At 37.7% G+C, this 280,326-nt stretch overlaps 3 protein-coding genes and 1 long non-coding RNA gene across 6 annotated transcripts in view; 3 read left to right on the top strand and 1 right to left on the bottom strand.

Moving 5' to 3' along the window:
- Window positions 1-48,552: 48,552 nt before the first annotated feature.
- Window positions 48,553-219,893, top strand: LOC129267226 (uncharacterized). Of its 2 annotated transcripts, XM_064103565.1 has the most exons (152): window positions 48,553-49,280; window positions 50,365-50,470; window positions 57,978-58,065; window positions 58,637-58,831; window positions 59,786-59,894; window positions 61,057-61,107; window positions 63,754-65,760; window positions 69,116-69,283; window positions 70,298-70,385; window positions 71,656-71,771; window positions 74,257-74,461; window positions 76,810-76,974; window positions 80,544-80,734; window positions 81,810-81,898; window positions 83,127-83,240; window positions 84,528-84,608; window positions 85,020-85,410; window positions 86,795-86,913; window positions 87,352-87,540; window positions 87,959-88,203; window positions 88,586-88,809; window positions 89,443-89,642; window positions 91,226-91,351; window positions 92,194-92,394; window positions 93,856-93,940; window positions 94,574-94,762; window positions 95,139-95,246; window positions 95,926-96,120; window positions 97,201-97,314; window positions 98,159-98,351; window positions 99,195-99,331; window positions 101,592-101,816; window positions 102,389-102,530; window positions 103,033-103,156; window positions 103,765-103,956; window positions 104,174-104,296; window positions 104,696-104,878; window positions 105,233-105,427; window positions 106,176-106,324; window positions 106,886-107,189; window positions 108,704-108,871; window positions 109,439-109,646; window positions 110,342-110,512; window positions 111,161-111,409; window positions 111,729-111,995; window positions 112,607-112,810; window positions 113,527-113,676; window positions 117,627-117,806; window positions 118,405-118,521; window positions 119,852-120,004; window positions 120,762-120,914; window positions 121,169-121,489; window positions 121,984-122,128; window positions 122,695-122,912; window positions 123,910-124,128; window positions 124,355-124,461; window positions 124,984-125,237; window positions 125,680-125,846; window positions 126,499-126,714; window positions 127,633-127,866; window positions 128,480-128,667; window positions 129,215-129,626; window positions 130,132-130,278; window positions 130,828-130,976; window positions 131,329-131,491; window positions 132,159-132,359; window positions 132,584-132,859; window positions 134,601-134,828; window positions 135,477-135,575; window positions 136,550-136,723; window positions 137,431-137,799; window positions 138,637-138,750; window positions 139,241-139,531; window positions 140,107-140,325; window positions 140,812-140,997; window positions 141,624-141,851; window positions 142,315-142,530; window positions 143,079-143,207; window positions 143,985-144,242; window positions 144,721-144,849; window positions 145,171-145,426; window positions 146,399-146,613; window positions 147,186-147,419; window positions 148,213-148,464; window positions 149,123-149,257; window positions 150,152-150,301; window positions 150,866-151,042; window positions 151,962-152,129; window positions 152,754-152,864; window positions 153,314-153,499; window positions 154,060-154,275; window positions 154,799-155,080; window positions 155,923-156,162; window positions 156,849-157,115; window positions 157,689-157,868; window positions 158,219-158,326; window positions 159,051-159,320; window positions 159,715-159,918; window positions 160,413-160,712; window positions 161,383-161,538; window positions 162,063-162,245; window positions 162,701-162,862; window positions 164,259-164,468; window positions 164,852-165,031; window positions 174,205-174,474; window positions 175,037-175,171; window positions 175,683-175,907; window positions 176,348-176,479; window positions 176,871-177,032; window positions 177,266-177,388; window positions 178,753-178,912; window positions 179,252-179,427; window positions 179,806-179,997; window positions 180,384-180,605; window positions 181,057-181,310; window positions 181,684-181,901; window positions 182,326-182,549; window positions 183,011-183,157; window positions 183,691-184,182; window positions 188,955-189,063; window positions 189,751-190,025; window positions 190,635-190,790; window positions 191,414-191,629; window positions 192,112-192,226; window positions 193,563-193,759; window positions 194,485-194,697; window positions 195,728-196,004; window positions 196,476-196,620; window positions 197,555-197,690; window positions 198,139-198,693; window positions 199,063-199,231; window positions 199,640-199,859; window positions 200,419-200,572; window positions 201,191-201,453; window positions 202,306-202,542; window positions 203,171-203,365; window positions 203,834-204,037; window positions 204,547-204,720; window positions 205,387-205,704; window positions 207,054-207,563; window positions 207,806-208,159; window positions 208,594-208,756; window positions 209,360-209,523; window positions 209,927-210,064; window positions 211,380-211,511; window positions 212,187-212,403; window positions 212,804-213,133; window positions 213,862-214,189; window positions 214,643-214,808; window positions 215,207-215,374; window positions 216,571-216,735; window positions 217,843-219,893. In XM_064103565.1, the coding sequence occupies exons 1-152, from the start codon at window positions 49,190-49,192 to the stop codon at window positions 218,017-218,019; spliced, it is 31,608 nt and encodes a 10,535-aa protein (XP_063959635.1). In that variant the 5' UTR covers window positions 48,553-49,189; the 3' UTR covers window positions 218,020-219,893. The 2 variants fall into 2 exon arrangements, with proteins under 2 accessions (XP_063959635.1, XP_063959636.1); XM_064103566.1 differs by lacking the exon at window positions 63,754-65,760.
- Window positions 170,222-172,511, bottom strand: LOC129254942 (uncharacterized). Its single transcript, XR_010294280.1, has 3 exons — window positions 172,421-172,511; window positions 171,498-171,655; window positions 170,222-170,430 (listed from the first exon to the last, which is right to left on the bottom strand). It is a non-coding gene; the product is annotated as an uncharacterized LOC129254942 (long non-coding RNA).
- Window positions 219,894-228,596: 8,703 nt separating the features above from the next.
- On the top strand, window positions 228,597-264,093 carry LOC129267234 (uncharacterized). 2 transcript variants are annotated; one of them, XM_064103564.1, is made up of 22 exons: window positions 228,597-236,764; window positions 238,108-238,290; window positions 239,343-239,500; window positions 240,015-240,049; window positions 240,915-241,247; window positions 241,624-241,871; window positions 242,351-242,479; window positions 242,590-242,752; window positions 242,998-243,031; window positions 243,453-243,721; window positions 249,845-249,875; window positions 250,365-250,624; window positions 251,063-251,167; window positions 253,241-253,558; window positions 253,850-254,098; window positions 254,197-254,532; window positions 255,077-255,294; window positions 256,376-256,510; window positions 256,970-257,123; window positions 257,874-257,907; window positions 258,412-258,704; window positions 259,364-264,093. In XM_064103564.1, the coding sequence occupies exons 1-22, from the start codon at window positions 228,878-228,880 to the stop codon at window positions 259,429-259,431; spliced, it is 11,640 nt and encodes a 3,879-aa protein (XP_063959634.1). In that variant the 5' UTR covers window positions 228,597-228,877; the 3' UTR covers window positions 259,432-264,093. The 2 variants fall into 2 exon arrangements, with proteins under 2 accessions (XP_063959634.1, XP_063959633.1); XM_064103563.1 differs by having other exon boundaries at window positions 251,060-251,167.
- A 12,886-nt stretch (window positions 264,094-276,979) lies between these two features.
- Window positions 276,980-280,326, top strand: part of LOC129266812 (uncharacterized) — a 3,592-nt gene continuing 245 nt past the window's right edge. The window contains exons 1-4 of the mRNA XM_054904605.2: window positions 276,980-277,133; window positions 277,808-277,976; window positions 278,492-278,656; window positions 278,973-280,326. The exon at window positions 278,973-280,326 is cut by the window's right edge and continues 245 nt beyond it. Coding sequence (XP_054760580.1) covers window positions 277,974-277,976; window positions 278,492-278,656; window positions 278,973-279,149 — 345 coding nt within the window. The 5' untranslated portion in view covers window positions 276,980-277,133; window positions 277,808-277,973 and the 3' untranslated portion in view covers window positions 279,150-280,326. The remainder of the gene's footprint in view (window positions 277,134-277,807; window positions 277,977-278,491; window positions 278,657-278,972) is intronic.

Below are 280,326 nucleotides of genomic sequence, written 5' to 3'. Positions count from 1 at the left end.
TAACAACTGATCTTTGAAATTTATTTTACAGAGTATATGTGCAGTTTGTATGATCAATAGCTACTGACCTCGAACATGTCGAAATTTATTTCTACCGAGTAAATATCCATTTCGTGTTATCAGTACCTACTGGTCATGAAATTTATTTTTACAGAGTATATATGGAGCTCGTATCATAAGTACCAACTGATCTTGAAATTAATTTTTACAGAGTATATGTGCAGTTCGTATAATAAGTCCCAACTGATCTTGAAATTACTTTTTACAGAAATTATGTGCAGTTCATCATACGTACCAACTGATATCGAAATATATTTTTACATAGTATGTGTTCAGTTCGTATCATCAGTTCCGACTGATCTTAAACATGTTAAAAGTTATTTTTACAGAATATATGTGCAATTCGTATCAAAAGCCAGTCGCCCAGTTTAAAATTACCAATGTAAATGAATGTAACTTCTCTATATACATCACAAAATCAATATCAATGGATTAACCATTAACATTATCATAAAAACCGAATCTAATTAGTACGACCATGATGGTTTTTCAGATGGTTCTATGGTTCACAAAATAGGAGAGGGCCCACTCTTTAGCAGATATAACTATAACCAAAAATAACATGAAGAAAATATATAATCCAAAAGTGGTAAGTAACCTTACTCCTGCCTGGATCAAAGCCTGTTCACGAGGAATTATAAAATGCATGCATATGTGGATAATCACTAGTGTTTATTCATATCTTATTATTCATTCGGTTTAAAACATCAGTAATTATGCAAAGGTGTTTACAAAAATAATCGTAGATGAAAATCAATAGTACCAACCAAAACGGACTACTAGTTTGACAGATTAAAGAATACAGTATGTTTTCAAAACGTCCTTCTTTTTCGAAAATTGTTTCACCAGAGCAGTAGATTCTTCCTGATCGAGTTTCGGAGATGAAAAAAAATGTCGTATTATCTATTGTCCAGAGTCCAGGACCAATTTTCGACAGAGACTTCTAGGTCGTGCATTGTCATGGAGGGCAATACATTCTCTATTTTCTCGTATCAGTCGGGCATCTTGGAAGTGATGACTCCCTGATATCGATCAGCGACCATGACAAACTGTGTTCTTGAGAATTCGTTTAAAAGGTTTAATGGTAAAATAGTAGACGATGATATTGACACCACCATTCATACTTACGAGCATGCTAAAGAATGCAGATATTGAGGGGTGTACGGTGTGACCAGTTGAAGCGACGTAAATATTTATGAAAGATATTGGGAGAAAAGAGGAAAAGAAGCAGCAGGTGATTATGAGAGGTGTCCGCAAGATTCGAAGATTCTGCCAAAACAGAGATGTGTGGATGGTGTCGGTAAGGTTAGGTTGTTGCTCTTTTCTCCTGCACCTGTCACGTCTGCTGGGTAAATATCTTGCAGCTTGGCCGGGTTCCTGAAGAGAACTACAGGTGAATTCCTCACCGTATACCTCTAACAAGGCATTGCTGACGCGATTTTCCCTCTGCTGTTCATCATTTGATACTGCCCTCAGCACCGGCGGAGGTAGACTGCCGCGCCGAGAGGTTCCCTTGTCATCCCGAGTGGTGGCGCCGATTGCGCGCACGGAAGGTTTTAATCGTCTCATATGTGCCAATGATATTTTGATGATGTGAATATACTGGACTACGAGTGTAACCATAACCAGCCAACCAATACCGAAAATGCAGAAAGAATACGGTAAAAATGACCTCTTTTGAAAGTTTATAAGGCATACGAGCAAATCAGGGGTTATTTTCGTTATAATATGAACGGAGTCTTCGTTCATGAAAACGAAAAAGGCCATCAGAACAATGACCGATGTTGCACAGACGATAGATGTGAACACCGTGCGATTTCGAGTGGCGATTCGGGAATGAAACAATGGTCTTACAATGAAAATATATCGATCCATGTTTAGGAGAGCAATATTCACAATGCCAACATCCACAAGCGATTCGATAAAAAAACCCACGATTCTGCAAAAAGTCATTCTTCCATGCGTCCACATCGTAAATTCGCCTACGGTCTCTGCAAAGGTTCCGATGATGCACAACGATAGAAATGATGTATCGATGACGGCTTGTACGATTAAACAAACCTTACTAGAATCAGCAATGTCTTCTGATGATATCTTTGGTACAATCTTTATAATCGTCAAGTTCCCCATAAGGGCTAGAAAACATAACACGATGGCCACCCAATTTATAACCAGTTGATGCAAATTTTGTGCGACCGGTGACAACGATGAATTGGTGGGTACATCCGAAGGGCTCCCAGGGGTTGTGCTATCAAAAGATGCACTTAAAGGAATAGATGTATTCATGGTGGAAGCCATTTAGAATGTCAGAATAATTATAAGTATATTTCAATATCAATCGTCTCATACGTCATAACGTCGCGACGATACTGTTAAAGCGTTCTTTCACTCTCCCGCTGTATGCCTACAAGGGTACTCATGGGCTACGCTAGTAAACTCTTCTCCAATCATGCCAACCAAGCTATTCTCTTTTCTTATCTATGGACAATTGGTAGATTACACTCCAAGCACTGTATAAGGACCCGATATCTATGCGGAACAAGCGGCAGGTGATTCTATAACTACCATGTTCTCCGACACTTAGACGGCATCTGCAGACCTGTAAACTCTAACTGAGACTCTAGCCATCTGGCTTGACAACTCCAATTAGTGACTCGACTTTCTTACTTGCTAGGATGTAAGAAGGAAAAGAGCAACAAATAGATCGTAAAGTCCAACAAAAAACAGGTGCGAAAGGAGCTTCAAAGACTTCTTCTTGAGGATATTGAATGTCATGTCTGAGGAACGAAAAGTGAATACCCATGCGCCATGCTCATATGCATGTTATGCAATTTGCCTTCAAATGATTTTTGAAGACGAAGTTACATGAACGGAAACTGCACGCGATGAAGAGCGCATGCGCATTGTAATATTGAGATCAGCTTTTCAACTTGGAAGGTTTGAACTATACAACTACATTCCGACGTTCCGACATTCCTGAGTTGGTTTAATGTCACGAATGCGTCGAAATATTGACGCCAGCTAGCCGTACTTCGGTCGGAGCTCTGTCCTTTCTAAAGACTAAGTACATAAGTAAGTTAATGAAGAAGTCTACCTATACGTTACAAGAATGAACATTATAAGTATTCATTGTTTAATACAGTGCACATTTCTACAAGTGATGTAGAATAGGATATAATGTCTTGATAACAGATAAGGCTATAAGAATAATAAACTTTGCGCCTATTGGTCATTGCCAAAGCCAATAAGAGGTATGCTATTGGACCTGTGATAACTGCTTGAATACATTACCGAACAAACTAACGATTAATGCAATATTCTAGGCAATTAAAAAAATCAACCTCAAAATGAAAAAAATGTGAAATTGTAGCAGGATTTCGAAAATCACCATCGGCTAGTAATTAATAACAGTAAAAAAACAAATAGAGTCAACCATTTCCCTAAAGGCCATACTAGCGGGGTATAGGCCAGAAATATCAAACAAAACAAAAAAACAATTAGAAATCTCATTACAATAATGAACCAAGAATATAAGCTCTATCTAAAATGATGTGGACGAGAAGCATCTAATTATTTCTTAAAAAAGAAAACTAGCGAACACTATCTGTAAAAATCGTATCTTCTTCAGGCTGCGATGGTAATGAGTTTATGCAACGTTGCATTAAACAAATCAAAACGAGTTTGCAAATATCAAGAGAAAAATTAATTGGGAGGAAGGCATACATTTTCTAGGGAGGTTGTGAAAATCTGCCCTCAAAATGTTTCACGACCAAGAAAAAAAGTCTAAGATATAATTGGCTGAATGTTATGTTGAAATATATCTACAAAATAGATTTTAGTATAAAAAAAGGTCAAAATATTTGCTTGCTATGATCTTTTTAGAAGCTTTTGCTCCATCTACCATATCTGACCGCCTCAAAGTTTTTGTTCGTGACGCCAGTGATTGAAATAAATAATTTTCTTCCTGAAAGCTTGGAAGTGCTTTGAAATCGCTATATCAGCGCAATCATGAAGTGAATTGTTTATAAGTGGAGGAAAAGGGAAACATTATTACATTCTAGTTTACATGGTCATAACGACTGCGTGATTCAACTGCACCCAACCCTTCATCAATCATGTTCGTTATGCGAATTGGCAACTGCCACATTTTGAACACATTTAAAGGACAATTAAAGGAACTCGGTCACAGAATCTTTGGACAGATAGAAGAGATTGTCATTATACTTTTGAAGTTTACTTGTACCGCTTTATAAAACAATTTACTGGCATATGACAGTCGTTTGAATAAGACCACTGCAACATTTTGAAAGAACGCTACTGATAATAGTTAATAACAGTTACAAATGAATACACCGATGGGCTATTAACGCTTTAAAGAACATTTGAAGACATTCATATATGTGTTATGATCACATTTCGTACTAACTTGTATTCCAGGCCTACCTGTATAAATAAACATATAATGGCGAGGACGACGATGATGATCAGTGTGACGATAATCCCTATACTACACTGCAAAAATCTGACACCGGTTGTTGTTCCTATTTACGCGACCATATCACGAAAAATAAATATTTCTGTGGACTATATCCTAATCGGTGCTAAAATTACACACTACAGATTGAATATAACTAAAAAGATAATAGTGACAGCCAAAGATATTGTAACATCCACGAGTTTTGATCTAACGGCAAAATGTAACATTAGAATAAAATGACTGTTATGGTCCTTTATGTGCACTATTTAGAACCACTATAAGGCACGGCTCCAGGTTTTGTTTTGTTTTAACTCACAAATGACTAGCAACATGTCTCCAAAAATAAAACAATAAATAATAAAATAAAATCAATAGGCCATCATTCACAAATGAAGTCATTTTATGATTCTTCTTTGGGGTTGCAATTTTACGGGCTGTGCCCATATTTACAGCTCCTTACCCCCCTCCCGATCTGCGTTATAGGTTTGACATGTAATATCGATGACAAAGAGAATATTAACTACAACTCTATGCATAATGATAATGATTCCTGTAACGACGATAGTTATGCAACACTTTAGCCATCGTGATCCTATAGTAAGGATGTCAATCATGATGGATGTTCTCAGCATTGCAATGTGTAATTGTCATTGGAATCATGTATGATATCTCTTAGTTTGAAATTTAAGACAATATTTGCGCTCAATAACTGTTCGCTGTCTCCGAACGCGCCTCTTCTCCCACCTTCCTACTCGTTCGAGTCACTCCGACACACATCCTCTCACATCTAGCTTAATCCAAAGCTCCATTTGCCTCGGTCAGCAGAAGAGGCTTCTCATCTTGATGAGATGATGCCGCTGCATGGCCTTCATAACACGCTTACATTCATCTTTAAAGCGAAGGATAGGACTGGTCTTCTAAAGCTTTTGTTCCAGAGGCCAGTTCGCCGTATGATGTCTGTTGGCAGGCGAGTGTCATCCATTGGACTTACATGACCAAGCCATCTCAGAGGTCGTTGCTTGAAGAGAGCGAAGATGGCCATCTTCCTGTTTTCTTGAGGATGTCGTTATTTGGAATGCTATCCAACCATTTGATTCGAAGAATCTGCCTCAGGCGGCGTAGATGGAAGGAGCTTAAAAGGCGCTCTTGACGGTCAAATTAAGTCCATGCCTCACTGCCATACAGAGAACAATCGCTTGGTAGATTTTGATCTTTGATGTTTATATGGTTAGTATTGTGTTCTCCCAGGCACGCTTGGAGAGTATATCCATCGTTGGTGATGCCTTGCCGAAGGTGGTGTTAAGCACATCATCTCGAGAGAGATTGCTGGATATGGTTAAGCCAAGATAAGATCAGTCTCAACAACTTATAGGGTGCGATTTGCAATATATTGGATACAACTTGTACCATAACGTTGGTCTTGTTGAGACTAATAGTCAAGCCAAAGTCTTCACAATGTCATGCATGTAGCCGTAAAATCAGTCGATCAGCATCTGCAGTGCTCCTTCTGATGGCAAGGCCAGATCAACATCATCTCGAGAGAGATTGCTGGATATGGTTAAGCCAAGATAAGATCAGTCTCAACAACTTATAGGGTGCGATTTGCAATATATTGGATACAACTTGTACCATAACGTTGGTCTTGTTGAGACTAATAGTCAAGCCAAAGTCTTCACAATGTCATGCATGTAGCCGTAAAATCAGTCGATCAGCATCTGCAGTGCTCCTTCTGATGGCAAGGCCAGATCAACATCATCTCGAGAGAGATTGCTGGATATGGTTAAGCCAAGATAAGATCAGTCTCAACAACTTATAGGGTGCGATTTGCAATATATTGGATACAACTTGTACCATAACGTTGGTCTTGTTGAGACTAATAGTCAAGCCAAAGTCTTCACAATGTCATGCATGTAGCCGTAAAATCAGTCGATCAGCATCTGCAGTGCTCCTTCTGATGGCAAGGCCAGATCAACATCATTTGCTAATAGAGCACCTCTCGATCTGATAAGGACGTTCCGCCCTTTGGTCCTTGCCCGGAGGAGACGTGCGAGGTTGAATAGCTTCCGGTTGCGTTCTGTATACAAGATAATAACATCGTCAGATTATTTGAATGCATGTGGGTTATAAAAGTCTCGAAAACACACACTTGCACGAAACCGAAAAAAAATCCTACTCATGGAATTTCATTTTAGAACGCGTGCGGTTTATTCAAGATGATCTGCAGCGGAATATGGACCTGACGAGTAATTGTCCTTCTCTGCGATAATTCGTATTCGTTTGCGCGAAGATTAAGGCGTTGCTCCAAGAGCCAAGCAATGTCAGCTGCATCAGAATAAATGCAAACCAGCTATGCTGCAACGACTCACCGTAGATGGGGTAAAAGAAAAGTGCCGCGGCCGAAAACCACGAGAAACCATTCACGATACTTATGAGAAGGACCGTCCTGACTCCTTTGAAGTCAACATGTGGATTTGCGATTCTGCCAAGATCGACTGCTCTTCGCTCAGCTGCTATGGCCCGTGCCTGACGGATGGAAATCCGCATGGAACCAAAATTCAGAATGGCCCCAAAAAGTGTCGGAACAGCGACTAAAGAGATCGCTAGAATTGCCGCATTTGCACTTGACGAGACATGATATTCCATTCTCTCCTTTAGAATGTGACATGAATATTCCGCCAAATCATGCAAAGTTGTGCCCGGAATAAAACCAAACACAAAGACCAAAATTGGCATGAGCAGTAGCATACAGAAACATATTGCAGTCCGTCTAGGAGTGACCAATGTGTGATAACGTAGGGGTTTACTGATAGCAATGTATCGATCTATGCTGATACAAGTAAGGGCTATCATAGAGGTTTGAACCAAACAGGGAAAAGTCCAGGTGAACAGTTTACATGAGATAAAACCCAGAGACCACTTCTGGTTGAGCCAAATGATATCGTACATAATGCAACCTGTAAGGCCTCCACTCAAATCGGCAACTGTTAAAACTTGATACAGGTGTCTTGAACATTCTCTAAACACGTTCTGTTGCCGTCGAATGATGACTATTGAGCAAATGTTACTCAATAACACTACAACAAAAGTCACAGCCAAAAATATCCCCTGAAGAATATTTGAGATCCTAAGGTGTTCCCGTCCTTCGTGGTATCCGGGGCTGGTCGTGTTGAAATATGAGACGTCAGTCGTTATTCCTCCTCTATTCATGGTTATATTTCACCAATTGATACTGATCAAAATCTCGAAAGAACTGTTAGAACAAATATTCACTAGCAGTGAATATAATGTGCATTGAACTCTTTATGAATGCATGATAAACAAAGGATGCCTTTACCAATACATAAGAATAAGAATGGTAGAAATAGCATTTCACTCGTTCGTCGATTGCTTCCTAGAAATGATAAAGTCGTCAATGGCGGCTTAAAAAACTATGTTGAAAGTGGTATGATTTCAAATCCAGTCAAGAATATTCAAGTGTATGTTGCCGTACGCTAATTGAAATGAACGAAATTTACTTCTTTCACGTTTTATCATATTCATAATCGTTAAAATATCACATCACAAGCATATCTTACAACAGCCCCATGTTATTTTCACAACGCCATTCGGATAACACAAACTATCTGTGACCAAAGTTGAAACGTTTTACAACAATGTGCCATCCTATTTCCTTGATGCTAAATATTATATTTACAAAGCATACATCATTTCATTTTTACGAGATAACGCATGATGATACGCATTTCCTTAGAACTATCAATGCTGTTGCACCACAAATTGTCACCCCGCGACAAGTTGAGCTGTCATCTCTGTAATGAAATCACATTTTGAAAAGAAAAAGAGGCATTATTACCATGAGCGATCAAACAAAGAATACTTTGATGTGATGTTTAATTTTGATGCAATTTGCAGTGCCACAATCCAGGGACGACCGCTGCCCTTGATTTGTTAAGAAGACGGAAAAGGTGGGAAAAACCCTGAAAAACGAGGATCGAAAGGGAAAAAAAGAATGAAGCAGATAAAGGATAAAAGGGGAATTCTGATCCTTGTAACAATACACTAATAATGCAATTCAGAAAGAAATATGTGACATCCCTATTAGGTCGTCTACCACCCCAGCCCCCCCCCCCCCCCCATTAACATATCCTGGAGTCACCCCAGTGTATGTTCATAAAAGAGGATATGTCAGGGTGGATTGGATGATTTAATGAAACTCCCAGCAGGCTGGACCAATACAATTGTGTCACAATTGCGAACCAGAGTTTAAATCAACCCAGACTTCAGCATACGGACCATGTAGTGCTTACCCGTTTGATGAGTTTGATGTTTAAAGATATTAACCACTTTTTAAATTATTGAACACAATGTTTTAAACTAGAGTTGGTATGCTTTTGTAGAAAACAGACGTGGGTGGTAGTATTATATTATTATCAAGCCCAGATCAAACAATAAAGTCATCAAGAAAACTACGATCCGGGACCACGATCCTCACGGTGTTGACCGCGTGTGTTCATACGCGGATGCAGGTTTTGTTGAATCTATAGTGGAAAGATAGGAGAGTGTTAGGGTGGGTGGGTGTGGGTGTTTGTGTGTGTAGAAACGTGCGATGAAAACAAATGGTGTGAGGGTAAACGTGTGTGTCGGTTCTGTGTGCGTGCGCGAGGTAGAGGGTTGGTGAGGTATATAGGGCTGTGCGTTTGTTTGTGTGTGTGGGAGGGAGGGTTTTTTGCGTCTTTGGATGTGTGAGTGTGTGTGTGTGCTTGACTGCGTGAGGGTGAGGGTGCGCGCGTGTGTGTGTTTATGTATGTTAAGGGTGTAATACGCCGTTCATGTGTCAACCTTTATGTTACCGAGTGTATCCCGCATATTCCAATAAGGTATATCAATAAGGTAAGTCAGATCTATTTTTAAGGAAAACCACGGTATTTTGATCCTCAAGACCTTGAGCCTTGGACATATTGTCCTTGGCCTTGTGGCCTCAGCTCCTTCGGCCTAATTGCGCAGAACTCTGGCAATATCTGCGCAGGTTGGTCAGGGATAGGCCATTCCCAGCTGTTACACCACCACCTTCTGGAAAACATGAAATATTTCCTTAATACCTCGGTCACACTTGATCTATGGCGGCCAGACGGCAAGTCGAAAACAGCCGTTTTAACATTTTTTGTACTAGCTACATATAGGTGGTTTGAATAGAAATGAATAAAACGGCTGCTTTCGACTCGCCGTACGGCCGCCCTAGAGCAAATTTGACCGAGGTCTTAGGGGAGTGCTGAATGTTTGCCTTGCTTCTCAGGTTTTCCAGGGGGGGGGGTGATCGGTTCACTGACTGACATCTTACTACCCCGGTTAACCCCCTTTCACAAATGGTGTTGCTTAAAGCGTTGCGATTCTGTACAACAAACGTTGTGACCAAATGATCGCAAACGATCGTACGAGCAATTGTGAAAGCTCCTTAATTTGTGCAAATTGGTCCCTTTCTTGCAAGAAAAACTTTTTTTGGGGGAGTGGTGGTTGCAAATATTTGGGGTGGGGGAGATGGAATCATTGATACCGAATTTGCCCCCAGTATGTTATTTGTGTGCCTCCTTGCAAAAAAAAATCACAATTATTGGAATTTTGCAATCAAAATGAAACTTAATTCATCGGCTTTGATTGGTCTATGATCAAATCCCCATGGAACTAACCAATGATTAGCAGAGTTGTCATACTAGTAACTTGCATGTAGTTGAACTCGGAAAAAAAACCAACAACACAAGTATATAAGGCCCTTTAATTATTGGAGCCTCTGGTGCTATACATGCTTATAATCTAGCAGAGATGGTAAATAAGAATAGTAATTAAAATACTAATCTGCTTTGATATAATGCCATTTAGATATACATTGTACAATCTAAGCCCTTACAGCTTTAGCATCACCCCGGTAATCGCATTCAAACAGTCCTTCTCGCACATAATATCTGAACATCTTTCACTCCCTGGGGAGTATTCCAGATTAGACTGGGAGACATAACTGATATCGTTAAATTGTGAATGATTCAATAATTCATTTTTTTTTTCAAAATCAACGTCTAGTGGTCTAGTAAATATCATCATGGTGTTAAGATGGAAAGGAATGTTAAAATTATGGAGAGATGTGATCATTACTTACAGTCAGTATTACAAATTGCCCATGATTGAATTAACCTTTTTAATACATGTTAATAGCATTCACATAAAAATTATCAAAGACAATCTATTTTGATGAAATTTATTAGGAGGTTGCACTCTACAAGCTCCACTTTTTTTGGCAGCCTCCTCCGTTCTCAACGTAATAATATGTTATTTTGTATTATAATCATTTTTATACATAGGAATCTGCTGCTATGTTTTCCTGCATCAATTTGTATATCAAAATGTACGAAACAAATTGTAAATGTTGGAATGGTAATAAACGAAATGAAATGAATACATGGTAGGAATGATGGGCATATGGATCATTTAGTATTTACATAAGAAATGAAATAAGTAAGTCGTATATTAGAATCGATGAATGATCATATGATTTCATTTGAGGACAAGACAGGTTGTTCCTGTTCGATACCAGTCTCTGTTTCTACACGTTGGTTCAGGAGAGAGTTCATCACATGACCCTGGGAAGCGGGGGTACTGGAGGTGCCAATGTACCCTTAATATTTACGTAGGGGGTACTGCGTGTGTTATTCGTCATAGGCAGCACCCCCTGAAAATCCGGTGGGTATGCTAAAGAGCTAAAATGTAACTGAAATCATCCTAATTTTTGTAGCGAAAACTTTTCTTTTTGCTTGGCTTTTTTTCTTTGATCAAAACCACCTTTATTCTTATCGAAAGCATTTTTTTCTTGCTTGACAAATTTCTCGTGACCAAACTTACCTTCTTTTCGATCCCTTTTGTAGTGTAAACCTTTTTTTCTGCTTGTCAAATTTTAAACCAACTCCCCCTGTTAAAATATTCCCAGGGCCCTGGTTTGTCATGTATGTCTTTCGCTGATACAAGTGATGTCTCAGTACATCTTAATTACGCATTCAACGCTTCAGTGTCAATAGGAACATTTGACATTGCCTCGTTACATTGCCACATTTAAAAACGACCATATAATTAAACTGTCAAATTAGTCCTTCGGGGTCTCGTTGCATGTATTAACATTTGCGTTGTTAAACGAAATGAAATGAATACATGGTAGGAATGATGGGCATATGGATCATTTAGTATTTACATAAGAAATGAAATAAGTAAGTCGTATATTAGAATCGATGAATGATCATATGATTTCATTTGAGGACAGGACAGGTTGTTCCTGTTCGATACCAGTCTCTGTTTCTACACGTTGGTTCAGGAGAGAGTTCATCACATGACCCTGGGAAGCGGGGGTACTGGAGGTGCCAATGTACCCTTAATATTTACGTAGGGGGGTACTGCGTGTGTTATTCGTCATAGGCAGCACCCCCTGAAAATCCGGTGGGTATGCTAAAGAGCTAAAATGTAACTGAAATCATCCTAATTTTTGTAGCGAAAACTTTTCTTTTTGCTTGGCTTTTTTTCTTTGATCAAAACCACCTTTATTCTTATCGAAAGCATTTTTTTCTTGCTTGACAAATTTCTCGTGACCAAACTTACCTTCTTTTCGATCCCTTTTGTAGTGTAAACCTTTTTTTCTGCTTGTCATATTTTAAACCAACTCCCCCTGTTAAAATATTCCCAGGGCCCTGGTTTGTCATGTATGTCTTTCGCTGATACAAGTGATGTCTCAGTACATCTTAATTACGCATTCAACGCTTCAGTGTCAATAGGAACATTTGACATTGCCTCGTTACATTGCCACATTTAAGAACGACCATATAATTAAACTGTCAAATTAGTCCTTCGGGGTCTCGTTGCATATATTAACATTTGCGTTGCTATACGAAGAATCAAACGCAAGTCTGGAATACATGATTTTGTCTGCTTGAAAATCAAGTTGGGTTGGACTTTTTTTAGCGTTTCATTTGCATAGAGATAATGTGCTAACCAGAATTTAAGTTCGTGAAGCGCAGTAATTCTTTTTCTAAAAGGATAAACCCACATTTCGTTAAGTATATTGGGCACAATTTCGACATAAAAGTGTAAATTGATCTTGAGACGTTTTAACTATAGGTGGCTTTTTGTTTTTACTATCATGGGCCAGATATGCAAACTGAATTCACTTAAATCGTAAATTTGCCATTAAAGTAACTGCTCATGGTGGAATAATAGATTTTTATTGGCTGTTAACTACACATGACGTGTTTGTCAGTATCAAATCAAAGGCCAGTGTTAATTCAAGAGTTACGATTATATCATATCTAATAATAGTGTTATAAATTTTGCAATGGTCAAAAGAGCATGTTATTGATCACGTTGTGTTTGATTGTATAGACCTGGGTGGGTGTGTGTGTGTAACGCAAGATGTAACTATGAGAGTGGGCGGATCGTGGGTGTGAATTCGAAAGTGTGTGTGCTCACATATCTAAAGGTGTGTTCAGGGTAAGGGTATATGTGTGTTATCAGATGTCAATTGAACAGCTATCATCCTAATATTGTTTAAACGTATTTATGCCAGTATGTATGTGAATGTGGGTTTTGCCAGAAATGGGGGGGGGGATGGAGGTGGTGGATAATGAGGTGGATATCATTCTTATTTCACAGTTCTCCAAGATCACGTATTTTCCCCCTATTTATTTATCATGTAATACATTACCTGAATGGAGGACAATCCAATTGCTATTGTAGACGTAGTATTGTGCAATTATATCTCTACCCCATCACATTCTCACCCCCCCCCATGCGTCATTCATGCGTTCAAAATCTTTAAACCCCAATCAGGTGGGTGTTTCATAATGCTGTTCGTAAAGTTACGACTGGAACATGTTCTTAGGTCATAACTCAATTACATAGGGATATCACATAGCACAAGAAAGGATCACCAGTCATGCGTAAAGTCATTCGTATCTTACGAACAGCTTTATGAAACACCCACCAGTATCATGATCAATTGGATTATCGGTTTCCCTCCTAACGTCTGGGGCTGGTTTAATAAAACTTAGGTCCTACTGAAGTCGTGCAATCTGATAGGTAGATATTAAATTTGTTATTTAGGCTAAATTGTGCATTTTTTTAATGAAAATAATTCTTTATGAAGCAATACCCTTATCTTATATAAATATTTGACGACTGATAATTATGTTAGATGCCCTGACTATAAGCCAGCTTTTGATATCAATAGTAGAATTTCATTCGTCAAAAAATCCAATCTTATACAGAATGAATATTAAAGAATAATTAAATAAAACATGAGTTGAATATAAATAAACTGCAATGACGGTATCGCTAAACATTCATGGATTAGGTCAGTCTCTCAGAGGAAATTAAATGTTATTTTGGTAATTATGATACCTGACAACATTTAAGCTTATTATAAACAACCTTTTCCAAAAACAAAGTGTTTCCCTATACAAAAATACATGTACAGTTATATTTGTCTCACAATAATTATCCGAGAAATCATCATTAACGCTGCAGTCATGACTTGTGTAGGGGTGGGTTCATGAAATGTCAGATTCGAGACACATCAATATTTTTTCTGTCTACCAGACTGAAAAGAGCAACTTATTTTTCCTTTCTTCTTACACTTCACTTGCGTATAGATGTGTATTAATGCTCATGTTCTTTATATTGACATGATGCTGTTGCAGTTTTAGTTATATATATATATATATATATTGAGAGGATGCTATATGTAGATACAGCGAGAATAAAGCAATCGACGTAGCCGGGGTATAGTTCATCAAGTTTATTCACAACAAGCTTTCGGCCATATTTGGGCCTTCTTCAGGTATCTGAAGTACAAGAGAAACAGTGTACAAACAAATGTACAAACAAATTTGCGGAATGTGTTTACATAGAAGAAGGTTACTACAACTTAAGTAAGGCTAATTTAGGTCGTAATTTGAATCGTTGAAGTCAATAAGAATGGCAGCCGCCTTATGAAAATCTATAAACAGACGTCTTAAAGAATATACTATATATCATCATATATATGTGTGGTTATGGACTTGTATTTATACAAAAAATTTGTTTATTTTTGAAAGATATTGGTTTTAAATATGTACATAAAATTCACAAGAGTAAGCACAAGTTTGTAAGCATGTAAGAATTCTCGCGATCACATACACTTATTATTCTCGCGCATCCTTTCACACATGCGCTTAAGATACGTATCAAACTTACAGTTAGAATACTTCGTAGAGCTAATAATAATACAAACATGACAAAGTATGTTCACTACGTATTATATATATATATATGTACACTCTTAAAAATGTTGGGCAACATACGGTCCACACAACAATTGGTTAAAACTTTATCCAATTCTGGGTAGTTTTCAACCAATACTGTGTAGTTTTCACCCAAAGCACACATTATTGGTGTAAAACTACCCAGAATTGGATAAAGTTTTAACCAATTGTTGTGTGGACCGTATGTTGCCCAACATTTTTAAGAGTGTATATATATATGTATATATTATGTATGTATATATATATGTATGTATATACATACATATATTTATATACATATATTTATATATATATATGTATATATATATATATGTATATATATATATATATGTAATGTATATATATATATAATGCCACATCCTGTGAGGGTGTGTGTGTGTGGGGGGATATATTTTACTTCAATATGTTTCACAACATTTCTTTCACAATATATTTTGTTTTAACTTTTTTTTTTCGATTGACAAAAAGTGAGTACTTTATATTCACTCCTCCTGTGCATCGGGCGGCCGATTTCATTCTCTGTTCAAGGTTTTAAATGGTGAAATACTTGTATGTAAGGCCAATATAATTTATTTTCTCAACTCGGGACTATTAGGGATAATGATGTATTATGTGTATTTTAACGAAATTTCTCCATTCTAATGTCATTTCTGACCATGAGTACGCGAATGTTGATTTCACGGGCATACATCCAGGGGGATGGGAATATATCCCCCTTGACTTTTCGTAGTGGGGGATAGCCTGTGTAATCATCCCTCAAATAGTTTACCGTCGAACATCATAATAATAATATATATGGTGAATCATGATAAATAAAAATAATTATAATAATAACAATAATATTAATATTGAAATTAATAGTGATATCATATGATAATAATTATAATAATAGCAATATATAAACAAATAAGTTTAAATTAGTGTAACTTCATGCACTATATCTGTTTCGTAGGAACAGCAAGAACGCTGCTCCCACTCTTCAGGTTTGCACTTATCATATGTGGATTATATACACACAACTCTACTCCAACATGTCCAATGTTGTCTGGCAATAATTAATGCTCCAGCCCGAGTCGTCGAAATGGGAAAGATAGGAAAGTACTAAAAATATTGTTGATTTTAATGATAATTCTATAATTCTATAATTGCCACGAATATGATCATGAAGCCCAGCTTTCCATAGCAAAGTTGTTGAAATTCTAGTTTAGACTTTGCTAGGTTTAAACCTAGATTTAACACGTTTACATCATTTACGCTAATTACAATATAACGAGAATAATTTCCTAAAATGTAGGTCATGTCTAGTTATCATGCAGTTCCAGTTATGCCAACAACGTCTGAACGTATGTAAACGGAACATCGTGCCAACAACGTTATCATCGTTGTTTTTCCCAATCACCCCTCACCAATCCAGTCTCCAACGGTGTGCCATATCCGACATTCATACTAAACAGTTTCAAACCTGGCCAACCTCATCGCTGGTTGTTGTCCAACCACTCTCAGTAAACGTCGCCAACATCGTGAATCATTCTTGGTTGTCCAACAACTTTCAACTAAGTCAGGCTCAACGTTGTGTCCTCGTGTACCTGTCAATGGAACCAATTTCTGATCTTGTCCCAACGTTGACACAACTGTCTCCCAACATCCGATGAGCTGAGTTTCAAGTTTTCCGATATTGATCCAATGCAAGCATGTTGCCTGGTACCGCGGCTGCGGATTAAGATCTTTCCAAAAAAAATCAGGTCTTACAGGGAGGGCGAATTGAAGAGATTCCAACTCTCTTGCTTTCGGCGGGAGATCTCCTGCCGAAAGCCCACTTTCTTTCGTAAAATCTTCCGTTCTCTCGTTTGAGATTTAATATCTCCCGCCCAGGTCCTGTATATCCCGCTTAAAGTAATCTTTATCCCGCCCAAACACCTAAAAAAAAAAACCTGTAATTAAATGTTCATATTCAAGCCGAAATTCAAGTTAAGGAGAGCGTCAATGATGCGCGAGATCTCCTAAATTTAGCGGGCGTGAGCTAGCTATATTATAGAGTCATCACTCCATCCCTCAGACAAGGCCCTCCGTTGCATACCAAAGACATCGTGCGCCGCGTGCTACTTTGGTAATAAAACACACAGAGTGCTAAGCACGAGATCGATACACTACCTCCCGTGCACCAATGTTTGGTGCGTACAGCCTGGCACTGGCCATATGATTGAATTGAATTATGAATCATTAGAATTTCAAAAATGGGGAAATTTCTTCATGGTTTCTGGGAAAAAGTTAGAGCAAGCAATTAAATTGCTGATAACCAATTTGGACATGTTGGAGCCAACTTACTCCAGAGATCATCATGATCAAGTAGACAAGACGGATATGGATAAGTCCATTTTAAGGTAAGGTACTAGTATTGCTAATAAACAAACGCCGATCTGTGAAAAAGGATACGAAATAATGCTTGCCCTTGGATCAATAAGAAAATAATTTAAATGATGCATGAAAGAGATTATACTCATGATATGGCACTGAAGAAGGGTAGTGCCTCATCATGGAAGAGGTATAAAGAATCAAAGAACAAATTATTTTCTGAGGAAGGAAAAAAAATTATCACAGTTCTCAGATTGATACGAGTAAAGGGAAGTGGCAGAGTATCAAGCATATCATACCTAAATCTAGTCAGGTACTACCTAGTAGCCTAGAAGTGAATGGGACGAAGATTACTGATGACAAAGGTATTGCTCAAAGTTTTAATGAATATTTCGTTACGTGTGCTCAAAATATTACACTTGACATCCCCAGACTTTCAGAAACCATTCTAAATGAGAGCGAGATCATTGATACAGAAGGCGAATTGAATTTTAATTACATCAAGTTACAAACGCATTTGTTTTAAAAGAGATTGAAAATATTAGTGATGATAAAGCAACTGGTGATGACGGAATAAGTTGCCGTCTTTTAAAAATGGCAAAATTTGTAATGGTTGATTTCTTTAACTTGGCTCATAAATAAATCAATTACAACAGGGCATGTGCCAAAGATCTTGAAAAAAGGCAAGGATAATTCCGATGTACGAGACCGGTGATACGTCGACTACAAATAATTACAGACCCATTTCGTAGCGACCCGTGGTAAGCAAGATTCTAGAACAAGCTGTACATTTACAGTATGTGACTTTCTTGACAGAAATAAAATAATGCATCGTAACCAATCAAATTTTCGTCCTCTTCACTCAACAGCAACAGCTCTAATGAAGCTAGTTAACCAGTGGTCATTGAATATCGATAACAAATTAACAGGTGTTGCTTTTATCGATTTGAGGAACGCATTCAATACTGTTGACCATAGTATTTTGTTACAAAAATTGAAAGGTATTGTCTGTTCTAATAGCAGTATCCAATGGTTTGTATCATATTAATCTAATCGAGGGCAGATGGCTTATTTTAAAGGGACTACTTCAAATTCGTCAAAAGTGAGAATGTGTGTCCCACAAGGTTCCATTACTGGATCACTTCTTTTTTTCTATCTATATTAATAGTTTACCAAAATGTATTTACATTGGCATTGTTGATATGTACGCTGACGACACAACTCTTACAGTTAGCGGAAATAATGCTATAGAAGTAGAACAAAAGCTAACCAAAAGTATGAAAAGTGTATTCTCATTGGTAAGTAAATGCCGTCTAGTTCTTAATGCTGATAAGACGAATGTGATGCTGAGAGTTAAGAAGGTCATGAGTGCCTTGGTGTTATTATTGATGTGGAGTTGCGATGGACGGAACATGTGGAAAAGGTTATCAAAACTGCCAAAAAAATATAAAGCGTATGAAAGTGTTATAAAACGAGCAAGGAGTTACGTTCCAACAAGATCTCTGGAACCAGGGTTGGGCGGTAAATACCGGTAGCGGTAATTACCGGTGGTAAATACCGGTAAATACCGTCCGGTAAATATGTAAAAAACGGGAAATATGATTTATAATTTTTTTTTTCAATAATTTTTGTTGTTTTTAACCTCAACAAATGAAAATAGTGTTCTGAAATAATTAGAATCACAAAACTCATAGTAGAAACACACAAACAGATAAAATCCATACTGCGCCAGTATGTTGTATTATGATGATTCGATGTTACAACCGCAAATTGTAAGTGCGCCATCTAGTGTTGGTCTCTTGGCCATGGTCATTAAAGACAGTCACACGTAACCTCAAAGTTGTCTAGTTTATTTACTTAAAGTTGAATTAAGAAGACGATTCCAAATATTGAGATATTTACATTAATAGCAACCTTACAACCCCCCAAACACTAATAGGTGATTCGACCCCCCATTTTCTTTTTTCAAAATAGTGAATTTGAACGATTTATCCCTACCCATTTTCCCTGAGTTCGCTCCTGCAATGCCTACCGAGACGGGTGTTCTTTGAGTGTGACGTCACCGGGGGGTATTCGGTCCCGGTGTAGTAATCAAGGCAGTGCCGTTTTGTGTACTATACACGTACTCCTTCATATGGAATAACTGCAGTTGAAGTTGTATCTGCGAGCCATAGAACTTGCAAAGAGGAAATGATTAAAATATTTGTGGCCGTACTATTATTCCAAATATGTGAATTCCCTCAGAATGATACCATAGACCCTAAAGGAATAATTTCAAGGTGAATAATATGAAATTTGATCGAGATCTTCTCACCAGTCGATAACGTAGCAGACGTGTTATTATGACATATTTATCCGCGTGTGACGCGGCTCTTGCAAAAAAACACAGTTGGTTGCGGAATTGCTTTGTGTCGACCGGCCGCCCGCTCCGGCGCAGCTAGCTGTCGAGCTACCGTACCGTTCTTGTTGTCTTCAACCATAGAGATGTATACTAATATATCTTTCTGTCTTCAACTCACTTCCGAATTGCGTTTGTATGTGTGACGGTGACCCCTAGCGTAATTAAATATAGAAAACAACTCAGAAGGCCGAGAAAGAATACTATACGTTTGGTTCAAGATTGTTCTGTGGAATGAGCTATGAGTGGAAATGATCCAGAGGATATAAAAGTGGAGTCAAAGACAAAAGAAAAGAAGAAAAAACGCCAGGGGATCGCTGCACGGCCATGAACTAAGTCGACATACCAGACCATAACAGTACACTCAATGCCTGGGTGTTGTGTGTACTAGTATTATGCGTTCAGCGCGCGCTGAGCTAGCCGCCGGAATTACTTTCCAGCTACTCACTTGATTGAACATCGTGATAAAATAAATGAGAAATAGTGAAAATATCATTCAATAACTCACTGTTTGCTATCTTACATCATGATTGAAGAGTTCATGGTGGTTATTCATACTGTTTTTTATACAGGGAAAGTAAAGATTTGTACATATCAGTCCTATTTATTTGATTTGAGTTGCTTTGAAAAAAAATTGTAAAATATCTTTCTCTCTCTGCATAGCATTTCTGTATGACATTCAGGCACCTCTTATACTAAATTCCCCCCGGTGACGTCACACTCCGAGTGACTTTTCTGTACACTCGTCTCTCGGGCTCTGACAGGTGGCTAATTTCATAGACTTTCAAAGCAAAATATCGAGAAGGCAGAGGATTATTGTGACATGCTATGTGTTTGAACAACTTATATATACTATATATTGTATGTAGAACCTATATTTATGGAAACTCACCCCCTTCTTAATTCAACTTTAAGTCTTATCTTATTAACCCTTGGCGTGGTGGCAGCTGGATTCTATCCACCCATCGAAAATAAATAAGCCATCCTAAGTTAATTTCACCCTGTAAATTGGGGCTAGGCACGCCGTGTTTTATATTATCGGTGGTAGACGAGAGGTTGGGTTACTTCCCGAAGTCGGAAGATAAATTTGTGTAGTCCCACATATACCGTACCATGGCCAGGGCCGCGTTGACCGCCGCGGCAGCCGTTCACGATGCGGCTAGCAGGTCGTCGCAACCATCAGGGTTGCGCCAGTTTTTCTGCTAGCAGGCAGATATTAAATAAACCTTGTTTTTGTGCCCGCACAATTGATAATTCGCGGATTAATGTTGAATTGAAGAGCGGATCACAGCTCAATTTAATCACTGAATCTGTAGCAGATGATATTGGTGTCCAGATTCTTGTTGATGATTTTGGTTTTGATGAATACATTGTTGATGATGTGTCCATTGTTAGTCTCGTCGATCAGACCCACATTGTGGGTGTGACTCAGTTCACATTATTCTATGATGGTTGTGAACTTTGGTTTGATGGTGTGGTAGTCCATGATGACTACTTGCGTGGTTCTCACAGTATTGTTGCTGGGGCTCCATTTATGGAGCAGAACGATATTTCGGTTCGCCCCTCCAAGCAGTTGATCATGTTTGCTACTTTTTGCTATGCTTCGTCATCTCAAGCAGCTCCGCCATGTTTTTGAGATGTTGATCTCGCTGGCATACATTCAATTACAACGCACACTCTCATTGATCGGGAACGTGTGAAGAATGAGAGTAAAATGAATGATAGTCATGGAATTAATAATCATGTTACATTAGGGACCACGGTCACACCAGTAAACATACACAAAGAAGATGTTGGATACGAGACAAGTGATAGGGAGATGAATGAATCTAAAAGTAATAGTTGTAAATCTCGGAATGAAGACCGAAGAGATGAGACTAGTGATGGTGAGGTGCATGAAACTAACAAAGGTGAAATGAAACCATGCAATGTAGATGATGGTTATGAGAGTAGTGATGGTGGAGGTCATGACTCTAACATAGTTGATGTGAAACAATGTAATGCAGATGATGGATACCTGACTAGTGATGGTGAGGTGCATGAAACTAACAAAGGTGAAATGAAACCATGCAATGTAGATGGTGGTTGTGAGAGTAGTGATGGTGGAGGTAATGAATCTAACATTGTTAATGTGAAACAATGTAATACAGATTATGGATACACGACTAGTGATGGTGAGGTGTATATAACAAACAGTGCTGACATGAAAGGATGGAATAAAGAGGTTGAGTATGCAACTAGTGATTGTCTGGTTTATGAAAGTGACCAGTGTGATGTGAAACAATGGAATGAGGAAAATAGACATGATGCTAATGTTGGTGTGGTAAATAAAGCTAATGTAGATGATGTGATTATTGGTCACATGAGAGACGTAAAAGAAACAAGGAAAGATAATGTAGGGTCTAATGTTAGTAATGTAATTGGTCTGGATACCAATGCCAGTGTGCCCTCATTGTTCCGAGAGTGTACAGTTAAAGACACTCATGAAAGCAGTTCTTGTTCTCCAGTTTCATGTTTGAGTGATTTAAGAACATCTTCACTTCATTGCATTGATTGTTGGCATGGCAATGTTGCCTCTCCTACTCCGAGTGGATTGAGTTGCTCTCCACTGTCTGCCGATGATTTTCAGTCTTTGTTACTTTGGGATTGTTGCCAATCCAACGTGATCTACAAACTGGACCTCTAGGAAGAACAGAGCCATTATATCAATGGCTCTGAATAGAGTGATCCATCCGTATATTTTTATGTGCATGTTTATATATTCATATTTAATGTAATATCTTGTGAAATGTATTTTATTGTGATTTTTATACGGTAAATAAAACCAAACCAAACCAAGTTTCACAGATTCCCTTGATTTGGATCTTATATAGTCGGAACTATGTTTCTCACTCTTCGTCTGATGTGACATTTTTGTCTAACTTGACTTTGCCGGATGTGACAGTTTCGCCTACCTTGACATTGTCTGATTTGACAACTTTGCCTGACGTGACGGTATTGCCTAACATGTCGCCTGATATGCTACTGGATCGCTGCATTGGTAGCAACCGTGTCGTTGACCGTGGAGGTACCGTGCTGCCTCTTGATCATAGGTTTGACACTCCCAGTAGTGTTGATACCGTGTCCGTTACACCATCGGCCGATTCGGTGTTACCTTTCGACGCGAGTCACAGCCACGGAGCATGCAAGCACCGGGGTAACCGCTATGCCTCTGTGCCCGGCTAACGTCAGCAGCAGTAGCTCTACTTCGCAAGCTATCTATCTGGCACGGGTACCGTTTGTCGTGGATGGGTTGATTTCGCAGAACTTTCGGTCGTTCACCCTGCAAGCGTCGCCTTCAACTGAATGTCCGTACTCGGCTAGCGTCTCAATTGCAAATAAGCACGTTCATTCCATCTGGACTGATGTCGCTTGCCATAGTCGCCCTCCAGATCAGCCCCTTGCTGCCTTAGAGCTTGGCCCTGCTGATCTGTCCACTCCTGAAGGATGTCATCAGGCTCGTCAGCCAGATCAGCCCCATGCTATTCCAGGGCATGGTCCTGCTGATCTGTCTGTCCCTGAAGGATGTCCTGCTCGTCCGCCAGATCAGCCCCATGCTAGTCCAGGGCATGGTCCTGCTGGTCTTTCTCCCTTGGTTCCTGGAGGTTGTCGTTGCACTCGTCCGCCAGACCGGCCACATGCTAACCCAGGGCATGGTCCTGCTGGTCTGTCTCCCCTAGTGGAAGAGCTTCGCGGTTTAGGCCATTTTCGCCTGAATATCGACGGTACAGAGACTTGTTACTTTAGTCCATTTCCGCTCGGCTAGCCTTCCCAAGAATTGACGGAGTCATGTGTTGGATAGTGACCATTGCAGATGTGAATGTTTTTATTATGATTGGACTTTTAATTTTATCATATGATTATGAGGAACGGACTAAAACAGGAGTTTCATCGCTTGATTAGGATATGTCCTTTGAGTTATTTATTAACCGATGCCTAATTGATTTCATATACCAATTACCATGATGATTTGTTTTATGTTTATTTGCAGGTATATTTTGCTTCAATTGACATGCTTTAAAGTGCCTTGTTTATATTATTGATAGTGATTTTGATTGTGATTTTATGTTGGGATGTTTCATTATATTCCTTTGCAGGTATTTTTATGTTACAGGATTGTATTTTGATATGTGATTTTGGTTGATCACTATAAACAGTTTCATGATGTTTGTCATTAATTTTTGTGATGTATTTTGGGTGAGTGATTTTGCCAGTTATGTGTGTTGTTAATTTTATGGATGTGGTATGTTTTTATGATGTCATACTGGTGATGTTTATCTAATATTTACTCGTCCTTTAATATATGCCTACTGTGATGTTTGGGAAATGATTTCTGTTTTGTTCTGATATTAATTAGAATTATTGTGTTTTGAATAATGATGTATATGCCCTTGTTTTCAGTCATTGTATGTTCATGTATATCATGCATTATGCCTAGTGATATTGAGTCCGCGTGTCAACTTCATGTAGTTAAATAGTCATAAGGTTTGGGTACATGGCTGTTTTTTGTCTTTTATCCATTTCCCTTTTTGCAAGTATTTTGTGATTTCATTGGAATGGTATGGAACTGCTTATGATTCAGTACTTTTTGTGCCGTTCTGTTTTATGATACACAGACATTTGCTATTTAGGATGAGGCTGTCAAACTGTGTTTAGTCTATTTGTTATGTGGATACTTTGCACTGAGAGAGTATTGTTTTTTTTTTCATTATTTGAACCATTTGCCCATATGCGTTTTGTTCCTTTTCATGCGAGTTTATGGTTGTTTAATTTGTGTCGGGAATTGATTTTTAGTGCATAGCATTAATTGAGCCTTGTATTTTGGAGTAGAGTGGGTCAACATTTTACTTTTGATAATTTGATGCCTAGATAGGGATAATGATTTGTTGTTTACACCTTTTTAAGCCCACAAATGTGGTTTTCCCATTTCTTGATGATGGAGGGAGATGGGAAGTAGTGATGCCATTTGATGTTATTTGAATTGTGACCTTTGTTGTATTAATATATTAGTTTAATATTTAACTCGTTATGATACATTGGTGTTTAGATTTATTAGAGTTTTACACCAACGGAGGTCTAACCCTTTTTATTTAATAGTGAGCTAGTTACGAATCATCATGATTTTGTTAAACAGATTATATTGTAAAAGAGGAGAGAAAAGTAAAAGGCAGTCACGCCAGTATGTTGTATTATGATGATTCGATGTTGCAACCGCAAATTGTAAGCGCGCCATCTAGTGTTGGTATCTTGGCCATGGTCATTAAAGACAGTCACACGTAACCTCAAAGTTGTCTAGTTTATTTACTTAAGTCTTATCTTATTAACCCTTGGCGCTGCATACATGTACATACCCAAACACACATAGGATCTAAGTCCACACATACGTACACAAACTCAAATTGTGTTCCTGGAAATTGAATAATCATATTAAAACATAAACAAATATTTCTCCCGGGGTTTAACTTTTTACATGCCATTGTATCTCATTACAATATGATTTTTGTTTTTAAGTGTGAATAAAGCTCAGTATTCTACTGTATGTATTGTAAGGAGTTTTAGTGTGTACATGTATCAGTGTGTACTAGTGGTTGCTGGTTTTGAATTTTGATATTGCTTACAGAAAAATATATTTTTGTAGCCTAAAAAATTACACAACTCGTATTATGCCATTTTTAATGTTGCAACTCTTTTAATATAACTTTTAAAAGAAGTTTAACAAACAAAGCAAACAGCCAAACACAAAAATTAAAAAGCATAACTTTTACTAATGTACACAAAAGTGGAAAGAGGTGTCAAAAGTTGTTTCCTTTAAGAAATATAAAATGAAAACAATAACAACATAATTGACATACTTTAGCTACTGAATGTTTCATGGGAAATGTAAAATAATTAACTTGTACAGTTTGTCATATTCATATTGATTGAAAGCTATTGTAAACAAATCAATCTTGGAGTACGCTCCATTGTTTCCCTTTACAATAGCTTCTCTTTTTAATCAGTCATAGTGAGATCAACAAAATTTCAAAAGAACGTCTGGTGCACATTGAGACAAGGATATTCTCGATATACATGTATGACGAAGAAGGATATAGCAGAGATAGTGACATCAATGAGGATGACAGAGAAATTGAAGAATTTGACAATGAAAATGGGGTCCCAAATGTTTATGATAATATTTATGTATTTTGAAGCACACGGCATTTTGTTCATATGCTAATACAAGTTTATGCTCATTAATACATGTACATGTAGGTATTCATGAAAATGGTACACACCAGAGCAACCATACTCACCACCTTTGTTTTTATGTTCAAAATTTGACAATCCCTATAGAGAAGTGAGTGGAAAATTATATTTCCCGGTATTTCCCAGTGAAAAGTGGTAAATACCGGAATAAAGCGGTAAATACCGCTTATTTCCCGGCGTCCGGGAAATAAGCCTCCGAAGCGGGAAATATGCCAACCCTGTCTGGAACTCCTTTACACCACCATTGTTCTTTCACATTTTGATTACTGTTCCTCAATTTGGTCTGAGAGCTTTCAAAGACAAACTATCAAATTACAAAAGGTTCAAAAACGAGCTGCACGTATAGTGTTTGGAGAAGGATTTGATGTGCCTTCAAAAGACATGTTTAGTAGGTTAGGTTGGATGCCCAGGGGCGGATCCAGCTTTCGCCAATAGGGGGGGCCGAAAAATATTTTCATTAACATTTTTCTCGATTGGCCGCTATAATCTGATTTTTTTTCAAGGGGTAGTCCTAACTAAAGACTGAAGTTTTAAGTATAAGTTAGTTTTTATTGTTATAAACAAGATAGGGGAGCTCATGTGGTCTTAATATATAATGTGAGCGCGAAGCGCGAGCTCAAATTCTTTGATATTTATGTCCTTAGACCTGAAGATTCTGAGGAGATTTTATAATCATGAAAAAAAGATAAGTATCCAACTAAACAATGCGAGTGCGAAGCGCGAGCCTAAATTTTATGATAGTAACATGAAAAGGGACTCAATTAGGACTGTTTTCTTAGTGATTAATGGAGAGAATACAAGTATCACCATTCACCAATTAAATGAGAGTGCGAAGCGCGAGCTCAAAATTTTTGATATTCCGACCTGAAAACTGGAAAAGTCTAAGCTGTGTCTCAAGTCCAAGCTGTGTCTCAAACAATTAAATGCGAGCGCGAAGCACGAGCTTAATTTTTTGATATACTGACATGATAAAGGAGCATTTTTACAAATTTTGGTAAGAATTTTCAAAGAGGATAGGTAACTCACAAATCAAACAATGCGAGGTGAAAATTTTGATATATATAAACAATTTCTGTAAATCAAACAAAATGATGAAAGCTTGATGTGCGAGCTAAAATATTGTGTGCAAATTGATTTCAGAACTGGATATATAAGTGCCATTTAATCCTCTTGAATGGGATTCACTACACAGGCAATGCGAGCGCAAAGCGCGAGCGAAAAATAGACTATATAAAGTCTATTTTCCAATTCTTCCCCTCACTTTTTTCTTGTTTCTTTTCGGGGCTACGAGGCTGTAAATTACACATCATGGGCATGATATACGTCTTTCTTACTTTTCTTTCTGTTTTTCATAGTTTCTATCAAGTTAAAGAGTAAATTTTTTCTGCAGGTTGTCAAAAAATAGGGGGGGGGGCCGGGGCCGGCTCGGCCCCCTCCTGGATCCGCGCCTGATGCCTACCATTGCCTACTCAGACACGTTTCCAGTTTGGACGTGCAGTGATGATGTATAAATCAATGCATGACATGGCACCAACATACTTAAAGAATAATATTATAAAGCAGGTCAGCTCGCTACATGATCACTGTACAAGACATGTTGTAAAGGATACATTGCGAAAACCTAAAGTTAGGACAGATACGCACAAACATGATCTCTTAATTTCACGAATAACAGTATCGAACCAACTAGAAAATTCTATCAAAATGTCACCTACTTTGCAAAGTTTTAAATACAATCTGAAATCTTTGTTATCTGCAGATGAGGTGTAAATTAATTCCAAGGAAATAAGCATAATTATGTAAACTTTAAAGAAACTATAATTATGCATATCTTATTTTTAGACACGGTCCTTGTCAATGCTGCAATTTTCCGCGGTCTTATGAGCAATCCAAATGTAGTGAAAATGTAAATATGAGAAATAATTGGTATCAGAACTGACTGATAATCATTCTTGGTAATTTCTTGTTCATTCTGATTTATTGCTATGTTATTTTATGCTTTACCTTCAAAATTTAAATTCCCAAAGTTGATTCAATTTGTCAAAATTGATTATCAAATGAACATAATTCAGAAGGATACCATATTCTTTTTAATAACAAGTCATGTTTACATATATTTTGTGTCTGTACATATTATTTATTGCTGTATTCTTGTTCATCACCTGCCTAATATTTTCATTATTAATATAATTTGTTCTTTTGATAACAGGGCCACATGGATGAACACCAAATTGGTGATATGTGCCACCCTGTATAAATATCAGAAATCAATAAATATAAATAAATAAATAGTATTCAATATGTCTTCACTTGTTGATATGATACGTGTAAGTGTATCGCAAAAATGTTTGGCTTTGTAGATGCATATCAATTTCATTTGCATGCATGATGAATAATGATATATGGAAATAAGCTTTATTAGGCCAAATGTATGAGTTGATTCATTGCATTGTTATTTACTTAGTGCCATCATGAAAAATTTGCCTGAGTGAGGGACTTCTCGCTCGCGCACATCAAGTTGGAGTCTCAGTTTGCTAGGGGATCGGGGTGGGAGAATCTCCAGGGTTCCGTATAACACAAAGATTAGCGATCAATCGCTAACTGAACTGACCAATCAAGATCAATGTTACATGCAAATCTGGCGCAAAATACTGACCAGGAACCAATCAGAACTACTATTCATTGCTAATCTTTATGTTACGGGGCCCAGATCAGACGGTGTTTGGGGATGGAGTCTCTGGTCAGTTGTTCATTCACGCAAAAGGCAAGTTGCATGCAGCCAAATCGTAAGTAGTACCTATATATAGGCACTATACTTATATTTTAGAGCAGAGCATTGATCGAAAGCTGTCCCGAGCCGCTCGGCGATAGGCAGCATTGGTCCAAGCAAACACGTAAGCATTGCTCCAGGAATTCACGAGTGTTAAAAATCTAAGAAAAACGTAAAGAGTTTTTGGAATTTCATAGTCCTTCTTTGCAATTGCAAGGCACATTTGTAAAATGGTTGGTACCCATGAAATCAAATTCACAACGCTGATGATCAAAACAGTCTTAACGCCTTTGAGTTTAGCCCTACGAGGTCCAACCGCTCCAATGCCAACAATTCTAGGAGGAACGGCTTGTGCTGCAATGGCTCGAGCTTGCCTAGTAGCGATAACCATTGTTTTTACACTCAAGGTTATCCCAATGCATATTGGTAAGAGACACAGGGCAAAAAGTGAGCCGATTATTACTATTTCCGAAGAAGTAAAGTTTAAAGTCGATAAGGTCTCATTGTTGCATGTGTTCATTTCGGTAGTAGCCATCTTGTAGACGGTGGTTCCAGGTACCAAGCCGAAGATTAGGAAGAATAAGGCGACACATACAGCTAAACCGAAACAAAATGAGGCAAGACGGATGTTCACGATCGACCAATAACGTAGTGGTTTGGCTATTGCGATGTATCGGTCGACATTGAGACCAGAAATTGCAATGGCAGATAAAATTATCCCATAATAGAATGTCAGGCGCAGGACTAGGTCCAGCTTCGTGGAAAAAGGACAGCCATTTTCAACACTCTTTAGAATTTGATACGTGCATCCTGACAGCCCGCTAATTAAGTCCACTACTCCAATACACCGGTAAAGAAATCGTGGGACATCTTCAAATATACTCCAATGTTTCTGAAGGATAACGAGAGAACAGACATTTGTCGATAAGACGAGAAAACCGGTGAAAACAAATACGAAACATATAAAGATGTCGATGGCCATCATTGTTAATGGTTGTTAATTGACCAATTTTGGTGTAAAAACACCTTGAGATATTGGCAGGTCGGGCATCAACGAATTCGTAGTTTATATTTTATGTACATATGAGGATCGACCAAATGCTCTGAGATCATTTCGACATCCTCTTAAAAAATATACTCGTCAGGGTAAATATCAAAAGCAGGGGCCCGTAACACAAAGCTTAGCAATGATCGTATAACATTTTTATACGATTGATTCTATTGACTACAATGTATGATCAATCATGAAAATCAAGCGTGCGATTAATTGCTAACCTTTGTGTTACGGGACCCAGGGCTCCAAACGGAGGCTCTACATTATTACAGGAAGCACTTAGCGCATCATTTCAGGGGCTCGTTGCCTAAGGCTTTACAATCAAATGCAACTCTAGAAAATCACACCCAACATGATTTTTAACATATGAGAATCGTCAATTCTTGACTTGCCATCAATTCTTCGAGTTTCATTTAAACACAACTCTTTCTGTAATGAGCCTATCAACTAATTTGACAGGTTTATTACGACTCCACTTTAATTTGACAGGCTACCGCGGCAACGTCATTCTTTGAACTGAAATAGGCCGTAAGCCTTTACTATGAATGCTTTCAAAATGACATTGCTTTATTAAGTGCTGACAACATTAACGGAAGCATATCAGGATAATAATGGGGATATGTATCGTATTCAGTGAATATTGTGCTTTAATACCACTTGAAATTAACTGCTAGGATTATATCGACATGGTCATCCAGAAACATACTTTTGCGATTCTTGACAATGGAATAATAGTAGACTTGTTAACTGCAAAAAAAAGGGGTGAACGCTGCATTGTTTTAGTACAAATGTGCCTCTTGGCATGTATATTCCTTGAACCCATTGGAAAATTTTTATCCAAAGAGACACTCTGTATCTATGCAAATTAACCCTAATTAGCATAAATTATGTAAATTAGCCTCTAAAATGAGTAAGTTACTAAAAACACTTGTAAAAATGTAAAGATACTTCATACAAAAAGTCAAATTTGATGCAAATCGTTTGTGGAAGTAGCAAAAGAAAACTATTTTTTTTTTTTTTTGGTAAAATAATCATTGCTGGTCTTCTTTATTTATCAAACAAAATATATTCACAGTGCCAACATTTGCCTCCATTTCTGGAGGGAAATACATGGTTTTCTGGATTTCACATTTTCTTCTATCTGTAAACGATATCTTACTAGGTAAAACAAAATATTAAACAGCCTTTGAATCGTTATTTTCCTTTTAGATTCTTTTCCAGCGAAACATTTATAAATGGTATATAAAGCCTAGTTCAAAATTATATCTGCATCATTTTTTTTCTTTTTTTGATCTAAATGAAATTCCTGATAATATATGACATGGCTGGAAATGAAAATTTGGCAAAATATATTTCTTTACATTTTCTTCAACTTTTTTCCAAAATATTATTATTATGTTACAAGAGAAAAACATCTGACTGCAATCACCTTTTTGATCACAGTAAAAACATTGGTCATTTTCTTTTAATTTCCATCTAAAAAGGTTAGCTGGTGTTGCCAAAATATTATACATGAACTTAAAATTGACCAGTACATTGTCCTTAACTAACTTTAACTTAAATAACCAAACATCTGTCCAAATTGGTAAACAGTCAAATACTAAGGTATTACACCAAAATTCCTCTGCTCTAGATTCTTCGGTTTTTACTTGGATCAATTCATAATATATTTTCCTAACTGTCAATTTACTTAATGAAATAATACTATCAACCAATCGAATATCATTATATACATTAACATTGGATCTAAATTCCGAATACTTATTTTGTAATAAACTTGTATTAGAAAAAAGAGACATGTTGCCACATAACTCAATAGCCTGTCGTATACGAGCATACTGGCTGTACCACCTTCCGTCCTTAACTACTATTTTAGCGCTAATCTTATCTATAGGTAGAAAACCCTTATCATCCATTAAATCCCCCACAAACAAAATATCAGAGTTTATCCAATTCATATAAAATAACATTTTCCCTTTATATAAGATATCTTTATTTAGCCAAATCATTTCTTTTTTATAATTATCCTGTATATCTGCTTGAATATTTCTTGAATAGTTATACCTTTTTAATAAGAAAAACGTTGATATCAAGTTATAATAGAAATAAGGCATCCTGTTTTCCAAAAAACATTTGTTTTTAATATTATATTTACAATTCATAATAACTTTTATACCACCCAGTTGCTGAAACCAGTAATCAAACATACATTTTCATCCAGGGTTTAACTCATCACTCAAATATTTACAAAGCCAAAATAAATTCAACGACGCAACTTTTGTTTCAACATCTAACATATTTAGGCCACCTTCCTCTATTGTGCTTACTACATTAGTCCATTAGAAAACTAATGAAAAAAGAATGCGGTAACCATACATTTCATTACCTAATTTGCATAAATTATACACATTTTCAATAAAAAGTGCCTCTCTTTCAAATGATCCTGTGTAATCTAAATTAAATAAAAGTATCAATATATGTGGTATGTAAATAATAATTGGTAGAAATGTGTCTTAGGATGTGGGAAAGACATTGGACAAGCGAAATTTTTGAAATATGCAAATAATCCCTAATTACCATACTTTATGCATAAAAATGCAAAATGCTCTGAACATTAGAAAAACCGCTTTAATAGTCAAACATGTCTTACTCGGGACAATCTAATGATGATGAAAGGAATTTAAGAAACTGTACATGAGAAAATATATCTTTGTGATATTCAATATTTGCGTTAAATTCATTTGTTTGTGATATTTAGTGCATAATTTGCATAGATTATGCAAATTAGTACTACATTAAGCTTTTGTGTGATTTTTTATGATCTAAGCTTAATAAATAATTATATATGTGTTAAATAGGGTTATTAGAAAGTATTCGGGCACAAGGAATTCACTACATCTATGCAAATGACCACTTATTACCATAAATACATATTAATGAGTTAACCCGATACTAATTCCATGAATAGTGTAAAAAAAAACTGCAATCACCAAAATTAGGCATGTACTCAGTATTAACTTTCTATGGATGGAGGAATAGAAAACATTTACCAACGAGCTGTTTATCCATCCATATTGTAGTCTAATTTGCATAAATTATGCATAAATTATCATACATTATGCAAATTCGAACATAAAATGGCTAATTTTCGCAGTTTATACCTGATTCCCAATTAAAACTTACGTTCATCATGACATGAAGAGAAAATTAAATACAGGTAGAACAGTTTGTTGGGTGTAGAACTATACAACTTTTCATATTATGCTAATTAGAATTTTTATAATTATATAGTTCAAGACAGTATTATTTAATTGCTTGTATCAACTAAATTGATTCTCTTCTAACAAAATGAGGGTTATATTTACAAACGTTGCTCCCACAGTTAAAGAAACTTTTAGAGTTTTAGATTTCACAGTCCGAAACTTTTAGAGTTTCCTAAACGCTGCGATGTCACAGTTAGCAAAACAAGTTATATATTTATGAAACCTCCTCTGCTCTTAGAAAAATTTGAGAAAGACAGAAAAGGGCATTATTGTAGTTTTACATCGCTATCATTTCCACTGATCTTTTGGAAAAAAATACAGAGGATAATATTGTTCTAAAGGTTGCATTAAAAGACGTCCTGGTACATTGAAGCATATACCCTTTACTATTTTAAGTAGCCCCATCACTTTCACTTGACTCTATCGTCTATTTAAAATATCCTTTCAATAACGCCCCTTCTGTAAAAGGGGCGCTTTTGCTGAATATTACATTTCTCTTTTCATTAACGTCCTAAGATAAAGGAGGCATAAAGATTAAATGGAGAGAAATCCTGACAAATTAAAGCCTATCCCCATCGAAACATATAAGAAGTTACACAACTAATTATCTTATTTATTACATTTCTGCAAAATCTGCTACTCTGTAAAACCACTTCAATACTTATTGTTCTCTTGGATAAGAAATAGAAGACCCTACGCTTCTGGTTACATTAGTACTTGGAACATCAAAGCCATTCACAATTGGAGCCCGAGCCCCCATGGCATTTCTAGTACACGGGCACACATCAAAATATATTATTGTTCATAACATAGACATGTATTCTTTCATTTAGAAGGGTATTGGTACATTTTCCACTATCTTCTTGTAATGTAATACAAAATATGAAGAGGTTCCATTGGAAAAGGTGCCTTTACTTTACATTAGCTAGCCATGGTAACTATTAAAAATGTAAGAGGAATGCTTTTTGCCCCAAAGGGGGTTTAAAAAGTGTAGTATGGAAAGGAGTGAGGAACCATGAAGGTACGCTCTATACCATGAATTTTCTACATGCAACTTGTGAAATGATGCCTCATGTACATCTTTTCCAGGATGGTTTATATAATATGTCATATAATACATGTATGTAGAATTGAGGGGGTACTTCGACAGGCACACAATGTTGGATATGATTCAATGTGCCGGATTTTCTCTACCTGTAACTTGCAGACAGGCAGAGTGTCCCGTCTATTTTGTTTTAAGAAATCAATAAAAAATGGAAGTGACTTTCCCATGTAGAAAAAATTGACGTTTTGTCCCAATTGAGAGTTCCAAAAGGACGCTAGTTCAAACATAGAGTCGAATGCGGAATGAGATGTGAAACTTTCGACAGGCAGGCTCCTTTGTGGAAAAGGATCTAGTGAACTTGATAACATGAAATCGACAGAGCAACGTGTCCTCTATCTATCAAACAGAGCTAGGTTAAAAAAAAAATGTTTGCTTTACTATACTAAAGACGCCTTTTTGCCACCGTGGGGGCTACAAAAACATGAAATATTTCAATAAAGTCGAAATATGGAAAGGGATGGGAAACTAACTCCCTGAGAAGTAGGCTTTAATTTGCCAGAATTTCTTATTTGTATAACCTGTGCACTAGAACAATGTCTCCTCCAGGAAACTGTGAACGATTTTTACAGGGGGTGCTGATGTAAATTTGTAAAGCAAAATAGGTTCACTTTAAAATGAAGGTCATTTATGTCCCAAGAAATTTAACAAGCAAAGAAACAAAACGGATTGCCCTACAAAATGAAGGTTATTTTGGTAACTTTTGTTTTCGTTTTGTCACATCTGCCAGAATTCCTGGGGATGCTGTCTATGGAGAATAATACACGCAGCATCCCCACCCCCCCCCCCCGAAAATCTTGGGGGTGCTCCAGCCCCCGCTTTCCAGTGCCAGGGCCTCCTCTATATAGATGCTGCTTTTAATAAGTGCCCTCTTCCAGATGAGGGCTTCATTAAGATGATATTTTCAATATATATTGTCAAAACAAAATAAGGGGTGGGGCAACTTCGACAGGCCCTCGTCATGTACACGGACTTATTTTCATGATTGTGATATAAAACAATGCCTTCTCTGTTTTTTCAAAGAGGAGAATGTAAAGCGGCTTTACTGTGTAGTAGAGATGCATCTTTCTTCTGATGGGGCACTAAAATTATTTCATTTTAACATAGAGTGGAATCAATAAAGGAGTTGGGGTAGTTTAGAGCTCACATGTGGCTGTTCTTCAATGTACCACAGCTCCTCTACATGTCACTTGTAGAGTATTTTCTCCTCAATCTATTCCAAGATATCAATACAAACAAAAGTAATATTTTGGGAGTTCTAAAGACAATAAATTAAGTTTTTGAATACATAAAACCATAAGGGGAAAGAATCCCCTAGGCATGCACTTGTTGGGTTATAGCTTTTACTGTGCTAAAGCATTATTACAAACTGCAGAACAATATCCCCTCTAAATAAAAGAGGTTCCCTAAATATAAAAGTTGCTTTACCAAAAACGCAATTTGCCTTGTCGGTGACTTTAAAACACGATATTTGTATATATATATATATATATACGGAGAGGGGAGGGGTAGGCGTATATATAGGCTTAAATTAACCAAAAACTTCAGGAAACATGTTGACTGATGTCTCATAGATCTGTCTTTTCCAAGTCGATAATACATGTCAAACTGGCTTTGTAAAGTAGCGGGAATGCAGTTTTGCCACTTCGGGGTCTCCAAAAGATATATATTTTAATAAAGTTGAAATATGGATTGAGGTGGAGTATTTTCGTCATGATTCATGTGTTTATATTTTTGATGTGCCAGAGCTTCATTATCAACATTTCTCCTCTAAATTTTCCGAGAGATGCCATAAAACAAATGGTGTTTTACCGATACCTAAACGGTACTTTGCCCGTACATACGCATCGATTACGGTGCGGCAGACACACCAACAAAAGCGATACGAGAAGCCGATGGAAGCTATTGTGTTGAGATTGTGTTATCTCGAATGACATACCATTTATCGCTTTATAGTCGGATTCGTGAGTGCGACTGTAAAATAGAGGTTTGTTTTGGTCTCGTTTTAGCGCAATATCACGTAATACATTTTGACACATTTGCCCTCTTTCTAAGAAAATTAAGACACTAATACTGTCATGAAGCATATCGATGTTTTCGCTAATATATTCTCTTTCATGTAGAATGTTGACATTGTGCATTAATTACTGTTATTAATGAAACAGTCCAGGATTCATGAAAAGATACTCTGTTTTAAATAATAATTTGCATAATTCATGTAAATTAGGTAATAGTAAACAAGGATATCCCAATCCTTTAATGACAATTGTTTTCCCTTTCATACCCTAAGTCTTTGTTTCCAATTTTAGAGCAGTTCTGGTTAAATATATATTCTTAAATACTAAGCTTGTTTTCACTATATCGACATAATATGCAAATTTATGCAAATTACTTGCTTATTTGCATAGATACAGCTTGTCTCTTTGGATGAATCTTTTTCTTTTGACCCAAGGAACATTTGTGCCAAGTAGGACATTAAATGCAGCGTTCAACCTCTTAACAAGTCTACTATAGTCTAGTGGAAGCGCCGTGGTGTAGCGGTTCTGACTCTCGCCTTGTAATCAGAGGGTCGTGTGTTCGAACCCCATCATGGCCTAGCGCCCTTTGGCAAGGCGTCAATCCACACTTTGCCACTCTCACCCAGGTGCTAATTGGGTACCGGTAGGAAACAACCGTCATTGTGGTTGGTTTAGCAAGTTTGCGCCTAACAGGCTGCTTGGAATGCTATGAATCCAGTGACCGGGTAATAATAAATGAATCGCTTTGAACAGTCGTAGATTGATAAAGCGCTATATAAATGCCAATTGTTATTATTATTTATAATGGCATCGACATGAACACGCTAATTGTGTAATTGTGATAATGACACATCCTCAGATTTTGGTGATTTACTTATATCATATCCAGATCAATTATACCAACGTTATTGGCCCAACAACGTTTGCAATCGAAACATTTCATTTATTTCATTTTCAACTAAATACAAATGAAGGAAATAAAGTCGCGTTAATCAATACCAAACAATACGATATATAACACATTGCAATCATCATAGTTGAAATAAATATCAAAATACGAATATACATTTTATAACCCCCAAATATGACATCAGTTAAATAACGTTGTGTTGTTGTTATTTTTGAAGAAAAAAGAGAGGCAGACTACAAAAGAAGTACTTGTATTTGTAGTCTACTCATATCAAAATATCCTCTCAACATCTATAATTATAATCGTTGTTGGTTGTTGGTTGGTTTTGCGCCAATCAAAATTATTTTATCATATCACTATAATGTTTTTTTTTATCATTTCAGTAGATAAGGCCTTATATTTTAGGGTAAATAATAAGGTCATTAATTTGATAGTAGAAAATTTCGCAGCGCAAGCAAGCTTTTTTACACTCAATAGGCACTGTAAAAGAGAGCGCCTCTTCGCTATGAGTCACTGGATTGGTTCGAAAACCAAGGTAACTCAGAAGTTTCTTATAAGCTTGGAGGCCCCCAATTAGGTGCGCATAAAAGTGTATTTATACAAAATAAAAATATACAAAATATCAACATCATATAATATTGGTAAACACAATATTGAGGTGGAAAGTGCAGTGCAATACATAACAATTATAATGGTGATAAGCACAGTTTTGTATCACTATTGCAGGAATTATTGGCCTCATGCTGGTGGGTCCTGGTGCCCTGCCTGTTGTCCCGTTCATCGTCAGTTTAAGGGGCAAGTCCGGTCAGCACATAACTCACAGCAGCTCTAGCAAAAAAAAGTGGACCAGCCCCCATACATAGGAAGGAACCCAGTCAGTGATACTAAACAATTTGACTAACAATAAGAATTATATTAAAATCAAATATATCTTCTATTTTTTGGCCATTATTATGACTTTGTGATATAATAATGCATACATATGCGTAGCATGTACATAGAGTTGATAATGTTTTACATATACATCATTGTACATTTTCTTTGTTATGGTAACAATTTTAGCATTCAAGTACTTCCAGTCACACTAACAGTCCTCGTTCCTCGAATATCTGGACGGTAACTGATGAACTAGAATAGTTCTTTAACCTGGTTGGCACTTGGCAAGCCACTCAGTCTAATCACAAGCCTCGAAGAAGACTCTCTCAATTGATATCATCTGATCATCTATCCATACTGACCTCAGTATCCGATTTACTGCAGGACATCATGTGACAGAAGTTATTTAAAGTATACCAGACAATTATAATTCAGATATTTTTTCTTATGACATTTCATATTGTTTTAAGTATGGATCATCGTACATTATTTTACCCTAATCTTTATCAACATGTTATCAACAACTTTGTGCCATCTTTGATTTTCCCTATAACCCCGCAACAAATAAGTTTCCAAGGCTGTGCCATAATCGTATCATGTCCATTAACTTTCAAACTTAACAGTTTCAAACCTTGGCTATACAGACTTGTGGGTTGTCCAACCAATCTTAATCATTGTTGGCAACATGGTGTATCATTATTGCTTGTCCAACAACTTTCCATTTAACCAAAATTCAACATTGTGTCACCGTCGCCTGCCCATTAATTGGACCAGTTTCCGATGCTGTTCTAATGCTAACAACCCCCCCCCCCCAAAAAAAAAAAAAAAAAAAAAAAAAAACGTCAAAAGAGTTGGGTTTCGAGTATTTCAATATTGACCGAATGTTCATAAGCTTGTTACTTGGTACAGCGGCTGTAGTCCTGCAGGTCTAATAAAAAAGTCAGGTATTGGGTCCGGTTCTTCATTTATTCGAACAATTTGCCAATTGCGCCCCAATCGTTAAGCCTATATAGACCCTAATCAATTTTTAAAGCAGAGTATTGATCGAAAGCTGTCACGAGCTGCTCGGCGATAGGCTGCATTGGTACGAGCAAACACGAAAGCATTGCTCCAGGAATTCACAAGTGATAAGAAATATAGAAGTACGCCTAGGGTTCTTTGAATTGTGTGGTTATTTGTTGTAATCTCACCGAACGTCTGTGCAATAGTTGGTACCCAAGAAATTACATTTACAACACTGATGATCAAGACAGTCTTGACCCCTTTGAGATTAGCCCTACGAGGTCCTACACCATTGACATTAATCCCACGAGGAAAGGCTTGGGCGGCAATGGCTCGAGCTTGCCGAGTAGCTATAACCATTGTTATTATACTCAGTGTTATACCAGTGAATATTGGTATGAGAGACATGGCATATAATGAGCCGGCGATTGCTATGTCCGAAGAGGTAAAGTTTCCACTCGATAAGGTCTTGTTGTTACAAGTGATGGGCACGGTAGACAGAATGTAGACAGGCGATCCAGGAACGAAGCCTAGGATTAGAAAGAATGAGGGGAAGCATATAGCTAAACCGAAACAAAATGAGGCAGAACGGATGTTCACGATCGACGGATAACGTAGTGGTTTGGCTATCGCGATATACCGGTCGACATTGAGACATGAAATTGTAATGGCGGATAATAGAAGCCCAAAATGAAATATCAGGATTAGGACTCGGTCTATCTGCCCTGAAAGAATGCAGCCATTTTCAACACTCTTTAGAATTTGAAACGTGCATCCTGAGAGCCCGCTTAGTAGGTCTAGCACTCCAATACACCGGTAAAGAAATCGTGGAACATCTTCAAAAATACTCCAATGTTTTTTAAGGATAACGAGGGAACAGATATTTGTCGATAAGACGAGAAGTCCGGTGAAAAGAAATACTAAGCATATAATAATATCTATGGCCATCATTGTTAGTGGTTGTTAATTGACAATTTTTTGAGTAAAAACACCTTGAGGTATTTGCAGGTCGGGCAAATCAGCGGGATCCACGAATATACAGTTTATATTGTATTTATTTATCACGATCGACCGAATGCTCTGAGATAACTCCTCTTCAAATAATCCATTCATCATGGGAAATATCAAAAGCAGGACTCCAACTGAAGACTTTATTACAGGAAGCACTTTTATATAGCGCATCATTTCAGGGGCACGTTGCCGAAAGATCATTTGCAATCAAATGCAACTCTACAGAGTCAAACCCAATTTTATTTTTCAACAAATCAAATCAATAAAAATCTAGACTTGTGATCAATTCTTCGAGCTCCATCGAAACAAAACTCATTCTGTAAGGGGCCTATCAACTAGTTTGACAGGTTTATTACGAACGCCATTTGATATGACAGGCTACCGCAGCAATGTCTATTTTTAAACCGAAAACAAGTTAAATGACATTGCTTTAAGTGCTCATAACATTAAAGAATAAATATTATGAATATAATGGGGATAATTGTGTCACAATTATCAATACATATATACACACACATGACGCACACATACACACCCTCACCCAGATGTATATATATATATTGTAACGAAATGAAAGTGTTTTTTTTTTTAATGTTCAGCATGGTTCCGTAACAGTGAAGAGCGTAGAATAAATTTTAATCCATTATATAGTTGCATAAGGGAAATTCGGTAACCGTTTGTAATCAATTATGCAGGTATTTTCTTTATGTATTTAAGCACTATTTGCTGAGAAATAACGATGTTTACAACTATATGATTATGTTAGATATGTATCTTTAATTATTGTGTACTGTTCGGGTATTATATAGAAGTGTCGATTACAATTACAGTTGCTGAAAATAGATTTATTTCACAACTTTAACTGTTTTTAAAATAAGCTATAAATTTACCGACTGACAAGCGGCCTCCGGAATGGTTGAGCATCAATGCTCAATTATGAGCCATGTAATATGCTTGACAGTAAGAGGTTTCTGAACGAAACGCTGTTTAAATTGTTGGGAACTTGTTGCGACAGTATGAGCATGATTTTTCAGTAAAATTATAAGAACTGAATGCCTCCCTTCCGGCTTGTATTTGTTTTGTGGTATGGAGCTACAGGTAACATGGTTGGAAAAGAAGAAGTACTAACTACAGGAGGAGTGAGAATACTGACTTTACTGAGATACTGAAAATACTGAATTTACCGCGGGATGCTGAAAATACTGAGATGAGTGAGGATACTGAAAGTACTGAAATTACTGAGATACTGAATACTGGAATGACTGAGATAAGGGAGATACAGAATGACGGAGATGTTCAAATCCATGAGATATAATCCAATTTACTGAGAAGGAGCAAAGAGTCAGAAGTGCAAAGACGGACTTTACACCAACTGGTTGTATATTGCAGCCGAAACGAACCAGCTCGTCAGGAGAGATAGTCGGTTCGGCTACAATATATATAAATATATATATATTGTGTAAAGAAATGAAAGGTTTATTTAATGTTCAGCATGGTTTCCTAACAGTGAAGAGCGTAGAATACATTTTAATCCATGTATATAGTTGCATAGGGAAATTCAGTAATCGTTGTAATCGATTATTTAGGTATTTTCTTTTAAATGTATTTAAGCATTATTTGCTGAGATTTTTTTTTATTATTATTGTTAATTGTTCTTCACTGTTCGGGTATAAATAGTAGTTATAATTACCATTGCTGTTGTTGTAAAGATTTATTTCATGACCTTAACTGTTTTTAAAAGAAGATTGAATTTAATGGCCTGACAAGCGGCCTCCTGAATCGTTGAGTATAATCGAGCCCCATGCTCGATTATGAGCCATTATAAGGTCAAGATCAGAACGAAACTCGATCTGTTCAATATTTAATGGAACCTGCTGCGACAGGATGAGCATGATTTCTTCAGTAAAGTTATGAGAACTGAATGCCTTGCTTCCTGCCTGTCGTTATTTTGTTGTATGGAGCTACAAGTAAATTTTCGGTAGACATCTACCTTCTTCAGGGAAGAATCTTCCCTGAAGAAGGTAGATGTCTACCGAAAATTTGGAGATTGAATAAAAGAACTTAATTGTTGGCACTTCAAAAACTGCATTACTCGTGAATTTGTTTCGCATTTCTGATGTCTTATATATATATATATATAGATAGATATACAAATTAAATTGAAATGTATCAAGTTCAAGGAAAGTGCTCGATGTTTCAACTGAAGCAGAGCGTTATAGGAATTTTCCTCATCTCTGGTCTACCAATGGTTTCGCGCCTCGGTCACAGGCGGCTCATCAGGACACTGAATATATATATATATATATATATATATATATATATATATATATATATATATATATATATATATATATATATATATATATATATACATGTTATATATATATATATATATATATATATATATATATATATATATATATATATATATATATATATATCCTTGTATTTATATTCTTTCCATCCACTATTTCAACGAGTACTGTACACGCGGTATTAAAATCAATCAGAGTTGTGTCTAAAAATCAGAATTTAAACGAAATAAAGTTATTCGCTACATATCGGTTGTTGGTGTGTGTATGGCCTATTCATTTGTTGTTCAATTAAAGAAATATGTTTTGGGGGAAAGGTTATCCCTTGAAATCTTGAAGAGTAGTAGGCCTACGTAATCTTTTAAATACAAACGAATGTTTTTTTTATTATGAACTACATTCACAATTTTCTAACTCAACATGTGAAAAGAGATTACCATTTATTATTATTATTGTTATCATTATTATTATTATTATTATCACTATTATTGTTATTATCAATATTATCATTATCTTTGTTGTTTTCTTTTATAAGTAAAGACTCCGATCCCGACAATAGGAAAAGTCCAACTGACTCGGATGACTAAACTTTGTTTTGTGTGATTATTATAGAATAGGTGACAATTTTGCCAATTATTTAAACTCATTTAAAATTTAACGGATGGATTTCATATTTAATTGTTTTTTGGTGAAGGAACACCTCTGCGGATATTTTTGTTTTGTTCGAAACTATTTCATTGTAAATTTGTCGAATTTAAGTGGATTTTTTTTGGTGGTACACACCCGCAAAATTCTGTCAGTAATAGGACGCTTTTGACTTTTGACCAATCATAATCTCATGTTTGTTGAATACGGCACACAATGCAAAAAGTGAATAAACAATATGGAACACAGTGTAACCAGGTACATAGCGAGGGTCGGTCGTCCCCAACAACCCCCCCCCCCTCCTCACTCACTCACACAGACACAAAGAGAGGATAATGAGTGGAAAGGAAAAGCGAAGGGGGAAACGAAAAGAAAGGCAGCTTTCACTGTGGCCATTGTATTCTTTCTGTCGCACGTAATAAAAAAAAATGACAAAAATAAGAGCTTCTATCAATAGTTAACATGTTAAACACACTTCGTCATCTTAAGAAATGTGATTTTGACAGCATTTCCAAAATGAAACTTTCTCTTTAATAGACATTGGATTATGAGGAAATTAATACAATGTGAGTCCATGCGAAACGAAATGCCTGATTTAGGGGGTGCGAATTACGAAAATAAAGATAACAGATAAGGAAAAGGAAAATTTATAAAGAAAACGAGAAAGGTATGAAAGAGATTATTGCCAAATTAACTTTAAGATATCCACCATCTTAAAAATATTTATTTTGGGTCTTCCATTGTTAAAGGGTAGTTCTTCATGACGGTAACATAGGCGGATCCAGCTTTTGGCGAAAGGGGGGGGGGGCGCACTGCCGAGCGGCACACATATTTTTGCACTTCACCGGCGCCATAAAAGAAAATGTTGAAAAAGGGGCAAAGTCTGACCCTGTCAAATGCTCTTTTCAAAATGTAGGATTTCCAGTCATGCCATTTTGCATGACCACGCACAGATAATATTTCCGGGGGGGGGGGCAAGACTCGAAAATTTGGTGCACATCTCACATTTGCACAGTTTTCATGAAATGTTAAAGAAAAAAAAGTGTTTTTCACAACAGCAGATCGCGAATGTGCCCCCCCCCTTCCCCCTTGCTGCGTACGACCATTCCCTGAAGTCCACCTAAACATAACTCATTATAACAGAAATATACATCAATTTAAACATATAATCTTTCTAAAACATATATAGAGAGAGATTGAAAAACTTATTAAAGAAAGAAACAAGCAAAAAGTAACACAAATTATGCATGTTATGTGCGATTTCAAAATCTCGTGTATTAACCCTTTTATTGCGATGAGGCCAATACTTTTGTATATTAATAGAGAAACAAGTTTTTTTTACTATATGTATATATATATATATATATATATATATATATATATACACAGGGGCGTCAATCCTTTTTTTAAGATTTGGGGGGCAACATCATGAATCAACTTTCCAAAGGCGCTCGATATCACACAAAACAAACAAACTCACACAAACACACACACACATATGCATATATATATATATTTATATGACTCATGAGATAGAAACACATATCTCACCAACAAATTAATGTGAGCGCGAAGCGCGAGCTGAAATTTTTTAGTATACTGACCTGAAAACAGGAAAAGGGTGCCTGTTTAGGACTGTTTGTAGTAACTCATGAGGAGGATACATAATTATCTCACTACACAGACAATGCGAGTTCCGAGGGCGAGCTGAAAATTTTGATATTTCGATCTGAAAAAAAATGACAATTTAATGGACGTTTGTAATAAAGAACAAGATTATATCCAGCAAAAGATTATTGCAAATCGAAGCGGGAGTTCTTTTGACGTTTAGTCCTGAAAAGGGACATTCTATTCACCTATTTAATCATGAAAAGTATGGGGTTTTGCTACAGAAATGATGCGAGCGCGAAGCGCGAGCTGAAAATTTTTATATTCCAATCTGAGAAGCGGATAATTTAAGCACGATTTTAAATAAAGAACGAGTTGTCTAGCTCAATCTCAATATACGACTGGTTGCGTAATTATACACTCCCGGTACTAGAAACGGGTTTTAGCAAAGTTTTGGGCTAAAATATCGAATCATCTTCATAAAACACTATAGTAGCTGTCTTAAACTAAAGGCCATAGAGGTGGCACAATGTAGAATGTGTAAAGAAGAAAAGTGACTGACCTTCTTTTTATTAAAGCATTGGAAAATAAGACCAAAATCAAAGGTTTTGCTTTACGCTTGTGTATGATTCTGGGATTTTTAAAATAAATTAAAGATTTCATGACATCTGTCATTCTGTGGGCAACTGCCCCCCCCCCCCCCAGTCCACTCTGTAAGGGCATGCGATAAGCTTTGTTATGACCATTCAACAATAAGATGTATAACCAGGTGCCGCGGATCATTCTTGACCGGCGCCGATCTAGATTTGGTTGGCAATAGGCCCTTCTTCATTATTCTACCGGCGCCTATTTATTGGAACTAGGGGACGCTGATTATTCTTGACCGGCGCCGATTTAGAACAAGTAGTGCTGATTATTTTTACCGACGTCACGTAAGCTTCAGGCAGCGGCAATTCATAATTGACTGGCGCCGATTTAGAACCAGGAGGCGCCGATTATTCTTGACTGGCGCCGATTTTTAACCAGGTGGTGCTGATTATTCTTGCCCGGCGCCGATTTAGATTTAGGTGGAGCTGATTATTCTTGATCGGCGCCAGTTAAGACTCTGGCAGCGCCGATTTATAACCAGATGACGCTGATTATTCTTGTCCGGCCCCGATTTAGATTTAGGTGGCGCTGATTATCCTTGATCGGCGCCGGTTAAGACTCTGGCAGTGCCGATTTTTCTCGACTGGCGCCGATTTATAGTGGAGCGTTGTGGCCCAGTGGATTAGTCTTCGGACTTTGAAACAGAGGGTCGTGGGTTCGAATCCCAGCCATGGCGTAATTTCCTTCAGCAAGAAATTTATCCACACTGTGCTGCACTCAACCCAGGTGAGATGAATGGGTACCCGGTAGGAAGAAATTCCTTCAATGCTTTGAGCGCCTAGGTAGCCCAGCTAAAGCCGGGGTAATAATAATAGCAGGGCCCGCTGGGAGAACAGTTTTCGGAACTGAAGCGGCTTCCCTGGGTAAATATACCTGTATTATTATTATTATTATTATTATTTATAACCAAATGGCGCTGATTATTCTTGTCCGGCGCCGATTTAGATTAAGGTGGCGCTGATTATTCTTGATTGGCGCCAGTTATTTGCAGGCAGCACACTGCTGATTATTTTTAACCGGCGAAGTTGTTGGGAAAAGGGTAGTTAGAAGAAAAGATAAGGAAGATGATATGATTGTGCTATTCTGGGGGATAGTCTTTCCTTACTGTTGCTAATATTATATCAGTGTATAATTTTTTTAAGCGGCGCCTTTTCTTTCCTTTATTTTTATTTTTTCAAGCAGCGCCTTTTCTTTCTTTTCTTTTACTTTTCTTTTCTTTTCTTTTTTTTATTAGGGGGGGGGGGGGGCGCGCTCTTGCGCCACCCCCCTGGATCCGCCACTGGGTAAGTCGGTTTTGATTAGAGTAGAAAAACATATAAACGAAAATTTAGTAGAAAACTCCGTCAAGGTTGTTGTGGATTGTTTATAAGTTTTAATTTTGTGAAGTCCTCTGCGAGGAACTCCCTCTTAATGTTTAGCCATATAAATTCCATTTTATGCAATTCTTCTCAGAAAATTAAATTGACTTTACAGGTGATTTCAATATGTCACACACATTCTTTCATACTCGCCTCTTATAGAAATCATGTTCATTTATCATAAACCATTACAAAGGGAGTTTTAAGGGATCTTTCATTTGCGCATATGTTTTTCTTAAAACGAAATTATTCTTAGGCGGAACTTCTTCTTCAGTGGAACAGCCCCTTTTAAAAGTAATACATTATTTTATCTCTACCATCCCACAATAGTATTAGACTAAAAATTGTTTCCAGTCACCTACAATCCTGATAGAATGATTCTCAATAAATATCAGTCGGGAGGCGGTGAGTGCGCATTAATTGGCCCCCTAAATCGTTTTTTTTTTTTTTTTTTTTTTTTTTTTTTTTTTTTTTGGGGGGGGGCAAACATTGACTGACGGGTAAATGGTCTTCATGAATGTTTGTGATAATTATTTAGCTATTATATGTTTTTTGTCCTTGTCAAAAATATTTTCTTTTCTTCGTTGCTTGGTTTTTGACAGAACAGAGTAATTTCCGTTCACCCATTGCATAAAAACACAAACTTACAAAAGGGGGTTGGGGGCTTGCCCCCCCCCAAAAAAAAAAAACACGACCAATAAAAAAAAAGGAACGAGAGAAGGGTAAACATGTATCATTTCTGAATATTATGTCTAAATCTATCACAGAATTTGATTTTTGTAATAAAAATGTAAAAATTTGTGTTTGTAAATTTTGGCATACGCTATATTTAGCCCCCCCTAAAAAAAACAAGGTTTGGCTCACTACGTTACTGCATAAAAGTGACTATAATGGTAACTTTGCATTTTCAATGATAACTACCATGGTAACGCTGATCAACAGCCAATCAAATATCAAGGATTTCAGAAAAAGTTACCGTTGCATAGAACATAGCAACTAACTCCCGCAGGATGGTAACTTTTATGTAAGGGGGTCTGCTCGATCCGATGTTATTTTGTAAAGAGCGCCATCATTAATACTCGGGACCACTCTGCTATTGAGCTGGATTCTGGCGATCATAATAATATTACTGAACATGTTGAAAGCTAATTGTTCTCACCCACCGATATTTTAATTAGGCGTATTAGTGATACATTTGACTAGAAACAGGGGGAGTCATGGGGACTACTTCCAATTCATTACTTAATTATTCTCTTATACGTACATCTTGAGATTTGTATTATTATCTTTTTTTTTTAATCTTGATGTTGCAATGTGACCGAAAACTATAAAAAACATCTTTATTCATTGGTAATATAAATATCATTCCAAGAGAATATACTTTTTATATTTAATAAGAACAGTACAAGATGTGGACAAGATGGTAAGGACACAATAAAAATACTGTTTGAAATCTTATGCAGGGCTGTTAGGTATATTATCACAGTTTAAGCAACCATGCTTAAAATTTAACTGTGTTGCTTAAGATTTGAAACTCTTGAATAAGCTGTTTAATAATTACTGTCTAATCCATACATGGTTCATAATAAACAGTATCAGTGGCGTGAGTCAAAGATTTTCAGGGGATCAAAATTAATATAGGGCGTATGGTATCAGGCAAGTTATAAAAAGTTGTGAGAAAGCAAAAATGTCGACATTTTTTTTTTTTTTTTTTTTTTGGGGGGGGGGGGGAGTAAGTGCCCCTCAAAGCCCCCTTCTACAGTACACCACAGAACAGTGTTGTATAAATAAAGTGTTTTTACTGTGGATTGAATAAGCAGGTGGATTCAGAGATTGGACAATAATAATCCATTACAATTTTCTATCCCGGATTTTTATTTATCATTCCAAAGGACAGGGAATGATGTAAACCGGAAAAAGCACCCATCTCATTGATTTCTGAATAATAATTGGTTACTCAACCGTTTGCCAGTGCACGTCAGAATGGACCGAAGTAATAACGTACCCTCGGATCTCGTGCATTGTAGTCGTAGCAACTGAACGCTATGACGTCATTCTTCCGCTATCAATCACTTATCTAAAAAGTTTCCTAGACTTACAATACAGCCAACTTTAATATTTATTCGGAATAAATTCATGCAACTTAGATTTGATAACTCAATTTAACATTGAAATGTTTTTTAATTACATTAAATTATGTAATTAATTAGAAAATTATTGTAGTCTATGTTTATAATAAATTGTAGATTATCTTAACTTGCTTTTTCAATTCGCTCTATTAAACGAACGTAATGAGGCCAGCGATTATATGTCGTGCAAGTCTGGGATCGAGTCGGGGGCTAACTTCGACTGCTCCATCGCCGCGCGCCTGGTCTGTCGGCCTAGAGCATAGCAATTACGGTACGTGCTTAAGCCAAAGAAATATATAATTCACGCACGGCAGCTACGAAATTAAAATGATCTTGAAACTTCTGTGATTTTACGAGTGAAATAAGGAAAACTGTATTTGCAAGAAACACGGAATATATATCCGAGAAATAATCGATTGGACTTATATATTTTGGAATAACATCTTGGTCGATTTCGCGTGCGGATCGGTGAAGTTTTTAAGTGAAAATTCGGGATGACAATGATGACAAACGCGAAGTTTTGATGTAGGCCTAGGATCAGCAACTCTGTGATCGTTGACAACCTGCCGAAAATCGGCTTGAAATGGCTCTGTTTGAGCCTGGAGGGTTTATGAAGTGGATGCAGTCGCATTGGTATTTGCTCGTGGTTATTATTTCCTGCCTCTCAATATCAGGTGAGAATTTGAGAAGGAAACGTTTCTTGATTATTATAATATATGGAGTGAGATGAGACTTGAATGCGAGAGAGCGCTCCGGCCGTAGCTTAGACTTAGTTAGACAGCTGGCAGCCGTCTGTTTCGAGGAGTTTTTTAACATTTTTTATTTTTTTAATTTCTCCTCATACACAGACGGCTCGCTATCGTGCAGCCACCATTAGGGGACTTACAATGCAAAATCCCCCCGTCGGGGCTCTTCAATTTTTGTCTTTAATGAATCAAACATTTGAAAATTAACGCGACCAAAATGCAAATTAATATTCCCTCTTGGCATTAATTGCCAAAAAACAGGGAAAATCAAGTTAAAAGGAACTAAAACAGTGACTTACCTCGGCTGTCGCGCAACTTCACTGCCCTGTTTTATCCAAACTTAATACACATAAACATATGGCCATTGGGTCCCCTGTACAGATCGCGCTAGATCTTCGGTCTCTGTATTTGGTGAGTGAAGCCAACGGAGTTCAGCTGAACAACCAACATAACAGAGACCGAAGCTTTTGGTCTAAGACTTAGTAAGGCTGAGCTGAGACGGCCGCCTGGCCCTGGGACTGGGCCCCTGGGCTGCGAGCTTCGATCGCGCCACGGCACAGCCACAGCCATCCTGGCAGACCGTATTTTCATGCTTTTCATCTAAATGGAAAATGCTTTGAATGTGGCAATTTTCCGGGATTAAATCACCAGTGCACCATGACCGGATGTAATTGTAATCATTGCCATTATTTTTTTTATCTTCATCTTTATACCAGCATTCAAAACATGCATCATTTGTGATTTGATGCAACAAAAAATTGCAGGACAGCAAGTTAAACTTAAAAAGCTTAAGACCTAGACTATAAATAAAATTAACGTTAAACTTTGAACAAACTTCTACATTGTAACTTAAGAAGAAGAATTGCTAACTAATCTCACACAGTCCCAGTTGGTGTGAAGATGAATTGGCAGAATTCTATAATTTATTTAGGACCCATGATATTATAATTGATCATGTAAAAAAAAGTTGACTTGATGAGCAATCGATAATTTTTTTTTTTTTCTTTCACAGGGGCAAATGCAGAATGCAACTGCACATCTGACTGCATCGTGAACTGTTCAAGTGGTCAATATTCCAACTCATCAGGGGATTGTTTAGAGTGTCCGCCTGGATTTTAGTAAGTGGAAATCCTACTATTACTAATAGACTAGGAAGCCGGTAGAAATTAAGTGAGAAATGTCAAAACCACTATTGATACCCATCTGCGCTCTTTCTTTATCAATTTTTTTTTTATAGAGAGAGAGCCCTTTATGATTATCTTTTTAAAATTTATAAAACGAAAGGTTTCCCATATTTGATCCTTTTGTAATAATTCACTTGAGATGTCTTCTTCTTCTCCTTCTGATAAAGTACAGTCCACCGACTGGTGTATTGTCATGCTATATTTGGTAGGTCTGGTAAATATGGAGTATGTACAGTGCCATTCAATAAAATATTCTAAAAAGTTACTAAGTGCAGCTAAAAAACCATGCTCCTCTCTTAGCGAAGCAGGATGCTCTGTACCTCCTGTTTGAAGAGGCTAACAGAGGTGACATTGGGTAGTTCATCTGGCAAGGAATTCCATAACCTGATAGAGTCTGGAAAGAAGGACTTTTGATAGATGAGAGTCCTTGCAAAAGGTATTTGGAATCGCTTGAAGTGTCCACGGCTTGGTGTCATCGCCGGAATCAGGAACGTCTGTCAAATGTCTATATGCTGGTTGACGATACGATGCATCATCATCATTTTGTATTGTGCCCTAAGCTCCAAGAGTTTTGGCCACTCTAGTTGACTGAGCATCGATGTGACGCTGCTTGTGCGTTTGAAGACACCAACAACAAACCTGGCAAAACTGTTCTTGCATTTGTTTATTTTATGTCCTTGAATACAAGCTTTGAGGTGAAGAACGGTTGATTTAATCAATCTGAAGAAAAATTAAAATATTTTCTTCTCAGATTTGCTTGCTTGCTGGCAAGGAATTCCATTCATGCTTTCTTAGCAATCAGGTAAAAAATCCCCACCGATCACCAATCACCAAATTTAAAAAAATGTGTAGTGTTCAGGGAGACTATCTCATCTCATACAGTTTTCTATGTTTAAAAAATCTGTGCAAAATTTCAAAATAAGATCCTAACTTTAATTTGCTTGCTTTCAACCTTGTACAGTAACAAAGAAATTGAAAAGCAATTTATCACTATTAAAAGAATTTAAGCTCTATACTTATATAAAAGTGTATATATGCTCATTTGAATTATGGACGTTTGACTTTTTAACATTCTCTGTACAGACATGTATACTCTTTGTATAAAACAAAAACAGGGATCTGTATCATGAAACTTGTTTATAAAATAGGAACAAATTATTAAAAAGAACAGTTAAAAGCTACTGAAATAATTAAATCTGATACATTGTAGGCTTTATTGAATTAGTTATAACAAACTGTTAAGTATAAAAGTTACTATAAAAGTAACACCTCACAGGACCCTGATACATGTAGAAATACTGTAATATATGTACATGTTCTGAAACAAAAAAGGAATCCTGACATGTTTTTTAAAGGGACTATTGCTTGTGGAAGATAACCCTCCCAAGAATAATGTACTTATGTAGGCCTACCTTCGTTGATATTCTGTGACATTATCTTACGGGCAAGGCCACTTTTCTGTAAGTAATACATTATTACAAAGCCGTGGGGAAAAATTAAAAGGACACAAAAATATCAAAGGTCAATGGTATTGAGAGCACCACTGAAGCCAATAGTGGCCTCGGAGAGCCCCATTGTGTGTCTGATTACATGTACTGTTTGAGATTTATGTCTTTTTCATTGTGCTTTTACTCTAGATAGATAGTGTAGGCCTACATAATGTACAGTAAAAATGATACAGGCTCTTGTAATACACATTGTAGATTGACTAGATGTACTTGAATAGAAGGCTTCAGAAAGGATGATCAATTTAATCCTGAATTATTGATTAGATTAGAGTACAATGTACCCTTCTCTCTGTCTGTCTTCACAAAAGAGTACATTGTGATTGAACTTGCTGCCTGTAAATTGGGCTTATTACATGTAAGGTAAGGTTTGTCTGCTGTGTCAGACTCTTTATTGTGTACATTTGTAGATGATCACCTGTCTGTAAAGGCTCATCTGCGAAAAATATTACAAGGTTGTACAGGACATGTAGGTTAAAGCTATTACTGAGTGAAGGTTCTCCTGTCCGTATGCAAGGTGACAGGTCCACGTGTCTTTAAAGGTACATTCACCTATCTGTTACATGGAGGTCCACCTGTCAATTAAGGTTCACTCTATCAAGGTGCACCTGTATTCAAGTTCCACCTGTCTGGTCAGATTCACCTGTCAACATAAAGGTCAACCTGTCAATAAGGTTCACCTGTCTATGGTAAGGTCTGCCTGTCTCTATTCAGGTTTTACCGTTTACCTGTCTATAGGTTCACCTGTCTACTGTATACATGTACATTAAGGTTCACCTGTCTTATACATTAATTTTCACCTGTCTATACATGTAAGGCCCACCTGTCTTTAATGTCCACCTGTCTATATAAAGCTCCACCTGTCTATATTAAGGTTCAGCTGTCTATTTTTAACCTGTCTACAAGGTTCACCTGTCTACACAATAAGGTTCACCTGTCTACAAGGTCCACCTGTTTATAAGGTTCACCTGTCTATAAGGTCCACAGTCCACCTGTCCATAAAGTTCACCTGTCCAAAAGTCCACCTGTCTACAAGTTTAACCTTTCTTTAATGTTGACCTACTTATACTGTTGAACTGTCTATAAGGTCCACCTATATAAGGTCCAGCTGTCTATGAGGTTCATCTGTCTATGAGGTTCACCTGTATATAAGGTTCACCTGTCTATAAGGTCTACCTGTCTGTAAGGTTCACCTGTCTATATGGTTCACCATATGTACAAGGTCCACCTGTTTATAAGGTTCACCTGTCCAAAAGTCCACAAAAGGTTAACCTTTCTTTAAGGTTAACCTGAATACTGTTGACCTGTCTGCAAGGTCTACCTGTCTATAAGGTCTACATGTACCTGTCTGTAAGATTCACCTGTCTACATGTATAAGGTCCACTTGTCAATAATGTTCACCTGTCTAGTGTCCATAAGGTTCATCTGCCTATATGTATAAGGTTCACCCGTTTGAGGTTCACCTGTCTACATACACGGTCCACCTGTCAATAATGTTCACCTGTCTAGTGTATATAAGGTTCACCTGTCTATAAGGTCTACCTGTCTGTAAAGTTTACCTGTCTACATACAAGGTCCACCTGTCAATGTTCACCTGTCTAGTGTCTATAAGGTTCACCTGTCTATAAGGTCCACTTGTCTGTAAAGTTTACCTGTCTACATGTATAAGGTCCACCTGTCAATAATGTTCACCTGTCTAGTGTCTATAAGGTTCACCTGCCTATAAGATTCACCCATCTGTGAGGTTCACTTGTCTATAAGGCCCACCTGTAGATACAAGGTTCACCTGCCTATATTAAGGTTTTGTTTATAAGGTTCACCTGTCTATAAAGTCCACCTGTTTCCTGTCTATAAGGTCCACATATCCATAAGGTTCACCTGTCTATAAGGTCTACCTGTCTGTAAGGTTCACCTGTCTATATGGTTCACCTGTCTATATGGTTCACCATATGTACAAGGTCCACCTGTTTATAAGGTTCACCTGTCCAAAAGTCCACTTGTCTAAAAGGTTAACCTTTCTTTAATGTTAACCTGCATGTACTTATACATGTACTGTTGATCTGTCTGTAAGGTCTACCTGTCTATAAGGTCTACCTGTCTGTAAGGTTCACCTGCCTAGTGTCTGTAAGGTTCACCTGCCTATAAGGTTCACCCGTCTGTAAGGTTCACCCATCCATAAGGTTCACTTGTCTTTAATGCCCACCTGTCTATATTAAGGTTCACCTGTCTATGTTTAGGTTCAGCTGTCCTTTTTTTTTACCTGTCTACAAGGTTCACCTGTCTACATGTATATTAAGGTTTTGTTTATAAGGTTCACCTGTCTATAAAGTCCACCTGTTTATACATTTAAAGTCCACCTGTCTGTAAGGTACACCTGTCCATAAGGTTCACCTTTCCATAAGGTCCACCTGTCTAGAAGGTTGACCTTTCTTAAAGGTTGACCTACATGTAGCCTACTTATACTGTTGACCTGTCTACAAGGTCCACCTACACGTTTGTTTCACTTGCCTACTGTGTAAAGATTCACCTGTCTGTCAGGCCCACCTGTCTAGGACCACTTGTCTATAGATAGATAAATTCCACCTGCTAATAAGGCCCACCTATCTCTATGGTTTACCTATAGTATACTAGTAAGGTTCACCAGACAGTGACTATAAGGGTACATGGTCCAAGATACAGTAGGGTACCCTGGGAAGACATTGATGAAATAAGATGAAGATAAAACTTGATTTATAAAGAAAGACATGAAAATTTACAGGTATGCTATAAATTTGGGCAAAATTTTATTGGTGAACAGTATTACAATGTTGGATTGTGACTAGAAAATGAAAACAGAACCAGTTGGGGAGACTCAATCGTGTAAAATGGAGCCCCAAACATTTAATAGTATTTGGAAAAAAGCCCTGGTCAATTCTCTAATAAATATTAATTTTTATTATGCAAGTTGTTATGCCATTTCAAATTATTTTTGTCTCCTTTCAAATCGATTTCCTCCTTTTATAATATTCAAATTTCTTCTGATCAAAGTGAATATTGTTTAATAGAGTTTTATGTAAGGTGCAAATTAATTACATGTTCTGTATAAATTAATACAGATTTGTATTTTTGTAAATTCTTTTCATTTAATGGGGATATTTATATTGAGTAGGCCTAGGCATATTTTTACCATCTTCATTATTTTTGTGATGATACGAAGAAGGAATCTGTTCAATTCATATTTCAGTACTAACTCGTTTGACACCCCGATATTTGGTAACAGCATCATGGATTGCTTAGAACTATAACCTCACTCAAATAGTCAATAAAGTTGACTTTGACCAATCAATATTACCTTTAGTGAGAAGGCAAGGTATGATTGCAGCTGTGTGCGAATGATCTGTGCTCCCGGATATTGACGCATTGTGCAACCCTTACCCCACAGCCTGTTATGCCTACCACCTCATAACATCTATTGTTTCCTAATATAATTCTCTGTCCCCTCTCCAAATTCTGCACTTTGTCATGCTTGTTTGCACAAGCTCTAAAGAAGCCCTGCTTTCCGAGCCAAGCAATCCATGCATTTCGTGTAAAAAAAGGAGCAAGTCTGGAGCTCCTCCAGTGTACACAGTTTTTATAACGCTGTACACATGTTGGTTTTCTTTTGACATTTTTGATGGTTTATGCTTGTTGGCGTTCTGTCGCCTAGCAATTAATAATCCACTTGGAGCTTCCGCAAATAAAGAGCGCAGACATGGCCAGTAATTAAGCGCTTTGGGTTGTCGAGTACATGTGTATTTTGACATTAAGAGTGTGTGGTATTTTGTTCATTTGGAAGATCAATTGATTAAAGTGTAGATTGATATCTGAGTTGGTTTTGGAACTTCAATCTTGGATAATATAAGATTTACAAAAAGCCCTGAGATATATTATGAAATAAAGGGCTTCTTTTTCATTATGAATCATGTACATGTTATAGTACATGTATTTCAGCATGAAATGAATCATACAAATCTTGAGAAAAAAATGAAAATCAGAATACACTTTGTGTAATTCATGATGAAAAGAAAAGAATCCCCTCATTTATCTTTATCAAATATTAAAAAGACAGTGTTTGAATTCTAATTTGAGAATAATTATACTTACATGTAGGATTACCAGTGTTTACAGTGTATAGAGACATATATATATTTACATTACAAATGTTGACTTTTGACAAATAATTCATGACATAAAACAAAATAAAACCCTCATTTACTGTAAAAAAGCCAGTTCTTAGTTCGTTTCTGCGCATTCAAAGATTCTGCACATGATCAGAGGAAGGTCATTGGTAAGTATAAAAGTGACATGGTGGTTTAAAATTTAATGAGATAAGCACCAACTTTGATGTCTTGATTATTCATATATTCTTTTGAATTGTGTTTTTCAATTACATCCACAAAAAACAACAATGCATCCACGAATTACTGGTACATGTATGTATTTCACAGTTTGCCAAGTACATTGTGCAACATGCTATAATATGCATTCAAAGTAGAAATGCAACAAATACCTTCATAAAGTGTTCATTGAAGTGCTATTCTAGTCACCTGGTCTATTCAATTTCTTCATCCCGCTATTGGCGCTATGTAAGGCTTGCTTATGTAATATTTTGCTTTGAAATCTGCCTTTAATAATGAAAGAAATGAAAGGTCATTTGACCAAAATTGTCCATGAAGTAACTACGAAGTGGTCTATTGTATAGGTACATGAAGTCAATATATTTTTTTATTTTGAATTTATCCATGTTATTTTCATCTACTGTAGGACAAAGAAAAAAAAATGCCCCCCCCCCAAAATCATCTTTAATATAAAAGATGATTTTGGGGGCATTTTTTGGGAAAAAAAATCATTGATGAAAATGAAATTTGAATCTCCCTTGAATGTATCTGTATGCATGAACCCTCCATTATTCTTCCGTGGAACCACTATACATATATACAGTGTATTGTTCAAATTGAAGTTCTTAGGAAATCCCTTATTTCGCATTGTATTATTTAGAAACAAAAAATTGATAGTCACTTTATTATAAAGTTTTACACTTTAATGTCTATGCACCTGTATTGATCTGAAAGTAATAGGCAGTGGGAATGTTCAGGTTTAACACTTTTCAAAAAAAAAATGCAATGCAAATGCAATGCAAAAAAATACAATAATGTATTTTTTCCCAATCATATAATACCCCTTCCAAATAAAAAAATTCCCAATCATATAAATACCCCTTCCAAATAATAAAAAAATGCAATGATGTATTTTACCCAGTTATTTTCATACCCCTTCCATATAAAAGAAAATGCAATGATGTATTTTTCACAATCATATTCATACCCACATCCCTTTCATTGGCCTTTGATATTTTATGTGCACATTTCACCAAAATTCCCACTTGTGTGGTACAGAAATAAGCCAGATAAAATGTTGTCCTTACCCTCAAAATCTCAGTATATTTAGGTATATATGTGTCCCTTTCTTTGCCTGTCACCCCCCTACTGATTAGGACTTTTATTTTTCTTTTGGTGCCCCTTTCTTCGCTTTGTGTTTGTTTTTATTTGTAAATTGAGATGTGGAAAGGCCAATAGCTTTCTGTCTTTCCCCAACATCCGCCATACAGTGATGATATTCATTGTTCCTTATTACTTTTTGTCAATACCTGTTCTGTTGTATAAGAATTTTATTTGTATTTATGTATTTTTGTGAATTTTTGAAATAAAGAGATCTATGTGAAATAAATGAAACTGAAATCTGAGAATCAAAGGCCTGTCATCCCCCCTCCCCCTTCAAAGAAAAAAAAGGAGGAAAGAAATACTGAGATACATGTAGGCTTTCATTTTAGCCTTGAACTTGTAGATTATTTTGATTGCTGTGTCATTTCTTAAGGTTTTTATTTCATTTACAATATTTAATTCTTTTATTTTTTATAGTTGCGATGGAGGTACCTTAGCTCCGGCACCCTGTGACGCACAAACATATAACCCAGACCCCGGTGGATCAACCGCAGGTGATTGCACGGTAAGAAACTCTGTTGCTATGGAAACTACAATGTATTCCTTTCTGGACTTTGTTGAAATCCTACAAAACAACTTTGTTTTCAGTGGTTTTAGAATAAAGATAGTGTATTGAAGAATTCTTTTATGATGAAGAAATCATTTAAACATGAATAACAATATCAAGATACATAGAAAAGAAAAGTCCAACCCTTTTGACATTGTACATTTATCACCACAATCATCTTTTCAGCAGTGTCATGGAAGTACTGAAGACATACCCTATTAAAAAGTTCTTAGTGTCCGTTTTAATGATAATAAAGTATTAATATGACTGAATATTTTATTGAAATTAAAAATGGATGTAAAATAACAACATTGTGACATATTACAAAGTACATCAATTTGGAGATTTTAAGCACAAAACTATTTTACACCCAATCTTTGCTGACTCTCATTTCTCTCCGTATAAACCAATTTTTGGTGGCATGGATTTGACCAGTTTGGTAAAATGTGATGAATTATGTTAGACTGAGCAGTTGGCTCTACATGTAGTTTAATACAGTGTAATCCTTCTGTCAATTATTTTTGTCTAGCCATGTCCAAGCGGTGGCTATTTCAGTCTTGCAGGGGCAGATACTTGTACGTTATGTCCAGCCGGCAGTGAATGTAATTCTGCGACCGGCGTCATTACGCAATGTTCTGATGGTCAGTACTCGCTGGACGGGGACATGACTTGTTTAGAGTGTCCAGATGGCCTTTACTGCCCGTCTGTGTATAACGAACCAATGGTAAGTTCAGTTTTACTCCATCTTACATAAATTTGATCTCTGTTTAGTCTTCAAATTGGCAAAGCAACATATCTTTGCTGCCTTATTCTTTTTTTGAGGTGTTCGTATCTCAAATAAATAGATAATTCATGAAGAATGTATTTTAATGTTTTTTTTTAAATGCCAATATTCTGTTTAAAAATGCTCATACAGTTACATGTATAATGTCAATACAGTGAACTAGTGATGATTTTCGCATAAATTGCCTTACATGTACATGTAAACAAAGATTATTTTCAGTTCACAGTTTCTTTTGGCTCTGTCTCAATCAAAATGAATTAGGCGGTGACTTTGTACTTAATATTGGGCTGATTTAGCCTGCATGTAGTTTCATTTCTCATTTTCAATTTCACTGTATATTCTGGCTTAAAGTAACTTGTAAATCAAATACTTACATATATAAAAATATATTTACACCATTTTTCTTGTGTTTGTTAGAAGTGTTTTGTGCTGCTATATGTACATGTACTGTATGCACTATACTGCATGTACTAGTAGCTTGCATTTGTTTGAAAGATCAGGGGTTTTATGACAGGGTTGGTTCCTGACGTTTCTAAGCAACAAAGAAAAAAATATAAATGTAAAATTCTAGACTCCTTTTTCTTCTCTTCTACTACTACTGATGAAGATTTTTGGTACTTCAATGTCAATTTGATTATGAATATTTCATGATCATTATTTCATTATATTTTCATATGTTATCATTATTATTATTATTATTATAATTATTATTATTATTATTATTATTATCATTATTATTACAGTATAATTGTTGTTATTGTTGTCATTTTTGTTGTCATTGTTATTTTGTATTATTTTTTTCTTATTATTATCATGATTATTTTTGTCATTATTATTATCATCATCATCAGAAGTATATTATTATTATTATGATCAAATTGTGTATTTCTACAGGTTTGTCCCAGTGGATATGTTCCCTTCTCAAACCAGACTGGATGTGAAGAATGTGGTGCAGGCACCTATGCTTATAATGGAACAGTCTCATGTCAGCAATGCCCACCAGGTAAGCATATTACTTGGGCTAGTCCACTTTTTTCAAAACTAGGGGTGACAGTTATTTAAAGGAGAATGAAACCCTTGAAACCAGCTGAATCCATATCAAAGAGAAAAATCAAAGGAACACATTGTTGAAAATTTGAGGAAGATTGAATGAATAATAAGAAAGTTATGAGCATTTGAATATTGAGATCACTAGTGCTACATGTATGTAGATCCTCCCATCGGCAATGCGACCAAGATCTGTGATATCACACACGTACAACTCCCTCATTACTTTAGTACTTATTTCACTTATATTCTCACTTTTATAGAGTCTATCACAAGGTGAGGTGTTCTCTTTATGAGATGACAAGTACAGAGGTTTCACAACATTATATCATTGATGAATCGTTTGTCATATGATTAGAATGAGCAAAAAGAAATGTTTTGGGGTATATTTTCAGTGTCCAAATGGGAGAGTTGTACGTGTGTGACATCACAGATCTTGGTCGCATTGCCAATGGGAGGATCTACATGGCACTAGTGATCTCAATATTCAAATGCTCATGACTTTCTTATTATTCATTCAATCTTCCTCAAACTTTCAACAATGTGTTCCTTTGATTCTTCTCATTGATATGGATTCAGCTGGTTTCATGGGTTTCATTCTCCTTTAAATGTAACATTGCATGAGTAAAGTTTGAGTATTGAATATTGCATGATTTTACAGACTTAGTAAATTAATTATAGTCACATCCTCAGCAAAGTAACAGAAATAAATGAAGGTCTGATCTATTTGCATCAAAGAATCAGAGACTTACATGTACATGTATGTTTGTTTCATTTAGTAAGTTTCATATTCATAATAGCCCCTAATCTGAAATTGGGTTTAATTTGATTTTAAACTCTGGTCTCTAGTTATGGCTTAACTATGGATAGCCAATTGTGACATAACTCGCTATTAAACAGTAGAAGCTCAATGTATCAGCTCATTTGACTCTCATATCATTCTTAACCATGATAGCTGTCTTCACCATTAAGGGATTAGGCAAGAGCGCAGTAAAACATTAGAAACATACAATGTAAACAATATTTGACACTTGTGGCTTTCCATAATTCTAGCACTGAGGTAGACCATGGGCTGAGTCTCCTCATTCTAACTTATTTTCCTTTCTATTTGTTTATAGGCTACCAATGTCCAACTAGTGGCCTTGACGAACCTACTCCATGCCCTACAGGTATGTGTCTGGATTATAGGCTAATCTTAAATTGAGTGTATCTCTTCATATTTTGAATCTTTCCATTGACATTTTGAAATACCTGTACATAATGCATTAACCGATATAACACTTCAATGTTGAATTTCATTAATTTTCCATTTATTCAATAGGCGTTCATTCCGGGAATCAAATGGAAATTTAAATAACGACCACTAAAAGTTGTAACTACAAAATATGTGTCTGGATTTCAGACTAATCTTAAATTGAGTGAATCTTGTCACATTTTGAAATTTCCCACTGACGTTTTGAAATGGATAATTTAACAGATAACACCTCCATGTTGAATTTCCTTTTTTTTTCTACTTGTTTAATGGGTGTTCATTCTGGAATTCAAATGGAAATGAATGACCACTTTAAAGCTCTATTAACTACAAAATATGTGTCTGAAATAGGCCTACAAACCAATCTTTGAGTGAATATTTTCATATTTTGAAATTTCCCATTAATGTACTGAAGCACATAACCATTGACCATTCAATGTTGATTCCCATTTAATTTTCCATGACTTTAATGAGCACTCGTTCCTGAATTCAAATGGAAATACACATTAAGCCTCATGATTGCTGGTAAATCTGATTTATAAGGCTCTCAATCTAGCCTGCAGAATTCTCTTTTGGTATGAAAGGAAGAAAGATAAAATATCTTCTCTGGACAGGAAGAAATGGTGAAAAAATCAAGGACAATTACTAGTTATCCATCTGGAATCAGGAGCAACAATTAGGCTTATTTCAAGGATAATGTTTTACTATGAACTGAAGCATCATCCCGCAACCATAAGGAGACCGTTCCTGGGACCTGGGACAGCTTGTGCAAATGCTCATACCCCCATGTCTGTTCAGAATGAAATATTTTTTATCTTTCAAACGAAACAGCCTGACAAGATTAGGAGATATGATTATCCACACGCTCCATTATCAAATCTTCTTGTCAGATTTAAAATAAGAATTACAATGCGATATTGATTCCTTATAAACCTCAAAAAAAAGAAGAGAAAACAAGAGGAGAATGCTGGAAATTAGGTCAAACTTTGAACAATGGAGGGGACTCTACGTGTAGTATAGAATCACAAGAGTCCAACTTTTATTGTAGATTATATTACACAGGTAAACAAACATTTACAATGTTTCCATAGCAACAATGGGGTATACATGTACATATAGTCTGATGCCATAGTTGGATAGTTATGACCTAGATATTGTGCATAGTAATCAATGTTTCAAATAGAAATTGATTTTTACATCCCGATTTTCACGATAAAATCCCGGCTCAATTGTTTGGGTCTTTTAGTGGCATAGAGCAAAAGCTCAATCAATACGATTTTCATGTTTATCATTTTTGGCCTGCATGCTACATGTATGTACTGCAGCCTTTACAAAAACATAAATATGTATACTAGCAATCAATCATCAGGCTGATTTCTACGATTGATTGCATTGATTATTGTGTATTATCAATCATAAAAATCAGCCCCACGATCAATAAAGCTTTGTGTTACGCTGCCCAAAATATTGTTAAAAGCAATTGTTGTGATTTTATTGGCAACAATGGCTTAGGAATATTAAAACTCAGTTGTTTTTATATTCATGGCAAATTTCCCCCCCTAAAGAGCCCTGGAAAACTATACAAGAGTCCCAGAAAATTCTATAGGGTCCAATGTAAACTGCACTACAATGTAGAAAAATTGGGCTCTCAAAAAGTAACCCCGGAAAAATTGATATTTTTTCCCCCGCCTTGAACAGTACTCCTAAACACCCTTCGATTCTAGCGACAAAATACTTCAAAGAAGAAAAAGTATTACTGGGCCCCATCTTACACTTGCGATTGATCTGATCAACCACAACTATGGACGGCCAGCAACGTCAACATCTTAAATGCAAATTTGTTCAAAATATTTTCTAGATATGATGTATACTCGTAAATTCATTGTTTTCTTAAAAATTTTGTGTGTTCGCCTTTGCTTACAAAGGACATTCTTTTTAAGACGGGGCCCTGGTCACAATTTTTAAACTTAATAGAAGAAGACATGCATGTTGGAATAAAATACATGGTCACGGTCTGTGTTGCAACTGTATCAACTTGTATGAACTTAAAAAAATCACTCAAATATTTGGTAGAATTTTTCACCCGACACGGGTGGGGTTAAACACATGTGCATGTTTTCAAGGTGGATATGTGCTCAATGTAAATACCCTATTATCATTATATGCATTTGCAGCACAAATTATGGCAAACCAATTTTTCAGCAGATCTGATTGCTGAATACTTTATGATGCTACTTTTCAAGGATGACATTGAAACGCAAATACTTGCAAATTTTTTTTCCAATCGAGAATTTACTTGTGTTTCAGCATCTCCTTTTAAAAGTTAAATTTGTCTTTCAATATGTTCATACAGTTTTCCATAAACAAATTGCATGTTTCCTCAGTCTTTTAGATTTGTTGAATTATAATATGGATCTTTTTAACCCTATTGAAAACATTTTCAACTTCTCTCATTAAAGATGTCTGACATTGTTTCTTTTGAAATCATTATTTTTTAGTTCAAAGAGTTTAAGACTGTTCTAATTGCATGCCATCTAACCATAACAGTAACTTGTGTTTTCAGGTTACTTTTCAAGTGCCTCTGGTTCCGAGACCTGCAGCCAATGCGCACAAGGGTATTACTGTAATTCCACAGCGCAGACAATATGCGATGTTGGTTATCACAGCAATGCAGGGGCCACATCCTGTACGGAGTGTCCAAATGGATATTCCTGCAGCGGCCCTGAAGGTCCTGTAATATGTCTTGCTGGAACATATGCTGGAAGTGGAAGCGATAGCTGCACAGCCTGTGAAGCGGGGTTCTACTGTCCTTTGAATGGAACTACTGAGCATATTCAGTGTGCTGATGGATATTACACCACCGGATTGAACTCTGAGGAATGTACAAAATGCACCGCAGGATACTATTGCACGCCTTCTTCAATAGCCCCTTGTGCTGCTGGGTATTACAGCAATGGAGGAGCCACATCCTGTCTGCAATGTCCAGGAGGGTACTCCTGCAGCGGAACTGGTGAACCTATCCAATGTCTTGAAGGAACTCATAGTTTCAACGGAAGCGAGAGCTGCACCTCATGTGATGCAGGGTTCTACTGTCCTTTGAATGGAACAATTGCACAGATTCAGTGCCCAGATGGCTACTATAACCCTGGAAGCAGTCCAGAATCTTGCTTGCCATGTTCTGCAGGTTACTATTGTACTCCATCTAGCGAACTTGCTTGTGATGAAGGATATTACAGTGATTCATTAGCCACATCTTGCAGTTCTTGTCCTGGTGGTTTTGAATGCCCTGGCGGGGGTGCAGCTGCAAGTCAATGTCAGGAAGGGTATTATGCTCGCAATGGTAGTTCAGCTTGCAGTCCTTGTGATGTCGGACATTATTGCCTTGTCAATGGTACAATTGAGCCTGTCATCTGTGTGGATGGCTACTTCTCAAACACCACAGGAGCCTCAGAATGCACTCAATGTGAGGCAGGATACTTCTGCAATGCCATTTCCCAGATGCCATGTGAAGCTGGATCTTCCAGTTCTGCCGGTGAAACATCCTGCTCGACTTGTTCTGGTGGTTTTGAATGTCCCGGAGGGGGCACAACTGCAAACCAGTGTGGGGAAGGGTATTATGCTCATAATGGAAGTTCATCTTGCAGCCCGTGTGATGTTGGACACTACTGTCCCTTGAGTGGTACAATTGAACCTATCATTTGTCCTGAGGATTCCTATTCAAGTTCTTCAGGGGCTTCACAATGTGCTATGTGTACTGCAGGATACTACTGCTCCCCTTCTTCGATATCACCTTGTGCTGCTGGATATTACAGCAATGCAGGAGCTACATCCTGTCTTCAATGTCCTGGAGGGTACTCTTGCAATGGAACCGGAGAACCAATCCAATGCCTTGTCGGAAGCTACAGTTTTAACGGAAGCGAGAGTTGCAGCTCATGTGATGCAGGGTTCTACTGTCCTTTGAATGGAACAGTTGCACAGATTCAGTGCCCAGATGGCTACTATAACCCTGGAAGCAGTCCAGAATCTTGCTTGCCATGTTCTGCAGGTTACTATTGTACTCCATCTAGCGAACTTGCTTGTGATGAAGGATATTACAGTGATTCATTAGCCACATCTTGCAGTTCTTGTCCTGGTGGTTTTGAATGCCCTGGCGGGGGTGCAGCTGCAAGTCAATGTCAGGAAGGGTATTATGCTCGCAATGGTAGTTCAGCTTGCAGTCCTTGTGATGTCGGACATTACTGCCTTGTCAATGGAACCATTGAGCCTGTCGTCTGTGCTGATGGCTACTTCTCCAACACCACAGGAGCCTCAGAATGCACCAAATGTGAAGCAGGATACTTCTGCAATGCCGTTACCCAGATGCCTTGTGAAGCTGGTTCTTACAGTTCTGCCGGTGAAACATCCTGCTCAACTTGTCCCGGTGGTTACGAGTGCCCTGGAGGGGGCGCTCTTGCAACTATTTGCGATCCAGGTTACTATGCTCTGAACGGAAGCTCCTCCTGTACGGAATGTGAGATAGGTTTCTTCTGTCCCGTCTCAGGAACAGTTGAGCGTACAGCTTGTACCACAGGTGATTTCTTTCAAAACTCTGCCATGTTGCCTTCACAGATTCCTTGCTACACGCTGTTTATACCTGTATGCACTGCCAACGCATCCGTATATATGCACTTCCTATGCATTTGCCCATTTTCTTATATGCTGCCTACGCATTACCTATACACTCCTTTACTTATTTACGCACTTCCTATGCAAACATGTAGCCCTTATACATATATACACTTTCTTTTGTGCATACCCCTGCACACCTCCTACATTTACCTGGACACTTCCTGTACATATTACTCATATGCATATCCTATGCACTCACTCCCAATGCATCTGCGTTGCATAACCCATCTATACTCCTTATGTGATTATACACCTCCGATGCATAACCAGTGCACACTATCTGCACAGCACCCTACTTCCTATGCATTGCTCCTACATGCATAGACTGTATGCACTTCCTATGCATTTATCTGTACACCTATACCTAGCCCAGATCATATGCATTGACTGTACACTTTCTATGCATAGGCTACTTCATATGCATTTACCTGTACACTTCCTATACCTAGCCCTTATACAGATCATGTACATTGACTGTACACTTCCTATGCATAGCCTACTTCCTATGCATAATACCTTCACTCTTCCTATACCTAACCCTTATACAGATCATATGCATTGACTGTACACTTCCTATGCATTTACCTGTACACTTCCTATACCTCACCCATATATACATGTACATGTACAGATCATATGCATTGACTGCACACTTCCTATGCATAGCCTACATTGTACTTCCTACATCATATCGGTTTGCATTGCCTGCATACATTTCCAGTACCGTATACACTTCAGTATACACATTGCCCATATATTTGCATTTATGTACTGTAGCTCATATACTTCCTATGCATTTCGCATTAACCTCCTATGCATTTCCTATGCACTGCCTTGATCATTTCCCCAACTATATACATGTACCACAGTATGCTCTTCCTTATTTATAGATGATAATGGATTTTTGCACAGGATAAAAATACCTACTGTACATCTAAACCTCATAATACCTATAATAACATCTTTTGACATTGGTTGTATTCCAAAATGCATGAAACATATGTTTACTACTATTCAATGGAAATTTGAAGACATTACAGTAAACACTGTATGTGGTCGTAGACATCTGCCTTCGGTAGACGTGTATGAATGCAATGTTCAGACGTACTGACCAATGGAGAGTTGCAAGGAAAATATTTGCTATCAATTGCAAAGATTTCCAGCACATGTATTTAAAAATTATAGATAAATTTTATACAGCAAATCAATTTGACTCTCATGCTAAAAATTGAAGACCAGCAATTGAGTGCAAAGTTGTGATTAACTGCAAACCTATGATTGATATATGGGCCCAAAATTGACTTGTATAAAGTTTCTTCCAACTCTCCACTAGAATTTACCATACAACAAATAGAGTGGTTTTCAAGATAAATACCAGTTGTGGTAACAATCTCAAAACAAGTTCGATCAGAATCTAATAAACTTATCACCCATTGTGTTTGAATATAAATGAATAGAAAATATGTGCCAAATGGCTCTGGAAGAAAATGTGTAATTGCTTGGAAATGAGCAAAATAAGCATGGAATTCCATCAAATGTTGGGTATTTTCCCAAGCAATATTAATACACTATCCCACATACACTGTATGTACTTCTGTGCTTTATATAGTGATCATCATAATTATTGGTTTTGAGCTATAAAGATTTCATGATTTCACAAAGATAAGTTCATATTATTGTACCAGATCTAGATGTACGATATTTATATGGTAACAATCAAATTTTATAAATTAAAAGACTTTCTCATGAAATAATTGTTTGCTGCAACTACTTCAGACTTTTGAACTATAAAGTTATTAAAGATTGATGAATTGTCTATTTGGCAATCCTCCTTGTAATACACATACACACAAAGTGGACACGTGTTCCTATAATAGCACTTCTTTGTGTTTTTGTGCTGCACTCTCCAGTAACTACTTATAACCCTAATTGTATACTTACTATTTTTAACATTAATGAGAAGAATTGCAATTTTAACCTCTCTGCTTTTGATTGAACTTGTCCGGTAACTACATGTAATTTATGGTGATGAATGTATGTTTGTTACTGTTATTATTGTCATTGTTGTATACATGAGTATATATTCCTATAAGTACTCCATATTGTCCCAGCATTTTCTCCTTGTTCTGTGGAACGTGTATCAATTTAACAGATTCAATAAATTCTTATTATTGATTGTAAGGTAGGTTATGGTACAAAATAAATTACAATTAATTTTAGATATTAATCATACAAGTATCTCTTTCATAACAGGGCCCATGGAGTTTGAGTTGCTTCTTGTTCATGCTTTTTATACACTATGCTGCTTGCTTCTACATCTTTAATTTTTCTATTAGTATTACCCCCAAAGAAAATATTCAATCAGATATATTTATACTAAAAGATTTATAGCCATGTGCATGTACATGTACAAGAATCTAATCATACCTTTATTCCAAAAAGCCTTTTAGTGGCTAAAGGCTTTCATTGTGTCCCAGAAACACACCAACAAAATAAAGCAAAAAAACAAAAACATAATGAAACATTATAAAAGAATATTCAATTTAAACCCTTCATGAATTTATCACTTCAATGACAATAAAATCCCACTTTTGCATTATTTTGCTTCATGTTTCCGTATTGATATGACCCATATTTCATGTGGTCCATGTACATGTACTGTGTATATTTCGTGAAGATTAATGTTATGTTCAGTTGGGTTAACATAATGTTCAATGTTTTTTTTTTACATGTTCATTTCTTTTGAGATTTGATGTTAGAATTGTATTTTTAATTTTGTAAGAAATTTGAATATAATAAAGTGAGGTTTAATTCTACATGTGCACTTTATATTTAAGGTATTCATCTGCGTATTCAATAATGTATTTTTAATTATTGCATTAGTAGAATATTTTTCACTTTTATAATTTTGTCAGAACATTAAATCAGAATTTCTGTAAAAAAAAAAAAAACATTGTCAGAATATCAATATATTTTTACAATGTAAAATGATTTGTTATTCTATCAAAAGGAATATTCTGAATATCCTTAAAAAATTATTAGATTTATTGACCATTTACCTTTTTTCTTTAGTTAGCATCACCATACATGTGTAAACAACTAGAATCCTAAAAGGCTCTAATCCTATTCATTACAGTAGTATATGCGTGTACCTCGAAAGAAAACTAGCATAATTAGACTTAATGTAAAAAGTACTACTACTTTTTTTCTTGGAATAATTTCTAATTTGCTTCATCCCTGGTACCTTCCCTTATCAGGTTACTATGCCAATGAGACCGGATCCCAATCCTGCGAGCAGTGTCCGGAGGGTTACCGATGTACCTCGTCCCATCTGAGTCCCGTAATCTGTCCGCGTGGTTCATACGCTTCGGCTGGATCCACGTCTTGTACTTCATGTAATGATGGCGAATATGCAGACAGTACAGGTTCGTTTCTAAAACAAACAAAAATTGTTATCAGGGCAATTTCATATTCATAATCTGCAAATTACATATACACGAAAACTCCAAGAGGGAGGGAGAGACAAAAATTATGAGAGTGCAGAATATAGAATTGCTTTTCAGACAAAATTTGTGACTGGATTAACCCGTTTGAGGTTGAATGATTTCGCTATAACACACATTTTCTGGACTCCAACCTTTCTTGTATGGGCCCAGTTTTGTAGGGGTTAAGAACGGAATCACATCTGAGTTTGTGCATCCATTCAAAGTGAATAAAATGGTTTATTTTTAGTGAGTTGTATATTGTGGTCTAACATTCAATTTCTAGAGATCATCATCGCGAATATTGGACTCGATCTCCAATTGGTTGAAAATGGTAAAAGAATAGGCATTTATCATTTGCAGGGAATGATTTTCCTGGTATCGCATTGCAATTCGCTCCACATTTTTGAAAGACTGCTATGCATAAAGTCTTTTGTATTGGATATTTTTACATTGGACTGTACATTACTTAGTTGAGAGCTTTTCTCTTATGACCAAAAATGCTATTCAAATTTGTAAAGCAAACTTATTCCCTTTATATGACTCATATGAGGTCAACTTGTGCAGATTTCACAACGTAAATTACATGTGCATGCTATTGAAATTACTACCCAGGTGTCTGTATGTATTTAAATAGATAAAACAATGATTCTGGAAGAAATAGTGAATTGTTGTGAAATTAGCAAAATAATCATGAAAGTGAGCATGATGCCGGGTGTTTTTCCCAGTAATAACAGTACACCATCCCCATGAGCTTTTCAGTGTTGGTGATTTTCTGTGAGATTGTTTTTCAGGTTCGATTTCGTGAGTTAACAATGTTCAGTTAGTGTATTTGTACCAAATCTTTGTCTACATGTATGATGATATTGTGGCAATTAACCTTGGGTTTTACAGATTTTTTCATGAAATCAGTGTTTTCTGTGTTTGATTTCTCTTGGAATATTGATCTTTCTTTAGGTCTATCATCATGTATGGCATGTCCTGAGGGTTATTCATGTAATAACACCATGGCGTCTCCTTTGATATGTGCTCCCGGAACATACAGGTATGGAAAGCTAGTATTACCTTCAAAACAACATTTTCCTTTCTTATCTTGTTCTTAAACATGTTTCTGACAAAGTAACCTTTTTAATGGTTTTTAATTCAATTCAATTCAAATTTATTTTATTCCATCAGGAAATTCATATTGAGGTATTACAAGATATTTTAATAAAAACAAGTACAACAAGAAAATATTTAAAAGAAAATAGAAATAGAAATTATAGTATACAGAAATGATAAATCCTTAAAAAAACACACAAAAATATAAAGTATGATATGTAAAATAAAGCAGATTTCTGAATTAAATTGCAGCATTTTTTTTTTGCCTGATAAATTTTGTTGAAAAGAGTCCTAGAAATCATACTTGATAAATGTTCTGCCTACGTCCCAATCCTAAGTGCTGATGAATCTAAAAAGCAAATTAAAATGCTCTTACAAGCAGTTGAAAGAAATGTTGGTTTTGATTCCTGACTATATGCATGTTTTAGATTACTTCCCATACACGAAGACAGAATATTAAACTTTCAGTTGTGTATTTTTAGATTGTACTTTAGCTTGTTTGTTTAAATTATTCCCCTGTTTGTAATTCCATAAATTGATGAACTGTTTTATGGTTTTTATGTTTTATTTGTCTTTGGTTTCTAGTTCATAGGAAAAGTTGCCATGCTCTTATATTATAATTGCTTGAGCAGTTTATGAAGTGAAGTTAAAATTGGAGAAACATTTGAATTACTATAGCCTACTGTTTTCTTTCAAACTACATGTGTACAGTACACGTAAAGGCCACTGCACACCTTACGACTGTTCGCGATCCGATTTTGGAACAAATCGCATTTTCCTCATTTTCTGAAAATGTGAATGGAACATATCATTTTATTTGAGGTTAAAATTAATTGAAAGAATACTAATAAACCATTTTGAAAGATTGCAAGCTTTTATTTTGGAGTAAAGGCCAAATTAGTTTCAAATCGTAGCCAATCATACAACTGATTTGACGTCATTACGACTAGATATTATATTCGCTTTTATTCCAAGAAGGATGATAGCATAGTCACATATTTGAACATATGTATTTGTACAATGATTTAGTACATTACACAGTAAGATATTCCAAGTCTCAATATAAGCATAAAATTCTACTACATTTTATTCTGAAATCGGGTCGCAGACCAATCGTAAGGTGTGCCGTCACCTTTAGAGTGATAACCAGTAACTTCAATCTTCCGATGTTTGATATTGGTGATGTAAACTTGTTTTGTTTTGTGTTCTAACAGTCCTTGGGCTGTCAAGTACTGCTTGGAGTGTCCCGATGGGAGCTATCAGGATTCCCCTGGTCAGGCGTCTTGTGAAGCCTGCACCGCTGGCTCAGCTTGCTTGGACAAAACATCAGGTGAGCATTTCACTGATATTGTGTTATAAGCTACTGAAATCCTTGCATCTGATTGGCTGAGAGCAAAAGATACTTCCTGAAACCCCATCAAGGTGCATCAAGACGTTGCCAAATCCAGGATAATAAAAATTGGCATTTATATAGTGCTTTGTCAATCTACTACTACTGCTCAAAGTGCTTCACAGTCACTGGATTCATAGCATATCAAGCAGCCTGTTAGGCAACACTTGCTAAACCAACCACAATGATTAATGTTTCCTACCGGTACCCAATTAGCCCCTGGGTGAGAGTGGCAAAATGTGGATTGATGCCTTGCCAAAGGAACACATGACCCTCTGATTACAAGGCAAGAGTCAGAACTGCTACCCCACTGTGCTTCCACAGATCTCAATGGGGTGGGTGGAAAATCAGTCACAGTTTGTGACTCCCAAAGACTAGAAAAAAGGAGAAAGGAGGGACTTACCAAAGCACGAGCTATTTTTTTGTCAGGGGTTTTGGTGGATATAGAACATCTTCAGAAACATGGTATTGGATATCAAAAACTGTAAGATACCTAGAAGATTATTCAGTTCAATTAAAAACTTGGGAGAGCTCACTAGATCTGATATAATGGTCTCTTCTCTTTTCAAAGACTTTAAGATGAAAATAGTCCTTGTAATGCTATTAACTTTTAGGGGCCTCAACTGTATTTTCAGATTTTTACTATGTATCCTGACCCTATTTTTGAAGGATATTGGAAATTAATTTCCAAAAATACTTTGTAGTTTTCGAATGAACGAATCTGAACAGAATTTGTTTTCTTATTCCCTTTTATTGTTACATGTCTTCACAATAACTAAAACTCATTTTGAACATTTGGACTAATTTTGTGATTCATTTTTTTTTTCCATTTGCATCTCAAGCTGGTGAGAATATTGAATTGTATTTTGATTCTTATAATGTAGCAAATTGACATTGTTTTCATGATTATAAATAAAACAAAATAATTTACATTGCACCTTATTTCCATCACTAATTTACTTTTGCAAAGTTCATTTATATTTAATTTTACACCATGAATGCCACTTGGAGAATATGATGATCTATGAAAATAAAAAAGTGAAACCATGTGCAAATGCCCTCCTCTTCGATCTCTTTCTCACTGATTTATTTTAATGAAATGTCATTGATTTTGTGTCACACACTCCCAAGTCATATTTGATTCATTATATTGATTTTACAATTTTTATTCAATGCCACAAGTTATGTTTTTTTTTAATACTTTAAACATTTTGTCTGATAAATCAAGAAGTATTTCTTGTTATTCTCGTCCACATATACATTTCAGTCTGTGCAAGTCAACTAATAGTCACATTAAATCAGCAAAGCTTCGTTATTTCAATAAATTGCACAAAGAACTTCAATGTTTCTTCATATTTTTATTTTTGCATTCAATCAAATTTAAAATGGTGGTATTGATAATTGATTGATGTCCTCATCCCGTAGCCCTTGTCCCGATGGCTTCTTCTTTATGACAAATGTGACAACCTGAAACTAGTGTTTTCACATTACTCAATAATGATGTTATTATCCCGTTGGAGACTAAGCACGCATATGTGCAGGCTTGAGTCTATGGAAAATATGTGTTATTGCAAAATTATCCAGTCCCTAACGGCTTAACCTTGTGCACCTACATACAAAAGAAGAATAAAAAATATCCATCCAATCCTTGATGTCCACAGTCCCTAGCCCTTGTCCAGGTGGCGTACATGTATGCCCTTTGGAACCATTTCCAACGATTGTCCACCCACTACTTCACTACTTCACCATGATTATACTATTACTCTTGCACACGTAATATATAAAAGAGGAATCTTATTTATTCAATTCTTGATGTCCACAGCTTGTAGCCCATGTCCCGATGGCTACTTCTCTTTGGCCAACACTTCAACTTCTTTCTCTTGCCCACACATTTCAATCCTTCATCATATTTATACGATTACTTTTGCACAAGAACCAAGAAGAATAAAAACTTATTCCTCCAATTCTTAAATGTCCACAGCTCCTGTCCCATGTCCAGATGACTACTACTCTCTGACCAACGCTACGACCTCCACACCTTGTCCGCACATTTCATTACTTCACCATTATATAGTTATTAAATAAATCTTGTATATCTTGAAAATGAATTATTCAATTCTTGATGTCCACAGCTGAGCTCCTAGGCCTCATGGCTACTTCTTTTTGGCCAACACTTCCTCCTCCACCCCTTCTACCCACATTTGACTATGTCACCATGTACATGTATACAGTATTCTTAAGAAGAATGGGACAATGGTTAATGCAATCATTGATGTCCTCAGCTCCTGGTCCGTGGCATCCCCTACTCTACCTCTGCTCCCCTTGTCTTCACATTCTACTTCGTGATTATACTATAACTCTTGCAAGAAAGAGATTTTAAAGAAAACTAAATTCTTATTCATCAAATCTTTGTTGATATCCGCAGCTCCTGTCCCATGTCCTGACGGCTACTACTCTCTGGCCAACGCTACAACCTGCATACCTTGTCCAGGAGGTTACCAGTGCACCGTCCAATCAGCAGACCCTGTGCTCTGTACTGCAGGAAGCTTCGCAGCCAATGGGAGTGCTGCGTGTCAGGACTGCCCAGTAGGCTTCTACTGTCCTTTCGATGGGTTGCTCGAACCAATCGGGTAAGACCATAGGGGTGTTTCACAAAGATTTAATATGACTTAAAGTCACACTTCAATTTCAGTTGTGTACAGTATATAACGCATCGGTGATTGCTACTTCAAAGCCATCAACCAGATCACACGTTTAATAACATGTGGGCGTTGGCATTTAAGCATGACTTTTAAGTCACAGTTATATAATTGTGAAACCTCCCACAGTTCATCTTTTTGTCAATCGAGGATTTATCCAGTGTGCTGTGCTTCCCTGCTGGAATGAGCATGGTGTGTTCCACCATGTGTTCACAGTGTGGAATGTAGTGTGAAATCATTGTCACATTGTTAAATTTACAACGGTGTAAATCACATTTTCACATAGGGCACTCTGTGAATACACTGTGTGCACCCACAATGTAGAGGTATCCACGGTATGGAAATGTTTTCACACTGTTAGATTTTGGCATTTTTACAGTGTGAATCACATTTTCATATTGTCCACTATGTGTACACACAGAACACTCAAACTGTATATCGATCAAAAGTGTGGAATTTTATTCATACTGTTAAATTTGAAAGTTTTAATAGTGTGAATTTCAGTTTAACATAGGGCAATCTGTGAATACACTGTGCTCACTCACACTGTAGAGGTATTCACAGTGTGGAAATGTATTCACACTTAAATTTTGAGCTTTTTAAGAGTGTGTATCATATTTCACATAGGGCATTTTGGGAATACACTGTGATCACTCAAGCTGCAAGGGCATCCACAGTGAAATTGTATTCACACTGTTAAATATAAGTTTTAACAGTGTGAATCACATTTTTACATACAGCTCTTTGCAAACACACTGTGCACACTCACTGTATACATGTAGGTATCCACAGTGTGGAAATGTATTCACACTGTTAGATTTTAGCATTTTAAAAGTGTGAATAGCATTTTGACATAGTCCATTGCTAACACATTTTGAAAACTAACTTACAATGTAGATGTATCCACAGTGTGGAAGTGTATTCACACTTAGATTTTACCATTTTAACAGTATGCATCACATTGTCCAATATGTGAGCATACTGTGAACAATCACACTGTCGACATGTCCACAGTTTGGAATTGTTTTCACATGAAATCATGGAGCCTCAATAGATTGACCCAGATATATACATGTATGTGTACAAAATCTCAAAGTCCCTTATTCTGAACTGTGGTCTAGAATTGCTATGAGAACCATCAATCTAGAATTAGATAAACAATATATTACCACTGGGCAATTTCATCAAATATATACGTCCAACCTCCTATCTGTGGACCTTCATGAAATTTTCTGGTTCGGATTTCTTGTTCTTTTGACAGTCTGTAATGCTCTCAAATGATCATGACTTGGTCAGTTTATGAAGTGGCGTAAGACTTGAGAAAAATGGGGGTTGGATCGTGTACAAAAAGGTTGATCATTTTATTGCATTGCCCCACTTTTAACATTCATATCATTCAAAACATTTCTTGAAATGACAAGTTTTCTTTAATAACAATCAGACCATGGGACGGTTCCTATTATTACACAAGAAGCATTACAGTTTAAACAACGTTTTCACACTCTCAGCTTCCCATAATTTTTTTGGCAGATAAGATCAGGGTTGAAGTTAAACTCGAGTTCAGAATATGGGCCAAAGAATAGAGAGTACATGTACATGCATTGCCCATATAAGTGCATGTACTGAGCTACATTCTTGAATGCATATTATGAAAAATATTACTTTTTACATAGCTGCCATGACTAATTTTCGATTGAAAAACTGCAAATTTTCATCAACTCCCTGATTTACATATTCTTTCATTGGATTAATAATAATAATGATAGTCAGTTCTTGTATAGCACATAAAACATTGTGAATAGCGTCTCTATGCGCTTCCAAAGGACTTGGATATTATAACCCCGGCTTTAGCTGGGCTGCCTAGGCGCTCAAGCATTCAAGGAATTCACCTCATTCACCTCACCTGGATTGAATGCAGCACAATGTGGATAAATTTCTTGCTGAAGGAAATACGCCATGGCTGGGATTCGAACCCACGACCCTCTGTTTCAAAGGCAGAAGACTAATCCACTGGGCCACAATGCTTGTGTGTGGATTGTGTGTAATTGAGAGAAATCTCCCTCATTCCTCAGTAGATTCTTCCTGAAGGGTGATTAGTAAAGTTGGTAGCTTTGCTTTTATGATCTCTCCAATCCAGATGCATTGATGGAACATTCAACAATGAGAGAAAAAAAAGGCAGTCATAATTTTTTTTAAAATAAAAATAAATGCATGTTATTGGCTACATTTTTCAACCCATTTTATAAGCAATATTACCTTTTATCATCCCTCTAATCCAGATGCATTGACGGAACATTCAGCAACGAGACGAATGCTATTTCCTGTATGGTCTGTCCCGCGGGGTCTGAATGCTTAGACCATTTCTCCACCCCTTCTCCCTGCTCATCAAGTTATTATTCTCTAGGAGGGAACACCACCTGCACCATCTGCCCAGCTGGTTACAGGTGAGTCAGTTCTGAAGGGAGACCGAATTGACCATCACTGTGGTTGATTGCCACTTCATCTCATTATCTTGATTTGATTTGATCTAATTTATTGTTCGCTTCTGCATACATTCATATAATTCTTATAAAACATTTTTCATAACATAACAAACATGTAATTGTTTACTGTTTTGGGCATAAATCATAGATGAAGTGCACTCTAAATATAATTCAACACACACACGCACACACACGAAATGACCCACTTCCAACACATTACATTTGCAATTCGGAGGAGGATTGTCATCATAAGCAAATTGCTTGAAAAAAATAAAAATGTGTATTGTATACATGTAGTTCAGTATTAATTAGCCTATAGTTTTATTCTTAGTTCAATTCCCATAATAATCAACACTCTGAATGTGGGCATTAATGGAAAGATATACAGTAGTGAACTATACACAACAAAAAAAGTAAGTCCCCCCTTAAACAAACATCAATAATTTCCGAACCAATGCGAGTTTTTAATATATTTTTACATGAGCGTGTAGGTAATTTTATAGGCTACCCTCTGAGTAAATGTTATGGACGTATTTTACGTCATGCTTCAGTGAGCACCGTCAGAAGGCAAAAATGTCACTTTTCAAAAGTCACAAGCCAAATATCATGACTTTGATTCCATTTTTATTGGAACTAATTCCACATTTTCATCATGAAAAATAGTCAGAAGGCTTGTAAAAGGTACTTTCTAAAAGACGATACAACTTTTCTGGCTAAATTTCATGGTTGAATGAACACAAGTCCAAATTTGCTATAATTTGATTTTTTACACATTTCTATCAATAAAAATGATAGAATATGATGACAGTTATTTTTGGGAAGAGTATCTTCAACAATATTCATTGTTTCACGGTTCAATGAACATTTATTGAAAACAAAAGATACGATTTTCAAATATCATAGGCAAGTATTGTTTCATTTTGGTAACTGAAAATGATCTTTTCTCAACTTTTTTGTTATGTTCATGACCAACTAACATGCTTCAATGATTCAAAGGCGTTTAATTAAACATTCACGCTTGAATGAACATGTGGAATGTGATAAGCTCTTTTTTACGTTATTGGAAAAAATGCAATTTGTAACTATGGATATCTATCACAAACCTCCTTGCATGGTTCATTTGATTTGATTTTTATGAAAATCCCGATGTTTAATGCATCAGTGAGCACACAATATTCGAAAATTATGCAAATGAGAAGAAAGTTCAAGGCCCTGGCCCCACTCTGTGCCGTATCAAATGGTTATTTTGGTGTGCGCACATTTTGGATAGTGTTACAATGAAGCCATGTGCGAAGTTTCATGAAATAACTGTTGGCAGAAGTAACAAAAACCGTCCATGAAACAAACCCTCATTTCATATTTGTTAAAATGTTGACTTCCTCTCTCATAGACTTGTGTACATTATGGGTGCATATGTTTAAGAATAAGTAACCCCCTATTCAATGTGGTGGAACTTTTTTTCAAGGCTGTCTTTAGCAATGTCATTTGGCAGTAATGTTTATCAACCTATGGGCAGAATTCTGTGCAAAAATGAAATCGATTTGTTTATTTATGGATGAGTGAGCACACATCAAAGTGGGAAATTGGGTATTTTCAATGTCACAGACCCATTTTAAATGGTAATAAAGTGAATATTGGGGGCAAATTCGGTTTCAAATGTGACTTTAATTGCTCTTGTTTTTATCATCCATCATTTCTATCACCACACACTTTCCGAAGTTTTAAAATTTTCATGGTTGAGCGAGCACATTCGAAAACTTAGGAATGAATACTCTTTATACTGCATAAATGTATTTTTTCTTACAAATTCTCATGATCAGTTTAATTTATGGACAAATCAGTGGTGGATCCAGAATTTTAAAATGGGGGAGGAGCCTATAATCGGGGGAGCCACCAACATTTTCAAATTTTAACATGATATAACAAGTTGTAGAGGATACTACCATAAACCCCTTTGATGATATGTCACTATACAGGGGCCGCCGAACGGTTTTCAAAGTGGGGGGGGGGGGGGCTGACCATGCAAAAAAATAATCGTATGGTAATTTTTACATTTTTGTATATGCTTTTGGAAAAAAGTGGGGGGCTGAGCCCCCCCACCCCTGCGGCCCCTGCATTATTGTGCTCACTCAACCATGAACATTCGATATCAAAATTGTGTGTGGAGTGGCTAAATGATGGATAGTAAAACAGCATTAACACCATAAAATTCACCTAAAAACAACTTTTGCCCAGCTTTGTATTTGCACAATCTGAAAAACGACTCTTGTGACTTTCAAAAATGGTCATTTTTAATTCAATCTTTAATTACTCATGCATGACTCAACCGATCAATCTCATTTTTCCCCAGAGGTTGCTTAATGAGTGTAGAAAACCACCTACGAAATATCATATCTCAAAATAATTCCGTTCAAAAGTTACAGCAATTTGATTTAGGGGGGACTTACTTTTTTTGTTGTGTATATTTTGTTTTTTTATAAATCACCTTTTATTGATAAAAAGGGAAACAATTACAATACGCCCAGGTTATCTGTTCTAGACGAACAGTTCACAGGGCAACATAACATGAACATAAAGCATGAGATAATATGCATGTGGATTATAACGAGTCAATTCAATTCAATTTAGGCAAATAGTATCTACTTAAAGGACAAGTCCACCCCAACAAAAAATTGATTTGAATAAAAAGAGAAAAATCCAACAAGCATAACACTGAAAATGTCATCAAAATCGGATGTAAAATAAGAAAGTTATGACATTTTAAAGTTTCGCTTAATTTCACAAAACAGTGATGTGCACATCCTGGTTGGTATGCAAATGAGGAGACTGATGACGTCACCCACTCACTATTTCTTTTGTATTTTATTATCTGAAATATGAAACATTCTATTTTTTTCCTCATTGTCAAGTGAAACAGTGATTAATTCCTACCTGAACATGTGGAATTAGCATTGTTTGATACTATATGGTTCAGTCAAGTCGGTCCCTATGGTCAAATCTGTAAAAAAAAATGAAATATCGTTTAATTCAAACAATAAAAAAACGAAAGAAATAGTGAGTGATGGACATCATCGACTGACTCATCTGCATGTCACTGAGTTGTGCATTTCACTGTGTGTGAAAAATAAGTGAAACTTTAAAATGCCATAACTTTCTTATTTTACATCCGATTTTGATGAAATTTTCAGTGTTATGCTGGTTTGATTTTCTCTATTTATTCAAATCAGCATTTTGCTGGGGTGGACTTGACCTTTAATATCAACATAGTGATTGAAGTACATGTATGAATGAATTGAGTAGCAAATGAGTGTGTTATCATAAGTGGGTCTATATTACAAGACTACACAGGTCAGAATGTTGCATTGTGGGTTACGAAACTGGGCCAAATTGAGAAGTCGAGGACTTGAGGGGGTTCAATACAAAGCTGTTGGTTTACATTGGCTTTAAATTAAATCTTGGTATGGATCTTATATCAAAACTCACTATGACTTCTTGAGTTAACTTCAATTGTTTTTTTATTACCAAAATAGATGTCCCACAATGGATGCAGAACCGATCATATGCCAAGCCGGCCAGTATGCCAGCTTGGCGCAAACATCATGTCAAGATTGTCCAAAGGGATCCTACTGCCCCTACGATGGGTCTAGCGCCCCCACGGTCTGTTCTGCGGGCTGGTATGCAGACTCTCTGGGAAATGTGAACTGCACCACATGTCCCATGGGTAAGCATCCGTTCACATTTAATTGCCTTTTTAGTGAAAATGAAATATGAACTGCTCGAAATGCTCATAAGAATCTGTTCACATTTGATTTATGTTTTACATTGTGAAATGGAATACGTGAAATGCACCACATACCCCACGACTAAGAACCTGTTTATTTCTTGAGTGAAGTGAAATGTGACCTGCAAGGAATGGATTACACGGGGACTGAGAGCGATTTTCCTCCCGAAATGCTTAAAAGAGCTCTGGAAAATAAAAACAGAGGCCCAAAAATCCACATTCTCTACAATGTTAAAACTTATTCAATGTGCAGATTTAGGCATCCAGTTATGGAGAGTAGCCCCAAAAAGTATTAAAAAAAAAGATTTTTTTCCCCCTGGTTACCTGCACCACATGCCCCATGGGTAAGAATCTGGTCACATTTGATTTTTTTTGGGTAAATGAAATGTGATGAAACTGTATGCTCAAGAGGAAAGAACCTCTTCACATTTGAATTTTTTAGAATAATGAAATTAAATATAAACTGTCCCGAATGTTCCAGGGCTAAGAATCTGTTCACATTTTTCTATTAATGAATTGAAATGTGAACTGCACCATATGCTCAAGTGGTAGAAACCTGCTCACATTTGATTTTTTATGAGTGTATAAATAAACTTTATTTACAAATGTTTGATTGTCCTTGGGGCCCATTTTTGCAAAGAGATTTGCAATGAAGCGCACCTTAAAAAAAAAAATCATAACTTGAATATTATCTAATCAGACTTGGTTATTCGGTACTGGCATGTGATTATTGTGGTTGTGTTTGAATACATTTCTTCCAAAGGCCCCATTATCATGATCTCTACAAATTGCCAGCACATCACTACAATTAATCTTGTAATTGTTAGTAATTTTGCCATATCAATCTATGGCAAATCACATACTGAAATCATTCTCTTCATATCATAGGGCACAGAGTCCAGCTTAGAATTTGAAGGGACTTACTTTATCTTGTCAACCCTAAATTATTCATTGATGTATTTAGATGCAAAGATTACTAAGTAAAGACATGATTTGTTTTATTTTTGTTGCCTAGGTTACCAATGTGCGGATGAAACGAAGAGTCCTGAAGCCTGTCCTCCTGGTTACTACACAGATCAGACAGGTCAAGAGACATGTATTACGGTAATGAATATATGATGTACTTAAATCCACAGTCTAGCTTCTTAGGCCCATATTCTGAAGTCGGGTTTAACTTAAACTCAGGTTTAAAGTTGTGGTTTAAGTATGGATAGCAAATTGTTACATACATGTAACTCACTAACAGTAGATAATATAATATAAATAACGGTATAATATTTCAGCTCATTTGGCTTTCAAATCATTCATAATTGTCTAGGAAGTAAAAATAGATGATTGTCTTCACCATCGTTGAATCAGGAAAGAGTACAGTAAACATAAGAAACATACAACTTAATACAAATTTTGACACTTTTGGCTTCCCATAATTTTAGCACAAAGTTAGACCGTAGTCTAAGTTAAACCTGACTTCAGAAAACGGGCCTAAGACTCCCACCCCAGTAAGGTTTTTGCTTCCTGTAATACAGGAGAAAAATTAGGGATGTTTGGCCAGTGTTACACAAAATCGTATGAATCAAAAGCTCTTCTCACACAATTTTTTACTAGGGTTGGTCATCATTAGCTCTTGATTAGGACATAGAACTACAATATGCCCCCTCCTCCACCCTATGGAGAAAAATTAGGAGAGCAAAAAGAAAGAGGAGAAAAGCGAATAAAGTATATTAAAAAACAGACTTTGAAAAGAGAGGTCAATATTATGTTCAGTAATTCTACAATTAACCTTTATTGTTCAATTGAGAAAAAAAGAATGTCATCTATTGAAAATATTGTTCCCCTGGTTTAGAAGTACATTATAGTAGAAGTAACAGCTACTTTTAGTAAGAGTAGTAAGAGTGGTACATATACTGGTAGTAGTAGTAGTAGTAGTAGTAGTAGTAGTAGTAGAAGTAGAAGTAGTAGTAGAAGTAGTAGTAGTAGTAGTAGTAGTAGTAGTGGTAGTAGTAGTATTAGTAGTAGTAGAAGTACATGTAGTAGTAGTAGTTAGTAGTAGTAGTAGTAGTAGTAGTAGAAGTAAATGTAGTAGTAGTAGTTAGTAGTAGTAGTAGTAGTAGTAATTGTAGTAGTAGTAGTAGTAGTGGTGTAGTAGAAATGATTTTATTACTGCATGTAAATTGTAGAATTTCCTAATATGATGTCCATGTTGATGCCTTTTGTTAATTCATGGATAATTTCTGTTTATTGTGTTGTTTCATCATTAATATCACTATTTTATTCATTATTTCCATATGTAATAATCATTAACATGCAATTATTTTTTTTACCCCTATAACAGTGTGCCGCAGGGACTTACCAGACCGCTTCCATGCAGACGAGTTGTACTGAGTGCCCCGCTAACTTCCGCTGCCCAAACAATACCCAAGAACCCATAGCTTGCGAGGCTGGCTTCGTAAGCTTACTAATGCTTCAGGTCCACGACATTTGCTCCTCCGACAATTGCTCCGATGGAAAATCTGCACATTAAAGCCAAACATTAAATCTAACCTCCATAACTTAATAAACCCTAATTCTTATCTTTGCATTATTCTGAATAAAAAACTCTATTACAATTCTAACTCTAACCCTATGCCCTCTGAGATATTAAGACCAGAGCAAATGTCGCAGGAGCAAATGTTGTGTTCACCAATGCTTCAATACTAACCATAACCTCACATTATTTTAAGGCTTGACAAATTAGAGCAGACAGAAAATGTTTTCTCCAATTATGGCAAGATTTTGAAATTCATAGGGTATCTTAGATGTTTGCTAAAAATATTGTATTATTTGTGAGTTTATTACTGATATTTAGACAGGGTGACTCGTCATCACCAATGATGGTATTGCACACAACATAAACATTTTGCAGTCAAATTTAAGAATAAATTGATTTACTTTGTTTAATACAAACTCCACATAATCATCATCTTCATGATTTTCTTTGAAGTTATGATTAGCTGCTTTATTGTGAAAGCTTTTAATGTCAAGCCAACTAATTATGTTCTAGTAGTGGAATGCATATTTTCTGCACTACATGTTTATGAAATATATCTGTTTGCAAAGTTAAATTGCTTATATATTTCAAATAGAATTTGATAAAACAAATGAAATATAACTAACAAGCAATCAAGATGTAAAGGTTGTTGTGTGAAAAAATCCATATCCCAATTACGCTGAATAGAATATTCTTATAAATGCTTTGATACTAAAATGTTACCCCCCCAAAAAAAGGTCTTTGAACAATAAATAGAATAGAGTTGACTCACACAGACCATTCACAAGTTTTACAACATAGTTAATGAAATAATAAATTGTGAAATGACGGTTTCATGATTGGATACCCTGATGTTTTGCAATAAATATTACTGCATCAGATCAAATTTATTTTTGGTTCTATGGCAAATTTTTATTCATCAATGGAAGAGCCAATTCTGTAAGACTACACGGAGTGGTACTTAAAATTGACTTTCAATATTTTATATTTTATAACGTTATTAAAGTTAAGGCTTTGATTACTTGTACATGTACAGCATCCATGCATAAAATGAAAAATAATTAATTTTCAAAAATCTGCTTTGAATATATACTTAGAGTGTGCTTGTTTGGAAGAAAAATAACACTTAATTACGTATAATTGCTTACAATGATATGTACAAGAGCGTCTATAATAATTCTCAAATTTAATATTTTGCCTTTGTAGTTTTCAACGAGTGGATCCACCAGCTGTGCATCCTGTCCTGTAGGTCAGGCGTGCGGGTCATCGGGTCAAGGGTTATGTCAGGTCAGTCTCTCATATTAATGACTTCATCCTATAGGGTGTAAAATTTACTATTTATAGTTTGAATTATTGTAATATTACTAATATTGATTGTAATGTTTTGAGGAAGAAGGATGAAGAGGAGGCGGATTAGAGGACAGGGATGAGGAAGAGGTAGAGGAAAATAAGGGAGAAGGAGAAAGGGGGGAGGAGGAGGGGGGAGAAAAAGAAGGAGGAGAAGGAGAAGACAAAGAAGAAAGAAGAAAAAAGAGGAGAGGTAGAAAAAAAGGAGGGTATGGAGAAGAATAAAACGTGCATTTCATTGGCACAATGAAATTGATTGATTTAGGAATCTTTTACCTGCAGATGATGAAAACAGGATTATAATAGTCCCATACATACTAAATACATGTATGTTTGTCACAAATCTTTCAGGTCGGAGAGTACTCCAATGGCACCGACTGTTTGCCCTGCCCCCAGGGCTTCATGTGCCCCTCACCCCTCGGCAACCCCCAGGCCTGCCCCACCGGTACTTACCAAGACACCACTGGCAAATCCACCTGTTACCTCTGCCCCGGCGGTTCATCCTGTCTCTCCGTCAGCGGTTCCCCGACGCCTTGTGACACCGGCTACTACAGCGTCAGTGGTCAACAGGTTTGTAGCATCTGTCCGGAGGGAAAGTGGAGCGATGATGGCGCGTCTTCTTGCAGCGGCTGTCCAGCCGGTCATGAGTGTCTGAATGGTACGGATAGGATAAAGCCTCAGAACTGCACTGCTGGGACGTATGCGGCCGAGGGTGCTGGCGTCTGTACCCCTTGCCCTCTCGGTAAGTCACTCTGTATGAACATGCGGAATTAGCATTGTTTAATAATATATGGTTCAGTCAAGTTGGTCCTTATTGTCAAATCTGTAAGAAATGAAACATAATTCAAACAATAAAAAACAAAAGAAATAGTGAGTGAGTGACATCTTTGACTCTCATTTGCATGTCGCAGAGTTGTGCATATCACTGTTTTGTGAAAAAAATATGCGAAACTTTAAAATGCCATAACTTTCTTATTTTACATCCGATTTTGATGAAATTTTCAGTGTTCTGCTAGATTGATTTTTCTCTATTTATTAAAAATAAACATTTTTCTGGGGTGGACTTGACCCTTAATAAGTCGGTATATAGACCAATCGTTGAAAAGTTGAGAAAATAATAAGTCTTGCCGTATGGATCGTCTGTTCAGCGAGCGCACCTGGTTAGTGCAGCTCGCCGAAAGTTTCCCGTGGCATGCAGTGGAGAGTACCGTTTGGCTGTGCAGCGCTTTGCTCGCATCGCGCCGCACAGCTCGCGAATCGCGAGGTAGGGGGGTGGTCAAAAAACGTATAGTTCCCTTTTTCCCTAGGGAAAAAATGGACTATGCGTGATGTCAGCAAGGAAAATGAACTATTTCATGGCAAACGTTTTTCGTAGTAAAACTATTCTTTTTCTCCTTGTGTACACTCTCAATACAACAATCTTAAGTAAGGGATATAATATACAAATATACCAGGCTTTGAGTAAGTATAGCGGGAATTATTTATCCGAGGTTGGACTGGCATTACTATTTTTTCCCGAGGGGCGAAGCCCCGAGGGAAAAATAGTTATTTTGCCAGTACAACCGAGGATGAATAATTTATCTCTATACTTTCGAAATAAAGGCCTGGTATATTTGTTTTATATCCTACTTTAATAAGCAATAGATCTTGATAATCTTGTTCTTGTAATCTTAGTTCATCTTTAAAAAAAAATCTTAACCAAACCAGCCACCGCGGGGCTGACTGACCTACTTTTCCTGAAGTGCTTAGCTATGCGCTCAGTGCGCGGAACGCGTATTAGTATATTGACGTCAATGATGGAATAGTAGACTTCCATCATTGACGTCACGGAATAGCACTTTTTCTTCGGTGGGCGTTTCATTTTCGACATCATCGCAAAATAGTGAGAATATGTTTGGTCACATGATGCTATTTAAACCAATCAGCATACAGGATTTAATTCATGTAGGATATAATACTAATTATAATGATGACATCTTCGCTCACGGTAATGAGAGTATTGAACACAAAGGAATATATTTACTATTAAAATTAGATTTCTATACCAGAACTTGAACTTAGCCTTAAGAGCAGAATTTGAAATTGAGACTAAAGTTTCTTTCTATTTCTGTGTCTATAATTTACAGGAATGTTCAGTCTGGAACAGGCATCATCCTGTACACCCTGTCCTGTAGGGTCTCTGTGTCTTGTAGCAGGTGATCTACCAACGGTCTGCCCTACAGGAACATACAGCGGTCTTGGAGAGGTAAGCTAGGAGGTGCTTTAGTCTGCTGTGCAAACCTTTCACTTGGCTTGAGTTGAGGTGTCTGAATGCAAAGCCTACACTGACTTGTGTACTTAAGGCCCTTTAATATTTGATAGTCTTTGTGTGAAGACCCACTTGTTGATTAAAGTTTCAAGCAGGGTCTGTGCCTGCAGACTAGAGTTCATAGCCTTTGTGAAGCGTGCAGTCTTATTGATAAATACGCAATAGGATGGTCCTACCATGATATCACTAATGCGATGATTCGTTATATAATGTATGCAACTGAAATTTAAGGGCATATCTAAGTCATACTTGAATCATTGTGAAACACGTGCCTGTGCACATTAACCCCCCCAAAACAAAGAGGGGACACATTACACATTCAAGGGGCTCTGATTTGCTACATTATTTAACCCATTTATAATCTTTTGATTCCAGGGACTTCAGTGCACGGACTGTCCGGCCGGATTCTACTGCCCTGACCCCACCAACGTCCCCCAGTCGTGCCCCTATGGGACATACTCCTCGGCCAGGAACGACTCCTGTACGCCGTGCCCTGAGGGGATGTCTTGCCTTGATCCTGGTGATGCACCGGCCCCTTGTGATAGCGGATACTACAGTCCTGAGGTAATTTTATTCATGAAAGAAAGTTTGCTTCTGGTTGGCCAGTCTACTTCTTATAGTCATCCATGCTTCTCCCATACATACTGGCGATGATTATGTAACTCTCCCAGATTTTGGTAGAAGTCTTTGTACATGCTTTTTCATATGATCATATGTTTGATTTACCTGTTGGAGACGAGATGACTTTATTATAGTACATGTTTTCATTAGATGCTAGGCAGTATACATGTATATGCGGGCTTGGTCTCCCCAAGGTTAATTTCTCACTGCATGTAATTTTTAAAATCATGGGATTCCTTGTATCCAACCTCAGCCTTGCAAGTCCTCTCTGTTTCAAAATCAGCCTACTTTCCCATACGACTTCTCAATTAATGCATCTGGAAGAGAGTATTAATAACTCTACCTTTTTTTCCACTTGTAGATGATTCCGATGTGCCTCCTGTGCCCTGCGGGTGATAGCTGCTCCATCAGCTCGACGTCAAACTGTACTGAGGGCGAATACAGCCTTGCCGGTGAGGAAACCTGCACGGCTTGCCCCTCGGGCTACGCTTGCCCCTTCACTGACCAACCACCAGTGGCATGTACCTACGGTCATTCAACCAATGGGTCAACCGGTCATACTGAATGCTCACCATGCCCAGCTGGCATGTACTGCTCCGATCCATCGTAAGTAGAATGCTTCATTTTTCTGGAGGATGAGGAAAAATATTATTTGAGACCATGATTCTACTAAACCACCCCGAATTAAACTTTTAATAACATATTATGTTATGCAAGGCGCACTTGAAAATCAGCTAATATTTGAAGTTGTTACCCTGGTTAAATAGGAGTTACATGTATGTACTTATTACAGTTAGTAGTAGTATTAGTAGTAGTAGTAGAAGTAGTAGTAGTATTACTATTATTATAATTAGTAATATTACTGTTATTATTATAATTAATAATATTATCATTATGATTATGATTTTAATTATTAATGTTGATATTATTATTATTACTTGTTCAATATGGAAAATATGACCACTGTTGAAATTTCTTGCCTTTACAGACTGGCACCCAGTACATGCGGGGAAGGATCCTACAGTTTGCCCCTATCAACTGAATGTACCAACTGCCCTGCTGGATACGCCTGCCCCACCACCGATGAGGCACCAACGCCTTGCGAGCCGGGTTATTATTCCGTGGCAGCTCAGACGTCATGTACCCCGTGCCCTGCAGGCCAGGCGTGCCCTTCGACCTCTGACCCCACAGCGGCTGTGAATTGTCTCGAAGGTTTGTTCCTAATCTTATCTTTAGTTATTCTGAAAACTTATATTAAACCAATTTAGGTTTCTTATTATGGCCAGGGGTTTCTTCTCATTGTTGACTTTCTTTAATTCTTCCTATTTCTTTTCTTCATTTTCTTGCATATTTTGTTCTTCTTTGTTTTTTCTTGTACTTTTCTTTCTTCATCTTTTTTCATCTCTTTTTTTTGCAGGTATGATATTCTCCCAAATAAAATCATAATTCTGATTGTTTTTTTCCAGATTTTTTCATTAAAAAAAAAAATGAAATCCTTTTCCCCAAGAATATTCTCATGCTGTATTTTTACTGCTTTTTTTAAGTCACAAGATAAAACTATCATGCAGACCCACCTTGAAAAATCACTTCAGATTTCTTTACTATGCAAGAGGTTGTAACCCCCACCGGGGCGCCTCGGACTTCAGCGGTGACTTTATAGCGACCCTTGGCTACTTTTCAGATTTTTTTTCAGAGGGAAATATCATGCTTGTCTTTGTCTTCTCCTGCTTCTTTCTCCCTCTCCTCCTCTTTCTTCCCCTCCTTCATCAGCTTCTTCTCCTTCTCATTCTCCTCCTCCTTCTACTTTGACCTTCTAATGACACTTACACCTTCATTTTCTTTCAGGTTCATACTCCCTTGGCAACCAGTCAACTTGTACAATCTGCCAGCCAGGCTACATCTGTCCCAACACCACGACCGATGCCAACATAGCCGCCTGCCCAGCAGGTAGCTACGCCCGCCTGGGAGCGGCCTACTGTACCACCTGTCCCGCCGGATGGCAGTGCCCACAAGCAGACGGAAGCGGCAATGCAAAGTGTTCCTCGGTAAGTTTATGGACAATCGGGGAGGGTATCACAAAGTAGATTATCATTGAAAAAATGTTATGAGCCAATCAGATGCGGTTATTTCTGTAGTGTTCCTCAGTATGTGCACTGGCAATAGGGAAAGTGTTTCATGAAGCAGATATGAACCAACAAAAAAAGTTAATAATAATAATATATAGCATTTATGAGGCACCGATTTATCTAGTTTTCTATTCAATGGCGAACTATAGATTACCCCGGCTGTAGCTCCAGTTCCTAAAAGTGCTTGGTGCATTAATCCTGCCGGGTACCCATTCACCTCACCTGGGTAGAGGGCAGCACAATGTGGAGAAATTTCTTGCTGAAGGAAAACACGCCGTGGCTGAGATTCGAACCCACGTCCCTCTCATTGAAAGACAAGATTCATAACCACTAGACCACAATGCCCCCACTAGTTGTAAGCCAATCAGATGCAACTATTTATGGAGTTGATTATAAATGGTTATATGAACATTTGTTTCATGAAATGCTTCTCTGTTATTATTTTATCTAGAACGACACTAAGATTTGATGTTATTTTACATATAGTATATATTACGAATAATACGAATGGCCGCAAGTTTGACTAGAAAGCAAAGAGACCTGGGGGCTGTTTCATAAACCTGTTTTTGTGAGTTAAGAGCAATTTTAAGAATGACAGGTGGACCTTTCTTACGCGCTTAATAATCACCAAAGAACATTTAATGGTGGATATCATTTGCCACAAGATAGGATCACCAGTCATTCTTAAAGTCCCTCTTAACTTACGAACAGCTTTATGAAACACCCACCTTGGCCCTGTAAAAGGAAGTATATTGTTTGATTGTGGTGCTGATTTTCACGATTGATCATACACAAAAATCAATGCACGCTGTTGTAAAAATCATCCCAATAATCAATCACGATTCTTTATGTTATAGGGCCTCGATGGCTGCACATAAGGAGGATATGCAATGTTCCAAAGTCCAGCCAAATATCGGACATTCATGTGTACTTGCAGATGAAAGAACAAAGATCTTGACAAGATTTATTTAAAAATAAATGCTAGTTGTGGAAATGATTGCAACATGAGTTTGTACAGAATTCAATCAAATGACTACCCAACTTCCTCTCTGTATAAGTTCAAATGTCAAAGTTTGGTGAATGTAACTCTACCAGATCTAGATCTACGATGATATAGTGACAATTTAATAATAATATGTGACATCTGCATAGCGTTTAGTACAAATGACATTTGTCTCTAAGCGCTGCATACTATTACCCCAGGTTTAGCACGGCTACGCTCGAGCATTCAAGTAATCCCTTCCTACCGGGTACCCATTTACTACACCTGGGTCAAGAGTGGCAAACTTAGAAAAACGCCTTGCCAATGGACGGTAGTGCTGCGGTGGGATTTGAACCCGGACCTTGTAGTTCAAAGTCTGGAGACTTATCCACTGAGCCACAACACCCCAATTCACCTTGGTTTCACAGACTTGCATATGAAATGAGTATTTACTGCAGCTACTTTCATGTATCTTTAAACAATTTTTATTTTATCACATGTATTCTTTTACCTCTCACAGGGCTATTTCTCTGAGGGTGGTTTATCGGAGTGCCACGCCTGTCCCGCTGGCTATCAGTGCCCATCAACGACGTCTAACAGCTCCGTTCCCTGTGGATTCGGCTACTATGCCGATGAAGGCGCTCGGGTAAGTCCCTAGAAGCATTCAATCACATTGTCCTAAACGAGTCACCAGAATTTTGGTCGAATCAAGTCATTGTAGGGTTCAAGTCCAGTCAGTCGAGTCACTGTACAAATGTTAATGGTTACAAATAACTGAATATTGCTTGAGTCACTGGTAGGTGACTCGAGTCAAGACTTGATTGCAACCCTGTGTAATCGATGGCTGTCACAGGGAATTTGACTAGACTGCTTAACCTTTTGCAGCCGGTGCGAATCGCCCAGGGTAGAATAATATTTATGTCTTGCAGATGTAATGTTAGGCCCCTGGAAATCCCAACCATTACCTTGTGGTAAAGGCATTATCTCATGTTCCTTGGCCTCACAGTTGCTTGAGGCCACGCCGGCTTGGCCAAAGAATTTCTTGCTAGTACATTGAGTTTGCTTTCTCCTACGAAGTCTTTATAAGAGGTTTTTTCAGTGCTTTTCACAAAGGTTAGAGTCAATAAATACTAATCCCTTTGAAAGCTGATGCCCATCTGACTCCAAAATGGACACTAGTTGCACTTAGACAGGAATTTAGTTGTATATACTTGGAATGTCTTAAACCATGTTTGTAAGATTTTCATCAAAAATTCAGTTGTCAAGAGAATTCTTTTAAATATTTTTGAAGTACATGTATCTTACTAGGGTTTTTTTCCCTCAGATTAAAGAATTTTGGGGCTGGTGCGTTGGGTGGGGTACAGCTAGGGAGATAATAATGATTTGCACTTTAAGCACTCAGTAGAGATTATACAGGCACTATTACATGTTGCATTATTATCATTATATAATTAACCATGTTTCTCAAAATTGATTTTTTTTTTGCAGTCATGCACCAGATGTCCGCCCGGCAAGGAGTGTCCTGACCGTGACGATTCTTCCACCATTGTTGACTGTGATGAAGGTTACTACAGCGGCGGGGGGCAGGAGAGCTGTACGATCTGCCCTGCTGGCAAGGCATGCCCCTACACATCCAGCACATACCAGATGCCTTGCAGCGACGGTTACTACGCACTGACTGGCTCAACGGTAAGGATCAGTAAAGGGGCTCCGTTTCATGAAAGTTTATGGTAACTTTGCCATCCAATGGTACATGTATCTACCATGGTAACGGTGATCAACAGCCAATCAAAATCAAGCATTCCATGCAATTTACCATTGGATTGCAAAGTTACCATCATAGAAAGCGCTTTGATAATGATAATGATATTCTGCACTCTTACATGTATATCACGGTTCCATCTTACAAAGAGTTGCGATTGATCCGATCAACCTCCACTATATGGAAAGCCATCATTGTCATAATTTTTCCTACAGGAAATTTGCACAATGTTCTTTTGTAAATAAAGTGGAGCATAAATGAATTGTGAAGAAAAAGGTGAATGTACAGTGTATGAATATACATTGTATCTAGAAAATTTTTTGAACAAAGCTGCATTATATCTGTCGATGTTCCTGGCTCTTCCGTACTTGTGGTCGATCAGAACAATCGCAATTCTTTGCGAGACGGCCCAGAACGACGTCTCTAAGCATTTCACAGGCATATACTTAACCTATCTTTGGGGTTTCGCATGCAATGTATGCATTTTCTACTTTTTTTAAAAATGTTCTGTGAGATTTCATGACAAAAACAAAGATAGCTTGAAGAATTGTTTGTTCAGGTCTAAGACGATGGAGATGATTGATTCACAAATACCAGTTTATATGAAATGGTGTATGAAACTTTTTTTTGTAATTCAAGCTTGTGAATTTTTATTTTTTTTGCATGTGTGTAAAAGTGGATTAGCACCTTGTGTTCAGTGCACAATATAGCATGCAGCATTAAAGTACTTCAGAAAAATGTCAGGCAGGACATTGTTGTATTCCTTTGAAGTCATCGATAATGAGTTGCGCTATACTTCTTTGACATGAAATACATGGACCTTCATTGACTTTTGTCTCCTTTTGACCTCGTGTAATAGTTTACCCTACCTACATGTACAGCTAATTGGGTTGTGATACCCTTGTATTTGTAAAATATTCTCATCATACATGTATGAATGTTCTCCATTCTTTAGTATCAGGGTTCCCAGCCCATCAGGGAAATCAGGGAAAATTATTTTACTTTTTTCCAGTCAGGGAAAAATCTGGGAATTTGATTTAAAAACTACCTAAAATCAGGGAAAAATCTGGGAATTTGGATCGGCCCAAAAGTCAAAAGCACGGTAGTCAGTCAGACTGTTATATTTTGTTGCATATCAAAACAACATCCATTGAATGACTGGTCATGGTGGTACTAATTAGTTTTACATTATTGTTTTATACTGAAAAATACATGGAATTCGCTGCAACAACTTAGAAAACATGCGAAACTGGGAATGGGTTTAAATAATTATCAGGGAATTTTTAAACTTCATCAGGGAAAAATCAGGGAATTTTGTTTTCTTGAAAAGCTGGGAACCCTGAGTATGGTTCTGATGGCCTTTTGTTTATTGATCATATTTTGTGTAGGAATGTACCCCATGTCCTGCTGGCTCCTTCTGTAATGACACCAAGACTTCACCAGAAACCTGCGCTGATGGGTATTACAGTGAAGGTAAAGATTGTTTTATTTCTTGTTTACTCGTTAATGTACATCAATTCCTTTAGAGATGAAAAAGGAAACTGACTGGGTATGTTTCTGCACAACTTTGATTTCCACATTTGTTGGTATTGAAGTTGATATATTATCACTTGTATGGATGATTTTGATGATGAAGCATTCATAGGCGCTGGCTCATCCGATAAGTTAATTACTATACATCTGCTGAAATAAGTGAGTTTTGAGGAATAATTTGGAGTGTTCAATGTTTTTTTAAGTTTTAAAGAGATAATGATGTAGTAAATGAATATTACATTGAAGCCTGGCAAGGAAAATTGCTTCCCTGTGGACAATTTTCCCCCAAATGTCACAAGTAGCCCTTTTACATACAAGTTCATAAGCAGCCCCCCCTCCCCTCTCTCTGTATATCTATTAAATACAGATTGTAATTGCTCTGTCATTCATGGAACAAACAAGGATTAAAAAGTTAACCAATGAGATCTGTATTGACACTTGTCTCCTTTAATAATAAGGTTGATTTATAGGTTACTTGTAGTAATAGCTACTCAACCTTTGAATTAAATAAGTATACAATAGGGAAAGCAAAGAAATAAATAAAAAATGATTCTATCTATCCCCATTGTCTAGGTCTGCAAACTGCCTGTACTCCTTGCCCCATCGGCCATTACTGCCCGGTGACGGATCAAGTACCGGTCATATGCGATGCTGGTTACTATAGCAACCAGTCGAGCGTAGCTTGTAGCACCTGCGACCCGGGCTATGCCTGCTCAGAGGGATCCACCAGTCGTACCCCAACAGAGGGACTATGCAAACAAGGTAATGTTCTCATAAATGTAACTGCAAGAGGATTTTGTTTCAAAGGAGAGTATGAAAAAGGGAGGTAAAGATCTTTTAACTTTATTATACCCCTATGATAGAATTTATGTCTTCTTTAGATCACCCCTACATCATGATATCCTAGCGTTACCCCTGGTTGGGTGAAATGTTTGCTGTAATAATGTTTTAGTTCTCGTACCAGAGGTATTATAAAGCATTGTCAAGTATTCTGTATAACACCTTTATCCTATACATGTAATTGCTAGGCTATGAGTATTGTCAGAGAAAATGGTATTGTGGGATTTTATTTTCCTATATCGGCTGAATGTGACATGTATCGGTATCTGTTCTTAATAGAAATCATATTCCTTTTCAGGCTATTACTGTGAAGATGGACTGAACGAGCTTGCATGTCCAGCCGGTACTTTCGGAAACAGGACTGGGGCAGCAACTGCGGCTGAGGGCTGTGCTGCGTGCCCTGAGGGTAAGCTTTTCTCCGGCAGGATGTCTGATGATGTTGGTGGTGGTAGTTGTGAAGATGATCAAGATGGTGATTGTGATGATTTAGATGTTTAATGCTAGTGATTGCAATGATTATAGTGCTTTTCAATAATATTGGTCTTTTTTTTTTCAAAGAAAGATTTTATTCAATATTTCTCCACAAATCATATAATCAAATACAAAATACATGTAATGCACAGCCTATGATTATATACATTTATAGAAAAACAAAATTTGAATAAGTTCGATGTGCCTCCGTCCATCAAGATCTACAATAAACTTAATTTGTTGCATATTCATAGTGCGTTCTAACTTATTTTGATATGAAAATTTCTTTTGAAATGATGAAAATGATACACAATCTTTTGAACATCTTGTTGAAAATATATATTTAGAATATAAAATATCAAAGTTGAAAGGAGGATAATTTCCACCTGCTATGCCAAATACAGAATAATTCAAAGATAACCCAATTGCACTTTTAGGGGTGTATTTTTTAAAAGCAACTAAAAATCAGCAAGTAAAGGGGCATTCCCAAAAGATGTGAGCAATAGTTTCAATGTGTATGATTACATCAATGATTCTGACATTTCCCTTAGCTTTAAATATATTTTTGATCTAAACCATTCTGATTCTATTCCATTCCAATCTCCCTTCTATAGGTTATTTCTGCCCTCAAGACCCGGTGATTGGTACCCCTTCTGCGGAGTATCTGTGCCCCCGTGGTTATTTCTGCGAATTCTCTACCGAGACATCCACGGAGCATCCGTGTGCGGCTGGGACCTACGGCGCGGGACTTGGATTCACAACGCAAGACAACTGTTTGAATTGCCCTATAGGGAAATACTGTCCTGCTGGTGAGGATTCTGCATTCATTTATAGCATATGGGATATGAAATTAGATCAAACTCTCGTTTGAGAGCTGGCCCCCTCTCGATGTCTGAAAAATGGTGCTTTACCCAAACGGCAAAAATCCTTGTTTGAGGATTGCTTGGAGAAGAGATGGAGTGAAACTAGGGTTTAGGATTTATCAAATGAAGGGTTTTGTCATGAACAGTGACCACGTTTTTCTCATCTAACACAAAAATGTATTTCTGTGAAATGGCGTCCCTTGGTGGCCCTCAAGGATAGCTTTGTCACCTCTTTTATTCCCACAATAGTATGCATGACCATATTTATCCTTGCGACCTATCTAGTTTATACTAGTTATAGCATGCAATGTGCTAGACTATCCATCTGAGCTTTGATGAAATTTGGGGGGTAAATATTATACAGATATTGCCTACCTAGAGTTTGAATATAACATTTCCTCTCCCCAACGGAGTTATATTTTTCCCAAGGGATTATATTTTGCCTGAAGCACGCAGCACTGAGGGAAAATATTATCCCGAGGGAAAAAAATAGCTTCGAAGGGGAGTTGAAATGTTATTTTTTAAAAAGATAGACCAGGCAATATCTGTTATATTATATAGTCTATGTGGATTCGCCATCAGAGATTGCCTTCATCATCTGGCTCCAACCCGAAATTCTTGCTACAGCTCTGATCCGTCTACGTCATAATAGAAAAAAAAAGGAAAATACATGTACATCAAGCGCGTTCTTCATGCAATCGACGCGTTAACACTAGCGCGTACATCAAATAAACTACCTGATTACTTGTAAGCAGCGAGTGACGTCACCTTAGTGAATATAATGCCGCAATTGACAATACAACGCAGTTATATTCACTGAGGTGACGTCAAAACCTAAAATATAACAAATGCGATCCTCGCAGCTATGATCACGTGATGGTGTATTGACCTATCACTGATTCAAATCTACATAAGCTATGTAATATAAACAATTCAAACTTTCATACATATTGAAGTAATATAATGGTGCAGTATGAAAGTGTAAAAATCATTAAATGTTGTAACTGTTCTGTTCTTGTTCCTAAGGTACGAGCTTGCCCCGTGAATGTCCCAAAGGCTACTACTGCCCCGAGGGCACCGGAGCAGCCGATGAAAACCCTTGTCTGGATGGTACCTTTACAGAAGTTGAAGGAGCTGAGTGTAAGTCCATGCTCTACTTTCATCAATTTTATTCATCTGTTTATTAATTCTAGATAATAATAATAGTCAGTTCTTGTGTAGCCCATAACACATTATGAATAACTCTATGCGCTTCCAAAGGACTTGGATATTATTACCCCGGCTATAGCTCAAGCAGCCAGCTTCCAGCCGTTGGCATTTCGAGGAGTAAATTCTGGCCAGGTATTCATCTCACCTGGGGTGAATGCAGCAGAATGTGGATAAATTTCTTGCTGAAGGAAACTAAGCCATTGCTGGGATTTGAACCCACGACCCTCTGTTTCAGAGTACGGAAACTAATCCACTGGCCACAAGGCTTTGTCAAATTATTGACATTTTTGTGGATTAATTTCCTCACTTTTATTAATCTCTGATTGTACAATATTTGTATGTTAATAGTAAACTATCGAATACTGACTTTTTGAGATGTAATTGTAAATTCATAGGCCCATATTCTGAAGTTAGGTTTAACTTAGACCATGCTCTAACTCTTTACTAAAATTATGGGAAGCCAAAAGTGTCAAAATTTGTATTAAGATGTACATGTATGTTTCTTATGTTTACTGTGCTCTTTCCTGATTCATCGATGGTGAAGACAATCATCTATTTATATTTCCTAGACAATTATGAATGATTTGAGAACCAAATGAGCTGAAAACTGATATCTCTACCATTAGTGATTTATGTAACAATTGGCCATACTTAAACCACAACTTTAAACCTTAGTTTTAGTTAAACCCGACTTCAGAATACGGGCCATGGAGATTGGCTTAAAGAAGGTCAGCCTTCTTTATTACTAATAAATGAATAATTTATTTCCCTGTAGCTCAAGGAGAGTGCAAGACTTGCCCTGCGGGTTACTACTGCCCCTCTGGTACCGACACACCACAGGCGTGCCCTGCCGGTACCTTCAATCCCACCGTTGGTCAGAACGAGGTATCTGACTGTAATCCCTGTACCGCTGGGTTCGCCTGCACAACCGTTGCCTTGGTGGAGCCTGATACGCACTGCTACCCTGGGTATGTAATCAACAATTCATTGCAAAAATCATACATTTACAATTGGGAAGGAAAGGAAATTGTCAGTAAGAGCCTAAGTTGAAGTCATATGGGCATCAGCTTTCATGTGAAGTGGATTAATATTTGCTGATCCCAAATGATGGTTATATAGATGATGATGATGATCATGGCATTGTGTGATAATGATGATGATAGTGATGAGGGCAATGGTGATTATCATGATAATGATGATGATGATGATGATGATGGTGATCATGATGGTGATGATGATGGTGATGGTGATGATGATGACTATGATGATTGTCATGGAAAATGATAATGAGGATGATGATAATGATAAAGCTGAGTCAGTTCGAAAGCGATGAACATCCAATGACAACCTGTTATTAGCAGATTTGTGAAAATAAACTAATATTCATCAAATATAAGAATGTTTATTGTACATGTACCTTACGCAAATAAAACAAGATTTAAGGTGGAAATTAACCCAACGCCTACTGGAACCGGGTGATCCATGTACAAAGCCTATGGGAATAACAGAATTCAGTAGTCAACAGGTTAACGGAGTCCAGTTCTTCTTTGCAAGTAATTGTGTTTGAAACACTTTTCATTTGAAATTAGTGGTTGTCATGATGGGTGGAGGTTAGAAATCTTCTGTGCCAGTTTGGCTGACCACTGTAGCCATATCACTGATGATGATAATTGCAATGGTGATAGTTGTGATGATAATGTGATCGTGATTATGAAGGGTATCAATGATGGTTGTGATGACAATGAAAAATATGATGATGATGATATCTTCCATGCTTATGCTATGTTTTCCTTCTATTACTCCAAAACCAGGTACTTTTGCCCAGCAGGAAGTGACAGTCCTAACGATGCTGATAATGCTTGTCCGGCTGGAACCTTCAACGATTACCATAACCTTACTGCCTCCTTCCAATGCGAAGACTGTGAAGCATCGTTTGCATGTTACGAAGGTTAGTATCGTTAATTATTAAAGGTGTCAAATTGACAACACATTGGAAAAATTTGCACCTGTTGCCTTCTAACCTGAAAACACTTTGTAAAAGTTTGTATCTGCTTCCTTCTAATGTGATATCTGGGAAGCATCATTTGCTTGTTACACAGATTAGTATCGTTAATCACTAAAGATGTCAAATTGGCAACATATTGGAAAAGTTTTGCATCTGTTACCTTGTAATCTGAAATCACTGTATGTCACATGGTACGCATAATACAGAATAAGGATAACAAACACATGCCATTTACGATCTCCACAAATCAATCATTTAATCATAATTAAATTCCACCTATCCAGATTTACCACTTACACAACGGTGATACGGTCCTTTCGTATCCATTAAACTACTTGTCGGACATTATTTGCGCACATTTACAAAATTCTCATAAGTCAACGTTACCAGTATCAGTATGGAATTCAGGGTTTAAACAACCCCCTCAGATTAAGTTGAACACATGAGGAGTTACTAATTGTAATTCCTCACTACCATGACTACACTCCAATTTCTAAGTGATAATTCTCTTTCTGAATACAATGATCTGTCATAAAATATGAGTAGTGGACTGTCCACATATTTCACTTCCAATGACCATCCTCTCCCAACTCTCAATCCTCTTAATACAACTATGGATGTGGATCAGAAATACCCACAGGTTCCATGCAGAGAGTCAATAAACTCAAACTACACTGTACAATCAGACTAAACTCGAGCTGTAACGCTTTCACTGGCTCTGTGATACATCTTGGCCAATACAATAACGTTTGGGCATATCACTTGTTGACAAAATTTATCAATGGCTTCATTATCAATCTCAAAAGCATGAAGTAGTTCACTTCTCAATTAGAGTCATTGTTCATCAGTTTAATTTGAATTGATACAGCTCACCATGATGTGATGAATGTTCAACTACATGTAGTATCCAATCTACGACGCCACGCACTTTGGTTCGAATGCCCAATTGCTTGACCAATCTTCATTGACACTTGGAAGGAGGACACAACAATGTTTTCAAAATCCCAAGCTCTGGGTAATGTGCCATCTAAAGTACAAAACATTAAAGGCACAAACAAATATATACTATGTGTTCTCTTTGAAGTAAACGATAATTAAAAGTCATTTCTTTTACAGCACTCAACTAGATGAAAATAATCTGTCTGTTGAAAATCTCATTTGTTTGATAGAATTTTTATTTATCTTATCATTATTTTATCGGGCTTTCCTCCATTTACAATGCCCAATTAAACTTTTACAGAATACATCACTTTACAAAGTCACATATCTTAGTAATAACGATATCACAATGATCACTCAGCGATAGAAGTGTAGGGGACAAACTTGGAAATTATAAGTGTAAAGAAGACCTTTCATCGAAAAGTGCCATCTTCTGGCTTTCAAATAAATATCACCAGAAAATAATCCAGCTATCTCTTGGCTAAAACTGGTAATGCGCACCTCTGTACACCAAGACAGATTCATAGGGTGTGTCTTTTCACCACTCTCCTAATACAGCAGCAACAGCTACATGTATCTATCTACACACATAGGCTAATACAAAAGAGTCATGCAAAACATTAAGGTTCATTAACAATGGTTAATGCCATACAACTTTCCTTTTCATTGCTAAGCAAGAAGCATTACACACAATACAACTAGCACTCTATTGAACACCAGGCATCTAGATTGATCACTCAACCATCAATGGCACATTCTCCCCTCCTCTCTTTCTCTCTATCATTCTTTCTATCTCTATTTATTTCTCTCTGTCATAACCTTTTATGCTTCAAACTGCACACCTGATTTCAGGGTGTTTTATACGGATATATATAAAAATTAAATCAATAATGACGAATTACTTTTCTTGCATTTTCCAAACGTGACACTGTATAAGTTTTCATCTGCATCCTTCCATTGTAAAATCTGTTAAGCATCATTTGCTTTTTACAAAGGTTAGTATCATTAATCTCTGTAAGATGTTAAATTGGCAACACTATGTAAAAGTTTTCATCTGCATCCTTCCAATGTGTACAGTATGAAGCATCGTTTGCCTGTTACAAAGGTTAGTGTCATTAATCCCTAAAGTTCCTAAATTGGCAACACATTGCAAACGTTTGGCCTTTAGCTGCCCCCTGCGGTTTGTGCTCAGGGACCCTACGGTCACTTCGATTCCCCATTCTGTTGATATTTACCTCTGTTGTTCATTTTATTATGTACTTAGGTACTGGCGGTCTTCAGCTGCCACCTGCGGTATGCGCTCAAGGTCACTACTGTCCAGCAGGAACCCAGCACTCTGACCAATACCCATGCCCTGCGGGGTCTTGGACCAATCAAACGAACCTGAAAGCGGTTGACGAATGCTACGAATGTCCTAGAGGATACTACTGCCTTGAGGCAGCGACCGAACCAACAGAGCTCTGCCCAACAGGGCACTACTGTCCGGCAGGTATAAAAATTATTGGTATCAATAATCTGCTGTTATTCACCTCATGATACATCAGAACAATGTCTCTAAGGGCTTTTCAGATGTATATTTTACCATGGTCATCAGATCCTTGCTTGCCAGGTGATAGCAATTAATACGACAGGATGTAGAAATATCTAATGTAAAAATTGAATGTATGCCATATCATTCCAGAATAAAAAAGATGTATAACTTTGAGTTATTCATTAAAACACTCGAAATTGGCAGTACATTGAAAACAAAAAAATTTAGTTTAAAAAATCCAAATTGGCAACTTTTTGTTAAATTTTGCTTTTAAACACTCATCTGTACTCATGTTGAGAATGGAAAAGACTATCAGTGATTACCAATCTTAGGATCAAAAACAGATTAATCTTGACTTTAAATTTTTTTATTTGCATTTATTTCAACACATGTATCCACGTTTCAGATATTTCAAAGTATGAAAGTGAATGGAAATATAAATGGCTGTTGCCAATTTGAGGATTGAAATCGAATTAATTTTGGCCTCGAAAAATCTTCATGTGCCCAATTTGATGCATTCATCTTCACAGGAACGCAATCGGCCAACCAGTACCCATGTCATGAGGGTTCCTATTCCAACGAGCGAGGTAACATCCGATGGGAGCAATGCGTTGATTGTACCGAGGGGCATTACTGTCCAGAGGGTTCATCGCTACCAACTGCATGTCCAGCGTAAGTTGAATCATGTTGGGTTGGGTCTTGTGGTTCAGTGGTTAGAGCATTGGACTCAACATCGCAAGGTTGTGAGTTTGAATCCTTACTCCGCCATTGTCTCCACTGTGATAAAAAAAAGCCCAATCGCAATATCTGTTGTCTATAAGGACAGTCACTATGACTGATTAACCTAGACGTAAATATTTCCTAGGTATTTGGTTATATACCAGCTTGGCGTTTACCAGCAAAATGCTGTCCTGCTGAGTTTCTATGGGAGTTACCATAAACAAAAAACAGATATATGTTGTTGATGATGATGATGATACTGATGGTGGTTGTTGTGGAGATGATGGTAATGATGTTGATGATGATGATAGTGATGATAATGGTGATGGTTGTGGTGGTAGTGGTAATGTTGATAGTGGTGGTGGTGATGATTTTGGTAATGATGATGATGTTGATGTCTGTTATTATTTTCAGCCCGAAACAACTCTTTAATGTTTTGTTTTCTTCTTGACAGAGGTACATTCCGTGAAGAAGAGGAAGGTGGAAGTGAAGATGACTGCTCCCAGTGCACAGAAGGACACTACTGTAACGGAACTGGAAATGTGGAGGCAACAGAATGCTCCAAAGGAACATATTCTGTAAGTATGGGAAGATTTTGCTCAGGAAAAGAGAAAAAAACTGAAAGGCAGTTCAGAACTTAGGCCTAGAGCAAACAATACATTTTTAATTTATTGTTGACTTTTGTTTATTTTGATATTGAAGTTATAATGCTGCCAAAGTTTAATGTTATATATATCTTATTGTGGCAGCCAAAGTTATGGATACATTTTTCTATTTTACAGGAAATGGGAGATTACATTCTATTTTCTATTGTCACTTTTATCATGGAGATGCCGATGATAGTGGTTTTGTGATCATAATGATGACAATGGTGGTGGCAATGTTAATGATGATAATAATGGTGATAGTGATGATGATGATGTTGATGATAATGATGATGATGGTAATAAATGATAATGATGACGATGATGATGGTGATGATGGTGATTCTGGTGGTGGTGATAGTGGTGGTGTTAATGATGAAATTGATGATGATGATGATTACAATGGTGATCATGATGATAATGACAAAGATGATGATAAAGACACTTTTGGTGATAAGATTTTAAAACGCTTCATACTCAATGTTAATGCTTAATGATAATGGAAAATGACAATAACAAGAATGACAATGATTGTATTCTAGGACTGGGGTGCCACGAGCTGTACCACATGTGAACCTGGTTACTACTGCGATGAGCGAGCCACGACACAGACCAACATGTACGCATACAAGATCTGCCCGGCCGGTGTCACCTGTGCGGCTGGACGTATTTCCGCTCCCGATCTCTTCAACGATGCTTGCGTAGCCGGCTCTTACTGTTTGAGCGGAGATAAGGTATGTGAGACAACATTGTGTTTGGTCGGAGTTGACGAGGGGGGAAATCGATCAATGACTTTTGTGCTCAATTTGTGCCGAGTACTTTGGCATAATAATGTCTGCAAAGTAAATCTTGTTCTACTCTGGATGATTGGTGTCAAAGTCCCCTTGAGAGCACGCAACAATTTTCCTTTAAAATATGAGTAATATCTCTTTATTATAAATATTCTCACAGGATCCGTACCCCCGGCACTGTCCAAACGGAACCTTCAGTGATGAGACCGGTCTGATCCAAGAATCTGAGTGCCAGATCTGTCCAAAAGGACAATACTGCAACCCAACAGGACTTACAGCACCAGTAAGTATTCTATTGTATTACAGAGCTTCCGTGAGTCCACCATGTACCACATGTTTGCATGCTGGGCATCTGAAAATTGGCCATTGTACTTTGGAATCTTGATGAATATTTTTTTAATTTAGCTTACAAGAACAACAATTACAGAATACTGCTGCTAGTACAGTGACCCTACATAATAAATTAACTCATATTACACCTGTTCTTAATAGTACACTGGTTACCATAAATGAATTTGCCAAATTCAAAAGCCTTTTGCTTGGATATTACTCAGTTCATGGTACAGGTATATTTTGGCTAACAAAAAAAAAAAAATGAAAAATAAGCTGTTCAACCCAAGATGCCATATTTTTTTTTGCCTTGTGCTGAATTCTAATGTTATGTTGACCCTTTGACCTACAGGCGGGTGACTGTCCAGGCGGTCATTTCTGTCCGGAGGGCACGGCCGATCAGTACGCCAATCCCTGCTCAGCTTCGTTCTACCTGAACGCAAGCGCTGGTGAGGACTCGCAAGGATGCACCCTTTGTATAGCAGGATACTATTGCCCCACGGAAGGTCTGTCGTGGCCAGTCGAATGCCCTCAGGTAAGCGGAAAGTTAGCAGAAGTGAGTGATTGTGATTTGAATGTCATGGTGACGATGATGGTGGTGGTGGTGATGATGATGATGATGATGATGAAGATGATGACAAAGATGATGAAGATGGTGGTGATGATGATGACATTGATGATGATGATGATAATGTTTGCGATGATGATGACGAAAATGTTGTTCATGATGGTGATGATGATGATGATGATGTTTGCGATGATGATGATGACGATGTTGTTCATGATGGCGATGATGTTGATGATGATGATGATGATGGTGATGTTGATGATGTTGATGATGATGATGATGACGATAATAAATCACACCTGTCCATCACCTCTCTTTCAGGGCTTCTTCTGTCCTGCAGGGAGTCAGTACCCTTCGGCATGTCCAACCGGTACCTACGGTAATTCCACCCTCCTGCGTCGTAGTGAGGACTGCACACCATGTCCTGGAGGCTATTACTGCGAGGGTGCTGGTAACCTTGAACCCACTGATGTCTGTGATGCTGGTTTCTTCTGTGCTTTCAAAGCTGTGTCTTCGGTAAGTCAAATGGGGTAGTTTATTCGTGCTAAGGACATAAATTCCTTCCCCCTCCCCTCCTTGAAGTAGACAAACATTGGATATTTTGTTTATATAAGATGGGTGGTATGAGAGAAGGCTTCTGATTGATCAATTGCAATGACATAATCCGGTATATGCCACGATCGTGGCATATACCGGCAATTTCTGCATGGTAGCTTGTGTACAAAACCTCATAAGGTGATCCATCGATCGATACTTTGAGGAAAACGATTCTGCGGTAATTTTTCTCTGTTCCCCTCTCATATAACGCATAGTACATGCTTATTATCGTTCAATATACAATATCATTCGTATCCATAAATTTCAAATTCTCTTGTGTGTTTATACATGTATTTCAACTCGGCCGTACGCACGCGAGAAATTTGAAATCTATGGACACTCATATTATGGTACTTTGAACTCAACAGCATGCACTATATGTATAATATTGGTTAGATTGACCAGAAATTATATGTTGAAGCAAATTCAATAAGTATAAATTTTTAAGACCTAGCTTGAAATTAGCTGTAGAGAAAGAGCCCTAGTCTGCTTTCCTGATTTCATTTTCAGGAAATATTTGTTACAAAGCTACGGAGGCATGTGATTTTGAATAGTCATTATTAAATGAAAACCTGTGGCTACTGTCAAGCTGGTTCTGTATTTCCTGCTCACTATCCTCTATTGATCAGATTAAAAGTTAATCATTTCATTCTCTTGTGTCTTCCAGGCTCCTGTAGATGGCTTCACTGGAGGTGTCTGTCCACCCGGTGGCTACTGTCCTGCCGGTACTGCCTATCCAGCGAACTGTCCTCTGGGCACCTACAGCAACTCATCAGGTTCGAAGTCTGCAGACGATTGCATTGCCTGTGACCCAGGGTGAGTCCTCAATACTGAATCATGTGATTACCAGAGATGCCAAGTCCGAAACCCAGCGAGGTGTGAGATTTTAGGCAGGGAACTTCAACTTGGCATTATATTGTGTATGAGGAAAAGATGTGATACAGGCATGGGATAGGAGATTTGGGGGGAACAGCAAGATGGGTATCTCATGCCTGAGGCTTGAGACTTGGCATGTCTGGATTAGTATGTCTGAAGGATAAGCAGTTTTCTTCTACCATGGCTGTGGAATAAAATGTGTGACAAATCCTTGTATGAAATATTCCCCAGGTAGGTGTTTCATAAAGCTGTTTGTAAAGCTATGAATGACTTAACAGATTACTGGAACAAGTTCTTAGGTGCTGATGTCTGCTACATAGGGATATACATGTAGCACAAGAAAGGGTCACCGGTCATGTGTAAAGTCACTCAGCTCAAAATCAGCTTTATGAAACACCCACCAGCCATGTTATGACTGTCCAGTGATAGATGATCTTGAAAACACCTCATTGGAACACTCCTAAAATTACCATTTCTCATCAAACCTTGCCCACTTTCCAGATACTACTGTGCCGGTGACAACAACCCTGAGCCAACGGGTCCCTGCGAGCCTGGGTATTTCTGCACCGGAGGTTCGGGCACCAGTATTCAGCATGAGGTCCCTGAGGGTCACTACAGCGGCAGTGCCGCTTACAAGGCTGAGCCATGTGAACGTGGCTCCTATCAGACGGCCAGGAAGTCCTCCTACTGCTTAGACTGCCCTCAAGGGGCGTATTGTAATGAGTCGGGGACGGCGACGCCTGCACCGTGCCTCTCCGGGCACTACTGTCCGCCGAGGACCATCATACCGGTTCCTTGCCCAACGGTGAGTGAGATTTTGATGCAGCATTGTGATTTTGTTTTCTCTCAACTTTGGTGTACGAACCTGTAATTGATTAATATTTCACTTTTATTCACGTTCATGAATTAATGATGTATTGAATACCACTTCAGACTTATTTGCTAAAGATATCAAGGATTTCATGAAATAAGGGTTATACTGAATTGAACTGAATACATGTTTTGTTGCTGTGATTGCATGTATATGTCTATAATATGTTAAGCATGGTTGTGTCATCGAAAATTAGATTCCTTTCTCCCTGGCTGACATTTGCCATGTAAGCTGTTTTTTTACATATTAATCATGCTTGTGTACATGTACATGTATGTGAGGTTCATTGAGGAATTTATGTTGTGTGACTTATAGTATATGATGCACTTGATCAACAACAAATGATATAGATGAATAGCTTCAATATCCACTGTGACTTAGTAATAGTGCACCCACAAGCATAATATAATTGTCATATCACCCTGAATAATTAATTGATAAATGTTGTGTGAGTTATAATATGCAATGTACTTGATTCCGATGAGAGAGATACAGAACTTTGCAAGGCCAATATCCATTATGATGTCATAATGGTGTGCTAGTGTGCTATCACAAGCAGGATGTACTGTAGTTTACCAATATCATATAGGCATAAGTGAGATGGTACAAGATTTGAAATGAAAAGATTATTGAAAGCAAAAAGCAAATCCCTCAAGTGCACACCAGGGCCCTGTTGTACAAAGAGTTATGATTGATCCGATCAATCGCAAGTATGGACAGCCAGCAACGTCAACATCTATTATGCATGTTTGTTCAAAATATTTTCTGGCTGTGATGTACATGTATATTCATGCATTCATTGTTTTCTTGAAAATTCACAGCGCTTCTCTTTGCATAAAAAGGACATTGTGCAAATTTTTCGTAGAAAAAATTATGACACTAATGGATTTCCATAGAGTTACTATTCATCGGATCAGTTGTAACTCTTTGTACAACAGGGCCCACACCTGTCATTAAGTATCAGTTCTTCATTTAGTTACTATGTGCAGTGAATGGAATCATATTGTGAAGTTACCTCCTAAGATATGCAATGCTACATTTTGGACACATGTGCAATAGTGCAAATGTTGCACATTCAGGCCCCGTTTGCTTGCTTATAACAAGCTACAATGTAAGAAGATTCTGTACAATTTTTCTTATCACCCTCGTTTTATTTTATACGTGGGGACGTCGTGGTCTAGTGGTTACGACTCTAGTCTTTCAATCAGGGAGACTTGGGTTCGAATCCTAGCCATGGTGTGTTTTCCTTCAGCAAGAAATTTACCCACATTGTGCTGCACTCGACCCAGGTGAGGTGAATGTGTACCCGATAGTTTTAGCACCTATATGGCCGCTCAGCTACAGCTGGGGTAATAACATGATACCAAGTATCAAGCGCAGTAGAGTATATGCAATTATAATAGTTGCGCTATATAAATGGACCATATTATTATTATTTTCACAAACAGGGAACACATCGTGTTGAGACCAGTGCTCAGGAGGTGGGTGACTGCACCACATGTCCACCGGGGAAGTTCTGTGGTGAAACAGGCTTGATAGATGTGAGCGGAGACTGCGCTGCTGGACACTACTGTATTGGGGGAGCCGACACCTCTCATCCGTATGAAACAGATTGCGTAAGTCTTCCCTGAAGCCCCCTTTAAAGTTTTGGTTATAACCCTGGAAGTGTCTGGTACTGTTTTTTATTGTTACAGCATTATACAAATGTTATGGTTTTGACGATGTAAAACATAACACGCTTTTTATTAGTTTGAGATAGAGGTTTTAAAGTCATTGTAAATTGTGATCATATACAGGGATGTTTGGGAGGTAATTTTATCATACTCTGTTTGAACTCACTTTGAAATTGTTCTCACAACTGGCATTTAACTTTAATCATGTCAGTTGTGGTTTGCTTTTTATAATGTATTATCCCCTTGTTGCTCTCGTCTTTTGGCAAGGAATTATCTATACTTGCCACTCTCCACCCAGGTGTATTAAATTGGTACACATTAGGAAGAAATTCCTGGAATACTTGTGTGCCTGTTCAGCCAGCTAAGGGTGGGTTAATAATAATGTTATAATCTTTAGCAGAGCCAGCTGCAAGGGAGAACAGTTTTCAGAAGTGAAATGGCTACCCTGATTGAATATGATTGTATTATTATCATTGTAATAATTATATAGTTTTTTTGTTTTTACTCTAGGCCAATGCCACGATACTCGGTGGTGGGGAATGCCCGGCTGGCTACTACTGTCCTGAGGGGACGGAAACGCCTACTTCTTACCCGTGCCAAAATGGAACATACCTCAACGTGACAGGAGGAAAGGAAATTGAAGACTGCTTGGACTGCCCAGGAGGCGAGGTTTGCGGAGGGTATGCTCTTACTGAACCCAACGAGCTCTGTGCTCCAGGTAATGCTCTAGGTCAAATGTACAAGGTCAGGTGTGGATGAGGTCAAAGGTTAGATGTTGAGTTCAGATTGTGAGGGTAAAGGTCAAATGTCAAGATCAACGCTCAAAGTCATTATATTCCACTTTTATGTTACGCTTGATTTTCATCAACATTTGCCATCTTACAAGATGTTGGCTCTGTCAACTCTTCTAGGTTTTGAGTGGCATAGAAGTGCAGTAGCTATTGTAACTGTTGGATGAGACAGACTTAGTCTGGTAAAACATCTTACACTTCCTTTAGTGATACGCTGTTAGCTCTGTCAACTTTCCTTGGTTTTGATTGGCTGAGAAGTGCAGTATCTATGGTAACTGTTGGATGAGACAGACTTAGTCTGGTAAAACATCTTACACTTCCTTTAGTGATACGCTGTTAGCTCTGTCAACTTTCCTTGGTTTTGAGTGGCATAGAAGTGCAGTATCTATGGTAACTGTTGGATGAGACAGACTTAGTCTGGTAAAACATCTTACACTTCCTTTAGTGATTAGATGTAGTTCCTGTTACATGCCTAGAGTGGTAACAATAAAATTAACATTTTAAATTTCCTCTTTCATTCTTTGTGGCTGCCGGGCCTACGATTAATTGGGCAGAGCTAATTTTTGAGTGTTTCTGATTCTAATCTCTGGCTCAAACAATAAAATATGGATTTTTTTTACAGGGTACTTCTGCGCTGGCAAGGCCAAGACCCAGTACCCAACGGACGGCGAAACAGGCAACATCTGCCCCGTGGGTCACTACTGTCCAGAGGGCTCCCCTGCGGCCATGAGATGTCCTGACGGGGAGTATAACAACATAACGGGAAGAGCAGAGTGCTTCACTTGCCCACAGGGTAGGTCAAGGGTCAAACGAATAGTCATTTGGTTGAGATGCAGTTGGTCTAATACATGTACCTGCGAGGGCTAGTGTTTCATTGTGTCATTCTATTTCAACCTGGTCAATATACATGTATGAATAGGGATGTAAACTTTGTTATTCTGTCAAAGGATCTAATCTCTTGATTGCATCATTCTGGCTGGTTCTGTCGATGTTCAAAGTTCAATTGAAATGAATAAAAGAAGGAAAGTGGACTGAAAAAAACAAACACATGAAGCTCAATCATATTATGCTAATTTTGCTAATTTTCAAGACATATTTAACAAAGTATCTCTTTATCAAGTTTGGTCAAAACAATCGCATAATTTGAACTCTGGAACATCTTATATTGTTAACTACCTCCTCACTTTAGTAGTCTTTGAGATGGATATATGTAGTATGTAATTACTTCTTTACTTTGATCCAATGATGTTTGGAAGACAATGCCTGGTCAGTGATCAAATAGAATATACAAAATGTTCCACACTAGCAATTACAAGTATGATTTGCATGTGGCAAGATGTCCATGGTTGTGATCATTGTTAGAACATGTATTATCAATATGAAAAATATACTTTCAATCTAAATCGCATGAATTTTGTAATCATTTTCAATTCATCACCAGGATTCTACTGCGCCGACGGCGAGCGTCTCCTGGCCTGCCCCCGAGGTCATTACTGTCCCGAAGGCACCGGCAGCAACGGCTCCATCCCCTGCCCTCGAGGGACCTACAATCCGGATCTAGGACTAGCCTCAGTAGACCAGTGCCAGCCCTGCGCTCCAGGATACTACTGTACCCAACTAGGAGCCTACACATTTGGAATAGCTAATGCCTCGGCAGGGCCGTGTGATCAAGGTTATTTCTGTCAGTCAGGTATGTTTCATTGTGCAAGTACAATGGAGGTGTAATGGCATGAATAAAAGTATATATTTTTTATTTATTCGGTATGAGACTTCATCTATAATTTTTAATTAATGTTGCTGTGTACATGAACTTATTCACACCTTATAGTGGGTAGAAGGAAATCATATTCTAAACTCTGATATGAAATGTTCTTGTTCAGGTTGGCAGCTCTGGATTTGGGGAGGGGGCATTGGAAGTTTGCTATTGTTATTTTTATCATAATGAACGAATGTTGGACGGTGCTTGACAGAAAAAGTTATCAAATTGGCAACACTGTTTTTTTGTACAGGTGTAAACATCAGTAACCCAGATGGCGAGACCAACAGTGGTATCGGTGGACCCTGTCCCAAGGGATTCTTCTGCCCCCAGCAGACGTCCGTCCCTCAGCCCTGCCCGAACGGGACCTACTCCGACTCCTTGTACCTGTACGAGGAGGCGCAGTGCGAAGCGTGCGATCCTGGCTTCTACTGCGGGACGTACAACCTGACTGCACCTCAGGCTCCATGCGACCCGGGTTTCTACTGTCACTATGGATCCTCGTATCCAAATCCTATCGGTGAGTTGCAGACATACACAGAAATGTTGGGATGGGACTACATGTAGTTTCAAACATACACGGAAAGGTTGGGACGGGACTACATGTCGGTGAATTACAGATATACACAGTAAAGGTGGGAATGGACTACATGCTGGTGAGTTATAAACATGCTCAGAAATGTTGGGATAGGATTACCGGGATTACATTTTGGTAAGTTAAAAACTTACACAGAAGAGGGGGATGGGAATTCATCCTCTGCTCAAGTAACAAATTATATTGTGCAATGTTGTTGATTACTTTCAAATTGACATTAGCTGAAAATGATGAAAAAAACATGAAATCTAATATTAATGTAATCTCAGTGGACAGGGCAGCTTTGCAAATTAGGGAATTCCCCCCCACAGTGGGTAAAATAGATACGCCTGCAATATATGTTGGGGAGTTTTCTCCCTAAAATGTTCCTCATTTTCCTCGCAACAAAATTGTCAGGTCAAAAAAATAAAAGAAAGGCAGGGAAAGATACCCATGATTCTTATGTTAGATAATATGTTTCATATTATTGAGCCTTTACCAAAGTTTTAGATGGGCTTTAATATTTTCATTTCTGAACCCCTTACATCTGATCACAGGAGATGATATCACTGGGGCACCATGTCCAGTGGGGACCTACTGTGAAGAAGGGTCCAGCGAACCTATCGGCTGCCCAGCAGGAACCTACAACGAGATCACCCAACAGTCGGAATGCCAGCCCTGCCCGGCCGGCTGGTACTGCCCTGGAAATGTGTCCAACTTCAGGCCGTATGACTGCCCAGCTGGTTATTACTGCCCTAATGGTAAGTTTCTGTTTCTGTTTCTGTTTATGGTAACTCCCGTAGGAACTTGGCAGGACAGCATTTTGCTGGTAGACGCCAAGCTGGTATATAAGCAATTACCTAGGAACATATAAAGTCTAGGTTAATCAGTCAAAGTGGCTGACGTTATAGACAACAGATATTACTCTCTGGCCTTTTTTATCAAAGTAGAGACAATGGCAGAGTGAGGATTCAAACTCACAACCTGGCGATTATGAGTTAAATGCTCAAACCACTGGACCACAGGACCCATAAGCAATATTGTTATTAAAGGGATTCTTTAACTTTGTTCAGTTACATGTAGGACGGACAGGAATCAAGGAAGATTTTTGAGCTAATCATTCGCTTAATTGCTGGAATGAAGAAATGTAGCCCTAAAGCAATGTACCTAAAAATCATTAGCACTTAAAACAGATAAAAATGTAACACAAACACCATCCCAGTAGCATTCTACATACTACATGTGTTACAGTCATTATCCTTAGCAGAGAACTTAAATGATGATTTTTAATCACCGATATCGTGAAAGTGTCTGAATGAATTGGATTTTTTTTCTCTTCTTCAGCGTGATTTTCCATCCAGATAGAATAATACATGGAAATACAACACGTATAAAGGTACAGGTTTTTTTTAAACTCAACATCCTTGTATTGTCAAACGATTTCTCTAAGATTATTCTACTTTTATACATCCTTTAGGTACGGAGCATGCATACCAATATCCCTGCCCCAAGGGAACCTACAGACCCAACGAGAATGGCCAGACCCTGTCGGATTGTACCATTTGTGATCCAGGGAAGTACTGCGCGTATGAGGGAAACACCACTGTGACCGGAGACTGCGACGAAGGTGAGATCCTTGTGATCTGCAAATTGGCAATATAGTAGACCGGCCAAAAGTCAAAAAGTGCTCTAGATAAGGATTCGACGGCAAAATTTGTTAATGCTTGGCATCCCAGCTAAAAGTCTTGCAAAAATACCCAGGAATAGCGTACGGCCGGATGCCAAGCGCAATTTTGCGTGAAAGTGTCATTTTTAGCGTATTAACTGAAAGAATGTCGAAAATCACGCATTTTGATATTTTGACGGATTGTCATCATATTTTCAATTATCTTTGATATGAAATTATTTTTATTTAGAGTTTCAAATTATAAATCTCATGAATATGCATTTTAAATTTGAATATTACACACACACATTTGGCACAGGGAAACATAAAACCGCGATTTCCTCAAAATAAAAGTTTGTGAAAACTATCAATAGTTTAAAGTTTCTTACGCAACTTAAATTCTTCGATTTAAAAGCGTTTCTCAATCGAATGTATAGTAAATGTCCAAATGCCACAAAAATTAAAAGAATTTTCAAGTAAGATGGAATATATCTCAGTTTATGTTATCCGAAAGGAGACAATGTGCATTTTACCAGGCGCGCATTTTGAAAGAAAAATTGAAAATACCGTACATTATGTACATAATTACATGTATAAGTACATACTAAAGCGAGTTTTTAATTACATGTATAAGTACGTACTAAAGTGAGTTTTTAATTGAATAGCACAATTTGTCAATTCTTTGCATCCCAGCTAAAAGTCTTGCAAAAATACCCAGGAATAGCGTACGGCCGGATGCCAAGCACAAATTTGCGTGAAACTGTCTTTTTTAGCGTAAAATCTGAAAGAATGTCGAAAATCACGCATTTTGATATTTTGACGGATTATTTTAATATTTTTGATTATCTTTGATATGCAATTATTTTTATTCAGAGTTTCAAATTATAAGTCTCATAAATATGCATTTCAAATTTGAATATTACACACACACATATGGCACAGGGAAACATAAAACCACGATTTCCTCAAAATAAAAGTTTGTGAAAACTATCAATAGTTTAAAGTTTCTTACGCAACTTAAATTCTTCGATTTAAAAGCGTTTCTCAATCGAATGTATAGTAAATGTCCAAATGCCACAAAAATTAAAAGAATTTTCAAGTAAGATGGAATATATCTCATTTTATGTTATCCGAAAGGAGACAATGTGCATTTTACCAGGCGCGCATTTTGAAAGAAAAATTGAAAATACCGTACATTATGTACATAATTACATTTATAAGTACATACTAAAGGGAGTTTTTAATTACATGTATAAGTACATGCTAAAGCGAGTTTTTAATTGAATAGCACAATTTGTCAATTCTTTGTATCCCAGCTCAAATTCTTGCGGAAATACTGAGGAATAACGTACGGGTGGATGCCAAGTGCACTTTTGCGTGAAAGTATCATTTTTTGCGTGAAATCTGAAAGACTGTCGAAAATCACGCATTTTGATATTTTGACGGATTATCGTCATATTTTTGATTATCTTTGATATGGAATTATTTTTATTCAGAGTTTCAAATTATAAATCTACTAAATATGCATTTCAATTTGGAATATTACACATACATATATGGCAATATGACTTTAAAAAAAAAACGTGATTTACTCAAAAAAAAAAAAAAGAAGGTCTTCAAGCTCGTTGGGGGGGGGGAGTCACAACTCATGCAGGAGATGTACCCCTGCCCCCCCAGCTCCTTTAGTCCTTTACTCGTCAGGGGGCAGAGGGGGCAGTCTGCCCCCCCCTGACGAGTCCCCGTGCAAAAGACGTATCCATGCCCCTCCCCCCCCAACGAGCTTGAAGACCTTTTTTGCCTCCCCCCTGACGAGCTTGAAGACTTCTTTTTGCTTGTCAAATTTTTTGGCCGACGGTTTTGCCCCCGCCCCCCACCCCCCCCCCCCCCGTGGAAAATCATAGGTACGCTACTGTTTCTATGATTTTGGATATAGATATTCCTACAAAATTAATATTACCATGGTAACGGCAAATTAAATATCAGACCTATTTATGAATATCGCCACAGGTAGATTTACGTTCAGCACCAATTAATTCGCGGAAATAGCAAGAAGATCGAACTCTACAAAAGTAAACATAATCCTATATACTATCTTGACGAGTATCGCACTGATTAATATTAGTATGTGCAATATAGATGTAATATTGTGCGCTGTTTGTATTTTATCAGAAATGCGCATCCGATAAATGTACATTGTTATCTTTCGCATATATAACATAAAATGATATATCTTGCATCTTATTTCAACATTTGTTTTCACTATGTGCCATGACAACAATTATTATGTATTTATTCGGTTAGCGCTAAAATTGACGAAATTGAGATGCGGAACACAAATATTATACTATTGATAGTTTTCACAAACTATTATTTTTAGTAAATCACGATTTTATATTTCATATTGCCATATATGTGTGTGTAATATTCCAAATTAAAATGCATATTTAGTAGATTTATAATTTGAAACTCTGAATGAAAATAATTTCATATCAAAGATAATCAAAAATATGATGATAATCCGTCAAAATATCAAGATGCGTGATTTTCGACATTCTTTCAGATTTCACGCAAAAATGATACTTTCACGCAAAAGTGCACTTGGCATCCGCCCGTACGTTATTCCTCAGTATTTCCGCAAGAATTTGAGCTGGGATGCAAAGAATTGACAAATTGTGCTATTCAATTAAAAACTCGCTTTAGTACGTACTTATACATGTAATTAAAAACTCGCTTTAGTATGTACACCTGTACTTATACATGTAATTATGTACATAATGTACGGTATTTTCAATTTTTCTTTCAAAATGCGCGCCTGGTAAAATGCACATTGTCTCCTTTCGGATAACATAAAATGAGATATATTCCATCTTACTTGAAAATTCTTTTGATTTTTGTGGCATTAGGACATTTACTATACATTCGATTGAGAAACGCTTTTAAATCGAAGAATTTAAGTTGCGTAAAAAACTTTAAACTATTGATAGTTTTCACAAACTTTTATTTTGAGGAAATCGCGGTTTTATGTTTCCCTGTGCCATATGTGTGTGTGTAATATTCAAATTTGAAATGCATATTTATGAGACTTATAATTTGGAACTCTGAATAAAAATAATTGCATATCAAAGATAATCAAAAATATTAAAATAATCCGTCAAAATATCAAAATACGTGATTTTCGACATTCTTTCAGATTTTACGCTAAAAAAGACAGTTTCACGCAAAATTGCGCTTGGCATCCGGCCGTACGCTATTTTGGGTATTTTTGCAAGACTATTAGCTGGGATGCCAAGCATTAGCAAGCATTAACAAATTTTGCCGTCCAAAGTATAAAAAATCGTTTTGGCCGGTCTACTAATATATGGCATAAGCAAATGCCAAACATTTGTATTATGATTCTGTGGATTAAGTGTAGGGTTCAGGTTCTGGATTCATGTAGTGTGTGAGTGCCCTTTGGTAAGGCATTTTTCATCACTACCAGGTTCCCCGGAGAGGACCACAAGCCTTTAGTCCTGTGGGTGTTTGCTTAAAAGCATTCATGGCTTCATAGGAATCAGGTAAAAATTCACCACCACCATATCATCCATGCATATTTGAAATTCTTGTTTTTTTTTTTGAAAAGCTGTTTTGGTGAGTGTCGTACGATTAGTACCTAAAGCATCTTCAAATTCAGCTATAATGAACTTTACATGAATGTATGTATATTCCAAATACCAGAATGTCGTATAAAATAAATTCTTTAATTTTCCAATTTATGACTGATTTCTGTAGCATGCTGCGGGAGGATAAATCAAACAACTAGGGTTTGTTTCTATTATTACCTACATGTAGATATCTATGAATGGGTATCCCTCTGATACTATCTGTATTTGTTATTATTTGCAATGTTTCAAAATGCCTTTGTCTACTTTCAGGCTATTTCTGCATACAAGGGGCGTGGACGGCCAAACCAATGGACTTTGACAACTACACAGACGGTGATTGTTTGTGTCCTAGCTTGAGCACTGGAGGGCGCTGTCAGCCCGGTTATTACTGTCCACGGGGATCGTTTGAACCGGAGGAATGCACGGAAGGGAACTACTGCGACGTGGAAGGTACTTGTAGTTCATTTTGTTTAAGATAAAAAATATATTTTCTGAATTTAACTGATTAGAAAGAAAAAAAATATACTTTACACTTAAAAATTACTTAATCTCTAATGCAGCTGTTTGGGGTTTTCCCTGGAAGAAAGGTTGTATAATTGTATCAAGGCTAATCATTAAGCAATCTTAAGCAGCAGCACAATGAAATTGAATGAAAATATTAATCAACATCTGTGTATTATGTATCAACTACATCAACAAGATATGGAAGTGGGAGTGGTCCTGTTGGTCTTCTGGTTGCTTCTTCTATGGTAATTGCAAAGAAGACAACTCTGAAGACACGCTAGGAAGTTGGATCATGTACTGCATAATGAAAATTGGTTCAGTAAGCTAAATGCAATTGGAACAAGCTTACCATATTTCAGTTCTCTGTAAGGTGTATTGATTTTACACAAACGTGTGTTCTTAAAGATGTTGGGGGTCAAAGGTCACCTAGGAGTAAAAAAATCATATTGCCTAATTGCTCGCAAAATCAAGCGAGACTCAAGCGAGTTTGTAAGGTGTATTGATTTCACACAAACATATTTGTGAAATATCTCTTTACTTGTAGGTCTAGCTGATGTTGCTGGGAAGTGTATGGAAGGGTTCTACTGCATCAGCACCGCAGTGAGACCAGATCCTACCGATGGCATCACTGGTGATATATGCCCTAGAGGAAGATACTGTGGTGAGTTTATTGTTCACTTTAAACATGGGTCTAATGTTGTTTAACTACAGATCGGAAATTGTGACACAAATGTTGTTACAACACAGGTTCATTTTTATCAGGTCATTTCACAATCAATTAATTAACAGCTGTTTGGGATGATAACAGAAATAGTTTTCTTCTTTAAAACAAGAGGAAAGAATACAGTAAGAATAAGAACATGTAATGTAAACAATATTGTGACACCTTTGGCTTCTCACAATTTTAGACTATTGGTTAAACTGGATTTCTGAATATGCACTTAAATGTTGATCTATAAATCTTTGTAGATGTGTTGGCTCAGTTGCTAGAGCGTCCGCCTCTCAACTGGGAGGTCAGGAGTTCAAACCCTGGCCGCGTCATACCAAAAGATTTTAACCCTAATTCTCCCGGGGGGGGGGGGGGGGCCATAATGGCCCCCCCCTCGACAATTTTCGCAATATATCTGCTGCGCGAAATTTTTTGACCTCGCCGCTCACTGACTTTTTACTTTCAAGTCTCGCGCAAATTGTGAGACCAAATTTGTAACGCCCGGGTACGCGGTTATGACATTACGCAACATTATGTAAGAGCATGTCAGACCCAAAATTGCTCATAAACGTGATTTCATGTACAAATCCAATGCAAATTGTGTATTTAGCCAAAATTCATAAATGTATCATTATTTCTACTTTTACTGATTAAACTTAATTAATTTTGCCTTGTTTATGATCAGAATCAAGTCTGGAACGATTTCCATTAAAAAAACACTAAAAAACAAAAAGTAAAAAAACAAAGAAATACATAAGAAATTCATCAAACAATTAAATACATAAGAAATTTATTTCCAAACCGAATTTTTTTTAATTGCGATTGTTAAGAATGCTACAAAGAATATTTTTACCACAAATTAGCATTCTAGGAGCTTAATTTAGTGAATTAGAGCAAAAAGTATGATTTATGCATAAATTAGCATAATTAATTCGTATAAAATAAAATCTCATTATTTTGGAAAACTTTACCATACAGCCTTGTAGATTACATCACACACTACATGTACCAGCGTGCAAACTTTTGCGTCGCTCGCGCGATTGGCGGCCGAGATCTTAAGGGGGGGGGGGGGCCATAATGGCCCCCCTCGGGAATGACAAGAATCAAAATACCCCGGGAGATTTAGGGTTAAAGGTTAGGAGTTGCTGCTACCCTGTTTGGCGTTCAACGATTCAAGGAATAGAGCTACGTTGATCTGGCGCTGCACAGTGGCTACAACAGTATTTCAGTTTCAGATTTCTATTTCAAGCAATAAATTGTGGATTTCCATTTTCATTTCAAGGTAATGGAACTGGAGCCAACCCTCCCATGTGTCCATCTGGGACCTATTCCAACGGCACTGGTCTAAGGATAGAGGAACAGTGTACAGACTGTACTGCAGGGTCTTACTGTGAAGATCCTGGACTAACAGAACCAACTGGACTGTGTGACCCAGGTAGGACCTGGTCTAGTTGTGGTCTGAAAGTTATTCATGTTATCAAATTGTGTTATACAATTATTTAATGCAATCAGTTTATACCATGAAAAAAATTATTAGTCTTATTTTCTAAGGTATGAAAGTGATATGTGTTTTATAATAGTGCTGTTGATGAGGAATATCATGAAAATGATTAGGAGGAGTAGGAAGAGGACTAGGAGAAGGAAGGTTTGAGAGAAAAATTATGATGGTAATGATGATGATGATGGTGGTGAAGGTAATGGTGATGACGATGAAGAAGAGGAAAAGGAGGAGGTGAGAGAAAGTGATGATGGTAATGATAGTGATGGTGGTGATGAGGAGGAGGATGAGGGGAAGATGATGCCAGTGGTGCCAATGGTAATGATATTGTTGATAACAGTGATGTCAACACGTGACAATTTTATAGCAGTCACACGTGCATCAAAAGACAACAGAAATTCAAATTCAAGCTTATTCTAGACAATGTACTCTATGGGCCTGTTTCATTAAACTTGTTACAATAACAACTTTGCAATTACAGTTAAAAGCTACTGAAATCCTTCTTTCTGATTGGCTGATGGTAAATTTGTTATAGAAATTGTGCATTTGTTACGATAGCAAGTCTTTATGAAACAGAAACTATGTCTGCATCCCTCTCCTTAGATAATATGGAACCATTCTTTATGTACCAACATGTCCACCATAGATGAACATTCATTCAGTTATTGATTGAATCATTTTTATTATTGTCTAGGCCACTACTGCCCAGTTGGTCAGTCCTCCAGCAGTCCGTTCCCATGCGGTGAAGGGTATTACTGTGAGGAAGGAAGCCCTTCGGAGACGGCTTGTGAATCAGGGACCTACCAGGACGAGACTGGACAATCATCATGCAAGATCTGCAATGGAGGTAATGATAGTGATGATTCAGTTCAATGAAATTTGCTCCAGCGACAATTGCTCCGATGGATAATCGTTGCGTTAAACAAACATACATGTAAAACGTTCAACCTAACCTTCAAAACTAAACAAACCCTTTTCCTTATCTTTACACCGTTCTGAGCCTTAAACTCTATTATGAATGTATCTGTAATGCTATGCCCACACATGTATCTTCTATCTGCAGATGTTGTAACTTGTTTTGTTATTATCATCATTTTGCAGGATACTACTGCGATGTGGCCGATGCCCCCATATCCGACTACACCAACCATCCCTGTCCAGTTGGCCATTACTGCCTAAATGGCACCGAGTACGAGACCCAGTACCCCTGCCCCGCCGGGAAGTACAACCCATCAGAGAGACTCGAGAGGGAGGACCAGTGCTTGGATTGCCCCGCTGGCAAGTTCTGTGATACGCCGGGCCAGGACAACTGGGTGGGAAACTGCGCTGCAGGGTTCTGGTGCATCGGGGCGTCGGCTAGTGCCACACCCAACGATGATGTGACAGGAGTTGAGTGTCCAGCAGGAAAATACTGTGTAGAAGGTGAGTATCTTTGACATTGATGCAGCTAACGTTAGTTTGTGTAATTTCTATTGTTTGCATGAGGACATTGATAATGTTCGAAATGTGAGATCCTACAAAAGTGATTAAAGTTATGTATCTCCACCCTAGTTTGTTTTTATAGCCAATTTATAGCCAGCAAACAACCACGATAGTTTATTCCTGCATTTACAGTTACAATTTTTTTTTCCATCAGCTTCTGCTCCTGAGAACTTCCCAATCAGGACCTGGTCTTACAATCTTGGTCTAGAGAGGGCTATTAGATATTGGATTGTTTTCTTTATGAAACAATACCTTCCTGGTCTCGTCCCTGTAGCTCATTGTGAAACTCTTCTTCCCTCAAGTACTCCTGCACCTGAGCACTGTCCAATCAGGACCTGGTCCTATAGCCTTGGTCTTGGTCTTGTTCCTTATGAAATACTACATTGCTTTCATTTCCCCATGTAACTCGATTTTAATCAATTCTGTTCTATCAGGTACTCCTACACCCGAAAACTGTCCAGTTGGGACCTGGTCTGATAGCCTTGGCCTCGAGAAGGCCAGCGACTGTTACCCATGTTCTGGTGGATTCTATTGCAACGGGACAGGACTCACTGCGCCATCTGGACCATGTGATCCAGGGTGAGACCTTTAACCTTCAGCCTATGACCTTTAACCTTTAAATGTCACACTGCAAGGATAGTAGTCTGCACTGTTCAAAGTTGTGATCCCCATAGGATTTGTACAGGAAACTCACCATTCCTGTATACATTGGGTTAAAAACTGTTTAGGTTCTGTTCTGCATTCTTGAATAAACCAAATTTAGCCATGGGTGCTAAAGCAGATTGGCAATCGTTTGAATGCCAGCTTGAACATTGGAGATTGAAATTCTTGTACTTAAAGATAATTTCAATGCAAGGCTGATGATATCAAATACTATTTGGGTTTTATAGGAAATTCACTCCCACTATGATAAAACACTATGGAAAATTTCTGCTATCTCATTTCGTCGTTAAAGTTCATATCCCTATGGGAGTGTTTTCATAAAACAAATGGTTATTTTCACAGACTACTTGGATATGAGCCAATCAGATGCATGAATTTCAGTAGCTTATGACAATCATCAGTGAATATTATTTAATTCGTGAAATGCTCCCCAGTGTTTGTATCAAACTTGTTATTTCCAACAATTTTTTAAAAATTTCTAGCTACTACTGCTCGTCCAACTCCTCCACTCCGACGCCGGAAGACGGTGGCATCACTGGGGACCCTTGCACTGAAGGACATTACTGCCCCGGTGAAACCACTTCACCGCTGCCATGTGAGGCAGGGACTTACACCACCACCACCCATCGCTCTGAGTGCGATACCTGCCCAGCTCGCTTCTTCTGCACGACAGGATATGAACCTGAGGAATGTCCCCACGGTGAGTGTATAGCTTTGATAATATTCCACATGCAGAGCTGCCTATTAGTAGGATTTTTCCTACCTACATGTAGTAGGGTTTTTAAAGGAAAAGTGACACTAAATAGGATTTATCCCCCAGGAATACAGATTTTTGAAACTTCTAAGAATGATGATTTTTACTATGTTTTCACAATTTTAAAGATTAATCGGATTGTAGGCTTCAAAATAGGATAAAAATATATAAAGAATATAATTTTGTCATAATTAAGGTTGGTGCTCTGCACATTGCTCATAATGCTGAAATTCATTGAAACAATGTTTGTGATAAAAAGTTGATACACCACTACCACACATAAAGTGCAATACTCACCATGCTCGCTTCTTGTGTATAACGGGATAATGGCTGAGGAATGTCTTCAAGATTAGGGGTTAGATTGATTTTCCCATGCTTCTACACTGCAACCTACTTTTTTTCTTCCCAAAATACTACTAAATGCAAAAAGCTCTAAAGCTCACAATGAGTGTGTGTATGATTTAGGTTTTACAGAAGTGTATCAATCTGACATGATTATCTTATGTCTGGGACTGACCTTAAATGCCACCATCCAAAATACCGTAACCAGGGGTCCCCCCCCCCCCCTCTGGTGTGATTTCGAGTCACACTTTAATTCCAAGCTGCATGCTGTCAAGGCATCACTCCATTGGTCAAATCATGCTAAGATGACGCATGCAACTGCATATGAGTCCATAAGGTTCATATTATCTGCGCATTGGCACTTAAGCATGACTCTAAGTCATACTTAACTCGTTGTGAAACCCCTCCCAGGGCTCGAAACTTGACCCTCTGCATCGGTTTGTAACATCCCCCGTTCAGCTTGAGTTGCGGATGCGTGCCACAATGCCTAGTTAACCCATTGAGTACTGAATTCTGTTATTCCCATAGGCATTGTACAGAGACTCCCAATTCCACCAGGCAATGGGTTAATGCCTGTTCCTAACTTCTCTTCATCTTGCAGGCTTCTACTGTCCGGCTGGAACCGGTTACGACTGGCAGCCCTGCCCGACGGGTACCTTCTCCAACATGGCTGGTCTGGCGAACGAGACTCAGTGTACGCTCTGCTCACCAGGGAAGTTCTGTTCTGAGATCAACTCAACGATGGTAACGGGAGATTGTGAAGCAGGGTATTACTGCACGGAGGGATCGGACACTGCTACGCCAGAGGTCACTTTCAAAGGTTAGTATTGTTCTTGATAAATTCAACCAAGTTATTGTAAAGCTACTCTCAACCTTTTACAATAGTAATGTCCATTGTCTTTCTCAGCACCTTCTGGGTCTCATGTTGTCTCATTGAGACACCATTTGAAATATATGGTTCCAAATGAACATCTTTCCATGTCTTATGAAATAACCCCATGACTTGTTAATATATTTTTTTCCTTATTTTTTGTTGTACACTGTAGGAGTGGCCGGAGTATGTCCAGAAGGTTCCTATTGCCCAGAAGGCTCGGACACACCCACACCATGTCCAAGAGGAACGTTTGGCAACGTCACCAAACTGACCAACGCAGTAAGTGACCACCTTCACTGTACTTGCTTGAGAATAAATGTTATACAATGTGATCTTCTTTCCAATTACATTGTTGGATTATATGATGCATAATTCAGGAAAAGGTCTACTCTTCAATATTTTTCATATGATTTTATTGTGAACCTTAATTTAAATTGGTTCCTTATCCTAGATGGCATATGACTACATGATCAGAAGTTGACTTGGCAAAGAACCTTTGACAATTCGGATAGTTATGAGAAGCATTTAATGAAGAGATTTGTAGAATGTTCAATCTAAGAATGATTATTCTGTCTGTCTGTCTGCCTATCATCCATCCATCCATCAATCTCTCTAGCTAGCTATCTATCTATCTGTCTGTCTGTCTGTCTGTCTGTTTATCTATCTATCTATCTATCATCTATCTATCTATCTATCTATTGCAACGATGATAAGGAAACATTTGCTCTGATCATTGTGTAAGTCAACAGATGTTTAGAGTAGAAAATGTATATTGTGATGTATTTTTATTTTCATCAACAGAGCGAATGCACACCGTGCCTCTACGGCCAATACTGCGAGGACGTTGGCTTGACCGCTCCGACCGGCGACTGCTACGCCGGCTTCTACTGCTTACGAGGTGCCAAAGATCCCAACAACCCGACAGTCGATTCAACGGGTGGTCCTTGCCCAGTGGGTCACTACTGTCCAAACGGGACGTCTTACCCACTGGACTGCGAGGCAGGAACCTACAACAACCAGACTGGTCAATCGGAATGTGATCCATGTCCACCAGGGTGAGATGACCACTGCATAACAATAATTATTACGTTATTTAATGTTTAAATTTGCCATGTACTAGTTCTTCATTACTGAAGTAAGTTTTACGTAACTTTGTGATCAGTTTCGTGATCAGTTCCCGGGTCTCTAGAAATGGAAATAGCCATGTATGTGAATACGGACTTCCTTAGATAACCTGTTGCCTCAGAGATTCTATGAATCCCCCCCCTCCGGTTTCCGTAAGTAACAGGTTAATGTGTCACTATCAACACTGCTGCTCTTTACGGGAAAGAGAAAATCAGATAAGAACTGTAAGAATCTGTCTAATAAAATCAATTATCTGTAAACTGGCGTGCTATAACCAATAAAAAGTCACAATTTCAGGAACTTATACCAGTATCTGTAAGCTTTTAATTGATGTAAAACTTCCAACTCAACTGTTTTCTTCCTCGTGTCCAGGTATTACTGTGAAACCGGTGATGTCCACTACGCAGATACCCCATGTCCAACCGGTCATTACTGTCCGGAGGGCACCAAGTCGTCCGATGAGTTCCCCTGTCCCAAGGGCTACTATAATGACTATGAGGGCAAGCAAGAGCTGGTTGACTGCAAGCCTTGTACACCCGGTGAGTGCTCAATGCTTGGCAAACTTTGTCAAAAGAGTGCGCAACGTCTTTTAGCAGGAATCCCGCTTTAAGCATTGTGGCTTTTCTTACATTTCCCATCGTTTTGTCAATATGATGAAATGTGACAATCGTAATAATATGAAGCTGTTTGCGGGTTCTATGCAACTCTGACTTGGACGAGGTCTAAAAAATTACTCATGAGATTGATCTTTTGGGGGGATGAAGTAACATTTATCATACTATTCTCCCTTATGTACCCTTTAATTGGAGAGGGGTCAATAAGTGAGTTGCATTCTAAGAGGAACCATATTCTAAAGGGTCATGCTGTAACTTGTTCCCAATTTAATGATGATACTGATAATACTGACATTGATGATAATAATAATAATAAAAAATAATAAGAAAATTAATGATAATGATGATTATGTTACTTATAAAGTGGCAAAGCAACTCTCGAGAGTGCACAAGGTAGGAGCGCAGAGAATCAAGAAGTACTGTAAATCAATAGTATTGAGATGTTTTTAACAACACAAGACTATAGATAATACATTTTATATCTTCAGGAAGACTATTCTAAAAAGTAGGCATCTTTGAGCAAAGGATATTTGGATGACCATATTCAATTCTATTCTTCAATGATTTTTCCTTTCAGGTCAATACTGTGGCACTCCCGGTCTCAGCGCCCCTACCGACCCCTGCGCCCCCGGCTGGTACTGTATCCGAGGGGCGTGGTCAAGCATGCCAACGGATTACGGCTTCAACAACATCACTACCTCATGCTTCTGTTCATCCAATGCCACCGGAGGGCAGTGTTCGCCCGGAGAGTTCTGTCCTGAGGGATCCATTGAACCTACAAGCTGCACACGCGGTGAGTTCAGGCACCAAAAAATAGAAAGATATTACGTTTAGTTTTGTTTGGAAGTTGTGGTGTGACATGCTCTGGTCATCAAAAAATGGGGCGGAAAGGGGGAGAAAAGTCAAAGTGGCTGTGAATTTCAGTCTTATTTTTAGTGTTAGCCTTATTAAAGAACTGTACTAAAGATATTTATTCTTTACATTTCTTTAATACAAATAACATTTTTTTTTTTACAATCATGAACAGATAATTCTTTAATAGGTTTTTCAAATCTCATTTGCAAATCATTTAGATTGTCATTCTGTAGATACTGTATTGGATTATTAGAACTATGTGAGATAGGATTCATAAATGACTATGCACAAAAGATAATTTCTTTCATAATTAGGCAAATTATAATAAAGGGTTATGCAAGAAACTATTTGCAATGAATTGCCAAGTTCTGTCACAATTTGAGAATTACGAGCCATTAAGTTAGCTGCAGGAAATGAGTTTCTCTCCTTGTTGGAAGAAGCAGAATTGGCAATCAATCACAAATTTACAATCACTTGCAAGAGCAAGAGCGGGCGCGTCGTGGTCTAGTGGTTCTGACACTCGCCTTTCAAACAGAGTGTCGCGGGTTTGAATCCTAGCCATGGCGTGTTTTCTTTCAGCAAGAAATTTATCCACCCTGCTGCAACCGACCCAGGTGAGGTGAATGGGTACCCGGTAGGAAGAAATTCCTCGAGTGCCCGATCAAGGTAGCCGTGCTAAAGCAGGGCCCTCTGGTAGAACAGTTTCCAGAACTGAAGTGGCTACCCTGGGTAAAAAATGAAATTATTATTTTTATTATTTAGAGCTATGATTGATTCAGGGAGCTGCATTGGATTGCAATGGATTTCAATTTCTTTGCAAATGCCTATATTGACTTCCTTACCCCTTTCGCTGCAGGCTATTACTGTGAAGAATACGGAATGTCAAACGTCACTGGACCATGTGATCCCGGTTACTACTGCACCTTGGGTGCGTCCGAAGCCACACCGACCAACAACGTCACCGGCGCGGTTTGTCCCGCCGGCCACTACTGCCCTGAGGCAACCTATGACCCCATACCGTGTCCAGCTGGCTACTATGTCAATACAACAAAGAGTGTTGAACTGGATGACTGCATGCCTTGCTTGCCAGGTGAGGTTTCACCATTTACATTTGAACCATTTCAACAGCCCTTCATGGTGCACCTCTTTTGCTCTGCAAATTGGCAGCAATCGTTTCATTCTCTTTTCATTTTCATATGTTGAAAATTTTGAATATGGATATGATATGACACGAGTCAAAATGAATGAGAAAAGCAGATTTCTTTACCTGTACATTTATAATACTGTATGTAATGTATAACATGCATTTTATGTTTGGTTATATGCTTTGTTGGGAAATTTTGAATAAAGACTTGCTTTGGAATAAAGAAAAAGAAAAGCAGATGTTTAGCAAACAGTTGCTTGCATTTTTAAAATATGCTGCTTTCTTCTCTTTGCCAATGTAGAGAGTGTAGTGATTAGCTGAAGTTACACAATCTTTATTCAGGAACAGCGGTATGACACGATCAACTGATCTGCTACACGATAAATGCATGAAACACTTTGTTCTCTTGTGCAAAAGTAATCCAAACTGGAGAAGCTGAGTAGTCTAAACCTCTTCCGCAAAGTTTTTTTTTTTTTGCATCAGGGAAACTCACTGCATCGATACACAATAACCACATGAACAAAGCTGACATATTTCCTGTTTTTTGTTGAATATCTAGGTTACTACTGTGAAGGTACAGGCCTGCCCGAGCCCACTGGTCCCTGCCAAGCTGGCTATTACTGTCCTGGCGGTCAGAACACATCTCAGCCGACGGAATACATCTGCACTCCTGGTCACTACTGCGAAGCTGGTAGCTCTGGATTGACTTCATGTGCATCTGGGACATACCAAGATGACTTTGGAATGGTTAGTTGATCAAGGGAAAGGATTTTTTATTTAAGTACAGAGGTCTCTAAAGTTTCCATATGATAGTAGTTACAAAAATAGCGAAGTTACCATGATAGTTTTAACTCTCAATGAAACAAGCTCCAGGACTATATTATGCAAAATGGCATCTGAGTTAAATTCGGGTAGAATGGCATTGAAGAACAGGAATACAGGAATAGTGATAAAGAAATCGTTGAATTGGAAAGATTGTAATGCATCTGACTATTATTGCATTAATGATGTTAAATTGCTGTTGTAAGATGGGAATCAAAAGCTATCATGTATTGTGGCAGAAAATGATGATTATTGATAATGAATATCGGAATGAAACATAGATTTGCAGATGGTGACATTGTATACAACAAATGTTGCCAAAAATAATGATGGACAAGGAGCCTTTAGTTTTAACACCAATCAGTATTCGATGAGGCTTTGAAGCCAGCATACTGTTTTCTTTAGTGAATATCATAATATTTTTTTCTGACTTCATCATCTTTTTCTTTATTCAATTCCTGTCTTGTGTCAGGATTCTTGTAAGAGCTGTCCAGCTGGCTTCTACTGCGATGCCACCCTCCAGAATGACACCTTCTGCAGCCACGGTGTACAGAACCCACAGCCGTGTCCTCAAGGCCACTACTGTCCCATGGGCACCAAGTACTCCAAGGAGTTCCCTTGCCCCAACGGAACCTTCAGTGACCAGACCAATCTCGAGGAGGCCGATGACTGTACCCCATGTTCCGGAGGGATGTATTGCGACCGCGAGGGTCTGACTGCGCCGTACGGCGAGTGCGAGGCTGGGTATTACTGCATCTCGGGGGCATCATCGCCTACACCAACCGATGGAGTCACAGGGGACATTTGTCCAGTTGGGACGTACTGTCCCACAGGATCTAACAAGACCTACGACTGTCCACCTTCAACATACAACCCTACAGAAGGTATTGTCAGCACTGTCATTGATAACTTACTTTATTGCCCATGGATTTTCCATACATCAGATAGAGGGAACGATGAAAAAAGGAAATGCTGAATGTAACCTAGTCTTATAAAATACTGAGTGCTTCATTCAAAGTGAAATTTAAAATAATAATTGAAAAAATATAAAGAAATGAAATAATCTGAAAATTGTGGAATGCGTGATTTTGCCTGTAGGATCAGTGCGAAGTGCTTGAGTAGCATCACGTACAGAACTTAAACTTTGATTAAACTTGACTGTATAGTTTTTATCGTCATTCTATTGCCATTTCTTCACTTGAGAATAACATGTATTCAAGTTATGATTGAGTTCAGTATTTGAATATTTTAAAAACTTGTATTTAGATACCCCATTGGCGACTTCAATCTCACATGGAAGTCAATAAGACTTGTGTATAATTGCTCTGTCATATAGTCATTACAAGTTTGTCATTAGATCCATCATTATTCCTGTTTTTTGTTTTGCAGGACGAGAGTCCATCTCAGAATGCCTTGCCTGTGATGCAGGTGAATACTGTCCTGTGTACGGCTTGAATACCACGGCAGGAGACTGTGATGCAGGGTTCTACTGTGCAGGCAACGCCTCATCCGCTTCACCAACTGATGGCGTGACAGGTATCCGTATTCATCCTTTTTTTTAACAAATATGTGCACATTGTAGGACCAATAGTGCTTGCGGCAGTTTCCTTTATTTCATGTCAGATATAAAGAGAGTAATGTAGATGAAATGCTATTCTCTATGGGCATAAAGTTCTGTTCCAGGAATTGATCTGCAGACTTTGATGTGTGTCATCAGCCGCCGAAGACCACTCTGCCATGGCAGAGTGGCATTTCCAGGAATTCAATGACACTCAAACAATTGTAAATGTCAGCACATTGAAAATAATTAGCCATACAACATCCAAAATACATATTCTCTATATTCCTTTAGAGAATTCATTGTAGTCAAAATGAATAGTTGGAATTTATATCATAACTCTAAAATTTGAGCTTTATCTGAGGTGCCATCAGTTGGAAAATAAATGGGATACAAGGTCTTAACATCCAACCAACATTGTCATGTCTGCACTGCAATAGAAAACATTATCATGCTCAAGCGCCAGATCATGGTAGCTGTGCTAAAGCCAGGGTAATAACAATGATTATTATCATTTTTCTGTTTAGGGGATGAATGTCCAGTTGGTCACCGCTGTCCAGCCGGGTCACCACAGCCGATCCAATGCGAGCCAGGAACCTATACAGACACAACGCAGAATGAAGCATGTCTTCAGTGCACACCAGGTCACTACTGTATTACCGGCTCCAACCCTGAGGTAAGTCCCATGGATATCAAAATACATACATGTAGAAGGACGACATGTTGTGTGAATGATTGACGCCATCTTGTTCGTGTGTTAATTGACACAAAACGTTCCATTTTGTTCAGCTCTACACAAAAAGATGGCAATGAAATTATCATGAGATATATGGGGATCTATTTTGTACTTAGGTTCCTTTGCAGCATAGGAACTGGCTGGAGTGAGATTTGACAAACTATGCAAGTTTATCTTTACCCATTGCATACTGGAAACAAGTGGTACCTGTACAAAGCCTATGGGATTCACAGAATTCAGGAAAATGCATCATTTCTTTTGATATCATTGTAATATCTTTTTTCTTACGTAGGACTGTCCTGCTGGTTTCTATTGTCCAGAGGGAACTGGACATGTATGGCAGTCTTGTCCAGCGGGTACATTCAGTCCATCGACCGGCCTATCAAATGAGACCCAGTGTACTCAGTGTACTGCTGGTAATTACTGCGACGTGGTCAACGCTACTACGGTATCTGGTAAGTAGTCTCCTTGAGTTACTACAGATTAAACTTATTTCTGGGGCTGATTCACAAAGATTTAATTTTGATTGAAAATCACTTTAAAATTCCTAGTTAAGTGTGGTTTATAACACACCAATGATTTGGTCAGATTATACATGGGTGAAGCTGGGTATTGGTCCCAGTGAGATTATGCATCAAGTACTGTGTGCCTGCACTTAAGCATGACTTAAGTGCCACACTTAAGTCAAACGTAAGTCACTCACATCACACTTAAATCTCTCTGAAACATCCCCAGGGTTGCACTTTGATAAGTACAGGAACCCGTCTGTAGGTGATTGTCTAAAGTTGTTCATACACCACATTGGAACTGTTGTATTTTGTGATCAGAATCATTGATGAGGGGCAATTCCAAGAAAAAAAGTCAACCTTTTTATTTTTGAAAGTCTGACCCCATCTCTCTCTCTTGGATACTTCATTTATGAAGTGCTTAAGGGGACACCATTTGAAGTAGATAATTTTTAATCAGAGTGCAAATATTGACAAGAAGAAGAAGACAGAGACAAATGATATCAGAAATATCCCGCATATAAGGGTATTGTTATCAGTGTCAGTTCTGTAATTTGTTGCATTATCCTCATGTTAGAAAAAATCTCAAAATTTGTAATATTATTATATTTTACAGGTCCTTGTGACGGAGGGTTCTACTGCCGAAGCGGTTCCGACGCCAGACAGCCCAGTGAATCCTCCAGGGGTGATGCCGGTGTCTGTCCCGAGGGATACTACTGTGTCCAGGGAACTGGGGAACCAGAGCCTTGTCCACCGTCTACTTTTAACAATGTCACCGGGATCTCTAGCTTAGATGAATGCCAGGATTGCTTGGAAGGTAAGGATATGACGGAGAAGAATTTGAAAAGGAAGACAGACACCTGATATGTTTGTAGAATAGCATTGGTAACATTGAGAAATTCTAAATCATGATTTTGAGCTTGAGCTAAAGCTACGGTAATAATAATAGTTCATAATAATAATAATAAGAATAGATTATTTGTGGATAGATGGCACTATATAAATGCTTGTTATCATTATTATCTATGATTACTTGAACAGGTCATTACTGCGAGATACCAGGCCTGAGCTACCCCAGCGGTGAATGCGATCCCGGCTTCTACTGCCATCTCGGCTCCAACTCCTCCAACCCCAGCGTCGCCTCGTCCACCGGTGGACCCTGCCCTGCTGGCTCCTTCTGCGTCGGAGGCAACAGCGACTATGTCCTCTGCCCGCCAGGTTACTACCAACCTAATGAGAGGGAGGATAACTGCTTGGACTGTCCTGAGGGACATTACTGTGAGGAGGGAAGCTACAACTACACCATCTGTCCTAAAGGTACAGAAGAGGTTTTTTTTATTATCGTCAAATAGGACATACTGAAGCTTTTGGACATGCACTCATTGGAGTAAAATTGCATGAATGGCCAGGGACCCGTCTCATAAAGTGTTACAACTGTTGTAACTTTGCCATTATGGCAACTACCATGGTGACCTTGGTTTTGATTGGCTGCTGAGCCCTGTTGCCATGGTACAATGTAGTTGCCATAATGACAAAGTTACAACAGTTGTAACTCTTTATGAAACAGGCCCCTGAACTTTGCTTTTGGATTGGTAAAGGCTTGCTGAGGAAGTTGAATAATGCAAAAGTGATTACTGGTTATCTGCATATGCCACTCTCCACCCAGGTGTAGTTTAAAATGGGTACCTGTTAGGAATGAATCCCTTGAATGCTCAGCTACGTGATAACGATAAGGGTAGTAGTGCTAAAGCCGGTGTAATTGTATGCAGCACGTAGAAACATTTCAAGTGCTTATATGGTGCATATCATTATAATGCATGAGTTGTTTGACTTACCCTGTAGGCCTGTAATATTCTTGGAATGTGTATTTTTTTTATTTTGTCCTTTTTTCAATTTTTGTCTCACCTGCATAGCAGAGTGAGACTATAGGCGCCGCTTTTCCGACGGCGGCGGCGGCGACGGCGACGGCGTCAACACCAAATCTTAACCTGAGGTTAAGTTTTTGAAATGACAGCATAACTTAGAAAGTATATGGACCTAGTTCATGAAACTTGGCCATAAGGTTAATCAAGTATTACTGAACATCCTGCCTGAGTTTCATGTCACATGACCAAGGTCAAAGGTCATTTAGGGTCAATGAACTTAGACCATGTTGGGGGAATCAACATCAAAATCTTAACCTACATGTAAGGTTAAGTTTTTGAAATGTCATTATAAATTAGAAAATATATGGACCTAGTTCATGAAACTTATACATAAGGTCAATCAAGTATCACTGAACATCCTGCATGAGTTTCACGACACATGACCAAGGTCAAAGGTCATTTAGGGTCAATGAACTTTGGCCGAATTGGGGGTATCTGTTGAATTACCATCATAACTTTGAAAGTTTATGGATCTGATTCATGAAACTTGGACATAATAGTAATCAAGTATTACTGAACATCCTGTGCAAGTTTCAGGTCACATGATCAAGGTCAAAGGTCATTTAGGGTCAATGAACTTTGGCCAAATTGGGGTATTTGTTGAATTACAGCCATAAATTTGAAAGTGTGTTGGTCTAGTTCATAAAACTTGGACATAAGAGTAATCAAGTATCATTGAACATCCTGTGCGAGTTTCAGGTCACATGATCAAGGTCAAAGGTCATGTAAGGTCAAAGAACTTTGGCCACGTTGGGGGTATTTGTTGAATTGCCATCATATCTCTATACATGTAAGTGTATTGGTCTAATTCATAAAACGTGGAAATACGAGTAACCAAGTATCACTGAACATCTTGTGCGAGTTATAGTAGTTTCAAAATCAGCACTGCTGCTATATTGAATCGCGTGATGCAGGTGAGACGGCCAGAGGCATTCCACTTGTTGTTGACTTGTGTCTCTTGAGTAAACAAGAGACTTGACATCCACAATAAGGAGATTTGTCAGCCATACACTTCACACCTCACCCAAACATATTGCTCAGACTTCTAGCACATGAATTGAATAAAACCAAAGAAGATAGCCCAATAATTGTCTCCTGACTGTCTGTCTGTCCCTTCCATATATCCCCCTCAGGTCACTTCTGCCCTCTAAACACTGAGTTTGCGACCGAGAACCCTTGCAACAACGGAACCTTCAACAATGCTACGGGAGGCAGCGACGTCAACGCCTGTGAGCTCTGCCCGGCGGGGATGTACTGCCCTGAACGAGGAATGGAAGAACCCGCTGGTCTCTGTGCTCCCGGCTGGTATTGCATCCTGGGAGCCTGGAAGGATATGCCTACTTCCCTTGGAAATGATACTGGTGAGTGTCTTTAAAGATTTCAAATAGCAGAAGTGTTTTACGGTACAGCATGTGGTGAACCCTAGGTCTAGGAAAAGTGTATACAGGTAGAAGTGAAATGGACAGGCTTGAAAGTGTACGTTGAGTAGAATTTCTTTCGGAAATGAGTTTATTCCTTAAAAGGACTGTAAACCAGAAAGAATTCAGGAGCTTGAGTAGTTGGAGAGATGAGAAAAGGTTGGCTTGAGTCGGCGAGTAGAGTTGTAGAGCGGGAGTAGGAGAGAATACTCAACGTTTCAGGCAGGTTGAATGTCTGTCTTTAGGAGGGTACAAAGTGTTACTCCAGGCTGAAAATAATATGATTTGAAAAGATAGAGTTAAATCAGAGACACCTCGGTGGAGAGTAGATGGATGCCTTGCCAGAGGATTTGAGGCCACAGGGGGATTCAAGCACATGACCCTCTGATGACAAGGAAAGAGTCAGAACGACTGCACCATAATGCTTGCAGCTTTCGCTCTACGTCATATTCAAAACTTGTCAGACTGCAGTATGTCTGCCAATCAAAAATTCCTTTACTAGAAATACTTGTATTCTCATAACAAAGTAATCTTGAACTAAAGGTCAATTTTCATCTTCATGTTTGTTTGTTTTTCAAATGCTTTTTACAGATTTTGGCTGTGCCTGTCCCAACGATACCACTGGAGGGCGCTGTCTTGCAGGAACATACTGTCCGGCTGGTGCTTCACAACCAATACAGTGTGACCCAGGTCGGTATTGAATGATTTAATTTTTTTTTTTCTTGCTTTTATTTTTGAGTATGAAATGATTATTTTTGTTTTTGAAGTTATGGAAATAAAAACTATTAAAGGATTAAAAAAAACTTGTAATAAATGATGATGATTACACTTGGTGACGTAGTGCTTGTCAGTTACTTTATCAGAAGAAAGTGAATAAAAAATAAAACAATAGGTCACCAATTTACCACAGTCAAAAGTATGTATTTCATCAGTATCTTTAATTTAAAAGCTTTGATGCTTAGACTATAATCCCGTTTTATAAAGACTTCAATGATAACAAATGAACAGTTTCTATAACAAATTTATCAGCCTATCAGATTGAAATAATTCTTGCTTTTACATGTATCTTTGATAAGCAAATAATGATTCAAATAAATAATTGTCCAAAAGGAGAAGGAAAACTCTCAGATTTTGAGACTGTTAGAAATGAACATTTCAGGACCCTGTTAGATAAAGCTTAGCGATCGATGATGGAGATAATTTGTAGGAGTGATTTTTCATTTCATTTATTGACATTTGATTCACATAAAAAATCAGCAACAATAATGCAATAACTGTTAAATTATAAACAAGGGGAAGGAATACAATAACATGTTATAATGATACAGTCAATCAATTGAATTATAAGGTAAAAGCTTAATTTGATTCAAAGAAATATGATGGGACCTACATAAAAGCAAGCTTGAAGAAAAACTGCAGGCCCCGATGAGATAAGTTGCAATAAATTAGGGAAGACGGATAAATTTATGACTTTGCATATACAGATTTGAATTTTCATTTAAAAACAAAACAAAATAAAATATTTGAAATGATAGTACACAATAATTAAATCCTAAAAATCAGCTCCCAAGATTAATCCCTATCAGCTTTGTGGTACGGGGCCTTTTAGATCGAAAAGCAAAGTGAAGTAAAATGTTAATCATCATTTTCTTTTCAATTACTAGGTTACTACTGCCGTTACGATGAGCTCGCCAATGTCAGCGGCCTTTGTGAAGCTGGTCATTACTGCATCGGTAGTACTATCCTACCTAACCCAGTCAACGAGACGACCGGTGATATCTGCCCCAAAGGTCATTATTGTCCTGAGGGAAGCTATGATGCACAGCCATGTGAACCAGGTGACCTTTGACATCTTCTTGACCTCTATTTGACCTCTTTTTGACCTTTTGTTATTAGTGTAGCCATAAACTATGTTATCTTCCTGATAAGTTTCTGTACTAGCCATATGGGATGTGATGACTTGTCAAATTGTTGTACAACATTTGAAAATCATTTCATGACATGTCTTTGACCTATTTCTGACATCTCTTTGACCTTTGGATATATATAAATATAAACTACCTAATTAATGAGTTACTGTATCAGTCAAATTAAATATTTTGTAGAATGATTGAACATTGGGACATTGTTTTAAAACATTTTAGGCCTGGAAAAGTCATAGATGTAGATTAGATACATGACTTTCAGAAAATACTTGCATACAAAAGTTGTCTTTCATCTGAATTTTGATTTTTTATTCTTCAAAAATGGAATATTGTGGCAACATCAAAGATTTCAAAATCAAAATGGTCGTTATTTGCATCCACCGTCATACATGTAGATAAGATTATATTTCAGTACAAAACTAAAGATAATATAACAGTGATTCTTTATTACAATACATTCAGATAGCGATAGGCAATTTCAGAATTGCAGATGAACAAATGAAAATTAACACCTGCAGCTGGTGTAGTAAAATTTAACAGAATATGCAGAGGAACTTTTAAGATTTTGTTGTGAATATACATGTAGTATATTAATTGTTTTTAATCTTGTGATATTTCAGGAAAATTCACCAACCAGTACGGCAATCAGGCCGAGGGTGACTGCCAGCCGTGCACTGCTGGAATGTACTGTGCTGGCTGGGGTCGTGCCTTGCCCAACGCAGAATGCGACCTCGGTTGGTTCTGCCACGCAGGCTCGACGGCTGCCCAACCCAACGGTAGCCAGTGTCTCCCCGGTCACCGTTGCCCCGTTGGTAGCCACGATCAGATCCCTTGCCCATCTGGCGAGTATCAGCCCTTCGCAGAGCAGGGAGAGTGCGTGGAATGTCCTGCAGGTTCATACTGCGATCGTAACGAGGCCATCGATGAGGAGCAGAGTGGTGTTGGGGCGCCCTCTCATGGTGTGGTTATGCCCAAGGTTTGCCCTGCAGGTACGGTATTAGCCAGTATGGTTGGCATGCAGATACTCTTCATGGTGCTTAATTCATTTAGAAGGAGCACATTTATTCTATATTTGAATGATTCTATTGTTATTTTCTATACAGATATGGCAATGTACCAAAGTGGAAATTTGATGATTTGAAAGTGTTCATGAGACAATTATTGAAAAGAAGCTTGGAATTCAAATTGATGTAATATTATAGAATTCCCAACATTGTATTGGTCCAAACTTTGAAATACTGCAATGTCTTTGTCTGGTGATTTTTACTCTTACTAGCCGCCCTTTCACACGGTACCAAAATCGTAATTTGAATGATGATTCCCATGAAAAATAATTCTATTTACAAATTTTTAGCATGTGTGAAACCAAACTAGAATCAAGAACGCTAATCACAATCACGAATTCAAATTCTACTCCGGAGGTGAATTCCAGTTAAGTTACACTCAAATTATGGTACAAATTTTACGTCTGAAAGGGTTGACCTCCGAAACATCTTTTGAGGGGCGGAGCTTACGTGACCTTTCAAGCACTTCTGTAGATAATACAATAGTCACGCACTCATCATAGTTTCTTTTTTGCGATGCAGTGCTTTGATTGGGTTTGATTGAAAATTCACCAAGGACACAATACCGTCTTTGCTCGGGAATTCAAATTCAAATCACAATTTTCGAGTGAACGTGAATGGTACAATAATTCTAAAGACGAATTGCAATAATCATTACAATGATGATTCAAGATTCTTGTGTGAAAAGGCCCTAAATGTATCTAGTCAGAAGGTCACAAGCAGCTTTAGTTACTCGCACTTGTTTGTTTTTCCCGCTGTCAGGTTTTTACTGTCCGAATGGCACCGAAACAGCAAGGGAGTTCCCCTGTCCTGTAGGAACCTACAGTAATACTACCGGGCTAGAGAGTGAAGCAGAATGCAGAGATTGCCCGGAAGGTAAGTTTTTTTTTTGTATTAAACAACATTCGAAACCCTAAATGAATTGACAAACTTCCCATTTTTTTGTGTTTCAATATAAATATTTGAATTGTCTTTTAATAAACTTTTCTGTTTATTCACTTGATATTTCTTTGATTCTCCTTTTTATTGACCTAGAGAGGGAGCCAATCATTAGAAGTTCTCACAATTTTTTTTTTCTATTCTTATACTCTTCATACTCTATCAGTTTTCAATAAATAAAAAAAAAATATTTGGTACCACAAAATCATAAAATAACCCTCCCAGTTTTCTTAGGCGTCAAATAGCAGTCTCTATTTAGGGTTAAGTATGTCGATTTTTAAGGCTTTTTTACGATATCTTTTTTTCATTTGTATATTTCCTTCTACATTCCGTGGACATAGGGCATACATATACTTTACATTGTATCACAATGAAAAGTCTGGAAGAGTCAATAAAATCATTTAAACTTTTTGTTGTCTCTCCACAGGCTTCTATTGCGAAGCAGAAAACATCACGGAGCCCACCGGCCTCTGCAGCCCAGGGTACTACTGCGTCCTCCGAGCTTACACACCCCAACCCGACGGCAGTGACTCCACCGGAGGCCCTTGCGAGCAGGGCACCTACTGCACCGAGGGGTCCTCGTACCCGACTCACTGTCCAAAGGGAACCTTTGGTCACGTTGACAGGCTCCCGGCAGAGTCAAACTGCACCGACTGCTGGCCTGGGTATTACTGCAATGAAGTCGGCCTGACTGAACCCAACGGAACATGTTATCCAGGTACTGATGCAGACTTGACACTTTCAGAACTTCCTTGTTCATTCCTAAAGTTTCATATAACTCAACCTCAAGAAAATAGATCATAACAAAATAGCAATAGAAAATACAAAAATAAAAATGTTGATATAATGTAGGAAATGTTATAATTTTTCTAGTTGATAAGAATTGAAAAAGGTCAGGATCTGAATCTGTATAATGAAGTGATGCATTACAATCAGTTGTGAAAGTTTAATGTATATATACTTGCCATAAATATAAATTTACAAGCATGATATGCATCAATCATGAAATTGATTGTAGTTTCCAGGACACGGGTTAAGGAGCAACATTTTACTTGAAACAGATTATAAGTTGAATGAATATTGATACTCTGGGAGTCCTCTTGCACAACATACAAGTGGTTTATTTCTGTAGGTCCCTCTATTCATTTACATTTTTAAATGTTGGTTATGATTTCTTTTGTATGTTTTGAAGAAAAATGTGTTTTTTTTAATGAAGAATGTGATAAATGTGGACTTGAGCATGTATGGTTAATAGGTGTAATTTTCATACATTTTGATCGCTGTTTCTGACAGGATTCTACTGTTCACTGGCAGCCATTGAGCCCAATCCTAACGGTCAGTCCTATGGTGATGTCTGTCCAGTCGGTCACTTCTGTCCGCAGGGTAGCTATGCCCCAGAGCCTTGTCCAGCGGGCACCTACCAGCCCCACGATATGATGACCAATGATTCGGCCTGTCTGCCGTGTACACCTGGCATGTACTGCAATACAACAGGACAGGCAGCTGAGACTGGTAAATTGATGATGAGGAGGAGGATGATGATGATGATGGGGATAGTGATAGTGATGATGATGGCGTTGACTATGATGATGATGGTGATGGTTATGATGGTGATGATGATGATGATGATGGTGATGGTTATGATGATGATGATCATGATGATGATGGTGATGATGGTGATGGTTATGATGATGGGGATGGTGACATGGTGAGGATAAGGATGGTGATGATGATGATGATAGTTATGATGGTGTTAAAGATGATTTTGATGATGGTAGTAATAAATAGGAGGATGATGATGATGAAGTTTGTCCTCTTGTAGACTCTCATTTTATTCTTTGAAACACAGGAACAATTTATAATCCCCAGCATTGCGGTAAATATTAACTTGATCAAAGATTATTTCATTTATCTCTGTTAATCTCTGTATACAAGTCAACAGAAAATCATCACAAACATGTAGGTCCATTAAGAAGACATTCCATTCTATTTCCTCAGGTGAATGTTATGCTGGTTTCTACTGCACCCTTGGGGCGAGCAACCCCGCCCCTCAGGATGGCATCACGGGTGACATCTGTCCCCCTGGGTCTTACTGTGAACAGGGCTCACCCACCCATGTCTACTGCCCCAACGGAACTTACACCAACTACTCAGGGGCCGATGCTTGTGATGACTGCCCTCAAGGTACAGTGTTTCAAGGTTCAACGTTTCATTGCTATGCATAAGCATGGTGCTATAGTCACACTTTTTGTCTCCCCTGAACGAAGTTCGGCAGAGACCTAGTAGCCACTTTTCCTGTTACAAAAACGTTTTACATTTTTGTTGGACTTGCTCTCATTTCTCTATTTCTTCATCAATTATGTTCAGACCTGGTACAAATGATCCTTGGGTAATACCGCATGTGTGTTCATGAGGATGATGGAGTCAAAGGTCGTTTTAATGAAATGCTTTGTTTCTTCCTGGGATAAAGCAAAGGCTGTTTTCGATGTCATCTTGACTTTGGCTTTCGACTAAGTCGTTCGAAGTAAGACTCATAGAACAGATATTTTCCTAACAGCCTCATGATTGGAAGCTTTTGGCCTGAACTTTATCCCCCTTTATCCTCGTTTACTTTTGAATATATCACATTTTAGAATGAATTCATCAGAATAAAGTACGCAATATAGTTCAGATCTGGTGATGGCGTAGGCATACATATACATTGTGTGCAGTTTAGAATCAATCTAGTTTATTCGTATGTAGAAAGTGGCAGTTTAAATTTTAGATCATATGTGGTATACTAAAACAGTTATGATTATTACCATCTTCAGGATACTACTGCGTGAATCGTGACCGAGCTGACCCCTGCATCACCGGGCACTACTGTCCAGCCAAGACCGGTGCTGACCTTTATAAGTGTCCCCAGGGCACATACAACCCTCAGATGGGTATCTATGAGGAGAGCCAGTGTCTGGAGTGTGATGGCGGCAAGTACTGTCAGGAGCCTGGGCTTTCGGCCGTCTCGGGCAACTGCTCGGCTGGATTTTACTGCGAATATGGTGAGAGATGAATTTTGATGCCTTCTGTTTCTTCTTCTGCTTCATTCTGTTTTGTCACTTTTTCATTTTATAAAATAATCTCCTCTTCTTTGTCCTTTTCCTAATTCTGCTTCCGATCCTCACTTTCCTGCTTCTTATTTTTGTCTGTTTTCTTTTTTTTTTAGTTATCTTTATTTCATTTTAATTATGTTTTTAGAAACTCATATTCATTCTCCTCCTATGCCCACTTTGTTTTTACCCTTGCCCCTACTCTCCTCTGCCAAAAGGGCATCTTTCTTTTCTTCCTGTCAACTTTTTTCTTAAATCTTGGAAAAGATGGCTCATCAGAATGATTACCAACTAAGAAAATGCCCCTCTTGCATTCTGTAACCCAAAGAGCATGTTTCTCTAATCTTTCACTTTTATCCACCCCTAATTACTTGTATCAAAATGCTCCTCTTTTCCTCCATGTACCCATCAACAGGTGTGGATATGCCAGAACCGACAGGAGTCGGTAACACAGGCCTTGGCAACATCTGTCCCCGCGGCCACTATTGTCCCGAGGGAAGTATCGTCCCGCTTGGTTGCCCAGCGGGTTATTACACCGAGCTGACCAACGAGGAGACGTGTACACCTTGCCCCGAGGGCTACTACTGCCTCGAGAACGCAACGACTTATGAGGATACCATTTGCCCTGAAGGTGAGCTGAAAAATAAGAATTGAAGATACATCAATCGATTTATCAATTTATATATTTATTTTAGTCACCATATTACAATCACCATATTGGTTGTTATATATGTTGCCCTGTTAAATAAAAAACAACAAATAGCAGTAAAAATAAACAATGGTACTGACAGCCAAACATGCAACTAACAAATTAATTGATATCCTTGTGAATTATGTTCATTCAATAATCCTTGGCCATTAAAATCAATTTGTGAAAGTGAATTGAAAAAAATTAATTGATTGGAGGGGACTCTTTTACAAACATTCACTGAATAAGATTTTACTATTGCACATATTTTTGAAATTGTCATTTTAATGATTCTGGTTTTATTTTAATATACAAAAAAAGCAAAACCTTAGAGAACATTTTGGCAGTTTGGATACGTGGACCAACATGTTGATCTGTTATTCCTCTGCTCATCTTAAGTTTGTCCCCCCCCCCTTCTCTCTTTCCCATTAATATCATTCATGTCATCACACTGCAACGTGTTAACATGAGTTAAATCTCATTCTTTCCAGGTTACTATTGTCCAGAGATGACTGCCAGTCGATACGAGAATCCCTGCCCTATGGGATCTTACAACCCTGTCAACGGGAGCAATGAGCTTGAGGACTGCCTCTCCTGCCCACCGGGTGAATTCTGTGAAAGTAAGTGCTAAGTCACCCCTTTTATATGAATGGAATATTCCTCTGTTGTGTTGGGGGATAGGAACATGGGTGAAACCATCCGGAAAAGAGGGGTGTAGATTTTATATCTGATGTTTACCCATAGAAATGACTTTATTACTGCTTGTAATGACCACCTGTTGATGTGAAAGAATGTGCGAACTTACCTCTATAGCATTGAATGGAATATTCCTCCTGTATGGTTGGTTATTGGGTAAGTAGGTTAAACAGGTAAATAGGGATACAGATTTCTTATCTGATGTTCGCCTGAAGATACCACATGTAAATATAAATCAGTGGAGGGAACAAATTTGACTGCCTTTGTTGTCCTGATCAATTATGTAAGTTAGTGCTAAACTCCTTTTTTTTCTTTCATAAAAAATGTTTATTCAAAATCAAACACGAAAGCAATTCAATTTACAGAAAAATCATGAAGCGAACATGTTTACAACAACTGTACATGCGTACTATTATCTAATGATAAAACAAAATTATGATGTTTTTGACTGAGAATCCTTTCAATTTCACAGTAGCGTTTCAATACGTTCTTAAAAGAGCTAAAACACAACCGATCACCCTTACAACGTGTCGAAAAAATAAAATAGTTAGCGTAAAGAATATAACAGTTTACAGTAGAGTATTGAGTGTCAGGGCAACCAAACAAAAATAAATTCTTATTCAAATAACTCACCCCTATTCAAGCAGTTGAAAAAAAAAGTGAAAAATCTAACCACCCGTCATTTGCTTTGTCCTCTACAGCTGATGGTCTTAGTGAGACTTCGGGTAACTGCAGCGCCGGATGGTACTGCACTGGAGGATCGTACATGGCTGAACCCCTGCAATCGGACAACGCCACTGACCTGTCCGAGTGCTCTTGCCCGCTGACCAACTACACTGGGGGCAAGTGTTGGCCAGGGACGTATTGTCCCAGCGGAAGCTACTACCCTGTGCCCTGTGATCCAGGATCGTTCTGCATGGACTATGGATTAGCAGAGCCTCAAGATCTCTGTGATGCAGGTAATTGTTGGGCCACTCCTATTTCTAGAGTGGAATTGCCATTCTATATGTTTATGTGGAAGACTGGGCTTGTCTATTAACTATTTAAGGTTGTACTATAGATTAGCAGAGCCCAGAGATCTTTGTGATGCAGGTAATTGTTGGGCCACCCATATTTCTAGAGTAGAATGGCCATTAGCTCTATATGGGTATGGTGAAGACTGGGCTCAACCGTTAACCATGTAGGGTTAGACTGTTAAAGGTAAGCCTGGAGATCTTTCAGATGCATGTAATAGTTGTATCCTTCCTTTATTCTTGAGTGCAATTGCCATTAGGTCTATATTGGTATGTGGAAGATTGGGCTAGTTCATTTTACATTTAGGGTGGGGCTAATAGACTATCGGAGCCACAGGATCTCTTTGATGCTGGGAATTCTTGGATCTCCCCTATTTTCAAAGTAGTTTGGTCCTTTACTAATCACTTCCTTTCTCTGCTACAGGTTTCTTCTGCAATGGCAGTGCATCCCAGCCTGATCCTGACTATGGCATCTGTCCAGCTGGATACTACTGTGTCCAGGGTTCACCCACACCGACACCTTGTCCCGCAGGAACTTTCTCCAACACAACACGTAAGTCCTGATAAACTTAATCACATAAGATGCTCTTGAGATTGTGTGTATCATTTCATGATCTTGTACTAGTATTCATGGGAGCACTTACGTGTCATGATCCTGTGAAGACTTGCTTTCATGTAAAGATCCTTTTCGACTATGTTATCCAGTTGGCTGCAGTAGGGCAGGTGATCGTACATTTACAATTTCTGCAGCAAAATAAAGGAATTGGCTCTGCATTATTGTCAGATTTGAAATCTCCTCTGAGAGGTTTCAGCAAACATCGAAACACTTATACAAGTCTATCACCTTTGCTTTTTAATTTGTTTCCTCAAACAGAGAACACTGAGCGTGCCAACTGTCTAGACTGCATACCCGGCATGTACTGTGCAGGCAACGCGTTGACCGCCCCATCGGACGAATGTGACCGAGGCTACTACTGTCCAGCCGGTCAAGACACGGCCGCACCCGAAGAGTACAACTGTACCATCGGTCACTTCTGTATCCAGGGAAGCCCTGCCCCTGATCCGTGTCCGTCTGGAGAGTACCAGGATGAAGAGGGGGCGTGGGAGTGCAAGGAATGTAATCAAGGATAGTAAGTTGTTGACACCTCTTAAGCCCGGCTCACACTATGCGATTTGTTGCGATCCGAATGTCAAAGAAACTGTGATAACATTTGATATGGACATTCCAACTAATAAAATTTTACGGATAAGAGTTCAAAATAGTGGTAGGACTACTGAAATTGGAATTCAGTCCAGTTCGAACTTTCTTGAATGAATTAAAACAAATTCAAATCCAAATCGTAATGACGTCATCATCGGCTGCGACTTGAAGCCGATTTGGACTTTGCTCCGACCACAGGTTCTGCCGCAAAGTAAAAATATGATTTTAGTATTCCTAACATTATGCCAAACGTTGAATGAACTAATTCTACTTCTTGGAACTTTCATATTTAATGCAAAATGCGATTTCTTGAAAAAGTGTTTCGCAACGAATCGCATAGTGTGAGCCGGCCATTAGAGTCAAAGGCTCATTTGGAGAAACCGCTTTTGCAAATCAGGTTTTAACCTGCAATCTATGCTCTAGCAAATCTCACATGATGAGGTAATGTCTATGTCAAGCTTCTGAAGGACTTGGGGTGTGTCTAACAATTCTTAAACTACAGCAGCAGTAGCAATTTACACATGCAAGGAACAATGCTTCCGGCTACCATTTCCTGTATGGGGATTAATTTGTAAAGTTACAAAGGACAAATAACTGAAATACAGCGAACCAAATGTATTATACAAAAATTATTATATATAATTGTGAACGTGTGAATATTTTGGAACTGGTGTGTGTTTCATAAAGCTGTTTGTAAATTACTACCAACTTTATGAACGACTAGTGATCCTTTCTTGTGGGGAAAGATACACACCAGATTTTCATCGGTGTTTATTTTAGTTTCTTAGAAAGGGTCACCATTAGTTAAGGTGCTCATACATGTAAGTTACGAACAGCTTTATGAAACACCAACCTGATTATTCTTTATTTTCTATTCTTTCACCTTCTTCCATAATCCCAGTTACTGTGATGCAAACGAGGCAGCAACCTTCTATGGTGTAGCCTCCCACGGTGTGGTCAACCCGACAGTGTGCCCGACAGGTTCCTATTGCCCAGCGGGTACCGAGTCAGCCACCCAGTTCCTCTGCCCCTACGGTACCTTCAGCAACAGAACCCAGCGGGATAGTGCGGACGATTGCCAGTCCTGTCCTGGAGGGACTTACTGTGATGATCTAGGTAGGTCCAGACATGCCTTAGACGTGAGACTCCTGCCGTAGGGAATCTGGCTCATCTCCCGAAATCTCTTTTCTCATGCCTATTTCACAGCCTATCCACATAAAGAAGACCCTAAGTTTGGTTTCCTTTTAATAATTTTCCACATTGAAACATGTTTTGCAGGAACTGTCAATAAAGCACACTCGCTCATAAAGATATCCTTTCTTGTCTCGCTTGGGTGTGTAAATAATCAAAATGTTATTCAATCACCTTTGCATTGATATTATAGACCTGCAGTAAAATTGTGATACAATCAAGTCACATGAATTCCTTCTCTACAATTCCACCCGCCGATTCAAGCCAGCCTTCTCTCATCTTTCTAACTACTCAAGCGTCTCACCTTTTTGATAATTAACAGTCTTTTAAGGACTACATCCATTCTAGAAAAAAATATTACCTTCTAACTTTCCATTCTCTTGCCGCTCCATTTCACTTCGAATTCTATCCACTTTTCTTAGTCTTTCTAGGACTCACCTAATGGTGTACCAATACCTCACATAACCTCTCTTCCATGTATCTGTGTGCCTATACAGGCTTGACCGAATACAAGGATCTTTGTGATGCTGGCTTCGTCTGTGTTTCTGGTGCAAACAACTCCCATCCCACTGACGGGGAGACCGGTTACGAGTGCCTGCCAGGATACTACTGTCCAAAGGGTTCAGACCAGGGAATAAAGTGTCCTCAGGGAACGTTCAGTAACGAGACAGGACTGGAAAACGTCACTGAGTGTGAACTGTGCACACCAGGGTATTACTGCTTGACTGAAGGTAGGAATACATTTCTCCAATGTGAACACTGCTCATTAGATGAATATTGTGTGGCTGTATACAGCATGTAAAATATGCACATCACTTTTATATGCATAAATATGTACAAGTTGTTTTTTTATAATGATTTTGTCATCAAAGACTAGATTATATCTTGTTATTTGTCTTTTCAAAGCACTGAATAGAGCTTGAAGAGTTGCAGGGAGTAATACATTCAAAATGCAGCCTTTAAACTCATGATTTATTGTCATACATTTTACTATCATAGATCTAGATCTACATGTAGTAATACTGGTCATTGAGGAAAATAATGTGAAATAGTGAAAACCAGTTAAAATTCAATACCCTGTATATTGCCATTACTGATAATCATGTTGAACAAATCTATTGCCCAGGAAAAGACTGGTTAAAGTGATCATTTCACTTTGCTCTGAACACTGAATTCACAGTGCAGCTGACAATAGTGTGTGCATAGGAGATGCACACAGCAGAAGGCAGTCAACACAGCTAAAATACTTTTCGAATTTGGGTAAACTGGGCAGGAACTGAATGCATCTTACAGGCTAATTAGGCTAATAAATTGCTACTTGTGTCTAAATTTTTTTCATTCTACATAGGCTGTTTTGCGTTTTTTGAGGACAAATACAGGCACTCATACACACGTTTCATCTTACTTTGAGAATTTTTTAATTCAGATGCTTACAAAATGAAACAATCCCTTTAATTGATAAAATCATTTGGTTAAATGGGGTGATAAATCACATTTGTCCTTTGCTCTGCTTCATTCCCCTAGGACTGACTACTCCTACTGCCAAGTGCCAGGAGGGTCACTACTGCACCCTGGGTGCCATCAACCCCAACCCGTCCGGGGAGAGCTACGGTGACGACTGCCCGGCTGGATCCTACTGCCCCGAGGGTAGCCCCGCTCCAGAGAACTGTCCAGCGGGTACCTACAATCCCCTGTCCAACCAGGCCAACTTGACCGACTGCTTGGACTGTCCAGGTGGAAAGTATTGCGGGGAACAAGGCATGACCAACTATACAGGTGAGTATGTTACCATCTCCATGAACACAAGTACAGTAGTATTACAGTAATGTTATCGGTGCACATCAGGAAGAGATCGGGGCAGACTATTTCCTGGTGCCAAGTTGACAATGTTTCCCCACAAAAACTTGATTGAAGTTGATGATATCTGTGCATTAGAAGTGAATTCACTCTACCTGAGTTTGTTTGTTTGTTTTATTTTGCACCTTGCATTGCAAGAAATAAATTGACAGAATATAATGTTACATTGGTAATAATACTACACAGTAGGGACTAAAGCATGAACAAAAAAAATGTTTGAAGTGCAGAGTCCCTTAAATAACATGACTCAAAATAAGCATTAATAAGAACCACAACCAAAAATATATTCTTTCCTGATGTGAACCTGTTTAGTTTGGAGATATGAAATCATCTGGTCAAAATTTTACTTGCCCGGCACAATATGTTACTTGTCCCGGGCAAGCACTAGTTCGAGTCCAGGATATTGTGAAAATTTACTTAATTTTCAAGTGTTTCTCATGAAGTATTTGGTTGCTTGAAATACATGTATGTCATTTGTGTACTTAGCTATAAACTTTGTTGTAGATTGGATTGCATGTGCAAGATTGTCAAGAAGAGTTACCCATTTAACCTGTCACGTGACACTTGACCTTATCAGGTGACTGCGATGCCGGTTTCTACTGTTTGGGCGGCGCCGATGATGCCACGCCCATGGACGGTGAAACGGGCGATGTCTGTCCACCGGGAGCATTCTGTGTCCAGGGAAGCAGCATCTATGAACCTTGTGCAGATGGTGAGTAAATGTGTTTATTTTGACTATAGATATCTCAAAGTAAGTTTGAACAGAATCCAATGAAATTACAACCAAAGTGTTTCTATGTATAAATTAAAAATATGTGCCAAATAGCTCTGGAAGAATGTGGGTAATTGCTGAGAAAGGAGCAAAATCAGCATGGAATATCATCAAATGTCGGGTATTTTTCGAAGCAATATTAACACACTGTCCCACATATGCTTTTCTGTGTTATTGATCATCAGAATTATCACTTTTTAGCTAAGATTTCATGATTTTACAACGATAAGTTTGCATTAATGTACCACAGCTGGATGTATGATTATATTTTGACAATTAATCTTGATTTAAAGACTCTCTCATGAAATATTTGTTTGCTGCAACTACTGTATTTTACCTTTATAGCCCCATTCTAGCAGAAAGCACATGGGTATTATTGGTCTTGGTAAATTCCCCAGACTTGAATATTACTATTCCAATTCATTACTAGGTTGTTTAAATGATTATGCCCTGAAATAGCTACATGTATGATGTTTAGGCTATAAGATACTGTGTGTTTTATTGGATAAATGATAATTATAATGATAAAACAATAAATTCTTGTAACATCAATTCTTTTCCCATGAGAATGTTCAAAGCTCTTTGAAAAAAACCTCCAAAGGATGGAAATGAAAATAGGGTGTTGGTCATTCAAATTCAAAATTCATTTATTTCACATCTCTAAAAACATATAAGACATGCTCTCACCCAAGTGTAATTAAATGAATACAATATTGTAGCTCTATGTATAGTGTAATATGTTTGTACAGTCAGTTATTCAATATTTGCAGTATGTTGTCTTGAATTGGTACCTTATACCTTCTTTTCCACTCTTTCTTTTTCTTTCTCTCTCAGGTGACTACATGAACCACACCCAAGCCGACGCCTGCTACACCTGTCCTGCCCGTTACTACTGCTACTCCAACAAGATCAATCCGTTGCCGTGCCCCATGGGTAACTTCTGTCCCCTCGGAACAGCTCTGCCTGATGATCTTTGCCCTATTGGTAAGTTGATGCATGGTCAATGATGATGAAGGTGATGATGATGGTGGTGATGATGATGATGATGTTGATGGTGATGATGTTAAAAATGATTATGATGGTGATTATGATGATAAAAATAACAAAGATGATGATGACCATGATGATGATGATGATGGTGATGATGGTGATGATGATGATGATGGTGATGATAGTGATGATGATGATGGTGATGATGGTGATGATGATGGTAATGATGATGATGATGGTGATGATAGTGATGATGATGATGGTGATGATGGTGATGATGATGGTAATGATGATGATGATGGTGATGATTATTATGATGATGGTGATATTGTTGATTATGATAGTGATTACATGTAGTTTTAACTCATTATTCCATATGAAATTAAACACCACCATTTAAACAGGGGTGTGAAAGTCGTAGCAAACATGAGACTTGTCATTTTCCAGACAAGACTTGTTTCAAAACCTCATTATCAATGTATTTTATTAATACATTTTGAAGCTTGTGATAGGAAATCAAGTGGTAACATATGCACTAAACAATGTTATAATGCCCAGGAACCTATGGCCCGGTAGAGGAGCTAGCTACAGCCGATGAGTGCACCCAGTGTGACCCCGGATACTACTGCGATACTCCTGGTCAGGTCAATGTGACAGGCCCCTGTGCCCCTGGCTATTACTGTGAGATCGGTGTGAACACGCCTGCCCCCAACAGCAATAACACTGGAGTTGGAGGTATGTTTACACTCCATTGGAGTCTGTGATAAGTGTGTTTACTAATCAGGGAATAATTTTCCTGGTATCGCATCGCAATTTGCTCCACATTTTTGAAAGACGGCTATGCATAAAGTCTTTTGTATGGCATATTTTCACATAGGACAGTACATTACTTTAGTTGAGAGCTTTTCTCTTATGACCAAAAATGCTGTTCAATATGTCAAGCAAAATTATTCCCTGCTAATATATAAGGATGTATAATATATTGTTTATCACTACTACACTCAAGAGTCAGGTCAATGTGACTGAAACATGTGTGCAAGGATAGTACTGTGAGGACAGTGTTATTAACACTCTCCCCACATTTAATCTTGTGTTCTGACTGAGTTGATGGTTATATTTTACAAGCCTTACTTTCAGTAAGTTTCCTCATTTTTACCTATTCAATAAGCAATTGAAAACACTCATATTAGTCTTAACTCTAAAGGCGCTATAATACAAATAATGCACGTAAGCGCGTGCATGCCATACGATGTGCGAGAAGAGCCAATTGATATACCGCACCGAGGTCCGAGTGCGGTATATGCATTTTGCGAGCCGAGCGCAGAGTTCGTTATTAAGGTCCTCTATGCACAAGAATGCATGTATTCTGTGTTTTATGCAACCCCCCCTCACCCATGTTACTGAGTTGCCCCGAATGCTATATTTGATGTAAATTCTAGATAATTCTAGATAATTTCAGAACTTGCACTATCCTGCACTCTGACGTCACGAGTGCAGGATAGTGCATTTTGTATGACGACAGAGTGCAGGATAGTGCATTTTGGATGCAATAGTGCAATTTGCTGAATATCATGTGATCCGATTTGGACTAATCAGATTACATAACATTCTTGGGAGTTGTATAAATTCGATTATTATCTTTTGATTTTCTTAGGACCATGTCAAGAGGGAACGTACTGTCCTGGAGCTACTCCTGAACCCATCCCATGTGAGGCTGGAACCTATAACTCACTCACCACCAAGGCTGCGTGCCTTGATTGTGAGCAGGGCTACTACTGTGTAGCCAACTCAACCACCTACATGGATGCACCATGCCCTAAAGGTAAGGATATAAATTAGCACCATAAAATAGTTTCTGTGCTGTAACAGGGGAAAAGAAAATTAGGTTGGTGGGTGTTTTTTGTACATGCGATGTATAACATGACAGTTTGACCCTATGGCCCGTATTCTGAACTCGGGTTTAACTTAAACTCAGGTTTAATGTTGTGGTTTAAGTATGGATAGCCAATTGTTACATAAATCACTATCAGTAGAGATATCATATTTCAGCTCATTTGGCTCTCAAATCATTTATAATAGTCTATGTCTATGAAGTATAAATAGATGATTGTCTTCACCATCGATGAATCGGTAAATAGCACAGTAAACATAAGAAACAACTTAATACTTAAATACTTAAATTTTGACACTTTTGGCTTCCCATAATTTTAGCACAGAGTTAGACCATGGTCTAAGTTAAACCTGACTTCAGAATACGGGCCTATGAGTGTTACACCAAGTGATGGTTGGACCAAATGGTTGTTAGACCGAATTAATAGTAGACCAAGTGGGTTTAGCCATTTTACAATCTGAGAATTGAACCATCAGCTAGTTGACGATGTGCTAGTAGACCGAGTGTACCCAAACCACAATATTTTACCATCCAACATATTTTGTCTCTTTATAGGATATTACTGCCCGACTGGAACAGAATACTCTACCCAGTACCCATGCCCTGCAGGGAATTTCAACAACAGAACTAGGGGAGATGATGTCTATGATTGTATGCCTTGTACAGGTCAGTGTTCAACTAATTGCCACTTTATATTACATATTCCAGTAGTCTTATTACATGTAACTTCCCTGTAAATAGTTTACGGTACACCATGTATAAAGTCCTGGAAAGGACTAAGAGAAAGTGGTTAGATGTAGAAGTGAGATGGATGGGCGAGAAAGTGGAGATTAGAAAGTTGAGCTCTCTTTCGGAAATGAGTGTAATTCTTAAAAGGACTGTAATCCAGAAAGAGTAGAAAAGCTTGAGTGGTAGGCAAGATGAGAGGCTTGAGATTGGAGGTGAGAGAGGCTTGAGAAGATGAGAGAAAGCTGGCTTGAGTCATTGAGCAGAGTTGTAGAACAGGAGCAGATGAGAAGACTCCACGTTTCTGGCAGGTTGTCATCAGCAGTGAAAAGATTTGTGAATGATTTGCTTGGTGAATGAATATCTTTCTCCCTCTCTTCCCTATGCAGCTGGCAAGTACTGTGAAGGTGACGGCAATGACGTCCCAACGGCTGACTGCTCACCAGGCTGGTACTGTACCCGTGGTGCCTATAGCAGCAAACCTCAACCTGAGGTCAACGAAACCCTCATATCAGACCTCATGATTGACTGCCCCATCTACGCACTCAACAACACTGGAGATATCTGCCCACCAGGTATGACCAAAGAAACTGTTTTTAATCCCTTGATAATTTTAGGAAATTTATTTCTCAAAGTGGTAAGTCTTTGTTCATGTATCTGTTAATTTCTAATGTATTTCCTTATTGTACACTTGAGATATCTGCCCATTAGACTTATAAAAGAAGTGGTTTTGATTAAAGTGACTCTTACTAATTAAGAGTGGCAAACAAACAAACAAAATGGATGCACCTTGGAAGAAGTCTTGCTTGGTAATCTTATTACCACTGTCCCACTTTGTTGATATTTTATGACACTTTAGGAAATTCAGTTGGTAAACTTGTAAGTCTTTGACTAAGTGAAATTATAATGTAATTTGTATATGTAGCAGTCCATTGGTCTGGAGGAGATTGCACAAATAATTAGCATCTAAGGAGCATTGGTTCGACTAGGCCAGATCAAATGCTATTACAGGTGTTTCAAAGTCAGATCTCAAACAGATTATGGAGTGTGCTCGTGACTTTATCCAGTTCTCCTAACTTTGAATGAACTGTTAGTGTAACCAGTTGTTATTCTTCCATTTTTTTCTGTTTTCTAGGTACGTACTGCCCTGAAGGTTCTGACCAACCGCTCCAGTGCCCTCCGGGTCAATACTGCGAGGACTATGCAAACCCCATCCCTGATGGTGACTGTGAGGCGGGCTACTTCTGTAACGGTAGTGCAGAGGTTCGCGATCCTGTAGCCTGCACTCCAGGGTACTACTGCCCAGAGGGAACGACCATCGAGGAGCCATGCCCACCAGGAACTTTCTCTCGTAAGTTAGAAGACTTGAAAAGATGGTTCGGTTCGAGTCCATCCTGCATTTGATTACAGAATCCTTTGTTGTGTGTAACAATGTCCCTTCCATTTCGTAGATGCAGGTTTTATTACAGTGGAGAACAGTCTGTTCCTCAGATAGGATGTTTTTAATAGAGTCCCTGTTTCAAATTGAGTCATCACCTTTGCATGTTAAGAACCCCTTCCACTATGTGTATGAGGAACTCTGGTGTAATGGTCCACCTGCACACTCAAATCAGCAGAATCAAGAGACCCAAAGGTCTCAGTGATTCCATTAGTTTTTCGCCTGTCAGGCACAGGTTTTGCCACACAATATGATAAAAACACTTAATCATCACTTTTTTTTAATTTCAGTTCTTGCAATACTTAGTTCATTGTTTTGCTTGTTAACCCCTTTTGTGATCTAGTCCACTAATACACTTATATCCTTGCCTTTAATAATCTCTGGACTCACATTTTAAGAAGTTACTATAAATGGCATTACTTTCATTCCCATACAGCATACACGATGAATGTGAACATCAGTGACTGCCTGCTGTGTACCGCCGGCATGTACTGCGAGAACTACGGCCTTCCAAGCCCCACGGCGGAATGCACTGCTGGCTACTACTGCCCAGGCGGCCAGAACACCTCCCAGCCCACTGACCTTGCCTGCAGTCCTGGTCACTTCTGTGAGCAGGGCAGCTGGAACCAGACCGGGTGTCCTTCAGGGTATTACCAACCTCACTGGAAGCAGAGTGATTGTGATATCTGCCCGGAGGGCTCTTACTGCAAGGCATTCGGTGAGTGATTTTTACTGACTAATTTGCTCTGAGCCTTTCCACAGGGAAACCTAGGATGGACTTCTAATCCTAGGCGACAACTGTGGTAAGATTTATTTGTATGTTGGGTCTTTTGCACTTGAGCAAGAGGCTTTACCAGGGCCTGCTTTTAGATGCAAGGAGTTGAGTAGCTTATAATGGTTTCATGAGATGCTCCTTAGCTAAACTCAACTTGTAAAGAATTATCTCAAACCATTTTTTTCAACAATGACTTTATTTCTGTACATTATCAAAGTTTCAAGGCATTTGGTGAGGTACCAGGATACTGTTTCATAGAGCATCTTGACAATGATCTTCCCTGACTCATTTGTTCTGAGCCAATCAGATGCAAGGATTTCAGTAGCTTATAACAGTTATCAGACACGATCAATATTTGTTTTACGAACTGATCCACAGCTAACTCGACTTGCAAAGAAAGATTGAAATACTTGAGGATGAAATCATTTTTTTGTGTGGACAAATAGATCATAAGAGCATCTTTTTTTAAATGAATCATGTAAATTTTCAAGATATATAAGCATTAGATAGATACCTGGTGGGTGTTTCATAAAGCTGTCCGAAAGTTAAGAGCGACTTTAAGAACGACTGCTGATCCTTTCTTACGCGCTAAATAATCACCAACATATAATGGTGAACGTCATTTACCACAAGAAAGGATCACCAGTCGTTCTTAAAGTCGCTCTTAACTTACAAACAGCTTTATGATATGGGCCCCTGGGAATGGCAAAATTTTTTTGGGGTGGGAAATATTCCTAAGAAATTGTGTTTTCGATACTTTATCACTGTTTTCTTACATGCATTAGGTGACTATGAGCTCCTGGATGCAGAGAACATCACAGAAACCGGCAACTTCAGCGGCCGTTACCGAAGCTACCGAGGCGTGGCTGTACCCACGATATGCCCCGGAGGATCGTACTGTCCCGAAGGCACGGAATTCGGTACCCAGTACCTGTGTCCTGCTGGAACATACAGCAACCAGACTGGTCTCTATAACTACACCCAATGTACTCCATGTGAACCTGGAATGTACTGCCCAGGAGAAGGTACCAAAAATTGTTTTAAAAAAGTAAAATAAGATATGCCTCGGTCAAATCCCATATTAAATCATCCTATAGTGGTTGAATAACATAGTTTAAAGGGTTTCTTTACTGTAATTTTTTTACAGCTTTCATGAGGTCAATATTAAATTACCCAACTCATCAAATTGGCAACAAATATTTCATTCATTTTCATTCTCAGAAAAAAATAGATATAAACGCAGTACAAAATTAAGTTTATAGAAGAAGAATAAATTAACAAAGGGTTGACAATTTGCCTTTCAAGCAGGAAGTATGGTGTTTCGGGATAGAGAAACTGCAAAGGTATCTTTTAAAAAATGCACTGTACCTTAATGGGTTAATAAAATGTAGATCCTAAGTTTTAAAATGATTTCAGATTGAACAAATGTAATAGGGGATAAGCCATATAACTGCATGATTCAGTATAGAAATATTTCAATAAGAATGAGATGCATATAACGATTTAGGTTGGAATATCACCAAGTAGCAAATCTGAAAACTTTGCAAGATATGATAAACATCGCAGCAGCTCAAACACAAATATTCATTTAAAAAGTGGTTTGTGCTTCATTTTAGATTTGATTTTAGTTGTATACGCATTGCAAACCAAGATTCAATAAATTTTTCCTTGTACGAAATTTGGGATTTTTTCCTTTTTGTTTTGACTTTAGGAAACACCATGCCATTTGACTACTGTGCCCCGGGCCACTTCTGTACTCAGGGCGCATCCAGTGCCACCCCTGTTGACGGAATCACAGGAGACGAGTGTCCTGTGGGACGCTACTGTGAGACTGGGAGCATCACCGGAGTGGGGTGCCCCAAGGGTACATTTAGTATCCAGACTGGTTTAATGGGTGCCGATCAATGCTGGAACTGTACGGCCGGTTACTACTGTGGCCGGACTGGATTGACCGCTGTCTCTGGACCTTGCTGGGCAGGTAAGGGTTGACTCAGAAAGCAAATCTATGTCAAAAATTTTGTTGAAAGTATCATGTATTTAGACAAGTTATCATGTCATTGTTTGGGTTTTTTCGGGGGGGGGGGGGAGTTGTTGACCTTTGGCGCATTGTAGAAAAATTCACTATGAAGCACAGGTTATCCAGCATGAGTTTACTTTTCATTTTTTTTCCCTCTTGGAAATGTGTGGCCTGTTAACAACAGATTTTGGGGGCATGATTTAGACATCTATTGTAAAATGTTGAAAAGCATGATAATGGATCATTTTCTGCACATTCAACTATCTCAATGGCGCTTGGACTAGTGAACTACCATCTGTGTTATGCAAGCATCATTTTATTTGTGTATAAATCTCCAGAAAAGACAGTTATCCCTGTCTAAAATGATATTTAAAAATCCATTAAGACATGAAAATTGCAAATTTTTATGTAATAGGTGTTGCAAGGGAAATCATTTTTGTGACCTATATAGAAAGGTGGCTCCTGTACAGCTGGTTTTTAAAGTATTACATTCATTTACATTAATTTCAATGATAAATTATTCTTTTACCATAGGTTACTATTGCTTGAGCTCTTCTGAGGAGATGGCCCCAGTGGGCAAGACGTACGGTGATGTGTGCACTCCAGGACACTACTGCCTCAACGGAACAGATATCCCAGAGCCTTGTCCTCCAGGAATGTTCCTGGACGTCGAAGGAGCGGATGAATTGGACGATTGCTTACCTTGCAGTGCAGGTTGGTGGTCTTACATGTAGATTCCCAATGTTTGCGATGATGGTGGCGTTGGTGATGAAGATGATTTTTATGATGAGGACAATGGTAATGATGATGATGATGATGATGATGATAGTGATGGTGGTGGTGGTGATGGTGGTAGTGATGATGCCAAAGATGTTGATGAGGATGGTGATGGGGATGATGGTGCTTAGAAACAGAATACTTCTAGACAAACAGCATTGTACAATATATTTAATCATTATTATTGTTTGTTACAGGCAAGTTGTGATTGTATGGTGCCACCTTAACTTGCAATAGCGGACATTACATGTATAAGGTTGTCTAATACTCCAATATTCCAATTTCAGGATCCTACTGCGAGACTCCCGGCAAGACCAACGTGACAGCTGAATGTTCTGAAGGCTTCTATTGCTCAGGTGGCTCTAATCGAAGCAATCCAATGGACGGCATCACAGGTAAATTTTCTTGATATCTGCTGAGATTTCATATTTTCACAAATTTGCGTGAAGGTTTAGATGAATGAACCAGGTGCCCGTTTCATAAAGAGTTGCAACTGTTTTGATTTTGCCATTATGGCAACTACCATGGTAACCTTGATTTTGATTGGCTGCTGAGCCCTGTTGCCATGGAAGTTACCATAATGGCAAAGTAACAACAGTTGTAAGTCTTTATGAAACGAGCCAAAGGGGCCGGTAACACAAAACTTAGCAATGATCGTAGAACATTTTTCTATGATTGATTCCATTGACTACAATGTACAATCAATCATAAAAATCAAGCGTATGATCAATCGCTAACCTTTGTGTTACGGGACCCAGATCTAGATCTGTGATGATATGGTGACAATTAATCTTCATTTTAAAGACACATGAGATATTTGTTTACTGGAACTACAGGTAATTATAATCAATAGGTGGTCTATTCATTTGATTATGTTCATATTAATGTTGTGATATTACATATTGATTTTTTGATCTGCTTAGATTTCATATTTTCACAAATGAACCAGATCAAGATCTATGATGACATGGTCACAATTAACCTTGATTTTAAAGATTTTCTCATGAAATATTTTGTTTACTGCAATTACAGGTCATTATCTTCAGTAGGTGGTCTATTCATTTGATTCAGTTCATATTATTAATTTTGCAATATTACATTTTTTTTCTTTTAAAACAGGCGACATATGCCCTGCTGGTTACTACTGCGAGCTCGGATCTGTAGCCCCAGTCCCTTGCCCCAACGGAACCTACGTCAACCACACCGGAGCGGCTGCATGCTACGTCTGCCCGTCTGGCCGACAGTGTATCCATGGCGACACAGCTGACCTTTGCCCTCAGGGCTACTATTGCCCCGAGGGGACCGGCTATGATGTCATTGCTTGCCCGGCAGGTTACTTCGGGAATAGCAGCGGTTTGGCCAGAGAATCAGAGTGTTCTCCTTGTACAGGTGAGTGACATATTTTCTGATACCTTCTCAGGAATGTCTACTTCTTGTGTATTTAGTTTTTTTTTTGTTTTTTTATTATTCATGAATAAGCATGAATACATGAAATGCCTGCATTGTTACTAGCATAGTTTTTATACATGCATTATTTGTTTTATAAAAATGGGTTGGCAGGATGACTTTGTAGCTTTTACACGCTATGGAGACAATGCTGCACCCAAAAAGCAGTGCTGAATCTATAAATGCACAGCTAGAAGGTTTGTGTAATTAAAGCATGAACACTTTGATACGCCCTCTGCATTGGTTACATCCATGAACCCAATTTATGAATACTTTGTGCTCTATAAGAGACGTACTTTAGTGTTTATTACTAATTCTCCACCCCCGTTTCACCTAGGCGGATATTACTGCAGCACTCCTGGTCTTGGTCGGGAAGATGGCCAGTGCACACAAGGATTCTACTGTGAATACGGAGTCGATGTTGCCACGCCCTCTAGTAGTCATACTGGAGTGGGCGGAGTCTGCCCCGAGGGGAGCTACTGCCCGACAGGATCAATACGACCATTGGAATGTGATGCTGGCACCTATACAAGTAGCCCACGTAAGGAATTTTGTGCCCTGTGCTATTTTTGCTTTCATTCAATGGTCCCTGTTCTTTGCTTTGAAATCTAGTAGGTTTTGTCATGTCAAGGGAAACAATGTATGAAAGAAAAAGTCTGTGACTTTCACTGAAAATTTGATCTTTTCATATCATTATTTCACGGATTCTGGATATCAATAATGTGCTGAAATCCTATACTTTCATCAATTACAGAACAATCTACATGTGACCCCTCTATAGCCAGCTCCTACTGTTAAGATATGAAAACTGGAAAGATCTTTGCCTATCATCATTTCACATACTCTCTACATCATTAGCATTCACTGAAATCTGATATTTTCTTGATTTACAGAACAATTAACTTGCGACCCCTCTATAACCAGCTACTACAGTTAAGAAATGAAAGCATAAAAAAACATTTTTGTATGTCATTATATCACAAACTCTCTACATCATTAGCATGCTCTGAAATCAAATATTTTCTTGATTCACAGAACAATCAACATGCGACCCGTGCATAGCCGGCTACTACTGCCCCTCGAACACCAGCGACCCCACCATGTACCCCTGCCCTGAGGGCCACTACTGCCCCCTTGGTACGGCCTACGACATCCAGTACCCATGCCCCGAAGGGACCTACAACGGCCTTGTGATGCAACAGAATAGCACTTCCTGTGACCTTTGCCCTCCGGGGATGTACTGCCAGGGCGAGGGGCTGCCGATGCCGACGGGTAACTGCTCGGCCGGCTGGTTTTGCACAGGAGGATCGGCTAGCTCCATGCCCCTACCACCAGGTCTGTGCTCCTTTTCAAGTATTTAAACAGATGGTTTGGTTTTGTTGGTCTATTAGCAGTTGTCCTACTTTCTCAAATTGTCTGATGGCACATTGGCTAGACTTGTTTTGTCTTCTATAAATTTGGTCTAATTAACAATTTAGTCTATCACTTAGTCACGTATGAACTTAGTCTAAATATCATCTAGTCTAATACCAAGATGGCCTACTTTCCAATTCGTCTCCTATTTTTATTGTACTTTTTCACATGAAAATTTAGTTAATAAGCAGTTCTTCTAATCATTTAGACTAAATTTTGCTTGGATCTCACTGCTAGTTCTACTGAATGATCCTTATTCTATCTTGTGCTTGGGATTCATTGTACAGTCAAGTATTTAATCACTTGCGGATTACAGATTTTCTTAAAGTAAACATGGGAATTAGATGAGAAGGAAACATACATGAAAATACTCATTTGAGGTAAATGACATATAAGGAATTGTGGAATCAATCATCATTGTAATATCAACTTTAAGCTATCTTCATTGTAATGAACATTGGTAGCGAAGGTAATACACTACGCGCAAATCAAATCAATTTCATCAGCCATGGAAATTGTCTGAGTGTTGGGTATATATGTCATATTGATTTCAGTGAATTTAAAGACAAGCAATTGTTAATTTCTCTTGCAGGCAATGCATCGATCATCTCAGACTGCACCTGTCCAGCAGCCAACTACACTGGCAACAGATGTCCACCTGGAACCTACTGTCCAGCTGGGGCATCCAGACCGATTGATTGTGATCCGGGCTATTACTGTTTGGACTATGAGCTTGATGCTCCTACTGGTGAGCTATTGGAGGGGTTGCTTGGTCTGGGGTTGGCATATAGGTTGGTGGAACGGTGGGGGGTAGTATACGTAACTTAAATGATATTGATGTTGGGAACAGGAGAGGCTCAGATAATGTAGGTGTTAATTCTGATGGTGATGATGATGATGACAATGATGGTAATGATGGTGATGATGATGGTGGTGGTGAGGATGATGGTTACGATGATGATGATAATGGTGATGATGATGAATGGTAGTGTTGAATGTTGGTGATGATGATACATTGATGACAACGATGATGAGAAGGAGGAGGAGAATGAATGAATGAATGAATCATTCAATCAATTGATGAGTGAATAAGGATGATGGTGGTGGTGATGATGATGATGATGTTGATGGGAATGAACGCTGGTACGCTAACCCCTTGAAATATTCGACCCTTAATGTCAAACTCTCTGGTACATAAAAGGATTTAATTTCCTTCATTCCAAATCCATCCAATTAATTTCAAAATCGCTTTATGTCATCATTCCACTACAGCTCAATGCAACGCTGGTTTCTACTGCCCAGGAGGAAATGACAACCCAGAACCTGTAGGATTTGAATGTCCAGCCGGTCACTACTGTGAGATAGGCTCGCCCTACCCCACCCCATGCTCAAATGGAACATTCTCAAATACCACAGGCAACACTGAGTCAGCCAATTGCGAGTCTTGCACACCAGGTGAGTGGGCCGTTCCATTTTAGTTTGGGGTATTGAATGTCATGATCAAAAGAGATACATTTTTTATTGAAAATCTATTAATCAATCAACAAAAATACTCCTGATGCTAGTATGTTATTTGTGTCCTCATTACTTTGAAGTAATTTCACTTCAAAGTAAAAGTACATTCAAGTCATTACATCTTTCTCACTGTTAATTTCGTATTATTTGTAGCGAGGACAAGTATATACTTTGAGTGGACATATATCAATGACGATTGGAATGAACAATCACCATTGATATATGTCCACTCAAATTGTAAAAATAAAATTAGGCATAATAAACCCCTAGTCATTATATTTTTGAGACATTTATTATATAGTGGATGCGACTTAAGATGTTTTTTTTTTTTAAATCTCAAGTACTACTGTCATCATGAAAACAAAATTTGTACCAATCTTTTTTATCGCACTTAGGACACTTTTGTGCTGGAGAGAGTCTGTCAGTACCATCCGGTCAGTGCTACGCTGGATACTACTGTCCTGGCGGTCAAGCAACCAAGACCCCTGTCCAGTTTACATGTCCAGCTGGCTTCTCTTGTCCAGTCGGAAGCTCGGCTCCAGAGCTTTGTGTTCGAGGTAAGAAACTTTCAACTTTAGCATAATTTTTTAACCCTAAATCTCCCGGGGTATTTTGATTCTTGTCATTACCGGGGGGGGGGCCATTATGGCCCCCCCCTAAGATCTCGGCCGCCGATCGCGCGAGCGACGCAAAAATTTGCATGCTGGTAGTGTACGATGTAATCTACAAGGCTGTATGGTAAAATTTTCCAAAATATTGAGATTTTATTTTATATGAATTAATTATGCTAATTTATGCATAAATCATTCTTTTTGCTTTAATTCACTAAATAAAGCTCCTAGAATGCTAATTTTTGGTAAAAATATTCTTTGTAGTATTGTTAACAATCGCAATAAAAAAAAATTCGGTTTGGAAATCAATTTCTTACGTATTTTATTGTTTTATGAATTTCTTATGTATTTCTTTGTTTTTTTACTTTTTGTTTTTTATTGTTTTTTCAATGGAAATTGTTCCAGACTTAATTCTGATCATAAACAAGACAAAATTAATTAAGTTTAATCAGTAAAAGTAGAAATAATGATATATTTATAAATTTTGGCTAAATACACAATTTGTATTGGATTTGTACATGTACATGAAATCACGTTTATGAGCAATTTTGGGTCTGACATGCACTTACATAATGTTGCGTAATGTCGGAACCGCGTACCCGGGCGTCATAAATTTGGTCTCAAAATTTGCGCGAGACTTGAAAGTAAAAAGTCAGTAAGCGGCGAGGTCAAAAAAATTTGCGCAGCGGATATATCGCGAAAATTGTCGAGGGGGGGGCCATTATGGCCCCCCCCCCCCGGGAGAATTAGGGTTAAGGGGATGATGATAAAATTTATGGGTCACTTTATATGGGTGTTCCAAAGTATGATTGTCGGCTTACTAACTGATCAAAAATGTGATCACTGAAGATTTCTGCCCATATATTTTTGATAAATAAAAATGTAGAAAATTGCAATTGTTTCTGGTTAGATTTTAATAATTTCAACTATTAAAAAAAACTGGAAAAAGAGCAACCTTTTTTACATTCTATATTTTTTTCATTTTGGAATAGAAGACAGCCACATAAAGGTTTCATAAAAGTTACTATTATGGTACATGTAACTTTGCTATCTAATGGTAACTTCCATGGTAACATCAGCAGCCAATCAAAATCAAGGATTCCATGAAAGATATCATTGGATGGCAATGTCACCATAATGGTAACTTTTATGCAACGGGGCCCAGGGATGTAGTCAAGGCTGGTAGTTCCTAGTCATGAAGACACTGGAGAAACTCTTCTCTTATAGTCTTTGTACGCTGGACTCGGTCTAAGGCAGAGGCCAAGGCATGAAAAATGTGGCCTTGAGGACGGCTTTGACTACATCCCTGAAACTAACCATTATCATTTTTGTTTCCTACCAGGTACATACCAGTCCTCGGAGGGTCAGGGTGCCTGCGACCTTTGCCCTGAAGGGTCATACTGTGACCCCTACGAGCTGAACAATGTGACGGGAGTGATCGTACCCCAGGATTGCATTATGGGCCATTATTGTCCGAACGGAACGGAGTACGCCCAGCAGAACATGTGTCCGCCAGGAACCTACTCCAACAGGACAAACCTTGCCAGTGTTGGTAAGTTCTTTACAGCCAAAATTTGAGATATAATATTATTTTCCCTCAATAATTAGATTATCTACCCATAATGATATATTTCCTTTAAGCTGGCTAGTAGTACATATATATATAGCATGAAATTGGATGGTATTTTTGGTTGTTTATACATTTTCAATAATCACTACATACAGGTGCATTTAATTCAGGGCTTTATTGCTCACAGCATAAATGTATTACAGAGGTAACGATGGGGTCCCCAAAGCTCATTCTTAAAGGCAAATCAATGTTAATCTCATGAGCCTAGTTTGAATAACAGAATAGCTTGTTGGCACTCAAAATCTATTTAAAAAAAATTATTTATCTAACCCATTATTTTTCCATATTCTTCTTCTGTCTGGTAGACATGTGTACACCATGTGACGCCGGTTGGTACTGTGACGAGGCTGGTCTACAGGCCCCCAAGGCCGAATGCCAGGCCGGTTTCTTCTGCACCCTAGGATCTAGTGAGCCTGCCCCTGAGGACGGTGTCACTGGAGATATCTGCCCGATAGGGATGTTCTGTGTCCAGGGTTCAGTTACAGGTAGGAATGAAGACGAGAGGGTTTATTTCCAATTGGTCTAATGCCAATTCGTCTACTATCATTTCATCTATCGTTGATTCGTCCACTATCCACATGGTCTAATTGCCATTTCGTCCACTCACCATTTCGTCTAATAACCAGTTGGTCCAATAGCCATTTAGTCTATAAACCATTTGGTCAAGTGTTAATTGTGCGAAATGAATGAAAAGAAAATGGGTATTGGACCAACTGGTTATTAGACAACATGGTGATTGACGAACTGGTGATTAGACGAAGTGATTATTGGACCTAGTGGTAATTGGACCAATTGGTTGTTAGACGAAATGTTGATGGACGCAATAGCATTAGACTAATTGAAGGCAGACAATGTGATGAGTGGACGAGTTTGCAGGAGACAAATCAGCAGTTTACCGATTTCCTAAAAGTGACTGTGAAGTTATTCCAGTGTCCTGTTTTACAAAGAGCTATGATTGATTTGATCGACCGCGACTGTATGGAAATCCACCAATGTCATAATTTCTCCTACAGGAAATTCGCACAATGTTGTTTTATAAGTAAAGAGGAGCACACTGAATTATCAAGAAAATTACAAATTTATGAATTTACATCGTATCTCGAAAACATTTTGAAGAAACATGCATTTTAGATGTTTACGTTGATCTGTAATTTAATAAATAACTTTATTCTGTAATATTTTCCCCACTCGTTATGGATCGCTTACAAAAATGTACTACGTTTCAGAGAGACCATTACTTATAGAATAAAAAAGTAATATTTCAAAAATCTCTATGGCCCGAATTCACAAAGGTCGACTAAAGTTATACCGGGGTTAAATTTAGTCGGGGGTTAACTAATACCGGGGTATAAAGTTAGTCCACCGCGCTATTCACAAACGGTGGACTAACTAATCCATGGACTAACTTTAGCACCCGGTGCTAAATTTAACCCACGGCTGAGTTATACCCCGGTGATAACTTTAGTCCATGGATTAAATCATGGACTGAAGCTAGCATACTATTATAACACTGCACTGAGCATGCTCAGTGTAATAAAGCAGTACTGAGCATGCTCAGTGCCGTATTTGAGAGTTTTGTCTGCTAGGGCCATATGAAATGTCGCCATTGCATCACATGAGTTAGGAAGCAGAACTCAACCCCAAAATCATGTATCAGCAGCATGCACTTGAATTTCTTAGCAATGAGGTGTTGATAACGAACATTGTCATTACTTATTTGTTAATATTGGCCAACTTAGGTTCGGACTAGCGCTGCCTGCGTGCGGACTGCGCCTGCAGCATCGTACCGTATCGAGAAGTTCAATATCAACATATAATGTACGGTACCGTACCGTACGGTAGGTGTACTGCAACGTGAAGAAGTTTTAACCATTTTTTTTACAGCTGCAGCAGCCGGCTGTTTCGAGGGGGTTTTACACATTTTTTTTTCAATTTCTTATTTCTCAATTGGTGAGTGAAGGCAACAGAGTCCGGCGGAACAATGACAGAGACCCAATTTTTTTTTTTTTTAGTTTTGCCTTTTTGGTCTAATGTATGAAGTCCAGATCGATCGCCATCGTAACAGTGCAGTTAGACGTGGATCTAAGTTAGGCCTAATAGCGTGCCGTAACTGCGTTTAAATTTAGGCCTGAGGAAGTTAGATCTAAGGAAAAATAAATCTAAAACTAACGTTACACACCAATTACATCTAGATCAAGTGCACATTTGTTTGAATTAAATCATAACCAATCTGATACTGTTGTATAATCCTACCTTATCGAAGTCCGGTGGAACTTTGCCCGGAGCTAGCTTTGATAGAAAATGGAATTGAATCTTTGTTTAGGTTTTTTCCCGGGTTTTGTACGTTAATTGGTAAATGGTGGGGCCAGCGTCGCGTGGGGCCAAGCGACATGACCTTTGATCTGATCTCGCGTCCACAAGCGTGCCTCTTTTCCTTTCCCATTAATTGGAAGTAATATTTTCAATTCATTTATTTATTCTTGTCCTTTTATATGGTGTATCTCGATAAATTGATTTCAAAAAAGAAAAAAAAATAAGCGAGCAATTTTTTTTAAAATTGACATGAAAAATCAATGTTCGTGTTAGATTTTCACATAATATAAAAAAAAATATTATATTTCACCCTCATTTCTTTTTCTTGGTCGTGAATTTATTATTATTTCGGGGGGGGGGGCCTACTCTGTACGTCAGTTCTACAAACATCTCTAAAAGGAGCTGAGATACTCATTGGTAGCTCCTCCACACTAACTGGTCACTCTTGCAATCGCATTATTCCCAACCTTAACCTATACTCAGCTCCAGTTTGCTTTGGAGGGGGGGGGGGGGGTCAAGCTATTCACCATGCTTGCAGTATTTTTTTCTTTAAAGGAAACACAATTTCCTTATCATAAAAATGAAGACTTATCATCCCTGGATAAGTGTAAATGGTATTCCACCCAATCATAATAATATATTTGAAATTGGGGAAATATCAGTGGCGTACGTATTAAGCCCAAAATTTTGAGGGGGCTAAATATATGGCGTATCGGGTTAAAAAAAATTGCGAGCAAGGAAAAATATCAAAAATTTTAGTATCAAATATCAAATTTTGTGATAGATTTGACATAATATTCAGAAAAAATGTGTTTCACCTTTCTTTTTTTTTTTTTTTTTTTTTGGGGGGGGGGGACTTTTTTCCATGGTCAGTGGTCCATGGTCCCCCCTCTATACTTTCAAACTGAACGGACTAAATTTCCTAAAATAAAATAACTTTTAAACAAAGATTTATGCTATAACACCACTGGCCATTCTCTCATTGACACATGTAGCTACCTTTACTCCTTTCATTTCTCATTTGCTTCCATCACATGTACATTATTGTGCATCTTAACGTGCCAAATACTTTTCTCGCAATTAAATTCTATTATAATAATTTTGCATTATACCCTACAACAAGTTTCTTGAAGTATATCCTCCTGCACAAGCAAGCAATCACTTGACTTTCTTCATAAACAACCTTAACCAACATACCATTACCACCACCCCTGCCTTACACATAACCTTAATCTCTCCTTAGCACAATTTTTATCTGAAAGTAAATAAAATAAGTCTTTCTTATATAAATTTATTTTTTGCCTCCTGCAAGAACGATGAACCATGCAGCATATGGACAGAATTGATAAAAGAATTTCATTTTTGTTTTCTCCTGACACAATTACTTGAAAACGATATAAAAGGACAAGTCCACCCCCACAAAGTTGATTTGAATAAAAAGAGAAAAACCCAACAAGCGTAACACTGAAAATTTCATCAAAATCTGATGGAAAGATATTAAATTATGACATTTTAAAAGTTTTGCTTGACCACACACTTATATGTACATCCCAGTCGGCATGCAAACTATTTCTATTTATTCTACTAGATGAAATATTCAAATTTTCTCTTCATTGTCAAGTGAAACCAAGATTAGTCCCCCCCCCCCCCCCCCCCCCCGAACATGTGGGATTTGCATTATTTTAATACTATAATTTTGGTTTAATCAAGTTGGCCCTCAATGTCAAATCTGTAAAAAATGAAATGTTGTACAATTCAAGCAACAAAAACAAAAGAAATAGTGAAGGACGTCATTGACTGTCTCATTTGCATGTCACTGATCTGTGCATATAACTGTGTTGTGAAAAATAAGCCAAATCTAAAAATGTCATAACGTTCCTATTTTACAACCGATTTTGATGAAATTTTCAGCATTATGCTCGGTTGATATTTTTCTATTAATTCAACTCGATTTTTTTCTGGGGAGGACTTGACCTTTAAAATCAAAACTTATATGTACATGTGTAGTAGACAGAGCAGTTTATTTAGTGCATTACTTTTTAAGGTAGATTGATATTCTTTACATAATGATACGAAGATTGAATAGACTGTTTACGTTTTCTTAACAATGCATCAGAAACTCTGAATAAAAATAGATAAACAATAGATTAAAAAAAGTTTAATGAAGATTTTAAACTCTACAGCTAAAGCATGAATATCACAAGTAATTTGTCAAATACCTGTATATTTCTGAAAGAAATTAAAGGATAATTCTATAAAATAGTAATATCAAACAAATGATAATAGCTTGCAATGTATTTATAGTGCTTACTACAGAAATGTATCTTAGGGCCTATGAAAATAGGTGGGAAAAAAGGATATTCAGCAAAAATGACATTTTATAATTTAAATTTGATAAATCAAGAAGCTGCATATGCTAAGAAAAATGACTGTTTAATTAACAAAGAGGTTTTAAAATTGAAATCATGAAGCTTCAAACATTGATTGTTGATTAAAACAAACTTGGTATAAAATCGACTTGAATCATAAAAAAGACCAAGTCCATCTCATGCCAAACTTAATTAAGCAAAAAAAATGTTGCTTATACCTCTCGTGTCCCTGCTTATACATTAGCCCATCATGTGTGTCATTTATATCCTGGAATTCACGTCCCAAACCTTTTGTCAAACAAGAAAAATGTTGTGAATTTGGTTTTTAAAAAGCAAGATGGTCATTTGATCACTAATGATAAATCGGAATGCATGAATACATCCTATCAACCAAGCTACCATATTTTTATCACAAGTGTCCACTTTCATGCACAGATAATCCAATGGAATGCTTAATACCCGTAGCACACCGTCCTTTTCTATTGACAACAGAATGCAGGCAGGAATTCATCATAGAGGGGAGCAACGGATACCTGCAAAAAGGATCAAAACAAAATGAATATTAGAAAATTTTCTCTTCGGTATTCTTTCTGGAAATATATCTTCATTGATCAAGCAATTGATACCTCCTTTACCTGAATAAGCAAAATGCATTTTTTCTATTTTTCATTTCTCCTGCAATAGGAAAGTTAGCAGATTATCTATATTTTTTTTCTTCAGTGAAATCTTTAAAATTGTCCTATTTCACATAAGTTTAAAATTACAAAAAAATTTGACCAACAACAAGATTGAAACTTGATAAAAGACAGTAAAAGACATGTAGTAGGGGCCAATATATTTTTTCTTCATTATCACATACCTCTAGTAGGTGTTGAATACAGAGAATATCACATTGAAAACTGATATACCAACCTATACATTTACAGAAGACCTGTTCTTCCTGCTAAGTACAGGGCTTGTTCCCCATCAGGACTCCTGATGTACATGTAGACATGGCCCGGATTGGCCCCAATCGATAGCACCTATGACTCTTGGAAACCTGTAGCAATCATCAAATTGTCGATGGGTGGTTTGAATTTCTTGTCATTGGAAACTTCATTAACTATTACTCCTTGCTATTGCCTCAGAAAAATCTTTGATGATTCTGCACACGGATGACTGTGATATAGTTGCTTCGTCTGCTTGCATCTTCTAAAAGGTACCTTTAGTTATCGAATGATAAGTGATATTATGTAAATGGTTTATTGATATGAAAGCCAATTGATACTTTACCATTTACGTTTGCAAACATTGTGCTTCTGTTATGACCTGATGTTTATGATGCACTGGAACTGCTTAAAGAGATTTTTCTTAGATTCATTAAAAAAAAACTCTACTGCAATAACTATCCATGCAAAATGGAGAATATCTCTCTAGCTGAAATGACATACCAATATTTCTTTTTGGGTGGTTATAAATCATCCTTCATGATAATCTCCCACTTGAATATGACATATTTGTATTAAAAAATGTTGCTACATTGTAAGAAATGAGAAAAATAAAATCCCCACCTATTTCCAACCCAAAGGGTTACATGTTTCATTCCGAAAAAAACCTTTCTGTGAAATACCCCCAACACTCCCCCTCCCATGTAAGGGGTTACTAGTTCTCCTGGCTGAAAGCAGAAACAAAAATCATACAATTTGGATGATTAATAATGAATAATAGGTTTTGCATTAATTATTTCTGTAAAACCTGTACATGTTATCATGAATATGGAAGAAGTAGCCTGATGATGTCACATCCACACATTTTCCACACATGAATGTACAAGGGTTCCATGATATTTGCTCTGGCGACAATTACTCAATGGAAAATCTGCATGCTAAGCAAAACATAAAACTTAATTTTCATGACTAGATACTTCCAATCCTTGATCCTTACATTATTCTGAACTCGCAATAACTATCTTAAATATATAATCAGCAGTCAACCCAATTTTTACATTCCTGGAGGAAAAAAATTAATGATTATGATTTCAGATCACTAGAGAACAAGTGGGGATATGAATATTGCATATGAGATACACAGAACTGTTTCCCCCAAGTAATTTAAAACTTTAAAACTGAATCAATTCATAATTCTCCATCCAATATTGATGGTTTTTGCTAGTCGAATTGTTCTTTATCAAAATCTCATTATTTTTGGCCTGGAGAATCACTTTCATAGAACATAATTTGACCCCCCCCCCCATTACCTTCTGCTTTATAGTTCGCACATGAAAACTCACCAATGGCATAAAAACAAAGTCCTGTCAAAACCTGTAACATGACAGGCAATGTGTGGTCCTCTCTGTTGGTACCCCACTCTGAGAGGTTCATCCTCGTATTCAAATGGATTCTTCCTGTCTCTTAATCCATGCTGTGGTCTTTCTATGTGTTGCTGAATCTGCATGGAAGTTGAAAGATTGTGTTGAAGAGTCACCATGAACGGGCAATTTACTCTTTGAATTTCATTTAATTCAAAAGTGTTTAAAATGAGGAACAGAATGTGAAAGATTATACAGAAATCCATAAAAAACATAGGATGAAAATTATAATTGACATGAGTAGCTTTTCTATTTACCTACTTGTAAAAGTGAAGAAAAAAAAACCTGCCAATTGTTGCTGATCATCATCATTGATAAAACCATGCACGTCTTAGAGATGCTTCTATGAAAACTGATTAAGTGAATCACTTTCAATTGGCTTTAATAATGAAGGCAAGGCACTAATTTTATGGAACTTTGTTTACACAAATAGAGGTTATTGCTTGCGAGTGACTTTCAAATAACATATTTTCATGAATCTTCATCAAAGTCTCATTAAACCTTTTTTTTTACTCCCCCCCCCCCGGCATTCATCAGACTGACAATGTTTTCTTTCTCTCTTTTAAATAAATATTCAACAAAATGTCAGGATTAATTGGAGATCAAAAAGCCTTTAAAAAAAAGCTAGTGACCAGTAGACAAATATATATGTTAATAACACACAAGCAAGGTCCCCCCCTCTTCTTTTTTGTCAATTACTATGACAAGAATGAAAAAGTAACATACATGTCACATGATACATTTACAATTACATGATGAATTCAAATCCCGGAAATAATATTTTATTCAAAAAGGCCATTTTAATGACATTTAATTTTTTTAAAATATGAATTGATAAGGCATACCTCACTCTCTTGCAAGACGGCGCAGCAGTTCAAAATTGTGAGCCATGTTTGCCTTGTCTTGATTGATCACAATCTGCCGAGTATGTATGGTCTGTTGCTGATATGGAAGAAAAAAAAATAATAAAAAAATATTTATTCATCAATCATACTGCAATGTCAAAGTATAAAAAAAAAATAATAATAAAGCAGCTACAAATGTAGATTGATAAAATCCGCTGTTTCAGAGGAGTCTTGCAACATTTTCTGATTTTTTTTTTTGTGGGAGGGGATGCTACGGAGCCACATGAAGTCTCAGGGGAGCATATCCCTGACAGAAATAAACCTATTTATCGGTCTACTACAAATGTAGAGGACTAAAGATCAAATGCACTTGTCTGTGGTCTCATGTGAATTTAACATTGGAAGGACACCTTGTGAAAAAAAAATACTTGAAACAAAGAGGGTGGGGTAGAGAAAATAACCCCCAAAAGAGAGAATTTTCAAAGTTAGACCTCAGTTAGATCTACGGTACTCAAATTATTAATTAGGCCTAAGATTTCCATTATTTTTTAATGTTTTGACGACACCATAAATCTATAAGTGATCGCAAATGCGATGCCGAAGGTCAGTAAAACTTAGTTTTAGTAAAAGTAAAATCAGCTCATTTATAGCTGTTGGAGTAAACAGCGGTGAGTGGAACCCAATCTTTTTTAAAAAAAATTTCCAAAAATAATTTAATCAGGGCTTAGCCCACTCATCCTACGAATGAGCCTTAGACTTAGTCTTAGAGGTGACCCTTATTATAATATTTTTAACATGGCTACCAGGTAAGCTTCATAGCTTGACCATCTATCCTAGCCAAGGCAAAGCCAGCCCAGAGTAGAATGTCTATACCGGCTCTGTATTTGTAACGTTAGTGTTTAAAAAATTTTTTATTTGTATTGCTGCTATCCTGCCAGGAGTCCTGGCCTTGCCTTGGCCTTGCTTTAGACAAAATTAGATGCACAGTAGATTGTGTTGGCAGAGCCAGGAGGAGTGGCAGGGGTATCGTAGACAACAAACATTTCATGAAAATCACACAAAATCGAGAATCACTCAAAATCACTGCCTGGCATAACTAGTATCGGCCTTTCAATCACGCCTACCTTGCCTGTGTAGTGTACGCTAATTGCGTCTCGCACTGCACTGCTCATAGATATGAACGCACACAAAAGTACATAGCTGGGACTGAGCACCTTAGAGACGCGACGATAACAATGATTCAGATACCATTTCAAGTTTTCGAGTATACTTTTTGGAAAGTTAAAGCTATCAATAATATTTACTGATGGAACTGAAGGCTCCGTCATGATTTAAGCTCCAAAAAATTATGTGATTTACTTACAATCTCGGTTGAAGTCGTGAAATATTAAGCTTTAGATAAGCCGATCACACCAAATCTCGTCTCCGTCCAAAAAACTTTTTTCTTACGGCAAACTTTTCCGCAATCGCAACGCTGCTCTCTGATTGGTTAAAACGGTGGACTATCTTTAATCCACCGATTTAGTCCACCCCAAAGAGCTGACTAAATCGTGACGTCAAATGACGCGTTTTATACCCCGGTATAACTTTAGTCCACCTTTGTGAATCGCAAAAGTTAGCCCCTAGGTGCTAACTTTAGTCCATGGATTAAAATGACGTCAAATGACGCGTTTTATACCCCGGGTATAACTTTAGTCGACCTTTGTGAATTCGGGCCTATATCTTTATAAACCATGGTTCTCCATTTAGAATTTAAGACATTAACTGCAATTGTTTGAAAACAGGTGAGAACTGTCCAAAGGGTCGCTATGGCAACCAGACCGGTCTACGGACAGCACAAGAATGTCCTCTCTGCGATCCCGGCTCCTACTGCCCCATCGTTGGCCAGTCTGAGCCCTACGCCGATTGCCAGGCTGGGTTCTACTGTGAGCTGGGCTCGGACCGATCTAATCCGACCAACGGTACAGGGTACCTATGTCCGATAGGCCGCTATTGTCCCGCAGGCACACCGGTACCCATCCAATGTCCAGTGGGAACTTACAATCCTGAAGAAGGTCTGTATAAAACTCTTCCTACATGGGTTTTTTTTTTTGCGGGGGTAGGGATAGTTGTGATTGTAAATGAAGGGTGAGGATAGCCTAAAAAAAATCCTTTCTCTTAGCGATGAGAAAGAAATAACAAAACTTATCTTCATAATTCATGAATGGATGGAAGTCCAATGTAATAAGAAATTTTTTGTATTATTTAATGTTGAAGAGCTAAGGTTTCTTGAATTTACCGGTACTTGAAAATTGATTTCATCTGTACAATCTAAGAGATGTTACATGATAGTTGTTGTTTATGTTGTTTGTAATAGTGTAACATAATGAGTGTAACTACAATGATTAACACTTTATATGAATGGAATGTAGAATGAAATTCATAACGGCTACAACTTTTTAAGACAAAAGTATTGAATCAATATTTTAAAAAAGATATTTTAACCCATGGAAATTCCTTTATTGTGTTGCACAATTACCCAATCTAGTTTATATTCCTAATCCTTCCAATGGTTATTTAAAACATCTAGTATTACTTAATTATGGGTCTGCATAACTTACTTTTGTTTTTGCACAGGCAAAGACACCATAGAAGATTGTGTGGGATGCGATCCCGGCTACTATTGCCAGTATGAAGGGCAGTCTAACATCACAGGCACCTGTATAGAAGGATTCTACTGCATGGGAAATGCCTCCATCCCTAACCCACAAGGTAAGCGTTCTATGTGGTAGAAAGGTGGTGAAGTTGGTGATGATGGTGACGTTGGTGATGATGGTGATGATGGTGATGATGACGATGATTATGATGATGATGATCCTTATGGTAATGGTGCTGAGATGATGTCCAGATGAAAATGATGCTGATGGCCACATGTATTGTGCAATAGTGATAAGGATTTCTGTAGTGTAAGTGGTTTGTGGTGGTGGTGATGATGGTGATAGTAGTGGTGACTATGATTGTAGTTGTGAAAGTTATTTCTATTATTGATGTCATGCCAGATTGTAATGGAATAGTGGGGGTGGTATTGATGATGATGATGATGATGATGATGATGACGGTGATGATGATGATGATGATGATGATGATGATGATTGTGATGATAATTGTGATGATGATGGTGATGGTGATGATGATGATGATTACAGTGTTCATACTTACAATGTTGATCATGATGACCATGATGCTTACAAAAATTCCATCACCATCCATTCTCGATTCACAGATGGAGTGACCGGTGACATCTGTCCAATCGGTCACTACTGTCCAGAAGGCACTGGCTATCCCCTACCATGTAACAATGCGACCTACATGAACGAAACAGGAGCGTCCGAGTGTTTGATCTGTCCCGAGGGCTACATGTGTGTGCGAGGAACCGAGCCTGACCCCTGCCCAGCAGGCTTCTTCTGCCCAACTGGTACTGGATACGATGTACAGCCCTGCCCGCAAGGTATATTGTTATATTTACAATGGTCCTTTACAGTGGAGTATACAGGTCAGGTTATGAGGAAAATAAAAAAGTAGTTGAGACACTTAATAATAACAATAATATAGGTATATTTACCCAGGGAAGCCACTTCAGTTCTGAAAACTGTTCTCCTAGTGGGCCCTGCTACATGTATTATTATTACCCTGGCTCTAGCTGGGCTGCCAAGGCACTCAAGCATTCAAGGCGCTCAAGCATTCATGAATGGCTAAGAGAATGATAAAAGAAAGGATACATCTTTCCAATACTTTGTTGTTATTTAAGTTATTATTAATTTACATATGAACAGTTTTATCTATTAATCTAAACATGAACAACTTTATTGCACCATTCTTTAACCTCTAGCTCTGCTTTTATTCACCTAAAATATAATGTTGTCCATGGTATGATTTTGCCATCTTTAGGAACCTTTGGAGATGGGCCTGGATTGGCTGCGGAGAACGAATGTACCGATTGTCCAGGTGGATACTTCTGCGAGAGCCCAGGCCAAGACTCCCCCGCAGACGAATGTGACCCAGGATTCTTCTGCACTATAGGTAAGGTCAAAGTTGGAAGGTCAAAAGTCATAATAATACAGTCATTCCTGTATTTCATTTTTTTGCCTGCATGGTCATTTCAAATGCATGTGTTTTAAAATAATAAATGTGGCCCGTGATTCTTCTGTAGAGTAGTAAAGTCAAAGGTTCAATTTTCAAAAGTTCAAAGGTATATACAATCATGTAATAATTAACCCATGCCAATATTCTTGTTCTATTGAATGTGACCCAGAATTCTTCTGTACTGTACATGTAGGTAAGGTCACCAGTTCAAAGCTATAATACAATTATGTATGTTTCACTTTTTCAGGTATTTATCATATATGTCTAGGTAGTGAACAAAAGTCAATAGATTCATTCAAAATATAAAAGTTACTTTCTTATGTTCTAGGTGTGAACGTGAGAGCACCAAATGGAAATAACAATACAGGATTCGGAGGTCGTTGCTACGCAGGTCACGAATGCCCAACGGGAACGGCTACACCCATTCCATGTCTGGCTGGTTTCTACAGCGGCTATACTCAGAGAGCTAGCTGTGATGTTTGCCCAGCAGGTAAAAGATGATGATGATGATGATGATGATGGCGGTGGTGGTAGTGTTTTTGATGATGATGATGATGATGATGAGGATGATGGCAATTCTTATGATGGATATGGTTATGATGATGATGATGATGATTTGCAAGTAACTTTGGTGCACATATTATGCTTCTTCTTGCTTATTGACATGTAAAGCTGCTCAAGTTAAATATTTTTAACTTATAATTTCTTTGGTATTTTCATCAGGTTCTTACTGTGAGAATACCACTGTTGTACCTCAGGAATGTCCAGTCGGTCACTACTGTCCAGATGGAACTGAATATAGTGACCAATACCCCTGCCCCACTGGACGCTACAACAACGTGACAGGTACTGTGAAATTGCATGTAGATCTTTTTCCTATCCCATGTTTCCAAGGAGTGTTGATCAATTGTAAGATGAACCTAATAGAATAATTCAAGTTTCTACAAACCTCAAATTTTTGTAAATTTGGGGGGAGTGCCGGACTGTATTGCCATTGCAGGTGAGGAGTTACTTACCTCATCGCCCAGTTTGTTTCAATGCTATCATATTAACCCTAAAAAGACTGGGGGGGGGCTGATTCAGCCCCCCCCTCTACATTTTTCGCGATAAATCTGTAACGCGAAAAGCTGGCGCTGCGCCGTTCCATGACTTTTATCTTTCAAGTCTTGCGCAACTTTTGAGACCAAATTTGCGACGCCCGGGTACGTGGTTTCGAAATTACGCAACATTTTGTAAGTGCATGTCGACCCGAAATTGCTCAAAAACGTGAATTTGTGTTCAAATCCAATGCAACTTGTGTTTTTAGCCAAAATTCATAAATGTATCATTATTTTCAATTTTACTAATCAAACTCAATTAATTTCATCTTGTTTATGGTCAAAATAAAGTAGCAGACGATTTCCATTGAAAAAACACTAAAAAACAAAAAGTCGAAAAACATAGAAATACATAAGAAATTTGAAAAACAATAAAATACATAAGAAAAGAATTGTGATATTGAATTTTTTTTAAAGTACATTTAATCAGAATCCTTCAAAGAGTCTGTGAATAAAAAATTAGCAGTTTAGAGGCCTTATTTAGTTAATTAGAGCCATGCAATCTTTGATTTTACGCATAAATTAGCATAATTAATGATTTATGAGATTTTTCGGAGAATTTGATCCTACAGTCTTAGAGATTATGCCATGGGTAATGCACGTGCCAATTTTCGTCGCGATCACGCGGTCGACGGCCGAGATCATAGGGGGGGGCTGAATCAGCCCCCCCCCCCAGTCTTCTTAGGCATCGAAGTAGCCCAGTCTATTTAGGGTTAAGCCTGTACCCTTTAAAGACTGCGGCCCACATTCTGAACTCTAGTTAAATTCAAACTCTGGTCTAAAGTTGTGGTTTAACTATGGATAGCCAATTGTGACAGGTATCTCTAGCAGGACAAGTTCAATTTGTCAGCTCATTTGACACTTAAGTCATTCGCGACTGACTGGGAATAATTACTGAAGTAGTCTCCCTCCATCATTAAAACATGAGGAAAGAGCTAAGTAAAGATAGGAAACATATAATGTAAATTCAAGTTGGAGCATTTGGCTTTCCATAATTTGAGCACAGAATTGGACTTTGGCCTAAGTTAAAGTGGACTTCAGATTATGGGCCCTTTTGCTATTCTCATGAAATATGGGTTGATCATTCATTCACTTTGTATCCTTTACCCACAGGTCAAATGAACTTGACGGACTGCATGTACTGCCCACCGGGCATGTACTGCGAGGGGACCGGTTTGGACTACCCCAGCGGATGGTGCGACGAAGGGTTCTATTGCACAGGAGGCTCCTACGCCAAGAGGCCATTCGATGTTGGTGTTCTGGTCAACAGTAGGTGAGTGTGGTGGTGATGAGTGATGGAATATATTTTTTTCCTTTTAGTAGGTCCTAAGTCCTGTTATTTAATTATAAGGCCCAAAATAATTGCCCTTTTGCCTTAGGACTTGGTGCCCTATGGAAATCCAGTGCATGTGTCCCATTGAAAATTATATTTTACTATTGATGCCCTTTTTAATGACCTTGGCTGCCCCTAAGTGAGCACCACCTTCCCTTTCCTTTAAGTTCTCTATTAAAATATGACCTTGTCCCTTCAAATTTTTGATTGATTCTTAAGCCCTGAAAGTGTACTGCTATCACAGCTGTGTCCTTTTCTTTTTTATTTTGTCATTTGTAGCTACCAGTATCCAGACGACACCTGCCACCCGCAGTTTGACTGCGTGTGTCCAGATTACATCAACAGCACAGGAGGGCTATGTGGGCCGGGGTACTACTGCCCTCGCGGGTCACCGAGACCTCTCAACTGTCCCGCTGGCATGTACTGCGAGACTCCAGGGCTGGCTGAGCCGACTGGTGAGTATTCAATCATCTGCTTCAAAGCAGATACAAACCACCAGCCTTAACCGGTTACTGAACCTCAAGTTCTAAGAACTTCTCAAATCTGGCCAGGTTCGCCACCCATAATGCAACATTCTGTGCAGTGTAGTCTCGAAACATAAGCCCAATTGTTAATGATAATCAAAAATCCACTACTAGATCCCGAAACCACTGTTCTACCGACTAAGCTCCCAAGAAATTTGTTATATTTTAGTGGGGTTTTTTTGTTCTTACAAACTATTTTTACTATTTTTTTTTACTGATTTCTTATTGTATTGTATTGTATTTCTTTTGTATTGTTATTGTCATATTACGGAATGAATGATAATAACCAACTTCGAAATCCCTGTACAGGTAACTGTTCTGCTGGTTTCTACTGCAACCATACAAGCTTCGAGCCTGACCAGTACCCCTGTCCAAGGGGCTACTACTGCCCAGTGGGGACGGGCGTCCCATTCGGTTGCCCGGCTGGTACGTACAGTAATACCGAGGGCAACTTGGAGCTGGCTGACTGCCTCAACTGTACGGCTGGACAGTATTGTGAAGGTACGATTTTTATGAGCTTTATAATTTGATTTGATATACTCATATAGATCTTACATGTATGCATTAACGTCATTGCACCACCATCGTAGAAGCTGAAGCCATTGCATTGCATGCGTTGTTGATCTGCACCTGGCCCATCTCTGACAACTCAGCCTACGCCCATCACTATATCCTCTTATGGAGGGTGTTTTGAGATCATAAGTTCATATGTATAAGGTCTGTAAGGGCACAGCTTACATGATTGTATCATGAAATGAACAAATTCCCTATAATGTGTTACATGTACATGTATGTCTTACCACCTTTGTAATGCTGTATAAAGGATACCACATGTAATTTTTTTTTTTTTTAAATCAAAATGAATATTTGACCTCTCCACACCATAGGTGAAGGCAACGCTCTTCCCGATGCCGACTGTGACCCCGGTTACTACTGCCCCGGTGGTCAAACCTCCTCCAACCCCGTCGGTCTGGAGTGTCCGGCCGGTCACTACTGTCCAGGGGGATCACACGACCCTATCCTCTGCGAGAACGGAACCTACCAGGCCAATACAAGGGAGCCCTCGTGTGACCAGTGTCCCGGTGGATACTACTGCGACCCAACAGAATGTAAGGAACATATGTTATTTCTTTCTTGCATTGTTTTAGTTTTTGTTATCACCATTGTCTTTTCTGTCTCTCTGTCTGTTTGAAATGATGCATGCATATCTGTATAACCTTAGGTGTGAACAAAAATTGTTTGCCAAAAAAAGAGGAAAAACATCAAGGTTGTTCAGCACATAAGTTTTCAAATTTGAATACAAAAGAACAGTAAACACTCTTCATTAGGTTCAGTCGGTAACAACAAGCAAAACTTGGTTTGTTTTGCTTTTAGAGGCATATAATATATTAAGTGCAATTTATTCACTCAGTATGAATATCAACCTGTGTACTATTTTATTATCCTTTATCATTAGGCTTTGTGCAAACAATTTCAAACTCTCAACAATTTTATCGATGATTGTCATAATTTTGTAAATTTCAAAATTTTCAAAGCTTTATTTATTTTTTTAATCAACAGCTGGTCCTGTCATCACCCCTGAGACCTGCCCAAGGGGGTACTTCTGCCCACCTGGCACTGGATTATCCACCACTAATCCCTGCCCAGCGGGTACGTTTGGAGACAGCGATGGTTACGATGAGCTTGATGACTGCGTACAGTGCACGGCTGGGTCATACTGCGAGGAGCCGGCGTTGTCGGCACCAACCGGCGAGTGCTATGCAGGGTATTATTGCACTGGCGGAGCATTCAGCCCAACACCTTATGATGATATGGTATGTTGTAATTAAGATTTTCATTCATTAAATACTAATCCAATGCTATTTGCCTTATTGTTAATGGTTTAGGGAAGAATTAAGGGTTGTCCATAAACGGAAAGTGTGTCAATGTTAATGTAAAACTTGGAAAACAATTATGTTTAGAAGATGACATTGATTTTGACATGATGTGTTTGGAAGAAGTCATGAACTAGTTGGTTCTGTATTTAAGTTTGTACATTTTTTCAAACAAATGTCATCTTTTGAATTCCCTTCAGGTTGATCCCAACAACAGTTCTTTCACTGGCATTGATGTCTGTCCCAAGGGTTACTACTAAATATAATCTTGTCATTATTTTTCAAGCATATTTCATTTTTTTAATCCCTTCAGGTCGATCCTGACAACAGTTCTTTCACTGGCAATGATGTCTGCCCGAAGGGTTACTACTGTACCAATGGAACGGACTATCCGGAGCCTTGTCCTCCAGGGACATTCTCTGTCAACACCAGGGTCACCGAGGAAGCAGACTGCGATCCATGTCCTCTTGGAAAGTACTGTAATCTTCAAGCGTTTATCAGGGTCAACGACGCACCGGACTGTGACGATGGGTAAGACTTGACTTTAAATTTATTTTTAGTATTTTTGGATGTTGTGTGGCTCTCTAAAAGTGGTTTAGGTACCTTGTCAAGCATCAGATCCGCGTATGTTGCTCAGGGATCCCGCAAGCAATGCGGATGCAGAAAAGATGCAAAGTGCCATTACATGTAGAGCGGAACCTTCTAAAACATGCGGCACAGACTTTTAACTAGGTACCTTATAAAGGTTTTCTTTGGAAATTCTAAAGCTGAAAGACAGTAAGAACATGATGATATAATGATAGTGTATCACGGTCAACAAGTCACCAGATTGTGTTGATGCTTAGGTGTTGATATCATTCAATTCATAAAGTATACATCTTGAATGTGTGGTATATTTTGGAGTTAAGAATCCATCACACATATGAAACCATTTAATGTTTTGCCTTTCTTTCAGCTACGTCTGTACAGGCGGAAGTACCACTGGTTCTCCGGCCAGCGGTAGCGGCATGGGCTACCCCTGCCCGGCCGGTCATTACTGTCCATCAGGTGTGACCAGTGAGCTAGGTTGCCCCATCGGAACATACCAACCCAATGAGGGCCAGGCTAATTGTACAGTTTGCCCTGACGGCTTGATGTGTCTCTACACCAATATGACCATGCCGGAGCCTTGTAAATCAGGTATGTGTAGTAATCACTATGTTACTTGTTGTTAATTGGCAACAATTTGAGTGTTTGGTTATTAGATATTTGATTAATTAGATATTAAAGATGACTGTGCCGGGAGCCTTGTAAATCAGGTATTATAGAAATAACAATCACTATCAGGATAGTATAATATTCCGTGCACAACTTGTATGTTTGATCACTATATTACATATCTCTGGGTCGAGTGCAGCTCGATGTGGATTGATTTCTTGCTGAAAGAAAATTATGCCATGGCTGGGATTTGAACACACAACCCTTTGGTCCAAAGTCTGGAGACTTATCAACTGGGCCAAAAAGGCTTAAGCAATCATGTGAATTGACAATTCTTATTAGTGGGAATCAAACTCAGGTCACCAGATTGCAAGATCTCTGCTAGACCAACCAAGCTATCAGGCCAACTCCTTACTTATTTTTTTACTTATTACTCTTTTCAGGCCACTACTGCGTATTCGGTGAGGAGCTACCAATCCCGTGCCCACCTGGACGATTTAATAACATCACAGGAATCACTTCGGAGGAAGAATGTCCGTACTGTGTGTCTGGCCAATACTGTGCAGGCTATGGCAACGTCTGGCCAACAGGTACATTTCTAGCATTTATATATTTTGGGAACCTGATCAGGAAGTTTGGAAATGTGTTTTGATTGTTATGAAGGCATTTTATAAATGAAATCTATCCTTTGGCAATACATGGAGGTAACAATTCAGAGAAAAGTAATCCAGTTTGATATATATTTCTGTAAATTTTTTGCTGTCGTGTCACAATTGATTCCAAAACAAAGAGTGGCATTTGTATAATGATAGTAATAATCATGATCACAGGATTACTATTGGGCCTCAGTATCCGCCAAATACTGATTCTATTCTGTTAAGAATATACCTTGTGCATATACAGTAGTCATAAACTTTACTATAGACCCCTCAGTAATAAAGCCTTGATATACAATGTATGTATGATATCAAAGCTGAGTGGGACATTTCCTCTGTCTTTTTACTGATATGTTCTTTGTAAGTGTAAATATGTATCATATTTTGATTTCAATTAACAGAAAATGAATACAATACCATACTTTGTGTTTTAGTCATAATTTCATTTATCCTTCTTACATTTTCAGGACCATGTACAGCAGGCTACTACTGCCAGGGTGGAGCCGTCGACCAGGTTCCAACGGCCACAGCAGAGTTCTCCGAAAATGGTCTCTGTCCCGTGGGTCACTACTGCGACGAGGGCACACCCGCACCTGAGCAGTGCCCAGCGGGAACCATCCGCTACACAGAGGGCGCTGCGGCCGTCGACGACTGCCTCCCCTGCCCGGGAGGCTACTACTGCGACACGCCAGGCAAGACCAATGCAACGGGTGAATGCACGGCCGGATTCTACTGCCCGGCCAACGAGACCATCACTGCACCGACCCCTCAGGAGTTCATATGTCCAGTGGGTCACTATTGTCCAGAGGGTAGCCCAGCTCCGGTGCCGTGTGGGGTCGGTAACTACCAGCCTGAACCCGGAAGGGATTCTTGCATCGCATGCCAAGCTGGGTACTACTGCCAGAGCTCTTTGTTTCCAGACCCAAAGCCTTGCCCGGCATATCACTACTGCCCTGCTGGTATGTATCATATGTGCACATATCCATCTTCAATTATGATTTTCTTTAATCAGAATACTGACTTTAAATTTTTTTTCACAATGACTTTATTTTCTTTCTCTCTTTTCCCGTATTTTCTATTTTATGAACTAGATACAAATTTTTTGTTAACTCTCATGTATTCACAATAATACACCGCACAATACGTAGAGCTTGCAAACCAGTTAATTTCCTAAGCTGTATCATAGTCTATTAAACAAAGCTTCTCCCAAACAGACTTATGAAATCATGTATAAAATCTTTATTTTTTAATCCTTTTCTTTATCCGACCATCATGAATAACATATCTAGATTAGTGTTTTGATGTTTATATGTTGTAGACCCTATATCAATGTTTTTAATTGTATTCTGTTGTAGTGTATCACCCATTATTGATGTAAATTGTACACAATTCAGCCCTCATACGGCCATGTGCAGTTTTTTTTTTTTTTTTTAACCACAATATTTTAAGAGACTTTCAATTACAGTATCCAAATTTCTCCATTTGCAGTATGCATTTTTCATTTTCATATGTGATTTTTGTCCATGCTTCTGGTCTGAAGACGCATTTAGTCTTTGAGCCATCGGTCAGGCATTAGATTTCAATGTTTTTGTGGCAGTAGGGCTCATTTCTATATTCTTGCACCAGTCTTCTTTGTATGCAAGTAAGGACATCAGTTTAATTACCATCATGATCAATCCATGTTCGTCTTTCATCACATACAGGATTTCAAATTAGATTTGGTTTGTATAGGATTTTTTTAGCTGAATATACAGGCGGTTATAGGTTTCTATAAGCCTGCTTCCTTTATTTTTTATGCTCATGCCTGTCTTATCAATGTATTGTTTTGGAGATGGTTTTCTAATGTAATATTTGGGACTTACATTTGTAATGTCCAGTTTGAAGTGATTTGTCTCCAGCAATGACAATCGTCATCTGAAGTATATCTTTCAAAATGATTTTTTTTCTTTCATTCTTTTTCTTATTTATTACAATCAATATCTTCGATTTGATTTCTTGTAACCTTCCAAGCCATATCTATGTACTTGTTTGTTTTGATGCAAAAATTCATTCTTTTAGGTTTTCGTCAGAGGTAACCGTACTTTTCTACAAAGAGCAAAGAAACTTTATCTTCCTAAATTTCCCTTGATTAACTTATTATTTCTGCAATGAGAGATTCGCAGGGATGAATGTTTGTCATGAATCTTGCATTTCTATCACTTATATGCACTTTTCACCAGTTGACTACAGAATTTTGCAATTCCTACAGCCGTTTTGTTGGTAATAGCCCAAGTCGCAACCAGCCATTTTCATTCTTCTGTCTCTGATTTTAACCAGATATTTTGGCTAATGGTTATATAAACCTGCATTGTTAATGATTTGCATCTACATGTACATCTATGTTTTCTCAACTATTCTTACAATGTAGCTGTTAGATGTAACACCAATACAATTTCCATTCCATTTTGGGGTGATTTTCCAAGCAGTTGCCACCCAGTTTTATCCTTCTCTGTGAGATCTTACTGCATATTTTGGCTGATGAATATCTAGCTGTGCACTGTTTACCGGTATGTGGTGTTCTGCATATAACTCTACGGTCTTTGCTATCCTGAGCTATCAGTTGTAAAACCGATTCAATTTTGCATTACGGGGTTGAATTTCCAAGCAGTTGCCAGCCAAGCAGATCTGTCTTACCAGATATTTTGGTTGAAGGATATCTAGTCAGGTGTGCATTGTTTATGTGGTGTTCTGCATCTACATGTACCTTTAGTTTTAACACCGATCCACTTTCCTTTACATTTTTGTTTATGATTGTCCTAGCAGTGTTTCCAGCCAGTTGTATTCCTCGCAATGAAGTCTTACCAGATAATTTGGCCAATCGTTATAAATTCCTGCATTGTTTGTGTAGTGTTCTGCATCTAACTTTATATTCTTTACTATCCTGAGCTGTCAGTTGTAAAACTGATACAATTTCCTTTCCATTTTGGGGTGATTGACCAAGCAGTTACAGCCAGTTTTATTCTTCTCTGTGATCTTTCCAGATATTTGATTGATGATTTTGTAGCTGTGTATTGTATATGTGGTGTTCTGTATGTACATTTACATTCTTGGCTATCCTGAACTGAATTTCCTTTCCATTTGGGGGTTGATTGTCCAAGCAGTGTTGTCCAGCCAGTTTTATTCTTCTCTGTCAGACCTTATCAGACTCGGGGTCCGTTGCAGAAAGAGTTGCATTCAAACGCAAGTCAAAAAATCAATCGCACGTCCCAAATGTGCACTGTTGATTGGTTGAAAATCAAGTTGCATATGATTTTTAGAGTTGCGATTGATTGCAACTCTTTCTGCAACGGGCCCCTTATCTCTGTCAGACCTTATTTCAACTGATGGTTATCTAGTTCTGCATTATGAGGTGTTCTGCATCTACCTACCTTTACATTCTTGGCTATCTCTTGAACTATCAGGTTTAACAATGTTCCAATGTCCTATCCATCTTGTATGTGATTGTCCAGTTTGCCTCAGGGATGCCACTTTTCCGTATTTATACGGAATTCCGGCTTTTTTCCTGCTATCTGTCTTATTTCCGTATTTCCGACTTTTCCTGTTTTCTGTGTATTAAAAAAAACGGAAAGTCCTCCTTTTTTCCCCCCTATGTCTTCCCATTGCGATGCATGTCGATCGACCGAGTGAGAGATATTTCCCCGAGATATAAATTATAAACGCGCGCACTGCCTACTACGTTCATTGAGTTATGCTTTTATCAAGGCTTTCTGATTAGAATTATTGATATCCTGGCCAATCAATGCGAGCGACAAGTTCCAAACGCACGCACATAGACAAGCGCAAAGTAGCGGCACGAATCGCGGTATAATAGCGACTGGTAAATACGTCTGTACAGATGATGACGTCATCCAAGATGGCAACTTACGATGACCAACGAAGGAATCGAGGATGACTAAGTTTTGATCATCATTTGAAAGGAATTAGCGGTAACTGCGGTCTAAGGTACGATGTTTCTGAATTTTATATATTTTCTCGTAAGTTTGGATGTAATTATTTTTTTATAATGTGACATTTTATGTACCAAAAACGATCCGAAAATCGGGTTTCCGCCGAATGTTAGATCTAACGTTACTGCCGCATGCTGATACGGAACCCAGGGAGCTCCGGCCCGGAAAGCGGGCCGGAGCTCCTTGGGTTACGTATCAGCTAGCCCCGGCCCGCAAAGCGGGCCGGAGCTCCCTGGGTTAGCTGATACGTTGTCTTTATGTACGGGCCAACAACTCTTCAGTCTATGTATTGGTGAGTGGAGCCAACGCGGTTCAGCTGAACAACCAAAATACAGTGACTGAAGCTTTTGGTCTAGCGTTCTATGAGAAACACACAACTAACTACCGTCAGTTTTCAAACCTAATTGACTTCAAAGTCATCGATCACAACAAGGTAAGAAACCACTTGGTCCTCCCCCCTCCCCTAAATTTGAGGTGGGGGCGGACCCCCCCCCCCTCCTATTTTTTTTTTTTTTTTTTTTTTTTTTTTTTTTTTTTTTTTTTTTTTTGCTTGTCCAATTTTTTACCTGTGACATGTGTCCATCCCAAAATTAAAGGTGGACCCCCCCTTAAAAAAAAAATTCTTGGACACTATCCCGGCCCGCGATAAGTTTCAGTATTTTTGGAGGACACCTAGTGGCATCCCTGTTGCCTATTTCGTTCATGTTTTTGGCCATCCTGGGCTATCAGATTTACATGTACATGTATCTTTCCTTGATGCTTTGTTTGATGTAACAACTATCAAATCCTTTCTACTTTTAATTCTCAGTGATTATTTCAGTTCATACCCTTGGATAGGTATTGTTTGAATAACAGATTGACTATATTTTCTCTTTACTTACTTTAACTTCTTCTAAGGTGATTCCTATCATAGCATGTCCAGCAACTGGATGAGGGCTTGTGGTTTGTTGTCTCAAGCCGTGGATACGACTTTTGATTTGTACTCTTTCAAGTGTATTACAGATGCTTACATGTATCGTGCAAGTAGAAAAAAACCCACTCCTGGTAGTGGTACAGAACGCTTTAATCAGTAGGGGATGATCAAATAAAATAATGTTTCAACGTTTACGAAACTTACAATATTTTAAAGAAGCTTTCACACATCCATGTGGACTTTCTCAAGTCAAGTGATCTTAGTGTGCTGTGATAAAAGTGTGTACATGTATCAATTATTGTATGTATGTGCTAAATATCCAGCATAATGAATGCAATGAAACCTGGGGTCTGTTTCATAAAGCTGTTCGTAAGATAAGAGCGACTTTAAGAACGACTGGTGAACCTTTCTTACGCGCTAAACAATGACCAATGTATATACCATTTACCACAAGAAAGGATCACCAGTCGTTCTTAAAGTCGCTCTTAACTTACGAACAGCTTTATGAAACACCCTCCTGGGGTCTGTTTCATAGTTTGTAAGTTAAGAGTGGCTTAAAGAATGACTGGTGATCCTTTCTTGTGGTAAATGATATTCACAATTAAATGCATATTGGTGATTATTTACTGTGGAATAAATGTTCACCAGTCATTCTTAAAGTCGCTCTAGACTTACGAACAGCTTTATGAAACATCCAGTTGGATAAACCTTAGCTTCAAATGAAGGATCCAAAGCAGCCTTTGTGAATTCAGGCCAATGATAGTAATAAATGATGATAGTAGTGTTGTTTCTCTTTCCAGTGAGTAATTTATATATTTTTTTTGTTCTTCAGCTACCCAGACCCCTATCCCATGTCCCGATGGAACCTTCACCTATCCCAACGACACCGGCTTGAAATCAGAGTATGAATGCTTGCCTTGCCTCGCGGGACAATACTGCCGGTAAGTTTAACCCATCAACTTCTTAATTCTGCTATTCCCATAGGTTTTGTTGTATAGAGACCACCCGGTTTGACTAGGTAATGGGTTAAGTTTTGCTTCTCTGTTGGTAGCAGTTTTGACGTGTGATTATTAGCTTAGTGGCTATGATGGACAGCATTAGTGCCCTACTTAAACAACAAAAGCAAGAAACAAAAATGTAATATACTGTAAAAGATTTTTTTTTATGTGTCTGTCATTTCCTTAGATTCCAAGGCACCAACAGATTTGTAAGAATTTCAAGGGAAAGTGACACTAAGTAGGATTTTTTTCCCCTAGCAATAAGATTTTTAAAACTTGTAAGAATGATGAATTTTGGTATGTGATTCAAAATTTTGACGAAAAATATGATTTTAGGCCTGATAATAATGTAGGATGAAAAAGAAATTAGGGATAGGATTTTTCACTGTTAAGGTTGGTAGCAATCATATCTCATGGCAGGATCAATGTTCCGTTATGAAATTTGGCCCACAAGAAATCAATTTGTAAAACGAACACGTTGAAACTTCATTTTTGTTAGTATTTCACTTGGTTCCTATTGTCAATCTAGAGCAGAATAGATCGTTTGGCTGACAGAGTCCCAAATTAAAGTGTTGTCTTGTATTACCGTGAGTATTTACCATTGACCTTTGACCTTGTGTCTATTTCCAGAGGAGGTCAGCTCCAGGGCAACTGCTCTCAGGGTTACCTCTGCCTAAGCTCCAGCTCGGAGTACACGCCCAACGGAACCTTCCCCGTCTACGACGTGGACAAGACCCAGTGCGAGGCGAACACCACCTGCGCAGGTCCATGCCCCCTGAGTCACTACTGCCCCGAGGGCACGACGGACGCAATCCCCTGCTCGAACTACACCTACAGGGCGGAGTACTTTGGCAGTGTGGAGGAAGACTGCTATCCCTGTCCTCCAGGAAGCTACTGTCTTGAAGGTGAGAGGATTGGTGTAGAGAAACTATAACATTCTTCTTTCCTTGCTGTGCTGGAGAAAGGGATAAAGACAGAGAATGCTTCTTTATTGAATACAAGTGGTTTCCCATTATTAGAAACTATGGATTTACTGCAAGGGTAAACAACCGGTGAAAATAAAAGATTCCAAACAAGTGAACATTTATGGCAAAGTTCTCTCATTAAGGCTGTTCTGAATTGGGGGCAATTTTACAAATTACTTGTGACCCTCTCATGTTGAAAATTGTACAGTATACACTAGATTAACACAGGTGTTGATTTAGTTCTCAGAAAGGAATACCAGTTGTTTGTCTGTTGCTCAAAACCTACTACCAGCTTTATGAGTATACTAGTAATGACAGCTCTGATACGCTAACAGTAGGCTCAGTCACATCTTTCGGATTGTAACGTACAACGTTGTTCCAAGATGTAATGAATGCATTGTTGTGGAATCAGGTAACGCTGCGATATTATTGGTTGTAACAGGGCCTCTATTTGTGCATTATTAGCACTAACATTTCTGTACAGCTGGTGGTTTCATACCTTAATAAATTTATAAACTAAAAAAATATATTTCCTGACCTTTCTCATAGGTGACCCCACCCTCTACCCCTGCCCGTTGGGTCAATACTGTCTGGAAGGTGTGGCTCCTATGGTCTGCCCTCTCTATCACTATCGAGACGTTGAGGGTGCCGCAAGCATGCAGGACTGCTTCAACTGCGATCCTGGGTACTACTGCAATGAAACAGGTGAAAACCCATTTTTTTAATTGCTTTTGAAAAAATTCTTTCTGCACTACATGTAGGTTCCTGGTACCTTGCAATAAATAAAAGGGTTCAATATATTCTACAAATTTTTACGCAATAAGAGTTTATTTCTGAAGGTTGCCATGGTGAAGAAGAAGAGTGTAGAGGTTTCACGATACACCAGACTTGACATTTTGACAAGAGTGTTCTTGTCATCTTCAGAAGAGTTAAGAATTGCAGGGGTGTGAGAGTTCAGATTATCTGATTTCAGATTTTTTTGTTTTGATTTTCAGCTTAATTTCAGCTTTTTTTTGGCCTTCCTCTGTACAAAAAGTATGGGAGCTCTTTCTATTTCAGACTTTTTCAACACTCTTCAGCTTTTTTCAGATCTTTTTATTTGTGACCACTCACACCCCTGGAATTGGTAAGTTGTTAATTTGTGTAGGTTTTCTGATCTCTGTGAATTTCTGTGCTTGTAATAAATTTATTTTTACTCTTCATTGCATCATTATGTGCAATCAAAGTGTAGAAATCAAATTTATAGTCAATCGCTAACCTTTGTGCTATGTATGGGTCCCAGAAGTAATAATTCCATTAACCAATTATGACTGATACTTTATATTCAGGAATGACAAACCACACATACTACCCGTGTCCCGTCGGCCACTACTGTGTGGAAGCGACAACTGAACCAGAGCCTTGCACCGGAGGACGAATGAGCACTACAGAGGGACGCATCAGCAACGAAGACTGCCCTCTATGTACGCCGGGATACTATTGTCCTAATGACACAATCAACGTCCATGGTATACCTTGTCGACCAACGTATGAGTGTCCAGAAGGTGAGTCTAAAGTTAAGGAAGTATGTCATAAGGAGCTTCTCATTCCTTGAAACATAAATGTGTATGTATGGGACTGTGATGAGTGATTCCTCTAAAACAGGAATGTCTATGTATGGGACAGTGAAGAAATATGCCCGTATAACATGAATATGTATGTATGGGACTGTTATTAAGGAATGATTTCTATGCAAGAGTCCCGTCGTAGGGCACAAACACATGAAATGATAATCGTATCAATTGTATACGAGTTTGAAACTTTGAATACTCTCATAGTATGACAGAATGCTATTTCAATAGGTGTAAGATACAGACTAGTACCATTTCTTTCCCCTTTAATTTATCAATGTTGTGAGTTATTTCATCTTAACATTAAAGATAAATTCTAGGGCAATTTACTTTGTAGAAAAAACTTTTGCTTTAATATTATTGAGTTGAGATGAAATGAACTTGAATCCTATTTTCAATTTGCGTTTGCCACATAGGAGCATCACTAGAAGTCACATGTCGAGGAGGTCATTACTGTGAAGGAGTAACAGGGGAACCCCCTGTGTGTCCGGGAGGATACTACTGTCCTATTGGATCATTCGCACCGACCATGTAAGCACCTTGTACTGTAACTCAACAACTTATTATCTATCCCTCTAAATAGAGTATGATTGAATTGAATTGAATTAAATGTATTACCAAATCTCTCTGTCAGGTACAATTCCATGAAATAATACATCACATATGAACACAAAAATTTGTTAATTTGAGCTTAAGAGTAAGATGGTAATTGAGGTTAGCCTAAGTAATGTCATATTCATAGTTAAGACAATAATTTCAGCTAAATCACAATAATGTTCATCAAATTAAGTATTAATTCTACTTATTACCGATACAGATAACTGCGGTCATTTTTAGTGAACATATGTACACTGTGTACAGAAAATACATCTTAATTATTTAACAAAATGTTTATGCAGAAATCATTTGTTTTTAGGCAGTATAAAATTCATTATATTCTTCCAGCATTTAGTTTCAACGATTTGCTAAATATCTTGCTATATGGGGTGTTTCTGTTTACATCACAGTTAGTGTATCTCAGAAAGGCTGTAAAGGCCAATCCTAGATTTACATTTTCTCAAACAGGTGGGACAGATGAAATTTTCTGTCAAGTTATTAGTGTTCATCTGTTAACTTTTCTAGCAGTGCGCATACATGTACCATCACATTTCTTTCATCTCATTTCAAACCTTTTCACACCATAACGTACAGCTTATCTCCATTGTTTTCTAGCCTTAGCACAGTTTTAGGAGAGCTCTAAAACTTATACCCTTATTACAGTTACAATCATTGGTTCTGGAAATATCGATTCTGTCGGCCCAAGGTTCGCTTGTAGACCATCTTTGTATGGAGTGGGCCTGTTGCAAAATCATTTTCACTTTACTCTACCCAGCGCATCCTCCTCCCTCATCCTAACCCTACATGTAGCTGGGGTAATATAGGTGGATATGAGTGCAAAATAAATATCCCAGGTTAACCATTAATAGCCCTTTTGGTAAAGATCTCAAAATGAGTTCGAACAGAATCCGATAAAATGACCACCCAAGTATTTGCATATATCAATGAAATATGTGCCAAATGGCTCTGGAAAAAAAAGTCTATTTGCTGAGAAATGAGCAAAATAAGCACAGAATTCCACAAAATGTTGGGTATTTTTATAAAAATATTAATACACTGTCCCACATATGTCTCTTTGTGATGGTGATCATCAGAATTATCGGTTTTCAGCTAAGATTTTGTGATTTCACAAAGATAAGTTTATTTAAAAACACCATAACTAGATCTACATGTATGATAGTATGGCAGCATTTAATCTTGATTTTAAAGTCTTTCTCATGTAATAATTTTTAGCTGCAACTGCTTTATTTTACCTTAATATCAATTTCAGGTGTTTCTACCCCAAGTACTGTCCGGAAGGCACAGAAGTACCCCTAGCCTGTCCTCTGGGATACAAGGCAGTCAATCATAATGCACTACGTAGCGACGCAGCGGGATCCTGTCGTATCTGCCCAGCGGGTACCTATGGTAACCACACAGAGAGGTTCTACTGCGCCGACTGCCCGCAGGGATACTACTGCCCAGAAGGTAAAGGGAATTAGTTTTGTTATATAGTTGAAATATCCTAAATATAGACCATCTCCTTTTCTCTGCCATGCAAGTTAGTATTCTAGTCATTGCATATTACATTTTTAAAGATATTTTATATCAGTATTTTATTTTCTTGTTCACTTCGTACTGCTCTCCTTTCTTCTTCTTCTTCTTCTTCTTCTCCTTCTTTCTCTTCCTCTTCTTCTTCTCCTTCTCCTTCTTCTTCTCTTTCTCCTTCTTTCTCTTCTTCTCCTTCTCCTTGTCCTCCTCCTTCTCCTTCTTTCTCTTCCTCTTCTTCTTCTCCTTCTCCTTCTCCTTCTTCTTCTCTTTCTCCTTCTTTCTCTTCTTCTCCTTCTCCTTGTCTTTCCCCTTCTTTCTCTTCCTCTTCTTCTTCTCCTTCTTCTCCTTCTCCTTCTCCTCCTTCTCCTCCTTCTTCTCCTTCTCCTCCTTCTCCTTCTCCTTCTTCCTCTTCCTCCTCCCCCTCCTCCTCCCCCTCCTCCTCCCCCTCATATTACTCTTCTCCTTCCTTCTCCTCCTCTTCCTTCTTGCTCTCCCCTCCTGCTATCCCTCTTCTTATTATCTTCTTCCTTTCTTCTCTCTACTTCCTATTCTTGTGTAAAGAATCATTACCATGAAACGTTTTAAGAAAGCTTGCAAATTGTAAGTCTTTCCCACAGAATCTGCAAGTAATCCTTAACCATTTTTCCTTTGTATAAACCCAGGTACGGGAAACCCTCAGGACTACCCGTGTGAGGAAGGTTACTACTGTCCTGCTAACTCATCCGCACCGACGCCCTGTCCACCCGGTACCTTTGGAAACCAGGTCCAGGCTTACAGTGAGGATCAGTGCGCGGCCTGTCCAGCAAACACCTATAACAATTTGGTGGCTCAGGTCGCCTGCAGGCCATGCGGAAGTGCCTCACACTCAGAACCAGGTATGTTATGCATCTGAAAGGTCCTGTTCACATGGACAGAAAATTCTAAACTTGACATTTTCCCTTACAATCTAGATTTTCAAATAATAAATGTCTGAATATATAGCCCTGTTGATTTTGCACATAAGAGAGCAGCATCAGGCTAAGTACACCTTTGATTTTGAATTATGTATGTAGACATAGAAGTGTTTTTTTGAATGCATTTGAAGAAGGTGACATTGATAGCTTTGCTGGAATTATGAACATAACTGCTATAACATCAAAACTGGTCAAAAGGTGACAGCTGACAATTAAGTCAATGATAGTCAAATGGCAGTAAATTAAGAATAAAGAGTGTATGTCAAATAAGGACTTGGGTTATTTTTCCATTCATATCTGTCACTTTTGGATGGAATTCCAGGATATTAATTGCACACAGGTGTGGGTCAAAAATAAACAACAACATCCCATACATGTAACTTAATTTGACTAGGAAGTAGACTCGCATTGTTCTAATGTGCATATACTTGATTGTTATCCATTTGATTATTATCTATTTTCTTCATGTATTGGGTTTTTTAACTGTCATGAAATATTACGTAATGATAGTTTTTATCATTTTATTTATTTCTCAGAAAGTACAACCTGTACCTGCAACAGCCTTTACTTGATTGTTATCCATTAACTTATTATCGATTTTTTAATTGTATTTTTTTTTCTGTCGTGAAATATTACATAATAATGTTATGTTGTACCGGTGTGTTGGCTCAGTTGGTAGAGCGTCCGTCTCACAACCGGGAGGTCGGGGGTTCAAACCCTGGCCGCGTCAGACCAAAAGACGATAAAAGATGGGAGTTGCTGCTACCCTGTTTGGCGTTCAACTTCAACGATTAAAAGGATAGAGCCTTGTCGATCTGGCTCTGCACAGAGGCTGCCGGGCCCACGATCAATTGGGCAAAACAAATTTTCAGAGTATTTCATTTCTGATATCTATTTGGAACAATAAAAAATATGGATTTTTTATTGATCTTTTTTACTTTATTATTATTAGGAAGTGCAACTTGCACCTGCAATGGCCTATACCGGTCCTTCCAGATCCTCGACGGCTCCTGCGAGTGCCAGTCGGGCTACGTCTTCTACGACGAAACCGACCAGGAGCAGGAGGAGGGTAACGGCGACGGTGACTGCCAGCCGAGGGTCGACCCCCGCTGCGAGCTCAATCAGGTCCACGACTCCAGCACCCGTGAGTGCGTCGACCCTGCCGAGGTGAACTGCACGGTGCCTTGCGAGAACGCCGGCGGTGGAACGTATGATGCGACTCTTGCAAGGTAAGATTGGATGTCCAGCAGGTATCATCTAACATCCCAATTTTTACATTTTTTCTAGATGATGAGAATTCTTTGGGAGTTCTTTGGTACTCTGAACATCTCATCTCTTTGGTGGCATGTACATTGTAGATAATGCAATATTAGGTAGTGCAAAATTATAGTGAACTACAAGTTCCCATTTTAGGATATGCACTTTAGTATGCAGATAAAGCTTCGACACCCAAGCTACATGTACATGTAAATGCAAACAAAAAACACCTTTTTATGTACATTTTCACCCTCTTAAATCTGCAATGATAAGTTGAATCAGTCTTACATCTGCATTCAAATTTGCACTTCCATAATTTAGCTGTATATGCTGTATTGAAATTGACAAAAAAAATATGAATAATAAAAAAGAAAGATTTACAATTTGTTTAGCTTATTCTGATGCAAATTAATTTTTAACAAATGTTTTAATATGCATTTCAGGTGTGTTTGTAATGTGTACACAACCGCGGAAGAGATCTGTGATGCAAACTGCACCGCAAACATGCCAATGACTATGACTTCAGTCGATGCTACCGGACAAGTGACCATAACATCTAGCGATGGATATGGAAGTACCATCACAAGGGTAAGGATGATAGCATGGGAACAAGAAAGGCAGCGCATGTCAATCTTGATTTAAGCATACTTAAATGAATCTACATGTAATTATTGTATTTAATTCGTATAAACTATTTTCAAATCTTCATGTAAATGACTCGCACATCCTGGTATCGGTAGTATGTAGTGGGTGGTGGCATTGGTGATGATGATGGTGGTAATGGGGATGATGATGATGATGATGATGATGATATCAATGTTTGTAGTGATGATGATGATGATTATAATGATGATGATGATGATTATAATGATGATGATTATAATGATGATGATTAAAATGATGATGATTATGATGATGGTGATGATGATAACAATGTTTGTAGTGATGATAATGATGATTATAATGATGATGATGATGATGATTATATTGGTGATGATGACAATGAAGATGATGTTTAAGGAGGTAACAATGATAATGATGATTGAAATTATGATGTTAATATTAATGTCTTTGTCGATGATGATGGTGCTATTAGTAGAGATATACATGTAACTAGGATTAGCTACATGTATGTATCGAAGGAGGATGTTTAAAGTGTTTAAAAAAGAACAAGACCAGACAGCCGAGTGGAATGTCATGCTTCTGGTTTAGTTTAGTTATATTTGCCATGTAAAAATCATAATAAAATGCATTGTACAAATATTCGAATAAATATACAAATGCTTAAAAGAATGCGGATGGATCACTCTGTTCAGAGCCCTTGATATATTGGCTCTGTACGTCCTACAGGTCCAATATTCTGTCAGTTTCTCAGCAATTACAAAATATTTTCTAGTTATGCTTGCAGATACTGGGTCTGGGTGGTCTTTCCAATGGTTTCTTTTCAAATTCACATTTAGATTGTTTCCACAACTACTATTTATCTTTATGAATCCCTGATTGAATTTCCATTTCCAACCAGAGCTTATCAGGAACTATCGGTCCCAACGTACACACTACGGGACAGAAGAGGACAGAGATGTGTGAAACATCCTCAACGGGTACCACTTGCGTCATTCCTACAGATGTGGGCGATGTCGATGCTTTCACCACAGAAGGTAAGTGGGGACCAGAGTTTTGGTTCTTACCTGACTGGATTACTTTCCATGGAGTGGGTAATGTGTGTACGTAGTATGTGGGCAAGACTGATTTGACAAGAGTGATGACAGATGTCCATGAGTAATAAATAAAAATTAATATTAAAACAGAGTAGGGCAATTAAACAATAAAGCAGTCAATTTTTCTCAGGCAAATCATCAGCAGAAAGCACAGTTTTTTAACCAGAGTTATAGTCCTGTTTCTGCTAAAGTTTGAATTTGGTTTATAGGCTGATCTTGAAGATCAAACTAATTTTTACGTCGATAAGGCAGAAATCATGTTGCCATGATAACGGTACTGTGTTACAATTACACTTAGGATGATATTAAAGATCAGACCAGTTCATTCGATTTTGAATTTAAACGGAAGGCATAAGAATTGTCTTTGGATTGCCTTTGTCGCTTGCAGATTCGACAGTGGTTGTGACCACATCGCTCTACAGCACTTCTGAGACCTATGCCTCTTCTGACTCCTACACCACAATGAACTACTCCATGGGCTCCACCGGCGCATCAAGACGTCGTCTCCTGAACACCCAGTCAACGACAGGAGTGAGCGGCATCGAGAACCCACTGGTCTGCCTGGAGCTTGAGGACCTCATTCTTTTCCGCGTCAACATTGACCAGTCCGACCGCTCCCTCAGCAACTACCCAGTCTACCGGAAGGACCATCTCTTCAACACCAACCCGACCTTCGACTACAGCGAGTTCCGCGACCTACGATTCTCCGTCCTGAACACCAACCTCTCCATATCGTTCTTCGCCCATGTCTTCACGGAGCCGGGTCGCTATGTCTTCGCCGATGCGCAGGAGCCCAGCTGGGAGATCATAGTGGCTGTACAGGAGCAAGACGTCTCTTGTGATAACATCAGGATTGGGCCCTCAAGCCCGTCCAACCTGGTCTCGCAGGATATCAGCAAGAACAATGATCTGAATGAGGAACCAGACTGGGGTCTCATTATCGGTAAGAAAAACGAGGGGAACATTGTCGGTCCTGCATGGCTGGGTCTGGATTCACTTGGTCTTACAAGCAGTTGGTCTGCTTCTCAGATAGTCTAATACCACATAGACTAAACATACTTGGCCTACTCTTGTTTGGTCTAATTACCATTTGGTCTACATTACATATAGGTCTAATACCTTCTTTATAGTCTAATTATCATCTAGTTTAATGTGTAGTTGGTATTGTCTACTTACGATTTTGGGGGCTTATACAGAAACATCTTGGAAAGTTCTGAGAGATCGTAATAGACCATTTGTCCACAGGCTTTTTTTCCCAGAGAGGGACTTACACGTACATAAAACAAAATTGTTTTTGTCCATTTTTGACCAGGCATGCTGGCTTTCCTTGGAGCCTGTATCATCATGCTCGTCATTGCTGTCATCGTCTGGAGGCCCAAGGATGCTGGGATATATCCGATGAAAGCCTGGAAGCCCAAGTACCGCGCCCTCGGAGCCCCGCCCAAGATTCCCACGTATCTCCAATACAAGGACCAAGAACGGTGAGTTGACTGTCATTGAAATCCTAGCTACATTTATTTAGCTCAGGAGATGCACAAAGGTTCGGTTAGGACTGACTGGCTTTGTTATCCAAAGAATCGGGTAGAATTTTGTTAATGAGCCAGGTCTATGCATAGCTGAGGTTGGTTATTTTATCACTCAAATTGGATTTTGTGTCTAGTTTCATTATTTTTATGTGATTCTCATAATTCTCATGTATGGACCCAAAGTCCTACACTTTCTGTGAATTTGTATGAATTCTGTGTTCTTCCTACATTTTCTGTTAATTTTCACTGTTTTCAATGTCACTTTGAGCTTGGGACATTGGCCTAATGTCAGGTTGAACTGTCGCTCGGACCGCAACAATTGCAATGTCCTCAGGTATTTTGCACTTGTCTTGTCTCATGCAGGGAAGAACTGATGGCCGGCACCACTGTAGCCAGCGCATCAGCCGTTGCTGTGTCAGGGATGGCCTCAGGCAAGCCCACCCTCCTGGAGGACTTCAATGTGCGGACTCTGTACGACAAGCTGGAAGACCAGACCCTGTATCTCTCTCAGCAGCTGGCCAAGCAGCAAGAAGATCTCCAGGGTTTCTATGAGCGCATGTCCAAGCAGACGGATGGACTGAAGGTAGGGTTTTGTTTACCTCTATGAAGGTATTTGTGTTTCTTTTGAAAGATTGTACCATTCATGGCTCTTTACATTGGCATTTGCTTTAGTAGGATTTGTATTTTCTAATTTGAATCATCATCATGATACTTGTTATCACCATCATCATAATCATCATGTTTGTCATCATCTACATTGAAATGCAGAGCGCTGGAAGCTAGCTGCTTGAGCTACAGCCGGGGTAATAATTTCCAAGTCCTTTGGAAGCGCATAGAGACGTTGTTCATAATGTGTTATGCGCTATACAAGAACTGACTATTATTATTATTGTCAACATCATCATCATCATCACCATGGTCATCACTATCATTACTATCATAATTACATGTATAACATTCATTTTAGCAGGTATTTACTTAAATAGCCTTTTTTTTCATTTTGACTCATCTCATCACCACCACTACCACCATCAGTATTATTCTGAAAGTATTATTTCTCATTACAAACATTCCTGTCCTTAATCATATGCGCCACTTTCAATGCATCTTTATTTTCACTCCATATTTTGTAATCGACGTAGGATCTCCTGGTCAACCTTGATGTGACAAAGCTCGAACGTCTCTCCGGCCACAGACGAGGACGCCGCAGTAGTGGTTCGAGCAGTGACAGCAGTCGCAGTGGCCATGATATCCGAGTCATGAATTACTCTTCAAGCCGTACCTATAACTTCTCAGGTGAATAATCAAAGACATATCCTTGGAATTTATTTATACAAAGTAATCTGCTGGTTGTTGCAAGTGATAGTCACATTTCAAATCAATCTCTGTAAATTAGGAAATGCTTTAGTAGTAGGTGTATTGATGATAAAATTCATTTCTGACAATGTGATGTTTCGTGTTTAAAGATCAATTGAATTTGTGTACATAATATTAGTGGTCAAAATCATATTTTATGATAATAATTTTGTTTCAGAGATTCCTGAAACACTGTAAGTGGTAATCAGGCCCACACTAGGGAAGTCTACATTTTCATGGACTCTTTATCTTCCAAATATTGATATTGTATGTCTTTTTGGGTTGCTTAAAATTTATATGAAATAGATTACAAACTTAGAAATAAAAGAGTAATTTGAACCATAAAAAATCGGTTAATTCTTTTGGTTAAAGGAAAAAAGATCACCATTCAATTGCATATGTGCAATTAATTGTAAGACCTAAGAATGATAATGGGAATTAAATTGGCATGAAGTTGGTTGAAAAGTTTGACAGTACTCTCTATGAAGAGAGAAAGCTATTACATGTACATGCATTTCATATCAAAAATATCTTTATTTGGTTGTTTTGATTCTTCAGGATCTAACAGGAGGGAGCAGGAGCTCATGGAGGCCCTGCAGCTCCTCCTGGAGAAGCTCAACACCGGTAAGATCCCTCTGAGCCAGGAGATGCTCCAGCAGGCTGGGCTCGCGTCTGGTGGATCCATCACAGGGGGTGTGGTCTCCGGGAAGGGAGCCACTGTGGACAAGCTCCTGGTGAAACAGAAGGCGGAGCGCATGCACCTTGACAAGGAGCTGAGGGAGGAGGCAGAGAACGAGATGGAGAAACTCCTGGCGGAGCATGTAAGATCACTTGTTTGATTTGATTTTGAATTGATTTCATACACTGTACAACTGGGTCCGGTTCTAATATCAAATGCAAAACTTTGTAACAGATATACCATAAGCCAATCATTCAAGATTCAATTTTTTTTTTTCAAATGTCCTTGAACTTGACATTTTATTTTGAACATGTATTTGTACTGTTACTCTGATTATATATCATTTTGTTGAACGGAAATAAATAAATCTAAATCTAAGGATTTCAGTAGCTTTTAACTGTTATTGCAGAGTTGTTATTATAACAAATTTAATAAAACAGGACCCTCATGAAGTCCTTACTAGGTTCTACAAATTGCAAGATGTTTTTGGTGGTCTCAACTAAATTTTCATTTGCAAATAGCCAACAGAATGTACCAATATTTCATCGTTTATTCACTAGTTGAAAAATGATTTTCTATTATATTTGTGGCAGATCATAGGGCGATCGTACAAAAATGGTCTTGCATTTAGTATTCCACATGATGCTAGGTCAGGTATTTCATCATCACTTAAAATTAATTGACCGACAAAAATATTGTACTTACAGATGTGAAATATGCTGAAATAAGAACTTGTACAAGTATGGGATGACGAAATAGAAAGAAAATTTAAAATGAACCAAACAACTTATACAAAAAATGAAGATTTTATACTTGTAATATTACTCTTATGCTTTAAAAATTTCAATTGAATTAACCAGAAGGAAACCTTTAAAAGAATAAAATGAAATTCAATATGGAAAGAGAAACTGAATTTTTTACCCTATCAATTCATGCTTCTTTGTATGTGTATCTTAATTACACGTACCTCCTTCCGTTCACTTGTATATACTAGGATGAAAGGCGTGCTATGCTCAGTCGACAAATGTCTGAGAATCTCCAAGCCAAGCTAGACCAGGCGACCACGAAGGAGGAGATCGAGAAGATCATGTCCGACCACGAGAAAAAGATGGCCGATTCCCTGGATCAGCTCGACAAACAGAAAGCCAATCAGATGCAGGCTCTTATGAGACGACTCGCTAACAGACGACGAGAGAAAGAGGGCGCCCTCAAGAGACAACACAAGGCAGAGGTCAGCAATATTCAGAATATTCAATGTACCTTATTGAGGGTAGCTGGAATTTGACCGCTAATTTGTTGTCTATGCTATTCTATGTCATGCTGAGAAGATGAATGTTCAAGCCAAATACTACCCTAAAAATATTGGGCAATCATGTCACCTACCAAGACTTAGGGGGGTGACTCACCCCCCCCCCCCCCATCTTACCAAGATCTCCTACGTTGACTGCTGTTGCTTCACAAATTGGCATGCCTATTACCAACGGCATTATCTACAAAACTGGAAGTCTAGTTCTCTGAAAACTATCACAAATCAATGTGTGCTTAGAATCAAAGGTGGACTCTTATCATCGAAATGAATCACCAAAACTGGTTATCTGTTATTTCCAGACTCTTTGTAGGAGTCTTGTCAAATGTATCAAAGAATTCAATTTTACTTTTTTTTATTTTATTTATTTACCACTCGTTGGATGTCCCTATCAGCTAATACTGTTTTTTTGTAGGGGTCCATAATCTCTGTCTGTACATGTACGTCCCCTGTTTATGGTCTAACCATGTGAAGAGTTTTTATATACAGCAGTTCAATTACCAATTTAATTTTTATGAAGCATCTTTGAAACCAACCTCATTCTCTTTCATAGGCCGAGCAGCTGGGCATCAAGCTGGAAGACGCCGGTGAGACCGACCCTGAGGGAGTCCTCCAGAGCCAAGGCTTAGACCTGGACCTACTGATGGCAGAGGAGAACGCAAGTAGAACCAAGGACCAGGCTAACATCAGCAGGAATCTGGCCAAGGAACAACAGAAGATGATGTCTGATAACATGAACAATACTCTGGTATGCTTGGTCTAAACCTCTTGGTCTAAATTTGTGTTAGGCTTTCTTCATTTGGGCTAAAATATGGGGTCCACATTATTTTTTCTAACTGGTACATGGTCACATTTGAAATGGTGTTATGCTTTATTTGGGAGAGACCAATATGTTCTAAAATTATAAGTGTGCTCTATTAACAGATGTAGTATGTACTTGGTGTAATCTGTTATGGGTTTTATGCATCACTTTGTCCATCTTCAAGATGTGCTACTTTTGGGGGGCTTTTGGTCCACATTTATTTATTAAATGACTAATTAGATATGGTTTATGCATGCTTTGTCAAAACCACTTGGTTTCATTCTAGATGGGCTATCTCCATTTGGACAAAAAAAAACTTTGATCTATGTTTCATCGTCTCTAAGGCTCTACTGTAACTGAATATGGAATAAAATGAATCCATAAAACATGATTTCGATAAAATTTCTTCAATAGACCAACCTTGAAGAGAGTGGTGTCCTCTCGGAAAGCGATGTCAGCGACCTGAAAGGAGAGCTAGAGAGCATGGAAGACCAGCTGAATAGGAAGATGGCAAAGAGAAAGTCTGACCTGAACAGGAATATGAAGAACAAGATGGCGGAGAAGAGGCGTAGGAAGACAAAGAAGCTTCAGACGCAGCACGATAAGGAGCTTGAGAAAGTGAGTTGAGTCAGTTGGAGGTGGTGGTGGTGGAGATGAGACTTTTTGAGGGGGAGAATGTTCATTGATCATCAGTATCTTTCATAATGATGATGGTGTACATGGCTATGGTGATCTTGATCATGATGATGATGATGATAACATTGATAATGGTGATGATTATGATGATGATCTTGATGATGATGATCCTGATGTAGGTAAAAAAATCAAACAGTGACGATGATGATGATCGTGATAATGATGGCAGTATGTTAAGAATTATTATTTTCATGTTGATGGTGATAATGTAGAGGATGCTGGCGATAGCGATCATGTTGACAATTTTAATGATAAAGATGACCATGCTGACAAAAATGTCGATTTTTATGCTGCTCGCTATCTTGAAATAGGTGATATGCACACAATTTTCTATAGAATCAATTAAGTAATCTAAACACTTGCATTTCAAGATTCTCAGTCAGTTATCACATTGTCACCATGACAACCGCATCTTTACAAATCTCCCACAGTGTACATCCAGTGAGGAGGCAGAGGAGGTGGAGGAGAGACACCAGAAGAGAATGGAAGCCATGGAGAAATGGTTGGACAGCGAAGAGAATCAGCTGGCACAGAGTATTGAGAAAGAGATCGGTAACCAACATGCCAAGGAACTGCAGGAGGGGCACAAGGAGATCCTTGATAAGGTAAGTGGAATGTGCGAAAGAAGTAAGAAAGAGAGAAAGAGCCAGAGAGAAGAGATGAAAAGACAAGTGAAGTAAACTAGAGACAGGATAAGAAGGAGGAAAGTTGATAGAAGAGGGAGTATTGAGAATGAGATGGATTATTAACAAGCTAAAAGGAAGTCCAAGGACATAAGGAGATCATTGATAAGGTTAGTGGAAAATGTGAGAGAGAGGAGAGAAGAGAAGACAGGGGAAGTGACTAGAGATTGGAGAAGGAGGAGAATTGATAGAAGAAGGAATGTTGAGAATGAGATGGGTTATCAGCACGCCAATGAACTACAAGAGGGCCATAGGGAGATTCTTGATAAGGTTAGTGGAAAATGTGTAAGAGCAAGGATAGAGAGACAGAGTAAAAGCTATGTGAAGAAAAAGTGTGTGGGTTTGTGAGTAAGTAGGCAAAGATAATAGAAGGGAGAGATAAAAAAGGGGAACCAAATTGAAGAAGTAAATATTGCGAGAGAAAGAGATGAGAATGGGAGAGATATATCAAAAAAAGAGGGTATGAACAGAAGAAAAAGAAAAGCAACAAAGGGAAATCACAATCCGGAGAAATAAGAGAGAGAAAAAAGCGAAAGAGATGGGAAATATATAACAGATTTGTTTGTGTTTTTTTTTTACCTACAACAGCTCGCAGACTCTCATGGCGTAGATCAAGTCACGCAACAGCGCCTCTTAGATCAGCTCCGTCGCAACAACGAAGACATCTCCTACGAACTCGGCGTCCAGCGTGAGCAGCAATCCTCCAACCTCAACGCCAAGCTTGCCGCCCGTAGAGGGCGTCGTAAACAAGACATGCACCGCCTCGCCGAGGAGGAGGCGGCTCAACGCATCCTCAAGGAACAAGAGAAGGCTGTTGGGAAGAAGGATGATGGGGGCGGGTTCAGCATAATGGGCGTTGCAGAAGACACTCCCATCAACATGGCAGAGCTTTCAATGGAAGAACAGGTGAGGAAATAATGCATTGTTATATTTAGCATTTAGAGGCGCTTTGATTAGGAGGTAATCTTGGAACCTGTGTAGTGTTTCATGAAGCATGTTGCCTGTTTCAATTTTACTTTAAGCCAATCAGATGCAATTATTTCAGTAGCTTAAAACAAATTTCGAAAGAAAACAATGATTACTTGTTTCATGGCATGCTCCCCTCGTGTCAAGGGCCCAATCGCTCCAACTGTTCTTCTCTGTATTTTTATTTTGAAATGTTGAATGAAATAATGATAATTTCAATTCAATTCAATTCATTTATTTGACATCCTTTAAAAACATATGTACAAGTATACAACAACAAAGGAGTACAATAATTCAAATCACAGTATAAGCGATAAAAAATTGTCAAAATATAAAAGAAATGAAAATAAAATGTAGCGGATGTAGGAAGTCAGAAAGGCCATTGACCTGTCAAAGCCGACTCCCTTGATTACTACATTATGGTACGATTAAAAACACAAATAGAATAGTGTCCAAAAAACAAACAAACAAAACAGACACGAACACATTGAAATCAATCCCCCCCCCCCTCAGATAGGCAGTTGGAATTATTAACTATAAGTAGACAGTTGGTTTTGTTTCAATCTACGTTTCAATGATGAGAATGTAACAGATAATTTTAAAGTATCGGGTAAATTATTCCACAAGTTTGGTCCTTTATAACGAATTGTAGATTTAGAAAGCGTATAACGAAAGAACGGTATATATAATTTGTTTGAATTTCTCGTTACATAATTATTTATACTGCTATTAAATATAAAATAAGTATTAAAACAAGATGGAAAAATAGAATTTAAATTGAAATATTTGTACATGAATAAAATAATTTGTGATTCATAAAGTTCATTTAGCTTTAAAAGTTTTAGCTTAAAAAATAAAATCTGTGTGTGAGCTCGAAAAAAGGAATTTGTTATTACCCTTATTGCACGTTTTTGAATCACATATATCCTTTGGAATAAATATGATGCACAGCCACCCCAGATAATCAGACAATAGTTCAAATGTGGCAAGATCAAGGTATTATATATATTTACAAGGATGCGTAATGGTAAAACTTTTTTGACTCTGTTCAATACTCCAATGGTAATAGCTGAGCATTCTTGAATCCTAATTTTTGTTTGTAAGCTTATATCTACCTGTCTTTATAACTCTGTAATACATGAAGTAGTAATAGGTAAACAGGTTTATTTTCCTTTAAAAAAGCTATTACGATGTTAGTATTTGGAGTAATTGATCAAGTTTGGCTGTCATCACTGAATATAAAATATGACCTTGTTCAAGACAATACATCCATCTTATCATTTTTGAAGGCTGTTGTCCGGGAGCACCAGAGGGTCCAGGAGGAGATGAAGGAGCATCATGAACAGGACAAGGAAGACCTCCAGAAGAAGCTTAGTGAGGAAGCAAAGACCAAGGAGGCTGAGGAAGTCAAGAAGCTGGAGCGGGAGAAGTCCAAGGTCCTCTCGGAGACCAGGAACAAGCATGCCGCCGAGCTGGCTGCCCGTCAAGACCTCTCCGAAGAGGAGATGAAGCAGCTGCTATTAACGCATGCCCGCGAGCTTGAAGACATCGAGGATCGCATGGAGAGCGAGAGGACACGGCAGCAGCTTGCCGTCAGGGACAGATTGGCAGCGAGGAAGAAGAGGCTCCTGGAGGATCAGAAGAGGAAGCAGGAGCTGGACCTTGCCAAGGAGGCCATTGAGCAGAAGAAGGAGTTGAGGGATGTCCATGGGAAGGTCGTCAAGGAAGCGGAGCGAAAGGAGATGGTGGAGGAGATACAGAAAGCTGGTGGACAGAACACGGATAAGGTCATCAAGGAGGTAAGATGGTTTTGATAATTCTTGATGGGATGTAGATTTTCAATTCCTGTATGGCTGACATAAGGGCGTTAGCTCAAGCGCATGATATGCAAATTTTACATAGGTAAAACTGTGACAGAAAGATTAGGGTACACCTTAGATGATGTCCGGTTGTCAATTCCTAATGTAGTATTGCTCATCTACGTATCACCTTACAGGGTAAAACCTTCGCTACAAACACATATCTTTACACTTTACCATAGGTCCTTGCCAAACGCCAAGCTCAGGAAGCTAGGGACCTGGATGCCCAGTTCGCTGCTGAACGCCGCATAGCCGTTGAGGGCGCTCTCGACAAGCTCCACGACAAATACAATGCCAAACGTGATGCCATGCTACAAAGACACGAGAAGGAACTCGCCGATCTAGCCAAAGAAGACCTCACTCCAGACCAACGCCAGCAACGCAAGGCTGCTCTCCTCAACAAACAACAGATTGAGCTGAATAAGCTGGAGAGGGAGCTAGCGGAAGAGAAAAAGGGTATTGAGAAGGGTGCCCTCAGTGATTGGGAACTCCGATACGCCAGAGCTAAGCTGGAGATGAAGGAAAGGCACTACCAGGTAAGAAGGAAGCAGATTTAGAGACATGTGAATGATTCCTGCACTTGAGAAAGGCATCAGAACCTTATATCAATCCTGAGTTTTCTGTTTTCAAATATCTGTCTTAATAATGAAAATACCGACATGCTTATAAAGCGCATATCACCGCAAAATGCATCACTCTGTGCTCTTTGAAGGAGACAGAAAAGCTGTTTTCTGGCTTATTAGCACCATTCTAGCACTTACCCTCAAGCCCAATGACATAAAGTTTTGTAATCAGTCAAAAAGAGGCTTTCGCCAATCAAGATTGTTTTTGCATGCACATGGTTCTCAACACACTGACTATTGGCCTCAATGTTGAGATGAGGTGATGATAAAAGTGATTACGAAAAAAATTATGAAAATAAAAAATTAGGAAGAAAGGCAAACAGTATTTCTTGGTCTTTGTATGGTAGGAGTATGCCGATGCTCTGAAGGATTTGAGCTCGGAACAAGATGCTGACCATGTGGTGAACGCTGAACAAGCAGCAAAGGCAGCTCAAGAACTTGAAGAAGTCAGACAGAAGCTGGAGTCCGAGAGGATGGCTAATGAGGAGAGAATCAAGAAAGAGAGAGAAGGTAAGGAATAGATGAGGATGGTGATGATGATGATGGTGATTGTGGTGGTGGTGGTGATGATGATGGTGTTGATGACGATGATGATGAAGCTGTTCATGATGTGTTTGATGATGATAATGATTCTACCGTCTTATTTTGGTTTATTTCCAATTAGTCTAATGCCAATTCGTCCAATTGCCAACTCGTCTACTTTCATTTAGTCTACCATCAGTTTGTTCACTATCCACATGGTTTAATTGCCAAATTCGTCCACTCACCATTTCGTCTAATAACCAGTTGGTCCAATAGCGATTAGTCCATATACCATTTGGTCTAATTGGACTAAGTGTTAATTGTGCAAAATGAATGAAAATGAAATGGATATTAGATCAACTGGTTATGAGACGAAATAGTCATAGATGATATGGTGATTAGATAAAGTGATGATTGGACCAAATGATTATTGGATCAAATGGTTGTTAGACGGAATTTTGATAGACGGAATGGCATTAGACTAAATGAAGGTAGACCATGTTGTGAGTAGATGAGTTGGCAGTAGACAAATTGGCAATTTACCCTTATTTCCTCTAACAATATGTATAACATTTCACTTTGGACCTCTAGAATTTGAGGAGAATGAGAAGAAGAAGATGGCTCGAGAATTGGAGGAATATGAAGGCAAGCTATCGGATGAAGAGAAGAAAGATAGAGAGAAGAATGGAAAGAGAATCAACGCTCTCAACAAAAGGAAGGAACAACTCATCAAAGACAAGAAGAAGAAACAAGAAGTGAGTTTTTGTTGTTGGTCTTTTTACACATTTTTTTTTAACAGACATCAGTTAACAATAGTAAATAATATCAATGATAAGTACTTCTAATGCACACTATCTAATGAATATAAACTAAATATGAATGAATCATCAAGGCGTTACAAAAAGAAGACACACTAATACTCCTATCAACATTTGCTATGCAGGTGTTATATATGTACCTGTTGATGCAAACATGCAAACATCTATATCATTAGATTGGCATACTCCCCAGGGAGTGGAGATGGTACTCTTTATGTGTGGAAAGATGATGGATCAAATTATCAAAATAATAATGTATGTACAGGGGTTAGAAATATTAAGTAATGAGTTTATTATTTTCTCTGCTATAAACAAATTTCTCTTTTTCTTGGGTTTTTAGGAGAAATTAGCGGCTCTGAAGGAGCAAGGAGCAAGTCAGGAAGATCAAGACAAGATTCTTGCTGAGTTTGAGAGAGATCTACAGAAAGTGCAAAATCAAATGGATGCGGACAGACTGAGAATGCAGAGTGAATTAGAGGTAGGGATAGATGGATGGATGGATAGATGGATAGATAGACGGATGGATGGATGGATGGATGGATGGATGGATGGATGGATGGATGGATGGATGGATGGATGGATGGATGGATGGATGGATGGATGGATGGATGGATGGATGGATGGATGGATGGATGGATAGATAGACAGATAGATATTAGGCAAATACATCTAGAAGGATCGATGAATACGTAGACAGCAAACTACTGTTGATAAAATCTTTTCTGAAGTTTCTGAACTACTCAAGTATATTCAGAAGTTTATTCCAACTACAGTATATGAAGAGCTCGCTTGCAAAAGGGGTTAGGTCAATTTTTTGATTTTTATGTCTCAATGTATAGATTTTTAGTAGCTCTATAAGATGATACCAAAGAAAAGTTGAAATTCCTATTAAAAAGTGAACTAAAATGGCAAAGAAAAGCCTTTTTTTTTTTTAAAGGGGTTAGGTCCATTTCAGTTTAGTTGCAAAAGGGGTTAGGTCTACGCAGAATTATTTTGGAAAAGAATATCATAAAAAATATGAAGAAAGGTAGATTTCTTTTATACCCAATTTCATAATCTCATGGAAGAGTATCATGAAAATTAAGTTTCGCATAAGAATATAGCAATATGGGAGAATAAAAAAAATGATTTTCTTGGAGTGGACCTAACCCCTTTTGCAACAAAACTCTTCTGAAGAACTCATTTGTCAAAAGGGGTTAGGTCCATTTTTCATAAATTTTACTGTTTTCTGTCTCTAAACCTCTAAATTTCTAGTCACTCTGATGATACGAAAGAAAATTTGAAATTCAAATGAAAACGTGAATGAAAGTGGCAAAGAAAAATCACTTTTTTGATCCAAAGAGATTGGATTCATTTCAGTTTAGTTGCAAAAGGGGTTAGGTCCACAATGATAAATTTTTTTTAATGTATAAAAAAAAATTGAAGACAGGTAGATTTCTTTTATACCCAATTTTATGTTCACATGATAGGGTAGTACATCATGACAATTTAGTTCTCATAAGAATATTGCAATAAGTGAGAATAAAAAACATGGATTTTCTCGGAATGGTCCAAAGTGGACCTAACCCCTTTTACAACTAAACTCTTCATATGCATAACACTTTCATTCTTCAGCACACCATTCTGCTGGCAGGGAAGTTTCAGTTAATGATCCAAGTCTATACACAAATCAATTACCCAACAGAGTTTGTAAAAGTTTGGAAATATTTTATAAACACCACTTTACTTAATGAAAAGCTGAAGATACTTAAGTAATATTTAGCAATAATGCTGAACTTCTTTTTTACTTGCAGGAGAGGATCAAAAAGCGGAAGGAGGAAAGACGAAAGGCCAAGGTAGAACAGGTACAGGGCCAAGTGGAAGAGAACATAAAGGAGAAGGAAGAAGAACTGAAATCAGAAGAAGAGAGGATGAAGGCGGAAGAGGTAAGAAGATGGAGTGAACGAAAGAGGAAAGAGTGAAATAGAAAGAAAGGAAGTATATTTGAGTGAAAAAAACAAGGGCTCCGTAACACAAAGATAAGCGATCAATCGCTAAATGAACTGATCAATCAATATCAATGTTACACGCGCATTTGGTTTAAAATACTGACCAGGGACCAATCAGCGCGGTTCTTTCATATTTGCCATCAATCGCAAATCTTTGTGTTCCGGAGCCCTGGAGAAATAAAAGATTATAGTGACGGACCAACATATAAGGAGCAGAGGAATTATAAATATATAAAAATTGTGGAATTCTATGAGATACATAGTACAGCAACATGATTTATGGCATTGTCATGGTTCAGTGGTTATGACTCTTGACTTTCAATGAAAGGGTCCAAGGTTCCAATCCTATTCCAGGCATCAATTCCTCCAGCAATCCACATTGTGCCGCACTCGACCAAGTTGAGATGAATAGGTACCAGTAGAATATATCACCTTGAAAACTTTAGTGCCTGTAATGATGGGTCAGCTGCAGTCGGGTAATGACATCATTACATTTAATTGCAGTAGATATACCAGTAGTAACTGCATTGTATAAAATGGATGCATTATTGAAGGAGTCAGTGTACAAACTAGCATTTAATTTCAAATACTCCTATGTTGTCATGGTAACAGGTCATCTTGCTGCGCAACAGCGTGGAATCAGACCATCTCCTTTCGGACGCCCCTGCCCAACAAGACCAAGCCTTCCCAACGGACTACACCATGGCTGCTGCCCTCAGTGATGCCGACCTGGCCAACCTCCTCATGGCATCACCGCTCTACCGTAAGCTGGGTGAGATCAAACGCACCATGGAGGATGGAACACTACCACAGCGCAAGCGTGGAGAAGGTACGTATCTTTGCCGTACTTAATAGCCAAAAATTGACTCCATGGAAATTGTTTTCTTATAATTTGTACGTGCACACGACACACATATTATTTACCATGGTGCCAGATCAGAATAGAATATCTGCATATTTTTTGTTTTTTACATGTATATGAAGCCACTTCTTTAAAATCATTGAATCAGCTCTAAATATCCAATTACTAAATTTGTAAGGTGTGTAGATTGTTAATTTGTGCTCAGAGGGGCCATATTTAAAGAAAAATATGAACATTACAAAGAGAGTGTGTCAGATAGAAGAGTATTCCAAAATAGAATTGTATATTTTGTATTATTAATAGTATTCCCAGTCTAATTCTTATTATCGAGGCCTTAATGTGTTTTCAATTTCTGTTTATCCTGCAGAAATCTTCACCGACAAAAATGATTCTGAATGGACAAATGACCAGGAGCTTGTACCGATCGACCTCAACAAGCTCTCACCTCGCAGCTTCGTGGCTTACCGCTTTGGATGCTTCGTGGTGCGTCTCGTAGCTGTCCACTGCGGCCACAAGCCTGTGGCACTGCTCATCGCAGAGAAGATCCCAGTCAACGAGAAACTTGTGAGGAACGCTTACCGGAACTCGTTCCACTATGATGATCTGAATCATATCTTGTATGTGAGGAAGGAGAGACTTGGTAGCGTTGGGGAGTTCATGTTGGTTATCATCCACGCTCTCGCCCATATTAAAGCAGGTCAGTTGATATCATCACATAGTTACATTTGTTTCAATAATGGTCGTATTAGACAAAGAATAGAGTGTGACTTGGGGGGTGCTGCAAACAAATTATTATTATTATTGTTGTTAATTATTTGACCAAATCATGATACAACCATAGATGACATTGTACATGGTAAAAACAATTTATAATCAATTGAAATTTCTTGTTTCAAAAAGTAGACCAGCAGTTGAGTGAAAATTTGCAATTAATTTCAAGAAGTATGATTGATTTAGGGACAGAAAATTGACTTGCTATTGATAGCATGTTTCTTGCAACACTCATTAGAGTCATTCTAACAGCACATGGCGCCAAATAATGTACCACCATTGATAACCAAAGACTACGTACAAAATTTACAATGAAAGAAACAGTGTTAACATGATTATAACCGCAAGTAATATCTGTCAAATCATGAAAACAGACAATGATGCTGCTGTTTATAGAAATAAAAACAAAGTTTAGAATTTGGTTATCAGTAAACGTTTATAAGGAATATAGTGCTGATATATATGATGTACCAAAACTATACGAGAACTTATCAGATCCAATTATCTATCCCTTCCAGCCATTCTGTATCATAAAAGTTCAGGGATTGGTTTCCACTCAAGGATAACTGATAAATTTTGTATGTGTATGTGTTAAGTTTTGTGATGGTTTCTAAAGTTGCTCAATGCATGGACCATGTTCCGTATTACTCATAGGTGACATGCGAGATGACACCAACGTTGACTTCTTGCGCGAGTTCCATCTCGCGCTCTCCGTCGTCTGCAACGATCTCTTCTTTGCCCGCTACCGAAGCAAGAACTCGCCGCGGGACACCACCTCCGACCGGGACGGGGAGGGCATCAGTACCCTGGAAGAGCCTCCCCTTGACCCCGCCCAATCCCAGGCCCTAATCGATGCCATGTTTCGAGGAGAACAGCTGGAGACGGAGAAGGAGGACTCGGTGGAGCGGCTCCTTGATGTCAAGCTCCTGCACGGTAGTGATGAGGATGGAGTTCACTTCAACAAGGATCTTCTTTCAGACAGGTAAGGATAAATCATTTGATGGTGATGATGATGAAGCTGTTGTTGATCAAGATAGTGATGGTGATAGTGATGATGACGATGGCGGTGATGTTGATGGTGGTGGTGGTGGTGATGATGATGATGACAGTAGTGATGATCATGATGTTGATGACAGTGATGGCGATGGAGATGAGGAAGATGCTGATGAGAGTGATGTTGATGATGATGGTGATGACGGCAGAGACAACTATGCTTATGATGATGATGGTGGTGGTGATAATGATGAAGATGATGAAGCATAAGTCATCACAGGAGACAAATGTTGTTTCCCTCTTAGGCACACCGCAGGCTGTGTCAGGTTTGTATGCTTCATACAGTATGTCTAGTATACAGTAAAACCATCTCCTAAATTAAATTGGTCTCCAGAAAACTGAACCAAAATACAATTATTCTCCCCTTTATGTTTCTCTTCAGGATGAGCACCTTCAGCAATTTCAGTCTGAACGATAAGATGAGGAACTTCCTCGGAGCTGTGGAAGACAAGATGGTGTTGTCACGGCAACACGGAAGCAGTGATGACGTCGACAGACGTCTCGCCAAACTGACCGGAACGGCAGCAACGTCCAAGTCACATCCTGCTGTGAGTGTCTGTCTTTTACGTTATGAAAACATTTCATTCAGATATATTCCCACAATTTTGTATGTCAGGTGGAATATATTCCAATTTCTTTTTATTGGAAACATTTTGATCTAGTGGTTCTGATTCATACCTTGCAATTAGTGGGCCATGGGTTCAAATGCCAGCCATAGTGTTGATTTCCTTCAGCAAGAAATTTCTTCACACAATGCTGCTCTGGACCCCGCTGAGGAAAATGGGTACCGGCAGAAAGGAATTCCTCCTAAAGCTATGCACACTGAAACCAGTAGCTTACCTTAACTAAGGTAGTACAAGAGTGTCTTTCACTCCTAATGTTGATGTGTGCTCCTTTAAAATTCCTGTAATATATTGTTTTCATTTTCATTAATTGTTTTTTTCAGATGAAGGGTATGAAAGGAACAGTTGACCAGCTTCCTGATGAGCTGAGCGGTACAGCCCTCTGGCAGAGCGTGGCCCAGGGGGCCTCTGCCAAGGAATCAGCCGGAGGTCGCATCAAACTCGCTGCAAGCAAAGCCCAGGATAAGAACCTGCAGAAACAGTTCTTGATGGTAAGTCAACATTTGCTTGAGCTTTGAAGGTTTGCATGGTGGTGAGATCAGATGATGTAAGGTACATGTAGTCCTGAAAATGACTGTTTAGTAATCTTTTGGATTGTAGTTCTTCAAATAACTGATCTCACTCCTGACATAGAGCAGTTTACGTCAAGATCACCAGTTCCTCTAGGAACTATTATCAGAAAGATTACACAATAATTTTTTTCTCCTTGCATGGTGAAACTTAAATCCTCATAATATTGACATTTGTTTTCTGTGCCACGAATAGAAAGCAGATTCTGCACTATGTATCTCCAGACATGCTAACATTTCTGAAGGCTACATAACATAAATCCTTCCACATATTGATTTATGCACATGTCTACTGTAGAAAAGTTGAGAATACTGTATGTAGTGAACACCAAGAATGATATAATAAGAGGAATGTGAACTTATTATGATTGTCAAGACTGCTTTCAGATTTTTTTTTCATGCATTAAACATGAATCACATTAAGCTTGAAAATAATGGAATGATTTGCCGTCCACAATTAGGCACTCTTCATTACTGACTACATGTACAAGTATATTGAGAAAGTTTTTAGAATATACTTGTAACTGTTTAGTAGTTCTTAGATCACATGAATATAAACAATTGATATGTTGCACTTTTGGGATAATGGGGAAAAGAGCTGTGTTAGTAATAACAATAATGGAAATCCTGGAAGTGAGAATGAAATAATGGAAATATGATAATAAGCACAATCGGCACATAATATAACAGGGTTCCCAGCCCATCAGGGACAATTATTTTAATTTTTTCTAGTCAGGGAAAAATCAGGGAATTTGATTTAAGAAATACCTTAAATCAGGGGAAAATGCCTGAAATGAGGGAAAAATCAGGGAATTGTGATCAGCCCAAAAGTCGAATGCACGGTAGTCAGTCAGACTCTGTTATATTTTGTTGCATATCAAAACAACATCCATTGAATGACTGGTTATGGTGGTACTAATTAGTTTTTCATTATTGTTTTTATACTAGAAATACATGTAATTCACTGCAACAACTTGGGAAAACATGCGAAACTGGGAATGGGTTTGAATAACTGTCAGGGGATTTTTTAACTTCATCAGGGACAAAATCAGGGAATTTTTTTTTCTTGAAAAGCTGGGAACCCTGTATAATGAAATTATTTTCCTTTTTCTTTTCAGGATGAGGTCAACTCCCTGACAGACAAGCTTGACAAACTCAACGCAACGTTTGCCGAGCTCAGCACAGAGTACGTCAAGACCCAAGACTCCATCAGCACTATCTGTGAAGAACTGCATTCTCAGAAGACGCTTGCTGAAGAGGAGAAGGAAAAACCAGTAGAAAAGGTGATTTGAATATTAAAATCCCAGTAATATGTTCTATTCCAATTATATAAAATAAAAACAAAATTTAGGTATTAAAGATAAATGAAAGAAATTAACACAGATTTCATGATAAAGTGTGTGAAACCAGACCAGGGGCCTATAACACAAATTAATGATTGATTCCATTGACTACAATGTACAATCAATCGTGGAAATCAAGCGTACGATCAATCGCTAACCTTTGTGTTACGTGGTCTAGATCTGGTACAGTTACATAACCTAAACTTTGTGAAGTCATGAAATCTACTCAGAAAATTGATCACACTGGAGATGGCCAACGCAAATAAGCACATGTGGGACAGTGGAATGTTATTGCTTGCAAAAGGCCCGGCTATTTGCTGTAGTTCCGTGCTTATGTGTCTCATTTCTCAGCAATTACACAATTTCTTCCAGATTCATGTGCCACATAATGTTTATTCATACAAATACGAGATTTGGTGGTTATTTGATTTGTTTTATTATTACAATTCATTCTTTAATTGTTAATACATCTTGCAAGAGCAATAACATCCCACTGTCCCACATGTGCTTATTTGCGTTGGCCATCTTCAGAGTGATCAATTTTCTGAGTAGATTTCATGATTTCACAAAGTTCAGGTTATGTAACTGTACCATATCTGGACCCCGTACCACAAAGGTTAGCAATTAATCGTATGCTTGATTTCCATGATTGATTGTACGTTGTAGTCAATGCAATCAATCGTAGAAAAGTGTTCTACAATTATTGCAATGTTAGCAATGCGAGATAACTTTTTAATGTTATTGGACATCAATGTTTCTTTGCCCTTATCTCTATTTTGAAATCATACTATTAACAGACGGAACCAATGGAGGATTTTTTTTCTTGTTTTCATTTAACTTTTTTTGTGAGATGATGAAACAAGAAAAAAAAATCCTCCATTGGTTCAGTATGTTAAAAGTATGATTTCAAAATAAAGATAAGGGCCAAGAAACACTGTCCAATGTCCAATAACATTAAGAAGTTATCTCTCATTGCTAACATTCTCCATGGCTGTTGATATGTTATCATTCCAATTTAATTGAGAAATCATTGTTTTATTTTAACAGGAGAAGCTGATGAAAAGCACAACAAAACTTCTGAGCGACGCCCAGAACAATCTGACCGACATCAAACTCAAACGAGATGCTCTCTCTAAGAAGATCGACTCATACAGCAAGCTGCTCGAGGAGAGGCAGCAACAATTACAAACTCAACTCAGACGAAAAGAGGTCAAGAAAAAGTAAAAACTCCCCTATTTCAAATAATGGAATAGCCAAATTGCCATAGAGTCATATATTATATAGGCCATTCTATTCACTCTACAAGGGGTGATTTACATATACAGCAAGCGACTTGAAGAGAGGCAGCAGTAATTACAGACTCAATGCAGAACAATAAAAGATTAAGTAGAAATCTGTTTGATATCTGACTCTTGTGCATTTCTGTTTCGAGGGAGTTCATGGCATTGGCTAAAAATTGTATATTTAATTTATTAAATATATACTTTTGAGAATATACTTTGTTGTAGAAATTATCATATTAGTTGATTTTTATACTGAATTGTAAATATTGCTGTGTGCTTTTCACCTTTATTTTCTTGCAATACTCAGAATAAAATTGATATTAATGATTATTGTTGATTATGAACCATGAATGGTTAACAAATTTTGATGATTCTTAAATGCAGAATAAAATTTATATTAATGGTTATTGTTGATTATGAACCATGAATGGTTAAAAAATTTTGATGATTCTTAAATACAGAAGGTGGAAGGATTGTACTTCTTCATCAAATTATTTTTCCTGTTTTACATCATAATACTAAATGAATTTGTAGGATAATATTTCTGAAATAAATGATAACTGTCTTTATAGTATTGTCGCATTGTTCAATTAAAACATAGTCATTAATTGTATCAAATATACTGTGCCTTTTGATATTTTACCTAATCAATATGCAAAGATATTTATTGAAACTATGTACAAAGTATTTTGAAATTTGTTCCGTCCTACATTCTACACCGATATCAGTTTTTCGTATTCCGTATACGTTATTTTGACCGTCCATTAACCCGAGTGTATTTGTTTTCATTGTACATATACAGCAGTAAGGTAATGTGTGATTTTTCACTTAGCATAGAAAGAATATTTCAGTGGTAATTATGAAATTCTGTTCATAAATGTTTAATGGAAGGAATAAAAGCAACGTCTACGTTGATGAAGGTATAAAATTGCCCGGTATCAATCTATTTCAATCACTATCCAATGAGGATAAATTATACTAGATCTGCCATTTATCTGCATCAAACAACACACATAAATCCCATAAACATGATAAAGCTGAGATTTAGGAGAGTTGAGAGTTATTGTATTTCCAATTTTTAACTTGAATTTGTAATGTATAGTCTAGTAATATGTAAAGTGTAATGTTCACGATGATTTATAACAAAATTAGACTCTCCTCATCAATCACAGAAAAAAAAACTTCAAAATGTTTATTACAATAATAGAAATAACGATAACAACAATACTGTGGCTTGTTACATTCCAATGTGCAGAACAAAACTATATATCTTTTCGCTAAATTCCATCCATTTTAAATATTAAAAACACCTTGAAAATTGTATTTAATAGCCTTCATTTGAACATTATTTCAATTTAACCTTGATTTAACAATATTTTATATAATACATGTAGATCAAGTGATGTAACTGTACATATACATGTAATTAAATCATGTGTTGGGTTATAATTCTGACGTTGTGATGGTACATTTCGATCAAATCTATTAGATTTTTTTTTACTTTACCTTATAAATGTGTCATTCAAAATGAGTCTTTCAATGAACAATCAGTGTATTTCGAGTAGTTATTTTTATGTCTTAAAAAATGAAATATATTTGTATATTAGAAGTGATTGTAGAACATATCTTAAATGCTATACATGTATTTCTTGATTAGTAAACAAACCATGTGAACGATTCACTATTTATATTCTAATTCAATTGTGTGTAAATCACTTACTATGTGATTCTATTCATTGTAAATTTGATTGTGTTCAGAGTGTATTTTGTACAAACTATTTTCGAGAAATAAAGTCTAGATTCAGTTGCATTTAATATCTGGTTTTAGTGTTTTTTTTTTTTCCAACTTGAAAACTGGACATTGCAGGCACTTATTGTAATCATGACTAGATAGATATCTCACTAAACATTTGATGGAAGCTCAAGCTGAAAATTTTCAATTTTTCGACTTGACAACATGACACGCTACATGTATGTGAACTGCCACATCACAACTACCAATAAGTCTCCAAAGCCGAATTAGATTTTTATTGGAATTAAAAAACACATCCCAAGCTTTAAAATTATATATAACTTTTCATGATCGATCTGCAATAGCCCACACAATTATTTGATTGAATGGGGAGAAATTCCTTGAGAGCTTCAAATAATAAGGAGAAAATTAAGCTTTGAGATGGGCACACCACAAATCTCATTTAAATTTTGAAGTAGTCTGAAAAAAAGAAATGGTGTTAGACAATTTTATCTCGTGTTTTGCTTAACTTGAACACGTTAAATTTTGGCTGTAGGAAGAATTAATCTTTCAACTAAGTTAATATTAACATTTTTTTACTTTCTGAAGAACAAATCACTTTTTTGGCCACTTACACAGGATCTTCCCTCGTGACTTATGGTTGGTTTTGGCGTGACTGGTCACCTGTGTACTTAATGGAATGTAATCATGAACTGGATAGGCATCTAACAAAACAATTGATGTGAGCGCGAACCACGAGCTTATTTTTATTTCAATTTGTAAACTGGGCATTCAAGGCACTTATACATTATTTGTATCATAAACAGGATAGGCTGATGCAAGCGCGAAGCTCAAGCTAGTTTTTAAATTTCCATTTGCAAACTTGACATTCTGAAGACTTTTTATAACCAAACCATGACGAGAATGAGTATCTGATCAAACAATTGAAGTCAAGCGTGAAATGAACGTTTTTTTATTTTCCGACCATACATCCTATGCACTTTTTAGCTATTAACATGATCTTAACTAAATAAATGGTGCGAGCGCGAAGCACTATTTCTTTTAATCTAAAAAGATAATTTTAAGCAACTGGTGAAAAAAAATGCTATGTGTAATCCAATGAACAATAATTCGAGCGCGAAGCACGAGCAGATATTCTAAATACTGACTTGAAAGCGTTCTTTATATAATAAGCGCTCATTCCACTTCTAATTGTTTTCTCTTTGTTCTTACTTGTCTTTTTTTGTCTTCTTCCCTTTTCTTTTTATTTTCTTTTTTGGGATGCGGCCGTTTTGGCCCAATGGATCTGCCTATGACCTAGATCGATACTCCATTCGATACTCCAATACATAAGCAAATATAAATGAGTAAGTGTAAAATTAAATTTAATGAAGACATTCTAACTCGAAAGGAACATACCAGAATTTGTTTCTATTTCCTTATCAACTCAGTCCCACTGGTAGCATTTTAACTCATAAAAAAAATCCTTGTATTTTCCCATTTCTCTCACTCATACGTCAATATTTACTTTGTCATTGTCTGCAATATTAACCTTTGTCATTGTTACCGCTTCCATTTTTTCCTCCGCTTATAATACCTTTGTCATTCTATCCTCTGCCATTTTTACCTCTGAAATTTTTACCTGATACCTTATAATTTCCCCAGTCACCAGATGCTTGCAATGGCCGCACACAATGTATAACTCTCTCCACTCCCTTTGGAGCAATCCAGCCAGAGTTCCAAGACTCAATTTCTAAAGCATACTAAATAGGCTTTGGAATCCTATCAGATACACATTTAACACCTGGGTGGAGAGTGGCAAAAATGAAAATATGATAGAATTATGATTTTGATTGATAAAATAAGGAAAAGGGGAAAGTGGAGGACATGCCATCATAAATAATGAATATTCATGAAAACATGCATATTATTGTTTTCACCAAACATTACCGAAATTCGAAATGAAATAACTATATCATCTTCTAAATCTTCTAACAGATTTCGATGATATTTTAGCATTTTTTGGTTAGATTTTACTATATTTCTTTATGTATTATTGTTTCCAGCCTCTTATACCCCTTTGAAGAATAAGCAGGTGTTCAAGTCCATTCAAATATAATCAATCTCAATTTATGTCTTCTTTATATATTTTTGTTTTTGCTTTTCTCTTTTGTCTTGTTTTACTATTAGATTTTTAAATTTGATGCACTCAATTCTGACCTTACCTCAGCATTTCATTCCCCCCATGTGTTTTCTCTCTAAATAAAGATGATGGTTTTAGATCTCATTACATGCATGATAACAACACATACCTACATGTAAGTTTTCACAAAAGTATGCATTCCGACATTTGATTAAATGCAGTCATCTGTCCCTTCATGAACTTGTGAATTCACGTTATTTTATGTGCATAGTAGCTGCCTTGAACACTGGGTGGCAGTGAGCTGTGAAAAGCCCTATTGAATATCTGACGTCAGCATTGGGTACATTTTTGGTTAGATTTTACTATATTTATTTATGTATTACTGTTTCCACCATCTTATACCCCTTTGAAGAATACATGTATCTTACATTAAGCAGGTAGTCCGGGGGCTGGGAGAGTTTATTCAGCTGATCGGGTACAAAAGGTTTGATGGTCCCATCATGTTGGCATAAAGGCAGTGATCAAGGAAAAGTGTTGCTGCCGGGCCATATCCTGTACGGAAGGCCCCGATGGCCCCCAAAATGGGTTTATTCAGCTGAAAAGGTACATGGCTAATTATTTTTGCAACTGACCGAGTATACATTGAGATTTTCAAAAATACTCATGCCAGCAACTTTATCCTGTACGGGGGCCCAGACAGTAGGCCCAAAGGGCCCCCCGAAAATGGGTTTATTCAGCTGAAAAGGTACATGGCTAATTATTTTTGCAATGGACCGAGTATACATTGGGATTTACCAAAATACCCATGCCAGCAACTTTATCCTGTACGGGGGCCCAGAAAGGATCCCCAAAGTGCCCATATATCAGTATATGTCCCACAACTAATTTATTCAGCTGAAAATATACGTGGATAATTCCTTTTAAAATGGAGGCAGTATACAATGCGATTTAAAAAGAAAAACCCATGCTAGCAACTTTATCCTGTATAGGGGCCCAGACCGTAGGCCCGAAGGACCCCCGAAAATGGGGCTATCCAGCTGAAAGGGTACATGGCTAATTCTTTTTAAAATGGAATCTGCATACTTTAAGGATCACAAAACTACCCATGCCAGCAGCATTCTACCTGTGTGGGGTCCAAGACAGAATTCATGCAGGGCCCATTAGAATGGTGCATTATCAATATTGGGGGGGGGGGGGATACAAAAGATAATGAAGGCATCCACTGATAACAATTAAAGGGATGGGAGTGTTCAGGACTATCCACCCGGATTAGACAAAATAGTTTGAGAGGCCGACTACTGTACAAAACCAATTTGGCCCCTGAAATGATATTGTGGCTAATCGAGCTCCACGCCCTGAACTTCTTTGTATTGGTATTGCCTGATATTGCATAATGGCAACAGCCGCCTATTCTGATTTGCCTTTAACTACTTGTCAGGTGAGAAATGTTAATTGTACTCATAATTTTAGTCAAACCGATTTGACTGATTAAACTATCTGTTGAACATAATAATGATCAAGCATCATCCATTAGTTATCAAAAATAAAAGTTTGTGCATGTTTCATTAATGTCTATATACTTCATAATTAATCAATCATTACTTGTTGCTAAAAACGACCAATTAAATGATACAATAGATGATACCAGTTGATGTAATAAAAAGATTACAGCAAACGGAGGGTAGCACTTGGGATGACCTTGAAGGTGGCAGCAGGGCCGAATGAAAAAAAAAATGAAATGTTCTTTTATTCCAATTTTCTCCAAACATTTATTGCATTAATTGTGGTATAATATTCCTCTTTGCATGCAAATTGTATGATCACAACTGCCCTCACTTGCCAGATACAATGTCCCGCCATGCGTGGATCCAGTGGGCCCCCCAAATGCCCCCCCCCCTCCTCCCCTCAAAAGAGGGGGGGTGTAGAAAGGAGAATAGGGAAATGGGAAGGGGAGTGAGGGTGAAGAAAAAGGGAGTGCAGAAAGGATAGGAGGTGGAAAGGAGAGAAAATGGTGAAGGGTCGGGAAAGAAAGGGAGGAAATAGAAAAAAAAGAAGGGAACCGGGGAGGGGAGAGAAAAAGAAGGGGAGGTAAGAGAGAAAAATGAGAAGGGGGAGAGAGAGAGGGAGGGAAAGGGAATGGGAAAAGAGAAAAGGAAGCAGGGAGAGAAAAGCAAGGGGAGGGTGAACAAAAATAGAGGAGAGGGTGAGAGAGGGAAGGGGAAGGGAAGTGAAAGAGGAAATATAAAAACTAATATAGATTGAGAAATAACAGAATAAAAGATAGAGAAGGGGAGAAAAATGATAACTGGATAAAGGAAAGTAATTGAGGAAACAGAAGGATATAGAGGCGATCATATAAAAGGGGAAAAGGAAAGGATGTATTTTTGTTTGACAAAAGCCCTTGCCGTCTCGTATAAAATAAAATATAAAAAAAGAATAAAAGGGAATTGGAAAATATAGTTGGGTCTTGGAAGCTGAAGCAGCCTCGTCCCTTAAATGGCGACGCACAGGATTATGAGGGATAAAAGAGGAAAATAACAAGAAAGGGGGAAGAAGTTTTAAAAATATATAAACTTGGAAATATAAAGAAAAGTAACGAAATGGGAGAAAGAAGAGAATTGGCAAATACCACACCTTTCAGGTTAATAATTCAAAATAATATTTTATTCCGGCCTTTAACTATTATCACCAAAAATAATAAATGTTAGTATTAGGCACACGGCAATATACTCCCGTATCCATATCCCTTGTTATGATGATAATTACAAACCACTTGACATATAATTACAAACCACCTCGCTTCGCTCGCCTACATACTGATATTATACCGACTTCAGTAACTAAGAAAACTGTTATAATATAGATATTTAAAAATCTTCATAGGCTTTAAGAGAAAGATGGTAATATTAGCTAGATACACGCTTATAATATCCCTTGTTTTGGGTGTCCCCCAAACTTGGAATTTTCATCTCAATATTTCTATGATCACCCACTGCTAGGACCGGATCTACGTCACAGGGGAATGAGAGGAAATGAGAAGGAAAAGAAGAGAGGGGAAGAGGGAGGGAAAAGGGAAAACGTGAGGGGCTATGGGAAAAGGGAGCCAGAGAGGAAAGAAGTGAAGGGAAAAGAGGGGGGGAGAGAACGAGAGAAGGGAAATAAGGGGAAGGGAATGGGAATGAGGGAGAAGATAAAGGGAGGGCGGAAAGGACAGGAAGTGGAAAATAAAGAAAAAAGTAAAGGGGGAAGAAATGGAGGAAATAGAAAACGAAAAGAGATTAGAGGAGGGGAGAGAAAAGGAAGGGGAGGAAAGAGAGAAAATGAGGAGGGGAATATAGATGGGAGAGAGTGTGAAGGGGGCAAAGAGAAAGAATAAGAAGGAAAGAACGAAGAGGGGAGAGAAAAGGAATGGGGAAGAGAAAAACGAGAAAGGAAATAGAGATCCGGAGAGAAAAGGAAGGGGGAGAAGGAAGGAAGGAAGCTGGGAGAGACTAAAGAAAAGGGAGAGTGAACAAAATAGAGGAAAGAAGGACAGGGGAGGGACGAGAAAGAGGAAATATAAAAACTAGAGAGATGGAGGAAGGACAGCATAAAAGATTAATGAGAAAAAGGATATCTGGATTAAGGAAAGTGATTGAGGAAACAGAAGGATACAGAGACGATAATAATAATAGGGAAAAGAGAAAGGAATAACACTAAATGGAAGAAATGATTTTTTTCAAACAAAAGCCCTTGAAAAGGGAATATATATATATATATATATATATATATATATATATATATATATATATATATATATATATATATATATATATATATATATATCAAGGTGTCCTGCATCTCATTATATATATAATAATATATGGGAAGATGTAGTTGGATTTTGGAAGCTGAAGCAGCCTCGTACCTTTGATGGCGACACAAAAGATTATGAGGGATAAAAGAGGAAAAAAACAAGAAAAGAGGAAGAAGTTTTTTAAAAATACATAGAAGTGGAAATGGAAAGAAAAGTAACCAAAATGAGAGGAAGAGAGGAATTGGCAAATGTCACACATTTCAGGTTAAAAATCAAAATACTATTCTACTATATTCGGGCCTTAAACTGTAATCAGCAAAAGTGATAGATGTTAGTATTAGGCACACGGCATATACTCCCATATCCATAGCCCTTGTGATAATTACAAACCACTTGAAAGAGGTTTTGTGGACACGGCATTCTGCGTGCTCGTTCGCTCGCTGCTGCTACTGTCATTATTTCAGTTCAAGAAAGATTATGCATGTTTCAATCTATTTTGTAAACCCTCACTTATAATTTAGAAATGTAAATAGGCCTAATTACCCCTCTATGTCTTCAGCCCAGTAAATCAAGTGTGGGTATTTCTGCCAGTTCCAAGCATATATTCGTTATCCCAAATTGAAACTATAGGCCTATATATTGCACACTGGGCCCCTTTCAGGCATATATTACTGAAAAAAAAGACTAAGGTATACTGATTACATTACAAAATTGATTAGCCATGTAAATGTTATTATCCTTGGGGCTTTTGGCTCGACTGCACGTCTGGTCCTCATACAGAATAAACTTGATGGCATTGGTATTTTTAGAAACCTTAGCTAAGTGCATACAAATTCCATCCAAAAAAAGCTATGTTATATCCATGCATCACTTCTGCCAAACAAATTAGTTGTTTGACATCTGTTCCCTTTTTTGCTTCTATCTGGGCCCCCATACATGGTAAATCAGCTGGAATTGACATTTATATGACCCCAAAGTATATGCAAGTTCCATTGCAAAAAACAATCACCCATGTCTGTTTTCAGCCTAAAATACACTTTTTGGGGAGGGGCACTATGGAGCTACTGTCTGGGCCCCCGTGCAGAATGAAGTTGCTGGCAGGTCAGCTAAATAACCCCATTTTCGGGGGCTCTTCGGGCCTACTGTCTCGGCCCTATACAGGATAAAGTTGCTGACATGGGTATTTTTGAAAATCCCATTGTATGCTGCCTCCATTTCAAAAGAAATTATCCGTGTACATTTTTAGCTGAATAAATTAGTTGTGGGGCATATGGGCGCTTTGGGGCTACTGTCTGGGCCCCCATACAAGGTAAATTTACTGGCATGGGTAGTTTTGGGAAATCCCAATATATACTCGGTCCATTGAAAAAAGAATTAGCCATGTACCTTTTCAGCTGAATAAACCCATTTTTTGGGGGCCCTTCGGGCCTACTGTCTGGGCCCCTGTACAGGATAAAGTTGCTGGCATGGGTATTTTTGAAAATCCGAATGTATACTGCCTCCATTGCAAAAGGAATTATCCATGTACGTTTTTAGCTTAATAAATTAGTTGTGGGACATATACAGGATATATGGGCACTTTGGGCCTACTGTCTGGGCCCCCGTACAGGATGAAGTTGCTGGCATGGGTATTTTTGGAAATCCCGATGTATACTCGGTCCATTGCAAAAAATAATTAGCCATGTACCTTTTCAGCTGAATAAACCCATTTTCGGGGGGCCCTTTGGGCCTACTGTCTGGGCCCCCGTACAGGATAAAGTTGCTGGCATGGGTATTTTTGAAAATCCCAATGTATACTGCCTCCATTGCAAAAGGAATTATCCATGTACATTTTTAGCTTAATAAATTAGTTGTGGGACATATACAGGATCTATGGGCACTTTGGGCCTACTGTCTGGGCCCCCGTACAGGATGAAGTTGCTGGCATGGGTATTTTTAAAAATCTCAATGTATACTCGGTCCATTGCAAAAAGAATTAGCCATGTACAAGGTGTTCAGTCCATTCAAATATAATCAATCTCAATTTATGTCTTCTTTATATATTTTTGTTTTTGCTATTCTCTTTGGTCTCTTTTACTATTAGATTTTTTTAATTTTGATGCACGCAATTCTGTCCTTACCTCAGCATTTTATGTATCCCCGATGTGTTTTCTCTCTAAATAAAGATGATGGTTTTAGATCTCATTACATGCATGCTAACAACACATACCTACATGTACGTTTTCAAAAAAGTATGCATTCCGACATTTGATTAAATGCAGTCATCTGTCCCTTCATGACCTTGTGAATTCACGTTATTTTATGTGCATAGTAGCTGCTTTGAACAATGGGTGGCAGTGAGCTGTGAAAAGCCTTACTGAATATCTGACGTCAGCATTGGGTGCATTTTTGGTTAGATTTTACTATATTTATTTATGTATTACTGTTTCCAGCCTCTTATACCCCTTTGAACAATATCTTACATTAAGCAGGTGTTCAGTCCTTTCAAATATAATCAATCTCAATTCATGTCTTCTTTATATATTTTTATTTTGCTATTCTCTTTGGTCTTTTTTCTATTAGATTTTTTAAATTTGATGCACGCAATTCTGACCTTACCTCAGCATTTTATGTATCCCCGATGTGTTTTCTCTCTAAATAAAGATGATGGTTTTAGATGTCATTACATGCATGCTAACAACACATACTTACATGTTTGTTAATTCACGTTATTTTCTGTGCATAGTAGCTGCTTTGAACAATGGGTGGCAGTGAGCTGTGAAAAGCCTTACTGAATATCTGACGTCAGCATTGGGTACATAAATGAATAGTTGGAAACGTTGTTTTCATGGTGGTAACAATAGAATGAATTAAGGCGGTGACACCAATCAAATAACTGATTCAGCTATTCTGCGAGATGTATTTCTTCATAATATAATGAGCTTCGCAATTGCACTTGGATGGCGGCGAGCAGACTGTCATAAGTTTCACAAAACTTCGTGTATCATTTACCCCGCAAGGGATACAGAAGGGACGGAAACACTTTAACCATGCCACCAAATTAAGTTCGAGATTCCAAATAAAACATAAATTTCGAAGCTACATGATGTGTTCACGGCTTAACTGCAGTAGCCAGTATATTTGACAGTATGGATTTGCTAACGGCAGTATCGAAAGGGAAGATTAGACAAGTAAGGCAATCGATCAAACAGGGTGCTAACATACACCAGACAGACCAAGATGGAAACACGTGTTTACACATTGCAGTTAAGTACGACCAAGGAGACATCATTGAATATCTCATAAATCATGGAGCTGATGTCAAAAAGGCTACGTCAACGGGACTAACTCCCTTACATCTTGCTACCGCACAGGGACTTCTAAAGGCAGTGAACATTATTCTCAGTCATGGAGCTGAAGTGAATAAAGGGGGTGAGGATGATTTCACCGCACTACACTATGCAGCTAAGAATGGTCATCTTGATGTAACCAAACATCTCATCAGTCATGGAGCTGAAGTAAATAGAGGGGATAATAATGGTTTGACCCCATTACACTATGCAGCTAAGAATTGTCATCTTGATGTGACCAAACATCTCATCAATCAAGGAGCTGATGTAAATAGAGGGGATGACACTGTTTGGACTCCATTACACAGTGCAGCTAAGAATGGTCATCTTGGTGTAACGAAACATCTCATCAGTCAAGGAGCTGAAGTAAATATAGGGGATGATACTGGTTTTACTGCATTACACTATGCAGCTTGGAATGGTCATCTTCATGTCACCGAATATCTCATCAGTCAAGGAGTTGAAGTAAATATAGGGGATGATACTAAATGTACTGCATTACACAGTGCAGCTCAGAATGGTCATCTTGATGTCACCAAATATCTCATCAGTCAAGGAGCTGAAGTGAATAAAAGGGATAATAGTGAGTGCATTGCATTGCACAGTGCAGCTAAGAATGGTCATCTTGATGTAACCAAGCATCTCATTAGTCAAGGAGCTAGAGTGAATAAAGGGAATGATGTTGGTTTGACGGCATTACACTATGCCGCTGGAAATGGTCATCTTGATGTCACCAAATATCTCATTAGTGAAGGAGTTAAAGTGAATAGAGAGGATGATACCATTTGGACTCCATTACACAGGGCAGCTCAAAATGGTCATCTTGATGTCACCAAATATCTCATCAGTCAAGGAGCTGAAGTGAATAAAAGGGATAATAGTGAGTGCATTGCATTGCACAGTGCAGCTAAGAATGGTCATCTTGATGTGACCAAATATCTCATCAGTCAAGGAGCTGACGTGAATAGAAAGGATGCTACTGGTTTGACTGCATTACACAATGCAGCTGGGAATGGTCATCTTGATGTAACCAAGTATCTCATTAGTAGAGGAGCTAAAGTGAATAGCACGAATTCTTCGGCTTGGACTGCATTACACAGGGCAGCTCAAAATGGTCATCTTGATGTCACCAAATATCTCATCAGTCAAGGAGCTGAAGTGAATACAGGGGGTGTGGCTGGTTTGAATGCATTACACTATGCAGCTTTGAATGGTCATCTTGATGTCACCAAACATCTCATCAGTCAAGGAGCCGACGTGAATAGAAAGGATGATACCTTTTTGACTGCATTACACTATGCAGATGGGAATGGTCATCTTGATGTGACCAAATATCTCATCAGTCAAGGAGCTGGCGTGAATAGAAAGGATGCTACTGGTTTGACTGCATTACACAATGCAGCTGGGAATGGTCATCTTGATGTAACCAAACATCTCATCAGTCAAGGAGCTGAAGTGAATACAGGGGATGTGGCTGGTTTGAATGCATTACACTATGCAGCTTTGAATGGTCATCTTGATGTCACCAAACATCTCATCAGTCAAGGAGCTGAAGTGAATAAAGGGAATGATGTTGGTTTGACGGCATTACACTATGCCGCTGGAAATGGTCATCTTGATGTCACCAAATATCTCATTAGTGAAGTAGTTAAAGTGAATAGAGAGGATGATACCATTTGGACTCCATTACACAGGGCAGCTCAAAATGGTCATCTTGATGTGACCAAATATCTCATCAGTCAAGGAGCTGACGTGAATAGAAAGGATGCTACTGGTTTGACTGCATTACACAATGCAGCTGGGAATGGTCATCTTGATGTAACCAAGTATCTCATTAGTGGAGGAGCTAAAGTGAATAGCACGAATTCTTCGGCTTGGACTGCATTACACAGTGCAGTTGAGAGTGGTCATCTTGATGTCACCAAACATCTCATCAGTCAAGGAGCTGAAGTGAATACAGGGGATGTGGCTGGTTTGAATGCATTACACTATGCAGCTTTGAATGGTCATCTTGATGTCACCAAACATCTCATCAGTCAAGGAGCTGAAGTAAATAAAGGGAATAATAATGGAAATACCGCATTATACATCGCTTGCAAGAATGATCGTCTTCATGTCATCCAATATCTCATTAGTCGTGGAGCTGATGTGAATGAACGAAATAATGATGGCTCGACCGGCTTACACAGTACAGCTGAGTATGGTTATCTTGATGTCAGTAAATATCTCATTAGTTGTGGAGCTGAAGTGAATAGAGAGGATAATATTGGTGTGACTGCATTACACAGCGCAGCTAGGAATGGTCATCTTGATATCATCAAATATCTCATCAGTCAAGGAGCTGAAGTAAATAAAGGGAATAATAATGGAAATACCGCATTATACATCGCTTGCAAGAATGATCGTCTTCATGTCATCCAATATCTCATTAGTCGTGGAGCTGATGTGAATGAACGAACTAATGATGGCTCGACCGGCTTACACAGTTCAGCTGAGAATGGTCATCTTGATGTCACCAGATATCTCATTGGTCACGGAGCTGAAGTGAATAGAGAGGACAATATTGGTTTGACTGCTTTACACAGTGCTACTAGGAATGGTCATCTTGATATCATCAAATATCTCATCAGTCAAGGAGCTGAAGTAAATAAAGGGAATAATAATGGAAATACCGCATTATACATCGCTTGCAAGAATGATCGTCTTCATGTCATCCAATATCTCATTAGTCGTGGAGCTGATGTGAATGAACGAAATAATGATGGCTCGACCGGCTTACACAGTTCAGCTGAGAATGGTCATCTTGATGTCACCAGATATCTCATTGGTCACGGAGCTGAAGTGAATAGAGAGGACAATATTGGTTTGACTGCTTTACACAGTGCTACTAGGAATGGTCATCTTGATATCATCAAATATCTCATCAGTCAAGGAGCTGAGGTGAATAAACGGAATAATGATGGAAATACTGCATTATATATTGCATCCCTGAATGGTCTTCTTGGTGTCATCAGAATACTCATCAGTCAAGGAGCTGAAGTAAATAAAGGGAATAATAATGGAAATACCGCATTATACATCGCTTGCAAGAATGATCTTTTTCATGTCATCCAATATCTCATTTGTCGTGGAGCTGATGTGAATGAACGAAATAATGATGGCTCGACCGGCTTACACAGTACAGCTGAGTATGGTTATCTTGATGTCAGCAAATATCTCATTAGTTGTGGAGCTGAAGTGAATAGAGAGGATAATATTGGTGTGACTGCATTACACAGCGCAGCTAGGAATGGTCATCTTGATATCATCAAATATCTCATCAGTAAAGGAGCTGAAGTAAATAAAGGGAATAATAATGGAAATACCGCATTATACATCGCTTGCAAGAATGATCGTCTTCATGTCATCCAATATCTCATTAGTCGTGGAGCTGATGTGAATGAACGAAATAATGATGGCTCGACCGGCTTACACAGTTCAGCTGAGAATGGTCATCTTGATGTCACCAGATATCTCATTGGTCACGGAGCTGAAGTGAATAGAGAGGACAATATTGGTTTGACTGCTTTACACAGTGCTACTAGGAATGGTCATCTTGATGTCACCAAACATCTCATCAGTCAAGGAGCTGATGTGAATAGAGGGGAAAAAGATGGTTGGACTGCATTACAGATTGCTGCTCAGAATGGTCATCTTGATGTCACCAAGCATCTCATCAGTCAAGGAGCTGATGTGAATAGAGGGGGGATAGATGGTTGGACTGCATTACACAAAGCAGTTAAGAATGGTCATTTGGATGTCACCAAACATCTCATCAGTCAAGGAGCTGAAGTGGAGAGAGGGGATAATACTAAATGGACTGCATTGCACATTGCAGCTCAGAATAACCATCTGGATGTGACTAAACATCTCATCAGTCAAGGAGCTGAGGTAAAAAAAGAGAATGAGACTGGTAGGACCGCATTACACATTGCAGTTCAGAATGGTCATCTTGATGTCACCAAACATCTCATCAGTCAAGGAGCTGATGTGAATAGAGGGGAAAAAGATGGTTGGACTGCATTACAGATTGCTGCTCAGAATGGTCATCTTGATGTCACCAAGCATCTCATCAGTATAGGAGCTGAAGTGGATACACAGAATATAACTGGTGGGACTGCATTACACAGCGCAGCTAGGAATAGTCATCTTGATGTTATCAAATATCTCATCAGTCAAGGAGCTGAAGTAAACAGAGGGGATAACACTGAATGGACTGCTTTACAAATTGCAGGTCAGAATGGCCATCTGGAAGTCATCGAATATCTCATCGCTCAAGGAGCAAATGTGAATAAAAGAGATAATGAGGGCTCGACCTCCTTACACAGTTCAGCTGAGAATGGTCATCTTGATGTCACCAGATATCTCATTGGTCACGGAGCTGAAGTGAATAGAAAGGACAATATTGGTTTGACTGCTTTACACAGTGCTACTAGGAATGGTCATCTTGATATCATCAAATATCTCATCAGTCAAGGAGCTGAGGTAAAAAAAGAGAATGAGACTGGTAGGACCGCATTACACATTGCAGCTCAAAATGGTTATCTTGATGTCACCAAACATCTCATCAGTCAAGGAGCTGATGTGAATAGAGGGGAAAAAGATGGTTGGACTGCATTACAGATTGCTGCTCAGAATGGTCATCTTGATGTCACCAAGCTTCTCATCAGTCAAGGAGCTGATGTGAATAGAGGGGGGATAGATGGTTGGACTGCATTACACAAAGCAGTTAAGAATGGTCATTTGGATGTCACCAAACATCTCATCAGTCAAGGAGCTGAAGTGGAGAGAGGGGATAATACTAAATGGACTGCATTGCACATTGCAGCTCAGAATAACCATCTGGATGTGACTAAACATCTCATCAGTCAAGGAGCTGAGGTAAAAAAAGAGAATGAGACTGGTAGGACCGCATTACACATTGCAGTTCAGAATGGTCATCTTGATGTCACCAAACATCTCATCAGTCAAGGAGCTGATGTGAATAGAGGGGAAAAAGATGGTTGGACTGCATTACAGATTGCTGCTCAGAATGGTCATCTTGATGTCACCAAGCATCTCATCAGTATAGGAGCTGAAGTGGATACACAGAATATAACTGGTGGGACTGCATTACACAGTGCGGCTCAGAATGACCATCTTGATGTCTCCAAATATCTCATCAGCCAAGGAGCTGAAGTGAATAGAGGGAATAATACTGGTTTGACTGCATTACACATTGCAGCTGAGAATGGTCATTTTGATGTTACCAAATATCTTATCACTCAAGGAGCCGATGTCAATAAAAGAGATAATGATGGCTCGACCGCCTTACACAGTGCAGTCGAGTATGGTCATGTTGATGTCACCATACATATCATTAGTCAAGGAGCTGACGTGAATAGAGGTAATGATACTGGTGTGACTGCACTACACATTGCAGCAAAGAATGGTCATCCTGATATCATTCAATATCTCATCGGTCCAGCAGCTGAGGTGAATAGAGGGAATGATACCGGTTTGACTGCTTTACATATTGCATCAAAGAATGGTCACCTTGACGTCATCCAATATCTCATTTATCTAGGAGCTGAAGTGAATAAAGGCAATGATACTGGTTTGACTGCATTGTACATTGCAGCATGTAATGGTCATCTTGAAATCACCAAGTATCTCGTCAGTCAAGGAGCTGATGTGAATAGAGGCAATGATACTGGTTGGACTGCATTACACAGTGCAGTTGAGAGTGGTCATCTTCATGTCTCCGAATATCTCATCAGTCAAGGAGCTAAAGTGAGGAGAGGAGAGAATGATGGTTTGACTACATTACACATTGCAGCTGAGAATGGGCATCTTGATGTCACCAAGCATCTCATCAGTCAAGGAGCTGAAGTGAATAGAGGGAATAAAGATGGTTTGACTGCATTACACAGTGCAGCTGAGAATGGGCATCTTGAGGTCACCAAGTATCTAATCAGTCAAGGAGCTGACGTGAATAGAGGAGGGAATGATGGTTTGACTGCATTACACAGTGCAGTACATAATGGTCACCTTGATGTAAGCATATATCTCATCAGTCAAGGAGCGGATGTGAATAGAGAGGCAAAAGATGGTTGGACTGCATTACAGATTGCAGCTCATAATGGTCATCTTAATGTCACCAAGTATCTCATCAGTCAAGGAGCTGAAGTAAATAAAGGCAATGATACTGGTTGGACTGCATTACACATGGCAGCACGTAATGGTCACCTTGATGTCAGCATATATCTCATCAGTCAAGGAGCTGAAGTGAATAGAGAAGACAATGATGGCTTGACTGCATTACAGATTGGAGCTCATAATGGTCATATTGATGTCACCAAATATCTCGTCAGTCAAGGAGCTGAAGTAAATAGAGGCAATGATACTGGTTGGACTGCATTACACAGTGCAGTTGAGAGTGGTCATCTTCATGTCTCCGAATATCTCATCAGTCAAGGAGCTAAAGTGAGGAGAGGAGAGAATGATGGTTTGACTACATTACACATTGCAGCTGAGAATGGGCATCTTGATGTCACCAAGCATCTCATCAGTCAAGGAGCTGAAGTGAATAGAGGGAATAAAGATGGTTTGACTGCATTACACAGTGCAGCTGAGAATGGGCATCTTGAGGTCACCAAGTATCTAATCAGTCAAGGAGCTGACGTGAATAGAGGAGGGAATGATGGTTTGACTGCATTACACAGTGCGGTACATAATGGTCACCTTGATGTAAGCATATATCTCATCAGTCAAGGAGCAGATGTGAATAGAGAGGAAAAAGATGGTTGGACTGCATTACAGATTGCAGCTCATAATGGTCATCTCAATGTCACCAAGTATCTCATCAGTCAAGGAGCTGAAGTAAATAAAGGCAATGATACTGGTTGGACTGCATTACACATGGCAGCACGTAATGGTCACCTTGATGTCAGCATATATCTCATCAGTCAAGGAGCTGAAGTGAATAGAGAAGAGAATGATGGCTTGACTGCATTACACAGTGCAGCTGAGAATGGGCATCTTGATGTCACCAAACATCTCATCAGTCAAGGAGCTGAAGTGAATAGAGAGAATAAAGATGGTTTGACTGCATTACACAGTGCAGCTGAGAATGGTCATCTTGCTGTCGCCAAATATCTCATCCATCTCGGAGCTGAAGTAAATACACAGAATATAACTGGTGGGACTGCATTACACAGTGCGGCTGAGAATGGTCATCTTGATGTAGCCAAATATCTCGTCAGTCAAGGAGCTGATGTGAATAGAGGGGATAATACTGATTTGGCTGCATTACACCTTGCAGCTCAGAATGGTCATCTTGATGTTTCCAAATATCTCATTAGTCGAGGAGCTGACGTGAACAGAGAAGATAATGATGGTCAGACTGCATTGCTATTTACTGTCCAGAATAGTCATGTTGAAGTTATGGAATATTTGATAATTCGAGGAGCGAAAACAGACAATGGAATGGCTTATGGCGGTGATACAGTACTCTCTACCGTTCAGGATGATCGCCGTGATATCGTTCCTGATCTCCAGGCACCAAGAGCACGTCCTGAGTTAGACGACATCCACGGAACGATTCTTCTTGAGCCCACTTTGCTGCCTGGGTTCCAACAGAGTCTAGTCACAGGTTCCACGTCCGAGGTGAGATCTTTATTGTAATAACACTTCCTCTGCTTTTATGTACTGCTATTCAGTTTAATATCAATTTGGAATTTTCTAATTACAAGAATTAATCCAACTTACTCCAACCTTCTACTCTAGGATTTAAACACAATACATCAACCATCAAATGAAAGTTCAAACAAAACTTCAAGTACAAAATATGTGCTTCAGTACAATTTTCTCGTCCAAGTCTACCACAATTTTTTATTTTTTTTTAATAAAAGGTTTAATCAAACAAGCATAACACTTGGAATTTCATCAAAATGTAATATAAATTAAAATAAGTTATGGCATTTAAAAGATTCGCATAATTTATTTACATCTTGGTCGGTATGCATATGAGGGAACTGAAACATCACCCAGTCACTATTTCAATTTATTATGTTGAAATATATTACAAGGGAACGATCAGACCGTACAAAAAGCGCGCAATGAAACACTCGGAAAGAGTGCCATACAGCGTTGAGTAAGTAACGACTATTTTTTACCTTTCCGTATAGCGATATGGTTGTGTGAAAAACATATGACAGAAATGGTGAAGCGGTGAAGTAATAGACGATATTTACATTTCAGGATTTTTTTTCCTTCAATTTTTTTATATCTTGAATTAGAGATGAATGTTATAATAGGTGAAATTGTCCATATGCGTTGCCCTTGTGCCTTCTCCAAAATCCGTTCTCTCATTTTCCCCATATGTTTCATACACAGCAGCGTGCCGATGTGCGAAATATTTACCTACTCAACGCTATCGGGCGCCCTTCCCCATGAGCATCACTCGAGCGTTTTGAAAATTCGCCGAAGTGTCTGATCTTCCCCTTATCGTATCTTTGGTATGATGAAATATATGTAATATTTTTATTTTCTCCTCATTGTCATATGAAAAAAAGCTCCCTGAACATGTTAAATTAACCATTTAGTAGTCTGTTGTTTAGTAAATTTTTGTCCTTATTGTCAAATCTTTAAAGAAAAATTGAATATTGTATTATTAAATCAATGAATATCAAAATGAGGGATGCCATTGTTTTTTTTTTGTTTATATTTATTATTGAGTTGGGCATAACTTATTTGGTACAAAAAAAATGAAAAAGGCGAAAATTTTAAATGTAACAATCATTCTTATTTACATCCGACTTTGAAGAACTTTTCAGTATTAAATGTATGTTTGTTTGATATTCTGTCTATTAATTCAAATCAGCATTTTTCTTGGGTGGACTTGATGCAATAATGTAAAGGTATATAGGCGTTTCCCCCCAAATGATTAAAAACACGTTACCGTTTCTCATTATGGTAATATGATATTTTAAAACATTCTCTATTCCCAGGTCACTCGGAGTTATTTTCATCATGCGATACAAGACGGTCATACTTCTGATGTTGAGTATCTAGTCACTCATGGAGCAGATCTTAATGTCCAGTCAGCAGACGGTCAGACGTGTCTTCATGAAGCAATCAAACTTTGCTACAGGACAGAGAGAAGTGTACAATATAGTGACATACTTAGGAACGTGAGTAACACTGAACATTTTTAGCCGTTAAATTAGCCCATGTGCAAGATAATTAGTACTGAAAGTTTCAATAAACATTATCTCACTGACGCTGCTGAACAAATGATAACGTTATGTTTGTTTGAAGAGGATCTTCAGGGAGTTCATAGTACTCTACAGTTTAACAAGGCAGTTATATAACAAAGATAATTCATCCTGCATATGAGAGCTATTCTCAGATTATTTTGCACCTTTCATATATTTGAAAACTTTACAAACTATATTTGTATGTATTCAAATATATGAGAACAACATATCAAGCTCATGTTGGTCCTGTATAAAACATTAATGTACTCATAATATTTTCTCGTAAAAAAATAAATACATATATGTGACATAAACGTGTAAATCAAGACTGTATCTTATCTTAGATAGATAATGAAGCGTAAATAAAATAAAGAAATCGAAGCAATCGAACAATACAATCAGTTCAAAAGAAAGAAATGTTAACACGAGGATATGGAAAATACATAAGTAAACAAAAGAACGGTTATGTTAAATTCATTAGGGGGAGGTCGCTTAAGCATTTAGGAACAATGTTTTTTTTTTCGAATTGAAGCTGTTTCCGGAATTAGAGTTTTGCTAATTATTGGGAAGTTCATTCCAGACTTTCGCACCGGCATATTTGATCGTTTGTTAAAACAATTCTGTCACATTTTGGTATAACTACTTTGAGGGAGCCGGCATTCTAGTATCAAATTCGTGAGATGAATACCATTTCAATTTCATTACACAGACGTGATGACATTAGGGTGGCTAGAAAATAATCACGCCTTTGTTCAATACTTGGCCAAGATAAATTCTTCAGTAGGTGGTGCCATTGCTAGTCTCATAATTAAAGTTACCTATGACATTTTGAGCAGCTCTTTGTTGCATTCTCAAGCGTTTCTTACTGGAAAACATCATATCAGGGCAATTTGCACAAGCTCTAGTGTTTGTACATGGATATCAACATTGTAACTTGGGCACTCTTAATAGTTTTCAGCTAGAGACATGTTTCTTGAAAGTTGCAGATTTCTGCTGAGTTTTACGGTGGAGAACTTTCTCCCGGGAAAGCCTTAGTGTTCTATCTTCTTGAAAATGGAGCCAAGATAGATGTGGAAGATAAGTCAGGCAAGCTACCAATCCATTATGCCAAGGATGAAGTGGTCAAACAGATGATATTGACAAGGTATTTTTTCTTTAATCCTTATTTGAGTCACCTTATCTATTCAGTATTTACAATTCGGTATATACATGATTTACATTAAGGATATAAATGAAGAACAATTATGGAGAAGAACATTAAAGACTCAAAGTAGGCATATTTCGACACCATTTTACATCAAATCCCATGTGATTATACTTTCTTCCCCCCCCCAAAAAAAAAAAAAAAAAAAAACATATATATATATATATATATATATATATATGCCTTTAATTCTTTGCTAAAATAGAGAATAAAGTTTTGTTTTCAATTCTAAAATATTATCCAATGTAATTTCTAGAAACGACAAAATAAAATTCAAAATGATTAACAGCACTCCTTCTATCAAAATAATGACCGTTGGCATATTTTTTAGTTAAAAAATATAAGCTCGAAATGAACAAAGCATTTGATAACTATGAACAATTTTCAAAAAGAACTTTGTAATAAAACAAAATAATGATTTTTGACAATAATATGGCAAATGATTTTTTTTCAGGTTGAATTCCCTTGAAGACATCAAGTCTTACCGAGGTAGGAACTCCTGCACATTAATATGTTTCACGTTTCTACAAAACTGTGAACTAGGTCTAATTGCCTACTGTAACCCCATAAAGAATTTTCATTAGTCAATAATGTTATGATCACAATCATCACTGTAACATTATTAATCCTAAATGCTTGAGAATTTCATAACTTTGACGCCTAACTAAATAGGAGGGGGTGATGATAAAGTCAGCAAAGATTCCGGACAGAAAAACGGCATTCATGGACGTTACTTTACAAATTCTAGTTTATTGATCCATTTTTTTTTTTCATTAGTTAAGGTAGTTTATAGATGACGATCACATTCCGGCTGTCTGTCTTGCATGTGCGTAACGCACAAAATTACTTCACAAATTGAATAGGGGATTGATCCAATATTATCAAAGTTAATTTTTATTAATTAGTTAAGATAGATAGGTTGCAATAATTATTCTGATGTCTCTATTTTATGACTTTTGGTGTTTTTTTAATACTTTTTTTTTTTGTTTTTTACTGCTATATTTCCATGTAAACCACGACAGCACTTTACTTGTCGTAATTAATAAAGAGTTTGTCAATGTTTAATAAGTAGAAAAATAATAATGATACATTAATGACTTTAAGCTCGATAAAGAATTCGAAATGGATTCGTATAACATGATGAAAAGTTTATGAAGATTTGGGATCCATCATGCACCTGGAAAAAATACCGTGAAGGCTTGAAAATCACTTTTTCTTACTTGGGCGTGGCAAATTTAATTTTAAATGTTACATTAGAGTTACGAGCAACAAACTATTATTATTGCCTGACTGAATTATCAAAATTATTTTTATCAAAATGATATTTTCGACTTAATGGTTATTAACAAAACAGAAAAACAACCGGGACCTTCTGTAAGCTGCGTCAAAGTCGAAGAAGATAGATCTCAGAAGATTTCACTTGATGACCATGGCATATCAATGTTCGTTCCACCCGAGGCTATACTTCAGGGAGAATCAAGAGAGGTCACCCTAACCCTTCTACGGGACCCTCCTTGTGTTGACATCCAGGATGATGAATCAGTAGCCTGCTATGGGGTCAGATGTGATCCTCCAAACATGATATTCCTGAAACCTGCTAAGATCTGGATACCACATGCTGCACTGGTCACCAACCCAGATGAAGTAAAGCCAGATATCGTGTCATATGAATGGGATCCAGTTAATGGTAAGCATATTGGATGATGTAAAGGTTAAATTTCCGTCTTTTGGCTTCAGTAAATAACCCAGGGAACATTTAGGCAAGACATTGGTTGAGCTATTGATAATTACATGTATGTTCTAATCTTAAATAGTCTTCAATCTTATGTCTGCTTTCGAGTTTGATAATACGGGTGAAAGACGAAAACGCCTGTCTTAAAATCTTCCTCCAAAGATGTCACGCCAAATTCTAATAACTTTTTCTCCACCCCCTCCCCTCTTAATGGTTTGTGGTTGATTGTTGCCTTTGCGTACCAACTCCTCTAAAAACATTACCAATTCAGAAGCAAGCATCCCCGGCTCTGTTCCTTCCTCTTAAAGCCATCATCTATTATCATACCTAGATCTACCGAAAACCTCACGAAGGAGATCATCCAACTCTCCCGACAAACCACCACATTGCAGGGTCTGCAAAAGCCATCTTGAGCTGTACATCTTACACTCTGCAAACTGGTGGGTTCTAATTCCTCTTGAGCAAAATGTGGTTACACACCAACTTTTGTGCACGCCGTATATTCCAGATAGAATAAGAGAACAAAGGGAGATTAAAGTCCACCTTCGACTACATGCCAACATTCCTGGAATGGATGTGGTACGTATCAAAGCATGACAATGATGATGACAGTTCATTAAAACAGAGTCAATTTAAGGATATGGAATCGTTCTGATAAATCTCGGATATTAAGTAGTAGAAGTAATCTTAGTATTAGAAGTAGTTAGTGTGACTGGAACAAGAGAAACCTCGGAAAACCGTCGAATACTGAATAATCCCGTGTACAGTAATTATTGTTGATTAAAATGTACGTATCAAGTATCGGCCGGGGATAGATGAACGGACAGTAAATCTAGCCACGTTTTATCTGTCTACGACTATTCATTTTCAGTTTTTGTTGCTATGTTGATTTGTTGTCACATTCCTTAAGCTTTATATGTTATCATTTTTTAGTATGCATATTGAGCAAGAGAGTCTGAATTTCCCCCTCATCTTGAGATGCTGGTAAACTTTTAAATGTAGCATTACGATTATATTCCATCTAATTTCTGACATCCTATTTAATTTTGGTTCAACAGGAAATACAAAAGGAGGAAAAAAAGCAATCTTACCACAAGGCTCATCCCTCTATTCCCATCAGAATTGCCTCCAAGTCTGGGAATGTCAATGTAGCATGTTATCAAGGTGATGATCAAGTGGACAAGAAGGTAATTGATTTGTTTGTTTTACATTAGTTTATGATCACATTGAAATGACGTTACCATTTTGCCATTAAAAATTTTCACCTTTTTTCCCCTCTTTGCGTTGTTGACGACAGGTACTCCTACTCAAAGACGTTCAAAGTAGAATGCAACACCGAATTGTTCTCTCCATACCTTCGCATGAAGATGACACGGATCCCCCAGTGACAGTCAACCTTAGACAGACGGGGAAACGGGTCGATGTTTCCGTAGCTCTCAATTTTGTCATTAGATGTTCTGGTATGTATGTTCATGGTAGAGTCCTTTTGATTTACAGAGGGGACTATTATCAGACTAGCTGCAATTTAAAGCGCATGTGCTCAACAAACAATATATTAAGTTTTATTCATGGATATTTATATTTTTACAACTCATTTAGGTCGACATAATTATTCATGTCTTTGAGGTAGTGGTTGGTTTACCAACCCCGTGATATCAATAAGAGTGATTTTAAAACAATGTTGTTATCCTTTTTTCTGTCACAGAAGAACAAAATTTGGAACCCACTGCCTTTACAAGGTAAGATGCACGTTTATAGTATTAACTCATTGACTACTGAGTAAATTCATTCTGATCGGCTTTGTACGGGATCAACCACGTTGCGGTAGTCATGTAGTGAACGGTCAAGTGATAATACCAACAATAAAACTTACGAAAAAAAAATAACATGGGGTCTTAAATGACAATCTGTACTATTTTAAACTTCAGGGGAAATGTGATAGTTATTGTAAGGATTTATATAAACGGGGAGAATATGTTGATGGCGGCAGTATTTGTCCATGGTATTCAATCCGAAATCCTTTTCCATGTAAGCTCACGTTTTTACATTCGTGCATTACCTTTTGGTCAACTTGGGGACCAGTTTAATTGTACTTAGTTAGCGGACATAATCGTCTAACTTTGATTACTGCCCTTTAGTACCTTTATGATCTTCTTTCAGAGTGGTCCAAGAAGTTGTAAAAGGTGGCCCCCGGGAAGTTGATATCTTGAACATTGCTGAAAAGATGACGGTTGATCAGTTTTATGATTTAGGGGTAGCTCTCGGTTTCACGATCCCACATTTGGATGCAATAGAGTACAAAAGATTGGGAGACAGACAACATGCCTTCTATGACATCCTAGTAAAATGGCTGCAGACACAAGCCTCTGGTCAAGCGGCAAGGGAAGAATTAATCGCAATAATGACATCACTGGACTCCATGGATGAAGGTAATGGAGATGATACGGACGAAAATAGGAATAGTCCGGGGGCTGGGAGAGTTTATTCAGCTGATCGGGTACAAAAGGTTTGATGGTTCCAAGATGTTGGCATGATATCAGCGGTCAAGAAAATGTGTTGCTGCCGGGTCAAATCCTGTACGGAAGGCCCACAGGTCCCCATTTTTGTCGGCCATCTTGAATTTTTCATGAAAATCAATTATTTTCATATTTTTGCACAAACAATGGAAAAATATTAAATAAATACGCATTTCACATTGATTCAGACAGTAGAAATCGATTGCAAGTGTTTTTAGGACAGTCCGGTTAATATTTTTTGAAAAATATAAGAATTTATGCCAAAATTTTCATGTTTTTTGGCAAAAATTTGCATGTGCATTGATATCTTTCTGTTTTCTCATTAATATCAGCAATCAATGCAAAATATCAGCATTCAACACGAAAGAGAATATATTAACGAGGACATTGATATGCTTCATGACAGTATTAATGTCTTAACTTGCTTATAGATATAGGGAAAATACCTCCATATGCATTCCCCGATATTGCAATAAATTGACACCAAAAAGCAACCTCCGTCACTAGTCACACTAGTAATACCGATTTCAATGCGCTCGCTATAGCTTGCCTTTCAAAAGAGTACAATAGACTCAATCGGTCTTGCCTCGCCTTTGTTGGTGTGACTAGCACGCATTAGTGCATGTAAAGGGCGCCGCGATAGAAAAGTGTTTATTACATTATGGCTATGAGGGCAACAGGCGTTTTCTTTTATACATTTAAGCAACTTTTATGTTAATGAACCCTCTTGGAAAAGTTAGAGGAGGGATTGCCCTGCATGTCGCAAGCAATTACATTCGGACACCTCAAAACATAGTCCCGCAAGAGCCTGTCGAAGGTACCACACCCTTATCCGAAGCTTGACTACTAAAATATCTTGCCTTTTGGAGCCCTCAGTGTGGCAAAAATGATGCTTCGGTTAGGTAAAAAAACAACTTTTATTTTCTTGAAATCACTTGGAGACGAAAGAGTAGGCTTTTCTCTATCGGCTACATTTAAAGAAGTGAGGGCACTACACAGCCTACCCTCTCAGGGGGCTGCCCCAGGTCACCCATCCCGTTTTTCGTATTTTGCCCATTTCTTGGAAAATTCGTCATTTTGGAACCACATTGATGAGAAAAGTGTTTCTACTATGTAATGAAACCACTTTTATTGTTTAAACCACTTGAAGACAAAAGAGTAGACTTTCTTCTATATGTTACATATAAAGAATTACTGGAAAATGGAAGCCACCCCCGTCAGTGGGATGCCGAAAACACTCCCCTTTTTTCCGTATTTTGCAAATTTATGGAAAAATCTGCAATTTTGGAGCCCCCACTGAGGCTAAAGGGTGTTGCTGCTAAAAAGTAATCAATTTTCTTCTCTTAAAACCACATGGAGACAAAAGAGTTGCCTTTCTTCTATCAGTTACATAATAAGAGGTGCTTGTACAGCAAAGCCTACCCCCATCAGGGGCTCCTGAAATTACTCACCCCTTTTCTGTATTTTACATTTTTTATTAGAAAATCTGCGAATTTGGAGCCCAAATTGGGGCAAAAAGATGTTTCTCCTAAATAGCAAAACACTTTCCTTGTCTTAAAACCACTTGGATGCAAAAAAAATTGTATTTTTCTATCTGCTACATTATAACGAAGTACCGCCACATCGAGCCTACCCCCTCAGGGGGCAGCTGAAATCACCCAACCCCTATTTCGCATTTTTCTAGGAAAATTCGCCATTTTGGAGCCCCAATTGAGACCAACGGCGTTTCCGCTTTGCAGAAAGTCATTTATATTGTTTTGTAACTCGTGGGAGACAAAAAGGTATGATTTTCTCCATCCGCTTCATTTGAAGACGCGCTCTCACACTGAAGCATACCCCCGCCAGGGGCTCCCGAAATTACCCACCCCTTTTCCGTATTTTACCTTTTGATTAGAAAATCTGCGAATTTGGAGCCCACATTGAGGCACAAAGATGTTTCTCCTAAACAGCAAAATACTTTCATTGTCTTAAAACCACTTGGATGCAAAAAAGTAGTATTTTCTCTATCTGCTACATTACAACGAAGTGCTGCCACATCGAAGCCTACCACCTCAGGGGGCAGCTGAAGTCACCAAACCCCTATTTCGTATTTTCCTAGGAAAATTCGCCATTTTCACGATTTTGGAACCCCAATTGAGACCAACGGCGTTTCCGCTTTGCAGAAAGTAGCTTTTATTGGTAGGATTCTCTCCATCAGCTTCATTTGAAGACGTGCTCGCACAAAGATGCCCACCCCCAACAGAGGCTGCCAAATCCCCCCCTTTTGCCTATTTTCCCACTTTATTGAATAATTCGCAATTTTTGACCCCTTGTTCAGATAAATTAGCATTCCTGCTATATAATGAAGCCAAATAATTTTTTTGAAGCAACTTAAAGGTGAAAGAATAGGCTTTCTTCTACCTGCAAAAAAGCTACATGCAAAAAACGTACTGGCGCATCGAAGCTACTCAATTCCAGGGCAGCTGAAGTCACCCCCACCTTTTTGCCTATTTTCCCTCTTTATTGGAAAATTCGCAGTGTTTAGCCCCATTAATGCAACAAGGTATTTCTGCTATCAAGTAAAACCATTTTTATTTTTTTCAACTCCCCTGGGCTTGGGGATGAAAGAGTAGGCTTTTTAAATAAAGAAGTGCTGCATGGCACATCGACGCCTACCCTCTTCAGGGGCTGCCGAATACTAAGTCACCCGATCCTGTTTGTCCATTTAGTCTCATTATTAGAAAATTCGTTATTTTTGAGTCGCCATTGAGGCAAAGGGCGTTTCTGATACAATAGTAAAGTCACTTTATTTTTTCAAACCACCTGGAAATTAAAAGATTTTTTTTTGAAATATCAGCTTCATATAAAAAGATGTTGGCACATCGACGCCTACCCTCTTCAGTTTCTCCATATTGGCAGATTTTTCCCATAAATTGGCAGAATACGGGAAGGGGCCGGGTGACTTCAAGAGCCCCCTGAGGGGGTAGGCTTCTATGTGCCAGCACTTCGTTATATCTCTTTTGTCTCCATGTGGTTTTAAGACAAGAAAACGGATTGATTTTTAGCAGAAACACCCTTTAGCCTCAGTGGGGGCTCCAAATTTGCAGATTTTTCCATAAATTTGCAAAATACGGAAAAAAAGGGGATAGTGTTTTCGGCATCCCACTAACGGGGGTGGCTTCCATTTTCCAGTAATTCTTTATATGTTACAGATAGAAGAAAGTCTATTCTTTCGTTTTCAAGTGGTTTAAACAATAAAAGTGGTTTCATTACATAGTAGAAACACTTTTCTCATCAATGTGGCTCCAAAATGACGAATTTTCCAAGAAATGGGCAAAATACGAAAAAACGGGATGGGTAACCTGGGGCAGCCCCCTGAGAGGGTAGGCTTTGTTGTGCTCTCACTTCTTTAAATGTAGCTGATAGAGAAAAGCCTACTCTTTCGTCTCCAAGTGATTTCAAGAAAATAAAAGTTGTTTTTTACCTAACCGAAGCATCATTTTGCCACACTGAGGGCTCCAAAAGGCAAGATATTTTAGTAGTCAAGCTTCGGATAAGGGTGTGGTACCTTCGACAGGCTCTTGCGGGACTATGTTTTGAGGTGTCCGAATGTAATTGCTTGCGACATGCAGGGCAATCCCTCCTCTAACTTTTCCAAGAGGTTTCATTAACATAAAAGTTGCTTAAATGTATAAAAGAAAACGCCTTTTGCTCTCATAGCCATAATGTAATATACACTTTTCTATCGCGGCACCCTTTACATGCACTAATGCGTGCTAGTCACACCAACAAAGGCGAGGCAAGACCGATTGAGTCTATTGTACTCTTTTGAAAGGCAAGCTAGGGAGCGCATTGAAATCGGTATTACTAGTGTGACTAGTGACGGAGGTTGCTTTTTGGTGTCATTTTATTGCAATATCGGGGAATGCATATGGAGGTATTTTCCCTAATCTAAGCAAGTTAAGACATTAATACTGTCATGAAGCATATCAATGTCCTCGTTAATATATTCTCTTTCGTGTTGAATGCTGATATTTTGCATTGATTGCTGATATTAATGAGAAAACAGAAAGATATCAATGCACATGCAAATTTTTGCCTAAAAACATGAAAATTTTGGCATAACGTCTTATATTTTTCAAAAAATATTAACCGGACTGTCCTAAAAACACTTGCAATCGATTTCTACTGTCTGAATCAATGTGAAATGCGTATTTATTTAATGTTTTTCCATTGTTTGTGCAAAAATATGAAAATAATTGATTTTCATGAAAAATTCAAGATGGCCGACAAAAATGGGGCCCTGTGTGCCTTCCGTACAGGATTTGACCCGGCAGCAACACATTTTCTTGACCACTGATATCATGCCAACATCTTGGAACCATCAAACCTTTTGTACCCGATAAGCTGAATAAACTCTCCCAGCCCCCGGACTAGAATGTCTTCTCTGTGCGTGGGTGAGGGATGTGTGAGGATCGATACACGTGTTTGTGCTGTGTATATATATGCCTAGGATGTTGCACAAGGATGTGGATGTTTTTGTGGGTGTAGGAAGTGTGTGCGTGGATACACATGCTTGTGTTGGCCTGTATGTTTGAGGGTGCACGAGTGTAATGAGAACGAGGTGAAAAATAAGGTAAAATAAAATGACAAGAAAGTAAAGAAATTCAAGGTATCTCTTCAACGAAGAACAAAAACAAGGAAGTTGAGACACCATCATATCTATTACTCAAATGGAAAGAGTTCCAAAGTCTTGGAAGGCGTCTAGAGGGTGAAAAGGAAATAGACTGAGTTCTGGAGGGCAGATGAAGATAATAAACTTTTTTAAGATGACAGGGATTGATTCTAAGAAGACACTCAAATGAAAATGGATATAGGGGACAATTTCGTCGAGAAGCGAGGACCAGTGAATAGTTTAGAGCCTATAGAGCATATCACCACGACGCTGTTTTAGGGCAAGTCTCTTGGCTGTCCTCTGAAAACGCTCAAGCTTGTATACCTGTATTGAGGTTGTTGGATGCATGCAAGGCAGGCAAACCATACTCTAAGACGGAGGATGTAGGATGCAGACGTACCGCGTGCTACCAGTCGTATGAATCCTAAAATAGACGATTAGCGCGTGATATAACCAAGTAAAAGTGGGTTAAAAAACAGATCGGAGGAGACGATCAGTCCCAGGTATCTGAAAAAAAGGAATAAGACCTTAAATCTAAGGGCAAGTCCAGCCAAAGAAAAGGTTGATATAATGAAAGAAAATAAATTAAACAAGCGTAACACGGAAACACTGTTCGTGTTGGCCGGTGTGTTCCGGTGGTGTATAATGAAAATGTGGGTGTGGCAGTGTGCGTATATGTGTTTGACTGCGTGTTCGGGATGGTGCGCGAGGATGTGGGTGTGTTCAATGTGCGGAGATTTGTTGGCATATGTGTTCTGTCGGGGTGGTTCACATACGACGATGTGGGTGTAAGAAATGTGTAAGGATTTTTAGGCAGAGTGTGTACATGTGTTGGCCTGCGTCTTCTGCATGGGTACCAGGATGTGGGCAGTGTGTGTGTTTTGGTGGTGCACGCGGAGGTGGGCGGCGAGTGCAAGTGAGAAGATGTGTTGCCCTGTGTGTTCTGGGTACGAGAATGTGGGTGTGGGCAATGCGATGGAGTGAGTTTGCCTGTGTGGGTAGGTTATGAAGGTGTGGGGAGTGTGGATGGATGCACGGATGTGCATGCGTTGATGGAATGTATGTTTTGTTTGCGAGATATATGAATGGTGTTTTAGGATTATTGTTTGGTGTCTGAGAATGGATATCGAGTTTATAGGCGTGTGCTTAAATATCAAGAGGGAAAGAGAGATTAGAAAAGGTGATATTACAGCAAAGCGAGTAGAGATAGGTTAACGCTTTGGGGATGAAGGCAACTGGTGAAAAAATAAACAATAGCTCGATGGTATATTGTGGGAAAGTTTGAAAACGGTTTGGAGGCTAGATAAAACAGAAGAATTGGATTCAGATATAAAAAGAGAAACCCTTTTTGTCGAATTTTCTTTCCTCATTTTCTTTGATAGATCGGTGTGCATTACAAACAGGTTCATCGGGGTAAGCACTTTAATTCACAGTTTTTAAATATGTTATACTGTTTCTATATCTAAACTTATCCAATTAGTTTTTTATTTATACATGACCACATTTGCTATACAGCGGCCGCACGGCGAGTCAAAAACAGCCGTTTTATTCATTTTTATTCGAACTACCTATATCTAAATAGTACAATAAATGTTGAAACGCCTGTTTTTGACTAACAGTACGGCCGCCGTAGAGCAAATGTGACCGAGGTATTACCATTTCTAATTTGTTGGTAATAATTGGCATCATCCTTAATAATATTCTGCTAAGATTGTACGATTCCAGTGGATTAAAAAAAGGTTAAAATTCTCTCTTACATTTCTTGCAAAGTTTGAGGAAAGTCAACTAACATATTGAGATTTGATAATTGGAGACATTTTTCATTATGAACAACAAAATCATTAAATGAAGATTCGGATTCAAATGATGTAATTTTCTTGTTGTTTCCTTACAATTATACAGGGAAATCCCAGACAAGACGCTACTCCATTTATCCAGAAAGATAAAACCAGATAAGTACTTCGAGACTGGAAGGAAACTTGGTTTTTCTTCGACAGAGCTTGAACACATCAAACACCGGACATTTCCTAACAGGAGAGACACCAACATCCTGATGCTTTCTAAATGGAAATCATCTCAGCCTCCCGGAGAAAAGGCGATTGAAACCTTGAAATGTGTTTGGGAATCTGTACAATCAGTGCATAAGGCTGAACATTTAGAAGGTATGGGGAAACAAAAAAAAATGGAAGACGGCAAATTTTATTGTTTAATGGGGTTCGCTTGGGTTGGAATTTAGGTAACCGATAACAGAGTAATAACGAGGAAACTGAAGACTTGTATAAAAATAGCCTTTGTATTCAATTGACTAATACGTGGAATATACTAGTATCGGAGAGATTTAAGTTTCTCCACATTAAAAAGAAAGAAGACTTTGCAGAGTATATCAGTTACTGCATAGCGATATAACTGTTAAATCAAATAGGAATGCTGTGCAATTTGCCCATTCCTGGCCAAATGTTAATATGTAATCCTCGCTATGAAAAAAACGAATACGAGAAAAGACATTTCCATTTTTTATTCTAAGAATGTAAACTACCTTCAATAGTACCCTTTTACAAGTTGAATAAAATATTGATGCCTTTAACACTATTTTTCAGAAGAAGATACTACTACAGTTCTCAAACAGACCGTTGTAGAAATGACCAAGCCAAATGAACTGGAAAGCGATCTTGAAAAGATGGAGATCATTGACTTTTCAGAAACGGGTAAGCAGAAACGAATAAAGATGTTTCGGGAAACGTTTGTCGAGGTGATACAATACATTTCTGATATCTAAGCAAGGCGGGCATAATATCCCCTGTTGCTTTTATCGACACGTCGAAACCGCTCGAAATTTCACGCTCTTTCATGAATTTTTCGCCTCATGAATACCTGCTCATTGATTACATCTTTTCTTTTAATTTCTATTTTGTAATGTTTATTTGACGGTCATTCGAAAAGTATAATTAGGTGCATATTATTTTAAGCTTTTAAACCCGATCATATGTAAATTATGTCACATAATTATTTGTGTGAGAAAGGTTAAAGATAAAAGATACCATCAGTTTGTTTCCTAGAGGTTACTTTATAATCTGTATCAATTTATTTAGTTGATTCTGCCATCTATGCCTTGGAAGCATAGTAATAGCGATAGAAATATAATATTTTTAAAATAAATTTCCGTAACTGTCTTCAGTGAATAGACATTACTGGCATAGAGGATGCTATGCTCGAGATATTGGAGGCACATTTCAATACTGCTGTGAGTGCTGGATGCTTTCAATATTCATTTAATAATGTGAAGTTTTGGCTTTATAATTCGACAGGGTAGAAGAGGAAAATAGTGTGTAAAGAGTATAGAAGAGTAATGAGAGTGTCATTAAACTTTGGGGACCTGCGTTAGAAAAAATGCGAAAAGGGCACGATATACGTGACAAAATGAATTCGCAATGAATTATTACTATTAAATGGTTTATTTCCGAAATACACAGAAAATGAACTGTTTAACAATAATAAACATCGATAATGTAATATACTAAGGAGCTCTGGGATTCTCCAAAGAGTCACGGATGGCCCAACTAAGGACCGGTGACCCACTCTTTACTGGTACTAAATAAACGCCAGCCCTATGAAAATCCAAAGGTTTAACACATGAAAATGGTCACATGCCGTGACTGGGAAAACGGGCCTAGTTTGTTCCCCTGGGGACACCTCCGTTTGTTGAAAACGATGTATCAATCGTTGCTTAATGGGATAGTATTTTAGAAAGAAAAGGCCTTAACTGCGTTTGCACATTTGAAAATAAACCCAATATATACTTTTTTAGATATCAGTATGACCGATACAATATTTATTATTTTTATTGAATAAGGAGCATGTAGTAAAAACAGTTGTAAAATAAGTATTCGGAATTCTATTTTCGAAATAAGGTTCGGAATTCTATTTTCAAATCAACACATGATTATTTGTTGCTAATATACAGTGCGTCCCAGAAAAAACGAAACCGAGATTTAGCGATGATTTATCATAAGTTAATCACAAATAAAATAGACAAATGACCTACCAATGTAAAGCTTAGAATCTCCTCTTTCATCTGATATTACTTAGGTTATTTCTTCTTCAGGCTTCATTGAGCAAAAACAATTTGAAGAGGGGATACCAAAAAGTCATTTGGCGGGTTGTATCTGGCTTTCAAAAAGAAAACCACATTTTTTAAAAGTTCAATATCTGCTCTTTAATTTGATACCTCAATTGCAGAAAATGGTCAAAAAATAACAAAGTTCTGGTTATTTGAAATAAGGCTTGAATTTCAATAATTTCATAAAATGAAGAGGTTACAGGCTAGCGTTCAAACTCACTCGACACTCCGTTTTGTTTACGATCAGCCATGCATTAAGTCTTTTGTTAGCGTGCGATAGCTTCGGTGGGAAACCGGTTTATTTAATGAAATTATGGAAATTCAAGCCTTATTTCAAATAACCAGAACTTTGTTATTTCTTGACCATTTTCTGTGATTGAGGTATCTATTAAAGAGCAGATATTGAACTTTTAAGACATGTGGTTTTCTTTTTAAAATTCAGATACCGCCCGCCAAATGAGTTTTTGGTATCCTTTCTTCAAATTGTTTTTGCTCACTCATGCGTGAATGAGGAATATTCTAAGTAATTTCAGATGAAAGAGGAGATTCTAATAGCTTTACATTGGTAGGTCATTTGTCTATTGTTTTTGTGATTAAGTTATGATAAATCATCGCTAAATCTCGGTTTCGTTTTTTCTGGGACGCACTGTATATTTTTAAGATGATGATCCACTTGGGCCTTCTTGTGAGCAAGTGGTAACGCATGAGGATCTCGATCAACACGGTGGAATACCAAACACAGAAGAACTTTCTAGTGTGGCTCATCAAGTCAAAACCTTCCAAATAGCATGTTCACTTGGTAAAGCCCTTCGTATTGATGACATCAGCATAGTCGGTTACGTCACTCAGCAGAATCCTTCATCACTGGATGCAACAGCAATGCAAATCCTACTTATGTGGCATGATGGCCTAGAAGAAGGAGTAAAAGAGGTTGAACTCCACGAGTTGTTGATGAAGTACATCTCCGGTGACAAAACAGGTTATTTGAAATCTCTTAACTAGCTACCTACCTGTGAGTTTAAAGAAATTTTTGTAAATTTTAATTCTAAAGCCAATTGGTGATTAATAAAGAACATACGTCTTGGTTGCAGCTGGAATGCATAACCATGGGTTAAATATCTTTATCCGTTTACCCGAACGGCATTTTTACCTGGTTCCTGTAAATTACTTTTATCAAGGCCTCTGTCAAGAGTATTTTTATCCACTTGTAATTGCATTCATATGAATATTAGGGTCATAATTGTTTCAAATTTGTGTGCTTACTTGTCAGGAGGCTACGACGAAATAGCAAAACTCATTCGGTCTGAGGTAGACCTCCTCGGTTTAATTCGTCATTTGGGTGTACAGCCTACCAGTGTCATGGAGATCATTAACACATCTGTAGACTTTGCACCACACATGGTTGTTTCTGCTGCCCTACAAATGCTGATAGAATGGTCCAGCAAAGGTGGAACTCGGGAGAGGCTTCTTGCAATAGCTCAGGCTTTTCACCTCAGTTGTGCGGACCGCATAGCAAAAGGTAACACGTCATTCGTACATCGCCTCTGACGCTTTTCAATTAATTCATATTGTGAATTTTTTTGAATAACGTTTTTTTTTTTTTATCGACCCCCTCAGGCCTGGCATGTCACTCAACCTATCCATTTTTCATCTCGTACGGCATCATTGATCATAAGGGACAAAGGGTGACCCTCGATGAACTTGGAATTACTGTATCTATTCCTGAAGGGGCTATTCCGAAAGGAACGAGATCAACCGTCACCCTTCGCGTATCAATCCACAATACTCTCAGACTTCCCATACACGACGATGAAGTTCTTATTACTCCAGTTTTAGAGACTTCTGTCCATCAAGAACTTCTCAAGCCGGCATCGATAGTACTGCCACACTGTGTAAAGTTCCGGGAACAAAACGACGATTCTTCTGTTGTATTGTACACCAAGACCGAGTCAGGTATGAATTTAGTCATGAAAATCGTCCAATTCACCTTGGTTGTAGTTTGAAATCAGAATGTATCCACTCTTAGAAGTTCAGCTGGGTGTTTCATAAGGCTGTTCGTAAGATACGAACGATTTTACACACGACTGGTGATCCTTTCTTGTGCTAAATGATATCCCTGTATATTTGATTCATGACCTTAAAAGACATGTTCCAGTCGTGCGTAAAGTTGTGCGTAATTTTACAAATATCATTATGAAACACACACCAGGTCAAGTTTGACCCAAAGTTATTCCGTTGACGGCCACAATCTCATCAGGTGAACAATTACCTCATAAGGATAAGAACTTTTTGGATAATATCTGCACCGAATCCGCATCATTTCGAACTCACTTCCACAGAACTAATGTATGCATAGTTAAGTAGAAAAAACTCAATTACTGTAAAAGAGAAATGTCTGATTTTGAAATATATTCGTCTTCCCGGCACTTTAGCGCGATACACCAAATTTTAATGAAGATCCAAAATTCACAACTCCACGTCCATTTCCAAACTTCAGGAAAATTCGGTCGCAGAATGCTGACTGCTGACGATTCAACAATCTCAAAATCTACGATTGAGTTTTGTACGCGTCATATTGAAGTTTTGGCTGTGTCTTCAAAGAATCTTCGAGAAATTCAACTAACATGCTTAGTCTTCCAACCCACTATGAAGACACCAGCAGAGCAACCATCTCTACACGTGTACATAACCTATCCATATAACACATATGATCAGGTATTTTTATTAAGTTTTCACCATTTTTAACATCTTGACGTACGCGTCTTTTCAGGATTTTCAAAATATTACCGGCGTACAAATTTATTTCAATATATATTCAAAATCTTAACATTTGTTCATGAAAAAAAAAGAACTTTTATGCAACATTGAATTAGTCATTATTCGTAATTATTGATATCATTTATGCTGCAGCGATAAAATACGATGGTACACCGTAACTCAGGAAAGTTATAAAGAGAACGAAACAGTATTCTGATTAAATTTTATAAATCATCTTTATTTCATAATCAAATAGAGAAGGTAAAATAAACCCAGGTCCTTTACCAGTGATGATGGGACAAACTACCATTCACTGGCAATAGGCGGGGGGGGGGGGATAATACATGTATATACAATTTTGATTGAATAGGTACAATTCATACGTTAAAATGCATAAGACTTATCACATAAAATTTTATGCATTACATAAGAAAGCAGAATATTAAGATAATACTTGCCTAAATGGAATGAAGTACAGTATGCGGGAAGGGACAAGCATGTTAAATGAAAAAGAAAGGTAACTGTGTAAATGAAAGAGAGATGGAGAGAGGGGTCAGATAGTAGGAAGTACAAAAGGGAAACCATCACTTTTGTAATGGAGATATATATACATTCATAATACAAGGCATGTAAGCGTCGCCACAACAAAAAGAGTGTTTGTAACGTAGTTTACAATTATTCATATTCATAGAATCTTGTTATGAGAGATATTTCCATAAAGTTAACAAGTGCAGTTATGATATTGTAAAATTATATTTCAAAATATTTTAAACATTAAAGTCAATTAAGAGCCAAATATGGACAAGTAATTATAGCCTTTAACTCGTCATTGCTTACACTTGCCATTAACTATAAACTCTGAATCAATTTTGAATTTGTAAAATACTAGCGGATTTTATCTGATGGAAATAGTGGCGCATCTTATTGAAGCACCCTGCGATAAAGGCGATTTTTACTAACCATTTTAACACTTTAATTCTCTGTCATAAATTATCAAGAAATTATTGTGAATCAACTTTCAATCTTTTACATGTTCCAGGATATAATCAAGACGGAACTGGATTCGTCTGTACCTTACTGTCAAGTCGAGGAGGGATTCAAATTCTCTATAGGGTTAACAACAAAACACCTGAAGGTTATTTGTCATGAAGACTCGAAGCAACACAGACGAATGGTATGGTGTTTATTACAAGTTTTAATATCTATTATCATGGAATATCCTTATGGTTTTGCAAGGCAATTTATATTCGGCACTGTGTTGACTTAAAATGATTCCTAAGAAATATAGAATTAATTATAGCTGCAAAATGCAGCTTACGTAATTTATTTTTCAGATGCATCAATATCCATCAATCGATTAAATTAGATGCGTTCCAATTTTACATCTTCTCTCTCAACCTAACAAACCCGGCAAATCCTCGTTGATAATAAAAAAAAGATAAAAAAATATATTTTCATGTCTTTAGAATACTTGTGATGTGTTACTGAACTTGTTCCGCTTTTACCTTTGCTTTAGTAATTAATCATTTGTATAGTCATCGTACTCATTCGGATATTATGACAATTACTGAGAATATTGTTTTGATTTATTATACATGTATAGTTCTTTCGTATATTATTTTCTCCAACGAAGATACACATCAAAAGTGTGTTGATTGGTCATCAGAGTACTCCTCTGAAGTTCGTGCTTCAGTTTACCCCGGAGGACAATGGAAAGAACATTCGCATTGCAATACACGAAGGACACGAGGCCACATCAGTAAGAGAATTCAACATAACAATAGAAGGTATAATGAAAACAATGATTCAATTAGAGCTGTTTAGTTTAGTAAGGTATAGGCACTTTATTTTCTTTTTAAGGTAACCCTAGATTGGTTACCATCACCATCTAGAAAAATATCACACCCCCATTAGTAAATATTTAGCGAAAAATATCACGATGATTAGACAATATATCTACCTGGTAAGTCAGTGTGTCATCGTAATCAAACTTATCATTCCACTTACATATTTGTTTTTTTTTTACTTTAACAATGTCTTTCATTGTCAGAGTTCAAACATAAATAAAAGGCTTATGTACTACGTGTAGATTCTTAGTGCACACAACATATTTAGGTTTCCTAATACTTTGTTTCTTTGGTTGCTCTTTGTATTTTGTAGTTTTTTATATTGTTATTCTTTTGTATTTTTGTAATCTTTAATCAACTCTTGTTTTATTTATCATGTTTTTCATGTTTTCCAAATTGAATGTGGAGATAAATTAACTGAATTGATTCAAAAGAACGTAATAATAGTAATAATAATTACATTTAACACAATGGGCAGCTGCTCGCATGTGACGTCATAAAATCAAATCTTTTAAGATTCATAACTCTGTTATTCTTGGATATATGATTTTTTTACGAAAAATTTATCAACTGTTCATAATAATGATACTTCTACTGCTACCACCATCACCACTATTACTACTACTACTACTACTACTACTACTACAAGTAAAAATACTACTACTGCTGCTGTATTCTTTTTTCTTTCAGATGAACCGGATTACGCGACCAGCCGTAGGGATTCGTAAGTTTTCTTGTCAAAACCAAATTTTTAAAACATTTGGAATAAGAATTTGCGGTAAACATATTTCAACTTTTTAGTAGTTTCGATCCTGAATACATACAATGCATACACAGTTATTATAGGAACTGCAGGATTTCACTCTATATAATTTAGCATAATGTTCTCTTTTTTTTTTTGGTCATTCTGGAAAAAGGTGAAGTAATATTGATATTAATAATAATAATGAAAAAATAGAATCATGAACTTGTAATAGAACAGTGATGTCACGATCATTTTCAATAAAACAGTACTCAATCGTTTGCATAGCAAACCGATGATATGCCAGGAGGGGAGAGGTGGGTAGAGAAATAAATAGCGAAACTCCATCCTCCCCTACGCAAAAACGCAATAAGTGAACAAAGAAATGACAGGAAAAACGCATAATATGGCTATGCCAAAACAAATATTTTATTTATCAAATTACATAAAACAATTTTTTGGACGTTATGGATTTTGTTTACACAGGCAAGGGCGAATGAGCTGTTTATCCAACAATCTCATTGAAACCCTGGCTGATGTGATTCTCAAGCATAGCGAGGCAATCTCCCTAGGCCGCCATCTTGGTTACTCCCACTCGACTGTAAAGAAATATTTCAATCGACCAGATTCATCGTTTGATAGAATCTCAAGATCAGGCTTTGTTGACATGCTGAGTGATTGGAGACGAAGAGTCCGACCTAGTGAGCAGGTAGAGAAGCTTTACCAAGCCCTGAAAGATGCTGGTCTGAGCTATGTAACAAATACCATCCTGCATGGAGGTGAGTCACTCTATATAGTTTTATCCTCAATATTTATATTTAGAACCCTCGGGGAAAATGTTTCCTAAAATACTATTTCTGTACAAAAGAACCTGTAATTATTGTTTTAAAGAATTTAAGATGGTTCCAAAGTGGCTGCTTAAAATAATTTAGAAGCTTTTCGGGAACCTTAAGATGTGCAATAATAAAGAACAAGCTTATAACCCTGTAAAAAAAATGTTCTAAGATATTAACATGATTATTTTGGCATATCGTTTTTATTCAGCATATTGATATATATATCATCATATTGATATCAAAACAAGTTGACAATTACTTATAATTTTATTAATAAGAAAACTATAAATTGCAAGCTCTGATGTTTAATAGATTGTCCTTTATACCCTCATTTTATTGATATATCTGTCTCCAATCTGAACGTTTATTGTATAACATTGTCTTTTTTATTATGAATAATGGTGGAGTATTGTATTATTTTTGTATTAATGATTTACTGTCTTTTGATGAACTTTACGTTGTATTTGATAATTTGTGAGATATGAAAAATAAACCAAACTGAAACTGAAATATCTTTTTATTTGATCGATTGTATGTGATCCTCAGGAAGTAAGACACACACAATACACAATGTTCCAATTTTATTTATACTATTTTTATAGTGGCTAGCTCTTCTAAGACCAGCGTGGCTCAACGCGTACGAGCACTTGAGTCAAATAGGCCTAAATAGAAAGCGACTGTTCCATTGACCTCAAGAATGCTAAGCCTATACCTCTGGAACTGGATTGCCAATGTATGAAGATTCGAGAGTTGGGGTCAACTGGCTAACCAGAGGATGTCTGAGGGGATAGCTCACCTTTGAATTTCATCTTAACAAAATGTGTCGTGATATGTGATACTAGGGTCAATAGTAAAGGGGCAATTAGGGGTAATAAGCAAGTAGCATGGATTATATGAACATTACATTATGACGTTTAGCAATTACTTCGCAGACGTTTTCTATAACGTAGATAATCTTTTGTCAAAAGTCGTTCCTTCAATGACAAAGCAGCATTTATCAAACGATCGGTGAATCAAAACAGCAGTGTCGTCATGGACTCTGGACAGTGCGTCCCACAAAAAACGAAACCGAGATTTATCGATGATTTATCATAACTTAATCGCAAATACAATAGACAAATGACCTACCATTTTAAAGCTTAGAATCTCCTTTTTCATCTGAAATTACTTAGATTATTTCTCATTCACGCATGAGTGAGCAAAAACTATTTTAAAAGGGGATACCAAAAAGTCACTTGGCGGGCCGTATCTGGGTTTTAAAAAGAAAACCACATTTTTAAAAAGTTCAATATCTGCTCTTTAATTTGATACCTCAATTACAGAAAATGGTCAAGAAATAAAAAAGTTCTGGTTATTTGAAATAAGGCTTGAATTTCAATAATTTCATAAAATGAAGAGGTTTTACAGGCTAGCGTTCAAACTCACTCGACACTCCGCTTTGTTGACGATCAGCCATGCATTAAGTCTTTTGTTACCGTGCGATAGCTTCAGTGGGAAACCGGTGAAAACACGTTTATTTAATGAAATTATGGAAATACAAGCATTGTTTCGAGGGATCATAACTTTTTTACTACTTGACCATTTTCTGTGATTTAGGTATCAAAGAAAAGAGAAGATATTGAACTTTTTAGTCATGTGATTTTCTTTTTGAAATTCAGATACCCCCGCCAAATGAGATTTTGGCATCCTTTCTTCGAATTGTTTTTGCTCGATCATGCATGTATGAGGAATAATCTAAGTAATACCAGATGAAAGAGGAGATTCTAAGCTTTACATTGGTAGGTCATTTGTCTATTTTATTTATGATTAAGTTATGATAAATCATCGCTAAATCTCGGTTTCGTTTATTCTGGGACGCACTGTATAAACATAAATATTTGTATCCGTTGCGAAAGAAAAATTAATAATACATATGTTGTGAAAGAAACATATAAACAATTTGGGCAACACATTGTAGGTTTTAAATATGTATACTATTTTTCAATAGAAATTAAATTAAAATGATTTGACGGATGTTTTAATAGATTCTGAAAGTTGCAGAAAGCGTCTGCGAGTCCATGCTAAAATGTGATACTAATGATGGCAAAAACAATTGTCTTATTATAATTATGACAAAATTGTCTTTTGTAAAATTTTCTTGCGTATTTTTTTAATGAAGTTTATAATGTCATTGTATCCATGAAGAAGAAAATTTGAATATACTCTCGTCTGACACAATCGTATACCGTGTAAATCTTACTCTCTAAAAAAAGAAAATGAGTGAATTTAACTAGCCTTTTCCATTCACAGTGAAATCAAGGACAACTCGATTTGGAGTGAATTTAGAGTGAACATAATAACAAGGCCGAACGTTTCATAAGCGATACCAAAGTATGCCTTTCTCTTTTTTTTCTATTTTTTTTTGCAGCGCTTGCTTGATTTCCTCTGCATTCAGTCAAGAATATTTGAGGGTTATTGTTGATAAATATCTACAAGATAAATCATTTGAAAGCTATATATGCTTTTCTGAGCTCAATGAAAATCTTGAAATTAATTTAGAGCCACTTGTTGTTTGTTTGCGACTATATTTATTTACTCGTAATACATTAGCTGTAATTGCAAAATTCACATATTCCATTACTGTTAACATATCATATTGTAACTTATATACATGACTTGTATCCCTTTTTTTAGTAGCCCTCAGTGTACATTTTATATATTTGTTCTTCATACTTATTGTCTAAATGTTTCTGTATCTCTTATTTCGATAACTCGTATTGTAAATGTCACAAATCTCTTGACTCATGTATATACATCTGCTTTTAGCTATTTTTTGTATTCCTGTTTATAGCTCATGTAAAATGAAAATCTAAATTAATTCTAACCTCTTAAATCATAACAGCTCTTACTGTGAATTTCAAATAATGCTTCACTCGTAAAAGCTTGTATTGTAAGTTTTTATATATCTTTAAACTTTTAAATGCAAATTTTAATGCAAATTACGTTTATCTCTTAACTTAGTAGCACATATTTTAACTTTTATAATATCAATTAACTTTTATATCCTTATATCTATTATTGTAAATTCCAATATTACATCTTCATATCTCTTGTGGAGGTTCGCATAGAGTATATATGTTTATCTTATAACAGCTTTTATGCAAAGATCTTCTTAAAACACTCGAAACATAAATATCACTAAGCTATACACACTTAATCAGATGCGGCAGCGTAATTTTTTACAATTGTGCATTATTCACATCATAATGTTCTAATATTGCCTTTATTATAAATTTCATTTATAGATTTATATATTGTATTGTTTATTACATTCTTTACTCTTAACCACTCTCATTGTATAGATCGTCCATTTACTCTTCATATGGTAGCTCTTATTGTAAATACCACATTTTCCTTATATCTTGACAGCTCCTAATGTAAATATCATATAGGCCTACCTGATACCTGTAACAGATTTTGTTGTAAATTTTCTGTATCTTTAACTTCCATCGTAGGAGCCTGTTTCATAATTGTATATCATAACTCTTACAAAGCTCTTAACGAAAATTCTGTATTTGACCAGCCACCTCAAAACCAACAACAATAAATCACCAGAAAAGGTTCTCTGTAAATATTCAAATGAGTAATTTGGTCTTTAAAAACAAAAATTAGACAATTCGCTTATCTTAAAGAGCAATTCTTATTCTCTATACTTTTAGTTGTAAAGGATGAATAAAGTACAAGATAAAAACCTGTTGACACTATTTTTGCGGAAGTCTTGGAAGTTTCACCAAGGCTGCACAGTGTGCACATCTCTTGCTTGAGGGAACCCTGAACTTCAAAACATTGTTGTAGCACTCGCTGAATTTCCTCTGTATTCAGTCAAGAACTTTTGAGGGTTACTGTTGATAAATTTGGACAACTTATATCATTTGAAAGCTTATGACATGCTTTTCTAAGATCAATGAAAATATCAAAATTCATTTTGGACCACTTATTTTTAGTTTGGGGTGGCTGATATCTATTTACTCAGAATACAGTAGCTCCAATTTTAAATTCCACATAAATATTGTTTTACTGTTAACATATCCTGTTGTAAATTATATATGTGTATTTCTTAATTTTAAGTAGTTCTTATTTTGAATTTCATATATAACCTCTTCATACTCATTATCTAAATGTTTCTGTATCTCAAAAATTTAAATAGCTCGTATTGTAAATGACACAAATCTATGGAGTCATATCTTCTTTTAGGTCTGTTTATAAAATCCTTATCTCTTAAAAGCTCTTGTTTAGAATATTAGATATTTCTTATTGTAAATTTCAAATTTCTCCTCACTATTAACAGCTCGCATTGTAAGCTCGAATATATCTCTTAACTTTTAGTAGCTCCTATTGAAAATTTCATTTACTCTTTGTAGCTCATATTTTAAATTTCATACATTAGTTAAGTCTTATCTCCATATAGCTATTACTTTAAATTCCGCTTACACCCCATCTCTTCATAGGTCTGGTGAAGAGGTTCGCATACATCTTATCTTATAACCGCTTGTGCAAACTTAGAAACACTTGGAAAATATTATTGGGTTATGCACATATTCGTATATTTTATTAATATCAAGTATAATAAAACAAAATAAATCAGATGCAGTGTGATTTAATCCATAAAATATTATTTTTGGGACTTGAACTTCATTGCTTATTTGCTGCGTTTGTTTCTGCAACAGCCCGATAAATAGGCCTTTTTTGTATGCTGTATATAATTACATAAAAAGAAAACAAAAAGAAAAAAGTTTTTAAAATATCATCCAACTGTGAATACGAAAATACCAATGACAATCAATGCACACGTTTTATGCAACTTTATTGTCATTCTTGTCCAGCTGGAAAGAACAGTGTCACACAGTGCGATCACTGTATGTTCACAGTGTGAACCATGAGAATATACTGTTTACACTGTTAAACTTATAAAACTTAACAGTGTGAAGACGATTTCCTACTGTAGATACCCCGATGTCGTACAAATTACATTATGTAAATAGTTGTAATTTTCACTTTTTACTACTTATTACTACTCAATGAAATGAATATCCCCTCAGCACTTGTTATATGATAAATGCTTTGTACTACCATATTTCAATGAATATTATATGCAACTTGGATTTCTCCTCTATCAAAGGGGTCAAGTACATGCGGTCCTGTGTGTATATGTAATTCGACTGTCATCTTATTTTGCATCCATATTGAGCAAGCTAAAGTGACTGTCTTTGGAAAATCCGAATGCTGGTAGGAAGAGTCACATTGCTCCGTTAAGTGGTTCTTTGTGGCGTAGGATGTGAACGAACTAAATACATGGGTGGGTGTGTTTAAGATGGGCGGGTTGCATAAGAAAGCGACCGGTTAATGGGTGGGGCGCATAATTCTTGATAACATCGTTTTAATCCATTTTGACATTGTTTTTTTTTTCTGTGTGTATGTACATAGTAAAGGATGATGAATCAGTCAGTAATCTGATAATGATCAATAATCCTGATTACATTATTTTAATCCATTTTTCTGATTGGTTTTCTGTGTGTATGAAAATGGTAAAATATGTTAATCAGTGCTCTGATAACTATAAATTCCTGATAACAATTTTAATCTATTTCTATGATTGTTTTTCCGTGTGTACCTAAATGGTAATATATGTTAATCAGTACTCTAACTACCATTAATTCTTGATAACATCATTTTAATCCATTTTGTCATTGTAAATGTCATTGTTTTTTTTTCTGTGTGTATGTAAATAGTAAAATATGATAAATCAGTCAGTAATCTGATAATGATCAATAATCCTGATTATATTATTTCAATCCATTTTTCTGATTGGTTTTCTGTGTGTATGAAAATGGTAAAATATGTTAATCAGTGCTCTGATAACTATCAATTCCTGATAACAATTTTAATCTATTTCTATGATTGTTTTTTTCCGTGTGTACTTAAATGGTAATATATGTTAATCAGTACTCTTACTACCATTAATTCTTGATAACATCATTTTAATCCATTTTGTCATTGTAAATGTCATTGTTTTTTTTTCTGTGTGTATGTAAATAGTAAAATATGATAAATCAGTCAGTAATCTGATAATGATCAATAATCCTGATTATATTATTTCAATCCATTTTTCTGATTGGTTTTCTGTGTGTATGAAAATGGTAAAATATGTTAATCAGTGCTCTGATAACTATCAATTCCTGATAACAATTTTAATCTATTTCTATGATTGTTTTTTTCCGTGTGTACTTAAATGGTAATATATGTTAATCAGTACTCTAACTACCATTAATTCTTGATAACATAATTTTAATCCATTTTGTCATTGTAAATGTCATTGTTTTTTTTCTGTGTGTATGTACATAGTAAAGGATGATGAATCAGTCAGTAATCTGATAATGATCAATAATCCTGATTACATTATTTTAATCCATTTTTCTGATTGGTTTTCTGTGTGTATGAAAATGGTAAAATATGTTAATCAGTGCTCTGATAACTATCAATTCCTGATAAAAATTTTAATCTATTTCTATGTTTGTTTTTCCGTGTGTACTTAAATGGTAATATATGTTAATCAGTACTCTAACTACCATTAATTATTGATAACATCATTTTAATCCATTTTGTCATTGTAAATGTCATTTTCTTTTCTGTGTGTATGTAAATAGTAAAATATGATAAATCAGTCAGTAATCTGATAATGATCAATAATCCTGATTATATTATTTCAATTTATTTTTCTGATTGGTTTTCTGTGTGTATGAAAATGGTAAAATATGTTAATCAGTGCTCTGATAACTATCAATTCCTGATAACAATTTTAATCTATTTCTATGATTGTTTTTTTCCGTGTGTACTCTTTGCACGCTGAATTAATTTTGGGGGATAATTGTTTCCATGTTATTTTCTTTGTGTCAAGATTTCCATTTTAAACCATTGATACTAATGATTATTATATAGATGTTGCCTAAGAACTTTTTCCATTTATTAGCTTCTCTAATAATAAAGTTAGGGGAGAAAACTAATTATTATAATTGTTGAATTTAATTGTACGAATGTGCCAAATTGCCACATCAGCGTGCAAAGGGTTAAATGGTAAAATGTGTTTAATCAGTACTTTGGTAACAATCACTTCCTGACAACATAATTTTAATCCATTTTTTTATCGTTTTTCTGTGTGTATATAAATGGTAAAAGATGTTAATCAGTACTCTAATAATGATCAATTCCTGATAACATAATTTTAATCAATTTTTGTGATTGTTTTTTCTCCGTGTATATGAATGGTAAAACATGTTAATCAGAACTCTAATAAAGATTAATTCCTGATAACATAATTTATTTTTTATATTGACATGATAACGGTATATTATGGCAAAAACATGGTATAATTTTTGTCTCACCTGCATAGCAGAGTGAGACTATAGGCGCCGCTTTTCCGACGGCGGCGGCGACGGCGACGGCGGCGGCGGCGTCAACACCAAATCTTAACCTGAGGTTAAGTTTTTGAAATGACAGCATAACTTAGAAAGTATATGGACCTAGTTCATGAAACTTGGCCATAAGGTTAATCAAGTATTACTGAACATCCTGCCTGAGTTTCATGTCACATGACCAAGGTCAAAGGTCATTTAGGGTCAATGAACTTAGACCATGTTGGGGGAATCAACATCAAAATCTTAACCTAAGGTTAAGTTTTTGAAATGTCATCATAACTTAGAAAATATATGGACCTAGTTCATGAAACTTATACATAAGGTTAATCAAGTATCACTGAACATCCTGCATGAGTTTCACATCACATGACTAAGGTCAGAGGTCATTTAGGGTCAATGAACTTTGGCCGAATTGGGGGTATCTGTCGAATTACCATCATAACTTTGAAAGTTTATGGATCTGATTCATGAAACTTAGACATAGTAGTAATCAAGTATTACTGAACATCCTGTGCAAGTTTCAGGTCACATGATCAAGGTCAAAGGTCATTTAGGGTCAATGAACTTTGGCCAAATTGGGGTATTTGTTGAATTACAGCCATAAATTTGAAAGTGTGTTGGTCTAGTTCATAAAACTTGGACATAATAGTAATCAAGTATCACTGAACATCCTGTGCGAGTTTCAGGTCACATGATCAAGGTCAAAGGTCATGTAAGGTCAAAGAACTTTGGCCACGTTGGGGGTATTTGTTGAATTGCCATCATATCTCTATAAGTGTATTGGTCTAGTTCATAAAACGTGGAAATAAGAGTAACCAAGTATCACTGAACATCTTGTGCGAGTTATAGTAGTTTTCAAAATCAGCACTGCTGCTATATTGAATCGCGTGATGCAGGTGAGACGGCCAGAGGCATTCCACTTGTTGCAGTTCGAACTACTTCCTCAGTTTTCAACCAATTCTCATGAAATTTGGCTCACACATAGGTATCGCGGTAAAGATATGTGAGACACATAATTTGCGTGGGTCGGAAATTGTGTTGCCATGGTAACACCATGAATTCTGCCAAAAATTGGGTAAAGATCTTGCGAATCGTACTACTTTATCAGTTTTCAAGCAATTTTCATGGAATTTAGCTCACACATTGGTCTTGAAGTGAAGATGTGCAGGACATATTTTTCATATGTCAGTAATCGTTTTGCCATGGTCGCAATATATCATGTGTCAACAATTATGCAAAATCTTGCTGTTTTAACTACTTCGTCAGTTTTCAACAAATTTTCGTGATAGCTCAGACATTGATGTTGTGGTTAAAATAGGCAAGACATATGTTTTCAATGTGTTGGAAATTGTTGCCATGGTAACGACGTGCGGCGGGGGTATTAGTTTGTGATTGTTTTTCTATATGTAAATGGTAAAATATGTTGAATCAGTACTTTGGTAACCATCAATTCCTGATAACGAAATTGTAATCCATTTTTTGTGATTGTTTTTTCTGTTTGTATGTAAACTGTAAAAGATGTTGAGTTGGTACTCTGGTAACGATCAATTCCTGATAACATAATTTAAATTCATTTTTGTTATTGTTTTTTATCTGTGTGTATATAAATAATAAAATATATTAATCAGTACTCTGATAACGATCAATTACTGATAACATAATTTTAATCATTTTTTTATTGTTTTTTTTATGTAAATGGTTAAAAATGTTAAATCAGTACTCTGGTAACGACTTATTTCTGATAACGTATTTTTAATCATTTTATTTGACTGTTTGTCTTGGGCATGTGATATATGATAAATTTTATCCAGTATGCCAGACTATTCATCGTCTTTGTTCGACTAAATCGAATGCTTTAGACATATGTTTTATTTACCTTTACAAGTCAATAAATCAACACATCCTCCTTCTGGTACATATTATCATGCATATAATGTAATTATATCAATTTACTTGAAATAATATTATATTTCTCAGATTAAAGATGTGATATATTATTCAGATTTTAATTAATTTCTAAATATTCATTTCGTTTATCATTAGAGTATGCCTATATTTAAACTTTTTATCATTATGAAATAACTCATGTTCCTTTTTTCTTACTCTCCGATTTTTCTTCTTCTATCCTTTCTACTTCCTTTCCCCTTTTCTTTTAAATCATGTGTTCCTAATTATTCTCCACTCTACATACATACTTGTACATTGTATTTTAGCCAAATGCTGCTACGATTATCATTTCAATAAATAGGCTTACAGTTAATAATATTATCTTGAATTTGTACTTCTTTTAATTCTGGTCCACTTTTATGTTTGCTTGTATTTTTTTCACATCAAACCGGAATATCATACAATGTTTTGTGAGAATGCAAACAAAAGGCTTTAATCGTGCTGTAAATATGACCTTATGATACGATCAATATTAATGCTCATTGAAATGGTATTACGATAATGTTGTGACAACAGTTTTATCTTCATTGTGAGCAATGATTTCGGAGATAAACGGGGTTTTTTAACCCCTATTACGCTTGATCATGTTGGTGTAAAGCTCAAGCCGCAGCGCATAGTAATTGTTACAAGCCACCCGAAAACAAACAACACGTGACCTGTGAAGGATCTCTGACAGTAGTAAAGAAAAAAAATAGTCATTTGGTCTTCAAAAAGTGAAGAAAAAAAAAAGATTGAAAATCAACTGAAAAGAAGATGTACTTATGCTTAATACTGTCGAAAATGCAAGTTGTGAAATAATAGTTTCCTTGAGATTCTACAGTATTCTTAGGTGAACCTTGAAATTCAAACCTTGTTTCCTCCTTGAACCTCTCATTTAATTGTTCAATGAAAATTATATTCTTTCTAGATTATTGTTCTTACGGGGCACAAGTTATCCAGGACAGTGTTGTCTTTTTGTTGTTGCAATTCGACAATAAGAATACGTAAAGAATTGATGTAAAATCATGTTTTTTTCTTAAAAATTAAAATAAGGAATTTCATTTTTATCAAATGTATTTATGTGTATATATATATATCACATAAAATAGCATTGAAACCGGACAGTGTGCACATCTCATGCATGCTTGAGTGTACCTTGTTCTTCAAATATTGTTTCCTCCTTATAGTCGAGTAGATATAATAATAAAAAAAATTGAATGGCTGTCAAGTTGGGTATGAATGCATTATGTTTTTTTTTTTCAAAGTGGTCGTATAGGGTAGGCCCTATCTTCTTCAGAGAACCCGAAAGAGTCTGGCTTTTTTTATTGGGGTCATAGACCACGGTTATTTTTTTCACATTCCTCTGATTAGAATTTTGCCATTTTACAGAATGAAACATATCATGTTCTATATTAAATTAAAGCAAATGAAAATCTCATTAAACAGTATTATTTAGTTCATTAAATAGACAATGCGAGCACAGGGAGTGATTATGTTTCATAAAGTTATAAATAAAAACTTTTCTTATGTCTTATTATATTATGCAATATAAAACACATTACCTTCCTCTTTCTTTCTCCCCCCCCCCCTCATCTTGGCAGCCGATTGGGGGTCACGTGCCCCCCCCCCCCCCTTATACGCCACTGGCCACACCTGCCATTTTACGTTCCTCTTATTAAATTATGATTTTTCTATTTAACGAACTCAACGAACCATGTTTGGTATAAATTGAAGGTAATGAAAAGTAAAATGTCAATATATGGATCACATGGTATTTATTAAACGTCAGGGTTAAAGGTCATGTCATAAAAGATTTGGTCACAAATGTAAGTTTTTCATATTATGCAGAACATCTCGTGTTTTGAATATGTATGGCTATCACAAACTTGTATATCTTGAATGAAAATGTCGAAAATTTTGCTTGCTCGCTTCGATTTTTTATGATTTATTTTCTTTTTTTAAATAAATTGTACCCGATACGTCATATTTAGCACTCGAAATTTTTTTACGCCACTGACAATGAGCCCAGGGTGACCAGATTTCACAAAATGAAATACGGGACGATTGAAAAAGATCAACAAAGAAGGCTACACAGTATTAGACTTTCTGAAAAAAATATATAAAGATTTGGAAGGGAGGGTGAATGAAAGAATGAAGGAGAGAAAGAAAAGATGCGGAAAGAAAAGAGATGAATTGAGAAGAAAAAAAATGAAGGGGAAAAAATAAAAGAAAATTAGAATAAAAGAAGGATGAAAAGAAGAGAGAGAGAATAAAATGTTTCGTCATAGTTACTTTGAAAGGAATATAGAAAGAAAGAATAAGAAAGAGAGGGAAGATTAACAAATGTGTAAAAGACAAAGTAAAGGAGAGAAAAGAAAAAAGGAGGAAAGAAAGAATTAGGGGAAAGAATTAGAAGGAAAAAAACTAAGAATGAAAGAAGAAAAACAGGAAGGACTGAAAGAAGGAAGGAAGAAAGAAAGGACGGAAGGAAAAGAAAGAAAGAATAAGGGGGAAGAACTAGAAGGGAAAAAAAGAATGAAAGAATAAAATAATGGAAGGAGAGAAAGAACAAAAAAGGGAGGAAGGAAGAAAAAAGCAAAGAAAAGTTTAAGGAAAGAAAGAATGAAAAAAAAAGGAAATTGAATTTTAAAAAAGTAAAATAAGAGAAAGGAGGAAAGAAAGGTAGGAAATGAAGATAGATGGAACAAAAAAGGCAAGTAGGAAGGATAGAAGGATGAAGAAAGAAGGTTAGAAAAGAAAGAAAGTGGAAAAAAGTTCAAACTTCAAGCAAGTCCAATCATCTAACAAAAATCATGATATTTGGTGTTTTGTTTTCTAAATATATTTTTGAAATTTTAAAAAACTAAAATATTTTAGAAATGAATAAAATTTGAAAGTGAAACATTGTCAAACTTAAAAATTAGATGAAACATCGCGGCATCATACACACCAAGACTCAAAACGAAGCTGAAACAACTATATCTAGTTATGAAAACTCAATAACTTGTTCTTCTGATTACATCTCCAAATCACCAATCTGAGAATCCATAATATAATTATAACAATTTCCCGCCGATTTTGTGATTATTTTGGTGGAAAACTGTTTATCATGTGAGATTGTTTGCACTATTGAGAATCTGCTCCGATCATGCCAGGCCTGGCACGCACAGGCAGGAGGCCAGTTCGTTTGCAATATATTGGGTTAGCAAGAAAATCACCGCAGAACTTGCAAAATTTTACAGTTATCGATTTTATTGTTGTCTCTGCTCCGTCATCTGTTGGTTATTTAATGACAATTCGTCACTTTTAAAAGTATGAACTACATTTTGATCAATATTCTGAAATACGGGACAAATAGGCGTCCCGGGAAAGGTTTGTCGGGACGCCGTGACAAAGGAGCAAAATACGGGACGATCCCGGGAAATACGGGACGTGTGGTCACCCTGAATGAGCCATGAAACGTTTGGCGCTGTCTTGCAAAGAGTTACGATTGATCCAATTAACCTCAAAATTATCGAAATCCATCAATGTCAAAAATAAATTCATCAGAAAATTGGCACGACGACCTTTGTTAACAACAGGAAGCACAATACATTTTCAAGATAACTATGATGATATCTACTTTACACAGAACTGTGATTCACTTGAAATGGCTTATGCTTGATTTTTGTACGAAATAATATTTCAAGTTCAATACATGGGCAATTCCATAAAATTATCAATATTTTTCTAAGTCCGACCCACATTTTATCAAATCATACTTCACTTTATAAACTGACCAAGCCATGGTCTTTTGAGAACACTACAGACTGTCAAAATGGCATACATTCATAATTCCGAAGCTTCGTTATTCCGAAGGTTCGGATATTCCGAAGGTTTGTTATTCCGAAGGTTCGTTATTCCGAAGGTTCGTAGTTCCGAAGGTTCATTAGTCCGAAAACAAAGTGAGGTTCGTAATTCCGAGGGTTCGTTATTCCGAAAACGAAGTGAGGTTCGTAATTCCGAAGGTTCGTTAATCCGAAACGAAATGATTAGCGAACCTTATTTCGTTTTCGGACTAACGAACCTTCGGAACAACGAACCTTATTTCGTTTTCGGATTAACGAACTTTCGGAACAACGAACCTTATTTCGTTTTCGAATTAACGAACCTTCGGAACATCAAACCTTATTTTGTTTTCGGATTATCGAATCTTTGGAATAACGAACCTTCGGAATAACGCCACAAATGTTTGGATTAACGAACCCTTTTACGTTTTCGGATTAAAGAACATGGAGGTATAGGCAATTTACGTGTTTCAGAATTACGAACCTTCGGAATAACGAAGTGTAACCGTCAAAATAAGAAGTCAGAAACCGAAAATTTCATGAAGATCCCACATGTAGGGAACAGCAAAGTAAATCCTACTCATGCGGCATATATGCCTAGAAGAAGGAGGAATGAAGGTTGAACTCCACGTCGAGTTGTTAATGAAGTAGAACATCTGCGGTGACAAAACAGGTTATTTGAAATACGTCTTAAACTTGCTGCAAGTACCCACCTGTGAATGAATTTTCAGAAATGCTCTCATTTTACATTCTTCTAAAGCCAAATGGCGAGTGTAATTCACATCATAAAATAATAATTCATAATTTCATGAAACATATGTGTTTTCACCGGTTTCCCACCGAAGCTGTCGCAAAGTTAAAAAAAAAATTCTGCATGGTTGATCGTCAACAAAACGGAGTGTCGAGTATCAAAGTTTAAGAGCTATCCCGTAAAACCTCTTAACTGTATGAAATTATTGGAATTAAAGCCTTATTTCAAATAAACAGAACTGTGTTAATTATCGACCGTTTTCTTTTATTTCAATAAAATCGTTGCCAAAGCTGTTGTACATGTATAATTTATCACATTTGTATACTTTCTCCCCCTACGTGTACAGTATCTTTAATATGCTTAATACTGTCAAAATTGCAAGTTGTGAAAAAAAGTTTTACTGAGATTGTGTAGTATGCTTAGGTGAACCTTTAGAATTCAAACCTTGTTTCCTCCTTGAACCTCTCATTTAATTGTTCAATAAAAATTATATTCTTTCTAGATTATTATTCTTACGGGGCACAAGTTAGCCAGGACAGTGTTGTCTTTATTTTGTTGCAATAAGACAATGTGAATACGTAAAGAATTTATGTAAACTTATATTTTTTTTCTTAAAAATAAAAATAAGGAATTACATTTTTATCAAATGTATTTATGTGTATATATATCACCCAAAATAGCGTTGAAAACGGACAGTGTGCACATCTCATGCATGAGTGAACCTCGTTCTTTAATAAATATTGTTTTCTCCTCATAGTCGAGTAGATATAATAAAAAGAAATTGGAATGGCTGTCAAGTTGAATATGAATGCATCATTTTTTTTTCAAAATAGGGTAGGCCCTATCTTCTTCAGGGAACCCGAAGCAGCCTGGCCTTAGACTTGATTTTTGTTTTGTTTATCATTGTCAAGCTTTGGAAAATGTGGAGAAACAAGTATCAAATGAAATATGAATGTAAACTCACTTTAAATGAGAATATTTGTAGTGAAATAATTCTTGAGGATGTCTGAAATAAACTTCTGTTTGCATTCTGTTCCGTCCTCAGATCCAGCTGGCACACACAAAATCGAAAGGTTGTGCTTACCTATGGCTAAAGTGTTGATTTGGGTGGCAAACTTGTTACAAAATGTTTAAATGTATCTGTTATATTTCAATTGGCTAAAATGCAGGAGAAATGTTCCGCGCGGTCAGTTTGATTTCGCTTTTTTTTCTATGACATAGCGTGAAAATGAGCATTTCTACGCAAACCGAATTCTGCAAGCTTTACAAAAATGTAGGACAGTGCTCACTCAAGTGTGACAAAAACAAATAATTTATGTTGATTGATGAGACCCAAACCAAATAATATATTTGAAAAAAATTATCCCCATGTCGGGTTTTTTTCACAATGTCCAGGACTTATTCAAATTCTTAACTTTTTATTGATACACACACACATGTATTTTACATTTTGCCGCTCCTGGTTTTTTCATAGTTGTAGTTGATTTGATCAATCGTAACTCTTTGACAGATCTGCCGTCCGTCTCTTAATATATAGACATTAATGTTTGACTGCATCAATCACGCCATCTAATCACTTCTCGAGCTTCACTCGCTAGTTACTGTCAGTACGTTCAATTCTGAGTGAAGTTCATTCCTGCCACTTATAAAGTCCCAGCGCCCCCATTAAGTATATTAACTTGTTCGAAACTGGAACACTGGGTAATAGCAACAATGACTCTGAAAATGTTATGAATTCCCTTCGATTCGATTAAATTCATTAAAAAAATGAGAAAGAAGGGGTTGAAAGAGAAAGTTGGGGAGATATGGAGAAACAACATTACAGTAAATAAATGCATTTATCATTTCTCACATAGGTCCTACATACCAATTGTATGGGAAAGGAAAGTAATAATTTAATTATTGCATAGATTAACCATGTCTATTTTGAAAACCTGGTAATTTCCATGCTAATAGTGGTTAGGATGTAAGATCTCAAAACAAGATAATATATATCATGTAAATGGATAACAATAATCATCATGCAGAAATGAGATTATCATCGATCCAGTGAGATAACCAGACAATGGAGAGTAGACTGAGTAGGGAAAGGTGATAAAATGAGGAATTTCCTAGCAAATTTCCATTATATCATGGGGAGTCAACAAATTCATCTAGTTCTCATTTACTTAGTCTATGACGTAGAGGGAAGGGACCATTTCGGAATCAAAAGGTTTTGCATTTGAATTGGTTAAACTTGATGATGTCAATGCAATCCATTTAGTGGCTAGGTATTTTTAAGCAGCGGTGTAACATGGGTCGGTGGCCAGGGGGGGGGGGGGGCAAGAGCCAAACATTTCCCGGTCATATCATGGTATTCAGCGGCGTAACAGGGGGGCGTTTCATGAAAGGACTTGTCGGACGTTTTATCCGATAAGTACCATTTTATCCGACAGTTACCATAGTAACAGTACCTCTCAGCCAATCAACATCAGAGAAAGATGTCAGATCTGACAACGTGTCGGATGAAAATGTTGATGAAACACCCCCAGGGGTCGGTGGCCAGGGGGGGGGGGGGCAAGAGCCAAAAATTTCCCTGTCATATCCTGGTATGAACAGGCATAATGGTGTAAGGAGGCGACGATTTTGAGAGGGTCAGATATTGCGTATCGGTCAATTTTTTTCTTTAAAAAAAAATGCGAGCGAGCCCAAATTGTTGACATATATTAATACAACAATCCAATTTTGTGATAGAATTTTACATAATATCCAGAAAATAATATATTTCACTCTTCTCTATTTCAATTCCTTTTTTTTTGCTGTCTGTACGCCACTGTGAGCATAATTCTTTGCGGCAGTAGCTTGAAGAGTACACAAAACGAGGGGCGCAGTATGGCGCATGTGCTAAAAATCCTAGCTACGCCACTGGCGAGTTCATTTTGGACATCATCCACGCTCCCGCCCATATTAAAGCAGGTCAGTTGATATCTTTGATTTATTACCATAATGGTTGCATTTGACAAAGAGTAGAGTATAACTTGGGGGGTACTGCAAGCAAATATTTGTAATCAATTGAAATTTCTTGTGTCAAAAAGTAGACCCGCAGTTGAGTAGAAATTTGCAATCAATTTCAAGATGTATGATTGATTTAGGGACCCAGAAGTGACTTGCAATTGATAGCAGGTTTCTTGCAGCACTCCATTAGAGTCATTCTTTAAGACCCAACAGCGCATGGTGTCAAATGCTGTACCATCATTGATAACACTACATACAAAATTTACAAAAAAGGAAACAGTGTAAGCATAATTAAAACCACAGGTAATATCTGTCAAATCATGAAAACAGACAAACAATAATGCTGCTGTTTAAAGAAATAAAAAGTTTAGAATATGGCTATCAGATCAACGTTTATAATGAATCTAGTACTGATATATATGATATACCAAAACTATATGAGAACTTCTACTTATCAGATCCAATTATCTATCCCTTTCAGTCATTCTGTATTGGTTTCCACTCAAGGATAACTCTGATAAATTTTGTATGTGTAGGTGTTAAGTTTTGTGATGGTTTCTGAAGTTTCTCTATATACGTGGACCATGTTCTGTATTATTTGTAATATGACACCAACGTTGATTTCCTACGCGAGTTCCATCTTGCTCTCTCTGTCGTCTGCAACGATCTCTTCTTCGCCCGCTACCGAAGCAAGAACTCGCCGCGGGACACCACCTCCGACCGAGACGGGGAGGGCATCAGTACCCTGGAAGAGCCTCCCCTTGACCCCGCCCAATCCCAGGCCCACATCCATGCCATATTTGGAGGAGAACAGCTGGAGACAGAGAAGGAGGATTCGGTGGAGCGGCTCCTTGATGTCAAGCTCTTACACGGTAGTGATGAGGACGGGGTTCACTTCAACAACAATTTGATGGTGATGATGAAGGTGTTGGTGATCATGATAGTGATGATGATGGTGATGATCATGATGTTGATGATGATGATGATGAATTCGATGATGTTGGTGGTGGTGGTGATAATTATGATGATGATGATGACAATTACATAATGACGACAGTGATGAAGATGATGATGACAAAGATTATTATGATGAAGATGGTGGCGGTGACGATAATGATGAAGATGATGAACCATAAGTCATCACAGGAGACAAATGTTATTTCCCTCTTAGGCACACCAAAGGCTGTGTCAGATTTGAATGTCTCAAGAATGTTGGACCAAAATACAATTATTTTTCCCCTTTATGTTTCACTCTAGGATGAGCACCCTCAGCAATTTCAGTCTGAACGATAAGATGAGGAACTTCCTCGGAGCTGTGGAAGACAAGATGGTGTTGTCACGGCAACATGGAAGCAGTGATGACGTCGACAGACGTCTTTCCAAGCTGACCGGAACGGCAGCAACAACCAAGTCACATCCTGCTGTGAGTATCTGTCTTTTACATTATAAAAACATTTCATTCAGGGCCCCATCTGACAAAGAGTTGCGATTGATCCAAACAATCTCAATTGTATGGAAAAATCCATCCATACCTTATTTTTTTCTATAACAAATTTGCACAATCTCTCTAATAAACAAAGAATCACACTGAATTTGCAAAAGAGTGATGAATGTATGCATACATATTGTATATCATATCTAGAAAATGTTTTGAACATGTCTTTCTGATGTTGCTGTGGCTGGTCGTCCATAGTTGTGGTTGATCGGATCAATCGCAACTCTTTGTAAGATGGGGCCCAGATATATCCCCACCATTTTGTATATCAGATGGAATATATACCAATTTCTTTTTATTGAAAACATTGTGATCTAGTGGTTCTGAAACATACCTTGCAATTAGTGGGTAATGGGTTCAAATGCCAGCCATAGTGTTAATTTCCTTCAGCAAAGAATTCCTTTACACAATGGTGCTCCGGACCCCAGGTGAAGAAAATGGGTACTGGCAGAAAGTAATTACTCGAAAAGCTGTGCGCACTGAAACTGGTAGCCTACCTTGACTGGGGTAGTACATGAGCACCTTTTGCTTGTAATCAAGTTGAAATGTGCTCATTTTAAGTACCTTCAATGTATTGTTTTCATTTTTATTATTTTATTCAGATGAAGGGTATGAAAGGAACAGTTGACCAGCTTCCTGATGAGCTGAGCGGTACAGCCCTCTGGCAGAGCGTGGCCCAGGGGGGCCTCTGCCAAGGAATCAGCCGGAGGTCGCATCAAACTCGCTGCAAGCAAAGCCCAGGATAAGAACCTGCAGAAACAGTTCTTGATGGTAAGTCAACATTTGCTTGAGCTTTGAAGGTTTGCATGGTGTGTTGAAATCAAATGACGTAAGGTTGTCCTGAAAATGACTGTTTAGTAGTCTTTTGGATTATAGTTCTTCAAATAAATGATCTCACTCCTGACATAGAGCAGTTTACGTCAAGATCACCAGTTCCTCTAGGAACTATTATCAGAAAGATTACCCAATGATTTTTTTTCGCCTTACATGGTGAAACCTAAATCCTCATTATATTGACATTTATTTTCTGTGCCATGAATAGGAAGCAGTTCCTACAACTATGTATATGTATCTGCAGACATGCCAACTTTTCAATATTTTTTTTTCCAATTCTGAAGGCTACATAACATAAATCCTTCCAACTACTGATTTACGCACATGTCTATTAAAGAAAAGTTGAGAATACTGTATGTAGTGAACACCAAGAAGTGAGAATGAAGTCATGGAAATATGATGATAATTACTATCATCATAATATAATAAAAATATTTTCATTTTTCTTTAAGGATGAGGTCAACTCCCTGACGGACAAGCTTGACAAACTCAACGCAACGTTTGCGGAGCTCAGCACAGAGTACGTCAAGACCCAAGACGCGATCAGCACTATCTGTGAAGAACTGCATTCTCAGAAGACGCTTGCTGAAGAGGAGAAGGAAAAACCAGAAGAAAATGTAAATTTAAAAGTCCCAATAATATATACAATTACAGACCTTCCAATTATATCAAATGAAAGCAACTATAGATATTAATGGAATGTCATGAAAGACAATTTCATCATCTCCCCCCCCCCCCACAGTTGAATGAAAATAAGAAACAAATCTTCCAATGGTTCAGTATGTTAATGGTATGATTTCAAAACGGAGATAGGGGCCAAGAAATACTGATGTCCAATACTGAATATTACAGTTATCTCTCATTGCTAGCATTCTCCATTGCTGTTGATATGTTATCATTCCATAAATTGAGAAATCATTTTTCTTTTCACAGGAGAAGCTGATGAAAAGCACAACAAAACTTCTGAGCGACGCCCAGAACAATCTGACCGACATCAAACTCATACGAGATGCTCTCTCTAAGAAGATCGACTCATACAGCAAGCTGCTCGAGGAGAGGCAGCAACAATTACAAACTCAACTCAGACGAAAAGAGGTCAAGAAAAAGTAAAAACTCCCCTATTTCAAATAATGGAACTGCCAAATCGCTATAGAGTCATGTATTACGTAGGTCATTCTAATCGCTCTACAAGGGGTGATATACACAAGCAGCAAACTACTTGAAAGGAGGCAACAACAATTACAGACTCATCTCAGATGCAAATAGGTCAATAAGTAAACTCCCCCTATTTCAGATAATGGAACAGCCAACTTTCCAGAGTCATTTATTACACAGACTAATCTATTCACTCTACAAGGGGTTATACCGATATGTGCATATAGCAAGCAGCCCGAATTACAGACGAAAAGAGGTCAAGAAAAAGTAAAACCCCTCTATTTCAAATAATGGAACAGTCACATTGCAGTAGAGTGGTGTATTACATAGGCCATTCCATTCACTCTACAAGGGATGATGTATACAGCAAGCTACTTTGAAGAGAAGCAGCAACAATTACAGACTCAATGCAGAACAATAAAAGATCAAGTAGAAATCTGCTATCTGACTCTTGTGCATTTTGTTTCGAGGGAGTCCACGGCATTGGCTAAAATTGTATATTTAATTTATTAGATATATCATTTTAAGAATATACTTTGTTGTAGAAAATATCATAGTAGTTGATTTTTATACTGAATTGTAAATATTGCTGTGTGCTTTTCATCTTTATTTTCTTGCAATACTCAGAATAAAATTGATATTGATAATTATTGTTGATTATGAAGCATGAATTGTTGATTTTTTAATGATATTTAATACAAAAGGTTGAAGTATTGTACTTTATCATCAAAATTTTCCTGTTTTACATCATGTATTAAATAAATTTGTAGGATTATATTTCTGAAATAAATGACAACTGTCTTTATAGTATTGTCACATTGTTCAATTAAAACATAAAGTCATTAATTGTATAACTATCCTGTGCCTTTTGATATTTTACCTAATCAATATGCAAAGATATTTATTTAAACTATGTACAAAGTATTTCGAAATTTGTTCCGTCCTACATTCTACAGTTTTGAAGTATTTCCTTATTTTGACCGTCCATTATTATCTTGAGTGTGTTTTCTTTTCATTGTACATGTACATCAGTAAAGTAATGTGTGATATTTCACTTAGCATAGAAAAAATATTGGTCATTATAAATTTATGGTCATAAATGTATAATGGAAGGAATAAAAGCAACATCTAT

This window comes from Lytechinus pictus, chromosome 8 (genome assembly GCF_037042905.1).
Source record: "Lytechinus pictus isolate F3 Inbred chromosome 8, Lp3.0, whole genome shotgun sequence".
NCBI classification, from domain to species: Eukaryota; Metazoa; Echinodermata; class Echinoidea; order Temnopleuroida; family Toxopneustidae; genus Lytechinus; species Lytechinus pictus.
Note: the sequence above shows the minus strand (reverse complement) of the source record. Positions and strands in the feature narration are given on the sequence as shown.

Coding starts and splice junctions, on each gene's coding strand:
- LOC129267226 (XM_064103565.1), top strand. CDS start 49,190: ATGGCTCTGTTTGAGCCTGGAGGGTTTATGAAGTGGATGCAGTCGCAT. Junction 122,913..123,909: donor ACCTGAGGAATGTCCCCACG/GTGAGTGTATAG, acceptor TTCATCTTGCAG/GCTTCTACTGTCCGGCTGGA. Junction 208,757..209,359: donor AATCAAGAAAGAGAGAGAAG/GTAAGGAATAGA, acceptor TTGGACCTCTAG/AATTTGAGGAGAATGAGAAG.
- LOC129267234 (XM_064103563.1), top strand. CDS start 228,878: ATGGATTTGCTAACGGCAGTATCGAAAGGGAAGATTAGACAAGTAAGG. Junction 241,248..241,623: donor TGAATGGGATCCAGTTAATG/GTAAGCATATTG, acceptor TATCATACCTAG/ATCTACCGAAAACCTCACGA. Junction 243,722..249,844: donor ACTGGACTCCATGGATGAAG/GTAATGGAGATG, acceptor TTTCTTTGATAG/ATCGGTGTGCATTACAAACA.